Source organism: Diabrotica undecimpunctata, chromosome 4 (genome assembly GCF_040954645.1).
Source record: "Diabrotica undecimpunctata isolate CICGRU chromosome 4, icDiaUnde3, whole genome shotgun sequence".
NCBI classification, from domain to species: domain Eukaryota; kingdom Metazoa; phylum Arthropoda; class Insecta; order Coleoptera; family Chrysomelidae; genus Diabrotica; species Diabrotica undecimpunctata.
Window position 1 is genome coordinate 138528879 of NC_092806.1, and position 288358 is coordinate 138817236.

The window sequence follows — 288358 nt, forward strand, 5'->3', positions numbered from 1 at the left end:
TTTCCAAAGCTCGAAGTGTTCTTTGTGCCAAGTTAGGCAATGTATTTAAATTCTCTTCCAAAAAGACCTTGGGATTTGACGATAAGGCCACATTTCGAAAGCCTCAATTTTCTTGCAGGTAGCGTCTGTGAAAGTCCACGACTCAACTCCGTACAACAGTATAGAAAAGATATAACATCGTAGTAACCTGATTTTTATTGCTCTTGATAAATCATGGCATTTAAATAGCTTAACTATTTTTTGAAATGTAGCTCTTGCTTTCTATATCCTACATTTTATTTCTAGGAAATGATCCTAATTTGTAGGTTGGCGTTCATACCAAGATAGGTATTTACTCTTTTTATTGGTTGACAATTCACACTAATTCCTTCAATTTGCTGTTCCTTCTTAGAGATCATCATACATTTTGTTTTCTTAATGTTCAGTGAAAGCCTCCCAATCTCCCTATTTTTCCGAAGAAGGAATCTATGGTTATATTTCAAAGAAAGGAGAAAGAATCCGTCCCTTTCCAAAAACACAACCACATGCAATGAGGATAGTAAAATTCTTCATTTAGTGATCCCCTAGTAATGAACAATTTTGGTTTAATTGGTTAATTAAAATAAATGAAATATTAATACATATATCATTTGTGAAAATCAACACACGATAAAACATAATAAACATACATGAAAAAAAATCCTATAAAATCAACATCAGAGAAGCGGTTTTAGAACTAAATTACTCATCAAATGTTTTGTTAAAATTTCACGCTAATGTGCAGAGATTCATGATTTAAATTTCCTTTCGTTCCTTTTATATTTTTTGTGTATTAGAGAGTGATATTTGCAAATAGTAAAAATCATTTACATGATGCTAATAGCATGTTTAGAAAAACACATTTTTGTTTATAATTTTAAACATATGAACAACTATTTACTATATAAAAAACGAAATGAATCAGATTATAATATGGATAATCTTTACCATGAGTTAAGCCATGACAAGACAAAAGTAAATATGTAGTGATAAAACTAGTGTTTCAGTCAATTTGAATTTTAACTTAAAATTTGACAAAAAAAATCTTGTTTTGGATTTATTTAAAGATAAACTAAATTTTGTAAAACATTTGTCAACTATCATCTTTTTTTGGTCCTCGGGAAACATGAATGCTGCCAAATGGTAATTCGGTTAGAAACACGACAAGCTATAAGACGAAATCACAGATTTAGAGGCACTCAATCTAGATTTTTTTTTATTTTTATCTAAACACAATTCTTAATTTACCTCAGCTTCTTAAATATTTGATAATCACTAGAAAAGTAACTCTTTCTGGTTCATGAGTTATATGACTACATTGGCTCATAAACAAACAATCAATATTTGTATTCATACAATATGAGAAAGACATTTTATTGTATAATTATTCTTAAAAGTCTTTTGGTTTTTATTATGCTGTTGTTATTTTGAACAACAGCATAATACAGTAAACTTTTGAATACTTTCTTTTGCCTTTTACAAAACAGTAAATACTATTTTGCTTGTGATAATTTTCGTTTTTAGTTTTGGAGTTGAACTAAGAAGTTAATTACTCTTACGTGTATATTTTAAGCCAATATGTAAATAAAATTCTCAAGAAGGTAGATTTTAGACAATTTCAATTATAAAAAATACCATTTTTATACCAATGATACCATACATAAAAGAATCAACTAATAAATGATTTTTCGTAAGCATTTATTTCCGTTTTGATTTGTAGATTTTACTTTTCTTTTATATTTGTTTGGATTCCGAGGTAGATTAAAAATGTGTTTACAGTTTTACAAAATAATACGAAAATTTGTGAATAAGAAGAATACTATTGGACCCTTTTATAATATAAATTGAAGATATTAGGTTTTACTAAATAATGGTTACTGGTTTTTGCTAGCATAATTACTTTAGTTAAACATTTATTTCGTGATATAGTTAAAGAAACCTGTTATTCTTTATGTCATAGGTAATAAATAGTTTATAATAATTATAATGAATTAGATTAAAGTCAGAATGGGCTAGCAGATAAAATTAAAACTGGTCGAATCAAAACTTACTGAAGATGAAGCGGTACATCCGTGGGCCCCTAATAGGTTGCTCAATGCGCATAGTTATTAACCATTAGAAATAGGTACTGGTCTTCTCAAAGACCTGGATCAACAATTCGGATCAACAGTCCGGGTCATTTGAATTTTTACTGATAGAACTACAATGTAACTATACATCAGTAAAGAGTAAAGAAACCTTGCTCTAGGTCTTCCTTTTCTTCTCTGACCAATGGGTGTATCAAGGAACGTTTTTCTAGCTAGGTCATTTTGTTCTATCCGCATCACATGCCTTATCCACCCCAGACGTCCTATTTTAATATGTTTTACGATATCTGGTTCCTAGTATATTCTATCAAGTTCGAAGTTATATCGTCTTCTCCACACTCCATTGTTATTCACTGCTCCATAGATTCGCCCTAGTACTTTTTCTTCGAAACATCCTAACACGTTTTCATTACTTTTTGTTCGAGTTCAGATCTCTGACTCATATGTTAGGACTGGACGTATTATTGTTTTGTACAGTTTTAGTTTTGTATTTCTCGATTAAATTGGGAATTAAAGAAGAAGAGATGCCGCGATGTCAGTTGTGATGTCTATATTTGTTTTATTGACTACGCCAAGGCATTTGACCGTTGTCAGCACCAGAAGATGGTCACCGCACTACAAAGAGTAGGATTGGATGAGAAGGACATTCGGATCATCATGAATTTATACTGGAACCAGCGTGCTCAAGTCAAGGTCGAAGACCAGCTGACCGACCAAGTGAAGATCATGCGAGGAGTAAGGCAAGGATGTGTGCTATCGCCGACTCTTTTCAATATATACTCTGAGGAGATTTTTAATGAAGCCCTCAGAAACCTAGACATGGGAATCCGAGTGAACGGTGAATACATCAATAATATCCGCTACGCCGATGACACTGTGTTACTAGCAACCAGCCTAAACGATCTGCAGGCCTTACTAGGCCGAGTGCGAACTGTGAGCGTAACATACGGACTGAACCTTAATATTAAGAAAACTAAATTCATGGCTGTCAGCCGTAGAAATTTAGATCCCGGGGCACTAATGGCAGGTAGCGAAGAGATCCAGAGAGTCGACAGATTCACTTACCTCGGAACTACCCTCAACGTACAATGGGACTACGCTCAAGAGATTAGATCCAGAATTGAAATGGCACGGTCTACATTTATTAAGTTGAGATACTTGCTGTGCTGCAGTGATCCCAGTTTGGGAACCAAGATGCGGATAGTGAGGTGCTACGTTCTTTTAGTGTTACTATATGGAGTTGAAGCCTGGACACTGAAAAACGAATCAAAGCCTTCGAGATGTGGATATACAGAAGGATACTAAAAATATCTTATATGGACCATGTCACCAACGTTGAGGTCCTACAGCGCATGACAAAAGAAAAAGAAGTGCTTAATTGAATTAAACAACGTAAGCTTGAGTACCTCAACCACGTGATGCGAAAAGAAGAAAAATATCGAATTCTTCAACTCGTTATGCAGGGTAAACGTTATGCAGTGGACAACCTTAATTTTCTTTAAGTATTGAGTTTTAGCTCATATTCATCACCTGCTTCGTCACCCTGTTTGTAAGTCGTTGCAACTATTTTTCATTCGAAAAGATTGGTAACGTATCGTTATTTGAGATTTGTGACATTAATTCCATCGATATTAATAGATATTAATATTCAAAAGTAAAGGCGACAATTTACACCTCTGCCTCACGCTGCCCTTCATTCCTTCCCTCGTATTCCAGCCAATTCATATGTTAGCACATGTTAACACAAATTTTTCTTCTTCTTGTTTTTCCTATTTATAAGCAATTCTACGTGTTCATTGGTGTATTATTACCTCTATGGAATATTGTCTCTCCATCTTTTGCGAGGTCGTCCGATATTTCTTCTACCGATTTTTTATTTATCTCCTGCTATTTTGACGACACTGGTCTCCTCCATTCTGCTTATGTGGTTATTCCATTCTTTTTTCTATTTAGTTTCAATTCGTTTATACACTATACGGTTCATTTTCTTTTAATGTCTTCAATTCTCTTTTGATCTCGCAGCGTATTTCCTGTAATTATTCTCAGTACTCTCATGTCTGCCAGTTTCCAATAGCTTTTGTGTTGTTACTGTGTCGGGTTTTATTTCTGAGGCCTATGTCATTATTGGTCTTACACTGGCTTTACAAATTTTTGACTTCGTCATAGTGTTAATATATTTGTTTTGCCATATAGTGTTATTAAGGCATCCTGCCAATCTGTTTGCTTTTTGTACTTGTTCTCTCAGTTCTTTGTTTAGGTCTCCCTAGCTAGACAGTGTAATTCCAAGGTATATTATTTCTATTACTTATTTAATACTGATGACATCAATTTCTATTTTACATCTGGTTGGTTCTTTGCTGGTTACTATGGTTTTAGTTTTCTGAGATGACATTGACATCTTAGCAGAGATTAAAGAGATATTGCATCGTATGCATAACAGAGTATTTTTACTTCTTTGTTCCCCATTCTGTATCCTCATCCTTTGTTAATCCTTTTGATGGTTTTATATAATTTATAGTATGACATTGTTTTAATAAAACATAACTTTATGTAGAAAATTACATAATTATTTCAAAAATATATATATATATATATATATATATATATATATATATATATATATATATATAAATTAGACACAGTGAAGATCACTTTCATAATAGTAGACTGATAAGTGTGTTAAAAATTTTAAAGTATATAGTTTTAATACATTTTAATAGGAATAAAACAAGTAAGAGCTAATGACAACGTCGTAGGCTCCAGAGACAAAGGATCCAGAGAAAGATCTGCAGCACGATGGTCAAATCAAGTAAAGGGCGTGACTGGTTACTCATTATCAGAAGCAAGACAACAGGTAAAGGAGTTGGACAGCAATAGTCAAACGAATTACATCTCACTATATCCTTTAATCCTCAACTACTTGGGACGAGTTTATAAGCTACAACCAGGTTTTTTCACAAGCAGCTCGTAAATTAGCCCAGTGTACTTAATGTACTTGTTCTATCAGCTGCTTGTATAAAAGCTCTGGAAAAAGCTGAACAGCCAGTGACTTTACAGGCAACTCGCCGGCTTTTTAATGAGATGCTTGTAAGCTGGCCATGTTCACTCACAGTAGCTTATGCGCAAGTGGCTAGTAGCTTTGGCCTCTAACTATTTTCAGCATCTCAGCTAGTTGGCTTTTGAGACAGTGAAAAATGTTGTGTGTAATTGACTATTAGCCAGCTTGTTATCTTGTAAACTCGCTGCGTGTACTTAAGTCTTTAAGAAGGAAAAAAATAGAGGAGGAGAAGGAGAGAGAGGAGTTTTAATATTGTACTTGTGTATTAAGAAGTTCAAAAGATACTAAAAAAATCAATTTTTCTCTCTCGAAGACATATGAGAGAATAGATTACACTTTGTTTGGAAAAATATTAAGGCATATTGTAATGACACCTAAAAATATCAAGGTGAATTTATAACGAGTATCCATTATTGATTTATAATTTTAACTTTAAATTATAAGTTTAAAGTATTATAAAATCCAAAGACCCAAAAAAATCTTAATCCCAGAATAATATACCTAGGTATTTCTAATAGATTTTCTTTACCTTTGATGCCAATGTTATAATAAAACCTAATATCTACACATTTTTTAAGTCCATTTCTATGTGTAAAAATTAATAATAATAATACCTTTATAAGTAATAGTAATATTATCTTAAAAGTTTTAAAGCGTTATTCTAAATTTGTAATAAACCCTAACTAGTACTTACAATTTAGAGATATACGGATTGTCCGATTGTCCTACCCTTAGAGAGAGAAAGTGTACAAGGGCGTTTAAATTCCAATATTAAGCATAGTTCTGGGGCCCAACGATTCGCATATAAACGTTAAAATGTTATACATCATCGCATAGTATAATTATAGTACAGTACAGGTAACAAAAAAATAAGTTGCATAAGGTTAGCGTATGTGTTAAATAAAAGCAGTTTATTATTGAGTTATAATTAAAAAATTCAAATTATAAAATTCACATGATCTGTTGCATGATTTTTTACTTTGTCCGCGGCGGACTTAAATACTCTCCTGGTTTTGACTTCACACTACTGGTAGAGGTTCTTGACCCAGGATGTTCTTCGTCATTCAGCACCACGTTTTCTTTTCTTATTTTCCCTAAATAATTACATGCAGTAAATTTCATATTTAGGATTTCTCATCATATGAGCAAAATACTCCAACTTTCTCCATTTGATGGTATTCCGAACCTATCTTTCTTTGTTAAGACGCTGTAATTAAACTGCTTCATACGTCACTCTGCCCATCCACGATATTCTCAACATCTCACATCTCGAAAATTTTAAGTATTTTACACATTGTATAAGTCAGAGTCTATGCTTTCATTTCATGGAGCAGACAACTGAGGACATAATATTGTAATAACCACACTCTTAAGGGAATTCTTAATGCTCTGTTGGTTAGTAACTTTTGCAACTTCTTAAATTATGTTCTGGCTGGTTCTATAATGTTTTTGATTTTCTCAGATAAGTCCCACCTTTCATTTAACCAATAACCCAAATAGATGATTCTAGTCTCTTTATTACTTCCCCATCTAACCTGACTGCTTAGATTTTTAACTATATTTTTGTCTTTACTGATGACTATTCATTTGATTTTTTTTGTATTATCTTTTAAACCCATTTGTTTACTATGGTCTGTGATTGGTGAATACAAGTTAAATTGTTGATGAATACTCCGTTGGCAATTATACTTTCTATTTTGTCTTTCATACTTTCTCCGAAAATCTTTTCTGCATATCAATTAAACCAAAGCGGGTAGAGCACACATCCCTGTCGAATTCCTCTTATAATAGAAGCTTCTTCGGACGTCTGACTTTTAATTATAATGTAAGCTGTCTGATTCCAGTATAAACTGGCTATTATCCAAATGACCCGTCCATCCAGACCTATATAATTTAAAATAATAATTATTTTCTCGTATTTATCAGAATCAAATGATTATCGAGATCTCTATATAAGAAAATGGATGCCAAATAACGCCTCTTTTGTACCGAAACCATCCTTGAAACTAAGATTTGCCAATAGTTTTTTCACATCTACTTCAACACTTAGTTTTCTTATTTATCGCTACGAATGTTCATTTAAGCCAATCTTTAGAAACTATTCCGCTCTTGTATAATATATGCAGTTAATCAAATTTAATGGGAGTGAGAGAAGTCTATCTTCTCTAAGCGTTTTTAAAACATCTATCTCTACTCTGATCCCTGCACCTTTACACCTTTTATGCTCCCATGTCGTCATAGGCAGTAATGTTGTGAGAGGTGCTTTTAGTATCTGCAAAAGGATTTTAAATATATCTTTTCCATTCATTGCAACTGTTCTTATTTGAAAAGAATAAAAATACTAACGGATTGCTTAAAGAAAACGAAGTTTTTGTCCTTCAAAGTTTACTACAAGTAAGTAAGTTCCTCCAGCTATTCTTTTGATGTCGTCTAACCATCTTATCTGTGGTCGTCCCCTTGGTCGGCTACCTTTGTAAGGTCTCCAATGTTATATTGTGGCATTCTAACGTTGGTCTTTTTATCTAGCATTGTCACCTGCGAAGCTCCCTTTGAGTTTGACAATTTTGGTTGTAATATCCTTAACTATTGTTTTTGATTTTACCCAGATGTTCCTCTTTTATCTGACAGTATTGCTCTTTCCATTGTCCTTTCTGTTGTGGATAGTTTATTCATATTTGCCTTAATTAGGATTCAGGTTTGACATCCATATGTCATGATAGAAAGGATGCATTGGTTAAACACTTTGCTCCTCAAGTATTAAGGTATTTTGCGGTTCTTCAGTATTCAATTTAGTTTTTAAAATCCTGCCTATGGCAGTCTTGTTCTTCTAGTGATTTCTGCACTATGGTTTTTTTTGTCAAGTTTAAGAATTTGCCCTAGATAAATATATTCCTGGATCTGTTCTTTATCACTGTCATTTATAGTTATACGCTTGGAATCGTCTGTGTTTGTCATTGTTTTTGTTTTTATGATATTCATCTTAAGGCCGACGTATTGGAAGCTGTCTGCGAGTTCTTTCATCATAATTTGTAACTCTTCGAATGTACTCGCTATAATCACGATGTCTTCAGCGAATCTTAGATGGTTTAACTTGTTGCTACTAATATTGATGCCATATAGTGACCAATTTGTAGTTCTGAAGACGTCTTCTAGAACTAGATTAAAAACCTTTGGAGATATTACTTCGCCTTGTCTAACTCCCCTTTTAATGGGGATGGGATTTGTATTTTCTTCTAGTTGTACTATCATACTTGCGTTTTCATATATTATATATTAGTTGCCCATATCTCTAATCTATTTTAAAACTATTAATAGCTTGTTTTATAGCCCACATCTCAAAACTATTACATGCCTTTTGATAGTCTATGAAGGCAAGAAATACGGATAGTTGGTACTCATTTTTCTTCTCTATCAGCGTTCTCATTGTCAACAGATCGTCTGATGTACTGTCCTTTCCGAAAACCAGTCTGTTTAAACGGTTGGTAATTATCCATTTTATAAGTCAACCGATTGTTAATAATTATCACAAACAGTTTGTATACTTGACTAAGCAACGCCATGGGTCTATAATTCTTTAGGTGACATTTGTCCCCTTTTTTGTGTAAGAGTACTACTAGACTCTCGTTCCAGTCTTTAGGGATCATGCTATTATGGAAAAATCTATTAAATAGTTCTGTTAGTATAGGGATCGTTACTGTCTTGCTTGTTTTTAAGAGCTCGGCAATTCTAACGTCGTGTTCTGTAGCTTTATTATTTCTTAGTTTTTTTAAAGCTCTTTCTATTTCAAATCCCTTTATATTTGATAGTATCTCTGATCTTACGTTTTTTATTTTTCTTTTGACGTCTTGTTTTCTTGATTCATTAGGCCGGCTTTACGAGCTATACAAGATTTTGTAGAAGTCTTTGACTATCTTTATTTTATATTTGTCCTTCTATTCCTTGTTATTGGTGTTTATTGATTAAGTTAAATGTTTGTTATGGAAATTTTAACTTTTTTTCGTTTTGATAAAATTCGGCAATATAGCTTTCAAATGTGTTAACATTACACGTAAGAAATAGTTGTATATACTAAATTAAACATTTTAATTTGATGATATGCGACTTGTTGGGAATTCCCTACAAATATATAGACACAGCCTAAATAAACTTGTGTAAAATTATTACAACTAGATATAAAACACTTTACATTGTGTGTCCCACAATAGAACATCAGGCGCATCAAATACTTTATTGACTACTATTGTGAATTTCTCAGTAAAAAACTTTCGGTCATTCGTTAGAAGAATCGCCATGCAAGAAATGTTCATTGCAGAGGATAATATCGTTATAAACAAACTTTTTTTGCTTTTTTTTATTCTTTGAGTTTTATATTGCTCTAAGAAATGACCCGTTATGAATTGCTCTGAAATGTTTCAAAATGTACTATTTTTAATGATAAAACTACAGACTGATATGTTTAGGAGAAAGGGTTTAGGCAAATACAATTTAAAAGTTTAAACTAATGGTTTGAAGTACTTTTTGGAAAATAGGCAAATTAGAATAGAAACAATTAATATTTTTTCAAGACGGTAAACTATCTTTCTTTAAATGCTTTTTAATATGTGATCTATGAATTACAAACTTATCTGGTTTAATATCAATGCCAAATAAATCATCGGTTCTTTTACTAGCTCAAATTACATATTATAATTTTCATTTAGGTCAAAAAGATATCTGTGGGTTAACTTGCATCTTGCGATGCTCTCTTTTATTACCATTTTTTTGTGGTTCTTGATACCTGTTAAAAAATAATATAGCAACAGAGACTAATAATTATTCATACCAACAATAAAACAATTCTGTTTTTACGTTAATTTAGGTCACCAAAACAACGTACCTATCGTATTTAACCCTTAACTAATCCAAAATTAACTTAAGACTAAACCAAAAATGTATATTTGGCAACCACGGCCTTCACTAGCTTACTTATTCGATACGTGGAGCCTTAGTACTAAATCAGAGAATCGGGAGGTGTGTTAATTTGAAATTACAGCACAAAGGTAATAAATTCCGCGTGTCTGGTCAGCTAAAACGTTTTTATAGTTTTTATGAATTGTTATAATGTATTTTTTATCACCGTGGGGTATGTATAAATGCTAGTTTTTTAAATTTACTATTAAACTTTTATCCTATTCTTTAACAACCTTTTGAGTATACTTTTTTTTAATGCGGTCAGAAATTCCGCATGTGAGTAGCTATCCAAATTTAAATTACTTTTCTTACTTTGCAGCAAATTACTATTACAATATTTCATCATTCCCTTTTTCTTTGAATCAAAGTATCAAAAATTTATTTTACAAAATATTACTACAGCTACAGCAAACTTTTACCATTAATTTATTCCACTTTATTTTCAGAATGGACTATTGAAGTCCACATGGAAGAAGAAAAGATTGCTGTGTATGATGACTATTCTCCTTCGATATCAACCGTTCAAAAATTAGTTTAACGAGTCTTAACGTGACTGCACGTTGGTTTTTATTGATCCACGCCTTGGTGCCCCGAAAATGGCTACCACTAAGGATAACGTGACAAAGCTGAGACAGTAGATATCTCAAACGACCACGTATGTCATATCGTGCATTAAATTTTGGTCATGAGATAGCGGTTCACGCGATGGATGCCGCGTTTGCAAATGCCAGATAACAAGCGCAACCGTGACACCATTTCAGAGCAGTGTTTGACTATCTTCTTCTTCAAGTGCCATCTCCGCGGCGGAGGTCGGCAATCATCATAGCTATTCGGACTTTTGAGACGGCTGCTCTGAAAAGTTCATTTGATGTACATCCGTACTACTCTCTCAGGTTGCGCAGCCATGACATTCTACGCCTCCCTACGCTTCTCTTTCCTTGGATCTTTTTCTGCATAATCAGTTGGAGCAAGGTGTATTTCTCTCCACGTGTAATATGTCCGAGACATTCTAATTTTCTTGTTTTTATTAAATTTAAAATTTCCATTTCTTTGTTCATCCTTCCCAGAACCTCTTTGTTTGTGACGTGTTCTGTCCATGATATTTTCAGAATTCTTCTGTACACCCACAGCTCAAATGATTCCAGTTTTTTCATTGATGTCGCATTCAATGTTTGACTATATTTAAGCATAATCCGAAGGATTTTCTACATCGTTTTGTAACCGTTGACGAATCATTGATTTACTGGTACACACCAGAAATCAAGGAACAGTAGAAACAGTGGATGTCACCCGGCGATGTGCGCCGAATAAGGTGAAGACTGTCACATCGGCCGGAAAGGTGATGGCTACTATTTTCTGGGATTCACAAGGGGTGATCTACATCGACTACCCGCAGATGGGCAAATCGGTCACATGGCCCTGCTACGCCGAATTATTGGGCTGAGTCGACGAAGCATTGTAAAAATACGACCCTATTTGGTGAGAATAGAGAAAAAGTACTCTTCCACCATGACAATGCACCGGCTTATACCTTTGACTTCGATATGGCTAAAATGGTCGAATTTTGCTACGAACTGTCCCCGTCCATCGTATTCTCCAGATTTGGTTTTGTGTGACATTTTTTGTATGCAATCTTCGAGGGCACTCGAAGGGCAGAAATTTAGGTCTAATGAGTAAAGCCACGAAAGCCTACTTTACAAACCTTAAGGAAACGTATATTTTAAACGAGTTAAAGAAGTGCAATCATCTCTGGGTCAAGTTTGTCGAGCTTAAAGGAGACTATGTTAAGAAATAAATCTCATTTTTGCAAAATTTTCATTTTTATTTTGTTGGTTAGGCTAAATGTAATATTCCTAACATAGACGACAATCCAACGAATGGAAGAATACCATGAATACAAAAAAAAACTGAAAACGACTCTACCGGACAGCTCTAGTATAAAGCCCATCACCTGAATATAGAAGATATATGGCAAACTAATGGCGAAGGTAGTAAAATATTTAGACTAGTTATGTCCATATCATGATTTCAGTTTCTTCTACGATGCATTAAATTTGATGATGGAAAAGAACAAAAGGAAACTGCCCCCTAAATCACTTTAAGGATTTTGTCCCCTAAAACCAATTACGTTCGCTCTTAGTGATACATGTTCCTTAGTGCCGTATATCTCCAAAAATAAAAAAGTTGTAGTGCCTGTTTTAAGTCTGCATGATGACGCCTTAGATAAAGACACAGTTAAATATTATAAACCAGAAATTTTGACATAATATTTATAACCAGTCGTCCCTACCCATCGCCTTTCTCCACCAAGCACGTATTCTCATATTTCTCATGTCTTCATCGATGTTATCAAGGAACCTTGTTCTGGGTCTTTCTTTTCTTCTCTGACCGATGGATCTATCAAGGAGCGTTTTTCTAGCTGGGTCATTTTGATCCATCCGCATTACATGCCTTATCCACCTCAAATGTCCTATCTTAATATATTTTACGATATCCGGCTGGTATATTCTATAAAGTCTGAAGTTGTATCGTCTTCTCCACACATCATTGTTATTCACTGCTTCATATTTTCTTTCAAAATATCCTAACATGTTTCTATTATTTTTTGTTAGAGTTGAGGTCTCTAAACTATATTTTAGGACTGGGCATATTATTGTTTTGTAGAGTTTAATTTTTGTATTTCTCGATATAATTGTAGATTTAAGGAGGAGATTGATATAACAATAAAAGCAATACAAAATACAATGTCGTTGAGCAGCTGTGCTTCTCCTATGATGTTTCGCGAAAAACAAGACGTTGGCGAATGATAATTTTTAACACGATACTTAATATCGGTGGCTTGAATTCGGTATTCTAGTGGCAGTAGAAAATTCAATTAGAGATCTGAAATTACGTATTAAGGCTAAATGTAATATTCCTAACATAGACGACAATCCAACGAATAGAAGAATACCATGAATACAAAAAAAAACTGAAAACGACTGTTTGCTGTTAGAGATGTAAAAAAAATTGTACAGAGAGCCTACACGTGCAGTGTATGAAGAGTGCCGTAGCAATCGGATTAACTAAATATATTACTATACTTATTAGATGTTATTAAAATAGTCTTTTACTTAAACTGGTTCCAAATACTTCTATTAACACAAGATAAGAAGTAAAAAAACCTAGGATCAGCCTGAGCAGCGTTTGGTAAATTAAACTACGTACTTAAATCGGAACTAATCATAAGCCTTAAAAGGAAAATCTTTGATGAATGTGTGTTACCTGTACTCACTTATGGAGCGGAAAAAATAAGGCTCACAAAAAAGGTAGTGACTAAGATTCTTGTGACTCAGAGGGCTATGGAGCGCCAGATGTTGGGTGTCTCTCTGAGAGACCGAATTCCAAACGAAGAAATACGGCGTAGAACAAAAACAACAGACGTCATCGAAAAAATCGCGTCGCTAAAATGGTTTTAAAATCATTATTAGCTTTCTTTTAAATTTGATATAAGGTTGAATGCTCGAATAAATGAACTTTGAAAAAATTAAAGGCAAATATCGAGCACAATTTTAATAATCAAATCTTGCCCAAGCACTTTGTCAAATTTGGGCTATCCATCAAGCGCAGAATGTAATAAACAAATTTAAATCCTTGTTTTAGTGTAGTGTTATGTACAATTTAGGTTTAAATTCATGTTTATTACATTCTGCGCTTACTGGATATCCCAAATTTGACGAAATGCCCCTGATGATGCTGTAGAAAGCGAAAGTACTTGGGCAAGATTTGATTAATAAAATTGTGCTCGATATTTGCCTTTAATTTTTTCAAAGTTCTTTTTAATTGTTTACTATAAACAACATTAATTGAATATTTAGTGTCTTAAAAACACATGGAAAATCTTGTGACTGATATTTTGCCTAGTTTTCAAACAAGTACCAAACTTCATCATATGGCAAAAAATATTTAATCTATATACCTTTTTACAATTATGACAAAAAATAATTTCTTTGTTTAATTATTTATAAAATTCACAAATTAGGTAACCAGTAGCATAACAGTTACCGATATTTGACAAAAATCGTTATTGTTAAATAGTTTAAAAGTACAATAAAATATTTTTTATTATTACGATATTTCTTAGATATGGTCCTTCGTATCAAAAATTGTATTTAAGCGTTTTCTTCTGATTTAACTCCTACTTGTTGGTTTTGTGCTAAAACGGTAATAATACTAATTACTGAATCTAACTTTTTTTCTAGTGATCCCAACTGAAAATAAAAAAGTTTATTAGTTATTTTTATGTCAAACAAAAATAATACACTATTTGTAGTAACAGCTTGATACAGTGATACGTACAATCACTTTAAAATGTTTAAAACCTTAACTTTGTTATAGGAATTCTCAACAAATACAACAGAAAACTAAAGCAGTAATTTACCTATTCGTATTATCCTTAGTTTGAAAAGTCAAAATGTAATCTACAGACGTGATCCATTGAGAAATTCGTACAAACTCAGGGCAGATAGAGGACACCGCGGTTAATTTAAATCACATGTCATAAATAGGTCTCTGATTACTGAGAACTAAGATACAAATGACTTAGAAATCATAGAATAGAAACCATTACAGAAAACAAAAAAAGATGGACACAATAAAGCTTATATATCACAGTTTTATTCATCACCTAAAAATGGTAACACAAACAGTAAAATGGAGGATGACTTAAAATTTCTTTAATTACTCAATACTTGTAAAAACACTACACCGTTTTTAGATTTACTAGATCTATTGTTTGTCTAGGATAAACAAACACATTCTGGCACAATTTATTAATTGATAATTAATTACGATGAGTATCATGTTAGTATTAAAGTTTTCAATTTTTTGTCATGACAAATAAGTGTCGGTATCAATGTTAATCACTTTTAATCGCAATGATTTGGATAATATATTAATTAATCTAGTTGGGTATTTTATTTTAATATTAACCAAGAAAATACTGGCTCGCATAAGTATGAGGTACTAAACGGAATGGACCATTTGTTTTGAATAGGTGTATGTCTTTATCACCATGTATTTATAACAGTAATTAATGCGAATAATAAGAGCAAAGTAGAAACAAAAGAAATGCACCTGTAAGAAAAATAAAGAATAATCACTGGAAACGCTTTTCGAACGAAATGGAACATGATTTTTAAAGCCTCCAAAAGCAAATATGGCGCTTCATAAGAGGTTAAAGAACGGGTATACAGGAACTAATAAAACCAAAACACACAGAAAAGGATACGTGGATTGACTACCTAAAAAGCTCTATGCAGAGGAAGAAGAAATAACACTAGAACCGGAAACACCAGAAATTACCAAAAGTCTCCAAAAGCAAATATGGCGCTTCATAAGAGGTTAAAGAACGGGTATACAGGAACTAATAGAACAAAAACACACAGAAAAGGATACGTGGATTGACTACCTAAAAAGCTCTATGCAGAGGAAGAAGAAATAACACTAGAACCGGAAACACCAGAAATTACCACAAATGAAGAACTTAATATAAATGTACACGAAGTTCGTAAAATACTTGAAAAGCTAAAGGACTTAGCTAAAAGACAACAGGTTAGGACGGGATACCAAAAAACTACTGAAATATTTTGGAGTAGCATTGACAAAACAATTAACAACATTAAGTAATAAAATTATAAAATACCGAAACAGAACGAGCGAACTATTTTTACTATTTAAAAAGGGAGATAAAGAACAGCGAGAAAACTACAGAGGTATAAACTTTTAAATAAGTACTACCCTCAAACTTACAACTAAAATTTTAGAAGTAGATAGTAATAAAAAACCCGAATACAAATGGCAAGACAAGCTTTTGTGAAATTCAGACCGCTCCTATGTAATTAAAACCTAAATTTCGAAATACGCTACAGAATGGTCAAGTGCTACATATGGTCCATCTTGCTTTATGGCATGGAAACGTGGACTTTGAAAAAAACATCTATCAACAAACTTGAAGCATTTGAAATGTGGTCATTGAGAAGAATGATGCGCATACCTTGGGTGGATAGAGTTCGAAACGATGTCGTCCTTAAGAGAGCCGGCGTGGAAAGAGAACTCTTTGAATTAATTAAAAAACGCAAGATGGAGCAAAATATGAAATACCACAGTTAATCCTACAAGGGAAGATCGGAGGTAGGAGAGGAGCCGGCCGCAAACAATTATCCTGGTTAAGGAATATTAAAGAATGGACAGGAATACACAATACAGGCGAGCTGTGTCACGCCGCCAAGAACAGAATTCTAGTAATGAGATAGTCGCCTACGCACTTTGGTGTATGGCATGTTAAGAGAGAAGAAGAGTAATAAATCAGAGAATAAATTTAATAAATAAACAACAGGGTTTTCGTAGTGTAAATAAGCAATATTCGTTATAAAGCAAATTACGGAGAAATCACTAGAGTATAATAGACTAGTATTTCTGTGTCTAATTAAAGAGAGCGTTTGACAGAGTAAGACTTAAAGATGTACTCCATGTTCTGTATAATAGAGAAGTCCTCCTTTTTATTATAAAAACTATCGAAAACGTCTACCAAAGCAACAAAATGAAAGTCATAATGGATGGACAACTTACAGAACCTATAGAAATAGGCAGCGGAATAAGACTAGGCACTCATTGCGTCCCATGCTCTTTAATTTAATCATGGATGAAATCAACAAAAGCGTTAACGAAGGAAGAGGATACTGAATATGAAACAAAGAAATAAAAACACTCTGTTACGCGGACGACGAAATATTGATAGCCCAAGATAAAGATAGTCTGCAAATACTGGTCCACAGATTTAACATAAGAGCAAAAGAATTAAATATGAAAATCTCATCTCAGAAAACTAAAACAATAGTAGCCAGCAAAGAACCAACCAGATGTAAAATAGAAATTGATGGCATCAGTATTGAACAAGTAATGGAAGTTAAATACCTGGGAATATCATTGTCCAGCTATGAAGACCTGGACAAAGAAGTGAGAGATCAAGTACAAGAAGCAAATAGACTGGCATGATGCCTTAATAACACTATATGGCTAAACAGACACATTAACACTGAGATGAAGTCAAGATTTTATAAAGCCAGTGTAAGACCAATATTGGCATATGCCTCAGAAACAAAACCACAACCACAGGCAACCACAACGCAAAGGCTACTAAAAACGACAGAGATGAGAGTACTGAGAAGAATTACAGGAAATACGCTGAGAGATCGAAAGAGAAGTGAAGACATTTGAAGAAAGTGTACCGTAGGGTGTATAAATGAATGGACACAAAATAAAAAAAAGAATGGAATAACCACATAAGCAGAATGGAGAAGACCCGTGTCGTCAAAATAGCAAGAGATAAGTCACCAATCGGTTAGAGAAGAAAAATAAGAGCTTAAAATAGCAACAAAAAACGTAAAGAAGTATTTGAATTGTTAATGGTGAAAATTGGAAAAAAAATTGTTTTTTCTGGGCTGGCTTCTGATTAGGAGGTGAATATTCTTTTCAGGTATTTCATTCCGTACCCTAAATTAACTTCTCTCGAAGTTCTCCCAAAGTTTTAGGAGGATGCTCTAAATTAAGAAGTCTTCGACCCATCTTGTCTCTCACATATGCTATTGGGGTTAAAGCTGGAAATCTCGGAAATGGGAGATAAAGATTTACTGCAGTGTTTTTAAATAAGTCCATGGTAACTCTCACAATGTATCACCTTGCGTTATCCTGCTAAAAAATTGGAAGTTTGAGCATCTGAAGTTGGGGTATGAGATAAGTTTTTAAATTTTTTTACGTATCTCTGAGGTGTCATGTTCCGTCAGTCGAAGATAAGATGTGAACTTGAACCATAAGCTCCTGCATTTCACATCATAACCCTAACAGTGAAAAGCACGTGCCGTTTGACAAAAAAACTGTGAATTTCGTCTTTCATCCGCTGACACTCGCTAGTCCATCATGCATTCCCAAAGAAGATCTAGATTTATCACTAAAGACAACCCCATTCCTAGTTCTAAGCCTCGTTCTCGGCACAATTTAGGAGGATTACGTCGGTGTTCGGGAGCAAAAGGTAACACCTAGTATGGCCGACACGAAAAAGGACCTTAACTGCGAATTTGATGATAAATTGTTCGATTTCAATTAGTTGAATAAGTAATAAATATAACTTGGGTGAAGCCTATTCGAAATTTTCCGAAAAAAAAAATAAATACCGAAAACCTAAACTTGATATTGCTGAAAATCTAAAAAATTTGTACACTGAAATAAAAACTTCTGCTGTAAATGGTATATAATTAATTAAAACTTAAAAAAATCCAAATAGTCGATTTTATTCAGAATGTTTTCGGTCTTATCAGAACATCAGACCAAGGAGCACGTTAACTTGGAAAAGCATCACTACAGAAGCAGTGCGACCAATTTATGGGTAGAATGTTAGAAGACTCTAAGGATTCCAGAGCAACAACTAACAGATCCATAAAGGAAGCTAAGTTACCTAAGGAAAGGAATGCCAAATGTTTCTACCTCTAATGTCTTATAACATTATTACCACAAATTGGTCACACTACTCCTGTAGTGATCCTTTATCAAGTTTACATGCTCTTTTTCTAACTTGGCTGCAGTGTACTGAAGACGACCAATAGTCAGAAATACGTATATACGGTTGCCTTCTATCTTATACACATATTTTATTACATTTTTTTTTTTTCGTTGTTACGAGCTATGTAGATACCTACTATATCTATTTTGCTATTGACTTGCATTAACCTGTTCTTGTTGTTTAAAACGTTGTAAACATTTGGCATCCTTTCCTTAGGCAGCTTTGCTTCCTCCGTGTATGTGTTAGTTATTGCCCTGAAATTCACAGAGTTTTCTAACAGTATTACCACAAATTGGTCGCACTGCTCCAGTAGTGATTCTTTTTCAAATTAACATGCTTCTTTTCTAACTTGTGCTATGCCGATACCTACTAACTTTATTTTGCTATTAACTATCATTAACCGTTTCTTGTTATTCTGATATAATTAAAATTGTTTTAACTTATTCTAAAAAAAGTTATACATAATTTTCTTTCAAATAAAACAAATTTTATGGAAATTTTTCTGTCTGACAATTAAATAAGTAAAAATGACGAGCAAAATAAGTAATTTATTAAGTGATCGTAGGAAAACAAATTAAACTAAGACGAAAAAAAAATATTTACCTGTTGCTCTACCCTGTACAACCTAGCACCAACGGTCATGTGTTTTACGTTTCCCACTTTGTCAATTCCAGCTAAATAGCTACCTGGTTTACCCAGAGTTTGGTCCAATCTCCTTTGCAATTCCTAAAAATATTTAAACTGTTAAGAAACTAGCTATTTATTAATTAAAAAAATTAACTACAATAATAACGTAAGAAAATGGTTATAATAGTGATAAAGACGAAACAACTCACCGGTATATCTAATTACTTCATTTTTTTAAATGGGGGTATTTACATATGTAATCTTATTCCCTTTTATCCATAGGGCGTAGGGGTGAAATGTACTGTAATTTTAACTGTGCATGATTTTCTTCCGGATATTCCTATCTTGCCACAAAATTTGCTTCTCTTCATGTCACTCTTTTTCTGTCAAGTTGTTTTGCTATTACATCATTCCAAGTCTCCCTAGGTCCTCCTCTATTTTTTCTCCCTTGTATTTTGATTTTCCATCTATTTTTGACCAGAATTTTATTTTTATTAGTCGCTGCAGATGACCTTAAAAACCTAACTATCTTTTTCAACATACTCTGCCATCGAATTTAGTTTTAATTTCTCTCTTATAACACTTTTTTTTACCGGATTTCTTCTAGTTACTTCCTGTACCCATAGTAAATACCTCATCTCTGCCGCCTGTATCTTACTTTGATGTTGCTTATTTAATACCGAGGATTAACAGGCATACGTAAGTATTGGTCTTTATAACCTTAAATCCGAATAAGTTTTAAAGTTTATTAAACATTTTCAAAACTATATGAGATCTACAAAGGACCATCCAACTAAATGTTGTCCTTTTTCCTCTCACTTCTCATCTTCTGCAGTCTATTTACAAATCAGTCTACGGACCTTTTAAAAAAATTTATTTTGCTTCAGTTAATGATTGGATGAAAAACAATCCAGGTAAAACAGTGACAATTTACTATATTCCTGGCATCGTAAAATTGGCATTGCCCAAAGCAATAAATCACACGAATATTATTTCTAGATTTCAAGCCACAGTCACAATATACAGTCACAACAGCACCAATCTACGTCTTCTACAAGTAAGAATGTTTCTATACACCTTTCCCCGGCGATTCCTTAACAAATTCGTTCCTATCCAGAAGCTGGACAGAGAAAAAAAAAGGAGAAACCCTTCAAATCTGCGGTTATTACAAGAACTCCAGCAACGAAAAAGTCAAAGAAAGAAGCTGAAGAAAAAGAAGCAAAAAAATGGTGCAATAGAAAAAGTAAAAAAAAAAGTTATTATTTAAGAAAAAAGAATCTGAGAATGAAAAAGAGGATAATACCTTGTGTCGCATATTTTTGGAGCCTTACTGGAAATTCAAACCTAGTAAAGACTGGATATAGTATGTCATGTAAAAATTGTATTCAATGTACCTCTGACTTTGAAATTAGCGATTCAGTCTAAGTTTCAAACAAAAACCTTATAATTTGTGTAAATAATATCAATAATGTATTTACTTTTCACTTTTGTACTTTATTCTATTGAGCGATTAATTTTTACTTTAACATTCATTTTCCTAACATTTAATATACTTTCTCTGCCCTCAGATAATATGTCTAACTTGCCCTCATCTGGGGACCATTAATACACGTTGAACCATTATATAAAAGTGTCAATTTTGGGAAAATTATCAATTTAATCAAAAAGGTTATTATCTTAGAAAAAATTGGAACATATGAAGAAAATATAAATTAAAATTGTAAAAATTTACGTACAAAAGTGATAAAATTAACAAGGACAGGTAGCGTGAAGAGAAAGCTATGTGCAGATATCACTGAGAGTTAATATTATAATAGCAGTACCTAGAGAGGATACAGTACAAGTGATGATATTATCAACACTCATTGTTTTGTTTTAGACAGATTTCTAAAAAAAGAGTTATAAAGACAATTGATTCAACAAAATCACTGAACATTATTTTAGCTTTATATCTTTTACTGTTTTATTTATTTCAATTTATTTCGTTATTTTTAGTTATACATCCACATTAATTTTATTCCGCCGTTAAAGAATTATGATTTAAAATCATCCAGTTTAGAAAACTCTCCACCGATACATTATATGTATGTTTTTCCGTTGACAAAATATAACATTTATTTTTTTTTTTTTCAGGTAAAAGGACCTTAAACGTATTCTTTTGACAAAATCTAGCTCAACATCATTTCTAAAGATACAACTTACCTTTATTCTGACCATCATGTTCAAATGTCCCTGGCTGTATTGTTCGATGACATCTCTGACGTCGTACGGTTTTCTCGCCTGTTGAAACTTCCTCCTGGCTACGAAATATTTTATTTTCCGGATCGCTCGAATCGCATTCTTGTGTGCCTCAGTTAATCTGAAAACGAGAAAGAATGGAAGAATGTACACACTTAAATGATATTCTATAGGGCATGTCGACATCGTGATATAAAGTATATGGATGTGTTTCGTATTAACAGAGCAGACAGATTTTCAAGTAACAAGATGACAGAATAAAGGAATATTTGTTATATGAATTTTTTGTTTCAACACAAACGTAAAATTTACTATTTACAATTGAAAAAAATTTAATTTATTATTTTAAATTCAGATAATTTAAAGCGCCTTGTATCTTTAAATTTAAATAAAGCAAAGTATGTGTAAGATATCATTAATTTTTTTATCCTTTGAAAGGCCTTTGGATGATATTATGTATAATATGTAATATAATCTTTCAAAGGTCCGTCGCTTTTCGCGAACTGGCCCATATCCGGAATATACAAATTTTACATGACTCTGATGCATAAATCAGGCTGAATTTGACTGATGGCGTAGGTTATGTTGGCTTTATAGGCCGCTGTGGTTAAAGAAGTGAAATAGTACGATCTTGGTGACCAGTTTATAAAAACCAAACGTGAAATAACCATTCCCACAAATCGCCCATGAAGAATTTTCAAGAACCGACATTGATAACTTTAGCCACATATATCACTCTCCCGTCATACAAAACAATTAAGAACCACCATACAGGACAAATAAGAACCATTATATCACTTATCATTTTTTTAATAATAGTCGAAATTGTCCAAGAACACACTACGAAACCCATCATAAAATGGATGCAATCGCAAGAAGAATGACAGCAGCACACAGGCAAAATCAAAACATGTCGGACGAAGTAACCAAATAAGAAGTCAGCAACACCTACGAGAGAATTAGAAAAAGGAATGAATTTTTAGTAAAGGAAGACCACCTAAATCCAACAGAAGTTGCTAAAATCATCAGAAGACTAAAAGAAAACAGAGCATCAGGATCGGAAGACATCCACAACATCGCACTCAAGGAACTACCGAAGAAAATGATAGTGCAACCACACTAAATTTTCAGAGTTTGCCTAGAAAATTGTATTTTCTGAACAACTGGAAACTACTAAAAGCAAGGACGGACGGAAGAAGACCTGAACACTACAGACCAATATCCCTTTTGGAATCATAAGGAAAATATTAGAGAAGACTGAAACAAGCAGAAAGAAGAATAATCACACAAGAAGACCAATTCGGCTTCAGTAGAGGAAGAAACTGCGAAATACAGCTCGCAAGTGTTGTCAGCGATACGAATATCCACTTTAACAGAAACCAGAAAACTGGAATGGACATCCTCGATATCGAAAAGGCGTACGACACAGTCTGGAAGAAAGCCCTTATACACAAGATGGACAGAGCTAGATTGCCACATTACCTAGTTAATATATGTGATTCATTCCTAACTAATAGAACTTTTCAAGTTTCAGCGGACCAAAAGACGTCCAGGATGCAAGATGTTCAAGAAGGAATGCCTCAGGGTAGTATCCCATCGCCCATTTTATACAACATTTTTATTTCAGATTTACCTACAAGGAGAATAGAAGGATCGTTCAGACGTTCACAACAGGTGAAATGCAGAGGTTTGGTCGATCAATTATTGGCAAATGAAAGGAGTCAACTACTTCATTAGTTTACTAGAATACGTTTCGCTTTTTTTTATTCTTTAAAAGCAGCCTCAGTTCTCTAAAAACAGTAATGACATAAGAATATAAATAAACAACGAACAGGGTTCATACTTACAAAACAATTTGTCGGTTTTTGTGATGTTATGATGTTATAACTTAACAATAATCTAATACTAACAATAATAGCTAATACATTAGCTATTTTTAATCAAATAGTTCAATACAATTAAATAATTGATGCGATTCATAGAATCCTTTTTTGTTTCATTTACAGCTCCAAGTTATGAACCTTGGACTGTTGGAAATTATAATTGATCTTCACCTGTGGCTGATTAACCATCCACAACGTTGATGATACATATATGAGTTTTTGGTTTGACCTCACTTGTTTTGTTTGTTTTTTCTTAGCCGATCAATGGGGGAAATTTGGTGTTATTAACCACCTTTTCTTTTCATTTATTGGTTCCTTACAAACAGGTTGTCACCCAAACTCATTCTATCAATGAAATAAACCGCTCTATCATTAGGGTTGGTATCTCACCTTGCTGTTCTGTCATAATTAATGACCTCAAGGTTTTTACTATCTTTTACGTTGATGGCGTGATTGTCTTAATTGAACTCCATTTTACCGGCAGCATTCAAGAAGCCAGGAGTGGTAATTTTATTATACATTAAATTATTTAATTTCAATATTAATTAATATAATAATGCCACCTAAAGTAAAAATTAAATCATAACTATTGCTATATTGTTGGAAGTGCTTCTTTGATTTTCTTAGTTCTTCATTCTCTTTTTTAATGTTTTTTTAACTTATACATTTATATAAAAAAACAAAACCACATGTTCTTTTTGCTGTGCTTAGTTTGAACAAATTGTTAACTTATCTAGTTCAATTTATTGTTTATTCATCATAATCGTATAATGTCCATTTACTTAAGTGTCTTTACAACTTTGTTATCACTGACTGCTACATATCTTTCTAAGGTAACACATGTAACAACTTTTCCATGCCTGTGTGGTTTTTTCATATTGTTCTTTTTAGATGAACTGATGATGCTTTTTGATTAAGAAAGCGAAACGTCTTCAATAAATAGATGAAGTAGCCATCAACTTTGTCTTTTTTCTCCACCTTTTGACCGAAAAAACCCACCACTCTTCTGAGTGATCCTTAATTTATATTGGATTGACGGTCGTACTGCTTTTCTCGATATAGAAATATATATCGATAATTTGAACGTATTTATATATATATATATATATATATATATATATATATATATATATATATATATATATATATATATATATATATATATATATATGCCTGTGTGTGCGTATAATTAAGCATTAACCGACATGATGAATTTAGGTCCTTGAATTGAATAAGCAAGTATCTCTTTTGGTAAAAAAAATAGATAAGTATTACGACCAAAGATGGAATCTGAGGGTAGGCTTACTCACTTATTGATCCCTACTGAAAAGTATTGAGCCGTTATAAAAACAGAATATAGATACGTATTTATAAAAACAAAACAGCAGAATATTGGTATATTTATATATCTTTGCAAATTAAATTAAGCAAAACATAAAGCTGAAAGCTCAGTTTTAGCTTCAAAAGTTTCGTTATAGTTTTATAAAACAAAAAATGACATCATAGAACTCAGTCGACCATGCCTATTATCGTGACACTATGGTTTCCCGCTTCATTCACGTTTCACTTTGTGAAGTATATTAATAATTTCAATCAATACTAAAAAAATGCAGCAGAGAGACATGGAAATTTTACACGAGACGAATATAAAATTATAAATTTTAAATTGTCATTTAACTTAATGTGGTTTATGAATATTTTTAATAGCAACGGTATCCTTTGTTGTGTTACCGAAATTACAATATATAATTATGAATAAGTGACAAATCAATAGATAAATTAATAAATAAAAATAATAATTAAAATGCATAAAAAATAGACGTAAGCTCTGAATTTAATAAAACAACTATTATCAGCAGAGTAATACACTCTGCTGAGTCATTTGATCCAGCATTAATCACATATAAATCAATACTACAATATGTAATAACAACTTTAGAAACCATGCCGTCAATAATTGCTAATTTAAAAGTTAGGATAACGGAAGAAATGAACAAAATCACCTCCGAGGTCATACAAAATGTTGTACGAGATTTCCAAAATCGCCTCGGTTATTGTCAGGCGTCAAGAAGCGAATGGTGGTGGTCAAGTTTAACATTTAATTTAATTGTTTTATATAGTATATAATAACGCTAAAAATGAATTTATTCCATACAGTCGTATGGACCGCATGGTATATATTACTAAAACTGGAGTACTTAACAATCTAGTTAACCCAATAAGAAATCTGTGTTATTAAAATTTACTTAAAGTACAAGGAATATACACAGATGTGTGTAGTGAAACCAAAAATTCCTGTTACAAAGAGAATAAAACAGCCATTACAATTAAAAATAGTACAAGTTGGGTCTCGCGGAGTCATCTAATTGCAAGTGTGGAAAAGAAGGTAACTTATTACATATTTTTCTTGAATGTTCCCACGAATCAGTAAACATAAACAAATTTTATGATAATCTTATTATATTAAAAATTCCACTTCCCGTCTACCTGAACAATTTGATTTTCTCTAGAGATATGAATATATTAAAAACGATTTACGAACATATCAAAAACTGTAAATATAAATTGTAGCTTAAAACTAACTTATATTTAAGTAAATATTGTATTATAGCAGAAAAAAAATTAAATAAAAAAAATAATAAATTTAAAAAAATAAAAAAAAAAATATATATTTAAAAAAAAATATATATAAAAATAAAAAAAAATTATAAGGAATTAAAAAATAAAAAGGAAGATGTAAACCTCCGAGATGTTGAATCGGGTTATGTCTTAGCGCAGGAAAAAAAAAGAATTAAAAAAGAAAAAAAAGAATTAAAAAATAAGTTATAATTTATTACTAATTGCACGTTAGATTGTACGGATGATTGTATTTTTATTCCTCTAATTGTAAAAAATTCCTCTGATTGTAAAAATTGTTTGTCTTTAAATTTGTCTGGCTAATTGGCTCGGCCAAGGCCATCAAACTAAATAAAAAAAAATTAAAAATAAATCAATAGAAAACAACATGGTGTTTACAAAAGCAGACAAAGGTAACACTACTTATGCTATAGATAAAATAGAATATAATAACAAAACAATAGAATTTTTAAATAATCAAAACATTGAAACGTTACACAAAGATCCAACAGAAAAGTATCAAAAACAAATTAAGCTAGCGTTAGAAAATTCAAAATAAATAGTAAATCCATCAGAACAGAAATACCTCGGTATCATGATCCCACAACCTCCTAAATTATACTCTTTCAATAAACTACACAAACCGGATCACCCAATAAGACCTGTAGTTTCTTTTTATACAGCTCCGTCATATAAACTTTCAAAAAAACTGTTAGAGATTATTAACACACTAAATTTTCACCTAAATTTACCATAAAAAATATAATAGAACTAGTTAATAAAATACAACATTTTCAGTTACCTAACAACTCCAGATTAATTTCATTTGACGTAAAAAATCTTTTTCCTAGTATCCCTCCTACAGAAACTTTTGTTTTAGTAAAAAACCTTTTAGACCAAATTAGTACAAATCCAATTATTACATCTGAAATTTTACATCTTCTTGAAGTTTGCATAAACCAGGACTACTTTGAATTTAATAATGAAATATATACAAATAACAGTGCAGGACTTATAATGGGCAATCCTCTAACCCCATTGCTATAAGTTTTGAAAACAAAGTTTTCAGTGTTTTATTGTTACATACAAGGGATATATTCAAATGCGTTGAAAACAAAGAAAGAAACTAGACAAGGCTGCATATTGTGATGTATGTAAATAAATAAATACTCGGGACGCACTCAGGTTCCGAGTAGGTGCAAGGAAGAGAAAATAAAACCATTCTGAATCTAGACACGATAGATTAGATACAAGTTGTTTCATTATAACCTAGCCTCCACTCTCCAGAGTTAACCTATCCTATAAGCCCGACCACGTGTCATCACATGGTGCCGAAAACCAAATCTGAAACCAAACCGAATACTTTAAGACTTAAGAAGAGTATAAAAGTGAAATGAAATTCAAGACAGCAACAAACTCAATGCAAAATGCAAAGGTGATCTATACGAAAACTGGAAATTCTTCACACAAAGATTTAAAAACTACCTTCAAGCAACAGAATTGACAAAAAACCTAAAATAACCCAATGCGCACAACTGCTACAATTAACGAAGGGGACGAAGGGTTCAAAATCCATAATACGTTCAAGTTCTCAACAGAAGAAAAAGATAAGTTAGAACCGGTAATCACAAAATTTGAAACACATTTCAAACCCAAAAGCAATGTATCAAACGCAAGGTATTACCTGTTTACCAGAAAACAAAATGAAGGTGAGTCAGTAGACAAATTTATAACATATATTACAAACAAGGTAAGAAATTGTGAGCTAGAGAATCTGGAGGACAGTCTGATAACATGTGGGGTAGCAGATGAAACTATGAGACACAGACTGTTAGAAGAAGGTGAGATGAGCCTGGAAAAAGCAATTAATCCACGCAAGTCTAGCATAGTCCATAATCCTTATTTTTAATGAAACACCCTGTATATTTTTGTAGGGCCTATAATGAATAATGCAAGGTGAAATTTTGAAATTAATAATTTATCATGTGTTTTGGTATTATTTTAAATTAGCTAAATACAAACAATACACTTCTACTCTAAGTGTCAGTATATTTAAGAAAATTTCTGTTTAGTAGCCGTGTTAACGTATTTTTTGTCATAAATAGGTAAAAACTGTATAGATAGTCTGCTAATTAAACTAAATCGGTAAATAATGCGGATTGTTATGTCAGTTGTTGGTGTGTTGACATTTTACATTAAAATAATAAATTCCTAATAAAAACCTAATTTCTTGCAGAAATAAAAATTAAATATTTAACTGAGACCCACCGAATTGAGATTTTAATGATGATCGGTTACGGGGAGAATTGTAGAAGTCAAGTTGAAGTAGCAAACTTATTTAATCAGAAGTATCCTCAGTTGCCTAATATTGCACAAGGTACTGTGTCTAAAATTTATGCACAATTCAGAGAACTTGGACATGTCAAACAATTAAAAAGAAAACCGAACTTCATTGAAGATGAGGTAAAAGTGGATATTTTGTTAATAGCCCAGTCTGGTTAAAAAAAAAAAAGGTGGAAAAATGTTTCGCAGATATCTGAAGCTTTTAAGACATAGGTGGGGGATACTAGATGATGAATAGATGAAAAGATACTAATAGTTTTACCTTGCGTTTTTTTTAAGCAATAATTTATGGTCACAATTTGATTTTTTGTCTATAAATTTTTTCCCTTATATTTTAAATAAACAATATTTATGTCATTTTTTTATGTCAAGAATATCTTTATTTTCCCGTTTTTTTTAATAAAATTGATAAATAATTTACAGAGATATTTGCAAAAAAGCAGTTTTTTTGCACTAATTTATAAACTTTATTAATTTTTTTATTAACAAAATAAAATGGTATTAATACATTTAAACATCAAGGAATTACAATCTTTTAGATTTGTGCGAAATTTCCCTCCGATCAGTCAAATATTTTATAAGTTATTTAATTTGTTTATCCCTGAGACTAATTATTTAAACTATTGAGCTTGCCCTATGCATAATTCTAGACACATTCAGCAAATTTCATAGGATTCTTTAAGACTTAAACTATCTCAGAAGTTAAATGCATATTGAGTTTTCATCGAAATTATTTACAAAATAAACGTTTGAAAAGGGGTATGTTTTTTACTTATAAACAATTGTAATAACTTCTATGTTTTTCAAGCTACAGACTTGTACGTACAACCATTGGATAGCTGGTAAAAAAGCTCACATTAAAAAATAAAAAACCTTCTATGACCAATAGGAACGAAGTTAGTGACTATTTTTAAAAAAATCATATCTCCAATGTTTATAAACATTAAGAAGTAAAATTTTCACAAATTTTGAACGAAAATCTAAACGTTATATTGAACTAGCTATAAAATTTATCTTATAATTTACAAAAAAATTGTCGCTTACTTCGTTCCTATTGTTCATAGAAGGTTTATTTTTGTTTGTTAAATGTGAGTTTTTTTACCAGCTATCTAATGGTTGTACGTACAAGTCTGTAGCTTAAAAAATATGGAAGTTATTGCAATTGTTTATAAGTAAAAAATATACCCCTTTTTCAAATGTTTATTTTGTAAATAATTTCGATGAAAACTTAATATTCATTTAAGTTCTGAGATAGTATAGGTCTTAAAGAATCCTATGAAATTTATTAAATGTGTCTAGCATCATTTATAGGGCAAGTTCAATGGTTTAAATAATTAGTCCCAGGGATAAACAAATTGAATAACTTTTAAACTATTTGACCGATCGGGGGGAAATTTCGCACAAATTTAAAGGACGGTAATTCCTCAATGTTGAAATGTATTAATAATATTTTGTTTTGTTAATAAAAAAATTAATTAAATTTATAAATTAGTGCAAAAAAACTGCTTTTTTGCAAATATCTCCGTAAATTATTTATCAATTTTAATTGAAAAAACGGGAAAGTAAAGATATTCTTGATATAAAAAAAATGGTATAAATATTGTTTATTTAAATTATAAGGGAAAACTTATAGATAAAAAATCAAATTCTGACCATAAATTATTGTTTAAAAAAAACGCAAGGTAAAAATAGGAGAATCTTTTTATCTATTCGTCATCTAGTAACTTCCACCTATGTCTTAAAAGCTTCAGATATCTGCGAAACATTTTGCCGTGAAATCGATGATTTTTGTATAACCAGACTTCGCTATAAGTGTCGCAGTGAATCCAACGTTAAGATCACGTCAAATTGCACGTTAAAATAATGTAAGTCACACAACTGTCCTAAGGTGTCTCAATGAAGAAAAACTTCATCCATATAAATTGACTTTTGTGCAAGAGCCAACAGAAGACGATCCAGATCGTAGAATGGATTTCTGTAAAAGAATAATGGATAAAATTAACACAAATAAAATAGCTCTTGTCACAATTCTTTTTTCTGACGGGTAAACCAACTAAACTGTAAATATTGGTCAGCGGAGAATCCTTATTGGATGCGTGAGACACACACTTAGTATCCTCAAAAGTTGAATGTTTGAGCAGGTATTATAGGAGATCATATTATTGGTCCTATATTTGTAGATGGTAATTTGAGAGCGGCAAAATATTTAAGCATGCTAAGAGACGATGTTCTTCCTCAGGCTAACTTATATCCCAATCCAATAGATCCGATTATATCCCTACCGCATGAAACTGTCTGGTTCCAGCAGGATGGTGCAACACTTCATTATGTTTTAATGGTAAGAAATTACTTGAATGAAATCTTCTTCAATAAATGGATTGGACGAAGGGGTACTATTGAGTGGCCAGCTAGGTCGCCAGATCTTACGCCTTTGGATTTTTTTCTGTTGGGTTATCTTAAGAACAAAGTATGTGCAACACAACCAACTAGCATTAAAGACCTCAAAGAAAGGATAACTACAGAAATACGGAATATTTCACCTCAAACTTTAAACAAAGTTGTTCGGGACGAGTTTTATAGAAGACTGTGTTATTGCCAACAACAAGGTGGAGAACATTTAAAGCATTTATTTTAATGTAATCCAATACATTACCTCGAAAATTCTATAAATTAATTGTCTTGAAGAAAATTATACTCAATTTCACCATGTATTATTCATAATAGACCCTACATGATATAGTTCGTTGAGATCAGGTTGTTAAGGAGCTTTTAAAAACATAAAAATATACAGGCTGTTTCATTTAAAATACAGATTATGGACTATGCCAGACTTACGTGGATCACCCTGTACATTCAAATTTATGTTTAAAAAGCGCACATTTAAATTTAAAAGTTACGGTATCTTAACGTTTTTTATTATTTTCTAATAGAAGGACACAAACAATTTTATTCTATAAGTGGTTTCCACACTGTATATATTTTTTGACTACGACTGTGTAAATTTTAATTTAAGCTTGCTGTTGATACTTACAATAAACATACGATGGTTTTAAGGTATCAGATCTATCAGTATCTATCTACAAATGAATATTTGTGATTAACATAAAGATCTTAACAGAAAAAAAACTATTAAAATATCAAAAATAAACAAATAAAAATAAAATTTGGTAGATATTATTTATCTGTTATTGTGATCTTCTTTATAAACTTCTGCGAATATGTCATTAATTTACTATTTATAAACTCATTTGCTGCATCAGAAAACGAATATTACAAATGATATCAATAATTTATTAAATTAAAAATCATTTTCGGAATGGAATCAAAATCAAAAGCAGGCAATTTTAAATTAAAATTGGGTAATTTTGAAATGACACTTTATATAGTATCACGTATACAATTTACTTATATCACGATTATTGGTGATAATAACTTGTTTTCGACTGTACTGAAAACAGTAACCAATCCGAAGATTTATATACAGTGCTAGTAATAATAGACCTCCTTCTTTGCAGGTAACTAATTAAAATATTAATACGGTACAGTAGGTGGGTCAAATAAACACCTTAATTTTATAGAACCGCCTATATTATTAATCATGAAGGAGTATCAAGGTTGTATCATCTATATATAAAGAAATTTTCACGGGAATTATATGTGCTTCCTGTGGTTTAACGGGTTTAACTCCGCGTTGAATAATTTTGCTTTAAAAAAAAAACTATTATTTTAACGAAGTTTCGGCAATACCTCGCTTGCCATTTTCAAGTCAGGTAGTAACGCTTATTGCTGTTGCTTGAAGTAAACAGTTTATTTGTGATTTTCTCAGTAACCGTTTGGATAAGGGTTTGTTTTCGACTAGAGGGCTCAGAGGATTCCGTCTTTGCATAATCACAAAGGTGTATTGATCTATAATTAAGGTTATTTAAAGAAGGCACTTAAAGAATGCAGGCTAGATTATAGATATACTAAATTATTATACAAAATATACCTGCAGGCAACAACCCCTGTCAGATTACATACTAACAGTAATCGCATAAAAATAGAACGGGGGGTTAGACAAGGAGACCCAATGTCACCTAAACTTTTTAATACGGTGCAAGAACATGCTGTTAAGAATTTGGATTGGATGACAAAGGGAATAAAAATAGATGGAGAATATCTAAACAACTTACGTTTCGTCGATGATATACTTATAATAGCTGAAGATCTAGGTATGGCAAGAGAGATGGTACAGGAACTCGGTGTGGCTACAGAAAATGTAGGTTTAAAAATAAATATCTCGAAAACAAAAATCATGACCAATTTGGTACCCAAACAGAACATCAGTATTGGTGGGAAAGAAATAGAACTCGTAGATAGATATAAATACCTGGGACATGAAATTATTATTGGCAGGGATAACCAGACTCATGAACTGAAGAGAAGAATCGGCCTTGGGTGAGTAGCATTTGGAAAACTGAGAGAAACTTTTAAAAGTGAGCTGCCCACATGCCTAAAGAGAAAGGAGAAACTTTTGATCAGTGCGTCCTCCCAGTCTTGACGTACGGAGCAGAAACAGTTACCTTAACAAAAGCAGCAGCTACCAAACTAAGAGTCACGCAGAGAAGAATGGAGCGGTCCATGTTAGGAATAACTCTGCGAGACAGAATAACCAACGACGACATCATGAGAAGAACCGGAGTGACTGACATCATCGAGAAGATAGCCAGACTAAAATGGAGATGGGCAGGACACATAGCCAGAATGACAGATGGGCGATGGACAAAGAGGTTATTGGAATGGAGGCCAAGGGAAGACAAGAGAAGCGTCGGTCGACCACCTACAAGATGGACTGACGATTTAAGAAGACTCAATAAAAACTGGATAAGAGCGGCGCAAGATAGACGGGGTTGGAAACATGAGGAAGAGGCCTATGTTCAGCAGTGGACTCTTGAGGCTGGATGATGATGATGAATTTGTGAAGGTGGATATTGATAGTTGGCATGCAAGTAACGATTGGTATGGGCGGGTTTTCGATAAACAGAGTGATGAAAACCTTGCAATTGGTTTTTCTTTATGGTAACGTAGAGAAACCGTAGGAATAAATCAGTTTTAATCTCCATCGTGATGGAGATACTAGGATGTATACCATTCAGATGGGTTTAAAAAGACACCAAACAATCCCTGCCGTGGGGCTAAATGACGAATGTATCGTAGCCAACATTGACCATTGATGTGGATAATGCTCGGGTCTCGAAGTCTTTCATAAAGATATTGCCAATTACTGGAGATAGAAGTGAGCCCATTGGGGCACCATTTATTTGTCCGTAAATTTGATTTTGGAAGATGAAATAAGTGTTGGACATACAATTTTAAATGTAAGATAAGTGGTTTTGCTGGATACTGTATTTAGTTTTCAGAATGTTTAGAGTTACGTCTATAGGAATGTTTGTAAAGAGTGAAACAATATCGAAACTTACTAGAATGTCTATTTTGGCCAAGTACTTAGCCAATGGTTGTGTAGGACAGTTGTGTGCGCTGACAATGGGACGTAGAGGAATATCGGGTTTGTAAATTTTTTGCATAGGCCATATATATTTAACGTGTCCTGGAAGACTTTTCAGGAATAATTACAAATTGTTTTATTTTAACAGGAAAAGAGGTTTTATTGCTAATGGCATTTGTTATTTTCTCTAGGTAGGTTGTTGGATTATAAGGAATTGGTTTGTGGTCTGGGGTATTAATGAAATTTGATAGTTTATTATTGTAAGAAGAAGCGTGTAGGATGACGGTGCTATTTTCTTTATAAGCAGGAAAAAATGACTAGATTTGGATTTGACTGAAGTTGCCTAAGAAAAGAGTAGCGAAAAACAAGGCTGTAACAAGAAAAAAAGAAGACAGTTCAGAAGAAGAAGAGAAACAATATTACTTTTGCTTAGTATGTATGGGCTTATGTAAAGTACACAAAAGATGATCTTTATTATGTTTGTATAAACTGCCAGTCAGAACTAGAAGTAGAATCAGCACAAATTGACGTAAGCGATTTTTTGTCTTTTTTTTTACTTTAAATTCATCAGACGTTTTTTCTATAGACTGGTTTCTTACATATTACATTTATCAAACATTTATATAACTAAACTTAATTACAAAATAAATATATTATGGAAACTTTATTATTCGCTCACTAAAGTTTATTATATTTAAAATGTTTAATGTCACAAACTACCTCAAGCTCGTCACAACTTACCCCATATTGGGGCAAATTATGTGCATATTTGTATATAATATGTACATATTTGTAAAACTATTAACATACTATAAGGTTCTGTTTAAAACTTGCTAATATTTCCAAATTATGATTCCCAATTAAAAATAGAACCTAAATAAAGTAATTTAATAGCCCCAAAAATTACAAAAAGATGTTAAAATTTATTTTACCAAAGAGACTGTTTTACACCCTGGTTCAAATTACACGGTCTTCCCATAGCAAAAAATAACTTCCTGGGGACTATTTAGCAATTACTCAGAAGCAGTTCTTTTAGAGAAAATTTCTTTTACTACGTATTAACCTCATGTTAGGAGACAAGACTTTTATGTCACTCTGTATATTTTTGTAATATCGTAAACTTCTTGTTTTTCTTCCACCCTTTTTCTTACGCTTCGACGCGCGTTGGAAAACTTCAAATTTAAAATGATTTAGTATTTTCTAAAGAGACACAAATTTAGGATACAATCCCGAACAGACCATTAGGGAAAGTAGAAGGTTTAAATAATAAATCAGCCTAATTAATTGGAAGCTTTTTGGGACCAATTATTAAAATGCGGTGTACAGTTTCATCTGATTAAGAAAGTGTCGTAAAATGTAAATGTAAATTCCCGAATTTTATGTAATTGAGTTATGTAATAGTAATTCCAATATTTAGCAGGATTTTTAGTCTTGTAGTATTACCAGATTTGTTTAATCTAGAGCTGACTATTTCACTCATCTTAAAATTTTCACATAATCTGACCAATCACAAACTAAAGATAGCTTGTGTTATCGCTAAAACACCAACTGTCTTTCAATTCTGATTGGTCTATCAGCTTCGTGTTTTCAACGACGTAACCATGGATACCGATCGCAAAGCAAAATTTGACGTTTGCCAAAAAAATTATTGTAGCTGTATACGTCAAAATGAGTCATTTCGGTGGTACTTCAAACGAAGTTATAAACCAAAACATTAAAGAAAATATACCGAGTAACACAAGAAAATCTAAATCTTATATATGGAGACAATTTATGATGTTCTGTGTGGATCGCAACTACAAATTAGATGCAGAAAATAACAACGAAAGACTAGCATTCATTCTAAAAGACTGGGCCTTCAACATGCGAAAAATTGATGGTAGTGATTACAAGGAGAGTGTTATTAAAACCATATGGAACACTACTGAAAAATACCTAGATACCTAGATCAAATGTATTATTATTAAATTCCTTCCTCTCATTCTACTGAATTTTTGACCTATCACTTTGTTCATGAAATAGTCTAATAAAATACCACTCGTGATTTAATTTAGCTTATAAGTCTGTCTTTTATTTCTAAACTCAGTTACTAAATTACAGAAACCATAATTGGTTTAGCGAACGGGCTATATTGGCTGCAAAAAACATAGATGTAAATGAACTAAATTTCAAAATTTAAGAACAAATTACAGGCGAATTTAGGATATATAAATCAGTTGATTCGGCTACTAACCCAGATGATGTCGTCAACTATCCGCCTGAATTTTTAAACTCGCTGGATTTACCAGGATTGCCACCTCACAATCTCCAATTAAAGGTTGGATCGGTAGTTATAATGTTGAAAAATATCAACCAACCGCGTCTTTGCCACGGCACACGGTTAGCGATAAAAAAATTATTGAACGTAATAGAAGCAACTAGACAAAGGAAAGTATAAAGGAGAAGAAAGTATAACGTCTTTAACGGTGTGTTTTTTGTCCGTGATAATCTATTTATTATCCTATACATCTACAGTCCATCTAATTTACTTACTGTTGCACGTCATTATCATTGACAGAGATCGAAGTTGACATAGTTGCCAAAGTATAAAAAAATCCTAAATCCATTTGAAATCAAGTAGGTCACATAATTATTATTATACTAATCATGAATGTGTTGCTTGTGTGAGTCCATTTCAAAAGGTAAAAGAAATAATAAATTAGACTTACTCACAATCAATTTAATTTAACTATCAGACGACCGGTTTCGCTTTCTACAATATGCAAAGCATCTTCAGGTCACGATACAAAGTTAATTAAATGCTGAAAATAATAAACCCATATTAGGGTGTTGTCTAATAAAGGTAAAACAAAGATAGGTGATATAAATTATATAAATTACAGTAATTATGCCAATATTACATGTCTGTGGTTTGTAAAAATGAATAAAATGTTTAAGCAGACAAGGTAAGACCCACAAATTGGTGAAATAGTTTATTAAACTGTAATGAATTAATAAATAAACAAATATATAAAACATTACTTACATGCCGGTACTCTATTAATTGATGGTTGAAAGAACATGGTTCAAACTATCTTGTATTGTTGATTGGAGAGCTATTGTAATTGTTTAACAGTAAACGGGGAAGTTCTTGAGGAGACAGATTTTATCCAATGAAGTAGAGATAGGTAAATGTAATTGTTTGTTTGATGAAAGTAATGTTCTATACCATTAAGTTCTTTAAAGTTATTTATATTTATTCTGGAGATATATTTATGAAATGTGTGTTATTTATTGAGATTTTTATTTTTGTTTTGGAAGGTGACAGTTGTGAGACAATGAATAAGAATAGATGTACAAATTGTGTGGGTGTGCAATTATATCAGCTTGTAATTATCAAATTTCTTTGATAAAGTTATGTTACAATATGTGGCAAATTGTTGTAAAGTCCAAATTATAAAGTTAAAATTTAAAATTGAGATACTTTAAGACACACATTAAAAAACGGGGGGACGAAACAGACATTAAATTTAAAAAGGGGAGGATTTTAAAAGAACTACATCTCTTACTTGGAGACAATGAGTTTTTTTTTACAATTTGTTTATTTATTAATTCATTACAGTTTAATAGACTATTTCATCAATTTGTGGGTCTTACCTTGTCTGCTTAAACATTTTATTCATTTTTAAAAACCACAGACATGTAATATTGGCATAATTACTGTAATTTATATAATTTATATCACCTATCTTTGTTTTACCTTTATTAGACAACACCCTAATATTGGTTTATTATTTTCAGCATTTAATTAACTTTGTATCGTGACCTGAAGATGCTTTGCATATTGTAAAAAGCGAAACCGGTCGTCTGATAGTTAAATTAAATTGATTGTGAGTAAGTCTAATTTATTATTTCTTTTACCTTTTTATTATTATACTCTTTACAACGACTATTTAAATAAATCTTATGTGATATTTTTTAAATAAAACACACTAATTTTGATCTAAAACGAACAGATTTTATTAAATAGGTAAAAATATAAAACAAGAGGTTAAAATTCAAAATAATAAAGTACAAAAAGTGTCAACACTGCAACTGTCAAATAAGTGTTACCAATTTATGCCCAAATTTCACCTTCGTTCGATTACAGTTACAGTGTGTTCTGAACAAATGTTCTTCATAAAAATGCTTTATAATGCATTTATACAAATTAAATGAAACATATTATTGTGTATTTCTTTTTCGTGTTGGTATCATGTGACGCCACGGGCTATGACGCGGATGACGTGCAACGGTAAGTAAATTAGATGAAGTATATATATATATATAGGTATATATATATACCTATATATATATATATATATATATATATATATATATATATATATATATATATATATATATTATTGTATGTATAATGGTATCTATCAAGATGCATTTTAAACGAATAAAAAACATCGATGTCATCTCACACACATTTTGTTTTATATACAAAGGGCTTAATTAAAAACCACTTCTATATTACTAAATATTTTTATATTCATCATAATCAACCGTAACTGTAAATCGCTGAAACGCCTCTGGATCAATGATTTGAAACGAGAGGAAGATTATATGGCCACGGGGCCTGAAACAGTCATTCTTGCGTAGCAGTCACATGGTCTTTTCATTTCGGATTAAGTGAAGCACATAAGAATGTTGAAATGTAAGGATTTGTCTCAAAAAATCCGATTTGGGTTTTTGAGATTTATAAAATTTTATTAAACTTGTAGAATTCATTCAATATTAATATATTAATCTCGAATGCCTCAACTACCTGATGTGTATCCCTAGGAAAATGTGTAAAGTTTATACAGCAGATTTTTCACTTAAAATTACCTACTAATCAATTCCATTCAATTTCTTTAAAATTAATTAGATTATTTGCATAATTTGAAGAACTGCACTCGATGTTGAAGGATTGACAAGAAAAAAGGGAAGACACATTTAAAAATAAAGTCTACAATGAATATTTCAAATAGTAATAATATTTCAGTAAAAACACGAAATTCAACTATACTCTGTGTTAGTTTAATTATAATGCGCTGTTTTAGAAACAATGAAAAATTCAAAACGCTACATACATAACTTATATATACATACGAACTAATTTCAAACAGACGTTTAGATAATTCTGTTTTGCATAATGTGCAGAGTGAATATAAACTGAGCACAATGGAAATTTTCTTTGTGTTGCGCGAAAGCACACTAAAAGCGTTGTCATTAGAAGTAATAAAATAGAGTTGTACAAGCAAAAGTTCTTGACTTTTAACAAGTTTGGATTCGTGTCTCCTGCTCCCTTTTCTTAGATTTTACAAACATGAGTGCCAAATTATTTAATCTGTAAATATTGTACACTGTTAACACTATACACACTTCCTATTTTACTTATACTTAGGGACAGCAAAGTGTTAATATGAGAAATAATTTTCAAATTTTCATATATAATTCTCCAATTTTAATAAAAATTCTTTTAAGAAACTCCTTTTAAAAAAAAAGCTTTTGTGATAGTCTTTTTTTTTTAAGTTTAAAAGTTTATTGACGCTTCCATTTTGCGCTTTGGAAATGGTTCCCAAAATACAAACATTAATATATTAAATAAATTTTTTTTTGTTACTGCGCGAAAAATACTTTTAATAATTGCATTTTATCTGACTCAAGTTAGTCGGAGTTTATGTTATAAGAAATGAACCAAGTATATGTAATGAAATCAAAGATGTAGGACGAAGATGTATATAACATGCATTGCATTTAACAATTACCTCGTACGAGGCAATGTTGCCGATTTTAGCGCTTTATGTGGTGGGCAATATCTAATTCAAAACTTAACGTACTATCATCTATTAACGGACTACAAATATATTTATTTTATATATTTCTATTACGTTGGTGGGCTAAGAGTAGAGTAACTCATATATAGAGAGAACATTTTTAAAAAAATTAAAGAAAGAGATATGTAGATACTTACTGTGTTACTCTAGGAAGTTCATTATCCAAATCATCAATATCATCACTTGCTGCTTCTGTGACTGTGCTCGTTTGACTAACGAAGAATGCTCCTCTAACGCTCTCTCTTTCTCCTCTTCGCATCCTGCTGCTGGGCGGTGGGGTTCCTTTAATTAACAAAACAATTAAAATATTATACTCAACATTATAAGTACATTTTAATTTTATAGGAGTATGTTTCGATAAAAACCATTCGCCGCCAGCCTTAGCTAGCAGGTATGCATCCACTTAAAGTATACATATACTAATACTACGTTATTATATAAATTTTATTTGTGAGAAAGGAAGGAACGTCTGGCTAGCCTGGAATCTTGGATTAACAGTATAGAAGAATTTCTGACAAAAACTTTTAAAATCAAAAAAAAGTTAAACAGAGGATTTATTGTTTCTGAAATTAGCCAGAATATTATAAAAGGAAAACGTTTCCTTTTCCAATATTCTAATTTTTTAGACACGTGCTAAAAGTGGCGATCCATAGATTGGTATACTTGTGGACTTTCCACAGCAAGAAGAAGGAACGAAAATAAGAGCATGAAAAAAGGGCTTGAAGCTTACAGGGAAGACTTAAAAATAAAGATAAGGAACTGGAGAACTATGGACATAAAGAAAAGTGGAGAAAACTGGTTGAAAAATTCAAGCTATGAGTCTATAAGGCCTGTTGTTTTTGGAGTCGCTAAGGAGAAAATTTAAATATCACTGTATTCGAATGAACTATCTTTCAGTAAAGTCATCTAAGGACGCAACTGACAAATATTGACCAGATTATTTTAAAGTTTTATCCGATTTGGCAATATGAATTATTTTGATAAAATTTAATTATTAAAAGAATTTTTTTACCAAGAAATAAAAAAAAATAGTTTAATTGAATAAGTTTAAAATAACAACCATACATTAACAACCAAAGTGATATACAAACAAATAAATTGAATGAAATTATAACACTAGCAGAAGAACAACAAGGTTTTAGGTCGGGAAGATCATGCACAAACGCTATATTTATAATGAGGCAAGTGCAAGAGAAGTCATTAGAATACAACAAACCGGCATATCTACGTTTCGTGGACCTTAAAAAGGCATTTGACCATGTTAAATTAAAAGACGTTATCCACTTACTAAATGCAAGAGACATACCTCTAGGAATAATCAAAACGATCGAAAATATCTACCAAAACAACACAATAAAAGTAAAAGTAATAGAAGAACTAACCGACCCTATTGAAGCTAGCATTGGGATAGCACAGGGAGATTCCCTGAGTCCTCTATTGTTCAATCTGATTTATATTATTTAGCCCTTTTTCTATCCGAATTGTCGAATAAAGGCCTCTCCCATTTCTCGCCGTTCAATCTGATTATTGATGAAATAATAAAAAAAGTAAGAACTAAAAAATGGGAGAAAAACAACTTAAAATAATCTGTTATGCAGACGACGCAATACTAATCTCTCAAATGTTAATTTTCCCAACAAAGACAAAATGCATGGTTATAACAGCAAATTTACTAAGATGTAAATTGGAGCTGGAAGGTCAGATAATAGAAGCTTGAAACCGAAGTGGAGGATCAAGTTAATAGAGCAAACAGAGCCGCAGGCTGCCTAAACGAAACAATATGGAGAAATAAAAATATCGGGAAAGAAACGAAAGGCAGAATTTACAAAACAGAGAGAACAAAAAGGATGTTAGAAACAGCAGCAGAGCTTAGAAAAATTGATGGTAAGACACTATGGAATAGAGCTAGAAGTACAGATATACGACATAGATGCAAGGTGGAGAACATCAAAAACTGGGTAAGAAATAGAAGAGTAGAATTGAACGATCATATAAGCCGAATGACAACAAATAGAGTAGTAAAGACGGCAAGAGACGGTTCCCCAATAGGAAGACGATCAGTAGGAAGACCACGCAAACGACGGAATGACAACTTACTGAAAGCACATTGAAAAACAGACAGAGTCATGTCTATATAAAAAAAAGAAGAAGAAGAAGCAGTTTAAAATAGTTTTGTGTTTGTAGAACAATTTCCAACATGAATAAATTTATTCTAAAGAAAAATTGTGGCTTATTCTCAATAAAAATAGTAAATTGTGTTACGACGTCATAGGAAAATAGCTTCAGAACAAGATTAAAAAATAAATATATTAATCAATGATTCCAGAGGCTGTTTATTGCATACATATCCAAATTTTAGCTACTTTTTTTTCCCTTCTCTTGAAAAAAAAAACCAAATGATAAATGATTTTTTATTGAATTGAATTTAAATGTAACAGTAATTAATCACCTAGTATCTGAATAACTTTATATACCACTAATTTCTTGGCTATACTCTTATCCTAGTAACTGCAGTTTTAAAGCTCTTAAATATGACGGTATTGCAGAGAATTTACGTGTTCCAATTTCACCAATTACCAACGTGTAATTTGTGAGAGACAGGTTAACATCTTGTAGTATCGCAATTAGGCTCTTGCACGAATATTGTACTTTAGACGTGATTATATGTCAGTCGAGCGTTTTAAGGAGCACTATTTTTTCTTTTTTATTACCAGAACTGGTTTGAATTTACTCAATTATTTCAGCACTAGGCAACTGCTTAATATTTAGGGAAATAAGTAAGGAAGGTTTATGTAGAAACAGCTAATAAATTTGCTTCTTGTTTATTTATCTACTGGCTAGGAAATGAAATATGAATGCCTAAAAAACTTGAATGACGGAAAGGAATCAATATATATCAATCACGAATTGACTAGAAGTTACATAAAAATCCAGATAAAAATTTAAAAAGAGGCAAAATATCTTGGATCCAAAGACAAACGAGTGGCCTTCTTCTTCTTCTAGTTCCATGACCGTTATCGATCGTTAGATATCATGTTGGCTACCATACTTAAAAGTCTGGATTACTGAAGATCCCGGCAACGACAAAAATTTAAATTTCTAATTTACCTGAGCTGCCATCATGCATCGGAAAGCACATAAAGCCGTCGGTCCCGGCTACGAAAGTAGTCGTTAAGTCATGACCTGAAAACCCTAACACTAGACCTTAGCTAGGTTACACGAACTTTACTGTAGTTTACTAAAGATCTAAATCCGAAATCAAAAATCTAATTAAAAATAGAGCAATTAAGAGCACCCTTTTTAATGATGAGAAAATCTTTAAGACCCTAAAGTCTCAATCGGCTAGTCGGATGGTAAAATGTTATACTCAATTTATCCTTTTTTATGGTGCCGAACCTTGGACTGTTAAAGTTGACTTACCGAAAAAGCTTTTGAGCTTTATTATGGGAATTCACCTTCTTTTAAACTGTTTCATAATCCTGCTGTTAGATTAAACAATCTGAGATTTGCCGACGACACCGTTCTGATCGCAGAAACACTTGAAGAGCTACAGACATTGGTGAATAAGATAGCAGACTGCAGCGAAGAATATGGACTATCTTTGAACATAAAGAAAACTAAATTTATGGTAATATCGAAATCAACACAAAATGTCCAAAATTTATATTTACACAATGAAATTATCGATCAAGTTAGCAAATACAAATATTTAGGCACTTTTATAAATGAAGACAACGATAGCTCAGCAGAAATCAAAATAAGAATAGAAAAAGCCAGATCCATATTCACTAAAATGAAGAGAGTGTTCTGCGGAAGAGATTTGAGCCTTGAAATGAAACTTTGCCTGATGAGATGTTACGTACTTTCTGTGCTGTTCTACGGAATGGAGTCATGGACGTTGAAAAAGATTGATACCAAAAAATTAGAGGCATTTGAACTGTGGATGTATCGCAGAATCCTGAGAATATCATGGACCGAGAGAGTCACAAATGTCGAGGTCTTGAGAAGAATGAATAAAGAAAAGGAAGTCATATTTACGATCAAAAAACGAAAACTGCAATACTTGGGACACATTACAAGAGGCGAAAGATATGACCTGCTTCGAATAATTATGCAAGGGAAAATAGCAGGAAAAAGGTCCATAGGAAGAAGACGAAACTCCTGGCTAAAGAATCTACGGGAATGGTATAGCTGTAGCAGCAACGAATTGTTTCGGTCAGCAGTTTCGAAAATACGTATAGCCCTGATGATCGCCAACCTTCGGAACGAAGATGGCACTTGAAGAAGAAGAATAATCTTGCTCATCCCACGACATAACTACTTATAATGAATCCGGTAACAACACCAGTCGAACAATATCATTAAAAGAAATTAAAAGTAAAAATCACCTAATTAAATTACAAATGGGGTCAAGAATCTGATAAAGTAAGTTCAGTTGAACTATCGTATTGAATTAACTTAAAAGATGTTAATGTAAATGATAGGCTATGATGGCAGAAGCTGTTCATTCAAAACTCGGTAAAGATTGTTATTTTATTTAGCTTAACCAATTTCAGAAGATTCCAGAATATCCAATCTATTACTCTTTTTGCATGTTTGAAAAAGAAAGAAAATATGAATAATCGGTAAGATAGTTTCGAAACAAATTCAGATTTCTGCTTTAATCTGGAGCCTTCTAAAAATTGCAAGGCATGGCCAAATGATGATAAAGATGGTAATAGAGACATGGGGAATCTAAAATTTGCATTCCACGACATGTCTATTCATCTAAGCAGAAATCCTAACGAATTTGTTTCTCGTACTCATACAGAGTAGATCCGAATAAAATGAAAATGACAGAAAAGATTTGATTTCACGTTCAAAGCGTCTATGTATCTATTGATACGTATTTCGACTTAATAAGTCTCATCAGAATAGTTATTCATAGCCGTTCTTAACGTGAAAAATACTCTTCTCTGTCTTATTAAAAGCAACAATAACATGGCTTCGTTATGGGCGCAATAGCGACATCTGATAGAAAAATCGGTAAGATAGTTTCGAAACAAATTCAGATTTCTGCTTTAATCTGGAGCCTTCTAAAAATTGCAAGGCATGGCCAAACGATGATAAAGATGGTAATAGAGACATGGGGAATCTAAAATTTGCATTCCACGACATGTATATTCATCTAAGCAGAAATCCTAACGAATTTGGTTCTCGTACTCATACAGAGTAGATCCGAATAAAATGAAAATGACAGAAAAGATTTGATTTCACGTTTAAAGCGTCTATGTATCTATTGATACGTATTTCGACTTAATAAGTCTCATCAGAATAGTTATTCATAGCCGTTCTTAACGTGAAAAATACTCTTCTCTGTCTTATTACAAGCAACAATATCATGGCTTCGTTATGGAAGCAATAGCGACATCTGATAGAAAAATCGGTAAGATAGTTTCGTAACAAATTCAGATTTCTGCTTTAATCTGGAGCCTTCTAAAAATTGCAAGGCATGGCCAAACGATGATAAAGATGGTAATAGAGACATGGGGAATCTAAAATTTGCATTCCACGACATGTATATTCATCTAAGCAGAAATCCTAACGAATTTGGTTCTCGTACTCATACAGAGTAGATCCGAATAAAATGAAGCCATGTTATTCGTCCATAACAAAGCCATGTTATTGTTGCTTCAAATAAGACAGAGAAGAGTATTTTTCACGTTAAGAACGGCTATGAATAACTATTCTGATGAGACTTATTAAGTCGAAATACGTATCAATAGATACATAGACGCTTTGAACGTGAAATCAAATCTTTTCTGTCATTTTCATTTTCAAAATATGAATAGTTTGTTAACAAGTGTGGTTGGAGAATGTGGTTGGCTGTGTTTTTGTATTTACTAATTAATTTTAGTTGTTCTGAAATAAAAGTCTCGATTCTCCTGCCACTTTGGCTAATGTAAACTACTTTACAAGAAGCACAACAAAGCTTATAAAGCCCAGATTTGTGTATAGCTAAGGATGACAAACCACTAACTAGAGAGTTAGTTTTCATTATGAGCAATAAGGTACTCAAAGTCTATATATTTCTTACATTTATAGCTATATGCAAAAACTAAAAGACAAGTCTCATATTTGAGTAAGTTCTGATTCATGCTAGTCAATATCTTTGTTATTGTTTACACGTGAAGAGCTCAAAGCTAAAAGGATGAGGGTCCATTATTTGTCATTATGGGGATAATAGTAATTTCTTGTACTTTATCTCATGTAAAATATTGTATGGTATTTAACTAAGCAAACAAGATGAAGGTATACAAACCAATTACTCTTTAAAAATACGTCTTCTAGGCTAAAACAATGACATAGCTAAAAATGTATCTAGGAGTGACATTGTACCAGAATAGAAAATGGGGGAGCAGTCTGGAGCGAAGCGGTAGAGATAACGGTCTATAGAAGTCTTATGACACGAGTGGACAGAACAAGTCTGTTGCGAGTGACATGCGACTACAGGACTGTGTCTGCGGCAGCCTTATGGACCATAACTGGATGTGTTCCATTGCATGTTTTGGCGGTGGAAAGAAAAGAGCTTTATGAGAAAAGAGGCCCAAACCTTACTGTGGCCGAGAGAAGACAGGAAAGGGAAAGGTCAGTTAAAAGATGGCAAGAATGTAACAACATGGAATATGTGGCACAGTGGACGAAAATGCTGATCCCGAACATAAGAGATTGGGTGGACTATGGCCACAGGCGACTGAATTATTTCCTGATGCCGGTGCTCACAGGACACGGGTGAAGTAGGGTCTACCTCTATAGGATCAGAAAGGCTGATACATATGAATGCCTATACTGTGGATACTCGGACACTGTAACACATACGATGTTAGATTGCAGCAGATGGATAGTGGAAAGAAACAGAATGGAGAGAGAGACATGTGTGAATTTTGTTACAGTGAGAGAAATGATTGAGAGAATGGTTGAAAATAAATTAGGTTGGACTAACATACACAGCTATATCTGTGCAGTGATCAAGAAAAAGGAAGAGGAAGAAAGACAGCTGGACCAACGCTAAAGGTAAGTGTAAATGATGCTGAAAGGTGAAGCTAGAAAAGTAGGTATCAGTTAGAATGCGTGAGGAAGGAGGAAATGCCCATCTGGGAATGAAGTTGAAGTAGAAGCAATGAGTGTCTTCTACGCGCTACCTGGAACGAGACAGAGATCCTTCTTGCTGATGAATAGAGTGTGGATGTGTATGAATGGAGAATACATGAATAAAGGTAGTGCTTCGGAAGTGATGCCGGCCTTCTAAAGTACCTCGATAACTGACTGAGTACCACTGTGGTCCAGGTCTACTGAATTGCCTAAAAAAGTTGGCAGGACAACATAGAAAAATATATAAAAGCAATGTATATCGTGGACTGTAAAGTTCTATACAAAGACAAAAATTTAAATTTAAGGATACAAAATTTATTCGTAACTTTAAATGCAAGGATTATAGAAATATATCAAAATTTATTGATTTTTACGTCAAAATCATTTATTGCCGTAGTCGTCATCATTCTATAAGAAAGAAAACGGGACATGAAAGTAACTATTAGTAACCAAAACAATAAAAAACTATTATTTAAATAAACCAAAAACAAAACTGTCAAAAACTACCAAAAATCCTCATCATGTCTGACGAACAAATAAATTTATGTGTAAAGTGCGACGAAAGAATTAAAGAATTTAATCAAAAATCTCTTAAATGCAATGGAAATTGCAACAAGAGCCTTCATTACACCTGCAGCGATTACAATACATCCCAACTGGAGTTTTTAGAGAGCAATAAAAGCAATGTCAAATGGTTTTGTGATATGTGTTCCCAAAATAAGCAACCGCTAAATGCCTGAACTGGATTAATTTAGTTTTGCATGCTGTATTAATATTGCGAATGTTTTAAGCTTTTGTACTTTCTTTTTGATTTACAATTAAATATTTATAAAAAATATTGAGTGTTCTTGTCAAATTATTCTTAAAATTAGAAAGAATATCTATTTTTACCAAACAGTAATTTTACAAAAATTTTAAGAATGTTTAATTTTTATTTTCATGAGAATATGACATTAGCATGACAATATTCAATTAAAAATGTTTCCACAAATTAATATCCATTAAAAACGAATTATTAATTCCATTAAATGCATTAAGTATAACTTAGAAATAAGAAAGACGATATAGAACCAGCAGAAAGTAATTTATAAGATTTGGGAGTCAATGAATGGAACAACTATGTGTGAGTCCTTGGTTTTTTGAGAAAAAAGCTGTTCGTTGGGTAAAATTTGTGTGTTTAAAAGAAAATTAATTGGAGTTTCTTCTCGTTGGTTTCTGCTTCCAAGTCCGAATTCACTAAGCATTGCATCCAATTCCCCGATCTTTACACTTAGACCCTGAACACATGAGGGTATTATTTGCCTAACGTAGTGTTCAAGTGTAGCGGGGTTTAGGGTTGTGGTATAGAGGTAGCACCTTTTATCGGAACGACCACATCGAGCGTCATAGACGGTAGACGGTTCTTGATAACTGGTCCTCATAAGACACCTAACTCTCACTTATGGCTTCAAGTGCCACACCCCGGACAACTGCATTGGTCAGCAGGCTAAAATAAGTGACTGTAGCCAGATATGGCGAAAATTTCACCGACCGATTGCCGGTATAAGCAATCCCACACTTGCTAATCAACGGCTCTGGGCGGAAGAATTGGTAGGGGGTAGGGCCTACCCTTTTGTCCTGCGATTGACAAATCGGTCTCGAAGGTGGAGGAACCAATATCTTGGTCAACAGCATAAAGGATGTAGAAGGCAAGGGGAAATCACTACATTAAAGATCCTCATGGATATCCCTAGTACAATCATCATGGTTTTAGAAACTAATAATGGCGTTACTGATAATGGCCCTCGGAAGCCAGATCCGGCAGGGGAGAAGAAGACAACGACTCTCAGGTCGTTATTCAGCGAATTCCTTGTCAAAAGAACGTAGATGATACAATAAGACTGTCCAACATTAAAATAGGAACTTGGAATGTTCAGAGCATGTTTCAGTCTGATAAAATACACAATATTATTTAAGAAATGAACAGGTTAAATATCGATGTACTGGGTATCAGTGAAGCTAGGTGGCCCAACTTAGGTTGTTTTTCAACAGACGAAGCAACAATGTATTATTCCGGTAGCGAGAATAATTAATAGAGACACGGCGTGGCAGTAATAGTTAATAAAAAATCTAATAGAGCGGTGGAATGCTATTTCCCTACATTAGAAAGGGTAATGGTACCAAACTGAATTTGATACAAGTTTATGCTCCTACGGCGAATGCCGATAAAGAAAAAGTGGAATTTTTAGGCACTTAGAATAGGCACTTAGAATAACGAAAACAGGAGAAATCCCGATAGTCCTAGGTAATCTTAATGCAAAGATTGGAAAGTGACAAAGCGAAAAGTGTATAGGAAACTGTGGTGTGGAAAATCGAAACGAGAGAGGAGACCGTCTGTTACAATTCTGCCAAGAGCAGACTGCAAAGAGCAGAACTTGATTATTACAAACACATTTTTTAAGTTACCAAACAGGCGACTGTATACATGGCGATCGCCCGCAGATACATCAAAGAATGTAGTCAAGAACCAGATAGACTACATTATGATCGATGAAAGATAATGTAATGCTGTTAAAGCCGTGAAAGCATATCCTGGATCAGACGTGACCTCAGATCACAATCCACTTATCGCCTACATTACACTTACCCTTAAAAATATTAAAAGACATCAAAGAATAAGAAAGTACAAATATGGGCAGAACATATACGAATTGTTCGATGATAAAAGAGGAGATCTGAAGCACATAGAACTTACTTCTGAAGAAATAGATCCATATATTACAAAAGAAGAAATATAACACGCATTACAAACAGTGAAGAATGGGAAAAGCCCTGGACCTGACATGCTCCCTATAGAAATTCTAAAAATTTCTTACTATTACTATTTGACAACTATCATCATCCTTTTTGTAATTTTTCCATAATTTGTACACAATGGAACAATACAATAATTCACCATGTTTAGTTTTTTTACTAGCACAAAACAAAAATTATTTGCTAGAATAGGTAACTAAAACTAAACATTAAGACCTAAGTAACCAACTTAAATTAAAATTACTAAGAATAAATGCAAACGAAAGTTAAAGATAATAAAATAAAATTGAAAGCTTGTAAACGAACAATTCTGTCGTTACTTTTGACAAAATTGACGTTGCTGAAGTAAGCTTCGTTTGATTATTTTCGTTGGTTTATGATTGGTTAAAGTCTTTGTGAGAGAGATAGGCTGTCATTTCTCTTTATTAACTCGCTGGGGTTAAAGTGATAGAGGAATGATCCAAGGTCATTCATATAAGTTTCCGGGGCATGGTCGTATGTATTAAAGACATATGTCAATTTTTGGACATATGTCTCTCTCAACTCCTTCCATCGATCTTTATCCTGAGGAACATACTTTCAATTCATTTCGGCTATTCTTTATATGTCATTTACTCATCTCATCTCTGGTCTTTCTCTTAATCGTATTACTTGTTACTGTCCAACGTTGTTCTCTTTGTCTAGTGGCGTGACCTGCGAAGCTCCATTTGAGTGTCAATTTTTATTGTGATATCCTCAACTTTTGTTTTTAATTTTACTCAGTCGTTCCTCTTTTTACCTGACAGTCATATTAGCATCTTTAGTCATACAGAAGAAGTATTAGCATATACAAAGAAGAACAAGCTCAATAAAGATCGATATAAATATTAAAGACAGTACGCGGCAAAAAAAAACAATAATGTACTCTTATGACTATTTTATACATTGGCGTTTTCCGTACGGGATTCGTCCGTACCCTGCCTGAAATTAATCCCAAACGATATTTTTGTTTTCGGCACTGGCGATACACGGAAATGACGCGTACCGCACGGACTTGTATAAACACGATTTTATTGTTTTGCAAACGCGAGTGCTGGTAAACAAATTAGCCGGAGATGTTCTTTTGTTAGTATTTTACGTTTTTTTTGTATGTATTAAAAAAAAAGAAAAAAAAGAGTACTGCGACATTCGTGAAATTTTGTTTCGTCGTACAATAATTCTCTGTATATTTAAAATTCTCCTTTGGTTTGTCTTTTTTCCACATATGATGCACACTCCATCTTTAAAACACCTTGTTTTCGCCTTTTCTGCTCTTGCCTTCCTTTTTATTAAGTAATAATGCCAACAAGGTAAGATCTTCTATCTAAGCCGCTATATTTTCAACTTTCTTTTACATAGAAATATGTAATAAATATTTCCTTCCTATTCGGCCCGATACGCACACTGCTACAACACGAATGTATGTAAATATACCATTAAAAATACCCGGACTGGGCACTGACACGGAACGGACACGGAACGGATATGTATAAATCGACCTTAACGATATTCAAATTTTATAAAACGTCAAGTAGAATTGTCAAAATTTTTGTTAAATTTTCATGTTTACTGTTTTTATCAACTTTTATCACATTTTGTTATATAAAGACAATCCTTGTGCTTTATAAAATTTTTATTAAATGGAAGGAAACGGAAGGTCAGTAAAAATATACCTTAAATTAAAATAAATTAAGTTGTAACTAAAAAAATGAACATAAATACTATTCAGAAACAAACACTTCGATGTGCGTTTATGGTGTTCCAAATATCAAACGTCCAAGATTAACTCCCAGAATAACTCAATTATAAACTCAAAGCAGTTATATATTATTTTAATATCGTACGTTATATGGAAATCACGTCATCAACAAAAAACAATATTAACGAAGCTCTTTTAAATGAATATAAATTAAGAACCGTAATGACATAGAATATGACATTACACAATCACTATCCAAACTCTGTCTTAATAGTATATTATGTTTAGATGCAGTTAATATTAACAAAGATATTTACAATACAAGCGTCATAAAATACCAAGTTGGTAAGACTGAGCTCCATATAAAAAATTTTAACAGTTCAATGCGTTATATGTCAGCAATACAATAATATAAAACATACAAAATTCTTCCTTCCAATATTGTGAAATATCCTCAATTACTCAATATATCAAATATATACTTATACAAGAAACACCCTAGAAACGTGCGCCTAGTGTGATCGGGATCACAGATACAAATTATCCAGGAAGTTTAATATACGTAGATCTACAACGCAAATGCCCAGATAACGCAGTCTCTTATACAAATTAAAGCCAATCGTCGTCCACAGAAAAAAAACACGAAAACCATGTCAGACGTCAAGGCCCAATTTGTTATAAATAAGCTGCACTAAAAGAAAAAATATCCATAGAATTAAATAAATATATAACACTACAAAAGATTTTAGAATAAAATTTTATTTAAAAAATTCCTTTATAAAAGGTATAATAATAAAAACTCTATCGGGCTACATTACCGAACGTTTTCGGAATTATTATTCCATCATCAGTGTTATCTATACATGTTTGAAGTCACTAAATATATGGGAAAAAACCCTTTGAATGTTGTTAGATTAACTTTGAGTTACGTTTTTTTAAATTATAAACTATGATATTTAAGTTACAACAGGAATTGGTTACATGGCGACGAAAGATTTTACTTGAGGTTGGTTGTCCGTAGACGAAGTATCTGTAAGGACTTATTGATAGCAAATGACAACAGAGTGACCCAACTTGTAAATCATTACATGACTTATTAACACTTTAAACCCCATCAGATACACAAACAAAAGCTTCACATGAACCCATGCGTATATATCTGATACACACTAATATCCAATGTTTGAAGATCTGTGTTCATCAACTAAGCGCGCTAACTGTGCATTTATATCTCTGGTGTAATTCTAATACCTCGTAACCCAATTTTTATGGAATTTTAGGTTATGAGCTATCCCCATAGTAAAAAGTGAGCTAAATCGATTGAAAAATACCTCGTAAACCATCGACGAACAGATTTGTTGTTATCCCCTTTTAAAAAATACCACGTATCCAAATGTTATAAAGTTTGGATTTGTTTTTGGATTACGAGTTATTGAATAAGAAATATCTAGTAACGCACCAAAATGAATGACAAACTTCGAAGTCGTTGCATTTGGTATACAAGATATTTCTATAGAGATATATATTTTAGGTAAGTCAAACACAATCTATTTTTTTCTTAAATACTTAATATTTAGGTACCTAGTTAATTATTATTTAACTCAGATAGACAGCTAGCGGCCTAAATCCTGCAATGAATAGGTTGTTAATTATTATTTAGCACTTAATTTAGGTACCTATGTAACTTTTATCGTTACTCAATCCTTTTATAGATCCCGAACATTCGGAAGTACAAGTAGTAACACAGCTTGTTCCTGTTACTACAGAAACTAGTTTAGAGGAAATTAATTCAATAATTATTGGAGAAGGTGCAGCCCTGATTCATGAGGAACTACAATGCAATAACATTACAAATACAGGTAAGGAACACACCAACCTTGAAAATAAAAATGTTAGTATGCTGAACTAATTTAACAGATCGGTCACAGTGATATAGTTCTGTAATCTAATTATAATAAACAACCTCTCAACCTTTCAGATAATAATACTTATAGTAATATCTCAAAAATAACTTTTCATAATGCACTGGATAGTAACAAAACCTCTAATTCGACTGATATTATTAATAATTCAAACAGTTTAAATGGGAAATTCATAATGAAAACTTTTCGATAATGATATTATTGTAGAAGCTAACGATGAAGCTAGCAATACTGCTATTACCGAAAAAGAAACTTATTTCTACATTTTGTCATAGATTTTAATTTATAGATTACTCTCCGAACTAAATAATGTCACTCGAAAGATCCACTTATTGGCTCCTGTTTTGTGTACTGATATTATCTTTTTTTGATTGCAGTTCATGAAGAGTATGCAGAAATGACTGTTAAACAAAACAAACCACGGGATGCTCGACAGCTTGGGGCCCCGTGCACCTCCAAAGAGTGCATTCGAAGAAAACCACGATACTGCTCGAAAATTACAGAATGCCAGCGGCAGAAAATCTATATATTCTTTTGGAAAAAAACTAATTGAAATCAGCGAAAACTTTCGTGGTTAATCACGTGAAAGTAAAAACCAAAGCAAAAACTTATACTAAAAATAACAGCAGACGAGAGAACACATTGGTCTACTACTTGACTAGCGAAAGCGAAAAAATGGAAATATGCAAAAAACTGTTTCTCAGTACAACAGGTCTAGGGGAGTTTACTGTCCTTTCAAAAAAAAGAGCAATAATGATGATGATGTCGCTGCTGGAATGGCTAATAGTTCAGAATTTAAAAAATCAACTCGCAAAAAGCCCTCCAACACAAAAATGCTATCAAAAACGGATTTTGCCAGGAATTATCTACATGGCTTGCCAAAACTGGAATTTCATTATGGGAGAAAGTCTTCCAACAAATTGTATTTAGATCCTGTTATAAGAAGCATGTGTCAGTTGTATAATCTATACTGTGAGTTCAGTAAAAGTAAAGGGATAGATGATGTTGTTTCATGGTGCGCAATAAGCAATTTTTTTGATCAAATGAACTTGTCCATACATCCAATAAAAAAGGACAAATGTGACACCTGTGTTAAAGATGAGGTGGGCCAGTTAGATGATAAAGACTGGCAGAAACACAGGGCACGGAAAGATCGTGCTCGAGATGAAAAAGAGCAGGATAAGATAAATGCTATGAAAAATGAATGTAAAGTTGTTACAATGGACTTGCAAGCTGTAAAGGTCAGTCCTTGGGTTCAAGTGAACCCAATATTTTATAAAACAAAATTATGTAGTCATAATTTTACCGTTTTCGATCTTTCCTCAAAAAAGATTATCTGTTATTGGTTTGACGAGACTCAAGCAGATATGACAGCGTCCATTTTTACAACTTGTATCCTCAGCTATATAGAAGAGTGCTGCCAGGATGTTACAGGACCTGTAATATTATACAGTGACGGCTGCACGTATCAAAATAGGAACTCAATATTGTCGAATGCGCTGCTGGCATTTGCCGTTGAGAACAACAGAGAAATAATACAAAAATATCTAGTTTCCCGTCACACTCAAATGAAGTGTGACAGCGTACATTTCCGAATTGAGAAAGAACTGAAATAATAGGATTACATTCGGGCTACAACCGCAGCGCAAAAAATCCATTTCCATACTTAGCTCCAACTATTTTTTTTTAAGTTTGTTTCAGTTTTGTTATGCTCCTTTTTTTATAATAATATTATGTTTTTTAGGTGCTCCATGATCCCGTGGTAACGGACTTAAGAGCACTGCGATACCTGCCAACGAGCACCATGGAATACAAAATAGACTTTGATGCTGAGTGGGCACCGCTGCCTCAAAAAGTAAAGCAAGTTAACGAACAGGCTCACTGGCCACCAATGTACAAAGAGGCGAGAAGCATAAAAAAAGAAAAGTGAGAACACTTGCAGCAACTTAAAAAAGTTATACCTATTGAGTATGACCAATTTTACGACAACTTGAAATTTGAATAACTTTTATCCCGACTTTCATTATTATAATTTTTTTATATCATGATCTATTTTTAAACGGTAACTACTGAATACTAAACTTTTATTTTCAAAGTTTGTTTTCTTAAATAATAATTACTTTTGTACTATTTTTGTCCAAATATTAATAACTTTTTGTTTGAATGTAATGTGAAATGTTCCCTGACCACAGAACATAAATAACTCATAAGTAAGCCAAAGTTTTTTGCAACTTTTTTCATTCAATAACTCGTAACCCAACCTCTAGTTAATTAATCACATTAATTTACAAAAAAAATCAAAAATAAATAATTTATTGAACTTAATAATCCAAATGAGCAAAAGTACGAAGCAATCATTCAGTTTTTTTAGCATTCGTTTTTTAACTCCCTTGAAAAGTTAGGTTTTCTGGGATACGAGGTATTAGAATTGCACCAGCGAATATGGATGTTTTAGTAGACTTGGGCTGTGGCGACTACATTTTAAGTTCAATTCGAAATTTGGGGAAATAATTTGGCAACAGTGGTACATAATATCAATGACCTCGACAAGTGTATGTTTTGTCTTGTTTGAATCGACAGCAGTTACATATACTATACTATTTATCTATGGCAGTTACTTGTTGCAGTCTGCAGAGTAGTTATCGAGCGCTTATCTCAATAGTTATGTCTAACAGAAAAAATAAAGGGAAGCTTTATTCAAATCCTTAGGAGAGGGATCAAAGGGAACAAATCCTTGCTTACAGCAAGGGAACTCGAAATAATAGCTAAAAATTTAAGTGAATTTGAATTTGAAGACGATGATGATTCTATCAATGATCCCTGGTATTCGGAGAGTTCAGATAAATCTGATGAACAAATTATAAAAAACGAAAATTTTCCGATCGTAAAACGTCAAAATATTATGGGTTTTGTCAGATACTACATATTTTTTTTATGACTATTTTGTAAAATACACCGATTTTTAGGTTAACGTAAATCAAATTACAAAATTTGAGCTGTGGGACTTTGGAAATTTGGAATCTGAAGAAATAAGAGGTATGCAGAGGTATTCAGAGGTATGCTGACTTTGACGTTAAGGAAAAAATTAAAATTAAGATTTGGACTTTTTTAGATCAGTGGAAAGGCAGATTTGAATTCGGAAGAAGTCATTAACCAAATTACGCAATCGACAAGAAATTTAGAGACACGTGTTGTATGGGATAATGTTGTTGGTAATTTAAATGCTTTTCCGCTTCAGCAAAATAGTTCTTCAATTTTGAATGTTCATCGTGAAGATGATAATCCACTTTCATTTTATAAACTTCTACTGACGGAAGATATACTTGATCTTTTGGTAACCAAAACCAATATTTATGCCAAACAACAAATTATTAATGGTATCATCAATGAAACAGTAACACGAAATTCTTTTCTAAATAATTGGACTGATACTAATAAGGAAGAAGTTATAACATTCTTGGGCATACTCATATGGACGGGCCTAATCCAAAACCAAGACTAACAGACTTTTGGTGTACAAATTTTGTTCATAAATGTTCCATTTATCAAAGTATACAGATGTCAAGAAATATATTTGAGGCACTCTTCTCTTCATTTTTTTAAATAATGAACTATGTCCCGAAAATATCCGCCTTTTCAAGTTAAGTATATTAGTAGATGTGTAATAGAAATTTTCAAACCGTTTATACTTCAGGGGAGTACGTTTGCATCGACGAATCAATGGTTCCATTTTGTGGAAGGTTATCATTTTTACAGTACATACTGAGCAAACGACACAAATACTGAATAAAAATATTCAAGTTGTGTGGACAAGGAGGCTATACATACATTCAACATAAATATCTACGCTTGAAAGCAACGTAGACCAATTGATCAGTCTGTTTCCAGCCAAGTTGTAATGGAATTGATACAACCTCTTTTTAAAAGTGGTAGAACATTAGTAACGGACAACTACTATACAAGCGTTGGTTTAGCCAATTTACTCAACGATAATCATATTCATTTGATAGTCATTTGTAGAAACGCTGCGAAAACATAGAAAATATAATCCAAGTGATTCCTGAAAAAAAAAACTATCAAGAAGGGACCTGGTAACTCTTGAAAGCAACACAAAAGTTATTGTTGGTAAATGGGTTGACAAACGAGAAGTTTGTTTTTTAACAACCAAATCTTGTCCAGAAATGATTACGGTACAGACACGGACAGGTACCAAAAGGAAACTTAATACAATAGTGGAATATAATTCTGTTAAGTCTTATATTGATGTTTCGGATTAGAGATCATCTTACAGTAATCCTGTCCGCAGATCAATCAAATGGTATCGTAAAGTAGGTATTGAAATCCTTACCAGTACCGCTGTTGTAAACGCACTAATCCTTTTTAATGCAACTTTGAACACTAAATTGGATATAACGACGTTCGGGGAAAAACTTGTTGCAGAAATATGCCTAAAACATGATCACGCAACAGTACGAGAGATGTCACATAAAGTTGAAGAATACGACAAACGAGGGCGTTTTGTTGTATGCTACAGCCATTTTTCTTCGAGGTTCAGAAGAGCTTATATAACCAAGAGTTCTAAGCAGTGTAATATCAGGTGTACAGGTTGTCTTGAGAAAAAGTTTATGTGTTCAAATTGTTTTTTAAGATACATAATGTTACCCTAAAATGGTGGCTTGCTTTATTTAAACATTAATGTGTAATATTTTCAATAAATACATAATAAAAACCTGTATATCAATTTTATTACACCTAGGCTATTTGGTTTGTAATCGGTATTTTCGTGGCTTGTGAACTGTGTGTATCGAATTTGAACACAGCCTAAATATCTCTTAGAATAATAAAATATGGCAATATTTTAAATCAGTATTTATAGTGTAACATTTTCAGCCGCAACAACAAAAAAAAATATCTCGGGCTGAGTGGATAGTTTTCTGAAATAGGCCCTGGGTGTCAAAATGTTAAATTTTTTTTATTACATATTAACAGCATTTGACGTAATACACAAACGTAGGTAGTGTCAATGAAATAAATATAATCTTGAGTTATACCTTATACCTCACATTTCTTAAATACGAAAATACTACTATAGAGGACATGCAAAGTGCTAGATTTAAAAAAAATTAGGGTATAGTATTTAAATTTAAAAATGTAATTAATCAATCAAATTAAATGAAGCAACTATGCTGTTGGTATTTACTAAATTTCACTTAAATTAAATTGTATGATATCTAAATATATTTTACTTACATTCTAAAATATACTTAAATACTTTTTTGTATGTTAAAATTTAAATTTAAATGTTTTGTTAATGAACCAGATATTTTTTTAAATCTGATTACTAAACCTTGTGCAATAGAACAGAGGCTTATGTTACTCTGTGTAATAGATACATTCTCCTAAAATTTCTAAAAATTGTACAGTAGAAAAACAAATGAAAGAGAAAGACATTTTTAAAACAAATATTAGGTAAAGGATAAAGTGTTTAGTGTGAAAAAGTTTAAACAGCTGAAGTGAAGCGAAAACCCCAACAAACCTGTTTTCGACTCATCCATGTATAACATGACCTCGGTATCGGATAAGGCCTTGGGCTGGCCGCCAAGTGTTGACAGCACCATGGAAGCCTCCGTCAGAGGAGTACCTGGACCTGGAGTATTAAGCTCGGCTCGGGAAGTTCCAGGAGGGTCCATTTTGTTCTTGGATTTTCTCCGCTTCAGAACCGATGCCTTTTTCGCTACCTGTAATATTAGGGACTGACCCAACGTATGGATATTCAACACCAATACATCAAACACTGCATCTAAAACTAGCAAAACTGGGAAACTTTCCGGATTTATTAAAGTTTTTGATTTCCTTAATAAACATAAGTAAATTTGGATAAACAATAAATTTAAAGAATTTTTTTACGTTTCAAAATTAACTGTTATACATTTTTTTGTTTTCCATATACACTTAAAATGTAAAAAATTCTTAAATCAGTCACTTCATCTAAAATGGTAAACAAAAACATAAAAACATACAAAACAAATGACATTATATTGATATAGTAAAAGGTTAAAATATACAGTCACTATATATATGTAATCAATATTGTCCTTTAAAACAAGCAATTATTGTCATTAATGTGTACGGATCCAAATATTTAGTCAACTCCTAGTCTGCGATGTATACCAAAATCTCTTAAAAATATGAGTGTGCCGTTTATACCAAAATTTGGAAAAAGAGAGTATGATCCAGATAAATTATATAGATCAATAATAGCTTTCACCTAATGCATGTAAAAAAAAAGAAACAATGTCAAAATATTTGATCGAGATAAAAAATTACAGATAAACCTTTGCACCCGCTTTTTCTTTAACTGCCATCTCTGTTACGGAGATCGGCATCAGCATCACTAAAAGAGTCATTTCGGGCTGCAACCATACGATTATCTTTATTTTTGTCATAATATTTATCTTCCAACCATACTTTTTCTGGCTTCTATTTTTCCTTATTGCATTATAAGTCCGAAATACTAAAGTGTTCTTTCTTTTATTTTCATTTCATTTAAACATCTTTTCTTCTCTTAGTTCTTCTTAGCAATTTAACGTTCGTATAGTGATGCATCCTGTGATATTCAGAATCTTCTTTTAAGCCTCATATCTCAAAGTCATTAAATATTAAGTGTTGACTCCTTGCCTAAGCTTAACTTTACCACTCTCATACGAGGACAGCAGGGTAAAACTGTTAGGACATACCTTTATCCTGATGGTATTCTTTTGCCCAATTAGTACACACTCGTTACCACTTACTAGCATTTATACCTCGAACTTATACTACCACTTTTAGCTTTGCCTGCTCAGGTTTCACTTAATCTAACTTTCTTAATCTTTCTTAGTCCTGCTAGTTCTTTGACTTTTTTATGCAAACTGAAGTTGTCATATTTGTTTTGCAAGAATTTTATTTGCTTACATTTTTCTGAATAATACGCCTCTTTGTCTCTATTTTTTTTATTATACATTGTAACTTGTTAGTCTTAAATTTTCTTTTTCATTTATTATCGCTAACAGTTCATCTGTCACCCAGTTCTGTTGCTTTCTTCATAATGCTGGTTTTAAAAATCTGTCACTGATCTATATTTTTTTTTAATTTATATGATCTTTGATATGTTTCTTGATTGATATTAATGTTTTGTGTTAGTTGCTCTTCAAACACTACTGTGTATGGTCCTACTATGGAACCACATTTACCTTCGTCGATTTTGGCATTAGAATCTTCCATTATCACCTGTAGATTTCCAGATATTGTGAGTACTATCATTCATCCTCAATCCAAAATTTTTCTATTTCATCCTCCTTTTTAGCCCATTGCACCCGCGCAATGAACTTATTAATCGTAAGCTGTCCCGCACAATTTGACTTGAGACTAGAGTGAAGCTTGCGCCTTAAGAACTGTCTATTGCAACTTTCTTAGACGTTGAATATATACTTAAAAATATCTTGATAAAGTCTATATCCATACACAAAGAGCTGGTAGGGAGCCACATAATGAAACATGATGCAAGTAGATAGCGTTATAAATCCATTGCTTCAGTGCAAGCTATATGCTGGAAGAATCACCTATATAAGACAAATGCAGGAGAGCCCCCAAGCAGGATCACTGTCATCAACGCCATAGAACATTATTATTGATTATTTGATCAACAAGCTTAACAGTGATACAATATCAACACAAGGTTTCACAGACGATATCGTGATAGTTCACAGTGAAGATGGATTTGCTGGTAATGACGGAAAGTCAGATATGCATTGCACTGGAGTATAATAAAAAATACAACTGTTTATCATCTTTTTATCTGATAAACAGTTGCCAAATCAGCCAAAAGCATACATAAAAAATATAGCTGAAACTTTATAGAGTAATAATCCCAAACCTCTAAGTATCGACGATCACAATAAATTAATAACAGACACGGTTAGAAACGCACAACTCAAATTTTGCAAGAAAAATGACAGCAAAAGTAAAAAGATTAGCAAAGATACAAAAGCTCTTATGGAAATACGACGAAACATAAGCGAGAGCGTAAAGCGAAACAAAGAAGAATATAGAAAACTAAATCAAAGAATTTCAGCGAAAATTAGAAAAGATGTAAGAAGATATAATACATAATGTAATTACTCAAACAGCAGAAGAGAACAAAGGTTTAAAGCTAATGAAAAGAAAACTCACACAAAGTAAAAAAGAAATATACAAGCTGAGAGATAAAGACGGAAAGGCAACAACAGATAAACAAAATATTCTGAAAATAACCAGAGAGTTTTACAAAGACCTTTATATTAACCAAAGACCACAAGACAATTTCCCGACACGAGTAAAAACTCTCATAAATCAGGGATCGGGAATACTTTTACCCATTACTGTGTCAGAAGTAAGAGCAGCTTTAAAGGAAATGAAGAACCATCAATCGCCTGGTGATGATGAACTCGTTATTAAGGCAATAAAAGCAGGAGGAGAAATTCTATTAAAATCAGTAAGCGAACTGTTTAATAAATGCTTACATGCGAGTACGATTCCAAAAGACTGGAATAATGTAGTGATCGTCTTGTTACACAAAAAAGGCGATATTACTAAATTAGAGAATTATAGACCCATCAGCCTCTTGACACATATTTACAAACTCTTTATGAAAATCTTAACAAAGAGCCTAATCTTGATTTCTATTAGCCCAAGGAACAGGCAGGCTTCAGGGCAGGATATGGCACAAATGACCATTGGCATACCATAAATTAATATCTTAATAGAAAAGTGCATTGAGTACAACATACCACTGGTTCTTGCATTTGTCGATTACGAGAAGGCTTTTGATTCTGTAGAGTTTGAAACAGTAATGGACGCCCTAAATCAAAGCCAAATAGATTACAGGTACACGACACTAATCAAAAACATCTACAAGAACGCTACATCAAGTATACGACTACACGTAGACACAGAAAAATTCAGCTTAGGTCGAGGAGTTAGACAAGGAGACAATATTTCACCAAAATTGTTCACGGCAGCTCTAGAGTCAACATTTAAGAACACTTAATGGCAAGATATGGGCATCAATATAGATGGAGAAAGATTAAATCATCTTAGGTTTCAAATGATGTTGTATTAATCGCAGATATAACTTACAGGATACAGTTTCTATGATACATTCGCTTAAAAAAAGTCTGAAAGAGGAGGATTAAAGATAAACTTTGAGAAAACTAAACTTATGACCAATCTCGTAATGAGTGGAAATATAACTATAGAGAATAGTACCATACAACAAACAGACACTTACAAATATCTGGGACACGAGATCAAAATAAGCAGATACAATCAAACACATGAAATACAGAGGCGAATAGGCCTGACATGGGCAGCATTTGGCAAATTAAGATATATTCTAAAAAGTTCTTCCCATGTGTCTCAAGCGAAAGGTTTATAACCAATGTGTTTTGCCTGTACAAACTTATGGAGCAGAGACTTTAACACTCACGCAGAAATCTGCGAATAAACTAAGAGTTACACAACGAGCCATGGAACGTGCAATGCTGAATGTGAGCCTCCGAGACCACATAACAAACCGACAAATCAGGCAAAGATCAGGAGTTCAAAACGTCATCGAAAGAACCACGAGACTTAAGTGGAACTGGGCAGGACACTTAGCCAGAACACAAGATGGATGGTGGACAAGACGTATTATGGAATGGAGGCCTAGAAACTATAAAAGAAGCCGATAACGACCACCGACTAGATGGACCGATGATATAAAACGTGTAGCGGGATAATGGCCACAATCGGCCCAGTGTGGAGAACACTGGAAAGAACTGAGGGAGGCCTATGTCCAGCAGTGGACGCGATTGGCTGATTGATGATGAAATATAAAAAAATAAAAAATAATGCCTGAAAAAGAACCTTTGTGTGAATTATCTTAAGGCGAAACAATTTGCGTACAACAATATGGGAACACTCCAGTAGACTGAGGTCATTTGAAAGAGAAGTAGTTTAAGCCACGACGACTAAATATCGAGGAGTGGCTCTGTTGGAGTATTTATAAGTTTATTTGTTCACACGAACAACGATAATTTGTGATAATTTGGAATAAATGGCAAATATATATTAAAAAATTATATAATATTTTAAGTAAAAAAACACAAACATTTACGAAAAAAAAAAATGTTTAACTAAAAGAAATTAAGAAGAATAAGAACATAACATAGAAGCAATATATTATTACAATGTACGTATTAATATTTAAAAGACCACAATTGATTGATGGTAAAAAAATCAGGTACAAGATATTTATAATTTTTTTTGTATGGTACTTTTAGCAATTTGTAATAAATTTCGTGTTTTTATCCATATATCAGAATACCAGCCATAAATACATAATTTTAATACAAAAAACAATACAAAATTCTATACAACTGATCCGGAAAATTTCTTAGCTTCAAAACTAAGCTAACATATACTTTCATCATATTTACACAAAATTTTTTCAAACAACACAAGATTTGTATTTTCTTGAAGCAATTATTTACTTTTAATTGTGGCATATATTTAGATAATTTGTTTTATTATATAATAGTTTTTATACCGATTTGGTATCTTAAGAAATTACGAGATGAGGAACTCGAGCAATAAAAATTTTAAATTAAGTTGTGATGAATAGATATCGGCTAAGGCTATTAGATACCAGACTCAGTAATACTTAAGTTTAATTTGAATAAAAATATATTCAAATAAAATAAACAAAAATAAATTGACTTCTATGTAATATATAAAATAAAAAGATGAATCCTCTTAAGTAAACAAACTAACTTCGGTCCTCGACACTGTTGCATTGAAAAGAAATAAATGCTAGCGGTGTTCGGTTGGGTAGGATATATAAAGATCTATAATCAATACCGAAAGTTCGAAGATCTGCTTATCAATGAAGAGGATGAATGATGAGGTTCTGCCTCACCGAAGGACGGTGGGCTCTCATCACTATTCAGAGACCAGAGTAGAAGTTCTTCCCAGATCAATACTCCGGATCGAACTTTGTTTTTGTCGCTCCGCACGACTATTTATATTCTCGATCGGTGTTCCATTTCCAGCGCTCATTAATGGTAGTGGTGAGTTGTTAGTGGAAGTGAGAGCACACAGAGAGTTAGCCTCCTAGTAAGCACGGCATTTTCCAATATTTTAGTATTTGCGACCCAATATTCAATCACATTTATTATCGCTTAGTCATTTTATAAAAGTTGTCCCTAAAATTTCTAATTGTACTGTTTACTTCTACTAAATATAATTATATTTTAAATTATGGCTATACTAAGATCTTGTAAATATTTTACAAGAATATCCACAAATATATAAGCTTATTGGTCAATACCGAATTTTTTATTTTTGGTTTTCAAATCCGTTTCGAACTGTGAAGCAGAGTTTACAAGTGTAGATGAACTTATTAAAACTTGTTAGATTAAAAAAATATATAAGAAATTGTTGTAAAAATTGGTTTTTATAATCATCAAAAATCATTCAGCTATGCATTTAACGAAAATTAAATCAATTTTTTTTCTCTTCGTGATTTTAATTTGCTAGCAAGTTATAAGTAAATTTGGAGCTTCTTTCAAAAACTTCCCAACGTCTCTCAACTACCGAAAAGAATAAAATACTAGTTTAGATAAAAGGTAAAAGCTTTATATATTTTACGACAAGTTTATGATCTAAGGTCGAAATAGACAGCCTGATTGAAGCAATGAATGACAGCAGGATTGAATATCTTCTTCTTGATGTGCATGGCAATCTTTATTTTATCTGCAGCAGCGTAGAAAAGCTGCACAGATGTTGTATTGAACCATATTCCGAAGTTTTTTAACCAAGATGTTCTTTTTTTTGGACCTCGTTTACCAAATATTTTTCCTTGCACAATGGCTTGAAGGAGAGCATATCTGGATTCATTTAGCATAATATGTCCGAAGAATTGTAACTTTCAAAATTCTCGGTTCTCATTCATTATTCTGAGGATCTTCTCATTTATGACTCGGTCAGTCCACAGGATCTTAAGTATTCTCCGATATAGCCTCATCTCAAATGCTTCCAATTTTCTGCACGTATCTTGTTCAAGGTCCACGATTCAACACCATAAAAAAGGACAGAGAAGAGAATGCACGACTTACGATGGACGAGAAAAATTACAAATTGGAGGCCAAGAGCAGAGAAAGACCACCTACACGTTGGGCTGACGACATTATAAAGAATTGAGAAGTTTAAGGAAGGACTATGTCCAGCAGTAGACGTAATAAATAAAGACCAAATGCTGATGATGATGATTTTTTTTTCTACCTTTTGCGTTATTTTTCCGGTTCTTAAGACACTCTTCTTCTTATTAGGGTGCCTGTCCGTTCCGATCGTTGGCGATCATTCTGGCTATGATGACTTTGTTGGTTGGTATATGGAATAGCTATGTTGAGGTCTTTCTGTACCATGCTCTCAGGTTAGCAAACCAGGATATTTTTCTTCGTCTTGGGACCCCTTTTCCTTCAATTTTACCTTGCAAAATGCATTGGAGTAGCTCGTATCTGTCTTAATTTCTCATTATATGTCCCAAGTACAGCAGTTTACGGCGCTTCACGATGTTGACCAAGTCCGCGGTTGTGTTCATCTTTCGCAGAACTTGTTCATTGGTGACTTTGTCTCTTCATGGTATCTTCAGGATCCTTCTGTATAACCATAGCTGAAAAGCCCGAAGCTTTGATAAAGTTTCCGCCTTCAATGTCCACGTTTATACTCTGTACAGAAGCACTGAGTACACGTAACATTTAAGGAGCCTTATTTTTGTTTCTAGGGTGAGGTCATAGCTCTTGAACACAGAGCTCATAGTCAAGAATGCACTTTTTGCCTTTCCGATGCGACATTTAATCTCTTGAGTATTGTCCAACGACTCATTGATTATAGTTCTTAAGTTTATATCCAGTTCATATGTTCTGCTTGATTCCGTTATTTTGTTCATTAAGTTTTGTAGTCCTTTTAGGGTAGTGACTAATACTATTGTGTCATCTTCATACCGCAGGTTATTGAGCTTGACTCCATTTATTGATATTCCTTCATCAATATCTTTTAGAGTCTCTTCAAAAATGTGCTCAGAGTAAAGATTTTGACCTGTTCTGTATATTCTCCATCTATTCGGAGTACCGCTGATTGATTTCAATACAGGTTAACTATTATTTTTAAGTCTCTTCCGTCAATCCCAGTCCTCGTTAGCACTTCATCATTTGTTCATGCCTGACTTTATCGAAAGCCTTCTTGTAGTCAATCAGGCATGCAAAAACATTGCAGCTGACATCTCTAACTGATTGGGCGCAATTTGTTTCTCGCATTTCAGGTAAATTCTTTTGTGGATGACTTTTAAAAACAGCTTCAGCAAATGGCTCATAAGGCTTGTGGTCCTATAGTCTTCACAAAACATTTGCTTCTGGTTTTTTGGGCAATGTTACGAACTCCGTTTTGAGTCACTTTACTGGTATTTTTCCTTCCTTGTATATTTCCTTAAATATTTCAGTTATTATTTTTATTTGTTCTGCATATAATAGCTTCAGCAGTTCTGCAGGAATTTCTTCAAGTCTCGGTGCCGTTCCATCCTTCATTTGTTTGACGGCTGCCGTTATGTCTTCTGATAGGATTTCGGGACCTGAATTGTCTTCAATGGTGGGCTCTTGTATTGTTCTAAGGTCATGGAAAAGTTTCTCCAATTATTCTTCCCATACTTTCTTTTATCTTCTTTGGTTATGTTGCCTTTATCATCTGTTATTTTTCCGCTGTTGCTGAAACTTTCCAGCTATTTCCTTTCGATGAACATTGAAGTTATCATATCTACTCTGATACTCCTCTATTTCTTGACATTGTTCTGTTTTTGTTTCTCTTTGGCTTCCCTAATTTTTCTTTTGATGATGGTATGCATTCTCTTATATTCTTGGAGATTTTCTTTGTTTTTTTTCTCTGATCCATAAGTTCAAGTATTTCATCGGTCATCCACGATTTCCGTTTCTCTGTATCTTTATTTAGGTGTTGTTCTTTTATTTCTCTTACTGCTTCTTGTATGATTGTCAGACTTTCCTCTATAGTTCCTGCACACACTCATCACTGTATATATAATATATGTGCACCTCCAATACTTTACACTAGGCGCCACTACTGAGTTATAGATATGATCTAAAGTATATTTTAACTGTAACATAAAGCCAGTTTGTATTTCTAAAACTATTTTAATAAAAATCTATTAAAACAACTACAACAAATTTTTGCGATAATATTTTTCAAGTGTTCGAAGAGGTAGGGATTAGGAGTATAATTCACGCATTAATTCACGTAACAAAAAAGAACGCATGTACTGGAAGGTTAACCAAATATTTCAGCTCAAACATCTTGAAATAACTGTTTACGATTTTCACTTATTATTATACCAAAATACGTTCATATTTCATATTAAATATTCATTTCTATGAATACCATGACGTATAATAATCCACCCTTTAAAAATTTTATTAGGCATGATGCAAACCAATATAATAAAAATGAGATCATGATTAATGTTTTATTTTTGTCTGTATTTTGTCAAATTGTTTCTGTTTTTAAGTAATGAATTTTGAATAATTAACAATATATATATACGTAATAAATTATTGCTATCACTATTATTTTACGTTTATAATTTTGCCGATAAATGAAATAGTTTAATTCATTTTTAGTTACTAGCTTACGCAGTTCCTATAAAGTGATTACAATTCGACTTTTGTAAAATAGTTATTTGTTCTTTAATATAATTTAAAAGAAAAACGCTAACTTTCAGACAAAACTTTAGATCAAAATACACTAAATTAAATTTATTGAACACTTTGTAAGCAAACAGAAATGAAAGAAGACCTAAACAAGTTAACTGTTTCAAACTACATGCTTGTTACTAAACGGTTTAAATGGCAGTCTGGATAAGAGTTGTAGAGAAACTCAATAAATCGGAAGTACTCTAAGTTTTCGCGTTATGTAGAGACTTCTCAAGTTGTTTTTAACTTGTACAAAATGAATTATCCGATTAGTTTTGTTCTCATAAAATAACCAGAAAGACGTTGGTGGGTTCATTATTTTGATCAGTGACTATGCTTGATAAAAAATAAATTATAGGAGATAATATTGGCACCTGATATGAATAACATTGTAACTCCACTTACAATGTTTTTCAACCATGGATTAAATATTATTTATATTAGACCAAAATAAAGGTTGTCCTTTATAGATAATATTATTATCTATAAAGGATAACCTTTATTTTAGTCTAATAACTTTTGTCCTATCTTATGTACCAAAATAGAAAGTTATTTAACACATTAACCTCATTGTTCAACCACCCTCAGGAGCAAACAACAATACACCATTGGAGCCTTCATCAATTCAGGAAGTACGGGATGCAATAAAACACCTAAAAAATAATAAATCTCCAGGAAGTTATGGTATACTTGCGGAACTTATTAAATGTGGAGGTGCTACTCTGACTAATCATATATATAAAATAATACTGAGAGCCTGGAATGAGGAACAAATCCCAGAAGAGTGGTGTATTGGGATCGTTTGCCCGCTACACAAAAAGGGCGATGAATTGCTATGTAGAAACTATAGGGGAATAACCCTCCTTAATACAGCATACAAAATATTTTCGAGTATTTTATATGGTCGCCTGAGTGAATAAGAGGAACTTCTTGGCGAATATCAAAGTGGTTTTAGGCCTAGTCGATCAACAACAGACCAGATCTTTGTACTAAGGCAAATACTGGAAAAAACCAATGAATTCAATATCGACACATACCATCTTTTCGTATATTTTAAATTGGCCTATGATAGTGTCCTAAGAAATAAATTGTATGAAGCCATGGATGAATTCCATATCTCCGATAAACTGATAAGATTGGTTAAGGCTACATTGCGTAAAGTTGTTTGCAAAGTCGAAATACAGGGCGAACAATCACAGGCATTTGAAACGCATGTTGGGCTGCGACAGGGAGATGCGCTGGCGTGTCTCCTTTTTAACATAGCTTTGGAAAAGGCGGTCAGGGATGCCCAAATAGACAGCAGAGGAAACATTTTTATTAAATGATCCCAAATTTTGGCATATGCAGATGATGTTGATCTAGTTGCCCGCACAACACGCAAGCTAGAAGAAATGTATACCACCTTATCAAACGCCTCAAAAAATATGGGCCTGCAAGTAAATGAAAATAAAACTAAGATAATGGTATCAATACCCAACAATAGAGCCAGAAATATCGGCCACCAATTCACGGTTGATAATTCTACCTTTGAAGTGGTGGACAAATTCACATACTTAGACTCCCTGATCACCAAGGAGAACGTCATGACGGAAGAAATCAAGCGAAGAATAATCCTAGCAAACAAATGCTATTTTGGACTGAGTAGACATATGAGAAGCAGAAACTTAAGCCAAAAAACAAAAATAACCATATACAAAACCCTTATACAACCAGTGTTGACATATGGGTCGGAGACACGGACCATTTCCAAGGCAGATGAAAATCTCCTGCTTATATTTGAACGAAGGATCCTGAGAAGAATATTTGGTGGCATCTGTGAAAATGGTGTTTGGAAAAGGAGGTACAACTACGAGATATATCACAGATATAAACATATATTTGGTGGTAAAGACGTAGTATCCTTTATAAAAATAGGAAGACTAAGATGGGCAGGACATCTGGCAAGATCACAGCAGAACAACCCTCCTAGAAGAATCCTTATGTCACAACCTGTGGGAAGTAGAAGTAGGGGTAGACCAAAACTCAGATGGAGGGATGGTGTAGATGACGATGGTAGACAAATAGGCGCAGCAAACTGGCAACAGTTGGCAATGGATAGAACTGACTGGCGTAATAGACTTGGGAAGGTCGAGGCTCTTTTATAGGGCTGTAGCACCAATGATGATGATGATAATTCTCCCATAACGGCAAGGTCAAATGTTAGTATTGTTTCTGTAATATCCATGTTATTATTACTTACTGCAATGGCTCAGTCGTCAGCGTAGCTAAATTTCTGCAAATTGTTTTTAAGTAGGTCCGCGATGTATAAATTAAACAGTAAGGGTGCCAAAACAGATCACTGTGGCAGTCCATTGCTGAGCTTTATTTAAACACTTTTAAAGTTGTCTATTGTGACTTGAAAAGGTCTATCGGTGAGCATACTATCATTGAGTTTAGTTACCTTTCGACACGAAATGGCACGGATTAGTTTGCAGATAAGTCCTTATCTCCAGAAACTATCGTATGCAGTTGATAGGTCAATGAAAGCAACGGATGTTTTTTGCTTTCTTTGAAAACCTGTTTTTATATGTATTGTTAGGAATAGGTTCTGATCTGTGCAGCTGCGGTTAGATCTGAACCCTGCTTGCTCAATAGGTATCAATTCAAATAATATGTTTCTTGTACCATAAATAATGGATAAGGAATACCAACAACTAATAGAAATTACAAATATTATTTTAAACATAATTCCTCCCATTAGGCGTAAATAGATCTAAAATCTCTCAAATCTAAATCCATAAACAGTGTTAAAAAATTTAACAAAAAAAAATGATCTCGATATAATTGGTTTTTAAATAGGCATATAGATTATTCCTATTGTGTTCTGTTATTTAAAAAGGTGATGTAATAAAATAATGGAGCACTTTATTATTATTAAAATTTAATTATTCGAAGTGTTTTTTGCGAATTGGGCTAATAAGGACTAATTAAAGACCCTGAAGGCACATCCTTGTAACAACAATTTTTGTATGCAACGTTACATCCGATACGTTGTATCTGGATCGGCGGTAGTGAATTCTAAATATTTCTACCTTCAGGTATAAAACGGGATAAACGGTTGATTTTCGAAAAGAATTCAATCAACGTCGGCATAATTTGATAGCAACGTCAAGAGCACGGAATTCTTGTATGGTTTTTAGAATGCTCTAGGGCTCTTTCCGTGTATGTTCGATGCGGTATTTTTATATTTTGAATGTGAAACGCAAAACTCTGAGAATTGGTTTATCGTTATTTACATTTATTTAGTAGTTAAATAATTAAATTACAGACTTACTATTAGAGAATTCATTAAATCCAAATCAAGAGCAGTGTGTATTTTGTAACAAGTTTGAGACCCTCAAAAAACCATAGTTTAGATAGATATTTAAAACTAAGAAGAAATGTTTTTGACTCTTCCCGAATATAGTCACATATTGAGCTTTCGGAGGCAAGTTTATATACGCCCTATAACATCACCAATTCCAGATTCTATTCTAATAAATTTCTACCAAACACCTTACCGCATATTTTTGTCTCAAGGTACACTCACCTGCTTTATTTGCAAAAATACAGGACACATATCATCCCAATTCAAAACCAGTTCAGTAACGGATTCAACTCATATTGAGTCAAACAATGAAGTACCAAATCAAACAGCTTCAACAAGTATACTACACAAGGTACCAAACACCCAGCAGTCATCAAGTTATCCATTATCAAATCCGAGCATATCACCTACACCTACAAATCTCCTCAACAAAGAAACTACTAATACTCCTACTCATAGCAATATTTTCAAATCTATCAGCTCCTTTTCCATTAGATACAACTGCAGAAAATTCTAATAAAACTGATACATCACCTCAATTTTTTGAAACAACCAATTCAGTACCTCCAGTACTTTCAAATGTAATAAAGCCACATCATCTAAGTGAAAACTCTAATAGCAATTGCGAAAACGCAAGTTCTTCCATAAAACGCAGTATTGGTGAGATCGACACGCCTCCCTCAGATTCAGCAATTTCATCAGAAAATCTGTTTGCAAAACCCAAACTCTCTAAACCAAAAAAACCGCGCTCATCTAAAGTTCAATATACACGGGAAACTCTTGAAAATTTCATTGATAATCATACCCCACCATTCGTTTTAAATTTCCACCAATTGTCCTTACTGATTGATAATGTCCAAGGCTCCCCCGACACTATTAGCGTCGTTAAAGAATTTACAACTGATATGGTTGGTTTACTCCGTCTTTTACAAAGCAGCTATCAATATGCAAATGATAGATCTACAAAAAGCAAGTTTACAAAACTTCAAAAGAAACTATACACCCACTTAGGGAAAGAGATTTCTGACTTAGATAGTGACTCTTCTGTAGACAATCGTTCAGTATCATCTAACTCCGAATCTGTTAACAACATTCAACTCGATACTTCAATGGAACATTGATGGATTCTTCCATCGTCTCCCTATGCTACAGCTTCTTTTATCTGAATATTCTCTAGATATTATTTGTCTACAGGAGACAAACTTAAAGACCAATCAGTTGTACATTTCAAAAAATTTTACTTGTTTCCGCAAAGACCGTACAAATGCAAGTCGTGCAAGCGGTGGTGTAGCAATACTAGTAAACAAATCCATCGAGGCGATACAAATTCCAATAGTCAGTGATTTGGAGGCCGTTGCTATCAGAATCATATCTACCAGTTTAGTATCTATTTGTAATGTTTACCTTCCTTGTGACAAACAAGTAAGTTCTGATAGCCTTTGCAGGTTATTAGAGCAACTGCCACGTCTCTCTACATTTATTAAAACACATTTTTCCGAAACATCCTTTTGAAAATTTACTAAAATACCAGCTCATGAACATGCAAGAAGCGTCCAGTTTTTATGGGTTCCCTCACACGTCGGAATAACAGGAAATGAAGAAGCTGACAGGATTGCACGAGAGGCAATTTTAAGTGATTTGTCGGAGCCGATAGACAAGTGTGTTTCCAGTGACTTAAAAGCTTATTTTAAAAATAAAGTGTTGTGTTTGTGGCGAAATGAGTGGTCTCAAACTAATTCAAATTTAAATACAATCAAAAATAATGTGATTCAGTGGTTTCCATCGTCGCGCAATAGACGAGAACAAATTGCGGTTGCGCGTTTACGTCTAGGACATATCAGATTAACGCACTCCTACCTCTTCACAAAGAAAAATCCACCTATATGTGATCAGTGTAACGTCCGATTAACAGTCGAACACTTTTTAACAATTTGTAGTAAATATGACCAAGAAAAACAGCGCTACAAGATCCCAAACGCTCTACCACAGGCTCTAGGTCAAAACTGTTCCTGTGACAATATAGTGAATTATCTCAGATCCATAAACATTTTGTATAATCTGTAGGTGTTTAACTTTGTTATTTATATTTTGTTCCGTCGCTAATAACCTTTTGGTGGACGCGACATCTTTTTCTAATAAAAAAAAGAAATGTTTTTTATGACGTAAGTAAATGTAAGTTATAGATGTTTGTAAAATTTTAAAATTGACAAATTTATTGAGTTGTATTTTATTTAGCAGCGTGCAGATTTTCACTATGTATTCGATGAGGGAAAGATAAGAGGAGGAAGGGGTATAGGAAGAAGGAGAGTGTCATGGTTGAAGAATTTAAGGGACTAGTTTAAATGCAGTTCTATAGAACTCTTCAGAGCACCAGTATATAGAGTAAAGATAGTGATGATGATATTCAACCTCCGCTCGGGAGACGGCACTTAAAGAAGAAGATTCGATAATTGGTCTTATTGATATTGATTTTATATGTATGCTTGAGATTAACATGACTGGTGTTCCCAAATATGCCAAATAGTGCTGTTGGAAGTCTGGTTCTGTTTCTTAGCCTGTTTAGAATGTTTCTTAAGTCAGCGTTCCAATTTAGTGTCCTTAAAAATTAAACATTCAAGTAGTGTCTCCAGAAAAGGGGTTACACAAAATAGAGAAAACCTCAACAGAGAAAACGAATTCAGATCATTCTATAAGTAAGTTAACATCAACAGAAATGAATTCGAGGCAACAACAAAACAATGTTAGAAGTCAGAATGGTGACCTATTAACAACAAGGAAAGATGTATTGAATAGATGGGTAAAATACTTTAACCAGGCAATAAATAGGGAGCAAGAAGAAGAAAACTGAAAGACGTGGCAACTGAAAATATCAGAAAGCAAAAACGTAAAAAATTAAGGTCAGACTGGTACGATCAGGAATGCGCACAAGCAATGCAAAGAAAAAATCAGGCATATAGAAGACTCCAAGGGTGAAGAACGAGACAAATAGAGGAAGAGTATAGGCAGCTGAGACGAGAAAAAAAACGAATACTTAAAAAAAAAGAAGAAAGAGCATATAGAGAGCCAGCTAAAAGAATTAGAGAACTATAAGGCACAAGCACAAACGCGAAAGTTCTACAAGAGGATTAAGCAGAACAGGAAAGAATTCAAACCTAGATTATCAATTGTTAGAAATAGAACAAGGGAGATCATTGGTGATCAGGACCAAATACTAGAAAGATAGGTAGAAAACTTCGAGGAAAGGCTAAATACAAGAGGTGAGACAGGGCTCCACGAATCAGAAATCTAACTTGAGGACATTGACGATGAAAGGGAGAAAGATAACATCCCAACAGAAGTAGAAGTCATCCAAGCTATACAAAAATTGAAAGAAAACAAAGCTCCTGGGGCAGATGGCATTCCTTCAGAACTTTTAAAGCATGGCAAAAAACCTGACATACTGTATATGTAGACTGGTAGATTTGATCTGAAAGCAAATAAAGTTGCCAGAAGACTGATATGTAGGTATAATTGTACCTATCCACAAGAAAGGAGATCAAACAATATGTGACAACTACAAAGGAATAACTCTCCTAAACGTAACATACAAAATATTTATCATATATTCTATACGACCGACTATCGGGATATTTTGAACACATAATAGGTAAATATCAGTGTGAGTTTCGTAAAGAAAGATCAACAACCGATCAAATATTACTTCTAAGGCAAGCTCTGGAAAAAACATATGAGTGTGGCATTGATACTCATCACCTGTTTGTTGATTTTAGATGTGCCTATGATAGTGTTAAAAAAAACTCACTGTACAAGGCCATGGTAGAATTCAGCATACCAGTACACTTAGTAAAATTGGTAAAAGCGACCCTCTCAAGAGTCGAGTGTAAAGTTAGAGTGCAGAACGGATTTTCCAGAACGTTCTATTCTCAAATAGGACTTAGACAAGGAGACAGCCTATCATGACCCTTATTCAATATGGCACTAGAGAAAGTGATAAGAGAATCTGAAATAACAACCAGAGGAACTATTTTTAATCGCAGAGTACAATTATAAGCGTACGCCGATGACATCGACATTATTGCAAAAAGAAAGGCGGGCGTGGTATCAAATTATATACAAGCAGCACAAGCCGAAGATCTAACAACGATCGAAACATATACTTTCGAAGGAGTAAGAGAGTTTGTATACCTATACTCACAAATTAATCAGAATAATGCATTAAGTGCAGAAATTAACAGACGGAAACTAGTGATATACAGAGCTCTTATCAAGCCCATCCTCACCTACATGTCGAAAACATGGTTGATAACAAAGAGCGATAAATAACATTTAAGGTGCTGTGAACTTAAAATCCTCCGGCATATCTATGGAGAAGTACAGGAGGGCGGATTATGGAGTAGACGCTATAATTTCGAACTTTACCGCCTGTATGACAAACCTGATATTATTAGGTCCATAACCGGTTGCCATTAATTCTACAAGGAAAAATAGAACAAATACGAGGAACTGGAAGGCGAAGAATTTCCCGGTTGAAAAATTTACTTACGTGGTTTAACACGAAAACTACAAATATTTTCAGAGCAGCAGTTTGCAAAATACAGATTGTCATGATGGCCGCCAACATCCGAAACGGATAGGCACTATACAAAAAAGAAAAAATGGAATTCCTGCTATGGTAGTGAAAGTTTGTCTTCGCCTTTGACCCTTATAGTTCGAGCAGTTGTATCAAATTATTCTTAGGAGTGGAATGGGCACTGCAGCTCATTGGAGTTTTTGATCAGTACAGATGCCTAGAGCTTGCGTGTTGTGGTCATTTTTAGCAGTAAAATTGTTCTGTAGAATTTAGCACTAATTATTGGCTTGCTATCAGTACCACGCACACAGACAGCTTACTATGTTTAGCAGGAGAACTGCCTCTAGATTTAAGTAGACAATATCTTAGACTAGCATACGCCGCAAACATTTCAGTAAATAGTGAAAATCTCTTGTGTCCACATGTTTTAGAAGTCAAACAAAATAAAAAAAGAAGTTAAACCTTAAACAGAAAAGATGTGCGTAATCAGATTTGCTGCGCGAATCTAAAAAATAGAAGAAGACTGACAAGATCCAAGAGATTAAAGTGTCGAAAGGCCGCTACATATAAAACAATATTTCCTAAAATCTTTTAGTCTTCCCAGCAAACTAAAGGCATTACAACCAATTTTGTTTTTGTTACGTGTCCGCTATATTATTTTCATTTTTAACATAAGCAACAGAAATGCAAGTATCAAATTCTTAAGAGAAAATTTAGGGCAGCCATTTCAATGCGTTTGAGTATATTCTGTATTCTGAATACTAAATTTACAGTTTTGGCTTTCACGTATGGATTACGTATATTTCTTGCGTCTAAAAAATAATACAGTATATAAATAGAGAACTCAAGGGGAGAAGACTCTTGGGAAAATATATAATCGAGAATTCTTGTTGAGACAAGCGACACTAAAATTGTGACAGACAGTTTAAGCCGCATTTACCTTCAATATATTACGTGTATTACACTATAGGGATACGAAATCACTTTATTTTATATTTGAGATCATATAAGGAGAAACTGGAAGATTTCAAATGGGAATAGTACGTGAAGCTAAAAAGTAAATTGATAAAGGATGTCTCAAAATAGTCATTTACATTGCATTTCGAACTCTTTACTAATAAAATTTGCTTTTACTAAAAAGTTTGATATCTATTACCTCTTGCATTCAGCGTCCCTTGTGGAGGTTGTTGATCAATATGGCTATTTGCACCTTCGAAACTGTTGCACGGAATAATTTGACTCATGTCATTCCGCATCATTCCTTCTTCTTTTCTTGCATTATAAGCCTAACAGATCTTTAACAGAACAGAAGAAAATACAGATAGTGGATGTACTAAAGACAAAGCACAGATAGTAGATGTGGAACAAAAGGTCGACTGCAGAAATAGTTCAAAGATATGGAGTTGGATTAGCAGTTATGGCCAACAGGTAAACCACTATCCAAAGAAAAAATTAAAGATCCCAAAGAAATATTAATTGTCATTGCCATTTTTTGATATTTTCGCTTTGACATCTGCCCCAACGTGATCTTAATTTTGAAATTTGAAAAAAAAAAACAATTTTTTCATTTTTACATACGCGGGGTGAGGTATCAATCTGCTTCGAGGGTTTGAATCAAAAACTTCATTAACATTTCTTGCTATTTCCATCAGAATAGCTGCCCGACGCTACTGAAATCGATCTATTTTAAATTTCGAGCCAACCCACTGCCTAACGGTGCAACCAATCAGTTATAACCTGCCACCACTGGACTCGCACTCTCCCACTTAATTTTAATTCTAAGTAGGTAGTTAGGATTTACAGGTAAAACTATTTGCAACTCTCTTCTTACATTGCTTTTCTCCAATTCTATCGATGCAAATTAAATAATGGCTGTTGGTTATGATGAGACATTCTTGCCGTTAACACAGGAATCAAAAGTGCTGTTATTTGTTTATTAGCAATCAAATTTTAGCTTCCACTCCAATGGTTCGTATGCCAATTACAAGCTGATAAACTGACATTGCATCATCTTTTTCAACATCTAGATGACACTAAAAAGTAAAATAAATGCTTTCACAGGTCCCATTGGTAGGGCAGTTACTAACTGTGAAGTATTAAAAGTTGTTTCGTTTGATGCGATTAAATGTGCGTTACCTCGACACAGGAATTAAACATCGAATAACTATATCTACTACAAATATCTTAGTATATCAATAGTGGATATTAAGATAATTTTTTTTTAAATTTAGATGGTTTAAGTATTTAAATTACTTTAATTTAATTTAATTATAACTATAAAAGAAATAAGACAGAGAAAATCAAGATCGGTCAAATCAAAGAAAACGAATGGCAAGAATACTATAAAAAATTGCTAACCGAAGACCGCCCCGAATTCAAACAATCAGAAATAGACGGAATAGAAATCTACACACATGACGAAATCGAATTAAGCCTAGCAGAGGTAAAAAGAACGATCAAAACTCTAAAGAACAAAAAGCAGAAGGTCCCGGCGGAATACCAAATGAATTGATAAAAAACGGATCGGAAAAGTTATTCCGTATGATACATAAAATGTTTGGGAGAGCACTGAATGGAGAAGACTTACCGGCAGAATGGACCCAAGCATATATGACATCAATATACAAGAAAGGAAATAGAAAAAACTGCGAAAACTATCGGGGAATCAGCATTATATCGTCTATAGGCAGACTGTATGGAAAGACCATAAAGGAAAAATTAGAAATATATGTACAAGATAAAATCGAAGAAGACCAGGCAGGTTTCACAGCTGGGAAAGCATGCTTAGATCACATTTACACGGTCGAACAACTAATAGAAAAAAGAATGGCCAAAAATAGATCCGTCCATCTGGCTTTTGTTGATCTTAAGAAGGCATATGACAATACCTAGAACCAAGCTATGGGAAGCAATGGAAAACATCGAAGTTCCACGAAGATTATTAAACGCGGTAAAAGCACTCTACAAGACTAACGAAGTAGCTATCAAAACGAACAATAGAATATGCAGTCCATTTAAGACGACAAAGGGACTACTACAGGGTTGCTCCACATCCCCCACCCTATTCAAAATATTCCTGGAAAAAACCCTGAAACCATGGAAAAGAAAGTGCGAAGGAATGGGTATACCAGTAAGGAACGAATATCTATATACGCTAAGTTTTGCCGACGACCAAAGCGATCTAGTCGGCGATCTAGTGATCGCACAAGACGAGGATGACCTCAGTTTTATGATGAGAAAACTGGAGCAGGAATATACAAAGAATGGGATGGAAATAAACCTAAAGAAAACTGAATACCTAACAACGGAGAATACAGAAATAAAACAGCTGGAAATAGACGAAGGTAAACAAATCAAAGGAACAGACAAGTATAAGTATTTAGGTTTCATAATATCAAACAAAGGAACAACGGAGGAAGATATAAAAAATAGACTAGGACAAACAAGAGACTGCATACGAAAATTGAACCCGGTACTATGGGATAAGAACATCATCATGAAAACAAAGAAAAAAATATATAATACCATGACAAGAAGTATCCTCACTTATGGGTGTGAAAATTGGACAATAAATAAGAAAACCAAAAACAAAATAAGAGCAACAGAGATGGAATTCCTAGTCTCTGTCAGAAGAGCAGACCAAAATCGGTGGATAAATAGAATAACAGAGTAGAGCCCGATAGGAAGAAGAAAGAGAGGCAGACCCCGAAGATCTTTCAGAGATGAGGTGGACGAAGCAATGAGTAGAAGAAACCTACAGGAAGGGGACTGGCTAAACAGGAAAAATTGGAGAAAACGGTTGGGTGAAGGAATACAGTGAAAACTGTGGAAATCCTTGTATATATATATATATATATATATATATATATAAGTATATATATAAGTATTTAAATTACTTTGTACCGTTTGACCTGAAGATGCTTTGCAAAGTGTAGAAAGCGAAACCGGTCGTTTTGGTAGTAAAATTAAATTGATTGTGAGTAAGTCTTATTTTATTTCTTTTTACCTAATTAAAAATAATTTTATTTACTAATAATATGCCTTGTGCCCAGTGTTGCGCAAAAGCAATACTGATAATTGGGCAGTTGTACCAACTAGCACAGATAAAATAATAGCACTTACTTGATAGATATATCTTTTTCAATGATTTAGCAATACGTTGCTATCAAAAACGAAAATTGTGTCCAGTTAATTTATACACAAACGACTTACTACTAATTAAAAACAGGTGTCAAGAAGTCAACATTAACTTACAACTTTCAATATGCCATCTGTTAATAGAAACCTAAGTTTTGCGACTAATTCCCATTAAAACATACAAAGAAAACTGTTGTGAAAAAAAATCCAAACTTTAACTGCCTGTATAAGTCATGTCATTTTCCAAAATATGCCTCCATAGTGGGCTATGTCAACTGTTGCGAAAATGCAACGCTGGGTATTATTGGGTTAATTTTTTTAATAAAAAGCTATGTAGTTCATACTCATGCCTAAATAGATATCAAAGTAAAATAGTAGAAAGTATTAAACAGAACAGTAAAGAACTAAAAAATTACCATATAAACAGTGAAGTTTTTTAATTGCTAGATAATCAAGACTTAGCATGTAGGCTTCAACTCATGAAACTTTTCGGACTTTTGATGTCTTAGTTTAAATCGGACAGTGAATTAAGTCCCATTAGTGAAGTAGGCAAAAACAAGTTTCTAAGGCAAAACATTAGAAATACCTAAGACAGTAATAAAGTAGATTAAGTTAATTACAAAATTTTGGTTCACTGTAAGATTAAGTACAGTCTTTTTTTTTTAATAAAAAACAAAAATAAATCTCTACGACTTATATCGATATTGCCATGGAAACAAGGACGATGGTGACAATCCACCTAAACATATTGTCCAGCGAGCAATGAGAAACCGAAAATAATACCTCAGCATAACTGACAGGTTATGACATAAAATATGCCGTCCAATAATCTAAGGATATTCGCAAACCAATTTTGACGTCTACACAACATCATATACGTTAAGTATCCATCTCAAAGAAACAAGAAAACTGAGTTAATATTTTTCGGCAACGTGAAAAATTATTCAACATGGAAAAGCGAAAGTGAAAATCCCGGAGGGAAGCGACACAAATTAAATTCATGCATCTTTTATGGTTTTCTCTTATCAGCCGAATATACTGTTCGGGATTTAAAAAAAGTATCTTTAGTACAATGCGGATAACCGACCACTTGATATGAAAATTGAAAATTTAAAATTTATACTACGGACGACGAAAGAAATAAACAGAAAGAAACTCCGCATAATGCTAATATATTGTCCCCTCAACAAAGAATAATAAATGTTCACAAAAGTAATCGCAGGAGCAAATTTTGTGCAAATGTAGACATAAAACATTACATAAATATTTTACCTATTCGATATGTTCATTTTAATTCAAGTATATGCAACTTTTTTCGCAAATGTAAAACAGTTTACGTAAATAACGGTCTACGTAATACACCCTGTAGAGTCATTAATATTCGGACATAGACTAAGGCCAAAATATGGCTATTGGGCCAAATATGCGTTAATAAAATGTTGCTGAGAAAAAAGATACAGGGTGTTGAAGTTAATTTTTGTTTTTCGTTTTTTGCTAATAGTTTCCCTGTATATTTATAAATTGCTATCAAAATTGGCACAGAGGCATAATCTTAGACAAGAAATAGTATTTTATTTACAATTCCACTATCAAATACCAAACTAATAAACAAAGTTGCAAGTAACGTAAGGTTTCCGTTTTGACGATAAATCAAAACTAAACACACTTTAACTTAAAAGAACTCACAAAAACTCAAACTAACTGTTCTACATGGTCTCCTCCGATTTCTATGCCTTTTCTAAATCTTTTTATAAATATTTGCGGACGTTAAAAAAATATTATTCCCTTATAAGATTAGCTGCATTTTGAATGTATCTCCAAAGTTCGTCTCGTGTATTAATTTCATTGGCATAAACTAAGGACTTCATATGTCCCCCAAATAAAAAATCTAGCGGGTTGTACTCAGGACTGTAACCGTCGTGGAAGATCTGTTGGAAGTAAATTTTGAACAGGAGTGAAGTGATAAGGATGGAGGTTCTCTTTTTTAGAATTCTAACAATAGACGACTGACTTACTCCTGTTACTGCTGATAGATGTCGTGAACTTATTTCAGGATTTTCATCTACTCGAACCAAAAGTTCATCTTCTTGATTAGGTTTCGGTCGACCACCCCGATTTTTAGTGTGAAATGACCCAGTTTCACCTAAACTACGATATAATCTTGTAAAAGTTTTGTGATTTGGTTGCCTTCTGTTTGCGTATAACATTCCATACCTTCTGGCTGCCGAGCGACTGCAAAAATTTTCTTGTGCGTATACGCAAATCATATCTCGCATTTCTTCATTAGTAAAATGATTGTAACGAGGCATTTCAATCAAAAAAAGTAATGATTACTTTTAAAAAATGCAACATTACACTACACTGTCACATCAAAAATAATTTACTCTGAACAAATGACATTTACCAACAACAATTATCTGACAGTCAAGCATACTTTTCATAAATGAAATTTAATAATATTTGAAATCCTTTTTTAAGACTCTAAGCAGTTCGACTGCGTTTTTATCGAAAACGGTTGAAATTATCATGTTTAAACAAGAGTACAAATTTTACGTAAAAATGATGTTTACGTCATATTTTCTAATCAAAATTACTAAAGAGTTTCATCAGAAAAAGTTTAGACTTAATTTGATCATTAGGAATGATCCACTTGGCGCCCTCTATGACAAAACGTAAAATTGTAAATAAAATACTATTTCTTGTCTAAGATTATGCCTCTGTGCCAATTTTGATAGCAATTTATAAATATACAGGGAAACTATTAGCAAAAAAACAAAAAACAAAAATTAACTTTAAAACCCTGTATCTCTTTTCGTAGCAACATTTTATTAAGGTATATTTGGCCAATAGCCATATTTTGGTCCAAATAACCTGTACTTAGTCTATGTCCCAATAGTTATGACTCACAATGTATAAACTAAAATATGAGATATAAAATTTTAAACGTATAGCACAATTAAGACTACCAAAAGTGTTTTAAAATTAATATTTATTATTTATATATTTTATCTGTAGCATTCAAAATGCTACAGAACCGGTCATCGACAGAATAGAAAGAAGAGGTTTAAAATGGTTTGGACAGCTATTGAAAATGCCTGACGAACGTTGGTCCCAAAAAATTAACAGATGGAAGCCACATGGAAGAAGAAAAAGAGGTAGACCTCGACGCTCATGAAATGAAGGATATATAAGAGCGATGGAATCAAAAGGTTTGGAAGGAGAAGCGTGCCTTTGACCGGGAGGATTAGCGGAGAAAAACGGGAATACGACGATAGCCGTCTCCAAAATGTATTGTATTTACAAGTTGGATCCTGTAATATATATACACTGTGACCCATTTAGATTGGAAACACCTCTATAAAATTTGAAGTTGTTAACTGATTTTAACCAAATTTTTTTTTAATGTCATGTAATAAAAGGTCTATTGCGGGACAAAATATGAAATATTTAGTTGAATTTTCAGGGTATTCTACGATACTTTTTCTTCGTCGAAAATGGAGAATTTGTATTAGCGATTACTTTATAAAAAAAAATTGTACGCCACTGGATTTAGAGTGGCTTCAAATAGCTATGACAAAAATTTAATTAAGATATATTTATTAATAACAAACTTATGACAATTTAAAATTTTAAAACTCACTAAGAAAAAAAACCCTCTGTATTAACGTTAAAAAAACACTTTGTATTAACAGAAACATGGAAACATAATTTTAGTTTAAATCCTAGTTACCTCTACCAATCCACCATCTAATTGGATACATTTGTCGTAGCGTTTATGAATATTCCTTAGTTGTTGGGGAGTAATTACTGCACATGCCTGTCGAATTCTTGCACGAAGTTCGTTTACGTCTCTTGCACGGGTTTGGTAAACTTTTTGTTTGATAACTCCCCAGAGAAAGAATTTTAAAATTGTGAGATCTGGAGATCTGGGTGGCCAATCTATCAACTGACTACCCCAGCCTATCCAACGGTTATCTATCTAACCGGATATACACCTATCTAACTGGATATACAAATTTAATCGTTCATTAATTGGGAGCTCATGAATAGCATCCCACAAGTCGGTGTTTAAAAATTATAAAAAGTTCTGTGAGTTCAAGTTTTCTTCAAAAAAGTGTTTTATAAATATCGAAGTGTAATAATGTAAATGAGTCAAATTTGTAAATATTAAATATTCTATATTATGTCAAATGTAAAACTGTATTTGTAATATTGTTATATTGTACTATACTGTCATCGCATCAATGACCTCGTCATCAAGAAACGTTAATTCGAATAAATTTTGAGTCAAGAAGCTGTAAAGCCTATAACTATACATCCAAATATGAATTCTATATTTAAGAATTTATCCTTCTTCTTAGGGTGGAGTAGTAATGGATTTTGACAAGAGCTATAACCTTGTAAATAACAGGTAAACTTGTGTATTGCATCGGCATGACTCATAGCTCTTGTCAAAATCCATTACCTCTACTTCTTCATTGGTGACTTTGTCTATCCATGGTATCTTCAGGATTCTTCTGTATAACTATAGCTCAAAAGCCTTAAGTTTTGATAGAGTTTTCGCCTTCAATGAATTAAAAGAATTTATTGATGCTTGGTAAATCAAACGAATGCCAACGAACAATCAATCAACATCTAAATTACGAGAAGTAGAACAGTCAGTACTAATTTACCTTTGAAATGAATCCCAAATAACTAATTTATTAAACCATTTGATCTTTTTTAAGGATTCTCTACATTGTCATCAATCATAAACATCTGTTGAAGGATGCTCTATGTGATAATGGTTAGTATTTAGTATTTCTTCTTCTTCTTAAAGTGCCCTCTCCTCAATGGAGGTTGGCTACTACAATTTTAAACTCTTCTCTATCTTCAGCTGTTCTTATTAGCTTTTCAAAATTTAGCCCTGTCCATTGTCGGATGTTTCTGAGCCACGATAGTCTTTTCCTTCCTAGGCCTCTCTTTCCCTCGATTTTTCCTTTCACTATAAGTTGGGCATATTGGTACTTATTATTTATCAGTATGTGGCCTAACTTTCTAACTTTTACTGTGTTAAAAAGTTCTCTTTCCTTGCCTATTCTATGCAGCACTTCTTCGTTTGAGGTATGCGATGTCCATGAAATTTTGAGTATTCTCCGATAGATCCACATTTCAAAGGCCTCCAATTTATTTACGGTTGATGTTTTAAGGGTCCACGTTTCAACTGCATATAGAAGAGTCGACCAGACGTAGCATTTTGATAAACGTAGTCGAATTTCGAGTTTTATTCGAGAATCACAAAGCAGTTTTTTTATTTTTTCGAAAGATTTTCTGGCCTGTTCTATTCTCGATCTTATTTCTAGATCAGGATTTAGGCTGCTATCGATCCAACATCCCAGGTACTTAAATCTATTAAGCTGTTCTAAAATGTGCCCATTTATTGTGCAAGGTTGAGGTACGTTTTGGTTTTTTCGGATTGACATCACTTTGGTTTTTTTAATGTTTATTTTCATACCAAATTGCTCACAAATCGAGTTGGTCTTGTCGATGAGTCGTTGTAGACCTAAGTCGGAATCCGCAATTAACACTGTATCATCGGCGTATCTGATACTGTTGATATTTACGCCATTCACCTTGACTCCATCCTTGGAATCCTCAAATGCTTCTTTAAATAGAAACTCGGAGTAAAGATTAAACAGCAGAGGCGACAGAACACATCCTTGTCTAACTCCCCTCCTAATTTCTACTTCTGCGGATGTGGAACCTTCGATCCTAACTCTGGCGTTTTGGTTCCAGTACAAGTTCTTTAAGAATTTGATGTCTTTTTCATCTAAACCGACTTCTTGCAAACGTTCTAATAGTAGGTCGTGTCTTACTCTATCAAATGCTTTTTCGAAGTCTATAAAGCATATAAATATATCTTTCTGTTGGTCGTAGCATTTTTGGGCGAGAACTAGTAAACTGAACAGGGCTTCTCTCGTTCCCATGCCGGCTCTGAATCCAAACTGATCGTCTCCGATGATTGTTTCGCACTTTCTATAGATACGATTATGTACGATTTTTAGTAGGACTTTTACTGCATGACTCATAAGGCTTATCAGACGGAACTCAGTGCAGTGTTGTGGGTTTGGCTTTTTTGATAGTGGGATGAATATTGACTCCAGCCACTCTTGGGGTATTTTACCTGTATCATAAATGCGATTGAATAAAAGGACAAATATTTCGATATTTTCTTCGCTGATTAATTTTAACGTTTCTGGGTATATTCCGTCTGGACCTGGGCTTTTATTTGTTTTAAGATGATTAATTGCATTTATGATTTCAGATTTCAGAATTGTTGGCCCTTCGTTGTTATTTTCCAATCTTGGTTCTTCTCGTATGTCGTGAAAAAGAATTTTAATATAGTTTTCCCATTCTTTCAGTTCATCTTCCGTTGATTCTTACAGTTTGCCATCCGTGTTCAGCATGGTGTGAAAAGTCGTTCTCTTGGTAGTCGATGTAAACTCTTTTACCTTTTTATGTAAATTAAAAAAATCGTGCCTTTGTTGTAGTTCTTCTATTTCCACGCATTTTGTTTCCAGCCATTTCTCCTTTGCTTCGGTTATTTTTTTTTCGAATTATTCTATTTAGTCTTTTGTATTCTCCGTCCTTGTCATTTTTTCCTTAGTATTAGTACTTAGTATTAGTCATGTTTTAGTAAGGATTCTAGCTATATCCGATTAAAACTTTAGTATAAATTGCAAGATACCGTACAAGCAATACGAGGTAATGGGGTAGTACAAAAAAAATTTCATTAAACTTTTATTCCATGTTCCACTGACCCTTTTAGGTTGGGGCATAATTACAAACAATTTCTATTGAAAAAAAAAAAAAAAAATAAAATTAAAAAGACAGTCAAGATTTCATTTTACGTACAAATCGTCTATGTATCTGTTTATACGTATTTCGCTTTAATAAAGCTCATCAGAACAGTTATTCATAGGCGTTCTCAACGTGAAAATTAATCTTTTTCTGTCTTTAGGAAGCAACGATAAAATGGCTTCGAAACGGACGCAATAGCGACATCTGATATTAAATCCACACAATTCAGATATGCCTTGCAATTTTTAGATGGCTCCTGATTAATTCAGTTATCTGAATTGTGTTTCAAAACTATTTTACGGATTTAATATCAGATGTCGCTACTGCGTCCGTTTTGAAGCCATTTTATCGTTGCTTCCTAAAGACAGAAAAGATTAATTTTCACGTTGAGAACGCCTATGAATAACTGTTCTGATGAGCTTTATTAAACCGAAATACGTATAAACAGATACATAGACGATTTGTACGTGAAATGAAATCTTGACTGTCTTTTTAATTTTATTTTTATACGAAAATGGTTGCGTTTCGATTTAATCTGAGTTTCTTACCACTCCCTGACACGTGTTTCTGGGTCTTCCCGTCATCAGAGAGAACTTGTAAGAAAACTTAAACTAAACCAAAACGCACCGACTACTCTAGCAATTATAGAAAAAATAATTACCAGAGTATGCTACTAGAGACATCTAGTGATGAAAGATGAAGTTAAATGTGTCGATAGCAATTATAGTAAATTGTATACTCACGCTTAATCAAGCCATTAAGAGCGATGCTGGGAATATTTATATTCCACTATGCATCAACAATTTACCCATATAAATTACCATCTTTCTTGTACTCATTGCGTCGACACATTTAACTTCAATTTTATTTTTATTCGGATCTACTCTGTATGAGTACAAGAAACCAATTCGCTAACGATTTCTGCTTAGTTGAGGAGACAAATGTCGTGGAATGCAAATTTTAGATTCCCCATGTCTCTATTAACATCTTTATCAACTTCTGGCTATGCCTTGCAATTTTTAGAAGGCTCCAGATTAAGGCAGTTATCTGAATTGTGTTTTGAAACTATTTTACGGATTTAATTTCTATTGAATATAAAAACAATTAAATTTAATACAAATATAGTAAGTTTCACTTTATACAATATACAAACTTTATGCAAAATATTATTGCAAACCTGTGCTTTCGTCTCGGCGGAAACATCACTTCAATGAATTAAGTTTATCTATTCAATCTTAACTCTCGGGAGCATTGATTATTGACACACTTTCAAAACAATTAGATCGAGACAATATTGAAAATTAACCCAGCATCCAAAATTAACATTTCGTGATATCGGTGTTTAATAGACGTTATTGGGTGTTCTTGCCACAGGCAATAGGTTGTAATTAGTCAGGGATATCTAGGTAGAGTGGTAAAGTTTCCAATTTAATGGTATTATCAAGTAACTATCAGTAGCGGCTCATATCTGTATTCAATAAAGAACGAAGAAACTGATACAACTTTTTCCCCGCACATTTTATGCGATTAAAATAACAAAAAATTTTAAATAACTAGGGATGTCGAAATAAATCTTGGCATAAACTTTTGGAACTTCTTATAAATTAAAAGCAATATTTTAATATTTTTTCTTCCACCTTGTCAAAGAAGGTTAATGATTATTATGGCAATCTTCAAGAAGTTCTTCTTCCGTGTTGGCATAAGCCTATTTTTCTACTTTGCGTTATATTTTGTAGCAGTAAATACTTCAATGCCCTCACAATATAAACATATCACCTTTTTTCACCCCAAGTCTTTTTTATTAAAAATTTTGATTATTTCTTTATCTCCCTGAATTTTGCAAGCAAGCAAGTAATAGTTTAACCCAGTTTGACTTGCGCAATCCTTAAGTATGACATTAGGGAGATACAATTTATTAAAGCAATGAGGATTAAATCGCGTAAACAAGAATCATTTCATCCCACTTCAATGCTCTAGCTAGGCCATCCACTTTTCCTTTAATCCCGCTCTGATGCGCTATAAAGGGTTTCTAATCAGTAAAGTGCTTGTCATGTGAGAGTCCTGGGTACCAGGCATTCCACACGAAATTCTACCGCGAACAATGCAGGCCAGCATAAGGAGCTCTATTATGCTCTCTCGAAGATTTGGCCCCTTTTGCCCTTTTTTTGGTTTTGTTAAAAATTTTTGTGGTTTGTGCCTTTTATTTTATTATTTTTTTTTGGCACCGAAGCCATTTTTTGTGTTTTTTGTAGATTTTTTGTGAGGGCTGTATGAAATATATAAAATCAACAATAATAAATACAGTGCCACGCCAAAGTTGGGCGTGTTTTCTTTTTGGGATAAAACTATGATAATCTAGACTTTATTATATCTGAAACTTATCAAAACAGCTAAAAAATGTAATATGAACATCTTCTGAGAAGCTCTAAAAATGTTGCAAGGGAAACTTTGTCCATAATAGACGATCTTCGAAATAAAACTAACACAGCTCAAACATTTTCTGTTTCAAACCCTAAAAATCTAGATGAATATTTCGTTAATGTGAGTAAAAATATACCATCAGCTATTTTGCCATAACAAGATCTTATTTCCTATCTCCCCAATTTAAAAAGGTCTCAAATTCATTTTTTATAAGTGCGGTTGATAAATCTGAACTGATCCAAACAATTAATAGTATCAAAAGCAAATCTTCCTGTAGTAATGATAGATTATCCATAAAATTTTTCTTAAATCTCCCAAATAATGTGTTGGAAGTCCTGGTCTCACTAATTAACGATTTCATTGAAAAAACCATATTACCAGAGTGCCTCTTCTTCTTCTTGTGCCACTTCTATCGGAAATTGAAAATCATCAAGGCTATCCTGACCTTGTTTACAGCTGACCTAAAGAGTTTATTAGTGGTACAGCCAAACCACTCTCTCAAATTACGCAACCATGACATTCTTCTACGGCCTGGATTCCGTTTTCCTTGCATTATATTTTGAAGTAATGCGTATTTATGTCCTTTCATCAGGTGACCCAAATATTCGAGTTTTCTTCGTTTGATGGTTAACAAAATTTCTGGGTCTTTTCCTATCCTTCGCATTACTTCAAAATTTGTAACTCTTTCAACCCAACTTATCTTAAGCATTCGACGGTAGTACCACATCTCAAAACTTTCAATATTTTTTATATTGTTCTGCTTGAAAGTTCAGGCCTTTACACCGTATACTAGCGTGTTAAATACGTAGCCTCTTAGTATTTTTAATCGGAGAGGGATGCTTATATCTCTGTTGCAGAAGAATTTCCTCATCTTTATAAAAGTGGCCCTGGCAATTTCGATACGTCTTTTTATTTCATTGTTTTGGTCTTCAGTTTCGTTTATTGAGTCATTATTATTCTTCATCATAAGGGTGGTGATAAATCTAATGTCTGCAACTATAGACCTATTGCCTTACTACCGGTCCTAGTCAAAATTATTGAGAGACTTATAAGAGACCGACTTATGTCCTTTCTCATTGAAAACAACATTTTATCACAAAGTTAGTTCGGCTTTTTATCTAATAAATGTACTAGCAATGCTATGTTTTCTGTACTGCATGAAGTCTATCAAGCACTAAACAATGATCTTTATACTGCCACTGTTTTTGTGACTATGCCAAAGCTTTTGATTGTGTAAATCACGGCATTTTGATAAAAAACTAAACTTCTAGGAAAATCAAGGTATTTCTTTGAATTGGTTTCAATTTTACTTGGGAATAGGAAACAACTATGCAATATTTTAACTGTATACGGATCAGTTAAGGGTAAGTTTGACTTGCATTTGGTGAATTTTGAGAATGTCATAGCGTCCTTGCTTACTAAAGCAGATAAACTGATCATACTTGGTTATTTTGATATAAATTGTAAAATTAAATATAAAATTAACTAAAAGGTCTAAAAATAACTACAAACGATTATATTAGAATCACATCCCAGTTCAGTAGTTGCAACGACAACAATATGACAAATTTTTCTGAAACTTTTCTGAGTGGGCGTATTTAAACCTTGCTTTTTCGGCCATTGAGCTCAATTGTTATTTGGTGCCTCTGAGTATAAAGTTGTTAACACTAATCAAACATTTCAACGGTTTATTACTTTTTCTGGTTTACAGAAGCTTAAACGTGCGCTAACTAGTACAAATGTGGACTTTTTCTATGATATTAATAGTGATCCTGATTTTTTGACAGTCTTTCCTACCGAAACTTATAACAATTTAATATTAAAGCACACCAGTGCAATGGTTTAATAATGAATTAAGGTATAACAGATATAATCTTTCTCTTATGAGACACATTTCAGATGCCACTAAGGTTTTCGATTTGTTCAAAGTATATAAACAACAAAAATGTGAATATAATTGACAATTGCAAATTGCTAAAAAGTCAGATCACTTACTGTAATTTTATTACTAATTCCAATACTAAACCTAGACACTGCTGGAAAATAGTAAATATCAAAAGAAACAACACAAATCCAGTTCGGTACAACCTGATCTACCCAAAAGATGAAATAAATTAATTTTTATTACAATTGTAGAGAATATAATAACATCTCTTCCCACTATTAATGTCGATGTCATCTTTAATTATAGAAATTGTCCTTCTTCGAGCAGGTTCTTTTTTTTAATCCTGTTGTGGAAGAGGTCTCTCAAATAATAAAGTCTCTTAGTAATTCTTATTGTAGGGACGTTTACGAAATTAATAGCAACATTTGAAAAGAAACTTACCAAATACTTTTAACACCTTTTACTCATTTAATTAATTTAATTCTATCAACTGAAGTATTTCCAGAAGTACTAAAATACTCCAAAGTACTACCTATCTGCAAAAAAGGTGATTTCTCAAGAACTGACAATTACAGACCCATAAGCATTGTTTCTTCTTTTGGGAAAGTTATTAAAAAGGTTATCAAACAACAATTTAATTCCTATTTTAAAACAAATAATTACTTTAGCAACACACAATATGGATTTAGAAGTGCTAGTTCTACTACGAACGAGGTATTTAATATTATGAGCGAGATGATTGAGGGGCTTGAACGCGGCAATCGCAGAGCAATTTCTCTTTGCGACCTGTCGAAGGCTGGCTTTTGACTGCGTTTCACACGACATTTTGCTCCACAAATTAAATTACTATGAAATTAGAGATATCATGACAGCCTTAGGACCTCTTTTGTTTATTACCACAATTTAAGAAAAAGCTATTAAGTTCATTATTTGTTATTCGCCAACTAGCAAAGGTTGTTAACTTTAAAACAATAAAAATGACATATTTTTCGTTATTCCACTTTCACCTAAGCTATGGTGTAATCATATGGAGTAATTCAAAATGCAAAAGAAAGCTATCAGGATTTTTGCAGGGGTTAGCTATCTAGAACACTGCCGACCTTTCTTTATTAAATTGAAAATGATGCCGCCACCTTTTCTGTTGATATTTCAAGTTCTAACTAAAATTCACAGAAAATGTACCTATTTAATAAAGCAGTTCGATGTCCACGTTTACAATACGCGAAACTGTCACTACCTACGAACAAATCGTTGTAGATTACGTCTTTCAGAAAAAAAAACTGTCTTAATTTTAACTACTATATTTTACCAAAAAGTATTTAACAGCTAAGATGTAACAGTTTCGATAAAGTTATAAAACAATATCTTGTAAACATTGTTTTTATTGCTCAGAAGAATATATAACTCATTGCGGAACATCCACTGAACTGCTTACCGCAACTTTGTCATAATAAAAATAATTAACTTTCTGTTTAACCTTTGTGTCTATACCCAGGTACCTGGGTATCCTTAGTAATTGTTTTATCTGAATCATTGACGATAGTATAAATATTTTTATTCGAGCTTCTAGTTATTCCTAAAATTATTTAGAACGAAGAGATTTATAATAAAAACCAAAGAAAAAAATGCATATAATATATTAAAATTACCTGTCAAAGTTTTTACACCATTATGTCCACACCCGTGGCACCCGGGTAACACCAATGTTTAGTAAATTATGAAGCTCTGTCTAGTTTTTTTTAAAATAAAAGTGATATGGAAACGTAAATAAAACTTACATTTTAAACACATTGTCCACATTTACTTATATTTACTGAGTGTTCGTTACATAGTGGACGATTACAAACATTACATGATTTTCGCTTAGCCGCTTTTTCGCTAAAGACATACAAATGTAGCAGTTTCCAACAATTTTGAGGCGTCCAGTAGAATCTCGAAGTGGTAATGACTCTGCAGTATTACTTGAATCTGTAGGTAGAGGTTTTCCTAACATACACTCAATTCCTGACCTTGATGAAAAATTTCGGTATACATTTGGTACTTTAGATCTAGCAGAAATTGCAGGCATCACTAGTTGTTTCCCTAAGTCTTGTAGAAAAATTCTACGCTTACTGGTTTCAGTAGAACTCTGTGGATTATTCTCTGTATAAATTATATAGGTTGCTAGGCAAGCTACGTCTAGGATATTGTAAAAGAAGGCTACTGGCCAACGCAAAGTTCTGCGTTTAGTGGAATAATGAGAAACCATTTTGTCCATGTTGTCTATGCCTCCTTTAGTTGTATTATAGAACTGAATTATTTTAGGTTTATTTTTTGGGCCACTTACATTATCGTTGTCATGCATTGTTGACAGCAAGATAACGCTTTTTTTCTTTTTTGGTACATATGAACAAATAGTAACACGATCTGCACTGAATCCGTGTAATGACGATTCAGGCTCACGCTCTGGCGAAGGCAGCATTTCTTGTGGAATATATGGTTTGTTTCTTTTCAAAGTACCAACTAATGATAAATTTCAAGACAACAGGAGACGGGCTAGTGGAAGAGTTGTGAAAAAATTATCCATTGCTATGTTTCGTCCAGAATTTTTGTATCGGTAACACAAATCTTTTACTACGCTTTCACCTTGATTAGTTTCACGTCCAGTCGAATTTTTTTCAGTATAAATTTGTCCAGTTAGTGGATACGAATTATTGGCGTCACAAACCCACCAAACCTTGATGCCATACTTAGCAGGTTTTGCTGGCATATATTGCGTGAAACGTGTCCTACCTCTAAAAGGAAATAACTGTTCATCCACAGTAAGAGAATCCGACGGTACATAGTTACGACGTAAATTATCATTAAGAAGATGGAATATATCTGTAATAGCTGCAGCTTTATCATTTTGTAAACGTTCTGCACGTGTTTTGTCATTGTCAAACCGTAAGAATCTGCTGATGCTCCAAAAGCGATTTATGCCCATACTTGCTCGGTACAAAGGATGAGAGTCTGTTTTCCATAAATCTTTCATAAAGAATACCTAAGTATGCATCAAATTCTTCTGTTGTGAGTGACTTCCAAACATTTCGAGGTTTGTCGAGGTTTTCAACATTATACTTTTCACAAACGCTATTAGCTTTTCGATTGGTTTCGCGTATAATTATGTCACACATTACGTCACTGAAAACACATTTAAATGTATCTCTAATCGAAAGAGTTTTAGTAGAACGTACTGGGCCCGTTTTTTCACGCAAAAGGTTACGTTCCAGTGTTCGACTTGCAGTAAACGGTTTTCGTTGCCAAATCGTTTTATCTTTTGCAACCAGAACATCACTTTGGGAAGAACTTTCTTGAAAATCATCAAAATCTTCATAACTACTATCGTCGCCGTCGGTATCGATTTCAATCTTATTATTGATATCAGTAAAAACGTCCTCTATGTCAGAAGCTTCATCTCCATCCGGTTTGCTTTGCGAAACATAGTCCTCATCTGATTCCTGGTTTTCGATATTTTTGTCTACTTCCTCATCTATATCGTCTATAAATTGTTGCAAGTACTTCTGTTGCTTTTCATACGCCATTCTAAAATTGAATAATCTATGTATAAAACATTGTAAAAATAAACAGTAATAACTTACCTTCTAAATTCGCTAGCACTCACTTCTCTTCTTTCCATTATTACAAGTAATTACAACATAAAACATGCATATAGTCATAAAAATATTAACAACTTGTAAGCACAGTTAAATAAACACTGATAGCAAACAAAGAAAAATCCCAATTGTCTGTTATTTTCGGAATGTACAAGCGAAGTTTACCGAAACAATGCCGGGTACCTGGGTAGCACGGGTATAGACTCCCGTATCAGGTACTTGGGTATTGACATAACGGTTAATATGTGTTCTTGTTTGTATAGGTTCATTTAAGTTTCATTTTATATTCCTTTTTTTAATTACTATGAATTTTTTTGACTTGCTACAAACAATATTCGTACAGTATACTTTACTCTACACATTTATGTGGCTGTCACATTTACATCTACAAATGAGTTACAATTTTTCGATACGGTGTATTTTCATATTTAAAAGGTTTTATTATATTTATCGATCAAAAATCGACATTTTTCATAGTTTTACGTGAATCTTAACATAAAACAATATAATTAATTTATTCTTTTTAAATTTACTAAAAAATCTAAAAATAGACCACAATAATTTTAACAATATTATTTAGATTAAAATTTAAATAAATAAACTTCATGCTTTTGTTCGGCATGCTCTTTAAAAATCTTGTGTTGTTGACGGTAATAATTTTAAAGTTAATCATAATATATAAAAATTTATATAAAATAAGTTAAGAATTATATCCATACTTTTAAAAACTCTGTAAAAATACGACATTTTAATTTTTGTAAAATTGAACATGAGGACGAAATAATTATGTGCCAAGTGTTCCAATAAAAAAAAATTAAATTAGGTCCAAAAAATTAATTTAGTTTACATCGCCAACAATATATAATAGTGTTTTATTATTGCATGCTAACACTAATAAACTGTTAAATTTACCAATTAACTCCATACTTCATTTATTGGCGCTTGTCTCAATATTATCAATAAATGTATGACACTTGGTCCGTTCTAAAATACATTATTTATAGCCATCTGAAAGTATAATTACTTAATTCTGAATAAAACTGCCCAAAACTTTATTCTTTAATTAATTTGCACAAAGATACTTATCTTATCAATTAAAGGGCTTAGAATAAAACGGGTCCAAGTGATTTTATACAAGACTACTTATCTATCGGACTTTGAAAAAAGCTTATAAATAAAAATATAGAAACCTTCAGTTTAAAATGGATCCAGGTGCAGTTGGTTCCCTTCTATTCCAACTTAATATCAGTATACTGCTACTTATATGAAGTAACGTATATTATCACCTTTGATATTTTATGGCATAAATTGTATGTAAAACGGTAGAACTGTTATAAAAGCATGAATATAAAAAAAATGTAGCAATAACAATATTTTCTAGTTGATACAAGGATTCGGGCTAGAATCTCAAATGCGAAGAAGGAGAGAAGTACCAAAACAAGGCGCCTTAATATTGAACTCCTCAAAAACCCACAAAGGGTAAAAAATGTGTAAAAATTATATTAAAGACGCAGCAAATAACATTCTAGGGCTGATGAAAAGGAACCCGAGAAAAAAAAACAAAAATATAAGTATCTCAGAAGAGAAAAGAAGTACATCCATCGGAGAAAAAAACAAATTTATGAAAATAGAATATTGGAATAACTTGAGGCATTAAAAAAGGAAAATCAAACGAGAAAATTCTATAAAAATCTAAATAATGCAAGAAAAGAATTTATACCAAGGATAAGAAGGGGCATATAATTAATACAAAAGAAGAAGTATTAAAAAAGTTGGGTGGAACACTATAAAAAACTATTTACTATCGAAATAGAAGATCCATATCAACCACCCCCCGGAGCAAGCAACAATACACGCGGAACTCATTAAATGTGGGGGTACTACTCTAACTAATCATATATATAAAATCATACTGAGAACCTGGAATGAGGAATAAATCCCGGAAGAGTATTGTATTGTGATCGTTTGCCCGCTACACAAAAACGGTGATCAATTTTAATGTAGAAACTATAGGGGAATAACCCTGCTTAATACAGCATACAAAATATTTTCGAGTATTTTATATGGTCGCATGAGTGCATATTCAAACGAGCTTCTTGGCGAATATCAAAGTGGTTTTAGGCCTAGTCGATCAACAAAAAACCAGATCTTTGTGCTAAAGCAAATACTGGAAAAAACCATTGAATTTAATATCCACACATACCATGTTTTCGTAGATTTTAAATAGGCCTATGATAGTGTCCTAAAAAATAAATGGTATGAAGCCATGGATGAATTCCACATTCCCGATAAACTGATAAGATTGGTTAAGGCTACAATGCGTAAAGTTCTTTGCAAAGTCGAAATACAGGGCGAACAATCACAGGCATTTGAAACGCATGTTAGGCTGCGACAGGGAGATGCGCGGTTATTAACATAACTCTAAAAAAGGCGGTCAGGGATGCCCAAATAGACAACAGAAGAAACATTTTAGTTGCCCGCACAACACGCAAGCTAGAAGAAATGTATACCACCTTGTCTAATGCCTCAAACAAAATATGGGCCTGCAAGTAAATGAGGAGAAAACTAAGATAATGGTATCAACACCCAACAATAGAGCCAAAAACATTGGCCACCAATTCACGGTTGATAACTCTACCTTTAAAGTGGTGAACAAATTCACACACTTAGGCTCCCTGATCACCAAGGAGAACGTCATGATAGAAAAAATCAAGCGAAGAATAATCCTAGCAAACAAATGCTATTTTGGACTGAGTAGACAAATAAGAAGCAGAAACTTAAGCCAAATAACAAAAATAACCATATACAAAACCCTTAGAGAACCAGTGTTGACATATGGATCGGAAACATGGACGATTTCCAAGGCAGATGAAAACCTCCTGCTTATATTTGAACGAAGGATCCTGAGAAGAATATTTGGTGGCATCTGTGAAAATGGTGTTTGGAGAAGGAGGTACAACTACGAGATATATCACAGATGTAAACATATATTTGGTTGTAAAGATGGAGTATCTTTTATAAAAGTAGGAAGACTAAGATGGGCAGGATATCTGGCAAAATCACAGCAGAACAACCCTCCGAGAAGAATCCTTAGGTCACAACCTGTGGGAAATAGAAGTACGGTAGGCCAAAACTCAGGTGGAGGGATGGTGTAGATAAGAATGGTAGAAAAATAGGCGTAGCAAACTGGCAACAGTTGGCAATGGATAGAACTGACTGGCGTAATAGACTTGGAAAGGTTAAGGTAATTCTAACCTCCATTCTTTCGCAAACATAAAACACAAGAAAATGAAAAAACAATAGACGGAAATCAACAGACAAAAAAATCCACCATAGCTACAGGCTGTTGTGGAATTTAACTACTTTTCAAGACCTTTTCATTGTAAAAATGGACTGAGACAGGGAGATGGACTGTCGTGTATCTTATTTAACCTTGCACTAGAAAAGGTAATTCCAGAATGCCATATTAATACGAATGGCACCATCTTTAATAAATCTGTACAAGTGGTCGGATATGCAGATGACATAGACATTATTGCTAGGTCCACAGAATCTCTGATCGAAGCATTTCGATCACTAAGGGCATCTGCACTGAAAATGGGATTAAAAATAAACGCACAGAAAACCAAGTATATGTATTGTACTAGATTAGGCAACCAGTTACCTAGACTATTATTTGATGATCTGGAACTATAAGGTGTGGACACCTTCATCTACCTGGGTTCGCTTCTGACCAAAGACAACAATGTCAGCGAAGAAATTAAACGAAGAATAGTGCTTGACAATAAGTGCTAATATGGCTTGAGGAAACAGATGGCCCCAAGACTACCCAGAAAAATTAAAGTTACCATGTATAAAACACTAATAGGTCAGAAGTACGTAAAGAAGCCAGTCAGAAACGTAGTCACTTACACAGAACGACCAAGAATTGCTTAAACGTTTCGAGAGAAAAATTCTAAGAAAAATATATGAAGGAATCCAAGAACAGGGTTTGTGGCGTAGGCGCTACAACTTTGAGTTATATAGAAGTTTTGGGGAACCTGACGTTGTAAAATATATTGAATTAGCACGCCTTCGATGGGTAGGACATGTAATTAGGCGAGATGAAGATGCAACGATCAGAAAAATTTTCGACCAAAGAGGACCAGTGGGAAGACGAGCCAGACGAAGACCAAAACTTAGGTATCAATATAACATAGAGGATAATCTAAAATTCATCGGAGTTAAAGAATGGAGAAGAGTTGCCAGAGACAGGGGCGAATAGAAGATTGTTCTGAAGAAGGCTTTGGCTCATAACGAGCTCTAATGGCACTGATGATGAAACAATGTCTCAGAAAATTTTCTGTAGGGTTGTTAGTTTACGACACACAACGCAAAAACCCTTTGCACCCGTTATTCCAGGATGAAGAGTGTTCAAGAAACCGGTCAACTTCGGAGCTGTGTACAATCCATAAAATTTAATGAAATTAAACAAAGTAGCAAACATTACTTTACGAAAAACCCTCTATATTATTGTTTTGATGTGATTTGATTGTAAAACGATCAGACAAAAAGTTATAAAGCCCAAAATAAAATTTGTTGAAACAATTTTAGTTATTTTTGTTTATAACTTTTTTACTTTAAATTTTACGATAACAAGTAATAAAAATCAAGTTGTAAAAAACTGTATTCGCTAAAAATAATGTTTTATACAATTTTCTGTAGGGTTACGAGGTACAGCTCGTAAACCCTTTCCCCCTTTTTCCAAAATGTAGGCCCGGGGTCAAGCGACCATACAAACGTGAACTAAAGCTTACACTTACCCTAACTCATCAAGAAAAATAAAATTGCGTCCTTTAAGAAATGCACGCTAAACAATGTAACATTTCAATGGACTAAGGTAATATTTCTTAATATTTTTGAACTGAACTTGGTTGTATGTTTCCAACGAAATAGATACATATGTACATAAAAAATATAAACTCCCTGGGGATATACAAATGTGCTCTTTTACTCCTTTGTATATTGTAAAATATCCAAATAGCAGTCGTAAATTATAAAGTAATTGGAATATAGAGTAATTCAGTAAAGTAATTTACAGCAAGGCAGACGGTCGGAAAAATTTTTAAACAAAGTTCGGAAACTTTTAGTAGACTTCAAAGAAATTTATTGCTTAATTGTCAGATTTGTTGTATGTAAGCCACTGATACCTTTATAAGAAACAATTTTAAATTGTCTAGACTCTAAAAGTTGGCAACACTAATATCTTGATAAGAACAAATTTAACTAAAGTGTTTTGAACATTTAAAAATCAAATCAAAATCCCGAGTTAGAGTTAGAATATTATTTCGTTTAAAACGAATACCAAAATAACTAAATGACAATAAGGTAAGACGAAAATTTATGACAATGAATAGAAATAGAAGTTCACTAAACTTATTGTTATATTCAAACACTTAGGTCTATATTAACGAATAAGTCTGTGTACTAATCTAAATTATTCAATCAACAGCCACATTTCTTCCACAGCGAGGGTCTTACAGCCTCTGCCGCTTCTCGCACTTCAACCGCCATCGTTTTCGGTCCATCCATTCGTCTTCTTTACATTATGTGCCGTACATTTTCTTCCCAGGCAACTGAAGGCCTTCCCCTTCTTCTTCTTTGTTGTGATATGTAATTTAAATATTTCTTTGGCCATATATCTTCATTCATTCGCTTCACATGACTATACCATACTAGTTGTCTCGTTTCAATTCTGTCTACACTGGAATATACAGTATTTGTCCTCCTTCTAATATCTTCATTTCCAATATAATCTTTTTTGGATACATCACACGCTCTCCTTAAAAATCCATTTCTACTACTTCTATTCTTTTTCTATCTTTTTGCGTGATCTGCCAAACTTCTGTCACATAAGTTATAATAGGCTCTACCAAGGTTTGATAGATTGTCAACTTCGTTTCTTGTCTAATATCTTTAGACCATAGTGCCTTCTTAAGATATTATAGATCCGAGATATTTATTCATTATATGTTGGCCTTATACATTATACTTTATACTTTTCATACATTAAATGTATGAAAAATGGGGCCTCAATATGAATATGTTTAACATATTCATATTGAGGCCCCATTTTTCATATTCTCTCTATAGTTTTCTAAACATGTAGTCCATGTCTTCTTTATCATTCGCTACGACCACCTGATCATCTGCGAAAAATAAAGTTGTTAGACATTTACCACCGCCTATGTCTATTCCCATTCCGGATACTTGTTTCCTCTACTGCTCTAGCGATGATTGAATATATATTTTAACTAAGGTTGGAGATAGACAACATCCTTGTTTAATCCCCTTTGTTATTGGAAATGATTCAGATATGAAGTTTCCTTCTTTAACGGCACTCCTTGCATTTTTATATATATTTGCGATAGCATCCACATACTCTCTACTGAGACGTACTTTCGTCAATTTTTGAAACAGTTTTTTCAAAGGTACCGTATAGTATGCCTTCTCTAAATATACAAACAATAGGTGGGTAGATAGATGCCTTGCCTTCCGTTTTTCGATTACCTACTGCAGAACGAATATACCATCAGTACACGATCTTCCTGTACGAAATCCATTTTGTTCTTCAATGTCTTCGAATTCTGATTCCTTCTTTTTTTTTATTATTCGACCGTACAACCTCCCCACTGAGCTGATAACAGTTATTCCCCTATAATTAGAGCATTTGCTTTTATCTCCTTTCTTAAATATTGAGCTGATGTATCCAATATTCCAATCATCAGGGATATTTTGTCCTTTTAAGCATTTGTTAAATAGTTGATGACTTTTTTTAACCCTGCATTTTTGTGGTGAGATATGATACATGTCGTACGGTCTGATCATCCTCCATATTGTCTGTAGTTCTAGAATGGGTTCCGACCGCCGCTCTTGAAGAGGAACGAAGGTTTTGCAATTCCATCTTCTAGTTGCTCGGGGAGTTATGTATTCCCGACTTATACTTAGGATGGTTCACCGGTGGCTCTGTTCTCAAAAAGGTGCTACCAAAAGTGTAGAATACTTTTACAGTTCGAATTTCTTACACTTAAATGTATATTTTCTTACTACATGAAAGATTTGCCAGTATTCTACGCACAGTAGACACCTCGAATATTAACAGAGCTGCCGGTTCCTTAAGACTTAACGTGTAACCGAGTTTACACTCCTTGAGCTATAAGACTGCTGGCAGAGTATCGACTCTTCGACTAGCCCTAGATTGCGAAATAATTGTCAGTCCCTTCGGGTCTTTTATTTGTTCTCACAATCATGCTCAATATCAAAGGGCTCACTACGTACCGCCACCTCTCGTCAAATAATTTCTGCAAGGGACCTTTATTTATCTCTAACGAATGGTTTGGCGACGAAGTGCTACTTCAGCTCGTTTACCAACTGAGGAGTAATTCTAAGTCCGTTCGGGCGTGTATTTACTCCTAACCATCGGTGGTCTATCGGAATACTGTGGCAGTTCGATCTTACTTTTGGGTATTTCGAAGATCAATATCTTTCTGTCAGTGAGTGTTCTCTTGAAGCTGTTTGATGGCTTTTGTGAGATAATTCCAGACTTCATTTTATCTCAAAAGATAGTCGAACAATCACAAACGCCGGTTTCCTACGTTTTTTATTGTTTGATGATATCAAAGTCGCGAAACCTCGTGTTTATCTAAACACTTAAAGAGTTGTGGAACCTTCTTCGTGGTGAAGTCTTCGTAGTTCAATGAGGTTTTCACATAGGTGAGAAATAAAACGCAGAGGTTTCTTGAGATAGGCTACTCAGCCAAGATAGGTCTTAACGGTATCTAGATTAAGACTAGCTTGATCCCGGGCAAGCAAGCAAACAATTTAATTAAACCCAGCCTGTGAGACATATTTACCCCTTAGAATTATTAGTTTTGGTGTAACAATTCATTGGAGCGAGGTGTATTACTCGAGTAAAACAGAGTCACTTCACCTCGCTTCAATGCTCCAGACCATCCCTTTCCCCCCTATAGCACTCTGATGCGCAACACGGGCACAACTATCAGCCAAATGCTCTTGATGTGGGAGTCCTGCGTAATAGATTTTCAATATGGTTCCCTAATCAATTTTAAATTCAGGACAGCGTGACGTGCTTTATTCCAGTGATCTTCAAGTGACTTATTCGGGGAACTGAAATTACTTGCTTGGGTCTCAAGCCTCCGCACTGGGCTGACGCCCAGTTGGGAGACTTGGTGCTCAGGAGTTTGGGCCCTACGTGCCAGGTTTTTTGGGTTTTATAAATTTTTTTGATCGCTTGTGCCGGTTTTTTGTTAGTAATTTTTTTGACTTTTTTGGTGACACAGGCCTTTTTTTATGTTTTTTGTTGATTTTTTTACTAGAATGTTATGGTGATAAGATCTTCTTTGTTGAAGCCTACACAGTGATTTGTGCTAGTCTGAATTGGTAGAGCTACGAACTGTCTTTCTTTCTCTTCCTTTCTCTTTCTTTCCTTTATTTTGTCTGTGGGGGGTTGTTCTCTCTAGGGTTTGTATTCTCTCCGGGTATTTTTTATTTAGTTCTCTCTGATGAGTTTGTTTTCTCTACAGGGTTTGCTTGATCCTCGAAAGGTACCCTGCTTTTTATGCATTTTTTGGTTACATGTCCGCAGAGATCTTCCGCCTGAAGGCCAATACAATTGCAGTTAATATGACCCCTTGTAATTGGTCGGCCAGAGTGACTATCTTTGCTGTGACTCGTCCACTCTGGCCACATACACCCCACGCATGCAAAAAAATGGAACTTCTCTCAAAAACATCATTTTCTTCTTTTGCAGTGCCTTATCCGTTCCGGATGTTGGCGATCCTCAAGGCTATCATGGTTTTGTTGACTGCTCTGCGAAACAGCTCCGCGGAAGTCATCCCAAACCATTGTCGGAAGTTTTTTAACTACGAGATACGACGGCGTCCCGGTTCTCTCCTGCCAAATAGTTTACGCTACATAATGAGTTGAAGAATTCGATATTTTTCTTTGTTCCGCATCACGTGGCCGAGGTACTCAAGCTTACGTTGTTTCACTAAATTAAGCTATTTTTTTTATTTTGTCATGTGCTGTAGGACCTCAACGTTGGTGACATGGTCCACACACGATATTACCGCCCTCTTACCACCCTTTATTGTTCAGTAGCTGTTACTTTAACATCATTTTATTGTGTAGTATTGTTATTTTCATAATTTCTTCAATATCGACTTACATAGATGTCAGAATATATCGCAAGGGTACACATGTTCACCACAGCGCTGGCTTAAGTCAGTTGATGCTGGACATTTGTTCCAAATTTCACGTGGTTATTTATTTTTTACTCTGGTTGTTGTGCAAAATATTTGTTATAAATATATGAAGTTATACACAAGAGCAAGTGAGGTCACAGACACAAAACAAGATGGCGTCGAAGATGAAACTAAACCACAGGATGGAGATGACGATTTTGTTTATTATGTATATACATATATATAATAGATAATGATATAGAATATATAATATAGAGATAAACTCGAACATGGAAGTAAAACACTGTTGTAATTATTATATTAAATTAAAATTTTAATAAAAATATAAAAGGTAAAATTTAGTTATCGGTAAAAAACGAAAAAACACGTTTTACTTTTTTTGAGGTTATGTCTAGGGGTTTAAATTTTTTTTTATTCTGGTACTTTTTGATGTGGAACAACATGGTAATTTATTTTTGGAATATAGCGAGGAGAATTTTACTACCTTGGCTAGACCAAAAATGATTTTTTGTCTTTTTGATCATGATGCTCTATCTATAAAAATCATGGAGATAAACTGATACTCCACCAATAATAGATATATGTTAGGAGTAGCATGCGAGACAGTTTTTGAAAAAAACCAAAAAGTTTCTAAAAAATATCATGATAAAATATCCTACAAACTTAAAAAAGAATAAGTTTTTACCATGATTAGAATTAAAGCTATCGTCAAAAAACGAAAAAATACGTTTTCATTTCTCTTGAGTTTATGTTTGATTCTAGAGGTCTAAAAATTTGTTTGGTGAGACGCTTTTTGATACAGAACAACATGCTATTTTTATTTTTGAAATATCGCTACCCACCCTTTGTGTGTGGCTCATGTATAAGAAAAATTTTAAAAAATTGCTATTGCATAAATTGTGCTCAAGTATCTCAATAATTTGTTTTAATTAACTAAATGTGTCTTTTGTTAGTAGATATTAACTAAACATAGGTTTTTTTCAAGTAAAAAATGATACAAAAACGGCTGGCGATAAAATATTCTAATACCCATCATTTTGACCTCACCAGTGCTTCTAGATAGGACAAAAAATGCTGGTGATTCTAATAATTAAACCGATAGTTATGCAGACCGATGTCCATTAAAATAATAGGAATTAAAAGAGATCAAAATATAATTTAACGATTACTAATTACGAGGAAGCTTGAAAGAGTTTAGACATATAAAATAAGGTTATTCAATTGTTTATTATTTTAGACAGTTGTTTTACTACCCGATAAAATAATAATTTATCACAAGCAACAACAAATGTAAATAAAAGTATGGTTACTGTTAGCATGTAATAATTTTTGCATAACACTGAATGTATTGTTAACATTTCAAAGTTGGTTAAGTAATACAATGTGGTCGTATCTGTACAGATTTAGTCCTTAAAAATGTTTTAATATTAAAATCACATGAAGTAAAATCAACATAACAATAATAATTTCAGTAACAACAGACTGTTATCTAACAAAGCTGTACATGGTTATTACTATCGCTTACCTTTGATAAAGGCATGCTATAGTTACTGCCACTTCCCCCTGCAGCGTTGTTATTGGCAGCAGGGGGATTTGGATCGCTGAGGTAGACTTGCCAAGTTGCTGTGGAGTTGAAGCTTTTGTCGGCAGCATAACATCTCCACAGACATTGGATCAGCATTGCAGCTGCGGGAATTTGACGATTAAAGTGCTTTTGACGTTGCTTTTGTTGAACTTTTAGTGCAAAGCCGGAACCTAAAATGCCCTGAAATAAAACAATTTTAAGTTTTGAGATTTTAGTCATTTTAAACAGATTTTTAAGATTTTAATAGTTTTATTAATTGAAATTTGGTAATCTGCATCTGAAGCAGATTAAAAGATGACCATTTAATAAAAAACTATGTTGTTTCGTAAGCTATACTTAGAATGAACTAATTTAATTGCGACTTATTCGAGTGTAAACCTAATCTCGTGCTATTTCGGGCATTATTGTTGGCCACACTGGAAAAAATATTCTGATTGTTTTTTTTTAACAATATGGCCTTAAATAGTTCCCTTGTAAAAAATTTGCATGCTACCATGTGAGCAATGTTTATTATACTATTATATTATTATTATACTATATATATTATACTATTATATATGTGAGAAATTAATTTTTTAAGCAAATTTTTACAATACAATATAAAAAAATTAATTTTCAATAGTAATACCACTAGTGATTCAATTTTCGCGATAAGTCTGTCGATTTACTTCTAAACGAAACTGAGTTGCTTGAAAACACCACGAGTCCGTAGGACTAGTGGTGTCTTCTTTAAGAAACTCAGTTGAGTTTAGAAATAAAAGACAGACTTATAAGCTAAATAAAATCACGAGTGGTATTTTATTAGATTATTTCATGAACAAAGTGATAGGTCAAAAATTCAGTAGAATGAGAGGAAGGAATTTAGTTAGTCTTTCGTTGATATTTTCTGCATCTAATTTGTAGTTGCGATCCACACAGAACTAATCATCTATGGAGACATCATAAATTGTCTCCATATATAAGATTTAGATTTTCTTGTGTTACTCGGTATATTTTCTTCAACGTTTTGGTTTATAACTTCGTTTGAAGTACCACCGAAACGACTCATTTTGACGTATAAAGCTACAATAATTTTTTTGGCAAACGTCAAACTTTGCTTTGCGATCGGTATCCATGGTTACGTCGTTGAAAACACGAAGCTGATAGACCAATCAGAATTGAAAGACAGTTGGTGTTTTCGCGATAACACAAGCTTTGGTTTGTGATTGGTCAGATTATGTGAAAATTTTAAGATGAGTGAAATAGTCACTGGAAGTAAAATATTTTTATTATCGGAAGTTAACACAAAGAACGCAAAGTTCACTTTTACATTCAGAGTGGTAGGAAGTAAATACGGAGCGAGTAGTGGGCAAACGCTGAAGTCCGTCACTCTGTAACTGAAGCTTAGGCAGAGTGTATCGTGAGCATTAAACCTTTTGAATTGTCTCAGTGTGTATGCTTTAACTTTGCTTCTACATTTTGAGTTGTCACACTGTTTTGTACTGTTTTTAGAGATTTGCCTTTATTTAGTTTACGAAGTAAGTGGTGTATATTTCTGTATTATTCACTATGTGATATTTTTACTTTCATCATAACTAAAGAATTATTTTACGTAGGTATATTTTAATTAACAATGTTCTGAATACATAGGAATTTGGTGCGATGTTGCAAACAATTTCGGGCAAAGCTTCAGGTATGAAATAAATTTTTGGTATGCATTAACTATCGTAACATAATCTTTTAATAGGTCAATGTTCACATTCTGATAAACATATTATCATTCATAATGGCTTACAATATTTTAATAGAAAAGCTTTGATAGCTTAAGAATGATATAATGTAATATTTAAAATTACATTTTGCCTCATTTTATTTTCAGGTGCCGTCTTAATCTGATGTTGGTGTACGAGGTTGACTTCTAATATCATTATCCATTATCATTTACCAATGAGTTGACTACGCAAAATGACAAGGAGAATCTAGATTCAGAACCTAATATTCCAGCGTCATGCAAGATAGATAATGTAAGTGTATGGAACCACTTTATTTTTGAATATGATCGCTTTTCAACTATAATGACTAATGAAAACTTAGCCACGTTATGCCAAAAAGTCACTCAAATCTCACTTCAATTAACCCTTAAGTACCATGGCGGGGTCAAAATTGACCCCCCGCGTTTTTAATGCCAAGTTTCGCTACCGAAACATAGATTGAGCATTGCGCGCTTTCTGCTAATCTTCGACCGGTAGGTGATTTATCGATCTACGAAAATTCCGTTAGTTTATCTGTTACTATTGCAGAGTTAGGCACGCATAGGGTCAATTTTGACCCGCTTATGGTATAACTGTTTCTAGTGCAATTAACGAGTAATTTGAAATGGCGGGGTGTAGTCGCAATAAACGTCCTCTGACACAGAAAGAACTTGAAGAGGAGGGACAAAACATTATGGACAATGGACTAGATAGTGACAGTGAGTTTTTAGACCAGGCTAGTGAACACAGTGATCACGAAACAGACAGTGAAGAGGAATGGGACGGTGATGACGAAAAAAATTGGCAAATTAATAATTCCGAAACTGGTAGTGAATATTCGGGTGAAGAAAGTGATATAGCTGACTCAAGGGATGTGTTTTATGGCAAAAATAGGTACAAGTGGTCTAAAACTTCTCCCACCTTTTCTCGTACATGTAAGCATATTTTAATTAGTCATTTACCTGGTGTTATTGGAAAAGCTCGAGCTAGTATGCCAGAGAAACCAGTTGATGCTTGGGAATGTATTATTAGCCACGATATATTGCAAGACATTCTTGAGAAAACCAATGAACGAATAACTAATATGGCTTCTAAATATAATTTACACAATTTATCGTGTCAATATACCAATCATCTTGACATAATTGAATTAAAGACCTTCTTAGGCTTATTATATTTAGCTGGGGTATTTAAATCCAATAATGAAGATTTAAGGTCTTTATTTGCTACGAATGCAAAATGATATATTTCGAGCAGCCATGTCACTAAACCGATTTTATTTTTTGATTGGAAGCCTTTGTTTTGACGACCCAGCTACTAGACAAGAACGTATTGCGCACGGAGATAAACTGGCAGCTATATCCAATATTTTTAATATGTTTATAATTAATTGCCAGTCCAATTATAGCTGTGGTGAATATCTCACAATAGTTGAAATGCTTATTGCATTTAGAGGAAGGTGCCAATTCAGGATGTATCTCAAAAATAAGTTAGACAAATACGGTCTGAAAATGCAGTGTTTAGTAGACTCTAAGACGCATTATTTGCTAAATGGTTTTATATATACTGGAAAAGATACACGCAGAGCAAATCCAAAAAAGTTATCCATCCCCACTCTAGATGTTTTGACACTTATTCCACCAATTTCTGGTACAAATAGAAACATAAGAGCAGATAATTGGTTTTCGTCCATTGAGCTCATAAAAGAACTGAGAAGCCATAAAATTTCATATGTTGGAACTCTAAAAAGAAATAAAAGAGAGGTTCCTGCTGAATTTCAACCCCAAAAAAACAGGCTACCTAATTCTGCCTTATTTGGTTTTACAGGAAGCGAGAGCCTTGTATCTTTTGTTCCTAAGAAAAATCGTGCAGTGTTGTTAGTGTCACTATGCATCATTCCATTACAATGGTTAATGGAAAGCCAGAGATTATAAATTTTTACAACGAGACAAAAGGTGGGGTGGATTCATTGGATAAGAAATGTGCATGCTACAAAACTGGCAGAAGAACTCGTAGATAGCCTCAAGTAATATGGTTTCGCATTTTGGACATTGCAACCTATATTGGAATCAAACAGCAAATGTGAAGGTTGAGGGTAGGCTAACAGAAGAAATTCAAATCCGTCGAGGAGTCCGGCAGGGATGCATCTTGTCGCCACTTTTATTTAATCTGTATAGTGAAGCTATTTGTGAACAAGCACTCGAGGAAGAAGATCTTGGTCTGATAATAAATGGTGAGACGATCAACAATATAAGGTACGCTGACGATACGGTTCTCCTAACGGGAACGCTAGTAGAACTACAGCATCTCGTTCAAAGTCTCAATATATACTGTAACAGTTACGGCTTGAAAATTAATTTGAAAAAAACTAAATTTATGGTAATCACGAAATCAAAGAACATCAGAGCTAATCTTGTAATAGACAATACAACGATTGATGTGTCCTGTTATAAATATCTAGGTGCTTGGATCACAGACGATACTGATCAAACAAAAGAGATTAGATGTAGAATAGAAATCGCTAGATCAGTCTTTAATAGAATGCGCAAACTCTTTTGCAATCGTGATATCAATATAAAGTTACGAATACGAATGCTGCGGTGTTATGTCTTTTCTACCCTGTTGTATGGAGTAGAGGCTTGGACACTAAAACAGTTGACCACAAAAAACATCGAAGCTTTCGAGATGTGGTGCTATAGGCGCATTCTCAGAATATCATGGATGGACCGCGTCACTAACACGCAAGTACTCCAAACTTTAGACAAAAGATGCGAAATTCTAAATGAGATAAAAACTAGAAAGATGGAATACTTGGGGCACATTGTAAGAGGTGAAAAGTACGAACTTTTAAGAAATATCATGCAGGGCAAAATTAAGGGCAAAAGAAGTGTGGGAAGAAGAAAAATATCGTGGCTTCGTAATCTACGTGAATGGTTCGGGTGTAGTTCGATTGAACTTTTTAGGCGCGCTGCTAACAAAGTCGCAGTGGCCATGATGATTTCCAATCTCCGCTAGGAGTGGCACGAGAAGAAGAAGATTTTGGACATTGCAGGATTAAATGCTAACGTAATTTTTAATGGAGTTCAGCAAAATCAAATAATGGAAAGAAGATTGTTTCTAACCACTTTAGGTCAAGAACTTATTAAGGCCCATTTAACTCGTTGAGCTCAGCAAACTTGTTTACCGAGAGAAATTCGTAGTGCCATTTTTAAAGTTTCCGAACTTCAGGAACCAATGCCTGCCACAAATTTAGAGCCACAACGACGAAAAAAGAGGGGAAGGTGTAAAATATGTCCATATTCCAAAAACCAAAAGAAAGAAAGCTCATCGTGCGATAAATGTCGAGATTTTATTTGCAAAAATCATTCCCGCATATAGACGTTATGCATAAGCTGTGTTGAAAATTAAGGTAAAATCATGCTTGTCATTTTTGAGATACAAAATTTAAATCAACAATTTTTTTTTATTTTAGGTAGGAGCTATGATACCTAGATTTCACCATTGGGTATAAAAAAACCCCACATTGTTATTATTTTTTTTATAATTCGAGAAAGTGCTTAGCTCTGTTAATTTGACTGAATACAAAAGTTTTTTTTAAATAAAGTTATATCTAATTAACCAAATTCGTTTATTTTTATATAAATGTAAAAGTAGCTGTAAACAAACTAATTTAAAATATAACAAGTTAAAAAAAGAATATTTTTTGATACAAAAAACAATGGGGGTCAAATTTGACCCAGCCATGGTACAAATGTTACTATTTTTGGCCATGGTAGTTAAGGATTAAATAAAAGTAATTTAGCATAATCTGAACCCACAAACAATGCTGAAGACAGGATTGAAAATCTGGACAACGAATCCACAAGTAGTGATATTGGTAAGCCTTTCGGAGATGACGCGACGACTCAATTAAATTAAAGATCGAGGTTTCGATGTATCGGACTACGTTACGTCCCTCAGCAGTGTTAAAATGAATGGAGCTAACATAAATCGGTTAGGTTAAAAGCAATCAAAAGAAATCAGACGATCTAAAGAAAGTAAACTTAAACAAAATCATGAAATTTGTCCAGCAGCTGAAGTTTTGGTTGATCTTCCGCCAGAAAACGAAGGCGGATCCACTACAAAAAGGGAAAAAACAAGTTGCCCGTACTTTGGAGTGGAAACGTAACAAGGCTTAACAGCTTCGTAATTTAGGTAAGGAATATACTTTTCGGAAATCTAACAAAATTGTTAAAGCAAAAGTTATGAGACCTCCTTGCAGAAATTGTCAACACAACTGCCCTTCTAAATTTTCAGAAGAAATATGGATGTCTTTATTCAATCGATACTGGGAACTTGGCAGTATAAAGAAGCAGCGAGATTTTGTGATTTGTCACTCAGTTAAAATAAAACCTCAGTATCGTTATACTAAAGAAAAGGCTGGAAAATTTAATCATGCATTCTATTTTGAAGTGAATAATTTGCGCCTTAGAGCACGTAAAGGTTTTTTTATGTCTACATTGTGAATCGGCAAATACGCAATTTCGACAAGTTTCCTTAAAAACGAGGCTGGTTTCATTTAGCCAGACCAGTGTGGTAAACACACTAATAAAAAAAATTGATGTTTCTATTAAGAACAACCTAAGTGCACACATTAATTCAATCTCAAAAGTTGAGAGCAATTATACAAGAGCTAACACCATAAGGCAGTTTATCGAAGGAGGTAAGTCAGTAACGCAAATCTATCGTGTTTACGTTGAGAAATGCAGACAACAAGATAAATATTTCGGAAATCACAAGATGTTTTTACCTATATTCAATCAAGAATACCACTTATCATTTTTTACTCCCAAAAAAGATCAGTGTCAATTTTGCACAGTGCTTTAAAACTTCAATGAAGAACTTCGAGAAAAAACTGCAGAAGAACTCAAGTGACATCATGAGGAAAAAGACTTGTCTCGAAAAGAAAAAGAAATGGATAAAACTTAATCGGCAGCAGGTGCCATACAGAGGTGCCAATGAAATAGCTATATGTATTTTTAAATTTATTAAAGAGAGAACTATGAGCGCAGAAGAAGATATAGAGTTCATTTTCTTCACTAACCACTGCTGTGGATAACAAAAAAACAAATTTCTGTTGAGCATGTAGATGTACGCCATTACGCAGTTCAATAATATCAAAAGCATCTCTCATAAATATTTGATCTCCAGGCATACTTAAAACGAGAATGATTTGTTTCATGCAAATATTGAGGCAGAATTAAGGAAGACTCGCAAAAATGTACCCATTTATGTGCCGGCCCAGTACTACCAGCGAATAAAAATTGCGAAGAAAATCTCTCCACTGTACCGTGTAAGATAATTTTCATACACTGATTTTATTAATTTCAAGGATTTGGCAGGAGAAATTGGCACAAATTACAACAAAAATATTTATTCTGGCACCTTTTCGATCTTAGATATTAAAATAGTGAAAATTGTTAGAGAGAAACCTTATAGGTTTGTTTACAAATAATTTTGTTTGAATAAATTTAAGACTGTTGGTATTTTTGCTAAACAGAACCAGAATAAGCGAAAATTGCGCAAGAATAATGTCTATTTGACGATTACTGATAAAATTACTGTAATAAAAAACTGGTCCGAGAAAAAGGCTTATGACAAACCGGCGAGAATATCTGTCAACAAAAAAAAAAGATTTGGTGTCTCTAGTCTCTGACAGTCTAATTATCTCCATCTACCACAGTTTTACAAAGACTTATTAATTACCAAAGACAGTAAAACGAAGACCTTCTAATGCTGTTTTTAGCTACCAAGTTTGTGTACTCGCCTTATTCAATACACGTCATTTAAAAAAAAATTGTGAACTCTTTTACTTTTTAAAAGGTAAAACTATTAAACTACCGTCTACTTTTTATATATAATTTCTATTTATGCTGTAACTCTTTAAATGGGAGATCGGAATGAGTGGATATTTCATATATTAATAATGAAATAAATAATTCTTGCAACAATACTGAGACAGTTCAAAATTTTTTCAATTAGTTGGTAATTATTAAATCAAGTGATGCCAAATGATTGCCAAAATAACTGAAACTACTGAAATAAAGGACATAAATTCAGTCAAAAACGAATATAACCCAAAGCATACAATAGTAGTGCAAAATTGCAAAAACTTGCAACTCGATTTTTTCGAAACGCGTTTTCTTTGAGTTTTCTCACTATTATCGCCGGAAGGCGATGTCTTTGGAAGTATTTTTGCACGCTGATCACAAATAGGTTGTTAAAATAATTTTGCCGTAATAACTTTAAGTGCTGAATCGGAATCTGTCGTCAATTTTTCTCTATATATTAATTTTTTTTTAATCAGAATATACGTCCAACATGAACGTTGGTTTTCGGAGTCAGACAGTCGACGCCGATTCTCGTCGAGTCAGTGTGAAAATAATCCTTCGTATTTAGGCGGCCCTGGCCAACATGCATCAGCGCGCTGACAACCTGTGCACTGGTAATCTGACTCAAAGACGCCGGTTACAGACGCCGATTTAATTTTTATTCATTTAAAGTGTGATTTATAATGGATTAATATTAAGGAATAATTAACAAAGGGATATTGTGGTAATTTTCCTAATTCTTTGTAAGTGTTAAATTTGTTACAAAATAAAATAAAAGGTCTGCAGATTCATTCTAAATAATTCGAAAAATCGGTTTCTGTTGCCAAGTTAATGCGAAAAAGGTGTTTGTACTCCCGTAAATATGTCTTAACTTATTAATTGGATGCGTTTCCCTTTAGAGTTCCCCTTAAGTCAAATTTTTAGCTCCCTAGATGACCCTTAATGTCTTCTATAGCAAAAATATGTGTTTAATGGTCAAAAACCCTTTGATAATTTTCAGATTTTTTGTATTAAAATTGAGCACTGATAAAATAACTATTTTTGGTTATTTTTCTTTAAAATTGCGGAGATAGATTTTACATTTTCACTTCGGAAAATCATCCGAAACAATCCATTTTTTGGTGTTTTTTTTTCAAGGTTTAGAACATAAACTGAACTGTATAAATAACGATTTTTGATATATATTTGTTATTTTCAATTCAGCGATCAGGTTTGCCATTTTCAGACCAAAACATGCTTAAAATACGAAAATCCTATTTTTTTTTTAATTTTTCCTATGTTTTTAGCACCTAATTTTATGGATTTTCCAGAGCGAGAATGGCAAATTTAACCCCGCCATTTAAAATAAAGAAAAAATTACACGGAGAATTATTATTATTAATTAAAAAAAAACTACATTTTTTGCCATAGTGGACTCCAGAGTCACATAAGAAGCTAAAAATTTGGCCAAAAGTGTTTTTAAATATGTACTTTCGAGTGCTTAGTCCCAAATAAGAATTCAGTTGAGTGCAGATTTTACCATTCTATCTAGCTAAAGCCTTTACATATACTTTTTTGACCTAAATCTAAAGCATGACTATGATAAAAAATTTGCTTAGAACCGACATATTGCGCGGACTACAGGCATTTACAGGAAATGTGAATATGAGTTGCAGCGGTACAGAGATATGAATGTAAACGTATAAAGGCCGATTCACATTAGACGTTCAGGTCACGCTCCGCTCAAGTTCCGCTCACGATCAAGAATTGTGTACACTATTCACAGTAGGCGCTCAGGTGACGCTCCGCTCACGATCAAGAATTTCGGTATACTATTCAATTTGGCGGGACTCAGAGAATAGGCACAGTTCTTTGCATATATAAATTTGTTTAACATGTTTAAAGATTTTTCTAACAGTGATTTGGCTGTCATTGCTTTATGTTTGGACGAAGAAGAGCTTCAGTCAACCAATAAACAGCCAAGAATATGGGTGCACAATATTTTAAAAACAAGGAAAACAGAAGGGAAGTTTTTTACTCTGTATAAAGATCTCTATGACGATGAAACTAAATTTTTTCAGTACTTTCGAATGACAAAACATAAATTTTATTGTACCATATCAAAATACAGTCTATCTCCCTGGTTGTATAATTCCTTACAGCAGCGCACCAATTCAATCAACTGTTCGTCATCCATCGAGCTGCGAAAATCGTACCTTCACCTGACTGTTACTAATTCACACTACCCTGCCGATCCACTCCACTCAGATCAAGTCACGATCAAACTATTCTCCTGGAGAATCGCCGCGGTCAAAAGAGCGGGACGGAACGTGAGCATTGTGTTTACTGTGAATAGTACCATTTAAGATGCGTGTAAGAATACTTGACCGAACCTTGAGCTGAGCGTGAGCGGAGCGTGACCTGAGCTATAATGTGAATCGGCCTTAAGGTCAACCGGGACCGACGAACAAAATTTACACGTTTTGTAAAAATCACTAAGATATACAGATCCTTACCTCACTCTTGCCTAATACGTGTTGAGAATTCTTTATTTAGAGACTCATTAAAGGTTGCCAAAGGTGAAATCAAGATAAAATAATACGATAAACAACAGCTGTAAAACGTATTAAAATCTGTAGTCCATTATAACCAAATTTTAGACTTTCATCTAAAAGTCTTATTCCATTTCAAAATAGTGCAATAAATACATTTACATGTTAAGCGGCCAAAAGCAGAACTAATGACCTTTATCAAATATGTAAGAGCTCAGATCAAGAGGTAGTGTAGCTTAAAAAAGAAATAATATTAATAAATTAACAAGCAAGAAAAAGATTCGTAAGTATTAAGACATTTTTAAAAAATTAGGCCATCTTCTACCTGAGTTCTGAAGCTCAGAACTCTCGTCATCAAATGTTGGTTTTTTTTTTTAACTTTTGTATATTTTCAACGAATCCCAAAGTTGGTGGCTTTCGAAATTTTTGTATACGTTATGTACCTATTTAGCGAATTTTCTAGAAACAAAAGATCACCAAAGACAAAATTCTCTAACGCATTAGTAAATAAAAAAATGTTTTCTATATGGCAAAGAAACCAAAAAAATGCAGTAGTTGGATCATGAAATACAACTTGAAAGGTGAAATCATTTTTTTTTCGGACCTTTGCTTTCTCTCTCTCCAATTTCTCACGCCTATTTTTGACAAGTCTCGCTTTTCTGGGCGTCCTCTTCTTTTTTGCCCATTTCTTCATTCTTTAGTATTGTTCTAACATTTTTGACCATAGTTGACCAAGCCAACTAGTTTTTTGGGCTCGTATTTTTGCCGTAATTGCTGGTTTTTCTTACATCCGAAGATATATCCATACGTCTTTATTCATCCGAAGATTTTTCTAAGCATCTTTCTTTCCCAGATCTCTACTTTCTTTTCTTCCTGCTGGTCGATGATCCACGTTTTACTGGCATACATCACTTTGGGTCTGATTACTGTCTCGTAGACTAGCAGTTTAGCTGTTCTTGATACATTTTTTGCTTTCAGTAATGAATTTAGTAGTACGAAGTAACACTGATATTACAACAAACACCAATTGCGAATCTGGACCACCATTTACAGTCGAAGAAGTAAAATATGCCATCAAAAGCACCAAAGATAGTAAAGTAGTAGGCCCTGATAATTTTCACTCAGAATTCTTAAAACTTATGGACTATGATGGCATAAAATGGTTGACAAATATATTTAACAATATATATGATACAGGCATAATTCCCCAAAAATGGTTAGTGTCAACTTTTATAAATCTTCCAAAAAAATCCAATGCGAGAAAGTGCAAAGACTATAGAATTATAAGCCTTATGAGCCATTTACTTAAAACATTTCTTAAGGTCATTCACAAAAGAATATATACAAAATGTGAGAAACAACTAACAAGAACACAATTCGGATTTCGTGATGCTCTGGAAACACAGGAGGCCCTTTTTGCTGTACAGGTGCTATTTCAGAGATGCAGAGATGTGAATTGAAACATATACGTATGCTTTATATATTACCAGAAGGCATTTGACAGAGTAAAACATCACAAATTAATAACTCTAATGCAATAAATTGGAATTGACAACAAAGATCTTAGAATTATCAGAAACGTTTACTACAATCAAACGGCCAAAATCAAAATAGAAGACCAGTTAACTGATAAAATTGCAATATAACGTGGAGTACGACAGGGCTGTATTTTGTCTCCATTGTTGTTCAATATTTATTCTGAATGGGTATTTAAGGAAGCTTTAAATGGTTGTGCGAAAGGAATACTAATAAACGGTGAATGGTTAAATAACATTAGATATGCAGATGACACAATAGTTTTTGCCGATAATCTGAATGACTTACAGATATTAACAAATGACATAACAGAAGTCAGCAACAGATACGGACTAGCTCTTAACATAAAGAAAACCAAATTTATGACAATTAGTAAAAAACCAATACTAAACACTCAACTTACAATCAACCAACAGAATATCGAAAGAGTCGAGCAATATACATATCTAGGCACCAATTTAAATAGCCAATAGGACCACTCAACAGAAATTAAACAGCGAATAATAAAAGCAAAAACAGCATTCGTTAGAATGAGAACCATTTTCAACAGTCGAGACATATCATTAAAAACAAAATGCCGTCTATTGAACTGCTACATATTCACAGTTCTGCTCTACGGAATGGAAGCGTGGACACTGACTGTTGTATCTATGAATCGGCTCAAAGCTTTCGAAATGTGGTATTATAGGCGCATCTTACGCATATCCTGGGTTGACAGAGTTACTAATATGGAGGTCCTGCGTAGAATGGGGAAAGAATGTGAAATTCTCATGACCGTCAAAACTAAAAAGTTGGAATATCTAGGACATGTAATGAGAAATCAAGAACGTTACGGCCTTCTCCAGCTGATTCTCTAAGGGAAGGTAAATGGTAAGAGAGGACCGGGAAGAAGACGCATTTCCTGGCTTCAAAATTTACGAAAGTGGTATAACACGACTACCACTGAACTGTTCCGCGCTGCAATAAACAAAGTAAAGATAGCCGTGATGATCGCCAACATCCGGAACATATAGGCACTTTAAGAAGAAGAATGAATTTGGTAACCCTATTGCTCTGCTTTCCTTTATTAATCTTTTGTCTATCTCTTTTTTTTCTTTTCCCTTGTTCGATATGGTTACTCCTAAGTATTTAAATTTTGACACTTTTTCAAAACTATAGACAGTCTTTACTTTTATTTTGATATATTTGTTATTATTTATTATGTCTCCTTTCATTTTCATATATTGCGTTTTTGTTTGGTTTATTATTAATCCGTATCTTTTAGCTTCTTCTTCAAATTTCTGGAAAACTTTTTCTAAATATTTTTTTGTCCTCACTAGTATCACCACATCATCCACGTTCGCTATGAACTGTTACCTGCTACTGAAAATAGTCCTATTTGTGCTCATATTTGATTTTCTTACGACTTGTTCTAATACTAGGTTGAATAAACCTAGTATTAGAACCCATGTTTTAAACCTTTATTTACTGTGAACTGTCTTGAAAAAGCTTTCTCTTATTGTTACCCTATTTATTGTGTTCCTAAGCGTCTATCTTACTAGCCTTATAAGCTTTTCTGGTATTTTTAATGTTCTCGTATCCTCATATAGCATCGTTCGATTTAGCGAGTCATATGCTTGTTTAAAATCGATAAATGGCATATGTAATCCTAAGTTTCGTTCGTAGCTTTTATTTTGTAATAATAATAACACACTTTTTTGATTAGTAGTTGTTCTTTTAAAACCTCCCTCGTATTTTCCAATCACTTTGTTGTCTAATTTTATTAATCTTTTCCTAATAATTTGTGCAAGTATTTTATAGACTACTTCTAATAGTGCTATACCTCTATAGTTTTCGTACTCCATTTTTTATCATTTTTTATAGATAGGACAACTAAAATATTAACTATTTAATAAGAATATAAGGAACGAAGAGACTATATTATAAAATAAATTTAAATCCTGCATTATTGTAACACGCTATTACTTATTAAATTCTTATTAGTCTAACACCAGTATCATTTTTAATAAAGTTTTTCCCTTTTTTATTTTAAAGGCTGTATAATTTTATCCCGTTGCTTTAACGAACCTGCCATTTGTGCCCATTATTATGTTTCCCCCGATAAATTGATGCTTAAGGGGAACATGGCAACACAAAGTGTACTAATAAACCCGAGATGCGACAAATGTCACCGTTTAAAATGTTCGTCTTCGATTTTTTCGTCCATTTAATAATGTGATATACATGACGTTGAATATGGCAGAAATTTTTAAAGTTTACTATTGATAAAATTGATTTGCTTATTAGTAAAGGTCGGATTATAAGCATGACAGAAATGTTAGAATAAGCACAAAATTTTGTTAAAATGATCAAAAAAAAAACAAAAAAGTTGCTACTGCTTATAAATAAACATCGATATTAATCTAAATAAAACACATTTACATATTAATAAAATATGTTTTGATTTGGTAAAAATGTCACCTTTTTCCTCGTTTTCCATCTTGTTAAAATGGGCAGCGGAGATAACGGTGTATTAAGCAACTTTTATCGGTTTGAACTTGAGCAGGCGCTTTCAAAAATATGTTTTAAATACCACGTCCACTAAACGATACATAAATAACACCACTTTATTTTTTTTTATTTGTAGACTACTTTTACCATGTAAGGCACAGCAGATATCACAAATTATCATCATTCTGGCTTTACAACCTGTGTGGGTCTTAGCCTCCTCACGAATTTCCTCCCAGTCGTCCCTATCTATCGCCTTCCTCCGGCAAGCACGTATTCTCATATTTCTCATGTCTTCATCGATGTTGTCAAGGAACCTTGTTCTGCATCTTCCTCTTCATCTCTGACCAATGGGTCTATCAAGGAGTATTTTTCTAGCTGGGTCATTTTGTTCCATCTGCATTACATGCTTTATCGTCCTCAGACGTCCTATCTTAATATGTTTTACGATATCTGGTTCTTGGTTTATTCTATAAAGTTCGAAGTTGTATCACTGCTTCATAAATTCGCCTTAATACTTTTCTTTCGAAACATCCTAACATGTTTTTATTACTTTTTGTTAGACTCCAGGTCTCTGAACCATATGTTAGAACTGGGCGTTATATTATTTTGTAAAGTTTTATTTTTGTATTTTTCAATATAATTGTGGATTCAAGGAGAAGATTGAGTCCAAAATAGCATGTGTTGGCCGAGAAAATTTTGCAATTTATCTCTGCGGTAGTATTATTTTCAGTGGTCGTAGGAGTTGTGGATGCGAGCTTATTTTCATGTACTTCGTTTTGTTGGTGTTAATTGTTAAATATATTTTTGTAGCTGATTCTTTTATTGCTACATATGTATTATTATGTTTTCTCAACAATATTGATATCATTAGCATATGCAAGGATTTGCACCGATTTATTATATATTGAAGCAATGGTTGTGATTTTTTACACATGTATTACTTTTACCAAAACCAGATTATACAGTATACAGGAAAGAGGGTCTATCTGGTGCAACCTGTTATTTATTTGAAAAGGTTTAGACAGTTCCGCTGAATTCGTACTCTACATTTAACTTTTTCAAAAGTTAGTGTTGTTAAATTTACCAATTTATTTGGTATTCGTAGCTCTTTCATTGCTTTGAACATTTCTCTTCTATTTACAGAGTCGTAGGCTGCTTTGTAGTATATAAATATGTGATGAGGATCCATGCCATAATTCAGTGTTTTTTCTAAAATTGGTTTTAGGGTTGCAATCTGATGAATTTACGATTTGCCACCTCTGAAACCAACCTGGTATTTTCCTACTATCCGTTCTGCATATGGTGCCAAACGGTGACATAGTACTATGTAAAATATTTTATACGCTGCATTTAGAAGCGTAATCGCTCTAAATTCAAAGATCTCTCCTTTTTTTGTGTCTATATACCTTTTATAAGCTGCTGTAATCCCAATATGATATCGTGGCCAGATATCATAAAGAAAAGAACAAATTTTTAATCAGAAACAATTTGAGACAGAAAAAAATTACTTAGGGCCGATTGTTGGAACGCTAAACAAAACTTGATTGTAATCAAAGATTTAATTAAAATCAAATACGTCACATTTTGAGGTTAGGTTGACTGATTTATGTTATTCAATTTTATTATTTTGCGTTTTAATTTAAAATAAGCTATAATGAAACTCTTTCTGAGGTTAATTTCATGTTTTATTTACAAATCAATAATAATAATAAGCAATTTTTAATAATTTTGACAGCTTCTGTGACGCATTTGATTGTAATTAAATATTTGATTACAATCAAGTTTTGATTAGCGTTCGAACAATCGGCCCTTAATATATTCCTCTATTTCTTTTGTTACACAGTTAAAGTTGATCTTTACTAATTCCAACAATAAAACACTGAAAACTTATCTTTTCAAAACTTCTACAAAAATTATTTTAATTTTTATTTCTCATCTCTACAGCTGTTTCGGCAAAGTACATTTTTCAAGTAGTGATCTATTTTTGGTATGCGTTTACACTTTATAGTTTATAACTAAATAAGTTGAGTAGGAGAAACTGTTTGTTTTAAGTTGATCATTCAAAATTGAGCCTGTATTTTTTAATTTGCTAATTTCCATTTAATATAATAAAGATAGCTTAAGGCCTTTATTTTTAATATAAAGAATTTGAAATTCGTCATTAAAAGAAAAAGTATGATCTAGAAGTTTAGAATGTGAAGTATGTACGTAGAATCTGTTTTTCTATTATGGAAGGCCCGTTTATGTTCTGCTATACGTTTGATAAAAGTTTTACCAGTTTGACCGATATAAGTTTTTGAGCAATCGCCCAATGGGAGGCGGTTTGTATACACCAATGTATAAATACTTTTTATTTTTTAAGCAGGTGTTATTCCTTTCTTTTTCACGTGTTTGGTAATACATAAATAGCAGTACAGGACTTATAATCCTCTAAGCCCATTGCTATCAGATATTTTTGTGGATCATCTAGAGACAAGGATTTCAAAGCATCCCGTATTCAAACTGTTTTTATATTGGTGGAGATATGATATAGTGGTATGTTTAACAAGAACTAACATTAAATGTGGAGATTTGCAAAAACTCACATCGGTCAAACTGATAGAACTTTTAACAAACCTATAGCATAACATAAAAGGGTTTTCAATAATGGAAAAAAAGATTCAACGTACGCACTTAACCCTTTAGAGCATAATCATTCTTTTAATTACAAATTTCAAATTCTTTAGATTCAAAATAAAGGCCTTTAGCTATCTTTATTGGAATCTATGGAAATTAACAAATTAAAAATAATTTTGGACATAATTTTGAATAAACAACTTGAAATAAACAGTTCTTTCCTTCTCAACTTATTCAGTTAAAGACTATTAAGGGTAAACGTCAAGCAAAAATAAATTACTTGAGAAAGGCACTCTGCAGAAATAGCTATAGTGATAAAAAATAAAAATAAAATAAATTTTTTGTGTCAAAGATTTTAGTCTTGTTTGTTAGATAAAATAAATTTCCATCGAGTAACGGTCGAATCCATCAGTTTTTTACTAATTGATAAAAATCTGTCAAAAATGGCCTTAATTTTATATCCTTATGTAACTTATCAACAAAAACAATACTAGGTATATTTTCTAGAGAAATCTGTTGTTACATCTAGCATGATGTAAAAGTAGTATTTGTTCTTGCAAAGTGTTTCTAATAGATTACCAGATTACAGATTAACTCTGTACATACGACTTCCTCATAATTTTTTCGTAATATACTTTCTTTGAGTACGTTTTGTTAAGGTTTCGATGAGGTATATTTACTTTCTTTTTTTTGACGTGACAACGTCTTAAATTAGGTTGTGGCTCGGAGTCACTCATGAAAAAGTGTAACGCCCGCTCACGTCTGTTACGATGAGTCACCGAACGAGAGAGAGGCCCGCCGGACCGGCGAATGCCTTGCGTCTCTCTCCCACTCAGCACTAGAGAATTAGGCGCGTTGAATCGGTGCGTGCTTGTGTCTCTGTCTTTCTCGAGCGTTCTTGGCGTTGGAAAACCGAGAAAGCGTCATAATACACACAAAGTTCACACGTGTGGTTAAAGTATCGTCAGCTGTGTCTGTAGTGAAAATGTGGAGTGCTTAGATTCGTCATTTACAACAACTACAACAATAAAGGTAAATAATTGTACACTAATATTTCATTATCGTAAACTATGATTGATTGATTAATTGTTAGATTCACACAAAAGTTGAGAAACTGAGTTTATAGGTTATGTCATACTATTGACAAATGTTGATAGTGTTAAGTAAATTATTAGTTTAAATCACTCTGCAATCAATCGTAATTCAGTCTATTGAGAAGAAACAGCGCGTTTCAACTGCAAACAACTATTGTGCAATTTAATAATATTCATATCAATAAATATTCTACCGAGAAAAAGACGTTGTCACGTAAAATCTTCGCCCGTAAAACCGACTTTACAGGCAACCGATTTTTTCATAGTTTTAAATGGAATTTCTGTCATTATCGTGGCTTTTCGTCTTTCGGCTTTATCATCTTTGCATAATTTTATTTGCTCTGCTAATTGTATTTAAGTTACCTAATATCTAAGGCATCTTACATCTAAGGTATGATTTTAATAATCTTTAGTTTATTTGGCAGTGTCTTAGTTGTACATCTGCCAAAGTATTTTGATATTAAGCTCAAACGGTTAATAATTTTTTTATCAATTCTGTAAGTGTAATAATGTGTTTGAATGAATTTGCGGCGCTTTAAGGTGCTTTGCGAATGTCATGATGTTTTCCTTCTATGTAAGTAATGCAAGTAATCTACCATGATTATTAAACACATCATCCGATTAGTTATTTGTTAATTACTACTACTTTAGTTTTCTGAGTTGAGATTGTCATTTTCAATTGTTTTTCTCTTATGTTAACCTTCCACTACACGCACGCGGACTGACAGTCTGCGTTTGATTGAAATATAGAATTTCTCGCATACCTCTCACCATTTTCTATAGCCGCTTTGTATATCTTCATCTACTCAGCCTACTCGGCTACTTCATTTTAGTCTAGAATGAGAAGTTACTAGGTTAACTTGGAGTAGATTTAGTTAGTAGTTAACTTAGACTATAATGGAGTATTTAATTAGCAAAAGGTAAGATCATAATTTTGTTCAACTTATATTATTACTGTTAGTGTGTAAGTATGTATTCCCATATAATATTCATGTGCAAATCAATATTTTTTCTGCACAATTCTACAATCAAAATAATTTTTTTATAAAAATAAATAATTGGAATGCAACGCAATTTTTGACTAAGTTTTTTTTTCCAGGTGGTGTGTTACGAAGCAGAGCAGAATCACTTTCAAAAATTAATGGAAGAAGCATTATTAGATGACGAGGAAAAATAATAGAAAGGTTCTTTTCTTGGCGATGATGGATGACGATCACCAAGAAGAAGATTAAAACTTATCGAAACTACATTGAAAGATTTAATTAAAATCTGGAAATACTTTTTTAATACAGGTATGTTAGAAATTATTGTCTTCTTCTTCTTTTTATTTTTATGTAGACATGACTCTGTCTATTTTTAATGTGCCTCCAATAAGTTGTCGTTCTATCGTTTACGTGGTCTTTCTTCTAATCTTCTTCCTATTGGAGAAGCGTCTCTTGCCATCTTTACTACACTATTTGTTGTCATTCTGCTTATATGATCGTTTAGAAATTATTGTCGAATGTACAAATTAGCATATTGCTTCATGTTTGAAAAAGTATTCGGGACTTACTTAAATATCTTATTTTTAGTATTCAAAAATATGACCTTATTCCGAATTCTACCAAAACTGTACTGACCGCCCAGAAATTATGAAATGCGAGGTAGAACACTCTATAAATAATGCTAAAACTATAAAAGCTTGTGGTCCAGATAATTCACCAACTGAGTTGCTGAAACTAATAGAGGATGATAACATAAAAGTAGTGGTAGGATCTTTTAATTCAATATATAACACCGGAGTGATTCCCACAGATTGGCTCAAATCCATCTTTGTCGCAATACCGAAAAAACAATGCAAGAAAATGCTCAGAATATCGATTAATTATTAGCCTAATGAGCCACACTCTTAAAACTTTCCTAAGAATACTTCACAACAGAATTAGACGCAAATGCGAAGAAGATCTCGAAGATACCCAATTTGGTTTTAGAAATGCTATGGGAACTAGGGAGGCACTTTTTGCGCTTAACATCCTATTACAAAAATGCCGTGATCAAAGAAAATATGTATTTGCATGTTTCGTGGACTTCGAAAAGGCATTCGATAAAGTACAGCATATAAAATTTATGCAAGTACAAAAAAATAGCGGAATAGATGACAAGGATATTTGTGTCATTAAAAATTGGTACTGGAATCATGTAAACTGCTATCGTAAAAATTGGAGATAACTACACCGATGAAATCTCCATACAACGAGGAGTCAGACAAGGTTGCATTTTGTCGCCAATATTGTTCAATGTTTACTCGGACCAGTTATTTAAAAAGGCACTTGAGGGACAACCATATGGAATAAAAATCGACGGGGAACTACTTAATGTGATTAGATATGCAGACGATACAGTAATTCTGTCAGATAATATTGAAGGTCTCCAAATTCTGCTTGATCGTATTCGCTAGGTAGGAGAGGAAATGGGCATTAAAATAAACTCAAACAAAACCAAATTTGTAGTCTTTAGTTGTGACCCACATCCCGATGCAAAGATTCAATTAAACGGAGTCCAAGTTGAAAAAGTTTACAAAATGACATATTTGGGAACATATCCAGACATAGAAATAAAACGTAGAATAGCAGTGACTAAAACTACTTTTATGAAAATGAAGTAATTTCTTTGCAATAATCATCTCAGTTTAGAACTAAGACAAAGAATGTCGATAATATCGATCATCAACAAAATTGAAGCATTGAAAATGTGGGTTCATAGACGAATGCTAAAGATACCTTGGACAGCAAGAAAACTAATGAAGAAGTACTAAGGAGCGTCAAAAAATATAGAGAACTGCTAAAGATTGTTAAACATCGAAAATCGAAAAATGTCTTATCTGGGACATAATAGTAAGGGAAAGTCGATATATAATTATACAACTGATCCTCAAAGGCAAAGTAGAGGTGTAGGAAGAAAACAAGTTTCTTGGTTAAAAAACATTCATAAATGGACACAAATATCAAATGCAGGACAATAATTCAATATTCCAGAAGAACGAAAAGCCTTCGCAATGGTGATCGCGAACGTCGGATAATTCTGATATGGCACGGAAAGAAAAAGAAGATCTTTAATTCATTATCTTTTAAAGTATCACACCCAATTTGGTCGAGTCACTAGTTGTCAAAACACAACAAGTTTTATAAAAACTATTTATCACTTTAGATAAAGTTTTACGACTATCAGATTTCTTGAGGAAATGTAACCGTCTTTTCTGTGTAAATTTTAAGATGACACTTTAAGCTTAACTTATTGCGATGTGTGGTGATCCTAGTAACAAAGGAACTTACTTAGTTGACTTTCGTACATAGATATTTCTACCGTATGGATAGGGAACTCCTAAACGTCGTCTCGCTAACATCCCAAAAAGCTAAGATCTCACCAGCATACAAGTGTGTGTCGAGCCAACCTTAAGTTTCCGAGCGGTGCAACAGCCCCAGATGCCACTGTTTATCAGTCTAGATATCGGTCAAATTTAAAAACGGTAAGTGAATCTCATATGAAATTGACAATAAGTTATTAAATTTGCCAATTGCTATTTAAATTAGAATTATCTTCATTATATCCTCATTTACGCATATTGGATTTTTTCTTTATTTTAAATTAAATATTAAACCAGTCACCTTAATAGGTCTTGCAAAAACTGCAGCCAATTATTCTCGTGAAAGGAAAACATCGCCTACGGAGATGTGCAATCTTCAAGCACTATTTGGATCTTTGTACTTACTAACGTTGTACTTTGTACTAACGAAACTTAATTAAGACGAGATACAATACCCAAGGAACATTGCAATGCAATTGTGCCCTCCAAATTTAAAATCTGGCAGGACCCTGGGCTACTTGGCCTTTCGGCATACGCCCATAACGAAACCTCTGCCCTACGAGTCCGACACCAAAGTGAAGGTGCCACTCCACGTATACCAGAAAGGTTTCGTGGGGCTGCCACGCCACGTATACCAAAAACGTCTCGTGGGGCTCCACCTTCCCCGTAGTATTTGTGTTGTGAGTACCTTGCCTACCCGTTATTCCCACACCACGGGCGGATAGGTTCGGCAGGCGGAGGAATTTCCACCTCACGCGTAGACAGGTCGCCACCGAGGATCTCTCCTCTACCACTCTTGGATCTCCTGGTGGGTACGTGCCGGGGCACCCACACCACGCCTGACCAAGCTCAGGAGAGGTATGTACTGGCCCAGCTCGTTCAACCTCACCAGGCTCTTTTGGAATGAGAGTAGAGTGGTCCCATGAGAGTCTCGTCTCGGATACTAGGAATGTAGACCGGTGACCGTGTCGCCGAAGCGACCGTGTGCGTTTCTACCAACCCGACACCTCAAGCGACGGCTTTCCACCTCCCGATTCCTACCCATTAGTCGCCTCTTACGACAGGCAGGGCTTTCTGACCCCGGCTGTATTCTTATCTCCGCGAGCCGGACGGAGAATATCCAAGGAACAGGGGTGGAGTTATTTTGACTTGTAATGTCTCTAAATAAGTTTTAATTTCTTTTACGGCACTTAAGATATAAGAATTCTAAAACTCGCGAAGAAGCTAAACAAGTTAGCACCCATAAGGAAAATATTTGATGCCTTCGTTACCAACTGCAAAACTCCTTACAGTCCTTTACATTTGATAACTGTGAATGAGAAACTGGCAGCGTTTTAAGGGCATTGCCCATTTAAGCAATATATTCCAAATAAATACAATAAATATGGGATTAAAATTTGCCCCGTAGTTGATACCAAGTGTTATTTTACTTCAATGTTTTAAGTCTATGTGGTGCAGCAATATGATAGGCTTTATGTTGTAAGCAACTCTCCCAATTCGCTAGTCTTGAGATTATGTGAACCCATATAAAGATCAGAAAGGAATATTACTACCGACAACTGGTTCACAAGTATGAACATGTTCTAGTCGTGGTACGCAAAAAAACTAACGTTAGTTGGTACAATTCGTAACAATAAAACAGAATTATCATCTGAATTTGTCAACCCCCCAAAGTCACGGTTAATCAACAGTAGTTTATTAGATTTTCGACAAAATGCTACTCTTGTGTTCTACAAAGACAAGCAAAATATTTTAATTGTGCCTTTTAGTGTATAGCTTTCAAGCGATAAAAAAATTTTTAGCTTTATAATAATATGTTTATTATCTTCCAGATTTATTTATTTTGTTTCAGCACGAACATGTGATTGGGTATGCCTATTGAATTTGAATTTTTCCCTTATATGTGTCATAAAAATCTCGTTTTTTATTAATAAATAACACCAAGTCACAACAATATCACTTGTAAAATAGAACATATGTCAAGCTTCAAACGAAAAACAAACAAAAAATAACGTTTGCGGCATGATAATAATTGCGTTTTGTATGAAACTGCTTTATTGTTTCAACAACAATTAAAATTGTTTAGTGAAATCTGATTTTCTGTTCAATAATACAATTATCACGATTGCATCTGTTGCTTTCGGTTGGCGTGTATTAGGGCCATGTCAACTGAATTTTATAGCAAAACCCACATCGATTTGGTTACATCAATATTCCCTTTGGTGTTTTTATAATTTGCGTGACTCGACTAATAGATGTCTATAGTGTATGTACAAGCAAACAAAACCGAAAAAATGGGAGAATATGTAATATATATATATATATATATATATATATATATATATATATATATATATATATATATATATATATGTATATATATATATATATATATATATATATATATATACATTAAATATATATATATATACACTACATTACTAAATTAATTTACACTTAATTGTTTAAAATATCTTTCGTGGTTAACTTGACAATGTCCTAAACGATGGCGGAATGCGTCTGTTACATTTCTACATGTTTTTCATCGATATTATATGGATTCATTGATAATTCTTTACCTTATTTCATCAACACTTGCTAAAATCAAAAGGAGAAAGAGGAGGTCATTTAATTCTACCTAATCTACAAATCCTTCATGTTAACATGGGATTAAGACACACATAATTGTAATTAAAATTACATTTAACTTTACTTTGAGGTTTAGATAAAGTTTGACGTTTCGATTTTGATTTCTACGGAGTGGAAATTCCGGAGATAAAAGCAAAGTAAGATTTATTTATTGTTGCCTTTAAAAATAGACCCCTACCAAGTGTTACCATAGTTAAATATACCATTAAACATTTTTAAATTTCGGGATGTGTAAACAGTTGTAACAAGTGTCATGAAGGTAATGAACCACGTATTAGACCTGTCGATGAGGAGCGTCAAAACAGGGATATTGATATTTGTGCTTTTGTAGAAGCTAGTGAACCATGCAATAGTGTATAAATTGGTAGGGAAGCTAACGTGAATGCTCGAACTGTCCAGCGAGTTCTCAAAAGGAATGGGTATCACTGTTTTAAGATACAACCAACACAAGAACTGTTTCCGGAAGATAAGTTTCCGGGAGATGGGACTCTCAAAGAAAACATTTATAGGCATCAGTTTGAAAGGGCCAAAAACCTAGCCAAATTAAGAGCCAAAATACTTCATTTCTCTGCAAGCATTACACCAACCCTACTCCAAGATATGAGGAGAAATCTGTATGACAGATTTGGTTACTGTTTAGCACAAGGAGGTGGAACATTTGAGCCCTTAATTCATTAATATGCTTTCCTAATTTTTATTTTTTGCTAGGTACATTTTACGAATTTTATAGGTTCTTAATTAGGTAGTATTTTTTATGTTTAAGTTTGGAAGAATTTTATTGTTTTTTTTATTTAAATGTACAAACGATTCTTTTTCTGTTTTTTTTTTCTTCTTTCTTGTCTTATTGTTATAAGCTTTGTCCATAAACTTTGTACAGTTTTCAGTGACAATAAAGCATAATATTACTTATTTACTTACTTATCTATTTGTATTGCTATTAAGGCTAAAAATAACCCAAACATTAGTTTTAGAGCATTATAATAAATACACTCTAGAGATGGGATTGCAATAAATCTTAATTCCTATGGTCAACAAAACAATGTCGTTATCTGTATATAGAACTACCTTCTTTGAAATTTTTACGTTATTTAGGATTATCAGAAAACAATAGTATCCGTTTACAAATGGTAAAAAATGCGATTCTTTAAAAAACTGTTAAAAAAACTGTTCGAAAAAATTAAGTCCTTTAATATACCGTATGCTAATTTTTTTTTTCGTCGTTTATTTCAATTTTGACAATAAATTGAAATTCATAAAATTATCAAAAATCATTTAGTTCTAAACAAAGTAAATTAATTAAAAATTATAAAGCGTACTTTTGGTTCTTTTTAACCTATAAAATAAAATTTATCTTTTGCGGTTTTGTAAATTATTTCATCACAAAGTTGACATTATAAAAATAAAAATAAGACCTTGCGAGTTAAAATCGGTCTACTGGTCTCAGAGATCTTCAAATGTAGGGATAAAGGGCACAAGCTCAATTTCTAGGCGGCAAATTAAATGTGCGGGCCAAGAAATTCGATGAATAGACATTGTTTTAAACATGTAGACGGTTTCAGGAAGAAAAGAAGCATCCATAACCATATTTTTACACTCAAGCAGCTAATACAAAATTCACGAAATACAAGCACGGAACTATACCAAGCCTTCATAGACCTCGAAAAAGCATTTGATAGAACCCCGCGAACCGAAATAGACAAAAGCCTAGAGAGAACAGAGAAGTAGACAGCAAACTTAGAAAAGCTATTATAAGCCTTACAAGAACACAAGAAACAGAATAAGAACAGATAATGGAATCAGACGAGTTTAGAGTTAATGATGGCTTACGACAGGGAGGTGTACTAGGCCCCATCCTGTTCAATATTGTACTAGATGATGTAATAAAGGAAACTAGAGAAGAAACATCAAGAATATTTGTTGGACATAGAAACCTGGAAATGATACAGAAAGCGGAGTGCGCATTTGCAGATGACCTCGTCGTATTTGAAAGAAACGAGGACGCACTTAAGAAAAACCTCCAAATATGGAGAGATAAACTTGAAAAACATAATCTGAGAATCAATGAAAGTAAAACCAAGGTCATGGTATGTGGGAAAACAGACCAACACACAAACATTAAAATCAATAACGATACTTTAGAACAAGTCGAAACCTTCAAATACCTGGGAGTGCAACTAGAGAGTAGGAGTACACAAGAAGCAGAGATAAACAATCGAATAGCAAACGCTTCCCGGATATACCACGCAATTAAGAGCACACTCCTATCGAAAAAAGAAGTATCCCAAAAAGTCAAGATAGCTATCTACAACATAGTTTTTGTACCTATCTTAACATGTGGATGTGGAAGCTGAACGCTCACCACCAGACTACAAAATAAACTGCAAAGTATTGCAATAAAGTATCTAAGAAGACCACTAGGGGTGACCAGAATGGACAGGATACGGAACGAGGAAATAATAGAACGCATTAAAGTCTAATCAATAGAGAAAAAAATCGAAGAAGCCCAACTGAGATGGAACGGCCACATGATAAGGGTGGATAAAGAAAGACTAGTGAAACAAGAGTGGGAAGCGAGAAAAATCTTCAAAAGACCGAGAAGCAGACCCATGAAGACCTGGGACGATGGAATTGCCGCCATCGTAGACAAGAGAGGAGTCACCAAAGAGCAAGCGAAGAAATTGGCAAGCAACAAGAAGAATTGGAGGAAGTTTGTATACGAAACCTAAAAAGAGACTTTACACCCAACACCTTAGGGTAGAAGGGTTATTGATTATATATATATATATATATATATATATATATATATATATATATATATATATATATATATATATATATACATATGTACAGCTACCTTCATCTAAGTTTTCAAATGAAAAAAAATATTATATGCGATATTCGAAAAACTGGGTATTTTTAAAAGGATTTATCTGTACTGTGGAAATGGCTTCTTTGAGATGTTTGTAAAAATCCTTTAACTTTCCTGTTTTTACAATTTTTTTGTTTGTATGGTTAAATTTGTTAAATTTTAACAATTAATTAAAAATCATAAAAAGGTTTCTGTTCATTCTTCATGACCTATAAAATAAAGTTTATGTCTAGCGGTAGTGCAAATTATTTCATCGATGATTTAACATAAAAAATGACATATTGTTAGTTAAAATCGATCGACTGGGCTCAGAAATATAACTCTTCAAATATAGGGTACAAATAAATTTTTTTTAATGGACTCTGTCCACGTTCCTGGGGCATGTTTAAGGCCCAGCGGAACCTAGAGAGCATAACAAATAGCTATAGGCTACTTTTTTAAGGTACAATAATATACTATAATTTGGTAAAAATCCTCAGTCCCCCCTACAATCTTCTTCTTCTACTTCACAAACCCGATTTACAACCTTCTTCTTTTAGGTGCCGTGCACCTATAGTGAGTTGGTGAATTATCTTAAGGCCAGACGTCTGTCTTTTGCCAAAAGATCGCCAGTGTTATTTATGCCTGTCTAGTTCTTTATGTTCCGTAGCCACGACATTTGTTTGCGACCTACTCCTCTCTTGCCTTCAATCTTTCCCTGAATGATTAGTTGAGGGATGACGTATTTTTTTTCTCTCCGAATATGGCCGAAGTATCCAATTTTTCGTACCTTGATCAAATTAAGTAGTTCTCTATCAGTATTTGCCTTTCTTAAGACTTCCTCGTTTCTCACTCTATCTGTCCATTGTATGCGGAACATTTTTTGCAACGTCCACATTTCGAAGGCCTCCGACTTATTAATGGAAGGTACTCTTAACGTCCATGTTTGCATGCCGTATAAAAAAATGGACCATACATAGCATTTAACTATCCTGTAGAGGAGATTGAAGGAACGATTGCGGTTACATAGTAGCGGTTTAAATTTGATACCCCCTACAATAGTGGTCCAAAAATAAAAATACTGCTTATATATATATATATATATATATATATATATATATATATATATATATATATATATATATATATATACTCGATGCGCGAGACTACGTTTTATACCTTCGGTATTAACTTATTCATTTTTGAAATACAAATAAAACGCTTGAACAGGTCGATTTCAAATACTCGTAGGGTGTTATGACAATAAACTTCCGTTTCTTGCATGATGTATCTTCACGTGACAGTCATAACTTCGATTTTTTTTTAATAAAAAGTAGATCACGCAATACCTTATTTACAAGCTTTTGAAATACTCATTTCTAAATTGTATAACACTTTGATTTAAAAAAAGGTATGTTCGTTGTACGGTGCCTGAAAATTATGTGTATTTTATCAGATGTTAAAAATAAACATTACTTATAACTTCAGTGGTAACAAAATAATTTTGTGGCCACTTTTAAAAGAACTTTGTTTATTGTGAAACTAAAAACGTATAATCTGATAAATAAATAAAATGGAAAGTATAACGAAGATAACCGATTCTTGGAAAGTTGTAAGGACTATTCAGTAAACTAGGTGTATTGTAAACATGTTGATAAATTTAAGTGAGTGAACAGATTGGAACAAAACAAAGAAAAAGAGGCTTTGTCCCAAGGTGTAAGATTGTTATTATGCTGTATTCTACTTTAAATAAAACTTTTGACTTGGATAAGTTAGATTTTATACAGCTAGTTAAGACTTTTAAAAAACATATCTATTTTTTAATACCAATATATAGCAACTGTAACTAATTAATTTCCAACTAAACCTCACATCCTTACTTAACATCTAGACCTCTTGATGATACCATATTGTTACTGTAATATTGTTGGTATATGTAGGTAAAAAGTAGACGAGGTGCATAATACGGTTCATACCGCTTACTAGTTCAGGTACAATTCAGATGTGGGATTAGCCAAAAGACCAAAGAGGATCAAGAAAGAAAGGAAACTCTAGATATGAAAAAACCGAAAAGACCCGAAACTTTAAAGAAATTTAAAAAAGAAATAAATAGGAAGCTGACTAAATATGAAGAAAATGAAGAGAGATCATTAGAAGACCAGTGAAACCTAATAAGTCGAACTACAAAAACTGCAGCAAAATCGATGATAGGAACAAAAAAAACGAAAAAATACCAATAATTTGGGAATAAGTGTAAGGCGACAACTGAAGGGCAGAAAATATATTTGACTAGACAAACTAAAGACAGAAAATGATATTCAAAACAAAAGACGAATAGCTGATAACCTATGTAGACAAAAAAAGAGAAAACACATAAACAAATAATTATTAATAAACATGTTAAATAAACTTTAGATAAGACAAAATACTAAATGCACATAAAATTATCAAACAAATAAACCAAAATAAAGGTAAAAACCAAAAACTAATCTATGCAGGAACAGAAATAGCGAAATTATTAGCAACACTAAAGAAATTAAAGAAATTTAAAATAACATGTTTTAAAAAACTTTTGACCGAAAACAATCACAAGGATGATGCAGAATACACCAAATATGAGCTATTGGAAGGGGCAGAAAATGAAGAGAATGAAAGCAAAACCGCCAACAATAGAAGAGGTTAAAAGGGCAATTAAACTGTGGAAAAATAACAAAGGATGTGATGAAATAACCTCAGAATTGTTCAAGTTATTTTATTTAAAATAACAAAAATGATATAAATGAGGTCATACATAGAATATAGGGACAAGAGAAAATGCCAAAGAGTGGAATAAGAGTACCATCTGCCCAATGCATAAAAAGGGCAATAAGCTCCCCTATCAAAACTGTAGGGGAATCTCCTTACTATGTTATGGATATAAAATATTAGCCAGTATACTAAAGCATACGAAACAACCCCCCACAGATAAAATCATCGGAGAACATCAAACAGGATTTAGGTAGGAGGATGAACCATTGACCAACTGTTTACGGTTAAGAAAGACTTAACCTAACATAGATATCTATAATATCTTCGTAAATTTTAAACAGATATTTAACTCAATAAACAGCTCTCTGTAACCATATCAGATACAGTGGCACAGGTACAGATACAGCATGAGATAATAGTCTCATTTTAAATGACACAAGGATTAAAACAAGGTGATGGCCTAGCACCAACTATTTAATTTAGCACTGGAATACGTAGTAAGAAAGACATCAGAAGGTATAAACAACAAACTTACCAATAAATTAATCTAAATCGATCGGAGAGCAAATTGATACCCACCTACCTGATAGTTAATACCTTAGAAAAAATAGATAACTTTATGTATTTAGGAGTCAACATGACAAAGAATAGCATTGATGATGCACAACTTAGCAGAAGAATTATCCTAGCCAATACGGCATACGTTGCTATTTAAATTACTAGACGTACATCAAATAACTAAGATACGAATCTACAAGGCCATAATTCGACTCATAGTGTGCTATGGATGTGAAACTTGAGTATTGACTCAAAAATCTGTAAACCGGATAGAATTCTTTGGAAGAAAGGTACTGAGACGAATACTACCAGACCATATCAATGAGAATAGATCATGAATGTAGAGAAAAAAATCTATAAGGAGACCGAGAAAACGATGGGACGATGATGTGGATGCTGACGCTATAAATCTCAGTGGCAGTCGATCGTGGAGAAAAATGGCTACAGACTGTAACAGATGGATAAGTTTGATGAGGGAAGCCAGCAATTGAATTGGGCTGTAGAGTGATAAGATCGATGGATCTGCAGGTATCTTTTAATATGAAATCCAATAATATTAAACAATATATTCATATACCCATTTTTAAGTTGTTGAATTTTTGACTTGCTTTGTAAAATAAGTTAAACATTTTTAAAGTACTTAGTAAAAAAACATTTTACTTAAATTGTAAATTTTTATTGTAATAATAATTTATACTTACAGCTGGAAGAGCAAAGAAGGAAATGGCGAACACGCTGAAACAAGACGCAACGATTTTTCCCATCCAAGTCCGAGGAACAGTATCACCGTACCCGATCGTCGTCACTGTTATCACTCCCCACCAGAGGGCATCTGCGTAACTGGAAAACGTTCCTGTATTTTTACCTTCCTCTTCATCTTCAACAGCGTCCTTTTCCGCCAAATATACAAAGTAACTGCTAAAGATTAGGCCCAAGAATCCAATGTATAACGTTGTAATAAGTTCCTGAAAAAAATATTTGTAGGTATATTAAATAAAACTACTTATAGCGTTTTTAAGGTAAACAGTGACTTCGCCAATTTTAAGGTTTAATTTTTTTTTGTATATTTCTGAACGCTCATTCGCCAAAACTGTTACCTTAAATGTTCACCATAAAAATGTGCTTTCCAAAATTACATTCTTCCAAATTATTAATATACAAGAATGTTAAGTATGTCATAATAACATTTTTATAATCTATTGAAAAGTTACATTAAGATTACATTTTAAACAGGACGCAATTTTATTTTTTTAATATGTGGGTGTGGTTAATATTCGCTTAAGTTCATAATTGGTGGGGTCGCCACCCTTGTTATCCAGGCGCCAACTTGGAAAAAGGGGGTCAAAGGGTTTTCGCGCTGTTTTAACTTTATTTTTATTACTTTTTATCGTAAAATTTAAAATAAATATGTTATCAACAAAAATAACTAAAATTTTTTAAACAAATTTTCTTTTAGTCATATAACTTCTTGTCCAGTCATTTTACAATAAAAAGACAGAGCAACATTACAGAGGAATTTCAACCTATGGTTTTCACTACAAATGTGTTTAATTTCATTAATTTATCTAGGTTTTACAGTACTCTGAAGTTAACTGGGTTCTTGAATACTCTATAAGAATACCATAAAAACAAACCATTGGGCTTAGTTTTTTATTACATATTTTTTGTCCATAGAATTATTATTTTGTTAATATTCCTATGGTATTACTAATTTAATATCGACCTTTTTCATCGACCACTTATGCGGTATAGTCTGGAGGCGCATTTTTTAAGTGTTATCCCCATTAATCCTAATTCACTACAGGCAAGATAATATTGAGCATAATTATACAGGGTGAGTTATAACTATTGGGACATAGACTAAGGAGAGGTTATTTAGACCAAAATATGGCTATTGGGCCAAATATGCCTTTATAAAATGTTGCTGAGAAAAAAGATACAGGGAGTTAAAGTTAATTTTTGTTTTTCGTTTTTTGCTAATAGTTTCCCTGTATATTTATCAATTGCTATCAAAATTGGCACAGAGGCATAATCTTAGACAAGAAATGGTATTTTATTTTCAATTTTACGTTTTGTCATAGAGGGCGCCACGTGGATCATTCCTAATGATCAAATTGAGTCTAAACTTTTTCTGATGAAACTTTTTAGTAATTTTTATTAGAAAATATGACGTAAACATCATTTTTACGTAAAATTAGTACTCTTGTTTAAACATGATAATTTCAACCGTTTTCGATAAAATCGCAGTCGAACTGCTTAGAATCTTAAAAAAGGATTTCAAATATTATTTCATTTATGAAAAGTATGCTTTGGACTATCAGATAATTTTTGTTGGTAAATGTCATTTGTTCAGAGTAAATTATTTTTGATGTGACAGTGTAGTGTAATGTTGCATTTTTTAAAAGTAATCATTACTTTTTTTGATTGAAATGCCTCGTCACAGTCATTTTACTAATGAAGAAATGCGAGATATGATTTGCGTATACGCACAAGATAATTTTTGCGGTCGCTCGGCAGCCAGATGGTATGGAATGTTATACGCAAACAGAAGGCAACTAAATCACAAAACTTTTGCTGATGTTTATTCAGAATACGTTGGCAAAACTGTAACCGTCGTGGAAGATCTGTTGGAAGTAAATTTTGAACAGGAGTGAAGTGATAAGGATGGTGGTTCTCTTTTTTTGGAATTCTAACAATAGACGACTGACTTACTCCTGTTGCTGCTGATAGATGTTGTGAACTTATTTCAGGATTTTCATCTACTCGATCCAAAAGTTCATCTTCTTGATTAGGTGTGATTTGTTTCGGTCGACCACCCCGATTTTTAGTGTGAAATGACCCAGAATGAACATTCCATACCTTTTAGCTGCCAAGCGACCGCAAAAATTTTCTTTTCATACCAAGCATACTTTTCATAAATGAAATAATATTTAAAATTTTTTTTAAGACTCTAAGCAGTTCTACTGCGTTTTTATCGAAAACGGTTGAAATTATTATGTTTAAACAAGAGTACCAATTTTACGTAAAAATGATGTTTACGTCATATTTTCTAATAAAAATTACTAAAAAGTTTCATCAGAAAAAGTTTAGACTCAATTTCATCATTAGGAATGATCCACGTGGCGCCCTCTATGACAAAACGTAAAATTGAAAATAAAATACCATTTCTTGTCTAAGATTATGCCTCTGTGCCAATTTTGATAGCAATTTATAAATATACAGGGAAACTATTAGCAAAAAACGAAAAACAAAAATTAACTTTAACACCCTGTATCTTTTTTCTCAGCAAATAACCTGTCCCTAGTCTATGTCCCAATAGTTATGACTCACCCTGTATATTTAAAAAGTAGTGTTCCGGCTATTGTTTTCTAATTTTCTTTGATGGTCTAGGCTGCAGTTCAGGAACTTTAGTATCGAAGGTGATTGTTTGTGAAAGACTGGAAGTTAGAATTGGCGTTCTTATTGTGGATAATTTTAAATTCTTCGAATTTTTCGATTATTTTTGATACTTCCATGATGTCACTGCAGGTTTCACCAGAACAACTACGGCATACTGCAGAGCATTAGAGGCCTTCTTGACGGCAACCACACATACTTTCGTCGTTTATTTGCATCTGCAAAAAATTGCAGTAATTCTTTTCTTTAAGATTTTTTAATATTTCATTTAACATTCGATGAACTTGTTGTGTAGTGGGGTGATTTTCCCAAAAACTAAACTGATGTTTTGGTAGCAATGTTAGGAATTTATGATCTGCGTATATCCTTTGTAGCAGCAATCTTTCAAAAACTTTGCTTATGGTTGGAAGTAGACTGATGGATCGATAAGATGTTATTTCATTGGGCTCTTTTCCTGGTTTGAGGATTACAATGATTTCAGCAAATTTCCATATTTTTGGAAAGTTTTATAAGCTTAGAATGCGGTTAAATATGTTACTGTTACTAAAATTGTTAGCAAAGTAATGGTTTCGCAAGAAAATTGTTTTAGTCCTGGTGCCGAGATCAAATCCTAACCTGAGGCCTTTCGTGAGCTGAGTTTGTTTATTTATTTTTTGAATTCTATAGGAGTAAAATTGGGAGGGAAATTTGACATGCTGCGCTAATTAGTTCTTCCACTTTTTTATCAGGGTCTGCTGGCTCTGTTTGAAATACGTTTGTAAGATATTTAGCGAAGCCGTCCGCTTTTTCTTTGTTGGAACAGGCCCATTAGCCATTTGGTTTACGTCTAGGAGGGCTAGTTGTCTATGGTTTCTTAAGCTTCTAAGTCGCCTTCCATAACGTCTGGCCATTTACTTTAAGGTTTGTAATGTAATGTTCGAAGGTTTCGTTATTTGCGGCTATGATGGCTACTTCAAGTTGTCTACGTAGTCTATTGAATAAATGTAGATCTATGTTGTTTCTAGATCTTTGTCAGGTTCGCTTGCACGACGTTTTTCAGCAATGAGTTGTCAAATGTGCAGGGAAACATTTGTGGTATGTATTGGCTTGTATTCAGTTCGCGGTGTAGACTGCCACGCTGCTTTATGCATAAGTGTGGTGAAGTATTGAGCTCCTGTATCTATGTCATGTGTTCATTTGATTCGCAGATTAAGATTGGTGTTTTCTTCTAGGTAGGTTTGAAAATCTTCCCAGTTTGTCTTTTTTGACGTTAGTCGAGGAGGTGGTGGGTTGTTTATAAATATGGTACTCAAGCTCATAGTAATAAGTAATTTTTACTACGCGGTCATCAAAATAAAGGAATTTTTATTGTTAGTCGTCTTCTTATTTACAGATTCTCATTATTACATGTTCCTGCTCAATTTTCTCTTTTTTCCTGAGGCATCCTAAGCCGTACCTTCCTCGAGAGTAGTATTTTATTGCTATTTTTGTAATGTGATTTTCACTCATTCTATTTACAGGGAAGTACCAGTTACGGCAATAATGGCTTTTTCGTTAATTGAGAATTTCTTTTCTGATTTGTGTTTCTTATCTGATCCAATTTTAAACGTCCCTTAATGCTTCTTAGAAAAGTTCGTTTTCTACTACCTGGATTCGTGACGTAAAACCATACAGGAGTGTTGGTACTTTTATTGTCTGATTAAATTTTAATGAGTATTTTTTCTGCTTTTATTAACTAACGTTTTTCTTACTGTCAAGCATATTATATTGAATGTTGGTAGCTTATTTTATATGTCATGCTTAAATCCGTATGACATTTCACATTCTAATCATTTAGATTTTAGATCTAACAGTTGTTTCCTTGCCATTGAAAACATTACTTACTTACTTACTAGCCAACGCCCACCCTTGGCATGTTAGCCATTTGGTGGCGCGCTGACCAGTATAGAGTACCCATTGTAGAGTAATCAGCCACCCTTTTTCAATCAAGTTCGATAGTTGGACGCGGCAAGATATTGTTTTGGCACAGTCGGTGTATCGATTTGTCGACAGGGCGAGGATTGCGGCTTGGCAGTCGATGAAGAAGGCAACTTTTTGGGGGTGTTGGAAATTCTCAAGATTTTTTGCAGCTTCGTGTATAGCAGCAATTTCGCCGTCATATTTGTTGAGAGGGGCACCCACAGCTATAGAGCCTTTGAAGAACGTTGAGACATATCCTGCTCCTGTTCTTCCCGAGTCCGGCATTGAGGATCCATCGCAGTAGATGTGGAGCCACTCATGTGCTGGGTACTTGGTGTGTATGTGTGTATGTGGTGTGTGTGTCTCTAGGGCGGCTTTCCTTAGGGCAATGTCTGACGATAAGTGTTTCGGATCGTTATGGTTTTCAAGCAGTAATTCTGTGTTTGGTAGACAGCGGGCCAATGTGGTTTGCGCTGGGAAGGGGGCGGCTTCCGACAGGATAATGTGGTATTTTTCCATGATTTGGTTTGCTACTGTAAGCGGAGTGGTTTGTATTTTAAGACGTGAGGCTGCTTGTCTATATTCGTCCCATTTTTGTGGAAGTATTCGTCTTTGCCTTTCCCAGAAGATTAACGCGTGTTGCTCTCTGCGGCATTGTATTGGTTCAATACCGGTCTGGGCTTCCATTGATGTAATCGGTGTTGATTTTGGGAGCACCGGTGATGACGCGAAGGGCAGTGTTCTGGGCGACTTCAAGCTTGGAGGTGGTGTTTGTACTCGCAGTTATTGTAGCTTCACTTTCATATTCTAATATAAGCCGGACATAGGTTTTGTATGTTGCTATCAGGACATCTTGCGTGGCGCCCCACTTTGTTGCTGTGAGACGTTTGAGCAGTCGACATCTCTTTGTGGCTTTCTCTGCAATGTCGTCGATTTGAGGTTTTCACGTCAGTTTCTTATCTATGTACACCCCCAAGTATTTTGTTACGTCCTGTCTTTCCAGATCAACTCCTTTATACGTCAGCTTAACAGCAGTCTGTTTTGTTGAAAGGCTAAGTACTTGATATACGGTTTTGGTTGTACTGACTGTTAGGCAGTTTTTATCCGCCCATTTTTCTAGATTTTTCAGAGCCTGGTTAATTTCTCCCTCGAGCGCTCTCAGACTGTTACTTGATGCCCATATTAGGAGGTCATCAGCATACAGGAGAGCTTCCACATCAGGTGTCTTTCTAATCATTTCGAGCACATCGTTTATCATTAAGTTGAACAATTGACAGCTGATGACAGCTCCTTGTGGCAGCCCTTGTCTTTGTAGTCTGAATTTGGAACAGTGGTTGTGAAATTTAACTCTCTGATACCTTTCCCCAAGAAAGGATTTTATCCAATTGAATAGTTTGCCGTCAACTCCGGACTTCGCTATCTTGTGTAACAGCAAACCTCTCCATACTGTGTCGTATGCAGCTTTGAGGTCTACTAGCACTGCTACTGTTGACATCTTACGGTGGATGAAAACATGGCTTAATGTCTTTTATTTTGGTTTTGAAAATTTTATATTTGTTTTTTTTTGCATCAAGGTATAAAAGCTGTCTGAATTTTTGTAGGTTATCTTTAGTTGTTGCAAGAACTACTCAATCGTCAGCGATTATGAGGGTGTTAATTAAGGTTCTTTGATGAAGACGTCTTCTTCTTCTTCTTCTAATGGCGCTACAACCCTTTGTGAGTCTTGGCCTGCTTAACAATGTTCTTCCATTCTGCCCTGTCGGATACTTTCCTTCGCCACTGCCTGATGTTCATGGATTTAAGATCCCTCTCTACGTCGTCTATCCATCTTTTACGGGGCCTTCCTCTTGTTCTGTTTCCTTGGGGCTTCCATCTTTGGCCTACTTTTACAGCTCGATTATCTGGCATTCTTTCTAGGTGACCAAGCCAGTTTAGTCTTTGTGACTTTACAAATCTGACAATATCTGCGCTCTGCATTAGTTCATCCAGCTCGTGATTCATTTTAATTCTCCACGAACCATCGCTGCATTGGGTTGGTCCAAATATCTTCCTTAGTATTTTGCGCTCAAATATTCTCAGTTGATTTTCATCAGTGGTTGAGAGGGTCCACGTTTCACATCCATATGTGACCACTGGTCTAATTACTGTTTTGGAGATTCTCAGCTTAGACTCACGATTCAGTAACTTACTTTTCATTAAGTCTTTATATGCATAAAAGCACTTATTACCGCTAAGAATCCGTGCTTGTATTTCTTGACTGATGTTGTTGTTGTCATTTATTATTGAGCCTAGGTAGGGAAAAGTGGAGGCATATTTGTAGGTATGGTTGTCTACCTTCAGATTCTCATGTTCATTCGATTTTGTGCACTCCATATATTTTGTTTTGCTTTCATTTATATATAGACCGAACGTAGCTTCTCGTTTCAGTTCTATAACTTTTTCGCTTAATACACTTTTGTTGCGGCTTATTATGGCAACATCATCCGCATATGCGCATATTTGCATAGATCTTGTATTAATACTGCCGTTTATATCCAGTTTTCTAACAACAGCTTCTAAAGTTAGATTAAAAAGTATTGTTGATAAGGCATCTCCTTGTCTAACTCCATTTTCAATATCAAAGGCCTGCGTCATATCTCCATCTATTCTCACCATAGCTTTGGAACCCTTCAGAGTCATTCGTATAAGTTTAACCAACTTATTGGGTATCCCTAACATAGATAGTTGCTTTAACATCTTTTGTCGATCTACTCCATCAAACGCCTGTTTGAAATCGATATACAAGTTTTAAATAGGTATGTTATATTCAACACATTTTTCATGTATACCTCTTAACATATGTATTTGGTCAATAGTTGACCTCTTTGGTCTAAAGCCACATTGGTATTCACCAATAATCTCCTCCGAAAACGATTCCAGGCGGCTATATATAATTCCTGATAATATCTTGTAGATGACATTTAAAACTGTTATGCTCCTATAATTTTTGCAGAGTCGTTTGTCTCCCCCTTTGTACATAGGAAGTATGATTCCCACTTTCCAATCTTCTGGGATGACTTCTAGTGTCCATATGCGGTCGATTAGTTTATGGATACGCCTCCATAGCGCATGTCCACCATTCTTTATCAGTTCTGCAGTTATTCCATCTGTGCCAGGTGCTTTGTTATTTTTTAGATGTTTTATGACGTTTATCGTTTCTTCCAATGTTGGTTGCTCAACTAGTTGTTCTGCTGTGTGGTGAATTATCTCTTCATCTTCGTTTTGTTCTTTTTCTGGGTTTAACAGCTCTTGAAAATGCTCCTTCCACCTTTTCATTATTTCCTCTTTCTCGCTGATAATTGCCCCATTTTTGTCCTTGCAAACTGTTGATCTTGTTATGTATCCTTGGGTGCATTGCTTGATTTCCTTGTAAAATTTTCTAGCCTCTCTTCTGTTATTATAATCTGTAATTTGTTGTATTTTTCTATTCAACATTTCTCTCTTTTTCCTTCTGCATATTTTCTTTGCATCTTTTCTGAGTTCTTCATATGCCTTTCTATTCGATCGGGCATCCCTTTGTAGACATTTCTGTCTAGCTATATTTTTGCTATTTATTACTTGTTGGCAATCTTGGTCAAACCATTCCTCGTTTCTTTGGCTTGAGGAATGAGAAAAATGAGAAAACCTAATGTTTCCTTTGCCATATTTGTAATTGTTGTTTTGATAATATTCCATTCTTCTTCAATGTTGTTTTGTTCTCCTCTTTCATTTAATATTACTTTTATTTTCTGCTGGTACTCATTCTTCTTTTTAGGATTTTTAAACATATATGTATTCCATTTTCTTTGTTTGGCGCCTTTCTCTTTTCTTACCATTGATATTCTTTGTTTTATCTTCGATATAACCAAGAAATGGTCCGAATCACAATTTGCGCCTCTATATGTTCTAACATCTGTTACAGAGGTTGGCAATCTTGGTCAAACCATTCCTCGTTTCTTTGGCTTGAGGAATGAGAAAAATGAGAAAACCTAATGTTTCCTTTGCCATATTTGTAATTGTTGTTTTGATAATATTCCATTCTTCTTCAATGTTGTTTTGTTCTCCTCTTTCATTTAATATTACTTTTATTTTCTGCTGGTACTCATTCTTCTTTTTAGGATTTTTAAACATATATGTATTCCATTTTCTTTGTTTGGCGCCTTTCTCTTTTCTTACCATTGATATTCTTTGTTTTATCTTAGATATAACCAAGAAATGGTCCGAATCACAATTTGCGCCTCTATATGTTCTAACATCTGTTACGGAGGTTGCCCACCGCTTAGATATTAATATGTGATCAATTTGATTAAATTTATTAGTATCAGGTATCATCCAGGTTACTTTATTAATATTTTTATGAGGAAAACACGTACTAACAACTCTTAGTTTGTTTGCCATTGCCAACTGTGCCACTCTCATACCGTTGTTGCTGGTAATATCATGTAAAATATGCTTACCAAAGGATTCTGCATATATTTTCTCTTTTCCCAGCTTCGCGTTCATATCACCCAGAACTATAACTGCATCTCTCTTCGGTGCGTTTTCACATTCTACTTGTAGTTGGTCATAGAATTGGTCGGTTACTAGTTCATCTGCTGCTTCTGTTGGGGCATGGATATTAATAATTGTAACATTATGAAATTTTCCCATTAGACGTATTTTGCATATTCTTTCATTAACTGGAGTAAAACCCAATACTGACCTGCGGCATTTATGGTTTACGATTTGATGATTTACCGTCTTTGATGAAGACGTATTCTCTTATAATCTTTTGTTTTCCATGGTCTAATTAAGTCATCTAAATATATATTATAAAGTATTGGAGAGAGGTAGCATGCTCGTCGTAGTACTTCTTGATTTATTAGTATTGTGTCTGTTACTTCATCAGAAATATTGTCATGAACTATAGCAGTGTGTATATAAAATTTTTTAACAGCATTAAGTAGATGTGTTGGAATCTTTTGTGAAATCTATAAATGAGATATGATTTTCTAGGTAATGTTCACGGCGTTATTATTAGTAAAATGGTAAATATAGCGCCTATATTGCGCTATATTTATATTTACATGCGCTATATTGGTAAATATAGCGCATATAAATGCTTAATAAAGCGACCCTTTTGACACCCATTTTTTCGTCTTTAAGAAATGATTTAGTTTTTTTTTTGTGCTTTTCTTGGTGGATACAGTTTATAGCCTTTAAGAAGTAAGATAAAGGTTTGTGTATGTTAAAGAGAAATTTTACAATTTAATAGTTTAATTTAACAGTTTTCTTGTTGTATTAAACCTGATTTTATTTTAAAACTTTTAAACAACAGAAAAGGGTTACGTATTTTAATATTTACATAATATGGTGTTAAAATCCTAAAAAAATATTTACCTGCCGATGGATAAATACCACGGATCCCAACAATCTCCATGTACCGCCCTGCCGATCGACGTGTAACATTCGAAGGATCTGTAGAAAGCGAATTCCGCGAATTGCCGATGTTGCAAATACTTGTCCGTTTGAACCTAAAGTTAGTACCACAATTGACGCTACAACCACTATTAAGTCTGAAAAGGAAAGAAATAAATTAAAACATAGTTTGGATATAGTTTTGATATTTAATTTAGTGTTCAATACAAACTCTTATATGAGCGCAATAGTGCAATAGCACAATAGGGTATAGTGGACTAATCTCAATTCAAACAAATGTTATAAAATAAAATTGTAAATATGCTGGAAATAATTGTCATACTTGTGACTGCGTTTATTTTGGGATCTTTTTAATGAACAATAATTTTCTGACAAAGGGCCGATATTCGTTAAGTAATGGTATATAACATGTATCAATAGATTATATTTTTCTGCTTTTAACCCACCATCAGTTGCGCTGTTAGATAAAATCTAACAAACAAATATCCAATACACAAATTTACACCAAAATTTTAAAAATCGTTTTCATGTTTCTGCAATGCTATGGAAATATTTTACTACCATATCTGCGCATACAATAGTTAAATGAAAGTGAACAGTATTCTGAATATTACATGCGAGTGTTTATGTCTATGAAAATTATTAGGTAAAATCTAATGACGCGACCTTTTGATAGTGTGAAATTTGGTGATCAAAGTCATTTCAATATTTAGGTAAGCATTGATAATTTTATGTTATTTTTGGATTTAACTTATGTAAATATTATGGCGGTGTCAGTAGCAAAAGAGGCACTTTGACTAAAATGGCACAAAGAAGCTCCGTCAAAGTTTGAGTCTGATGAGGATTTATGATAATACTTCGGAGTATAGTTTACATAACACCAATACTAAATCATTCTTCAGTGACACAAAAGAAGAAACAGTTTCTGTTAACAACATGCTTGGAATTTTTCTAAAAAATTGGGCCTCAATTTATTGGGAAAGGAGAAAAAAAACCTATTCCTATTTTTATTTTCTTGAAAATATTATGTATCTAGTGTCAATACAATGAAATAGTGATTATTTTGAATGGGGTGTACCCCTTTAATTTGTTTTGAATATTTCATGATAGGTATAAAGAGCAAGATTAACTGTAATTTTCCATTTTTTTCAAATAACATTTATTATTAAGATCATTTTATGTGAAATATTTTACCAGGTCATCAAGAGGAAGTAAATTTAAATTTTTATAAAAAATATATTTGTAATGATTATTTTTGATTTGCAAAATGCAAATTAACACCTATGCCCAGTTAAACTGGACTAATTATTCCAAACAAAACCATAATTCAAATTTTATTTTATTTTATAAATACAGAAGCAAACTGAAAGTGCAAACTCACATCAGTCAGAAACAATTAAGTTTTATTATAATATTTCGTTGAAAAGGTATTTGTCATCATAATATTTTCATAAGAACATCTGGTACATCATCTATTTCTCACACTTGACTCTTGACATTGAAAGTGGGTGAATGACTTTTTCTGATTACCAAAAATAATGTTCTGACTATGAATATCGAATTACCGATTACGAATACGAATCTCCAAGGTTTCCCTACGTTTTCAAAATGATACACCCATACAGAAAGTATTAAAGTAGTTAAAATGTACCTATTATACAAATATACAAACGTGTTAAAAGTAATAAATAATAAATTTTTATTTTTTGATGGTAGTAAAAATAAAAGATGAATTGCATTATCCAATTTATTTTTAAGTATGATATTTATGTTGATATTATTTTTTTAAATCCCATTTGAAAGAGTCTGGGAAATTTTTTATAAGTTGAAATGGTTGGGGTGGGGAATTTGAAATGGTTGAAATGGTTGGGGATGCAAACTAAAGTGCATTGTAAATGTATCTTTGTAACCTATTGGAATAAAAAAAACCATAAACCGGTTTTTGGAAAAACCGGTTTTTCTTGGCCGGTTATAACCGCCCGGTTAAACCGTAAGCAAAAAAAAAACGGTATAACCGAAAACCGGTGTTTTGTCAAAAACCGCCATCTTCGTTGAGTAATGATGTGTTCTTATTATTCTTCCCCTCCAGTAACTATTTAACAGTGAAATAAACCTGCTACCAAATAATACCTACTCTAGTATTTATCGGATAAATAAATTGTTTTTTTTTTGTCTCACACATTTATGCCTAGTACCGTCCTTTCCATGCGTCGATGAAATATTTGGAGTTTTTGACCAGCTTTTTGTGTGAATCCTCAAGTTTCTAATTCGTATACCAAAATTGTACTTACGAATTGTAAAAATAATTTATTTATTGGTTAATTAGATTTACACCTACTAGAAATAAATTATTGTTAAGTGCTTGTTTTGTAAAAAAAAACAATTATATCATATCTACACTTTATCATAAATTCATGGTTTCGAGATTCGTTGTATCTATGCAGTTTTGTTTATTTTATCTGTCTCTTTGTAATGTTTACTCTCAAACAAGTGTCTTTACCTGACAAACTGCAGCGGAAACTTCAAAGTAAACTATAGATAGGGTGAATATACGAAGTATTAACTTTGAAAGCAGTTTACTGTCATAACTTGAAACAACTATTAAGCGATTACTCAAATAGAATTTGCATGCAATGATTGTTGTCTAAAACAGAATATAAGTTTTGATATCTTCGGTAATAGATAACTTATTAAATAAAGAGGAGCGAGAGTTTTAACCTCCTTTTGATACGAGTTGTTCGAAACAAAAGGTAATGAGAAATTGAAAACATTACAAAATGGTTAAAATGGGAATTTGCGTTTTCGTTTAATTGTTTCTGTTTTTGTTTAATTGCAATAATATTTTAAATAATAACAAATTATATATTTGTTGTTGATTTGTACATCCTAGTTAAGTGCTATTCCAAATATAAAACTGAGATTACCATTAGTTATTGCATAGACTATTATTACTTATTAACTATTATTAAGGTTTAAATACGGTACTAAGATAAAACTAACTATTTACTAAAGGGGATATATTCTAACAATTGTCTGTTTAAATTTTTATTTTCCAAACAAAGTTGTAAATCAAATTTATTTCGATCCAAAAACGAATCTTTTAAATACTGTGAATTTTCAATTCTTAACCATCTTTGACATGTTCCATGACTAAATCTACAAAAATCTAAAAACATAAAAATAAAGGGAAAGTCAACAAAGATCTTTACTAATCGAAAATTTTTTATGACCGGAAGTTTTCAGACGTATGAGAACCAAAGATCATTAACAATAGATTAACAAAGGCATTAGATGCTGCACAGTCAAGAGAGCAAGCTGGCTTCAGAAGTGGATTCAGTACCCTAAATTATATTTATATGCTTCGAGAATCTAATGAGTAGAGCTAAACAATATTTAATACCGCTAGCAATAACCTTCATAGATTTCAAGAAGGCTTTTGATTCGATAAATCCCAAGGCAGTAATAAAAGCTTTGTTCCAAAGTATTGCCAAACCGTACATATAGACTTTAGCAAATATTTACAGACAAGCAAAAGATAAGGTAAAAATTTATGAAAACGCTCCAGAATTGCCCACTATCCTAGGCTTCCGACAAGGAGACGCAATATAACCAAAGCTCTTCACTGCAACTCTAGAAAATATATTTAGCAAAATGTACTGACAAAACAAAGGCCTATTCATTAATAAAAAAATAACTTAGCCATCTAAGATTTGTAGACGACATCGTTCTGATTGCTAATAATCCTGCAGAACTCAAGAAGTTATAAGCGACCTAAATGCAGTTAGCAATGAAGTTAGCCTAAAAATAAACTTGATAAAAACAAAAACCAGGTACGACCTAGAGGAGGTCCCAGATGTGATAATAATAAAACAACACTGCACTTTAAACAGTAGACGAGTATGTATACCTGGGACAATTAATACATAAACCTGGCTCCTTACTCCCAGAAATCAACAGAATAATAAAACTGATTTGGGATATGTCGAAAAAATGTAATTATATTTAAATCCAGAATGCCACTACACTTTAAGAAAAAAGCATTTGATCAGCGTATATTACAAACCATGACATACGGCTACGAAACTTGGACACTAAAGAAAGAGTCAATAGCGAAACTCAAAGGTCGATAGAGCGATGCATGCCAGGCATAACAAACAGGGATAGAAAAATAAAAGAATGGATCAGACATAAAACCCTGGTTACTACTGTAATCGACATTATTAAATCTTTAAAATGGCGGTGGGTAGTACATTTAGCCAATAGATGGTTCACTAGAATGACACTGTGAAACGTCATGGAAACGTCCAAATTTAAGATGCAACTATAACATAATAAAACAAGCCGGTACAAGGTGTCACAGAAAAGTTAATATTAGACAAATGTTGGGTAGAAATGAAGAAATACTATGTAAGGGTGGCTGCACAATAATGAGTAGAATATGCTGATAATGATGATGATAATGATTTATACATGTATATACATATAAATAATATTGCTAAAAATCTCACTACACTTATTTTTTATACTGCCAAACATTAGATTTAAAATAGACCATAAAATTTAACATTTAACTGTACTATAGGGCATAAATTTGAAAGCAATCTGCACGTTTATAATTATATCCGCATTTTGAGGTAGGATCAGAGACGTAGTTTTGTGGTGAGTTGCTCCATGTTATTTCCTAGTTAATTATTTTAGCTTCTCTGTCTTTGCATTCTAGTAAATTCACCCCATGTATTGCGGTCGTATCTTAAGACTCTCTCGTTAAGGATTTGTTAAATAAATATCTTGAGATAGCAGCAGAGAAGATTAAACAACATGTTTACCACATTACTATGAAAAAAAAATATAAAAAAAGAAAAACACAGTTTTTTAAATAGAACAGCTTCAGCATTAATCTATATATTAATTTTTTCAGTTTTATCTAGAAAAAATATCAAAAAAGAAGAGTAAGGTCTACTATAATTTAAAACAGATATTTTTTAAAAACTTTGTTTGAAAAATAAGGCTCATAGTTCCGATATGTCCACGGCTTACGAGGAAGAGAAAAAGAAATACCATGCAACAGCACCCACTCCTTGCGAAATATTTAGTAAAGATCAAATAGGTAATTGGCCCATATCTATTGAACAAAACGAAGATCTAATTATCCTAATTCTACAGGAACTACCAAAGTTTAATGCCAAAATACAAAATATTTTTTTGTTTTACTAAAACTTTTAATAGTTTTAGGAATTTTTATACATAATCAAGTTTTGACATGTTTTAAATTTTTAGTCCAGACAAGTTTTGACCCCTAAAAATCATACAAAGAAGCTAAATTTTGCCGAGAATATAAATTTTGGGACCCCAAAAAAAAACCAAAAAAGTTTTACCCCTGGGCTTCCCCTTAAAACCCCCTTCGTAGTGAAGTAAAAACGCAAAAAAAAATCGATTTACCAAGAATATGTACGCCGTAGAAAATAATGTTTTAAATAAAAAATATAGCTAAGATAATTTGGAACAAAAACCTTTATTAACACTTTTTGTGTAAAATAAACCGTTTTCTTAGAAATAACGCTTAAAGCGACCGGCGATTTTGAACAAAAAATGCTAATTAACATTTTTGTTTAAAATTATCCTACACACATTTTGTATTTAAAACAGTTTTTCTATTGCGTACAGATTCTTGGTAAATTGGATGTATTTTTTCTTTTCCCCGGGGGGAAAAGAAAAAAACATCCAATTAGGTGAGGGGTTTTAGGAGAAAGCCCGGAGGTAAAAGTGGTAAACTTTTTCATCTTTTTGGCGTCCTTAAACTAATAATATTGCCAACAATGAAGCTTGTGTGTATGATTTTTATAGGTTCAGTAACATTTTCGTCTCTGACGACCGGAGTGTGTGTAGTTTTACTGCATAATGTTGTCTACAGTACACATTACATATTTTCCAAAAAAGAGGGGCTTAAAAGTAAGGCGTGAAGTATTTTTTTAAATATATTACCAAAGCTATGTCAAGACAAAAAATGATTTATAGTGGTCAAACTTAAAATTTATACAATATAGTGTTAATTACGTTAATGCTATTTTAATCAGTATGCTGACTCATCTATATACATTATCAAAATTAATATTTCTAGTTATCAAATACACAACAAGACAGTTGTTTTAATAAATTAAATTAATTAGTGTCCTCCTGAAATATTTCCGAAATATAGAACATTCAGTTTTTTCTATATTTAGAAGTGAATGTATAGTTTTCTTTTTGTCACTCTCTTGCCTCGAGAAATCGATTGATGGTTTTGCTTTTGGTATCAGATTGAACAATAAAGTTACAGACGAGTTAATAATATTTGTAAATCCATAAAATTTTTATACTTCTGTCCTTGGCATTATTTTTAATTATAAAATGTTTTTAAAACTTTTACATCATCTTGATTAAAGAACAAAAAGTTGAAGATATCCTAAAACTAAAAGATAGTGATGGAAAAGAATGGATAACGCAGAAGATATTTAAACTTGTAAAAGAATGGCGAAGAAAATACAATAATAACGATTATGAAAGGTATACAAAGTACACCAGATAAGTCGTAAAAAAAATTCAGCCAACGAAACTTGACTGATCAAATTCACAAAAATGTTTTTATTCTTTTTATGTGATATTATTACTGTAAAATATTTCATATGTTTCAAAATATTTTTATAGAAAAGTTCATACAAAACTCCCTCCCCTTGCAAAACAATTTTCTTTCTAACTACTCCGAATCTGCAGTAATTTCCAGGTTGAAATAGTTTCCCTGCTGTAAAGCATTGTTGTTTCACCGATACACTGAAGTTTCAGGCGGTTGAAAATACTGGCACTTCACATGAAAGTTAAAAATTCAATATCGCTGTCGTTATAGTTCAAGGGCAAAACTATCATTAGTCAGTAGAGCTGAAAATATGTTTGTATGTTACGATAGCTGAGATAGTAAAACAAAACAATAAATAAAAACGGTAAAAGTAGGGTTTACGGTCTTGGATACACCTTTTGTATGAGGTTTTTAAAAATAGGTCTTGACATTTTGACAAAAATATAAAGTAGTTTAAGTTCGAGTTAATAACTATACAGAAAAATTTGAAATAATTTTCCTGCCTGCTTGAGTTTGATTCAACAAAGTACGACCAGATTTACATAAGAGAAATATGCTTAAAAATCACTTGTTTTAACCCTACGTTAGACGCGTGGGCTATAATGGTAGCCCAATTAATTTCTGAATTTTAATTGGTTAATTTATCTCAACTTAATTAAAAAAAATTAAAAATTAATAGTTTTATATTGGAATTAGACGATAATATGAAAATAATATAAAATAAACACTGAAAACTTCCAAAAATTTAAATATTGTATTTCAATTCATTTATGCTTATAATTTTGCATCTTCTTCTTCTTCTTTTGGCATCATAACCCTGGATGGGTCTTTGCCTGTCTGGCTATGTCCTTCCATTCAGATCTCTCTTGTGCCCTTCTTCTCCATTGTCTTATGTTCATTGTTTTCAGGTCGTCTTCCACGTCATCCAACCATCTCGTTCTGGGCCTTCCTTTTTTTCGCCTTCCTATGGGCTTCCATTGTAACATTTTCTTTGTTGTTTTTGCATCGTTTTGTCTCTGCACATGTCCCAGCCATGACAGTCTTTGACTTTTCACAAATCTTACAATGTCATAACCTTCATTTAACTCATTAACCTCGTCGTTTCTCCTGATTCTCCATGTGCCATCTTCCTCTTGTACCGGGCCATATACTTTCCTCAGTATTTTTCTCTCGAATGTCCTGAGTTGGGCTTCATCTTTTTTCGTCATTACCCAAGTTTCACATCCATAGGTTACAACGGGTCTAATCAGTGTTCTGTAGATAGTTATTTTGGTTCTTTTGTCTAATAATTTCGATGTCATCAATCTTTTATTAGCATAGTATGTACGATTCCCGCTGGAAATACGTGCATTTATTTCGCTACTTACGGAGTTCTTCTGATTGATTTCTGTGCCGAGATATGTAAAGGCATCCACTCGTTCGATAGTATAGCTGTCTATTGTGATATTATTTTTATTGTCAGTTATTCTTTTGACTGTCATATACTTCGTTTTTGCTTCGTTTATTTTGAGACCTCTTTTTCTTGCTTCAGGATCAATTTGTTTGAACACTTACATTAGTCGTGGCTTATTACTACTAATGCCTACATCATAATGGCTACATCGTCTGCATATGCAGTAATTTGTACTGATTTAGTGTTTATATGGCCGGTTATATTGGTTTTTCTGATGACTGCCTCAAGAACTAGGTTGAATAGCATGGTTGATAGGGCATCTCCCTGTCTTACTCCCATGTTGATGTTAAACAGGGGAGTCAGTTCTCCATCTACTCTGACTGCGGCTTTTGAACCCTGCAACGCCATTTTTATGAGGCTGATGTTTTTCTTAGGTATACCTAGATTACAAAGGTCTTCCAGCATTCTGTCTCTTTTCACACTTATACAAATTGCATTATTTTCTGTAAAAAAAAACATACATAAGAACATTAAATGCAACATGCATTAAATAGTAATCTTAGGATAAAATCAAAACACAAAGATTCATTTTGCACTAAAAATTTTTATTGGAAAATAGCCTAAATTTGTAGCATGCACTCTACACAGATCTCCCTCAAATCTTCTTTGCAGGCTTTATATTTTTCACATTGTTGTCGAGTTAATCTATCGTGTTTTCAATCACAAAATATACATCGTCTTTCTGTATTTTGACTTGTCTGAGGGGGCGGTATTGCCACATCTGTAATTCCTAACAGAACACGGGAGCGCCGACGAAGTTCCAAATCATAGATCTAAATTCAATTAGGGACCTAATTAATTCCCACGCAAGTTTTTTTATAAAATCGGACCTTGCAACCTTTTTGTTAAAATTGTTAGATTTATATATGTACAAAGAATTTATTGCTGTTATATTCAAGAGGTCATAAAAAATTACCATTAAATATCGACGAGTGTTTCCCGACATATTATATTTTTCACACAATTCGTCTAATCGGTCAACAGCAAATTTTGTCCGACTATACATTGTAATTATTTCAGGTTTTTTGGCGTGTCCTGTTTCTTTATCGATTGCATCGTCATAGTGCATGCTTGAAATTAAGATCACAGATTTGTTTTTTTTTGGCAATATGATCCATACTTCTTGAAAATTAAAAAAAAAAAACAAATACTACTTTTCCTGTTTTTTGCAATGTTATTTATCCTATTTTCTGTTTAAAAAATTCAAATTTTATGGTAATCGAGAAATCACGTAACATAAAAAATGCTTACGAGATTAGGCGCATGGACTACAGTCGTAGCCCAGACGTAAAAATTCACTAATATCTTTGAAACGCACGTGCGTATCCAATAAACTCTCAACAAGTATTGATTATCGATGTCTAACAAGCAGCTATACAGAGCAACAACAATGCAACCAAATATTTGCGCCATTGGCAACAATTTAAAATGCGCTGGGCTACGTATGTAGCCCACGCGCCTAACGTAGGGTTAATCATATTTAAGGTTATGCCAACAATTTTGTTTATAATAATTTCTATTTACGTAAAAAATGGTTGCATCTTAACTAAGAAATAGACACTAATGCTCTACTGTTTGCTCGGTTTTCTGTTCGCAAATATTTGCTTCATAATCATCATAAGTGGCTCGACAATCCGCTGTGGATCTTGACCTACTCACAAAGAAGACGCCACTACTGTTGATTTCTGGCAATCCCAGCTCTTCGTGTATTCCTGACCTAACATCCAGCAATGTGTCCAGCCCATCTAAGTCTCTGCGCTTTAACGAATTTCACAATATCTGGATCGTTGTAAAACTGATATAGTTCAAAGTTGTATCTTCGACGCCATAGCCCATTTTTACTTACGGTCCCAAAAATCTTTCTAAGAATTTTTCTCTCAAAATACCAAGAAGTCTTTTATCATTTTGAGATAAGCTCAACGTTTTAGCACCATATATCAAAACCGGTCTTATTAAGATCTTGTATATATTGAGCTTTACTGTACTTTATGTATTTTTATTTTTTAAATGTTTTCGTGGCTTGTCGTGTTTGTTGCGTTTTCTAGCGATCCAAGATATGTGAATTCTTTGACTTGCTCAAAGGTATGGTTGTTAAGTTGAATTCTCTGTTGGATAATACGGAGGTTTTTAAAAACCAACATATATTTGGGTTTTTCCTCGTTTACTAAAGTGCCAATTCAGTTACCGCGTTCGCAAGCTTTGCTGTGAAACATTGCACCATGTTTCTCATACTTCTGCCCACTATAACTATATCGACAGCGACTGCGAGAATTTGCGTCGATCTATTAAAAATAGTTCCATTCAGTCTAATATTTAATTGTCTGAATGCCTTTTCTAAGGCAATATTGAAGGAGACACGCCAGCGCGTCTTAGACCATGTTAATGTCAAAAAATGTAGATTTTTCTTCTTCAATTCTAACGCATGAGCTTACGTGTTGCATTGTTAGTTGGGTCAACGTAATTAACTTAGGTGGGATCCCAAAGTCTATCATTCCATTATACAATGCAGTTCTTTTCACACTGTCATAAGCTGCTTTGAAGTCGACGAAGAGATGGTGTGTATCTATGTTATATTCTAGCGATTTTTCTAGAATCTGCCTATGTACTTGAGTTTGATGTGTAGTTGACTTTCCAGCAGTAAATTCGCATTGATATTGACCAAAAATATCCTTTGTGAAATGTTTAAGTCTTTCAAACAATACATTGCCAAAGATTTTATACGCAGATGCTAACAGAGTAATGCCTCTATAGTTCTTACACTCCAGTTGATCACCCTTTTTATGCAAGGGGCATATTATTCCTTTAGTCACTCTTCTGGTACCAATTCATTCTGCCATATAAGTTTATGGATTGCTGCAAAAAGTTGATCACATACATTTCCGAACAGATTTCATCGTTTCCTGGAGCTTTATTATCTTTGAGTTTTAGGATGGCATTTGACACTTCTTTCTCTTGTTGGGTCTTCACTATGTAGTTGACGTTGTAGATTTTGTTAATTTTCTATGTAACCTTCTTTAATATCGTTTATATTTAGATGTTCTCTTAAATGTTGTGCCCATCTGTTAAGAACTGAGTTTTTAACATGGATGTATGTAACTCGACGGCTATTATTTAAGGATTTGTAGTATTTCCTCGTTTCATTTTTATCGAATAAACTTGGTTCTCATTGAGACTGTTCTGTTCGGATTCCCTCTTCTTACGTCGATGGATACGTTTTTCCTCTCTTCTAAGACGTCTATTACTTACTATATTTCGCAAAATATGTGAAAGAATCAATAAATATCAATTTAAACTTGTTAAAAGACATATTATATAAAAAAATACACAATATATTTAAATTATCAATCACTCAAATCAAATGGTTTTTATTAATTTTAGTAACAATAATAATTATTTCCTCAATTTCTATCTTATAAAAAGTTTAATTGTAAAATCTTCGTCTTTAAAAGTTTGTCTTTACAAAATTTTTATAAAATTCATAACCGCCGAGATATAGCAACGAAAAAGAAAAAAAAACGTAAACGTTTCTAATTTTTTTCACAAATTGTTTAATAAAAAACATAGCTTACATTTTGAAGCATTCACATAGTGAAATTATTATTATTAATAATATTTAGAAGCAATTAAATCAAACAATATTATCATATACGATTTACCCAACTGAGGGTGCTTTAGAACAGATACTGCCTGGACTATTTAGCCAACAAATATTAAAAAATTAACTTTTACAAAAAAGGCTCTAACCGTAATTAAACAGCACTTTTATTTATTCTTTGTCGACATATTGTAATGTTTACGTTTGGGTCATAAATATTAAACAAAAATCAAGTGTGGTACAACGTGTCAGACTTGTTTACTGATTATCTGATCAACACATAATCTTTCGACAGCATTAATAAATCAACGTCCCTAAAGCTGAGACTAATTGACCCATCAAGGACCTGATGTGTGTATGTCTAATGTAATATTTAACGAACTATAAATAACTAAATTGGCTTTGTGAAAGGTTTATTGATTTCACGAATTTAGTCTATTGTTTTATCAATTGAATTAAATTAAATGCAGAAGAATGATTATGAAGCATAACAGGTTGTGTTTTATACTTTCACGTGTCAGTGAAAATAATAAAGGGCAAAACTAATAACAAAATATGTGTGAAGAAAAATAAAAACTCTAATAAAACATAACGTTGTTATCATAGACCAGCAAAGGAAGAAAAAGCTGAAGAGATCTTATCCAAGTTTTTGAACGTTCTAAAAGGTACATGAGGATAGCTGATGATTAGTTACTGGAGATATTTTAACAGAATTTCTTCTATTGATGTCTTTAGTTTAAGATTATAAAGAAATCGGTTCTATATCTTTAATCAAATCGCCTTTATCAAATGATCTATTTTTGGTATGTGTTTACAATTTAAAGTCTTTAACGAAATAGGTTGAGGAGGGGAAAACGTTTTGCCTCAAGTTAGTCATTCAGGATTATGTCTGTGTTTTTTAATTTGTTAATTTCCATAGATTGATTGATCCAAAAGAATGATTATGATCTAGAAGGCGAAGTGCTTATGTAAAATCTGTTTTTATATTATTGAAAGCCCTTTTATGTTCTGCTATACGTTTGTTAAAAGTTCTACCAGTTTGACCTATGTACGTTTTCGAACAGTCGCCACATTTAAGTTTGTATACACCACAGTGTAGTGCTTTTTATTTTGACTCTTGTTGCTTTTAATATATTTGCCCAACTTGTTGTTTGTTCTAAAAGCTGGTGTTATTCCTTTCTTTTTTATGTGTTTGGCTATTTTTTTTTATATTTTGCCTGTATATGTAATCGAGCAGAAGGTACTAAGTTTTTTCTCTGGTGGTGGAAATACTAATTTCAGGGCTTTCTAAAGTAGTTTTTATTTAACATTTTATTACTTGATTGTTCGTGGTACCCATTGTTTACTGCCATTTGCTTAATGATATTTAATTCTGTCTCAAAGTTGTATTTTGAGATCGGAATTTCTGTTAATCTATGTAACATGCTATAATAGGCTGCCAGTTTATGTTATGTAGGATGGAATGATGAATTGTGTACAGTCGTGTCAGTATAAGTAGGTTCATGAAATACGTAGAACGTTGTTTGTTTTTACGTCTGATAGTTTTTAAATCTAAAAAATTTATGGATTGATTTTGTTATGTTTCTATTGTAAATTCAATATGACTATGGAGTAAATTATTATACGATAAAAATTGGTCAAGTTGCCTGTTTTTTCCTATAAAACATCTTCATCTGCAACTTTAAATTGTAAACTTCTTCTTCTTCTTCTCGTAGCACTACAACCCGAAGTGGGTTTTGGCTGACTGCACAACTTGCTTCCATCTTGAACGGTCGTCCATAATAGTTGGGTCAGTGGGTAGCCCCATTGTTCTTAGATCTGACCCTATTGTCTCTCCATCGCATTCGTAAACGTCCTAGGACAAGAAGCCTGCTTCCTGTGGGGGCTTCCTCCCATAATAACTTGGGAAGGCGGTTATTAGGGAGTCTATGGACATAGCCAGCCCATCTTAGACGTTGGGATTTAATCTCTTGGACTATATCGCTCGCTCTATACATCTGCTTGACCTCAGCATTTGTTCTCATTCGGTATTGGTTACTATTAATGTTGTGATAAGGCCCAAAGATTCTTCTGAGGATTTTCCTCTCAAAACATCTAAGTTTTCTTTCAGTTTCTTTGGTCAGGGTCCACGTCTCACACCCATACATGAGCGCCTATCTAATCACTGTTTTATATATTATAATCTTTGATGTTGGTGTTAGGCTTTTAGATTTTCTAGTATTGTGGAGGTTGTATATACATCTGTTTGCTGCCTGAATTCTTCCTTTAATCTCATCCGCGATATCGTTATCTGCAGTGATTGTTGCTCCGAGATATTTAAAACTCTCCACTCTTTCAAAGACATATGGGTCTATTGTAACATTTTGCCCTATTCTATATCGTCCCTTTTATCTGTTGATGCACATGTATTTGGTTTTCTCTTCGCTTGTTTTCTTTGCGTTTCCCTTTGTGTTTCCCACAATGTCAATGTCATCTGCGTATGCTAGTAGTAATTTTGGTCCATTTACTGTCAGTAATTCTGTTTTAAGTTGTGCTGCTCTTACTACTTTCTTCAGGATGATATTAAAAAAGGGAAGTGACAGCGCATCTACTTGTTTTAGGCCACTGATTATTTTAAAAGATTCTAAGGGTTTGTCACCTATCCGTACTCTGGATTTACTGCTATTCACACATAAATTAACAAGCTGGATAAGTTTTTTTGGAACTGAAAGCTCTGTCATTATATTCCACATCTGATCCCTTTTAATGCTGATGCTTGCCGAAAATCTATGAAGTCGATAGTTCTATTGAATTCCCATCCTTTTTCAAGCAGCTGTCTTAGAGAAAAGATCTGATCTATGGTCGTTCTATGTTTTTTGAAGCCGGCTGGGTATTCCCCATGAAATTTTCTACAAAGTCAGCCTACTTAATAGGATGTTAGATAATATTTTATATGCCGTATTAAGTAGGGAGATGCCTCTATAATTAGAGCACTTGGTTTTGTCTCCCTTTTTATGGAGGGGGATTATTACACTTTTGTGCCATTTTGTTGGTATTTTCTCTTTGTTCCATATAAGTGTTATTAGTCTGTGTATTTGTCTATGTAGAGTTTCTCCTCCGTACTTAAGGAATTCATCCAGTATATTGTCAAGAGCCTGGAGCTTTTCCGTTGTTTAATTTGTTAATTGCAATTTTTCATCTATTTTGTGGTCCTCTACCGGTAGGTCCACTCCAAAATATATATTTTTTCCATGCTCTTCCTCTTGAAGTTGAGAGTAATTACTATTTAACTGGGAATAAGCCACAATTAAAGGTTAAAATACGTTTATTGACGTTTCAATTTCCACTTCGGAAATCGTTCTCAAAATACAAACATTAATTATTTTTGAGAACGATTTCCGAAGTGGAAATTGAAACGTCAATAAACGTATTTTAACCTTTAATTGTGGCTTATTCCCAGTTAAATAGTAATTAATTTAAAATGCCACAAGAAAATAGCTTCAGAACAATATGAAGTTGAGAGTTTAAATTGTAAACGCATACCAAAAATGAATCACTTGAGAAAGGCACTCTGCTGAAACAGCTATTGAGATTGGATTTTTTAATAAATTTGGTGGTTATAATAAGTTTTTCAGTGTTTTATTGTTATATAAAACTTAATTTAACTAAAACCTATTGTATATTGAATATTCTAAGTAAAAGAACTCTTTTTCATCCTTTTACCAGGACAAAGGACTTTTTTTAAAGAGAAACCATGTCAAATCTTTGTACTCCTTAATAATAGATAATGTAACGTAAGCTGGCGTTTGGTAATTTCACTATAAATTGTCACTATAATTTCACTATAAATTATAAATTATGTTTGCAACTACCTGCAACTATGCTAAAAGGTCTCATTAGCCCTTGTTCCTTCAAAATGGACACTGAACTGATCATTGATTACGTTCTATTACTATATAAAAAACGTAGCTATTTTCGCTTTATTTTGTAATTCTAATATTAATGTTTAAAAGCTCTTATTATTAGATTAATTTCTAAAGTAAGTTTTAGCTAAGTTAACCAGGATGGTAAAATTAGAAGCATTATATAATAATTATTTGGTTAGGTTTTACATGAGATAATAGTTTATAGTAAAACAAGTTGCAAAACTTTGTTGTGTATAAAGCATTTATATATGCACGAGTACAAAATTTAACTTTTGCCTGCACTTAACTTTGTACCATCGACAAAAGTTTCCTAGAAATTTAATGCTATATACAATGCTAATGCATATAAACTTAAAACAAATAGTTGTATAAGCACTTTTCGGGATATTTATTTTGAGATAGTGTTAATTAAAACGATATGTATTTATTATTCTGCAATATATTTACAATATATATGTAATATACAGAGCGTTCTAAAATTCATTTATTCTAGACAGCCTTTAAGTAATGAATATTTTTATTTGCAAATTTGGAAATATTTATTGGACGTACGATACTATCAATTGATGTCGACATGAGATCTGTGATGTCATCACGAGCGTTGTAACGTTATTAGAATGGAAAAAATTAAATGGATAAGAGGGTCAAGGTCAGGTCAAACGAAAGTTTTTTTATTCCAAATTCAATGGTGTACCCCAATGAGGATACTACTGTTAATAAATACGAAATTTTTTTAACTTAATGGCGCATTTACCATCTCCAAATTAACCTAACATAACGTATTTTTATAGTTTTTACAAATTCATAAGGAAGGCAACTGGTCCTTAATATTTTATTTAAATCGTTTTTTGACAATTACAAATAGCAATCTTCTTCCTTTGCCCTATCCGTTTCGGACGTTGGCTATTAACAAGGCTATTTTGACTTTGTTTACGGCACCTCTGAACAGTTCGGTCGATGTTAGTCCGAACCATTGTCGCAGGTTATGCATCCATGAGTGTCGTCTTCTTCCCGGTCCCCTCCTACTGTCGATTCTTCCTTGGACTATTAACTGTAGCAGCCGGTACTTAGTATGCCTCATGACATCTCCGAAGAACTCAAGCTTCCGTTTCTTTACGGTGAAGATTATTTCTTTGCTTTTGCCTATTCTCTGTATTACTTCCACGTTAGTGATGTGGTCTGTCCAGGATATCCGAAGAATACGGCGATATATCCACAGCTCAAAGGATTCTAGTTTCTTCAGGGTGGCTTCCGTTGTGGTCCATGCCTCTGCTCCATAGAACAAGACCGGGAAGACATAACACTTGACCAGTCTTAATTTTAGTTGCATTGAGATTTTGCTTGTGAACCACTTTTTCATATTGTTGAACGCGTTTCGCGCTTTTTCAATTCGTGATCTTATTTCTGTTGACTGGTCCCATTTTGTGTTGACTGTGGTTCCAAGGTATGTGTATGTCTCCACTTATTCTATTTTTCGGTTGTTTAATGTCAATTGCATCGGAGGTTGTTGCGTTTTGCTGATGAGCATGCATTTAGTTTTGGTTGTATTGAGTTCTAAACCATATTCTGGACTTGCTGTGTGTATGCTTTGCATGAGTCTTTGAAGCTCGTTGCAGTCATTTGCGATAATAACTATGTCGTCAGCATATCTAATATTATTGATTACCTCTCCGTTTACTTTGATACCCTCCAAAACTTCTCCCAGTGCTTCTCTATGGATTTGTTCAGAGTATATATTGAACAGGAGCGGCGAGAGGACGCACCCCTGTCGTACACCCTTTTTAATATCTATCTTCCCACTGTGTAAGTTGCCCATCTTTATTTCAGCACTTTGGTTCCAATAGAGACTGGTTATTATGCGCAGATCCTTGCCATCAATATGCATATTCCTGAGCATTTCCATGAGTTTATCATGTTTGACCTTGTCAAACGCCTTGGAGAAGTCGATGAAGCACAAGTGGACGTCCTTGTGCATGTCTCTGCATCTTTGAATTAAAACTTGCAGACTAAAGATCGCCTCTCTTGTGCCCAATGCGCTTCGGGATCCGAACTGTGACTCCGATATATTTGCTTCGCATTTGTTATATATTCTATTGTGTATGATTTTGGTGAAAACTTTGGTAATGTGATTTATCAAGCTTATTAAGCGGTGTTGATCACAGTGTTTTGCACTTGGTGTTTTAGGTATGGCTACAAAGGTCGATCGAAGCCATTCCTCCGGAATCTCCCCTTTGTCGTAAAAGATGTTAAAAAGGCCTGTCAGAAAATCGAGGAAGTGGTCATCCGTTTCGCATAGGAGTTTTATGATCTCGCCCTGTATGTTGTCAGGACCTGGTGTTTTGTCGTTTTTTAGCGATGAAATGGCTTTTTCCACTTCAGATCTTAGTATTTCGGGTCCAGTCATGTCGTCATCTTGGTCCACTGTCGCTCTGCGTTTATCGTTAAAAAGTCGTTCTACGTAATCTTTCCATGTGTCAATGAGCTTCAAGTTGGCTGATATAAGGCTACCGTCTGCGTCTATTAGTGTCGGGTGGGGATTATTGGTTTTCTTTTTAGTTGTTAATTCTTTGATCTTTTTGTGCATGTTGTGGTAGTCATATCTTCTGTCGCACTCTTTGATTTCATCGCATTTCTCCTTCAGCCAGCGTTCCTTCGCTTCCTTTATCTTTGTTTTTATATTGTGACTTGTTTCTTGATACTTCACTTGATTTTTGCATTTGTGTTCTGATGCGACCTGATGTCATTTCTTGTGTTCAGTCATCATTGTATTTTAACAGAATTTTGAGTTTATACAGTAGTAAAAATGCCTTTCCTATTCACACGTAATGAATGCTTAGATGTTGTTGATTTATGGTGAATATAGAAAAAATGCTCAAGTCTTACATATGGAACGCTTTTATGAAAGAAGAACACCGTCTTATGTAACTTGTGCTATGGTTAAGAAGATGTTGCAAGGTTTATTTTCAACCGGTTAAACCAATCATCATTATCCAGCCTCAAGAGTCCACTCCTGAACATAGGCATCTTCCTCATGTTTCCAACCCCGTCTATCTTGCGCCGCTCTTATCCAGTTTTTATTGAGTCTTCTTAAATCGTCAGTCCATCTTGTAGGTGGTCGACCGACGCTTCTCTTGTCTTCCCTTGGCCTCCATTCCAATAACCTCTTTGTCCATCGCCCATCTTTCATTCTGGCTATGTGTCCTGCTTATCTCCATTTTAGTCTGGCTATCTTCTCGATGATGTCAGTCACTCCGGTTCTTCTCCTGATGTCTTCGTTGGTTATTCTGTCTCGCAGAGTTATTCCTAACATGGACCGCTCCATTCTTCTTTGCGTGACTCTCAGTTTGGTAGCTGCTGCTTTTGTTAAGGTAAGTGTTTCTGCTCCATACGTCAAGACTGGAAGGACGCACTGGTCAAATACCTTTCACTGTAGGCATGTGGGCAGCTCACCTTTAAAAGTTTCTCTTAGTTTTCCAAATGCTGCCCACCCAAGGCCGATTCTTCTCTTCAGTTCATGAGTCTAGTTATCCCTGCCAATCATAATTTCATGTCCCAGTTAAACCAATACAGACGAACAAAACTTGGTGAATGTTTTAGCACATGTAACGATTAATCCACATATGTCCATAAGGTCCATTGCTGCAGAAACTGGACTGTCTTCAACTACAGTTCAAAGGATTTTAAAAACAACCAACATTACCATCTATTAAAATTATATTTGGTTCATGAATTAGGATCCACTGATTTGAATCGAAGACTTATTTTCATCGCCGTAATGGATGATAATGCAAGACATATCAGTTCCATTCATGAACTTTTTAACCAAAATTTTGTAGATTGAGAAAGCTTGTTTCCATAATAATGGAGTTATCATTTGTGATAAATCTCAGTATTGGTCAGTGGTAAATCCTCACTGGTTAAGGGAAACTCACTTTGAAACTAGATTAGAAATCTCGGTTTGGTGTTTGTTATTTAATGGTCGTTTAATAGGTTTATATTTTTTTAACCATATTTAAATGGTGAAAGATATTTAAATTTTTTAAAAATAAGCTACGATTGTATATAATAGGCGAGTCTTCTACAGCTGGCGCCATCTCTCGCATCAAAATTACTAGCGTCTTCTGTCGAAGCAATCTTCTTGAATTTGTATTAGCCCAAGTGTCTGATAAGGCTGGAATAGGCCGAAATAAGTCATAACACTTTATTGATACCGATTCTAGCACAAGAAGTTTAACGAATTTATCCTCCTACGCCATATATTTGACCATTTAATTCAATAAAGCGATAGCAGCTTTTTCTAAAAGATTTAATCTTTTACACATTTCGCATAGCCCAGAAGACAGAAAACGATATTATATCGCGTTAGTGTTCGGCGGTAAAGCGTACCTACAAATAAAGTTCAGGAAAAGAATATGAAGGTAGCTGAAATGAGAATGTTACGGTGTAGTAGGGACAAGATCAGGAACGACTTGATTGGCAAATAGCCGGAGTGACGACAGTCTCAAAAAAGATTCAAGAAAAGAGACTCCATCTAGGAGAAGATGGAAGGACTGTGTGGCAAAGGACTAGAAAAAGAGAGGTTTAGGTGAAGAAGAATACGATGGATAGAAATGAGTGGCGAAAAAGATAAAGAGGAAGAGTAACCGTTGAAAAGGGAAAAGCTTAGGAAATATAAGAAGTATTTAATGGCTAAACTATTTTTAGCCATACGAGCATAAATTTGTTTTGAATGTTATTTCTAAATTAATGTAGTCTGCTACCCTATTCATTTTGTAGTAAATTTTTTTTGGTGTTTTCATGTAACCATACATACATTTAATAATTTCCCTATTGGTTTATTTAATATTACATTTTAACTGTAATAAAAGTTATTTAAGTAAAATAAATCTTAAAAGTATATGCTTTAGAATCTTTGAAAACATTTAACTTATACTACATATCGACTTAACTTTGAATGAGCTTGTTTATGAATTTATGATATTTTTGACAAACACTTTCTTGAATATTTTACAGAAGTTACCAAAAGAAATTAAACGTGTTTTAGATTACTTTAGTTTCTTTAAATTTGTGTTTTACAAAAAGCAGAATGTTGTAAACAAGTTAGATTTAAATTCCTTGTTAAAGCCTGCTTCAATTAAGTGTGTCAGATCATGAATGCATTTTCACAATACTGGTAACAGCTCTAGGCAACTAGTTAACTGGAAACATAACCGAATGTTTATCAACCTCTTACGGTTGTTTGATATTCGCTAAAACGGATTTAATATGCCGATAATATCACTACTTTATTGAGAACTACATTACCGTGCTAAACATGCACAGTGTAGTCCTTTTTAGTAATGCTTTGAAGTACATTGAATTTGAATTTAGTTCAAAAGGTAAATCTGTTTGGATTAGTGTGTTCTATTGGATAACGTAAAGGTATCTGAACAATATAACCAAAGGCAGAATGCGCATTTACTAATTTGGAAGATATTTTTAATAGTTTAAAATTATATTTTGATAATATGAGGAATTCTACAAAAATTCGCACCTTAACTGGAGCCAAATATGGTGATATTGCAATTTGCTGCCTGTACCCCGCAGTAACAATTTTTTTTCTGTACGTTGATACCAAATAACATGTTTTCAGGTGCGAGCCTAAAAAAAAGGCAAATTTAAGTTTTTTCCAACAAAAAAATGATTTGTTCACTAAAGTTATTTTATTCTTCTAGCCATCTGCCTCGAAAAACGAATGAAAGAGACTTCTATACTTGAAACACACGTACATATCAGGTACCAATCGCTTTGTCTTGGTCTCCAGAAGGAACTCTAATCCTTTGAAGAGCCAAGAAACAACTGCTCAAAGCGTGGCAAGCGGTTATTCTGTCACTAAAATCGACGTATTTTTTTTTCATTTTTTCGCGATTTTACCCGAAAATAGATTAAAAGATACCTCTATAGTTGGAGCACACATACATATTAGGTACCAATTGCTTCGTCGTGATCCCCAGAATGAATCCTGACCCTTTGAAGAACCAAGAAACACCTGCTCAAAGCGTGGCAAGCGGTTATTCAGTCCCTGAAATCGACGTTTTTTTTTATTTTTTCGCGATTTTACCGGAACTAAGTTAAAATGACTTCCGTAAGTGAGGTTCATCTACCTATCGAAATCTATGTAGCCTGATCCGTCATCAAATTATAGATAGTAATTTGTAATATAGCTGAAAACCTTCACATATTAATTTATCGTGTTTTAAGTAAGAAAACACGATTCAATTTTTTTTCTTCTTTTTTTTTTATAACAAACTTATATTTGCCACGCTTTGAGCAGGTGTTTCTTATTTCTTCAAAGGGTCAGAGTTCCTTCTGGGAACCAAGACGGAGCGATCAGTACCTGATATGTACGTGTGCTCCAACTATACAGGTCTCTTTTAATCTATTTTCGTATAAAATCGCGAAAAAATGAAAAAAAAAAACGTCGATTTTAGTGATTGAATAACCGCTTGCCACGCTTTAAGCAGGCGTTTCTTGGCTCTTCAAAGAGTCAGAGTTTCTTTTGGGGACCAAGATGAAGCGATTGGTATCTGATATGTACGTGTGCTCCAACTATAGAGGTATCTTTTAATCTATTTTCGGGTAAAATCGCGAAAAAATGAAAAAAAAAAACGTCGATTTTAGTGACTGAATAACCGCTTGCCACGCTTTAAGCAGGTGTTTCTTGGCTCTTCAAAGAGTCAGAGTTTCTTCCGAGACCAAGACAAAGCGATTGGTATCTGATATGTACTTGTGCTCCAACTATAGAGGTATCTTTTAATCTATTTTCGGGTCAAATCGCGAGAAAATGAAAAAAACGTCGATTTTAGGGACTGAATAACCGCTTGCCACGCTTTGAGCAGGTATTTCTGGGCTCTTCAAAGGGTCAGAGTTCCTTCCGAGACCAAGACAAAGCGATTGGTATTTGAAATGTACGTGTGCTCCAACTATAGAGGTATCTTTTAGTCTATTTTCGGATAAAATCGCGAAAAAATGAAAAAAAAACGTCGATTTTAGGGCTTGAATAACCGCTTGCCATGCTTTGAGCTTCTTTTTTTTTGGTTCTTCAAAGGGACAGAGTTCATTCTTGGGACCAAGACGAAGCGATTGGTACTTAATATGTATGTGTGCTCCAACTATAGAGGTATCTTTTAATCTATTTTCAGGGAAAATCGCGAAAAAATGAAAAAAAAAGTGGATTTTAGTGACTGAATAACCGCTTGCCACGCTTTGAGCAGATGTTTCTTGGCTTTTCAAAGGGTAAGAGTTCCTTCTGGAGACCAAGACAAAGCGATTGGTTCCTGATATGTACGTGTGCTCTAAGTATAGAAGTTTCTGTCACTCGTGTTTCGAGGCAGATCGCTAGAAGAATGAAATAGCTTTAGCGAACAAATCAGTTTTTTGTTGGAAAAAACTTAAATTTGCATTTTTTAGGCTCGCACCTGAAAACATGTTTTTTGGTACCAACCTACAGAAAATAGTATATTACTTTATGAGGCGAAGAAGCATGACTTTTCTTGACGCGCCCGATGTTAATAGAGGGCAAGTCAAGAAAAGTCGCTTCTTTGCCGAATAAAGTATACTATTTTTTCTTCAAATGTAGCAATTTTCAACCATAAATAGTACAATTCATACGCTATTTTTACTCGAAATTAACTGTGACAACTATCAAAGTCGTCTAGATGTTAGAAATTAAAATAATTAAGTCGTCGGTGGAATTTGCGTCTCCCTGGTTACAGTTGTTTGACAGTTGTTTGCAATTATTAAAGACAGCTTATTGCTGTTGCAACCGCAAGCGCAAATTTAGTGCGAAAATGGAAAACCTAAACGAAATTGAGTCCGCGCCTTATGATGCAATAGCACGTTTGGGGCCCTCCAAGTCCGATAAGAACGATAATGCTCAAAAAATTTTAAACCTTCATGATTCGCCAACATCGGAAATGATTGCTGAAAGTTGTTCTCGACCATCAGTATCATCAGCAATTACCAATGCGTATCAAGAGTCGGGAACATTTTTGCACGGTTTCAATTTTGAAAATGCCTCATTAACTAATTGTACTTTTAATATTACTATAAATAAAAATGATGTTTAATTGTTGTTAATGACATTTGTATTGTTGTTTTGTGACATGTTTCATATTGTTGCCATGACAACATTTTTCCCTCCACCGTAAAGAAATGGGAAAAAAAACTACTGCCGGCGGAGATATCAAACTTTGACAGGATCAAGTTAGATAACTAATGTCATCATTATTTGACGTTTGAAGAAAAAAATTGTTACTGCGGGGTACGGGCAGCAAATTGCAATATCACCATATTTGGCTCCAGTTGGGGTGCGAATTTTTGTAGAATTCCTCATATATGTTATCTAAGAACTCGCGTCAAGAGCTAATTTTATGGTTATGCTGTATTATATAATTTTGTTATTAGTAATGATTGATGATTCTAAAAGAGGGTGTGCCATATTACGTGGCATAAATTATTAATTAACTATTTTCTATTGTCTACATTTCCGTAAATAGAATTTTTTGTTTATAAATGATCTTGTAGTAATAAATTTACATTAACTGTAATTTACCTTCTTTGTACATGTTACTTAAAGGTAATAATTTATCACATAAAGTCACTTTTCAGTTCCCGTCTTCTAAGTTAAACAAACTTCGTGCTATTAAGCTCCATTGAAATTGACGGTTTTCTACTTATCATTAAAGTTGAACTTCCGAACTCTAGGACGTCTTTTAACATAAAGTAAACTTTAAATCATAAATGTTTCAGAATAACGTAACCAATTTTTTGAATCAAAAGTGCCATTGTTGTGGGAACAATGAGTTTCTTTTTAAACAGGTAACAACTAAAATTTGTTAAATGGTGTGCATTTAAAATTTATCTATGGAGAAAGACTACTTATATTAAACGCTGATGAATAGAGCGGTGAGCATGAAACATATTGAAATTCGATGTCGACTGCTCACAATAAAGTTAAATGTATACGTCTTAGTAGCAAGTGTTGATGCCTCTAAACTAGACGGTACAAAATAAGTTGTAGTTCGTTGCTGTGTATGTTCTACTTGAATTTTTATAAAATTTTCAATTGAGCTTAAATAATTAAAGGCTCCTTGCCTCAAAATGGTTGCGCCATATCTCTCATATACTTTAGATGATGTATAACTAAAAATATGACGTTAAGAGGTGCCTCTTGCACGGTGTAACAACCGATATAGAAAAGTAAATTGATTTATAGTAGAAGACACAGTGAGAATGCAGTGAAGGTAAGGTAGGCATTGTATTTCTTACGGGAGAATGGCCGACCACGTTGCCGGTTTGCCCCGAGTAGCGCATGAGGACCGGCTTTAAGAATCATAGCACTGGAATATTCGCGCACATAACAATTACCTACAGTTGTATAAAAGACTATCATTATTGTTTCAACCAAAGCATGATTCAATCATCGATGTATAAATAAGAGAGTTACATTGTCGAGGTAAACAATAACATCAAGAAAAATATTATAAAAAAAAGTAAAATATATCAAAAACTTATTGTGGATAGCTTATCTGTATTTACTAATTTTCCATAGCTTCCATTGTAAACACATTCTTTGGGAAATAAAGATCATTATAAAGTCATTAGGAGAAGCGAACCTGTTTTAATCCCCATTGTCCACGCAAAGCAAACATGTCTCTTTGTCGATATGGATACTGGCCATTAGACCAAAAACTTGTTGGTAAAAAACTATGAAAGCTCAGTTCTATTTCATTTTCGCAAGCGGATGAAAGTACCTAAATTATGGAGCCATTGCCAATATCTGTCGTGAATTTCAAAATATGATGACAGCTTGACCATTACTGTGGAAAAAATGTCAAAAATGTGCGGTGTAAATGTTCGCAAAATTTATGACAACCGGGAAGAGACCTAGCAAGGGGAACAGAAACTAGTACAAAAAAAGGAAGAAAAACAGTTTCCAGTCCAATTCACCTGGGAATACTTACAATGAGGGAGTGAAATCTCTAGTAAGGAAAATTGTCCAAGATTTTTTTTGGACAACATACCACCAACCGTCGACAGTATAATGAACAGAGTAAAGGATGATGTGGACCCACCGCCTTTTTCAAAAACCACATTTCGTAGGCTACTAAATGACATGGGTTTTGAATAGGGTAAAAGAGGCCGAGATTCGATAATGGTGGAAAGGTGGAAAGAAAATATATCGTATCCTGAAGACACAAATACCTCAGACAAATAAAAACATCGAGGAAAAAGTATAATGTAAAGATTGTTTATACCGATGAGTCTTGGACTAACGTCGGTGCTTCAGTTAAAAAGCAATAGATGGACACAACGATCAAGAATCCAGGAGATGCCTTTATAAAAGGGCTCTGTACTGGACTAAAAGCTCCAACCCAAACAGGTCCTCGGTTTGTTCTCCTTCATGCTGGAAGTAAAATTGGTTTTATGGCATGGGCCGAATTAACTTTCTTGGCCAAGAAGGAAACCTCATAAAATAAATCTCTACTAAACTAAAAGCTTCAATCCAAAGAGGCCCTCGGTTTATTATTCTTCATGCTGGAAGCGAAACTGGTTTTACGGCATGGTCCGAATAATTTTCCCGATATAACATGTCCAAATAACTTTCCCGATATAATAATTTGATTTCCCGAAAAAATTGTGGAACAAAATCAAATCAAGGATTCGCTAATTGCAAAGAACATTTTCTTCGAGGAAGATTACCTAAAAAGTGAATTACTGGATACTACGACCACATTTAGAGACGAATAAGACAAGTACAAAATTAAAACAATTTTGACGGTTTAAAGAAACAACGGTAGAACGGTTAATAAAAGAAGCTTACCAACGGCATAAGTATATGAACCACGTCAAGAAGGTAGAAGAAAAAATGTTTGCGGTGGACAATTTGCAGGAAGATATTGAACCGGTGATAATAATTATATGATATGATTCATGAAAGGATAAGGACGATTTAGATATCAATTGCGATTATTATTAATTAACGAGAACTATCTCAAATTTAATGGTCTGTTAATGGTGTAATGGTTTGTTTTTTTAGTGCTGTACGTATAGTACATTTCAGTTACTCCTTGCGTATTTTATTTAGGGGAGAATTGGACAAAACATGATAACTAACGTTATTTCACTACACTATTGATAAATACTTCTTCTTAACTGTAACTTGTTTATTGATCACTTTCTATGTTTAAGTATACTTACGCCTAAATATTTTGACGATAACATTGAAAAAGTCAATTCTTTAAAAAATGGCAAAGTATCCTGTTTTGTCCACCCGGTCGGGTAAAACGGAATGCTTTTTGAATGTGAGTAAAGACGATCTTGAAGTTAAATATATTAACTTGAAAAATAAAACACTATTCATATAACAATAATACTAAATACTTTTATAGTTTAAAATCGACAAAAATCGCATGAGTATGACTCACCATCATTCTCTACCTCGGCGCAAGCTTCGTGAGCCCAAAGTCGACATTGCTCACACATTACCCAACCATCATCTAATTTTAATTTGGAATACAGTCCTGAGCAATAAATGCAAACTTTGTCTTCGTCTTCACCATCTGAACTGCTATCCCTTTTGTTTCTTTCTCTTTTTTTCTTTTTTTGGTTGTGGAACATATTTCTTATTTTTTCCTTTGCCTTTCCAATTTTGTTTTTATTCCAAATTTAGACACGTTCACATGTCACGGAAAATTAATTTAAGAATACGGTTTTGGATGTAGTTTATTGCAGAGGTATTGTTCTTTTGAAAAACGTACTAGTAATTGAAAAAAAAGTTTTAGATCGTTTGTTGTGTGAAAGTTTAAATCCAGCGTTTTTTAAGCATATTTCAAATGATACTCATTTGTTGCCAAAACTCAAAACTAAAATTTCATGCAATAGATTTTAAAGGTTAGGCTTTAAGAATCGAAACTTTATGGTGACCAGTCAATCAAAGAAATATATTGTATTGATCTCGTGAGAATCATAAAAAATGGCAAAAATCGTGCCACGTTTCTTTATTTAACACCTGTATAAAATCTGAGTTTATTTGCTGCAAAATATAAAAACTGCATACGAAAGCTGAACTCTTTACCTTTAAAACTAATCTTGATTTTTGTCGATACGTCACTTAAATCGAAACATATCGAACTCTTACCGCCGAGCTGATACAATTACATACAATACACATACATTTTATTAAACATTGATTTCTCGCGCGAAACTGACATGCAAAATTGACGATCGATTCAAGCGTTGTTTCTAAGAGAACGGTTTATTCTACACAAAAAGTGCTTATAAACATTTTTATTTAAAATTATCCCAGCTATATTTTTTATTTAAAACATTTTTTTCTACGGTGTACAGATTCCTAATAAATTGATTTTTTTGCGTTTTCACCCCCTACGAGAGTGGTTTTCGGAGAAAGCCCGATGATAAAAGTGGTAAAATTTTTGCATTTTTTTTGGGTCTTAAAATTATAATATGCTCGGCAAAATTCAGCTTGTTTTTATGATTTTTAGAGGTGGCATTTTCATCTCTGACGACGAGTATATCGTCGGTGACCTGGCAATATCTCCTATTCGACTTCACCTAAACTTTTCAGGAGAGCCAAAAAACTTTATAATTATAAAATTTTACCATATTTTAATTGTTTGTTTGTGTTTTATGACCTGTGTGAAAGCAACAGTTTTACTTCTCATAAAAAAAAGTAATATTTAATTGAATTTATACGAGTATATCGTCGGTGACCTGGCAATATCTCCTATTCGACTTCACCTAAACTTTTCAGGAGAGCCAAAAAACTTTATAATTATAAAATTTTAACATATTTTAATTGTTTGTTTGTGTTTTATGATCTGTGTGAAACCAACAGTTTTACTTCTCATAAAAAAAAGTAATATTTAATTGAATTTAGTTTTGTTAAGCTAGATAGCAGGCATTGCTTTAAGTAATGTTACTCATAGAAGATACTGACTTTTATTTAATGTGAACTTAAGCATAGATGCCCTTTTATCCAAACAACAATAACAATAAATGTCTAAACGAACAAAATAAAAATATCTATCCATGTAAAAGGCATCACAAAATAAATGCGAATCTTTTGGTAGGGTTGATTTTAGATCTTGTAAATGTTGCCATTTCTCCGTTTTTATTTTCGGAGGCGATAGAAATAAAGATGAATAGTCCAGAATTGTCGGCATAGTCTTTGTTCTGATAGGGTCTTGTAAGTATTCTCCGTTATGGCCAGTTTTTATTTCTATGGTCCCAACTGGATGGTATTTGATACATTTTATATCAGTAATGGTTGGGTCATACGCTTTTCTTCCTGGTCGGATTGAGGAATATCGCATGTAGTTGGAGGACGAATAGTCTTACAAAATGTATGGTCTAATATTTTGACTCTATATGGCTTAGTCCCCTTCCTTGCTTGAGCTGTAATGGAAGCATAGTCACTGGGTAAATGGATTTCCTTATTTTTAAGACTCCTTTCTATCATACTATGTACCGAGTCACATTCCATTTGAGAGTAACCCGGTTCAAGATATTTTTGACAAAAAACTAACACATTATGTTTGATAGCAAAGTTTAGTAAAGCGTTAGCCAGGACATTATTTCGATTTTGATAACCGCATCCATCAGAATAAATAACTACTGGCGTTTTGGAATCGGTAACACAGTTCTCCTCTAATACATGTATGATACAAGAAACAAAAACGTTTTCGTTTTCTGAAAACCAATAGCACATAACATCCCGAGTTTTTAGGTTGTAAACTGTGAAGTTATGGTAGGACAATGTGATTTTAAAGTTCGCTGGTACATATGGGCACAATTTTACGGCTTGTAGGTTCATTGTTAGTACTATTATTCCATCTTTTTTACTTATGGCTTTATCCAAAGTTTTAGCTTCTCTGGCGGGTTTCTTTCTCTTTATATGAGCTCTATATTCTTCTTCTGTCGTATTCTTATATTTAAATGCAAAACAAAATATTGCATTGGTCTTTTTTCGGTGTATATAAAGCGAAATTATTCTTCCTTAATCGTTTTGAGAATACATTGCCACCTAAAGGAGTTATATTCTTTTCTTGGCAAAAACTGTTTACATAAACACAATACAAATCTGACATACTGTTAAAAGAATATTCTAAATACAATTTTTGTGTTTCGCTATGACAATAGTGTGAAGGAAGTTTAGGTAAAAAAAATTCAAAATCTCAAAAAATTGTTCCAAGTATTTATGACTTTCTGTATATCTAGTCTGTACCATTTTCTTGGTAGAAACACGTGATGCTTCGTCAGTCATACCGCAAAAACTATTATCCAACCAATAGTGAATGGTTTTATAACCTACATCTAATGTATTTGTGAACATACTACGACATACTTGTAAGTTTTCATTCCCGTCATGTAAGTGGTAAGTGTATGTATCTTGTCTTCTTGAATTTTCCTTATTTGATTTAAATGTTGGTGTTTTAAATACATGAGATGCTACAAAGACCTTACGTTAATCCCAAGTCACACCTCAAAAGTTCTTAAATATATGACTTCTGCACTGTTCTGTAAATTCCTTGCAATATCATAATTTGGAATTTCGACATTTTACTGACGTACACGCTTCTTTTAAAGATTTTGCTTTTCTTGGTATATCTTGCATAATCTTCCCGGACTTTTTACTAAACCCCATGTATGCTGTACCTTCCATTCGAAGTTTTTTATTTGTGTATCTTCTCCATTGATTTTTATTCTGACCAAGCTTCCTTTTTTTCTTCATGGTAACTTCATTATCACTGGTTGCATTCACCAGATTTATTTCAATATTATTGTTTATCCTAATATTAGAACTTTCTTGAACATTACTGGTATTTGTAATTTCATTAGTCTCGCCTTCGTCACTAGAACATTCATATGACAGAAGAGATACGACCATTTTATTTTGTTCAATTGGAAATAGTATTTGTTTACTTGTTAAATTATCTAACACGAGGTTTACAGAAATATTGGTATCACAACTGCTAATATTAAAAAAATGCATTTCTTTAGATATTCTTGGTATAACACAATTATTATTATCCGCTAAACAGTCTACTTGGTTGAAGTCTTTTAAGCAATCTGTTAAGTCAAAGTTTTCCAGCTTTGTACAATTTTGCATTACTGTAAGCGTAGTAACAGTTTGATTGTCTTCAGGCAGAGGTTCGTCTAATACCATAACTATTGGCGTATTTTTTATATTTAGGTTTTCCCATGCGTTAACTTTATCAGAATTTGTCAGTTGGTTTACTACTAGAGTGTCTATTTGGTCGCTTCTATTTACAACCAAGTTTTCGTTAGCCATTCAAGCATACGCAAAGTTCTCTTCAACATGATTACTATACAATTATTGAGACACACAAATTCTCCTATCAGTTAATCGCTGTTTGTTATCTACTTGCAAATTCTCCTATCTGAAAGAAATTATAAAAACTAGATTTTCGTCTATTTTTATCGTTTTAGTTTCGAATCTTATTACTTTTAATTTTATAATCACATAATATTACCAGAACTATCGTAATTCGTTAAAAAACAACTCACAGTCTACTAGCATTCAATACCCTATGATTACACCATACAAACTGACAAGAGGACATGTTGCATATAGTTTACCGCGTGAATTTAGATAGGAGAAATTACAAGTAGCGTTTTCATATATTTAGACATTTTTCTCGTTCATAGGACTTGTACGGACGAATCTTTGGTGTAAGCAGATTCCGAATTCATCGATAACTCATTTTCATAAAAAAAATGCAGATAGGAGAAATTGTCAGGTCACCGACGACATTACATTTTTTTATTTTTATATATTTTTTTAAATAGGTTAGTTTAAGAGACTCTTTCTGATCGTTTATCTTTTAGTTTTTTTGTTTATTAGGGATTAAGTTTTAACTTACCTATAATACAAATAGGTTTTCTGATGAATCGAAGTCGACCCCAGAAGCCCATATACTTAGATCTACACCCTGCGGACCATAGTCGTACTATATATTCTACTCCAAAAAAGACGACCAAACATATTTCCTAAAACAAACAAAAAACAAATATAATTACATATAATTGTATTTTAAATTTCATGTATAGTCATTTGATTCAGAAAAAATAATTAAGGCAATGGGTGAGTGTTAACTGCTTAGACACATCGTTATTACACATCGTTAAAAAAATAGAACCATAAGTAATTTCATGCAATAAAACTTGCTGAGCATGGAACTTACTAAAATTCAATGAAAAGATAGCGTTTTGTACACCGTAGTAGGTTTGGAACATAGACAAAAAGGTATGAAATAGGTAATTGTTATAAGCATGTTCGAATTTAATTGTTCTTATTTTTTTGAAGTAAAGAGTTTGATATAAAAAATAAGGTAATTAAATGTCAATTTAAAATGAGGATGATTTCTCTATCTTCGGCCACTTTGCATATGTATAAAGCACATTATCCTTGTTAAAGTGTAAACTGGTTACCGAATGTTGGCGATCAAATTCTTACTGTATTGACAGAAGCACGAAAAAGTCTGTCGTATGTTTGGAATTATATCTCCATGTTTTTAGTTAGAGAATATTTCCATCTATAATCTATTTCTAATGAGTGTAGAGTAATAAAATCTCATGAAGTATTCAAAAGCGCTACAGGGTAATCCGTCAATAATCCGTCAATAAATTCCGTCCGCATTGCAAAATTCTGTCGTTTCATAAAGAGCAGGTAGGTATCACCCTGTTTTAAGGGATTAGTCCATTGTTATCGACAGATAAACACTGAGCCAGAGGCGCGCTAGTGGGTTAATTGACAAAAGAATATGCATTCTTAAAAATCATATTAAAGGAAATAAAAATGTAATACAGCAGAACAGTGTTATTAAAAAAATATAAAATGTAACAATAAAATATATACGAACCGAAATCGGGAAATACTCACAAACACACACGAATGAACTTTACATATTGAAACACTTGTGGGGAGTTTAAATCAATTTATTCACAAAAACTACAAAAACTTTACTGGATACGTTATTACAATTCTACATCACTATAGTCTTCATCCGAAGAACTGTCATCATCCCCTGGTGTTATAATTATAGGGTCAACCACCTGATCGACCAAGTTGTCCAGTTCCCACATTTTATCTTCCTCTTTTAAAACATGCTGGATTGCTTTTTGCCAGTTTTCTGATGTGATTTCCATAATGGCTTGATCAAACAATACCTTGACATCTTTCATTTTAAATGTGGTATTGTGCCTTGCAACATATCCTTTAACTTGTGCCCATATAAGTTCTATGGGATTTAATTCGCAATGATATGGCGGTAGGCGTAGCACAGTTACTTTATACTTTTCTGCTACATCTTCTACGGCATATTTTATGAAGCGAGATTTATGTTGTTTTACTACGGCTAGTAGTTCCTTCTTTATTGAATTCGTCTCAAACTGAATACCTTTATTTGACAGCCAGTTAATAATTTCTTGCTTTCTCCAAGCTGAAGTTGGTACCTTCTCTATGCGCCTTGAATGGTAGCTTGCATTATCCATAACCACGACCGAATCAGCTGGAAGAAATTTTAACATTTCCCCGAAGTAGTCTTCGAAGACATCCGAATTCATGTCCTCATGATAATCTCCCGTCCGACACGACTCAAAGCTTAACAAACCTTCTTTTAAAAATCCTTCTTCGCTTCCAATGTGAGCAATTATAAGCCTCTTCCCTTTTCCCGAAGGCACTTTAATACCCGTCGAAAGGCCTTCTATGAAAGCTTGGCGAGCACTTGTTACATTTTTATCTTGCCACATTTTTTGGACTATATAACCTTCGTTTATCCACGTCTCATCAAGATAAAAAATTTTCTTGTGCTCTCTGCGGTACTGTTTTATAGTTCTCAAATATTTTCGTCTCCAGCAAATGATTTCATCACTTTCCAGTAATAGTGCCTTTCGATTGTGCTTTTCCCAGGAAAAATTCATACTTTTTAAAGTTTTCCATAAAAGTTTTCTGGATATCAAAGGAATATCGTTATCTTGGCTTATCTCCATTAGTATTTTGTCAAGGGTGGGTATTTCCTTTTTAAAATAAAACGAATGAACTTTTCTTCAAATGTCACGTTTGGTGTCTTCACCTAAGATTTTTATTGGTCTTCCTGATTTTCTCTTGCATGGACTTAACTGGCCTGATATCTTTCTTTCTCGCAATAATTTAAAAATCGTGGACTGTCCAATTCCAGTCATTCGGGCACATCGCTCAACACTTTCTTGCACAGACAAACTAGGGTGATCGTGTTTTATGCAATCATATACATTTAAAATTATAACTTTTTCACTAACAGATAGCGGAGAATTTTTTACACCTCTTTTCTTTGGAGTAAATGTCGCCATTTTATAACTTTTTCACTATTTCTATATCACAATATTACTGTACGTTTAATTGGTGTAGTAACAATTACTAACTCGAATGTCGAATGTCGAATGATAATAATAAAATAAAAGAAGGATTATAATGAAAGTGTAAGTAAAACCTCATTACGCGTTATTAGTCTTCATGTTGATTTATTTTAGTTCTTAGTAATATTAGGAGGTGCGTCATACCCTTATCAGTTTCTTCTAATGCTTTTATTCGTTCAGTAAGGAAGTGAATTTGTTTTTATAAATAAAAATGTAATTAGCTTTAATGACCATATAATGGAATACGAGTTTGAAGAATAAGTTAATCGAAAAATTAAATAAAATTGGTTATCACAAAATATCCAAAATATGATATTTTGAGGTACATCAATTTTTGACGACGAAGTTGACATCCGTCCATTTGCCTACGCCCATGACGACACCGAAATTCAGGCAAATTTTATGACACTTCATGATTTATTACTCTACACTCATTTGAAACCAATTATAACTTGTTTCAATTCTAGGGTTTTGCTTAAGATCCAGGTCTTGCTAGCTTAAAGCAGCGATGGCCGGATAACTGTTATATAATATATATTCTTCTTTTTACTCCTCTGGATATCGTCGCCTCAAAGTAACAGTAGGATATGTAAAAAAATGACCTTTGTGATATTCATGTCAAATGATTCGAAATAAACCCTTCTGTTGAGTGTAACATAAGGACAAATAAAAAGTGATATACTTTTTTCATAATACTACATATCCTTGTGTAGCTTAATTCCTTTTAGCCCAAATTTTGTAATGCAACACTAAGACAACATACATTTCCTACCATTATATTTTGTCGTTTACCCATTTTGGTCATCAATATTAATGCAACACTAAGTTATCTTACGCACGAATCCTACGGTTGCCATATAGGTACTTGCTGAGTTGCGATTATGTCTTTGTTTATACTATTCAGCTTGCGGTCACAATTTTATCTTCAGTAATCTTAAACAATAGTTCTATTACTATTACATTGATGTTAAAAGGTGTATGTTCAAGAGTAAAAATGAATAATTCGAAAATTTAAATTGTACACATTATGGGTATCTAGAAGTCAGTATTTAGTGTATTTAGCGAACAAAAATAACACTGATTTTGAGTTGTTATCTGGAATTTATCAAGCACAGGAAAAAGGTAAGCTAAATTCATGATAAATTCACCATTAGAAATTTTGAGCTGTCTTAATAAAATGCAATAAATTTGTACTGTTACAACTTTCAGTATCCGCTATTACCATTACTGATTCTGATGATTTTTTAATTTTATTTTGTTTATTATCTTGTCAAATTTTTGAAATTTTTGAAAAATAAGTATTTTCATGTTATTATTTATCTAATAACATGTTTGAACAACAAAATTGTTTTGTTTTTTGTATTGAAATGTGTAAAATTTTAAACAAAACTTTGATGCAATATAAGTTTATATAACAGAAATTTACGAATATCGTTAAAAAACAGATTATCTTTGAGGGCAAGAGTAGGACAACTAACTTTTTTTCCAATTATTTTTCACTTTTTTATTAATTAATATAAATTGTTATTTGACACATATAAAGTTAGGTACTCAAACAAAATTCCACGTAAATCCATTCAAATATAAAAATGTTATTAATTACTGAAGTTTAGTAAAATTTTCAAATGAGGAGACGATATTTTGTTTGATCTCAGCATTTTATTTAGAGTTTCAGCACTTCTACTACCTTTCGCCATTCTTCTGTTAATTTTTTGAGTTTCTTTATTTTTATTAGTTAACGTGACTTCCAAATAATCGAACTGTTTAACTATCTCAAGGTTATATTCTTTGTCTGGGGCAGATATTTTCCAAAACTGTCCTAAATGTTAATTATTTCCTGTTATCTCCATATACTTTGTTTTCTCTTCATTTGATTCCAGTCCATACTCTCTGGCTGTTCTCTCGAGTCTTGTACGAAATTTTCTTAATTATATAGGTCTTCTTGTTATTAGAACAAGGTCGTCCGCATATGCTTGGCCATGTCTGTGGTGATAGATTGAGCATTTAGTGTGTATGCTTTCCTTAAGATTCTTTTCAGTAATAGATTAAAAAATACAATAGTCAGGGTGTCCTTGTGATGAGGCATCTAGGAATGTTAAAGCTATCAGAGACATGCCCTTTTATCTTAACTTTACTTTTGGTTTCATTAGGAAGAGATTTAGTTAATCGTATTATTCTATCCGAAAAGTCAAAATATTTTGATGTCGATCAATTTATGTCTGTTTATTGTGTCATATACTTGTCGAAAATCAATGAACAATAAGTTCAGTGACACATTAAATTCATACAAACTAGCCAAAATTTGTTAAATTGTAAAAATTTAATCTATCACTAATCTATTTGCTCTAAAACTAGCTTATATTCACCCAGGTTTTCTTTAGTGTTGGCATTAATTCTATTTCTGATTGATATCTTATAACTTGATAGCAAGGGAAGACAAGCGAAGCGTCGGTCGACCACTTACAAGATGGACTGACGATTTAAGAAGACTCAATAAAAACTGGATGAGAGCGGCGCAAGATAGACGGGGTTGGAAACATGAGGAAGAGGCCTATGTTCAGCAGTGGACTCTTGAGGCTGGATGATGATGATACGTTGTATCTTGTGATGCTATACACTGTAGTTTTTACATTCCGCAGCATTTCCTTTTTTGTGTATTCCGCATAGCAGGTCTTTTCTCCGCTATTTTGGTATTTGCTTTTTGGTCTATACTTTACGTATCGACTCTATGATTTCTTCTTGTAGGTTTTGGCCACTTAAAATACAGAACACAATAAACATAACAGGCATATAATCATTTTAAACTAATCAGAAATAAAACGAATTCTTTAGTTAGACAAATAAAAAGGAAACACCGGCAGAACTTCTTAAAACAGATGGAACACGACTTCTACGAAACATAAAAAGAAATATGGAGAATGATCAGAAGACAAAGAAAAGAGATGAACGAAATAATAAAAACGAAACACATTCAGAAGAAAACATGAGTAGACCACTGTCGCTTTGCGAAAGGTGACGATAATGAATCACCAACACCAGAAGTGACGACAAACGAAGAAATAAATATTGAGAAGGAAGAAGTAAAGAAAGCATTAAGAAAATTAAAAAATAGAATATCACCAGGAGAGGACAGAATACTGAACGAACTCCTAAAGTACGGAAGACCAGATCTGACCAAACAACTATTAAAACTGATCCAAAAAATAAAAAAACAGAATTCCTCAAGAATGGAGATCAAGCATCCTCATATCTTTTTTCAAAAAGGGAAACCAGTCGGACCCGGAAAATTACAGAGAAATTAACTTATTAAACATAACACTAAAATTAACAACCAAAGTGATAACATATAAACTGAATGAAATTATAACACTAGCAGAAAAACAACAAGGTTTCAGGTCGGGAAGATCATGCACCGACGCTATATTTATATTGAGGCAAGCACAAGAGAAATCATTAGAATACGACAAACCGGCATGACTATGTTTCGTGGACCTTAAGGAGGCATTTGACCAGGTCAAATTAAATGACGTTATTTACTTATTGTACGCAAGACAAATACCTCTAGAAATAATCAAAACAACTGAAAAAATATACCAAAATAACACAATAAAAGTAAAAGTGGAAGAAGATCTAACCAACCCTATTGAAGCTAGCAATGGGAAAGATAGGGAGATTCCCTGAGGCCTCTATTGTTTATTCTGATTATGGATGAAAAAATAAAAAAGTAAAAAAATAAAAAAAGATACCAAATGAAAGAAAAACGACTTAAAATAATCTGCTATGCAGACGAAAAAATACAACTCTCTTAAAATAAAGACGATTTACAACGTATGCTGCAACAAAATGCATGGTTACAGCAGCAAATTTACTAAGATGTAAATTGGAGCTAAAAGGTCAAAAATAATACAATACAATACAAGTTATGGAGTTTAAATATCTATGCATCACAATATCTAGCTACGGAAAGCTCGAAAATTAAGTGAAAGATTAAGCGAATAGATCAAAAAGAGCCGCAGGCTGCCTGATTGAAACAATATGGAGAAATAAAAATATCGGGAAAGAAACAAAAGACAAAATTTACAAAACAGTCATCAGACCAATAATGACATACGCAGCAGAAACAAGACCTGATACAGAGAGGACAAAAGGGATGTTAGAAATAGCAGAGATGAACACAGAAATATTGATGGCAAGACACTATAGGACAGAGCCAGAAGTACAGATATACAAGGTAGATGCAAGGTAAAGAACATCAAGAACTGGATAAGAAATTGAAGAGTAGAATGGAACGATCATGTAAGCCAAATGACAACAAATAGAGTAGTAAAAATGGTAAGAGACGGTTCCCCAATAGAAAGCCGATCAGTAGGAAGACCACGAAAATGATGGAACGACAACTTACTGAAGGCACATTGAAAAACAGACAGAGTCATGTCTACACAAAAAGAAGAAAAAAAAGAAGAAGGTTTTGGCCACCTTCCTTTAGTAACTCTGCAATGATGCCATTTACACCGCTTGCTTTATTTTTTTAAAACTCTTTAATATGTCTGTTATTTCTCCTTTTAATGGTATTTCATCATTGTTATTCCGGTTTATGTTTATTCTAGTGGCTGCTGTATTTAAGGTGTGAGGAGAGTTTAAGAGAACTTTTAGTGATGCTGGCAGTAGTCGGTTATTTGTTTCGTTAGTGGAAACAAAAAATAGATTTAAACATCCATTTCACTGAAATAAGTCTGCTATAATCGTTCGCTTTTATTTTAGTACAAAAGATATCTATGTAATGGAATATCTCTCTTATAATTCTGGACACACACTCACCTACCCTGCAAAAATTATGTCGTTCGCTATAAATACGTTTCATTAAACATTGTATACTATCGTATAACTGTTCCGTATTAAGTGTGACCCTATAGTATCTGTATAAATCGGGGCATTTCTTGTATGCTAAATGCGTATGACCTAACTGACACGTATCCAGTCAGGAACTGGGTAATATAATGATCTGTTTGCATAAATAAACACTTATACCAGTATTTCGCATCTGGGATTAGCCCTTTTTTCATTATGTTTTTTTCTTTTTGCGTTATTTTTTGCTACATATGTAATAACTCATCTCGAATGAATTTCACGTGTGATAGGTGGCTATTTCCATTACAGTATATTATTGTTTTTCTCTTGCTGGACAGGCCTTGTAATTTATTATTATAATTTAACTTTTGTTTGTTTTTGCTCTGTTTGTTTAACAGATAAATTGTTGAACCAAAATAATATGTATGTTTTTGTGCATATACTATACAATTACTAAACTATAAGTTACGTAACCTATTATTATTTCTACCAGCAACACAAAATTATTTTTAAAATCCTGGCTATATTTTGTAGACAAAATCGATTGCTCCAAATGAATATGAGAATAAAATCCTTACAGATAACTAGGCCAGGAATCGATCGTAATTTAGCTAAAAATACACTCTTTAAACTATAATAAGTATAACCGCCAAAAATTATATTATAGGGCTAAAATTCAGAATATACTAAGTTTATCGAAATATATTCTAAAAACTAACATACAGGGTGAGTCATCAGTACACTTAGGCAAATATGCAAATTACATATTTTGCATATAATGCATAAAAAAAATGCAAAAATGTCAAATTTTGCATATTTTTATAAAAGTGAGCATAAAGTGCATATAATTTGAAAATTTGGTGGTAACTATTTATTTTTATATTCAAACTTACATATAGCATGAAAATGCCAATATTTAATTTTGTTTTATAATCATATGGTATTCAAATTCTTGATATAGTAACTAATAAAAGACAGCGACTTCTAGTTTTGTCACGTTTTGTCCTGGAATTAAGGGTTTGTGTTTACCAGTTTATGTCTCTACGTAAAAATTTTTATTTTGACGGTCAGTTTCACTTAGTTTCACTTTTGTTGTAAAATTGGAGGCGTAAACAACGTGTATTTCTAATTGTGAATAATTATTGTGCTTTGAAAATGTTGAAAATAAGCAATGTTTCAACTTGGAAAAAAACTTACAAAGAGCTATATATGGATATGAATAAAGTTTATTGCTCTTGTTGTGACAAAACTGTAAGTACATACGTATTATTTTTTATTTTATTTTAAAAATTTACACGGTGGTACAAAAAAAGATTTTAAAATTGGAGATTATGTTTAAGAAAAGTACCGACACAAGGCTAGTTCGCAATAAATCGATGTATTTTGTCTTTTTCAAAAAAAATTTTTTAAACTCCTTGCGATAAAAAATAGGATACCTATTTAAAATTCTAATTATTCAATAGTCTACTGAAGGGTCACTAACATTTTTTTTTAACAATAGCATAGTTTGCTTTAATTTTGCTAAAAACAAAAACATATCATAGATTGGACTTAATTAATTAAGTGCTTTTAATTTATGCTCACAGTATTTTTTCTTTAAATGTAAACAGAAAAGACCAAGAGCCTTTTGTAAATATTTGGGGTTCTTCCTTCTTGCACAGTCATTTCTTGACATTTTCAAGAATACTACACCAATTTTTATTTGATTTAATTTAAATATTTTAATTGTTATTCAAAAACGGTTCATTTTTAGTTCATTTCTACAATCTTAGATTTTAAAAATGGGTAAACTATAGAATATTTATATTCTTTAAAAAAAATTTCAAATAGATCAGCATGTCACAATCGCGAAACATTTAGCTAAAAAAGTAAAAACACATTCGGTGAAAAATATCAATCTTCAGTGTCCAAGTGCTTTCAGCCAAGTTCCAAAAAACAAACCGAACAAGAAACTTTTAACGAAGACTTGTGTCGTGCATTAGTATCTTCTAATATACCGCTTTAAAAATTATCTAATGAAAACATTAGTTTATTTAAAAAAAAAATTGCAAACAGAACATTCCCAGTGAACGAACTCTAAAGAGAAATAATGTCAATTTGTTATACTCCTCAGTTATCCACAACATAAAAGTCGAAATAGGTAAGAATTGCTTTTACATATGTGTGGACGAGACCACTGACTCGTCAGGAAGATACATTGTGCACTTGTTGATTGGTGTACTTAGCGATGAAACTTTCCAAAATCGTATTTAATTTTTTGTAAGCAAGTGGAAAAAACCAACGCTCTAACAACATCACGGTTTCTACAGGAAGCGTTAGCAAAATTTTTTCTTCCTGCTACTGTGCCCAATGATAAATTATTGCTTATTTTATCTGATGACGTACCATATATGGTAAAAGCAGGACAAAATTTAAAAATATTTTATCCAAACTTAATACATGTCACTTGTTTTATTTTTTTTGTACAAGCTTAATATTTTAACATAGTGGCACAACTGACTTTTTTTGTATAAGAAAAGATTTTTTTTTTATATTTTTCTCATTCCACTCATAAAATGTATAAGGTTCCAGGAATGTTTGTGTAAGTGAATAGAATAATATTAGTTAATACAAAAATGGTTTCATTTTTAGCTCAATTCTTATTTGCCAATATCTCAAAACATCAATTTTACATTAGGCCATTATGCTTCTGAGCGACTCATTTATCTTGTGGTCAAAATAAAATATTTTAATAAATCGTAAATTTTGCGGTTTTATTTGTGAAAAAGCCTGAAGTTTAGGAAATATATCAAGAAATAATAATAAGAAATAATAATACAATTTGTTTTAAATTCGTGCTACGTCAACAACCCTTTGAGGTTAAGGCATAAATAAATAAATAAACACATATTTTATTTTACTTAAAATTATTTTTATAAAAACAAGTGCATATATCTATTTAAATTTTAAATGCATATTGCATGTTTTCTATTTTTGTATTTATAATATACCTTTATTTATATTTTAACATAATATTTAAATAATTGCTATATACACTGCTCTCCAAAATTAACGCATAATTTTAAAATTCTTATTTTGAGTTGTAATGAAAAAATTTTTGTTTGTTCTTTTCTGCTTTATGGTTGTTTTAGAATATCTTAAATAAAAAACTTTTCTTTTTTTTTACAAAAAATGTATTAAAATTAACAATATAACATCATAAATCTAAACATCTAAACAAACTAACATTATAATTAATACCGAAATTTAAATTTTTAAAGTTGAAGAAAATATTAGTACCGTCTACTAGTATCGAGTACTGTCTCCTCTGGCATTTATAACTGCTTGAAAACAGTCTCTCATACTGAGAATACTCGTTCTGATTTCTTCTTGATCAATTTGATCCCAAATTTCAACCAACCGCAAAAACAGTTTATCTAATGTGATTGGTACATTAGGTAGTTGTCGTCGTCGTCTGCCTATGATGCCCCAAACATGTTCTATTGCGTTGAGGTCAGGACTTCTAGCAGTCCAATCCATTGCAGGAATTCCAACCTCCTGACGATACTGCTGCACAATTCTTGCCGTGTGTGGTCTAGCATTATCATGCGTAAGCATGAAATGATCTCCAATAAATGGTGCAAATGGCACGACATGCTCTTCTAAAATGTCTGTTATATATCTCTGCGATGTAAGCCGACCGCGATCTATTCTAACTAATTCCGTACGAGCCTCTAAATTAATCCCACCCCACACCATTTCCGAGCCGCCGCCATACTGTACAGTCCCTACGGTGTTACACTGTGCGTAGCGTTTCCCAGGCCTTCTATACACTCGGTTTCTCCTGTCATTAGAAAAAAGACAGTACCTGGATTCATCGGTGAATAATATTCTTCCCCAATCGTCATTATTCCAATCAACATGTTCACGAGCAAAATGAAATCTTTGCCTTCTATGGTCTCTGGTCAATAATGGGACAATTGGTGCCCTTCCAAGATGTAGGTCGTTTTCGGCAAGTCTTTTTCTAATCGTATTTTGGCCGATTCTAAAGTTATACCGATCCAAAAATTCATTTTGTAGAGAAGTACTGCTAACAAACCTTTGTATCAGTGTACGAAGTGTTAAAAACCGGTCTTGATTAGGAGTTGTAACTCTTCTACTGCCTTGGCCGGGTCTTCTCGAATTACCTCCAGTGACAAAAAAACGTGATAACACTCTTGAAATGGTTGACTGGGTGACGTTAAAACGTTCATCGAGTTCTACTTGAGTGTATCCTTCTTCGCGAAGAGCAACGATTCTAAAACAGTCACTTTCTGACAAATTTCGATTTTCTTGCTGCTGGTGGTTCATTTCAAAGAAAAAACACTTAATAAACTTGAAAATCTCCTTTAAACGTTCAGCACAACCTAATCTAACCCAACTAAATTCGAAATAAAATGAAGCACACTTAGCATGTTTTTATTTTTCTGCAAAAAATGGTAAAAACATCAGCGTTTTTTACCGTTCTTTCGATAAATTTTACAATATACCGGGGGTAACAATAATATATTAGCACAAAAATCGAAACAATAAAATTATTTGATTTACCCGGGTTTTTAAAATTATGCGTTAATTTTGGAGCGCAGTGTATTAATACGGGTAAAATATATCTATTTAAAACTTTAAAAAATAAAATATGTATTAAAATAAATTCAAGAATATACAGGGATGAGTGCCTTAAGAACCGGCAAAATAACGCAAAAGATAGAAAACATAATACGTTGTGAAATAAAAAGAGATGAAAGTAGTAGAGGTGAGAAATTATCGATATTAACCTATAATTTACTTTACAATGCATTGGAATTATCGAAAATTTCCCACCTTTAGACGTTAGCTTATGAGCTGGTTGACTTCAGTCATAGTAATACGTATCACGTAATGTAAGTAAAAACAGTTTAAGTACGAGTATGTTTTTATCCAAAATTAAAGTATTGATCAAGAATAATGTGTGATTTGAGACGTCGCATAAACTCTTCTTAAGACAGAATTATCATAGCATAATTATCAAATTACTACTAATTAAACTGTTTACTTACATTTGCTTTATTGCCTTGAATCAGTTTTTACTTTATGCGAAATTAAAAAAATGTAAATATTCGACGTCATACTTGTAATAATATGACTGAAGTCAACTAGCTCATAAGCTAACGTCTAAAGGTGGGAAACTATCGATAATAATTTCCCACCTCTACTACTTTCATCTCTTTTTATTTCACAACGTATTATGTTTTCTATCTTTTGCGTTATTTTGCCGGTTCTTAAGGCACTCATCACTGTATATTTTGTATCAGCAGGTTAGCAATAAAACTAAAAAGACGACGACACCGTGTTTAAAATATCATCCATCAATCGTTTCTCAGAATTATTCGGAAATACTAAACGCGACGTTGAATCCTCCTAGCGGATGACTACAAACAGGAGCAAATAGAATTACTTAGAATAAAAGAGATTTGATACTATTGATTTTAATCTGTGCCTATCTTTAATTAGAGTCTATCTTGTAACGAATTATTTTGCCTACCACATGGGGTATTATTATAAGGGGTAGAAAATTGGGGACATAAATTATTGGGGAGGAGATAGGGCAAGCAAAATAAATCAAAACGTATTCGAACGGCACTTAGGGTTTGTTTGGAGAACTGGGGTCGTGGATAAGTAAATGACAAGGGGTCGGATTGGGGCAACTACAAAAAATGAAACAAAGGGGTACTAACGTGAACCTCTTGGGACAAACAAAACAAAAGGAAACAGGAAATACCTCTATCAATTTAAAAAGGGCGCTGCTTCGAGGTGTCAAATTATAACCATTACAACAGCTAGTTCAACAACTATTGGAATAGTTATTAAACATAAAAAATATATATTTTCAAAATAAACTCAAAAAAGGGTCGAGAGAGGGTCGAGAGGGAAATAAACAAAATGGTTAGAAAAAAATTAATAACTATTTAAATGGGAATAAGCCACAATTAAAGATTAAAATCCGTTTATTGACGTTTCAATTTCCACTTCGAAAATCGTTCTCCTACTTCGGAAATCGTTCTCAAAATACAAACATTAGTAAATTAAACAAATTTTGTTTTTTGTTACTTAGTGAAAAATTCTTCTAATAATTTAATTTTATCTGACTCATCTATATTGACAATTCAGACATACCTTATACATTTTAAAGTAGACGACTTTAAAATGATATTGCCAATATTGTTGAGTTGCGTTCCTGGGACGACTTTACTTATAAGATAGTTCATTCGATTACATGAAATCAACTTTAACTTGAGAATATCCGTCAGAAAAGATCATATTATGTAATTCGTCTTTAAAAAGACAAATACATGCCATGATGACAGTAAAATTCTCCTGTTAGTGATTCCATAGTAAATTATGAGGGAAAAACCAGGAAAAAACCTCATAATACTATCCCGACATGGTAAGTATTTGACCGTGCATTTAGTTTACCTTCAATAAACACCAAATTCCGATTTTATATGTTTGTTATTTAAAAAACATAAATGATGTATTCTCTATATGTTGGTATTTTCCTTTTAATAACTTCCTCTTTCAATATGGGTAACCAGATCCTACTACATTCTGCCGAGGAATTCGCGACACAATTGGTCTCATTTAGCATAATTAGAGCCGCTTCTTTGATTTTTCTCTTTTTACCATCCGTTTCTTTTAGGACTATATTTGAATAATTCCATTGGACCCTATGTTCATTATCCCATGCGTGTTTACAGATTTGAGATCTATCAAATTCTCCATTTTTAATATAGGATTGATGTTCACTTATTCTAACATTTAATGGTCTTGATGTTTCACCTAAATAAAACTGATCGCATTCACAAGGTATTTTATAAATGCAATTCTTTGTCCTTTCTTGTTCATTGTTAGGTTTGGTTTTGGACAAAATAGATCTCAACGTGTTTGTTGTTTTGAATGTTGTTGAAATCTTGAATTTATTTCCTATCTTTTTAAGCTTTTCCGATAATCCTTTTATGTATGGTATTGTTATTTTCCTCGTATTATTCCTTGCATATGCTGTAGGATCTCGTTCTAAGTTGTTTTGTTCTATTCGATCGATTGTTGAAAATTCCTTATTTATAAACGATAAAGGATAATCATTTTTTAATAAAACAGATGTTAACAAATGTTTTTCCTCCAAGAACGAATTTTCGTTAGAACAAGTAATTTTGGCTCTATCGTATAAGGATTTAATAATTCCCTTTTTAATATTAATATTGTGATTTGATTTGAAATTTAAATATCTGTTGGTGTGTGTTGGTTTTCTATACACCTGAGTTTCGTATCCAGTATCGTTCTTAGAGATTAAAACATCCAGAAAAGGTAATGTGTTATTATATTCCTTTTCCATGGTAAATGTTATTGTCTCTTCTTTATCGTTTATATCATTTAGGAATGTGTCCAACAACTCTGATCCATGAGGCCATATTGAGAATACATCATCTACATACCTCCACCATACTGAGGGTTTTAAATTTTGTTTAGAAATAAAATTTTTTTTTTTAAATATTCCATAAATATATCGGCTAATAATGGAGATAAACTAGAGCCCATTGCTAGTCCAAAACTTTGTTTATAGAATTCATTATTTAGTTGAAAGTATGTATTATCAGTACATAATGATATTAACTCCATTATAGCTGATATATTTAGTCTTGTTCTAATTGCCAAGAGAACGATTTCCGAAGTGGAAATTGAAACGTCAATAAACGTATTTTAACCTTTAATTGTGGCTTATTCCCATTTAAATAGTTATTAATTTAAAATGCCACAAGAAAATAGCTTCAGAACAATGTTAGAAAAAAAATTAAACATTTATTGTGTCTCACCACAACCGTTTCAAAAATACAGATAATACATAAAGACAGTCACAAAAGTAAATATAAAAATAACAAAGGAAAACTTACATGTGTTCTATTCATTTACAAACTCGGGAGATGCTACAAAAACTTACAAATGTTACTGGACTATAAAATGTGGCAAATAAAAAATTATCTTTTTAAATAATGAAAGCAATTATTATTTCTTAAAAAAGATGTCTATCTTGACTTTTTCGGTACAATTTAACACAAAAAATTAGCTTAAATTTCACTAAATTTCACTCTGCATGTCTGGGGTCGGGAACTGGAATCATGCGGGAATTATACTGGGGGCAGATCGGGATGACGACCAGTCTGGTCGTCCACCCGGACCACCAGCACCGGCTGGAACACAAACCTTGAAAACTCGTTTCCTTTAAAGACTGGAACAGGCACAGCACAATGGCAACATGAGGTCAATTTTAAAACCTGTTTGTAAAACTGCTAAATACCAAAAATTAAACTGCTACTGCATACTACATTTCCATGACAAGGAACAAAACAGGAAACAATACAAATTCGAAGCAACATTTTTGACTAACACTATAAGCGACTCTAGCCGACAGCCGCTTTAGCGAGAGTGAACAATTATCTTTTAAATTCATTTGCACAATCTTAGTATAAACAAAACGTATAACTTGGAATATTTATTTGAAACGCAGAATATCCTAAAAGAGGCTTTGATCAAAGAATACCGACAAAATACGCATCTTGTAAAATATAAACAAACTTATAAAATGGTTTACATTAACTTCGGCGACGTAAAAAGAACGAAATAACTATTTACGTTTTAACTCATACGATTGGGAAATGAAATACACTAAAATATTGTTCGATTGCTTTAGCAAATACGAGGAGATTTCAATACATATCCAAAGAATTTTCAAATGCTACAATCTTTGAAATAATGTAATTTTAAGAATCTACTTTGGCCGCCTTAACTTATAAATCGACTATTGCTGACTTTGTTCTATTAATAAAAATAGATAATAAAAATCATGTTAAAACTGTATTATTCTTAATGTAAAAGAACTTACCATCCAAAAAAGTGTTTCGTTCGCAAAACTAGAATACGTATCGATTGTAGAAAGTACGCTAAATATCAAACAAACAAGCACCAGCATAAATCTGAAACAATAAGCTAAGTATTAGTGATATAGCGTAGGTACCCAAAAAAAATATTCTTTATTCTAATATTCGTAACAGAAAATGGGATTAAATTAGATTCACATTCACGTCTACAAGTTAGACATTGAGTGGGAAATACAATATTTACAAGTACGATTATTACGTCACGTGTACTTCATAATATATATATATATATATATATATATATATATATATATATATATATATACTTATATATAGATATATATATATATATATATATATATATATATATATATATACTTATATATAGATATATATATATATATATATATATATATATATATATATATATATATATACTTATATATAGAGTTCGTTATAAATAGACTTAGGCAAATATGCAAATTGCATATTTTGCATATAATGCATAAAAAATGCAAAAATGTCCAGTTTTGCATATTTTTATAAAAGTGAGCATAAAGTGCATATAATTTGAAAATTTGGTGTTAACTATATATTTTTATATTCAAACTTACAGATAGCATGAAAATGCAAATATTTAATTTTGTTTTATAATCACTTGGTATTCAAATTCTTGATAACTAATAAAAGACAGCGGCTTATAGTTTTGTCACGTTTTGTCCTGGAATTAAGGGTTTGTGTTTGCCAGTTTATGTCTCTAGGTAAACATTTTTATTTTGACGGTCAGTTTCACTTGGTTTCACTTTTGTTGTAAAATTGGAGGCGTAAACAATGTGTATTTTTAATTGTGAATAATTATTGAGCTTTCAAAAAGCCGAAAATAAGTAATGTTTCAACTTGGATAAAACCTTACAAAGAGCTATCTATGGATATGGATAAAGTTTATTGCTCATGTTGTGGCAAAACTGTAAGTACATACGTATCATTTTTTATTTTATTTTAAAAATTTACACGGTGGTACAAACAAAGATTTTAAAATTGGAGATTATGTTTAAGAAAAGTACCGACACAACGCTAGTTCGCAATAAATCGATGTATTTTTTCTTTTTTCAAGCATTTTTTAAACTCCTTGCGATAAAAAATAGGATACCTATTTAAAATTCAAATCATTTAATAGTCTACTGAAAGGTCGTTAACATCTTAACAACTAAAACTAACTCATAACATCGTTACATATATATACCAAAAGTATTATTCTAGAATAATCCAAAGTAGTCCCACCTCTAATTCGCCTACGTGACCGGTTGTTCTCTCTCGCACTCGATACATCGCGAAAGTTCTCGAAGCGTTTTCGAGATGCAACCGTTACATGGGCCATGCCGAAAGCATGTTCGTAACAATATATATTGGACTTAATTAGGTGCTTTTAATTTATGCTCACAGTATTTTTTCTTTAAATGTAAACAGAAAAGACCAAGAGCCTATTGTAAATATTTGGGGGTTCTTCTTTCTTGTACATACATTTCTTGACATTTTCCAGATTACTACACCGATTTTGATTTGATTTCATTTAAATATTTCAATTGTTATGCAAAAACGGTTCATTTTTAGTTTATTTCTACAATCTTAGATTTTAAAAATGGGTACAACTATAGAATATTTATATTCTTTTTTAGATTTTATCTGAAAAAAAATTTCAAATAGATCAGCATGTCAGAACCGCGAAACATTTAACTAAAAAAGTAAAAACCACATCCGGTGAAAAATATCAACCTTCAGTGTCCAAGTGCTTTCAGTCAGTTCCAAAAAACAAACCAAACAAGAAATTTTTAACAAAGACTTGTGTCGTGTATTAGTATCTTCTAATATACCGCTTTCAAAATTATCTAATAAAAACTTTAGTTATTTTTTAAAAAATTATTGCAAACAAAACATTCCCAGTGAACGAACTCTAAAGAGAAATAATGTCAAGTTGTTATACTCCTCAGTTTTCCACAACATAAAAGCCGAAATAGGTAATAATTACTTTTACATATGTGTGGACGAGACCACTGACTCGTCAGGAAGATACATTGTGCACTTTTTGATTAGTGTACTTAGCGATGAAACCTTTCCAAAATCGTATTTAATTTCCTGTAAGCAAGTGGAAAAAACCAACGCTTTAACAATATCACGGTTTCTACAAGAAGCATTAGCAAACTTTTTTCTTCCTGCTGCTGTGCCTAATGATAAATTATTCCTTATTTTATCTGATGCCGCACCATATGTGGTGAAAGCAGGACAAAATTTAAAAATATTTTATCCAAACTTAATACATGTCACTTGTTTAGCGCATGGAATAAACAGAGTTGCGGAGGAAGTAAGAAAATAATTTCCACTGGTTAACAGTTTAATAGCGAGCGTCAAAAAGGTATTCCTGAAATCACCTGTAAGAATACAATGTTACAGAGATATGCTTCCTGCTGTTCCACTGCCACCGCAACCCATTTTAACACGTTGGGGAATATGGTTGGAAGCAAGCTAATTTCTATGCTGATCATTTTGTTGATTAAAAAAAAAATAATTAACCATTTTACGGATGATAGTTGCCAATCTTTATTGGAAGCTAAGCAAGCCTTTCAAAATAACATCCTCTAACAGCAACTGTCATTCATAAAATGAAATTATAGTTTTGTCCAGAAAACTATAACTCAATTAGAATCCTCAAAATTATCATTGTTAGAGAGTAGTTTTAATAAAAGAATTTGAATCTTTGTGTCAAAACGTTAAAGGTACTATAGGAAAGGAAATTTTTCAAAAATTTAAAGTAACCATGGAAAAACATAGTGGTTACCAGGTTCTTTCTGAAGTAGTTCAAGTACTAGCTGGGACATTTTCCGAACCACTTAATTTAGAACCATCTATTAGAGTAAATTTGAAAAATGCCCCAGTTACATCAGTTGATGTCGAAAGAAGTTTTTCTATTTACAAATATATGTATTCAGATAGAAGCTATAAGTTTTTATTAGAAAATTTTGAACATCATTTAATAATCTAATGTTACCACAATTCAAAATAATATTTATATGTTAAAATAATTGTATATGTCATGTATTTATAATACTTAAGTATTTTGTAAATAAAAAAATATTGTAAATATTTTTTATTACATGCATATTATTTTCTAGATAAATATGCATATTTTTCATAAAACACTGCATATTTTTGCATAAACTACTGCATATTTATGCGCATATTTCATACGTTTTTATTTGCATATTTGCCTAAGTCTAGTTATAAACAAATTTACAAATAATTATCGTTTAGCTAAAACTACATATCATTTAAAACCATATTTTAATCGATATAATTTAACAGCCTGATTAAAAAGCAATATCTGAAACTAATACAATTGTATACAATGCTGTTTAACTAAAGAATATTTAATTGCTCCAATTATATTACGAACTACGATTAAATAGAGAAATTGCGTACCTAAGCAGAAAATTTAATAGAAAATAATACAACTGGAAACAATAAAATATTCCTGCTGATGGAATAAAATAAATGTATTTATATTTTAATATTAGTTATGTTCTATTTGCTATACAAAATTTTATAAAAATTATATAAAGCATAAAGTTTATATTATTATTTTAAATTTTATATGGGTATCCGTTACTAAATCAAAAATTTTACGATGGGCGTTTTGTATATAATCAAAATTGAAAGGTACCTAGAATTTTGCAATTTTATTTGTCACATCATATTAACTAACGTCTATTAGTTGACGTATCACAGCAAATAAATAAAAAATAACGAATAAACCAAATGAAAATGGAACCATCAACGAATATTGATATGATATACAAAACTCGATTTTATAAGAAGTAACACACTGGCTGAAAATACTTACTATAATGGCAAAACCGAATGGATTACACAGAAAATTATACATCTGATGAAAGTTTGACGGAAACTTAAGAATAGGCATATTAACAAATGACGTGAATTAATCAAACTCGTAAAAAGAAAAATTGGGGAAGCAAAAGAACTTTGGCTTTGGAACTCATGTAAAGAAATAGAAGAACTTCAAAAAACACACAGTTTTAACCACCACAAGAAAATTAAATTTCCTTTTGTATAAGAAAATTGAAAATCCTTATGTACTTAAAAACGCAGACAAAAATATTTATGATCACAAATAACAGTGCAAAAACTGAGAGAGATATATCACTGATCTTTTTGACGAAGCTTCTCGACAAAATAATAGTCAGAAATAGCTCCAGAAGTCAGAAAAGCAATATAATAATCCAAAATATTAAAGCATCTAGACCAGATCAAATTCTTACTCAGTTACTTAACCTTTTGGACACGAAAAACATTACCTACTTAACCACTTTCTTCACCAAAATTTACGAAGATAAAATAGATGTCACTGTTTTAACATTATCTAAAAAAAGCAGGCCCACTCACTGCAGCGCAATTATACACACACACTTAAAATACAAGGGTTACACTTCTCGAAGAAGAGTTGTGTAGGTACCTATGGTCAAAATTGCACTCTGTAAGAGCTCTCAACATGGAGCTATGATGTAAGTCAAATGCTTTCTCAAAGTCTACAAATATGAATATTAACAGCTTGTTGTATTCTATAACTTTCTCCATCAAGGATTTTATTATTTGTAGGTGATCATTCGTTCCAAAGCCAGTCCTCCAAACATTAATCATTAACGTCTTTCAGTGCAAACAAGGCGTAATAGCGTAATAGTCGAAAAAGTATTCGATACGGCGTATAGAAGAACCTTTAACGTAATAGAAAGTGGCAAAATCTCTAGGACTTTCAATCAAACTAATGGCGTTCCCCAACGGTCGGTATTGAGTTCTACACTCTTTATAGTTGTTTTAAACACGATATATGTAAAAAAATTTAGCTTCCAGTCAAGATTTCACTCTACGCAGATAATTTAATAATTTTCTGCCGAGGCAAAAAGTTTGTACACGGTTGAAGCTATTCAAAATTATTTTGATATATTATTCTCACTGTAAGTATCAATAACCATGATCTGGATTCCTTGTCATGTACGAATCCCTGGTAACGAACTAGCCGACGTCTTTGCAAAACAAGCCTCGTCTTCTAATATGTAGACTCTAAACCTACAACTACATACAGATTGACAGTCGTATTTTAAAATATTATTTAAATGGCATGGTAAGATCATTGCAATAAACACCCTTCCAAGCTTTGTGATATATATATCCCACCATTAAAAAGCTTGAGTTTCCTTCCATGATACGAAAAAACAAAATCTTAATTCGCCGACTTAGAATCGACGATACAAGAATAATTCATTAACATTTAATAACTTCCCAAGATCTACCTACATGTACACACTGTGGTAATATATATATATATATATATATATATATATATATATATATATATATATGTACTATCAGCTTTTTTGGGATGGTCGCAATTGCTTCTAATGGAGCATTTTTAAAAAACAAGTTTAAAGTAGGTATTGGCGATTTCTACTGAATCTCTATTTATGTTACCACCGTTTAAAAGCGTTATGTTACTTTTAATTTTTATAATAGATAAGTTGCTGTAAAAAATGTATCCAAGTGTTGCTACACCACTGGTAGCACTTAACTGACCTGTCTTAAAATCTACCGAGGTAAATTTTCCAGCAAATGCTCATGAAAGCCGATAATGTATTCAAAAGATACTTTTACCCACAGATTAACTTTCTACGAGCAATTCGCAAAATTTTCCTGTTAGAAAGAATTCAAAAGGTGGGTTTTACCTACCTGTGTATAGAAATATTAAAGTTGTCCCCCGAAAACCACTTGGCAATAGTAGGTATTGAAAATCAGAATTTTAAGTAGTCAGTACAAAATTGTATCCCAGCTTAGCTGGTCGCTTCTTGTTAGAGTTTTAACTCTCGCATATTAGTTAGTGTTAGTTTCGTATTCGATCAAATTCGACGCATTTCTGGTTTAACTCTTTGGGGCCTAGTGGTTCTATAAAGATATCACAAATAAAATAATTTTTGTTAACGGCCTAGAAGTGATTATTTGGAACCACACTGTCGGAGTGCATTTCTGTGTATATCCCCACTTCATACAAATCTTGCCGCCGTAATATTTTATTGTTCAGACACACTAATCGACAGTTGTTTTGTATAAGTCACGAGTGAAGTGAAGAACGACAAACAATATATTTTATTTGAAATCAGCAATTTATTCGGTAAGTTTTTTGTTATTTCTGTTTCTTATGCGGTTCTTTGGTGATATTTGATAATTTGGTGTTTGTAAAACTTAGCATAAATTTACTATTTGCAAATAAAATTTGTGGTTCTTCTATGGAATCACCAGGTCAGTGGGATATGCTTACATCTCTGTTTTTGTTTTACTTCAGGTGTTGGTCATGGACATTAGGAAGTTGGCCTCAGACGAGGCATATGCTTTGATTGACGAAATACCATCAGATTTAGAGTCTGTCACTTCAGGGGCTCTATCTGAGTATGAATTAGATGGGTTTGAGGATGACGAGTTTCAAGTCATATCAAATAATAGCGACAGTGAGAATGACGAGGATCCAAAAAAAAAGTTTTGGACCCAGCGCATACCTGAGCAAATTGAAAGTCCTATACATACGTTTTTATATCTTTTTCCGAATGAATTAATTGAAACCATGTTTTTCAAACAAATCTGTATGTACTTTGATCAGATAAAAGGCATATATCGAGCACAGTTTAATTCAATCTTGCCCAAGTACTTTCGATCCCTAGATCATCTTCAGGGGCATTTCGTCAATTGTGGCCTATCCGGCAAGAACAAGATGTCATAAACATATAAATGTACATTACACTACACTACAAATGGACAAACAAACACTTTAAAATAATTTAAGAAAGGCTACATTACTTGAAGAAGCCGGAGACAGAATGGCTCCTGAAATGTTGGGGTGACATGTGACAAATGACCAAAATCTGTATGTAACGCAGCAATTTAGTGAACGTATTATTCCCACGAATGTTGCCGAAATGAAGTGTTTCCTTGGAATAAATTTGATGATGGGACTTACGAAGAAGCCTAGTTATAAAGACTATTGGTCATCTAAATTTCAAGTAAGGGATCAGTTTATATTATCGGTCATGTCCAGGTATCGATTTTCATGGATGTTGGGAAATTTGCATATGAACGATAATACAGTACAACCCCAGAAAGGTGACGAGGGCTATGATAAACTATACAAGTTACGACCAATGATTGACAGGCTAATACATACTTTTGCAAACTGCTATAAATCTGGTGAAAATCAAAGTATCGATGAATCGATGGTTAAATATAAAGGGAGAATAGGTTTTCGTCAATATATGCCTCTCAAGCCAATAAAAAGGGGGTATAAAATTTGGATACGAGCAGATAGTTCTGAGTTTGTATCGCAGTTCCAGATTTATTCTGGAAAAGATGGCTCTGGCGAAGAAGGCTTAGGTTCCAGAGTAGTAAAAGATTTAACCCGTCTACTTGTAGGCAAGCATCATAAAATATATTTTAATAATTTTTTTAATTCTATCCAGTTAGCCAGTGACCTTTTGAAAGATGACATTTACTCATGTGGAACTATGAGAAAGAAACGTAAGAATCAGCCAACAAATTTAGTCAACGATAAAACAAAAATGGCAAGAGGCACTTCAGAATGGAGGATCACTGAAGAAGGTCTAGTATATCTAAAGTGGATGGACAGCAAGCCAGTTCTATTTCTCAGTAACTTCCACAACCCAAATGATATCCAAACTGTTTCCAGAAAAAACAAATATGGTACCTCTCAAGACATTGCTTGTCTTCAAATAGTCAAAAAATATAACAAGCATATGGGGTATGTCAACCAGTCAGATATGTATATTTCTTTATACAAAATAAATCGCAAGTCTAAGAAATGGTGGCATAGGTTGTTTTGGCATTTTCTGGATCTATCTGTAGTAAATAGTTATATTTTATATAGAGACCGGGCAGAAAATGTAACAAGTTTTTCTCTAAAATACTTTAGATTATCTGTAGCGTTGGGATTAATTGGAGCACAACCAGATCCAGATAAAAAGGGCAGAAGGAGTTCTCAAGGTGTACCAAATAAATTTAAGACTATAGTTCCCCCTGAAATAAAATATGATAAATGTGCCCATCTTCCAATCCATGGAAATAAGGTTCGTTGTGCCCATTGCAGTACGCGTGCGCAACCACATCGTTCTAGGTGGCATTGTTCTACATGTCGTGTTGGACTCTGTTTAAGTGAAAAAAACAATTGTTTTTATAAATTTCACCAAAAGGTTTCACTACACAAAGGGTTAGGAGTTTAGACTCTCGCGTCTGAACGCTCATTCTTAATTAAGAATATTAATATTGAAGAGAACATCCTTAGTTGAAGTGATAATTATTAGTAATATTTTAATCTGTATCAATGCTCGTGTAGTGTGTCGTGGGCTAGTGTAATGTGGACAGTGATAGGCGGTTTCAATAAAAGAACTTTGCGCTAAAACTTTGGCTAAATATTAACTTAGTTGTAGTAACATTCAATTATTAAACTACGTATTGTTTAAACCGCTTATGTTATTATTTCCCACGCCAGTGGGTGGTCCTTCAAGTTGGAAGTTATTACATGAGTTAGTACGCTCTAAATGGTAGCAAGATCGCCATACTAATTTGTTGAACAAATGTCCGTTTTATTCTATCATTTAAATATAATTTTCTAAGCACTTTTAGAAGAATTATCAGATGTTTATTATATTTTGGTAGTGGCATGTTTTGGTTGAATTAAGAAGGTTTTGATGATCTCTTTTTTATGTTTATAATAATCATGCAACTCAGTAAATGCTCTGGATAAAGCATGCAAATTTTTCAGTTCATACCTTAATTGTCTCACTTCATTATTAACTCATTTATTACTATTTGGTTTAGATTTTTTATTTATGATAGGGAAGTTTATGTCAATATATATAGAAATATTAAAAAAAAAGTATTAAAAGCGATATTTGTGCCCAAAATATCATATATTTGATTCCAATGATTTACATTTATTTATAGCTTTTTTTTAGGGATAGCTAAAAGATACAAACCCCAACCCGCGTTCAACAATGACCTTAAATACATTTTCCAGATATCACTGCCGGTTGCTATCCTGACAGCCATGTCACACGTTAACAATAAAAATCCTTTTATATCGGTTAATTTGTGTTGTATTTGTGTGAAGCCAAAAAAAAGTGGATTTACAACAGAGCGGACCTTTTATTCGAATGAAATGCTCTCTCCCTTGTGATTGATTACCGGATGTTAGCTTAGCCGGCGAGTCAACTCAAAAGATATTATTGCAGTGCAGACTTTTTTAAAAATAAACCTTCAGCAGACATAGCCAAGATGGTATTTGTTGTGTAACTGAACGTACCCATATCTTGTTTAATTTACCATTTATTTAATATTGGAGTAATAATTTGAGTAATTTATCAACGAAATAATCAAAATAAAATGTATAAAGGGTGATTGAAAGTCAATGTTTTAGTTACAGTAAATTATTAAATCGGTATAGAAAAATAACAAGGAATCCAAATAAAGATGTTTGTGCTAAGTATTGCAAGGTAAATAAATATATGTAGGTACATTAAGATATTAAATAAAATTTATACAATTAGCACATGAAAAATTTAGAAGTTATTACAATTGTTTTTTCCATAGCTAATTTGATGGCTTAACTTGCACAGCGGCTAACTCCGTTTTTTAAAACTTTACAGGATCACAAAAAAACTTCTTAAAAAAATTAATACTTACAATATCAATATTCCAAAAATCTATTTGTTGCCTATTTATTTTGCACTTTGAAGTTACTAAAAAGCATAAAAAAAATATGTTGATTAAATAGCAATTATTTAAATTTTTGGAGTTACCCTGTTTGTAATTAAAAGAAAATAGTAAATAATCGGAGTTGCCCACTTTTCTCTGCATCGTATTATGGAACCTCTTTAGAAAAATGAAATCAATCTATAAGTATATGTTTGTTTATTTTTGTTTTATAATCAATTATTTTATTTTTATTATACCATAGAGTATTTTATTTATCAGTCTTCATGTGGCACATTGTCGTAGTAGTCCCTGTAGTCCACCGGCAAGGTACTTTTTAGTTGTTGTAAGTCTTTGAATTTACGACTATAATACTTATTTTAAGCCGATTTTCATGAAGATTCGGTAAGCTTAGGTTTAAATAGGTTTAACTGAGACCCTTTTATCACATCGCTGTGGCAGTAACTGCCATTAATATGTAAACCGTAACATAAAGTACAGGTTCCCTTGTTTATATTGTAGGGCACGAATATCTGTTACCTAAAAAACAAAACATTAATAATGTTTTCGTCTTCTGTGTCTGTAGAAGACCAAACAAAATTAACATTAAAAGTACCTTGGCATCTCCTATGGCTTTTCCTTTTCTTATTGACTTATAAAACTGTAAACTTGCGAAAGATTTAAAAAATTCATGAGTTAGGTAAGATACGTTGTAAGGTTTAGGATGTTTGCGAGCTTCAATACAAACTTCTGCATATTCAGCTGGTACATGAATTATTTTGTTTTTCAGTTTCCTCTCTATGATGGCATGCATTTGAGTCCGCTTCCATCTGGGTATGGCTTACCTGTAGATACTTTTGCTGAATTGTGACATTGTTTAATGTTGCCACGTTTAGTAATGCATTTGCCAATATTACATTTCTATTTTGCGCTGTACATCCATCGCTGTACAATATAATTTTAGTATCCTGTCCAGGTTCTCTGTGAATACTCGGCAAAAGTTTCTCTTAATAAACTTGACCATTATGGTAGCGTAATTGTCAGAGGATAACCCACCTTCGGTCTCGTTCCAGAGATAATAAAATCCGTCTTTATTTTTTAAATTAAATATACAGAAATTGTGCGTGCATATCTTAGTTTTGTAATATAGAGATGACACATTAGATTTAGGTGCCAATAACACAGCTTACGTGTCCATTGTAAATACAAATTCTTCTGTATTTTTATCCTGTACTTTTTCAAGTCTAGCTTAATTCTTTCTATGTGCTCATTGTGTTCTATGTCAGGTATTTTTCCTAGTTTGTGAGAGAGGCACTTTTTTCTCATTCATCTTTTTTTGGAGGTTAGGTATTCCATGACGTGCACCAGTCTAATGTGTAGAAATTGTACAAGACTTTTTTTGGTGTCCATTCTGGGAACAAATAAAGCTTGGCCGAACTTTTGCGGCAATAATGGGATTCCAGTTTTGGAATATTGTTCAAAAAGTGATTTCACTTCTACTTCGTAGGGATTTTTTGTTGCGTGTTGATTTGTTTTGTAAGAAATATTCTCTTTGCCTTTTTTCCAGTTCCAGATAGTCATTTTGGTAAGACACAAAGTGTTTTGAAACATCGTCTTACAAACTCTCACGCGGCATTTGTTAGTCAAGTTTAAGTTAAATACCATTCTGCTTTTTCTTCTTGTTAATAATGGGTCTTTTCTATCTCTTAGCCGTTTTGTGGGTATCTCTTGTACAAGACCATTCACGAAAACCCTTTTTCCCCCCAAGTCATCCTCCAAAATATTTCAAATATAGTTTCTCTTTCTTCTTCTGAAACTTCGCTATTTTAAAGCACTTTTATCAGTTGTCCTACATTTGCATCGAGGTTTAAGAACTCGTTTATTTTTTTGTGTTCTTTCCCATTTCCCTTCAATATTTTGACGCCCAGTATACTGTTGCCCATTTTCCCTGTGAAGCTTGTTCATTTGATCTTTGCATGTAGTTTTATTTACCTGACACCTTTTTCTTCTCTTAATTCTCCATGGTTCTTCTTCACTATTATAATCAGAGTGCTCAGAATAAGGTACAAGTTGTGCATTCATGCAGTCGCTATCATCACTGAAATATTTGTCAATCAAGCTAGTATTGTAGTAACAGATAATCAGATAGTAAATCAGTAACAGATTTCAAGAAAACAGACGAATCATTATCGAGACGCGCAACAGTCATAATCTCTTGGAGTTAGCCACGTTTCGGTTTTGTTATGCTAGTGTTAGGAGTTGACCGTTTTACGTGTTCGCCGTTTTCTCCGTAGTTTTATAAGTTAGGGAGATATTTGATTGAACATAATGTGAGCGACAACTAGAAGCAGTCGACAACGCCAAAACCTGTATTTCGTAAAAAATGGAGTTAGCCGATTTGCAAGTTAAGCCATCGTAATGTTAAAGTGTTGCTATAATAACTGTTTTGAGTAGATAAAATATCACTTTAACCGCAAGGGTAGATAAAGTGACACTCTAACATCAAGAGTAGATAAAATGTTTTAACTTTTTTTTATTCAATAAAATTTACAAATTCAAACATATTAAGGATTAAAAACAACTGAAATTTTAGAATTAACATTATTGGAAATATCTATTTTTGGAGCATCATAACTTGTACTCGTTTGCTTAAACACTTGATTCGAGGTACTGGATTGATTTTCTGGTCCGCCAAGTATACACTTGGATACAGCAATATTATTGCTTATTGACTCTTCAATGTAAGATTCTGCAACAGATGACGATTTCCATTCACCTAAACGTTTAACTTTTACTAGATCAGCTCCAGAATTTGCGAACATAGTAGCTGAAGAACGACGGAAACAATGCCCCGTGTACATTTCTGAATTTGCAAGTTTCAAAAAATCTGCAATCTTCTATAGTGTTAATCCTCACTGGTTGAGTAGTGCACTTTTGCTGTCGGTAATTTACAAAAAACTTACTGTGAGGTACGTTTTTGGGGCGCAAGACAATATACTTTATCACAATTTCCAAGAAACTCTGTCCACTTTTCTTGTCAGTAATATAAAACGATCTTTCCTGCTTGGTTTTAGTATCAGATAGTGAAACGATTATCACCGATTTTCTGTCGTCCACGTTAAACACTTCTAACTTGTACAATTCATCGGACCTAGTCGCTCCATGCACACCAAAAATAGCCATAACCTTCATCAACAAATAGACGTCATCAGGAGCTTCTGTCAAAAATTTAATAATGTCATCTAACTCCAGGATTTTGGACTTTTTAGCTTTGTATCCTTTACTCAGGTTTTTTAGTAAGGTGGTTAACTTGCTGAATTTAGAAATGTCACAATTTTCATTCACCAACAACGTACGCTTCAGTATCGAATAATACGACCATAATGACGATGGCATCGCTTTCTTCGACTTTTTAGAAAAATACGCCAGAAGTATTTTTTCACTCACGCCATTGATATTCTTAATGCTTTTCCACTTTTTAAAAGACTGGTATTCTTTCTCGTACATCATCCTAGATTTTTGTGGCAACAATAAACTTTTTGCTTCCAACGCTGCATTTTCTACATCTGATGGCAGGTTTACCTTTTCTTGTGTCAATTCTTTTCCGTCCATTTCGTATTTATTCACTTTGTAAACAAAACGCAACAATATTCTCCGCAAAAACCAAAACGGAACATTTGTTTGACATTTGTTAACAAAATAATTCATATCCCTAGCAACGGAGCAACACAATTGCAATTTTTGTGCTAAAAATTACAATTTTCTTTGAAATTATATTTTTCACCTGAACTTGAAGTCTTGCTATAGAAAAAAATGTTGTATTGCACACGACGATAAAATCGCATTATCTTCTCGAGCATAATCAGCGTCTCGACTGACGTCTCGACGCTAAAAAACGCTCTCGAAGATAAAGTACAATTTTATCGTCTTGTACAATAAATAACTATTATAAGTATAAAACCGACCCCCATTTTAAACGTTTATTTTGTAAATAATTTCGATGAAAACGCAATATGCATTTAACTTCTGAGATAGTTTAAGTCTTAAAGAATCCTATGAAATTTGTTAAATGTGTAAATGTGTCTAGCATCATTAATAGAGAAAGTTCAAAAGTTTAAATGTTTAGCCTCAGGGATAAATAAATTAAATAACTTTTAAACTATTTGACCGATCGCATCGGGGGGAAATTTCGCACAAATTTAAAAGACGGTAATTGCTCGATGTTCAAATGTATTAATAACATTTTACTTTGTTATTAAAAAATTAATAAAATCTATAACTTAGTGCAAATAAACTGCTTTTTTACAATTATTTCCGTAAATTATTTATCAATTTTAATTTTGTTTTTTTTTTATTTAAATTAATGTGTCTTGGGTGCAATTAAAAAAACGGGAAAATAAAGATATTTATTATAATAAATAAAAAAATGATATAAATACTGTTTATGTAAAATATAAGAAAAAAAACTTATAGACAAAAAATCAAATTGTGACCATAAATTATTGTTTAAAAAAAACGCAAGGTAAAAATACGAGCACTTTTTTATTTATTCGTCATCTAGTAACCCCCACCTATGTCTTAAAAGCTTCAGATATCTGCGAAAAATTTTAAATTTTGTAAAATCGATGATTTTTACATAACCAGACTGGGCTACTGGTCTTCCCTTAAAAATCACAGAAAATAAATCTATACACTGTTGTCCAGAATTACCACCATAAAACCATTTTATTATTTGAACTTTCTCTGTGGGCGTTTAAACAAACATGTTCTTCACAAAAATAATTTAAAAAACTACGCTCTTATTGTTTTAAACAACCACTGAACAATGACAAATTATTGGCGAAGGGGCAAAGGAGATTCGCGCAGTGTTGCCATTTATAGTGTGAATATCTAATTTAAAACTTAACGTACTGTATGTCTATTTTAACCACTACAATTTTTTTTATTCGTAACAATTTTCTGCATCCTGATTCCCTCCTTATAAAAACTTTCCTTATAAATCTGGACCTTATACCCACGTATGTCGCACCTCTATAAATATACGCCAGACAGCTGTTTTCTCTTCTTCATTATTGCTATTACTTCCAGGTATCCCAAAACCTTTCCATTTACTATACTTCTCTATAGAAATACTTTTAACCATTTTCGGAAAATCCACATCTGACTAAACCTATGTTACAACCACAAATACCTTCACTACATTCATTGCACGTATTCTGACTTGTCATATTTCAACTGATTATATTAATTCCAAAACCCGAAAAATCTTTGTAGGTTCTGGTCTGGTTCTGGTCTGGTTCTTATCATATCTAAAATATTGGTAATAACTGCTGTTATCCAAAACAGAGCTAATTTTTAATTACAAACAAATAATACCTCATCTCCAGTTTGGCTTTAGGCTACAGCACGCAACCACTGAACAAATTCACCGGGTTTACTAACAAATCCGCCAATCACTGGAAAACCGAAAACATTGCTTCGGAATCTTCTTACACATCTTCCAGGCATGTGACAAAGTTTTTCATAATGACCTTTTATACAAAATTAAAAAATCCCTGCCCAACAATAACTTCCAATCCTAAAATCCTACCTAAAACATCACGATGAGCATACCAGAATTTACCCAGTTATGGCTGGAGTCCCTCAAGGCAGTATTCTCGGACCAGTCCTGTACCTGATATTTACTGCGGACTTACCTGCATCACGAGAAGTCACAACGTCATCTTATACAGATGAGACAGAAGTAATCTTTTCTCACGAAGACCCAGACGTAGCGTCACACAGAGTACAGACTAACCTAAATGCAAAATAAAATAAATGCTAAAAATGTGGCGTCTAGGAGCCAACGAAATAAAATCTGCGCAGGTAACATTTACAAAATGCAAAGGAAAGTGCCCTCAAGTATCGTAACACGGTCAACCTCTACCACAGAAAGACGTCGTTAAATACTTTAGAATGTATTTGCAGGCTTCCATGAAGAAAACTTATAATTAGCAAGCAAATACAGCTGGGCCTTAAACTCAGTTAACCATGTTGGCAATTAGTCTAGATCTAGTATTGACTTTCTTAAAAGATTTCAAATAAAAGTCCTTAGAATGATAAGTAATGCTACATGGTACGTTCCAAACAAAACGATTGCACGAGATCTCAAAATGACAACTGTCAAAGAAGAAGTTACCAAACTCTGCCAACAATATGATCAGAGACCACCCCAATAACCAATGAGACGAAGTCTCAAACGAAAGACTAGCCGACCTGTTAACTATAAACTAGTTGCAAAATTTCAATAGGATCTAGAAGCAGAAGCTTAATTAACCCCTAAGACATTCCTTATACTACTTCAGTGCCAAGAATACACAGAAAATTGTCAACAGGCAATTTCTACAAGACAATTTTTCTTTGATATTATTAACTTTTGACGTTTGTTCTATGAGCTGTCCAAAATATCCGCAGCATTCTTCCCCAGCACTACATCTCAAAGGCATACATTTTTTGGCGCTCGCGTCCGCGAAGAATCCAAGTCTCTGCACCGTATAGAAATATTGAAAATACAATGGCATTTACCAGTCTAATCTTGATATTTTGAAAGATAGATCAGTCTTTCTAAACTTTAGTTGGGCGACTTATCGCATGTTTTGCCATACCAATACGTCTCCGAACTTCTGCTTCACAGTTACCATCGTTAGTTATACTAGACCCGAGATAGACAAAACTGTCCACTTTCTGGTATTCCTGTAACATGTTAATCAGTTAAATAGTGTGGAATCTGTCGACCACCATTATTTTTGTCTTAGCTTTATTGATTTTTAGACCAACTTTATTGCTTTCGTACTCAACTCTTCGCAGGAGATTAAACATTTTTTGCTGATTTGCTGCTATAAGTGTAGTATCATCAGCACATCTTAAATTTGAGGTTTTCCTACCAGCCATTTATACTCCACCGGCCCATCCATCTAAAACCATCCTCATGACATGTTCACCATAAATGTTAAATAAGTCAAGTGACAACGCACCCTTGTCTAACACCTCTCTCGGTTATGAATTGCTTTGAGAACTTCTGATCTAGTCGTACCGTTGCTATATTGGACTGGTACAGATTTTTAATAAGTGTCACCAGGTGCACTGGTATGCCCATTTCTATTAAAATGGACCACAGATTTATCCAGTTTACATTATCAAATGCCTTTTGGACGTCAACGAAGCATATAATAATAGGTACTTGAAATTTTTTATACTTTTCAATAAGTTGTCTCAGATTCAGGATTTGTTTTCGTGTACCTTTACCCTTTAGAAACCCTGCTTGTTCCTGAAGTATTTGGTAATGTTTTTAGGTTTTTAATCTGCTTTTGATGATATGCAACAAGATTTTACTAGCATGTGTTATTAGTGACAGTGTGCGGTAGTTTTTACACAGCGACACAGATAGAATGGATGATATGTAATCCTTTGTTCCCTAGTAACTGTAGTATTTCACCTTTAGCAATTTAATTGCATCTTTGACTTCAGCGGGTAAGACAGTAAATTTTCTAGCCTGTGATCAGTACCGCTGTTAGAATTTATCTAACATTTTAAATTTTTTTTGTATTACTTTTCTTTCGCGCCTCGTATATTTATCTCCGGCTAGCTATGCCCCAATCAATGTTGTGACTAGACACTCAGTGTCTAGTCATTCTCATGTTTAATTTAGATTGAAATCAACAAGAATCTATTCAGTGCGCTATGAAAGTTGTCAGTGTCGGGATGTTAGTAAAAATACGGTACTGATTACGTAGATACGAATTTTGAATTATAATAAACTATTTTTTGTGAGCTAGACTAAATTTGAACTTTGTTGTTGTTTGTGATAGCGTACGTTAGGGAACAACAACGGTTACTAGCCCTTTGGGAGGCTATAGAAGATGACATGCAACGAGATGAAGTCGATCAATCGGACACAGATGTTTCAGAGGCCGCTTTCTTAAGTGACGAAATCGACAAAGAGAATGTACAAGGCCCTGCCTCTACACAATAAAATTTAAAAACATCTGAAAGAAGTGGTCCCTATTATACTGGTAAAGATGGTACCAAATGGTTAGTGCACCAAAATTAAAACAAAGTTGGAAAAACCAGCCCTCAAAATATTGTGACACAGATACCAGGTATAAAAGGTGCAAAAGAAGCCAAAACAATATTGGATTGTTGGAAACTTTTTTTTCTCGAATGAAATCAGTCCATATATTACAGATTGTACCAACGAGAAACTTCAAAAAATTAGTCTCGCCAGAAACGCAAAACATTACAGTCCTACAGATTTTGACGAAATGAGTGCATTTATCGAGCTTTTATATATACTTCAGAATACTTAAGAACTTTGGAGCACGGACGGAACGGCCCCAGAATACTTTGCTGCTACTATGTCAGAACGCCGTTTTCACTCTTTGATATAAGCTATTAGGTTTGATGGTATTGAATCTAGAGTAAAAAGAGTCCAAGAAGATCATTTGGCGCCTGTGCGATACGTCCTGGATAACTTTTTTGGGAAGTGTTTACAACATTACTCGGTGGGTAGTTAAATAACAGTTGATGAGATGCTTGAGGGTTTCAGAGGGAGAGTTCCGCCAGTATATTGCAAATAAAACTGCGAATTATGGCATAAAATTCTACGCTGTTGTAGACTCTTGAATGTTTTATACACATTCCATTGAAATGTATGCAGGTAAATCCAACTGGTCCATATGAACTAAAGAACGATGCCCATAGTGTTGTAACAAGACTTTTAAGATATTGTAGTGGTACTGGACGAAATGTAACTATGGACAATTACTTTACATCTGTATCTTTGGCTAATGACTTGGTACACAACCACCGTATAACGTTAGTTGGCACATTACGTAAGTACAAGCGAGAGGTTACCCCAATTTTTTTAGATACTAAATTACGAAAAAGAAATAACAGCATGTTTGCTTGAGGAAACGATAACAATAAATGCGTTCTTACCTCATATGTACCAAAACCTAATAGAAATGTACTGATGCTGCCGACGTTTCACAAAGATGATGAAATTGATCCAGAAAGTGGCGATGAAATGAAACCTTTAGTCATAATATTCTATAATCTAACAGAAGGAGCTATTGATGTGATGGACAGGATGAAGGTAGAATATTCAACTACAAGAGTGAGCAACCGTTGGCCTTTAACTGTTTTTTGTTTTTTTACCCAGTATTGCTGGCATAAATTCACAAATTGTTTACTACAGCAATACAGACACAAAGCTCAAACGAAGAATATATCTAACAGATCTTGTTAAGCAACTTACGAAGCCCCATATTGTTCGTCGATCAAGTATTACATCGCTGTCAATTCCACTAGGGCAAAAAATTAGAAATATTCTAGGAAATAAAGTCATTCCAGTTGATGCTGCCGAACTAAATGATGCGAATGCGAAACTTCGTTGTTTCTTTTGCCCGAAGAGAAAAAACAGATTTATTCAGCATCGATGTCACACATGTTTCAAATCCGTATGTAAAGACAATATTGCAGAGACAGTTATTGCTTACGCTGGTTGTATTAACAGAGAAGAAGATTCCTAAATTAATAACTTGTTATTTTTTGTTGTTAATTTTTTTGGTTGCAAACAGTTCCTTAATAAAACCGTTAAAAAAACAGTTATACTAAATTATATTTTATCATATCAGTCGTTCAATTTTCCAATAAATATATTAAATACATAAATAAAATAACAATATAAGCTCTGAAAAGTACTGCCAAGTACCAAAACATTATTATGTTAGATAAAATCTAACCTGGTACATACGACGGGAGATTCATGAGCGGTACCGATCGCGGGCTAGGGTAGTAGACGACCACTAATTTTCTGCTGGTACCTCGTTATTTTTATATAGCTCGCCACAGTAGTTACGCCATGTTTCCAATATTTTGTCAGTATCGGTCTTTATTACCTTCCTTATCTATTACAGACCAAGTTTGAGATTTAAATTCTCTGGTTAGTAATTATAAATATATTGGGATATTAAATAAAAAAATTCTTTTAACTTCCTGTAGCTTTTTTTCATTTAGTAAATGTTTGTTAAGAGCATTTTTAAAACAGTTAGGAAGAGAAATCATGAAGTTCCTCAAATCCCTACAACAAAAAAAACGGTGTCGGATGTGCCCAAGAAGCAGAAATCGCCATAACAGACAAATATTTAAAATATGTAAAAAGCATATGTGGAGAACACATAAAAAACCTTTGGAGTAAATGTTTTAATGATTAATAAATATTTCATAAAATACATTTCTACACATTTTTTTTTATTAAAAAATTAAAATAACAGTAATAAAATCGGAGACCGGCCCTGGCAAGGTATGGGAAAGTTGTACTGATATTGTACTCCTAGTTTTTAATAAAAACAAGTGGTTTTATTAAATAGTTTTTTAAAATTGAAATGTTTATCTACTAGATACTACTACGTAAGTGATTTATACGTAATTATTATTTTATTATTGTGAAAAAAAAAAAACATGAAATAATAAATATACACTACCGTACAATCATTTTGTGAGGTTAGCTGCTATAAGTAGCTTATAGTAGCATCCATCCGATCTAACCAGTCCAGTCCTAACCGTTCCGGTAAATCAACGTTCGAATATCAGAAACAGTTATGCATCAGCCGCTTGAGATTCTTTTCCGAGTAAAACCCAAGCAATTGTATTTAGTTGCATCAAACTGAAGGATTATCTGATTCCTTTGGGCACAATCATCAACCCAAAAAATATTATTTTTTCATCTAGATTATCTCATAATAGAATCTGCATGTATTTGGCAAACAAAGCCGTAGTAGATAACTTCATGACACAACATGGCTCTATAGAAGTACTCGGCGAAGTTGTAACAGCACGAAGACTTGTCTCTCCAGCAGAAAGACTAGTCTTGTCTGGAGTCTGCTTGTCAATTCCTCATCAAGTATTAGTTGAAGAATTACAGAATATCGGTTTAAAGCTTATTTCCCCAAAAACATTTTTGAAAATTAGCTCGACTCTTCCCGAATATAGTCACATATTGAGCTTTCGGAGGCAAGTTTATATAAGCCCTATAACATCACCAATTCCAGATTCTATTCTAATAAATTTCGACCAAACACCTTACCGCATATTTTTGTCACAAGGCACACTCACCTGCTTTATTTGCAAAAATACAGCACACATATCATCCCAATGCAATAACAGTTCAGTAACGGAATCAACTCATACTGAATCAAACAATGAAGTACCAAATCAAACAGCTTCAACAAGTATACTACACCAGGTACCAAACACCCAGTAGTCATCAAGTTATCCATTATCAAATCCGAGCATATCACCTACACCTACAAATCTACATGACAAAGAAATTACTAATAATCCTACTCATAGCAACACTTTCAATCAACCTCATTCAGCGGCAGTACCGTTTTCACAAACTTCGGAAGCAATATCCTCCTATCTATCAGCTCCATTTCCATTAGATACAACTGCAGAAAATTCTACTAAAACTGATACATCACCACAATTTTCTGAAACAACTGTTTCAACCAATCTTACAAATAAAACTTCAAGCCCGACTTCTGTCACTACCAATGAGTTTCTTCCAGTACTTCTAAATGTAGTAAAGCCACAGAATCTAAGTGAAAACTCTAATAGCAATTGCGAAAACGCAAGTTCTTCCATAAAACGCATTATTGGTCAGATCGACACGCCTCCTTCAGACTCAGCAATTTCATTAGAAAATCTGTTTGCAAAACCCAAACCCTCTAAACCAAAAAAACCGCGCTCATCTAAAGTCCCATCTACACGGGAAACTCTTGAAATTTCATTCATTGATAATCATACCCCACCATTCGTTTTAAATTACCACCAATTGTCCTTACTGATTGATATTGTCCAAGGCTCTCCGGACACTATTAGCGTCTGTAAAGAATTTATAACTGATATGACTGGTTTACTCCATCTTTTACAAAGCAGCTATCGATATGCAAATGATAGATCTACAAAAAGCAAGTTTACAATTTTCAAAGAAAATACACAACCATTTAGAGAAAGAGATTTCTGACTTAGATATTGCCTCTTCTGTAGACAATTGTTCAGTATCATCTAACTCTGAATCTGCTAACAACATTCAACTCGATACTTCAATGGAACATTGATGGATTTTTCCATCGTCTCCCTATGCTATAGCTCCTTTTATCTGAATATTCTCCAGATATTATTTGTCTACACGAGACAAACTTAAAGACCAATCAGTTGTACAATTAAAAAATTTTTTTTCGCAAAGACCGTACAGAACTTCTTAACGAGCTTACACTCACAAAATCCCTGATCATATCAGATTCCCTTAGCTCTATAAACTCAATAAAACACATTTTTCCGAAACATCCTTTTGAAAAGTTGCTAAAATACCAGCTTTCCCAAGCTCATGAACATGGAAGAAGTGTCCAATTTTTATGGGTTCCCTCACACGTCGGAATAACAGGAAATAAAGAAGCTGACAGGACTGCACGAGAGGCAATTTTAAGTGATTTGTCGGAGCCGAGAAAGTGTGTTTCCAGTGATTTAAAAGCTTATTTTAAAAATAATGTGCTGTGCTTGTGGCGAAATGAGTGGTCTCAAACTAATTCCAATTTAAATAAAATCAAAAATAAGGTGTCTCAGTGGTTTCCATCATCGCGCAATAGACGTGAACAAATTGCGGTTGCTCGTTTACGTCTAGGACATACCAGATTAACGCACTCCTACCTTTTCACAAAGAAAAATCCACCTATATGTGATCAGTGTAACGTCCGATTAACATTCGAACACTTTTTAAGAATTTGTAGTAAAAATATGACCAAGAAAGACAACGCTACAAGATCCCAAACGCTCTACTACAGGCTCTAGGTCAAAACTGTTCCTGTAACAATATAGTGAATTACCTCAGATCCATAAACATTTTGTACAATCTGTAGGTGTTTAACTTTGTTATTTATATTTTGTTCCGTCGCTAATCACCTTTTGGTGGATGAGACATCTTTTTCTAATAAAAAAAAGTAATAAAATCTGTTCTCACAGTTTGTGTCTGTCTTACTTTTATTTCAACTGATATTTGATATTATGCTCGTAGATATTTATTATATTCATATAGCCCTCATTACATAGCCTTTACTCTCAAAAATGTCTAAGTATTAGCAATGTATCCTGTCGACAGCCCCTATACTTAATATATTTACACCATATCATATTGAGTTGAATTAAAAAAATGCAAGCTGTCTTGATGTCCTCCCTGATTTAATAACTCATTATAATATACTTAAGAAATTTGACCTAGCTGCATTTATAAAACCTTATCTGGCAAATTTTGTTATTTTCACGTTATTGAACCTTTCCACTCTATTTGGCTTTAATATAATCTATATAACTTCTCTAATTGAAATCCCGTTGAAATTGTTGACTTGAATGAGTGAATGAACGGCCGAATTGAAAGGTTGCGATCTTGATAAAATGTAATAGAATCGTTTGTTATAAAAAGTATGTCCCAGACAAATTCTTAAAGCATTTTAAATTAAATAACATTCATTGAATTTTAGATTTAAAACGTCTTTCTGGAAATAAACAAAAAAAAATTAAATACATTCTGTATTATTTGACTTATCTAGCTCAATTTGGGAACCAGATTGCCAAATATCTTTTTATTCAAGAAAATACTTTAGAATGCTTACAAGTGTTTACTTAACTAGATAAAATAAACAAAATGTCTAGTTTCTAAGAGGGAAGTTAACCGTTAATACGTATTTCTGACTATTTGGTCGTCATCAGTACGGTGCAGCTAAGGTAGAAGTTAGAAGGCTTACACGTTATCACAAATCTCTTCTAACACCGAACGACAAGAGTTCACATATAACAATGATCACTCTTTTATCACTCCTGTTTAATCTATTTTTAAAATCTGCATTTAGAGAATGATTGGGCAATGCCCTAAGTGGAATTAAGATCAGGACATGAGTAAACAAAAAGAATTAATAAACACCATCAAACAACGAAATATTCAATTATTGGTTAATGGATTTAGATGTAAAAGATACGAGGTATTTCAGGTCATAATAGAAGGTACACAGGGGAGATAGACTGGTACAATTCTGCGTAGAGAACAACCTATTAGTAGCAAACACCTTCTTCAAACAATATCCTAGAAGGCATCTTGAAAATCACCTGCAGATAGAAAAGATAAGACTTTATTTTACTAGATAACAACTTCAAGAAGGGCTGAAGCTGATATTCATAGCGATTACAATCCAGTTATAAGGATTTTAGATTACAAAGGTTTTTTAAAGTTAAAAGAGAAAATGTCAAGAAAAATAGACATCTCACAACTGAAAAACCCTAAAAAGAAAAATGAAATAAGTATCAAGGTTAAGAAAAAAATAGAAACGCTAGAGAACTTGGTACACACAGACGTTAAATTAACATGGACTGCTCTAAAAACAAAAATAACCTTAATACAAGAAGATGACATCATGTTCACGAAAAACAACAGAAAAAAAGAATGCATAACGCAAGAGATCATGGACGTAAAACGAAAACATAAAACAAACCCAATAGAATACAAACGAGTCAATAAAATTATTAGAAAAAAGTGCAGAGAAGCTAAAGAAAACTAGATGTCATGTAGAAATTGAACAACTTCAGAGAAGATACAACACTTTTAATGTCCATAAAAAAGTAAAAGAAATGACAGGTATACACAGAAAGAGACAAGAAACAATATTAAGAAATATTAATAACGAGATAATTATAGGTACAGAAGACAAACTGGAGAGATGGAAAGAATACATTTAGACACTTTTTGACGATGATAGACCTTGTTCTCCACCATCCATAGATAATCAAATAAATGAAAAAGGTCCAAAAATAACAAAGAAGTTATTTATGCAGTAAAAGCTTAGAAGAACGGATAAGCCACCGGTTTGGACAATATCCATGTCGAAATACTTAAATTAATTGCAGACAACGAAAGTATCAGCATAGATTTAATAACAGCACTATTCAATAACATATATGACACAGGTAAAATACCATCAGACTGGCTAAAATCAACATTCATAACATTACCAAAAAAATCCATTGCCTTACACTGCGAATTTATAAGAAGTGTGAGCTTCAGATGAGTAACACTCAATTCGGATTTCGAAATGGATTGGGAACACGAGAAGCTCTTTTTGCCTTAAATGTGTTAACACAAAGATGCAGAGACATAAATGTAGATGTACAATTATGTTTTATTGATTATCGAAAAGCATGTGACTGCGTTCACCATAAAAAAATGATCGAAATTCTGAGAACAACTAGAATTGGTGAACAAAACTTGCGAATTACCTCGAAACTATATTGGTACCAAACGGCAATAATTGAAATAGAGCACACAACATTCCATCCGAAGATATACGAATTCGACGAGGAGTGCGACAAGGTTGCGTCTTATCACTATTATTTAATCTGTATTCGGAATCTATATTCAGAAAACCATAAGAGAAGGTTCAAGGAGGAATCAAGATTAACGGAAGCAGCATAGGCAACATCAGGTTCTCTGATGATACCATCCTAATACTGTAGACTCCCCCGTTTGTCTGTTTGCAACGTTTAATATAATCAATAAATTGCGGATGTTTATCTCGTAGTAAAGACGTATTAACTGAGAATATTTTTTTTGTCTTTGTTTACATTAAAATCCCCCTATTCTCTGTATGTATTGTGAGGTAAAAAATTTCCAGTTATACAATTTAAAAGTAGATGTTTCGAGATGTTTTTTTGTCGGTTCGTTGCTAAGAACAAGGTCAAGTGGAGGGTAGATTGTTTGTTTAGGTTCATAGACCAAAACTAGCTGTGAGACGTGAAGGGAAATTTATTTTGGTTAAGTTTGTAAAATCTAACGCATAGGAGTCAAGCAAGAAATTACAGAGTATAAAGATGTTTGGGTAATTAGGAATCGCAATTCAATTTTTTTGTGATATGTCTTAAGACCTGTTAAGGTAATAATACTCTTTGCAATATGGCAGTTAAGAACAGAGTAATCACTATACGATTTGTGCAGTATACCGGCACTGATGAAATTTGGAAAATGAGTATATAGGATGTCCCAGTCGTCAGCTTGCTTCCTCCACCGAACCTAATTCTACATCTTTTGATTGTTCGTCCCTGAGTATGGAAATGGTTGTTTTGTCCCTGTTGGAGAATATGTCCAGATAGATGTTCCATAGATGTTAACAATTTTTTTTTTGAAAGTTAAGTGCGAAACAGTGAAATCAAGGTAACATTTAACATATTAATTTTAAAGTAAAGACAGACATTTTTTGCTAAAACAATAATTGCTTTCGTTAAAATTTAAAAGGATTTGTAATAAATAATAAATTGTAAATTTTATGGTTTAACTTAGCTGTCATTTTAATTATTTTTGTTTAAATTTAATGTTAACATATGCCAGCTAGTTTTATTTTTTTCGATATTTATTTGTTTTGTTTGTTTTAAAAAAGGTTAATCTCTGTGCGGTAACATTTGTAAGTTTTTGTAGTATCTCCAACCCCTTTGTTTGTATGAGACAAAAATAAACGTTTTGATTTGTTTCTCTGATCAATTTTTTGTTTTTATTTAGAAAATCTCCTAACCTTTTTTTGTGTGTTTACTTTTTAGGAAGGAAGCGCCCTTTTCTTCTTTCCTCCAGCAAGTTTAGGATCCTTCAAAGCGGCGCCCTTATTCTAAATTGCTAGAAGCCTTTCCTTGTTGTTTTATTTGTCCAGTTGCCTAGGAGATTTGTGTAAGTAACCCCTTGGTTTCATATTTCTGTAGTTGCCCCAATCTCAACCCCTTGTTGTTCACTTATCCACGACCCCAGCTCTCCAGCAACCCCCTGAGTGCCGTTCGCATACGTTTCGATTTATTTTACTTGCTCTATCTTCGCCCCTACTTACTTATTGTCTGGATAACCGTATGCATCTGGAGGTCTCGATGGAGATTACAGTTTCTTAAGTACCATAGAGCGTTAACGATGTTCCTTAATAATTTATTCTGATATCGTTGTATAATTTGGATGTTACTTTCTTTTGTACAGCCCTATAGCTGTAACCAATATGTCCATATCGGTTTAAGGACTTGCTTATACAATAACAATTTGTTATAAGTAGACAGAGTGGATTTTTTTCCCATCAACCAGTACATCTTTCAGAACTTAATTTCTAATTCCCTTTTTTTTTTTTTTTTCTTAATAAGTGCTTTCCAACTTAGCTTGGAATCTAATGTCATATCCAAATATTTTGCCGCATTTGCATAAGGTATTTTGTTTCTATTTATACTAACTGGGATATGTTGTTCTCTTTTGTTAGTAAAATTGACATGAACACATTTTGTTTCATTCAATAATTTGATACGCCATCGCTTGGTCCAGATGTTAATTTTTTCAACAGAGTTCTGTAGTATGGTTGCTGCATTCTCGTGGTTTTGTCCTACTGCTAGAATGCATGTGTCTTCTGTAAATTTCGCAATTGTGTTAGGTTCGAATGATGGAATATCGCTGGTATAGAGCAGGTATAGCTCTGACCCCAGGACACTTCCTTGTGGAACTCTAGCTTTAACTTCTCTTAATTCTGAATATGCTTCCTCATATTTAACTCGAAAGTATCTGTCGGATATATATGATTTTAGTACTCGTAGTTCAGAATAATGTTTTGGTAAGCAGCATCTCATTTTATGCTATAATCCGTCATGCCACACTTTGTCAAAGGCCTGTGCTACATCGACGAAAATTGCGGAACAGACTTTTCCTTCTTCTAGAGCATTTTCTACTACATCTGTTATTCTAAAAAGAAGAAACTCCTTGTGGAGGTTTTCCTGGTTTTAGTGTCATTATAATTTCTACCACCTTCCATATCTTTGGTACGTACCTCAGCCTAAAGGAAGCGTTTATAAGATGTGTTAATTTTATTATAGCTCTCCTTGGAAGTTACTTTAACACTTCCCCAGTAATTACTTTAAATACAGAAGCTTTCTTTGGATTTATATTTTCTTTTATTTCCAAATATACTTCTTTTGGAGTTACAGGGCTAATCTCCATTTCGTCTTGTTCAGGGAGCTCCCAGTTAATAATTTCTTGCTCTTCCTTTGGTTGAAAAGTATTTTCTAGGTGGTCAGCAAACCTGTTGGCCTTTTGTGTATTGCTTCTTGCCCAGCTACCATTAGTATTTTTAATTAGTGGATTCTGTAAGATTGGCATTTTTAATCGGTTGGTAGCCTTCCACAGTGAGTAATCAGTAGCGCTATCATTTGATAGTTCACTTAGGTAGATGCTAACCGATTCGTTTTAAATTTTTTGAATTTCTCTTTTTAATTTTTGTGTGGCATTATTTAATCTAGTTTTATTAGACTGATACCACTTACGTCTCAGTTTTCTTTTTTCGGTTATCATTTCTCTGATTTCTTTCGGGTAGTTATTTCCTTTTATTCTTTCGACACTGTTCGTGCTGTTGTTCCAAGCAGCTTGTACATTTTTATTGAGTAATTCTACTTCTGCCTCTAGTTAATTAACGGTTCTTAATGGAACTGAGAGGTTAATCTTCTCTTCAAGGTCTATCTGGAAACTTTTCCAGTCACTATTTTTGTTTAACAAGTCTGAGGGGCTTTCTTTTTTGATAACAGTGTCACTGAGTGTGAGAATAATTGGAGAATAGTCCGAGTTCATATCCAATGCCTCTTCTATCTCTATGTAATTTCTTGAAATGTTTCTGACTACAAAGAAGTCGATAAGCTCTGAGATTTTATTTGTGTCAGTGGGCCTGTATGTTGGCTTTCCCGTTGATATTCCGTCGCATTTGATATATTTCATTGCTTCTAAAAATTCTTTCCCTTTGGTGGTAGTCAGTCGTGACCCCCAATGCGTATGTTTTGCATTGAAGTATCCTCCAAGGATAAATTCCATGTCCTTGACTGGTCAGGAAATCTACATATTGATTTTTCTTGATGGTATGTATTGGCGGACTGTAAACCGCTGTGACGATTACCTTATGGTTTTTACATTTAATTTTTACTGATGTGGCCTGAAGAAGAAAAATATGTGTTACTTTAGAATCCCGCCGTTCTGTACTTTTGTGTAAAGGGTCGACATGGATCGTGATATTATAAAATCTGTGACAACCTTTTGAATAAATTATTTGTAAAAGCTAACCCCAATACACTAAATACCGCTTTTACTAGAAATTACAGCTAATTACCGATCTGGGTTTGTCTTTGCAGAAATATCCTCTGTCACTACCTAAAATAAACATTTTACTCGACAAAGTAAACACCAAAAGCCCCGAAAGTGGATACTTTTAATTGAACGAAAGCTTTTTACTCGAACGGGGATCGAGACAGGAATTTAAAAAATGTTACGGGACTTTTGTAAACTCGATAATTAGAAGAATTTTCTTGTTTGCTACTGCTACGAAAAATCTTTGGCTCATGCCAGTTTAATTGGGGCGGTTTATCGGCCGGGCTACGATGTTTTAATAATAAATGGAAGGGTTGAAGTTTAATGTAAAAGCAGATTATATAAAATTAAGCAATTTGTTGAAATTTTTAATTTTTTATGCCAAAATATAAAGGAAATAAATATATATTGGCTACACAAATCCAAAAAGCCAATTCAAGAATTTCATGGTACTAACTCTAATCTTTTTCTCTTTTTACTTCCAATTCTCAACATTTTTTGGTAGTATAAAATTAGACATATTAATTTTTTTTTCGGAAGTCATCTGTTATAAACCGATTTTTCATGTTATTCATTCCAGAATTCTGAAACCCAGAACCAGCTTGTACAGATCTTTTGTTTGCCGTATGTTTTTACCACGTTACCTGGTTGACTCAAAAAAGGGTTTGCTGTAATTTAGTTCTTCGCAGTCACGCAAAATATAATTGATAGCATATTTGGTTACATGTATTGTAGTATAATGCAAATGTCTATGAATGATTTACTGGTGCTTCTGTTTATTACTCTGTTGATTTTAAGTAAGCCTTGAGTCTAATATTACTTCCAGGTACGTTTTATACTTACCAGATTTAGATTCGTATCAATCAGGTTTAGAGGAAATAATCTCTCTTAAATTCTCTTTCTGGTAAATTTCATGGTTTTGGACTTCTTGAAACTTAAAGGTCATTCTGTAGCTTAGTTAGAAACTGTTGCATTTTATCTCTCACTGAGTTATTACATTTTGCCATGCCTCTAGCTATGAGCTAATCCTCATAGCCCAGTCCTTACTGAGTTTAGCTATTAGCCCGTCCATGACCACATTTCAAAAGAAAAGAGTTCAAACTTCCCTGGCTTTCATCTCTACCGGTGCTGAAATGATATCCCGCAATTATCCTTGTTACTTTAATTCTTTTTATATGAATTGTGACTACTACATAAGAATTGTCAAACTCTCACCTTCTTTTTTCAGGTCACATCTTCTATACGAGGTGTGCAGCCCGTTTTCATAGAGAATTCTGCTCTAGATGCATACTGTCTCTAATGTATCGGACTTTTAACCAAAACATCATCTCTAATGTAGACTTTGTGTAGTTTTTTATTTAATTTTGCCACATTAAGGTATAAAAGCCACCCTTCTTAGCCTCCATGATTTTGGTATGAATCCCAGTTCTAAGTTTATCTGTAGTATCATACATATTTTTTTTAATAAATATCATTTCTATTCTGTAGAACTATTTGATAAATACCGTTCGGTGATTAATATGGTTCAAATGAGTTTATTGCCCATTGGTTTTTGTACTGGTCTACGACTTGTTGTCTACTACTAGATGTGAAAACTACCGCAAACTGTCATTAATAACATATGCTAGTAACATCTTGTTGCATATCATCAAAACAGATTAGAAACCTATTCACATTAACAAATACCTCAGAAACAAGCGGAGTTTGTAAATGGTAAAGGTAAACGGGAACACCTCCTGAATCTGAGACTACTCATTAAAAAGTCTAGAAAATGTTTAAGTATGATTATATGCTTCGTTTACTACCAAAAGGCATTTGATTGTACAAGCTGGATAAATCTGTGGTCGATTTTAATAAAAATCTGTACCAGACCAATATAGCAACAGTACGACTAGATCAGAAGTTCTCAAACCAATTCAGGGTTGAGAGAGGTGTTAGGCAAGAATGCTTGTTGTCTCCTAACTTATTTAACATTTATGGTGAACATATCATGAGGGTGGCTTTAGATGGTCTCCTCGGTCGTCAACATGCGAAACCCCTGCACGAAAAACCAAAAAAAAATACTCAACCCTCTCAGATCAAAATAGCTACCTGGAATGTAAGAAGTATATATCAGCCTGGAAATTACATAATGTTATTAAAACGAAATAAAGGCTAAATAGGTATAGATATACTTGGAGTTAGCGATGTACAATGGTCAGGACATAGAGAGATATCAATAAATAACGACAATATTTATTACACTGGAGGAGACAAAACTGATCATCGATACGGAGTAGCTTTGATCATAAGCAACACCGTTAGAAAATTAGTGCTAGGTGTGATTCAAATCTCAGAAGTTTATGCTCCCTGAAGTTTAGTTTAAGCTGATAAGACCAAGGATGAGATCGAAAAGTTTTATTCAGAATTGCACAATACAATCCAGTTACCAAAATCTAGAGATATTACATACATTTTAGGAGACTTTAATGCAAAAATTGGAGTAGGTACAGTTGAAAATATACTTGGACTGTTCGGATTAGGAACTAGAAACGAGAAAGGAGAAATGATAATAGAATTCTGCCAAGAAAAGAATATGGTAGTTGCCAATACTTGGTTTCAGCTTCCTAAGAGAAGACTATATACCTGGACGTCTCCTTCATATACAGAAAACCACATTGTCAGAAACCAGATAGACTTTATACTCGTAAATAGCAGATATAAAAACTCTGTAACCTCAGTTAAAGCTTATCTTGGAGCAGATGTTAACTCAGACCATAATCCGCTAGTTGCTTACGTAAAAATAAAATTAAAAAGAATTGAACTCAGAAAAGAACAACCAAAAATTAATGTAAAGATGCTGAAAAACGAAGAAATAAAAAACGAATTAAAAAATAATGTGAATGTTTATATGCAAAAAACATTAACTGACAACCAACAAATTATGGATGTAAATAAAAAGTTGTATAATATAAAAAACACATTACTGAAACCAGCTCAAGAAAGTTTGATACAACATAGGTCAGAGGCTAAAAAACAGTGGATGACAGAAGAAATACTATTACAGATGGAAGAAAAAAGAAAATATAAAGGAAATATCTACAGAAGTATAAAGAAATAAAACGAATAATTAAGGAAAAAATCAAAACAGCTAAGGAAATCTATTTGATGAAACAATGTAAAGAGATGGAAGAACTAGAAACAAAATATGATATGAGAAATATGTACAAAAAAAAGAGAAGTGACTAGAATAAGTCGAAATAGACAGCAAGGACACATAAAAGACAAAAAAGGAGTACTACTAAGAGATTTACCAGAGAAATTAAGACGACGGGAGGCGTACGTTAGAGAACTTTTCCAAGACGAAAGAGGTAAAATGCAGAAAATACAACAATTAAATACTTTAGAGAGACAGAAGATCACGATAGATAACATCAAATACTATCAAAAACTCTAAAGGCAATAAGGCAGCTGGATTAGATGAAATACCAGTAGAACTATTAAAACTAGTGGAAGAGGATAACTTGAAAGTATTGGCAGATTTATTCAACACGGTGTACGATGCGGGAATAATACCACAAGAGTGGCTGAAGTCAGCATTTATCCCTAAAAAACAAGCAGCAAACTATTGCTCTGATTATCGAACACTGAGCCTCATGAGTCATACTTTAAAAGTACTGCTGAAAGTAATACATAAGAGAATCTACGAAAGGCTAGAGGAAGATATTAGCGAGATGTAGTTCGGGTTCCGAAATGGAATGGGTAGTCGAGAAGGACTATTTGCCATCAACATATTGATTCAGCGATGTCGGTATGTAAACGTTGATCTACACTTGCGCTTTGTTGACTACGAAACAGCGTTCGATAAAGTAAGACATGAAAAACTAATATTAATACTTATGAACAAGCGCATTGACAGTAAAATCATAAATATAGTGCAAACATTATAATATTGGAACCAAAATGCCATAGTTCAAGTTGCTGGGCAACATTCAGAAGAAATCTGTGTAGGAGTTAGACAGAGATGTGTTTTATCGCCACTTTTGTTTAACTTATATTCTGAAGAAATTTTCAAAAACACGCTCAATAATATCAAAGCGGGTGTTACCGTTAACGAAAAACTAATTAACAACTTATGCAGATGACACTGTGATCATAGCAACGAGTATAGAAGATCTACAACATCTTATCGAAAGCTTAAGTATGAATGGTGCTGATATGGGAATTACTATAAACGCTAAAACAACGAAAGACAACAAAATATACACTACCTATTGAAAATCAATGGTAACGTGATAAAACAAGTTGAAAAATATCAGTACTTGGGAACTTTGATCAATGAAACCACTGATCATACTGCAGAAATAAACAGGCGAATAGAGATTGCCAGATCAGCATTTATACGAATGAAGTTAAAAAATAAAAATAGTCATTATGATTGCCAACCTTCGTCGGAAGACGGCACTCTAAGAAGAAGAACGTATTCCTCAATTTTTCGGTCAACTGGTTCGCAGAGGTGACGATAGTTTGGAGAGATGAATTGTTTCTGAAAACGTTCTGAAGTGTTTCTAAAAGAATTCAGCTGAAAACTCATTCTGCGAAGCTCTTAGAGCAGCTAAAGATAGAGACCAATGGAGAAAAATTGTTAGGAATATTGGAGGAAATCACGATCCTCAGTAATGGAGAAACGAGAAGAGGGAGACGACTTGTTTTAACACATTGTCATGCAATTTTTTTGTCTTGTGATGAATTTCTAAGATAACCCTTACTGCAGGAAATTAAGAAAGCAGAAATATTGTTAAGAAACGTCCATATATCTGTCTTAACCCATTAGCGCCTACTGTACTCATTTAAATACAGCTGCTATTTTGACATACTAGTGCCATCTACAATAAAATAGTTGCCATTCTTAGTAATTACAGGAAACTAAATACCCCTAAGACTACAACTTCAACAGATTTCGTTGAATGATTCAGCTTGGTGTGTTAGTTTTGATTTATTGTTTATGAGGTCAACACGTGAGTTGTTTATTTTCTCGACATCGACGTTGTAAATTTACACTAAGTTTCTTTCATTTACTTCTTTTTACGATCAAATGATTTACGTTAGTTTCTAATAAGTTTAGTAAAGTACTTAAGTGATTAATTATTCATAATTTTAATTATAACGTGATTTATTTGTTGTTAAAATTAGGTGTACTTATATGAATACAATGGGCGTATGGGAGTATGAGAAAGAGGTACGAAGGTTTACCTTCTGCTTTAAAAGACATTCGTGCTTCTAATTCGCGGTCTGAAGTGGATATGGTTATTATTCCTCCAGACCCAGATATGCTTACTGATGAGGAAAACATTGAGGATGATAACCTTATAGAAGGTAATTTGACAGTACCTAAAGATGTTGTAGGAGAAATTGAAGTGCATTGCTCTTCAGATGAAGCCGTGGACTTAGATGATGTACCTTTGGCACTGCGGTTAAAAAGAGTACGAGAACAAAAGAGTTTAGGCCCTAAATGGACAAAAACTTGTACAAATAATAGTATGGTAGGAACGTCAGGGTGGAATGAGCGGTGTGAAATCGTTAAACATGAATTACAAGACTTAAATGAAGTTGAGATATTTAAAAAATTATTCACTGACGACATATTTGATAACATAGTTACACAAACTAATTTATATTCTCAATGCAACAACCACAGTTTCTTTGTGTCCAAGGCAGATATACAAACATTTGTCGGTGTATTATTACTAACAGGATATCACCAACTACTCAGTGAAAGAATGTACTGGAGTCTATCCGAAGATTTAAATGTGTCGTTTGTTTTTGCATCTATGTCTAGAAATAGATTTCTAGATATAAAGCGTTACATTCACCTTGCCGACAATACAACATTACCAGCACATGTTAAAATGGAAAAAGTTCGACCTCTGCTAACAAAGCTGAATCAGAATTACAGAGAGTGGGGTATTTTTCATAAACATTTATGTGTTGATGAATCTATGGTTAAATTTTTTGGGAGACATACCAGTACACAATTTATAAAAAGTAAACCTATTAGATTCGACTACAAAAATTGGTTGTTATGTAGTGCCAATGGTAATTGTTATGCCGTAGACACTTATTGTGGAGCCAAAAATATTGATAAGAAAAATAGCCTACCATTAGGATCACAAGTAGTTCTGGATATGGTATATGGTAGACCACATTGCTTGCCCATCTGACCATACATTATTTTTGATAACTTTTTTATAAGTTACTGTTGGAAAAATTAAAAAAAAATAGGAATTAAAGCTACTGGAACTGTAAGAGACAATAGAACAAAAAAATGTCCCCTATCAAATGCCAAACAATTAAAAACCCAAGACAGAGGTTATTTTGAACATCAATATGATAAGGTTGTTAGATGGAAAGATAATAACATAGGGACTATGGCTACAAATTATGACTCTATGGAACCTGTAGCACTAGTAAAACGATGGTCAACCACTGCTAAGGCCAAAGTGGATGTTTCTCAACCTGCTTTATATAAAAATTATAATAAGTCCATGGGTGGTGTCGACTTACAATTAAACAGTAACCGCATCGGAAAAAGAGGGAAAAATAGGTGGTGGGTGCTTTTTACTAATTTTATAAACATGACTGTTGTAAATAGTTGGAGATTTTATCAGCTGGCTAAAGGTCAACAAACTAGTCTTCTTGATTTTCAAAGAGTACTTGTACGACATTATTTAGGCTGTAATGCGAAATCAATGTATATGAAATCCAGACCTTCCGGAAATATTCTGCCTACCGTTAGAAAACATGAAGGTCACTTTCCAAAAAAACTTATTAAACAATTAAGGTGTGCTCAGTGTCATCAAAGAGTTGTGAAAAGTGTAATATAACCCTTTGTATTAAAAGAGACTGTATCACAAGACTTTTCATTTCAATTAATTTTTTGTTAAGTACATTACCTATTAAGTCGCTGTAGTGCCCAGTGTACTCATTTGGGTACATATATATATATATATATATATATATATATATATATATATATATATATATATATATATATATATATATATATATCTAAGTAATTCTGTTTTTTTTCAAATATAGTTACATTTGAAGTTTTGTTACAAATCATATTACTAATAAATATCTAATGCAAAATATATTAATTCTTAAAATAAGATACCGTGGGCGCTAATGGGTTAATGCATTTTTTCCAGATAAGGAGCTCTTTTCTTGACTTCTAGCATTACTTTATTTTTAGCTTTTTGGACGTGTTTTAAATTTTTTTTGATAAGACCTTTTCTTTGCTGATAAAGTCTTCCAGTATTTTTTAAATTAACCTTCCCATAAAGAGGTAATGACATACGTTTAAAAAAAAACAATAAAATATCTTTCTTAATTTAAATTCTTACGTTTACAGTTAAACTGTTCGTACACGGTTAATTGAATCCTTATAAATGCTTGTCGAATGTATTTAGTTGTGTTACTGACATTATACGAATGATTAGTAAGTACTTAATTTACATAAAAAATTCTGATTAATCTAATAAAAATATCCGTAAGAAGGGTATAAAAACATGTTTTAAGGGATTAAAATATCATGAAGAAGACAGGTGTATAAATAAAAATAGGTACAATATGTGCTGTAGAAATTTTCATTGATTTTAAAAGTCTATTCAGTTATAGTTCAGTAAATTTATTAGACAACTTAAATGTTAGATATTCGAATAAAATCAAACTATAGGACTATAAATTTATCTAGTTACATTAAAAAGATATAAAAGCAAGTAATTGATAGACGGTTAAGTACATAAACTAAAATAAGTATTAATTTGAACAAGAAAGATCAAAAACAGTAATTTCCATTATAGTTCATGCAATACAAAAGATTTAAGAATAAAAAACAAACGTTTACATCAATGTTAAAACCCATTCATACCCAGCGTTGCGTTTACGCAACACTCTTAGCACATTCATACAATAAATAATAGTCTCCCGTTTTATACCGCTGTCGCGGCTTTGGGAGTATAGCAGGGTAGTCTGCTATATCTAGGGCCTACGGTATACAAGGAAGGTAACATGGCCAGTGCTACGCTTCAACCGTCTATTATTACCCCTGGTTTTACCCAAGGTACTCATTTTTATTCAGGCTGAGTCGACCTGGGGCCTATAGACATTTTTAAAATGTCTAGATGTTCTTGCCGGCGGTGGGATTTGAACCCCGGACCACCGGCTTGCGAGTCAAGCATCCTACCGCTTGCGCTACGCAGGCCCTACATTCATACAATGACCTCTATATTTTATCCTAATAAACTAATTCTATATGTTGATCAGATAAATTGTTATATTACTCGAATTGCCTTGGTGTATTTATTAGTTATTTGAGTAATCGAATTGAAATATTAGATATATGCTTCAGTTTTACCTAGGTAAGTGAAAACTATTTTTTTAGAGTTCTCTAATTTTAGTCTAAACTTAAATGTTGCATCGTAATTATCATTCTGGCCTTATAATCCTGCGTGGATCCTAGCGTCCTCAAGAATTTCTCTCCAGTAGTCCCTATCCATCGTATTTCTCTGCCAAGCACGTATTCCCATATTTCTCATGTCTTTATCGATGTTTTCCACTTCTTGTCTGACCAACGGGTTTATCAAGGAGCGTTTTTCTAGTTGATCATTTTGTTTCATCCGCATAACATGCTCTAATCACCTCAAATGTCCTATCCTAATATGTTTTAAGATATCCGGTTTCTGGTATATTCTATAAATTTCGAAGTTGTATCGTCTTCTCCACCTTCATTGTCATTCACTGCTCCATTGATTTGCCTTAGTACTTTTTTTTTGAAACATCCCAACATCCAACGTCCAAGTCTCTGAAACTGGGCGATTATTGTTTTATAGAGTTTTATTTTTGTATTTCTCGATATCATTTTTAATTTAAGGAGGAGATTAAGCACAAAATAGCATCTGTTAGCCATGCAAATTCTGCGGTTTATCTCTGCGGTAGTATTTTTTTAGTGTTATGGAGCGCTCTCAGGTATACAAATTCGTTCACTGCTTTGATGATATCGTTTTCTTTAACAACTGGTTGTAGGATTTGTGGTTGCATGCTTATTTTCATATACTTAGTTTTGTTGGTGTTTATTATTGAACTTATTTTTTAGAAAGGAAAAACAGTTAAGATTTGATTTCACGTACAGGGCGCTTGCGCATCCGCTTATACGTATTTCGGCCCAATAGGCCTCATCAGAACGGCTTTCGCAATCGCTCTGAACGTGAAATAAATCTTTTCTGTCTTAGGAAGCAACTCTAACATGGCTTCGTATAGACGCAATGTAGCGGCATCTGATAATAAAATCGTAGACTAATTTTCGAAACCAAATTCAAGAATTCCGCTTTAATCTGTGCCTTCTAAGAATTGCAAGGCAAAACAGACGTTGATAAAGATGTTAAGACGTTATTTTTCTAGCTGATTCTTTTAATGCTACATTCGCCTCTCGTACAGCGTTTTCCGTTCTCCCAACAATATTAATATCATCAGCATAGGCAAGGATTTGCACTAATTTATTATATATTGAACTAATGCTTGTGATTTGTGACATAGGTATTACTTTTTCCAGAGCCAGATTAACAGTATATAGGAGAGAAGGTCTCCCTGGCGCAGCCGATTATTTGTTTTAAAAGGTTCAGACAGTTTCTCGTGAATTCGTACTCAACATCAAACTTTTTCAAGAGTTTGTTTTTCTTTTCATTTACCAACTGATTTGGTATTCCTATCTTTTTCATTTTATTGAACATTTTTCGTTAATTCACCGAGTCCTAGGCTGCTTTGTAGTCTATAAATATGTGATGAGTACTTATGCAATATTCCAGTGTTTTTTCTTAAATTTGTTTCAGGGTTGCAGTCTGATGAATTGTCGATTTACCACCTCTGAAACCAGCCTGGTATTTTCCTGCTATCTATTTTGCATATGGTGCCATACGGTAATATACTATTGTGGAAAATATTTTATACGCTGCATTTAGAAGCGTAATTCCTCTGTGGTTAGACCATTTTAAGATATCTCCTTTTGTGTGTATGGTTCAAAGTATTCCAATATTCCAATCTTTATATTGTTTAGCTGGGAGATTATCTATTCTGAATGATTTGTTTCTGGCTAGTTTTTTAACTGCATCTTTAACTGCAAGAATCGTTGGTGGTTTCTCTTCCGTGTGGTCGTTCTCTTACCTCATCGTTTCGGTCTTTTAGGTTTTCTTCTTCTTCCTCTAGTTATATTAAGTGCCTACTTAAAGTATTCCACCCATCTATTTAATACATCTTTCTTTGCTGTTAATAGGTCGTCATTCTGACCTTTACAGTTGCCTTTTCGCAACACTGAGCTGAAAAATGTATCTAATTTTAAATAAAAATTGCTGCTTGCACTGTTGAAGGTTTCAATAAATTGTTTGAAAATTTCTAAAACAAATAAATTTTTGTACAAATACATTTATAAGACAAATGTCGAATACATTTTTGAATAACCTGTCTGTAAAACTGCCACCACTCGCTCAAAAATAAATGTTTTATTTCAGGTATTTGCCGTGAAAATGTCAGATAGTCATCTCAAAAAAATCACTACTGCTAACTAATTACAGATCAAGTTTGGATACAAGTCTTGGTGTTGGAATATGATATTTGGTTATTTGATCGACTTTCAGGTATATTAAGGTCCCAAAGAACAACAAAATGATTATAAAAAATAATTTAGTTCAGAAAGTGGTATAATCCTGCAATTTTCGGTGAATTTGACAAGATTTGGATGTGAAAAAGTAATGCCCCATTAAGTAATTTGACGTAGTCATCACAAGGCATATTATGACGAATGAATCATTTCTGTGTAGATGGAATGATAACATCCATGGCGAATGGCGAACATCCAATCATGGCGAATATTAAAAGCACTTCAACGAAATAAGACAGAGAAAACCCAGATCGGCAAAATTAGTGAAAACGAGTGGCAAGAATACTACGTAGAACTACTTACAGAAAACCGTCCCCAATTTCAGAAAGAGAATATAGAACATGCAGGAAATGGGGCATACGACCAGATAGAAATAAGCCTGGCAGAAGTTAAGAGAGCAATCAAGACATTGAAGAACAAAAAAGCCAAAGGACCCGGAAGAATACCAAACGAACTAATTAAAAACGGAACGGAAAAGTTATTCCGCATGCTACATAGAATGTTCGAAAGAGGACTAAATGGAGAAGAAATACCTGCGGAATGGACACAAGCATACATCACATCCATACATAAGAAAGGAAACAGGAAAAAATGTGAAAACTATAGAGGAATTAGTATAATATCGTCGGTAGGTAGACTTTACGGGAAAATTATTAAGGAAAAACTAGAAACTGAAATAATAGGAAAAATTTGAGAAGACCAAGCAGGGTTCACAGTAGGAAAATCATGCCTAGATCATACGTACACATTAGAACAACTGATAGAGAAGAAAATGGCAAAAGGTAGACCGGTCCATCTGGCCTTTGTTGATCTAAAGAAAGCATATGACTCAATACCTAGAGTCAAATTATGGGAAGCAATGAATGATCTCGGAATCCGACAAACACTAATAAAAGCAGTTAAAGCACTATACAAAGAAAACAAAGTAGCTATTAAATGTGGAAATAAAGCCTACAATCCATTTAAGACGACAAAAGGACTTCTACAAGGCTGTGCTACGTCCCCTACTCTGTTTAAAATATTCTTGGAAAAGACACTCAAACCATGGAGGAGAAAGTGCGAAGGAATGGGCATACCAGTAAGAGACGAATACCTATACACCTTAAGTTTTGCCGACGATCAAGTAGTCATCGCACAAGATGAAGAAGATCTCAGCTTTATGCTCAGAAAACTAGAAGAAAAATATAAAAACAACGGAATGGAAATAAACTTAGAGAAAACCGAATACCTAACAACAGAAAACAAGGATATGAGAAACCTAGAGATAGACGAAGGAAGACAAATAAATGGAACAGATAAATTCAAGTATTTAGGAACCATAATATCGAACCAGGAAACAACAGAAGAAAATATAAACAACAGACTGAGACAAACAAGAAACTGTATAAGACAACTAAACTCAGTGTTGTGGGATAAGAACATTACGATAAAGACAAAAAAGAGAATATATAATACCCTGACAAGAAGTATCCTGACATATGGGTCCGAAAACTGGACAATAAACAAGAGAAATAGAGGTAGAATAAGAGCAGTAGAAATGGAGTTCCTGAGGAGAAGCTGTAGACTTACAAAAAGAGACAGAATTGAAAACGCAGAGATTAAGCGGAGAATGGGAGTGCAATCAGACATAATCGACTATATAGAGGAGAAGAGACTATCCTGGTACGGCCACGTCAGAAGAGCGGACAGAGGACGCTGGATAAACAAAATCACAGAATGGAGCCCGATTGGAAGAAGAAAGAGAGGAAGACCCCGAAGGTCATTCAGAGATGAAATCGACGAGGCTATGGAGAAAAGAACCCTGCGAGATGGAGACTGGAATGACAGGGAGAATTGGAGAAAACGGTTGAGTGAAGGAAGACAGTGAAAACTGTGGAAATCCTTAGTAGTAGTATGGAATGATAACAGTGTGGTCACTGTTACTTTAAATTGCCAAAGTATCAGTCCGATTGGTCAAGCTACAAGGAATTCTTCCTCAGAAAAAAAAATTTCACAGCTTTATTTGATAAAAATATAATGATAACATGAGAGGCACTAGTAGAACAAGCATAAGGTCTAAAAACTAAGTGTCGATTAATAGACAAAAACTGGAGTTAGCTTGTTTTGACACTAAACGACGATATGTGTTTCTATTTATTATTTAAACTTAAGAAGATACCCATTTCGACCACTATGTGCTTGTGCTTGTGTAACTTTAATCCGCGTGTGCTCGAGGGTTAATATAATAGGAAGAAATATTAATTATTCGACCTAATTTATAATGATAAAAGGCTAATTTTATATAGCCGAAAGGGACGTACCATAATACGATTTTTTAAAGCAAGTTTCAAAGCGACAGCAATAACATTGGCCTTTTAGAAAGCCGGTAACTTTTGACTAGCTTGTGATTATGGCTTCCGGATAAACTCAACGTGGAAACTTTCAAATAATTTATGTCTAGAAATCGTTCCAGCGTAAATTATTTTCAACCGAGGTATTTCTAGGCAAAGGAAGTCTATTCCATTATATGAAAATATATAATATTTAAGCAACTAAGGGTTTGATGTGTCTCGTGGTTTCGACGTACATAGAGAGATTGCAGATAATACTAAAACCTTTGCTCAGGATTATCTACCTTGTAATATAAATAAAGTATGTATGCAATTTTAGCAAGTAAACTTACTGGGTATATTAAAAAGTTATAATAATTAGCATTACTATTTATAATTACTACTCTTAAACAAAATGAAAACATTTACTTATTAATTAACTAAACTAAACAAAACACTGAAACGTATTATGCAAAAAAAATTTAATCAATCTGATGCTTCCTAATAAAAATATTTTTATTTTTTTATTTCAATAACGATGACTGCCTTCTGACACGCGAATAATTGCCCATGCGCGAAACATTGAAACTTTATTTATTATTTATTTCCGCAAACTTCCAACGGTTGACTTTGTGGTTTGTTTATTGTAGAAGCCAGAAATGCTGAAAATTGTAGACAATTAAAATCAAATTGTACGTTAGTTAAAATCTTACTCATTATGAAACCAATAAATCTTACATATAGGGTTTCCCAATAGGGACGTCCTGTTTTTAAAATGTCATAGCGGCCATTTTGAAAATGGTAGAACTGTCACTTGTTGACGTTTGTATTTAGTATACTCTAACAAATTACCATAACCAGATATACACTTGAACAATGTTTGGAAATTATCCTAAAATTTTATGCTAATAATCGTTATTTTGTGAATACCTATCGTGCATTACGTGAAAGTTATGGACAAAATCATCGTCCTGATGTGCGTGTAATTGGTCGAAACGCAAAAAAATTTGAACGTGAATTTACTCTGCACGATACGAAACCACCAACAGACGCCGAAATGCAAAAACTCTGGACAATATTGCTGCTGTAAGAGCCAGTGTAGAGGAGAATAAAAATATGTCCGTAAATCGTCGTTCTCAAGAATTTGGACTCACCAGAATGACAACTTGGCGAATTCTAAGAAAATATTTAGGCTTACACCTTACAAGATTGTTGTGACTCAAGAACTGAAGCCACTTGACCATCATAAGCGTAGTTAGTTTGCTGATTGGGCTCTAGACAAATTCGAAAATAATGGCGATTTAAAAAAAAATTCTTTTCTGATGAAGCTCATTTTTGATTAAACGGCTTTGTGAATAAGCAAAATTGTCGTTTTTGGAGTGAAAATAATCCAGATGAGATTCTTGAGAAGCCTTTGCATTTGACAAAAAAAGTCACTGTCTGGTGCGGTTTATGGCATGGTGGCATCATTGGACCTTATTTTTTCGAACATGGTGTAATACTCAACGGTGAAAGGTATCTAACGATGATAACGGATTTTTTGTGGCCTTAGTTGGATTAAATAGATTTGGATGGCATGTTTTTCCAACAGGACGGTGCCACATGCCACACTACTGCCCCACTCATTGATTTATTGAAGGAAAAGTTCCCGGAAACATTGATTTCTCTTAATGGCAGAGATCCTAGGAGAATTCAGCAACTTCGACCAGATGCTTGGCCTCCAAGAAGCTGCGATTTAACACCGTTGGATTATTTTTTATGGAGCTATGTTAAGTCATTGGTCTATGTGAACAAACCACAATCTATTAAAGACTTGAAGAGCAAACCATTCGTGAAAATAATGCGGATATGTTGCATAAAGTGACCAAAAATTTGGTTCATCGGATACGCTCCTGCAAACGTAGTCGCGGTGGAAATTTAAATGATGATTTAAATGAAGGTTATTCGGAACATAATTTTGATCTATTATATTTTGCAATTAATTTATTCTTCTTAGGACATTCTTATTGGGAGACCTCTTATAATGTGGGTGCCTAAATATGGTTTAATCGTTTAATCATTTAGGGCAAAATAAAAGAAAAACGTTGCTTTGGACCAAAACAACTCTCCTGGCTACGTCGTAATAGATATTGGATAGATCTAACATTTAAGAAATTGTTTCGTGTAGCTGCCTACCGAGAAGCGTTTTAGCAGCTCATTAAGACGTTGCCGATGCTACCGAATGCTTAAAAACAAGCATTTATACAAGAATATTTAGTCACAGATATAGTGATATAGTGATAATAAGAAGGAGAAATGTATGTTGCGTACATATTTGGGAAATTAACAAGTCATTTATACTCATCTTAGTGCATAAAGTTAAGTCCCAAAAAGCATAGATATTTTTCTTCTTCTTCTGTTTATATAGAAATGACTGTTCGTTTTTTAATGTATCTCCAGTAAGTTGTCATTCTATCGTTCTCGTGGTCTTCCTACTAATCTTCTTACTATTGGGGAGCCATCTCCTGCCGTCTTTACTACTCTATTTGTTTTTATTCGGCTTATATGATCGTTCCATTCTACTCTTCTATTTCTTACCCAGTAATGTTCTCTACCTTGCATCTCCGTCGTATATGTCTATTTTTAGCTCTATTCCCTAGTGTCTTATCATCAATTTTTCTAAGTATTCCATCACTGCTGTTTCTAACATCCTTTTTGTCCTCTATGTGTCAGGTCGTGTTTCTGCTGCATATTATGTCATTACTGGTCTGATTACTGTTTTGTAAATTCTGCTTTTGAATTCTTTCCCGATATTTTTATTTCTCCAGATTATTTTATTCAGGCAACCTCTGGCTCTATTTGGTCTATTCACTTGATCTTCCATTTCCGTTTCGAGCTTTCCGTAGCTAGATAATGCAATGCCTATATGTTTAAACTCCTTCCCTTGTTCTATGATCTAACCTTGCAGCTTCAATTTACATCGTAGTAAATTTGCTGTTATAATGATGCATTTTATCTTTTTTGGAGAAATTAGAATGTTAAATTGTCTGCTAGTTATATTAAATTGGTAGAGCATACGTTGTAAATCATCTTTAGTTTGTGAGAGTAGTATTGCGTCTTCTACATAGCAGATTATTTTAAGTTGTTTTTCTCTCATTTGGTATCCTGGTTCAGTTCTTACTTTTTTTATTATTGCATTTATAATTAGGTTGAACAATCGAGGATAAAAAAGGGAATCTCCCTGTTTGATCACATTACCAGCTTCAATATGGTCAGTTAGTTCTTCTTGTACTTTAACTTTTATTATGTTGTTTTGGGAGATATTTTCGATCATTTTGATTATTCCTAGAGGTATGAATCTTGCGTGCAATAAGTGGATAACGTCTTTTAATTTGATTTGGTCAAATGCCTTCTTAAGGGCCACGAAACACAGATAAGCCGGTTTGTTGTATTCTAATGATGTCTCTTGCACTTGCATCATTATAAGTATGACGTCAGAGGATGATCTTCCTGACTTAAAACCTTGTTGTTATTTTGCTAGTGTTGTATGTGTTATTTTATTTAGTTTATTTGTTCACTTTGGTTTTTAGTTTTAGTGTTGTGTTTAATAAATTAATTCCTATGTAACTTTTCGGGTCCGATTTTTCTTTCTTTTCGAAGAGCGGTATTAGAATACTTGACTCCATTCTTGAGGAATTCTGTTTTGTTTTATTAAATATATATAATATAAATATTATTTTTTAGATTAGTTTTAGTAGTTGTTTGGTCAGATCTGGTCCTCCGTACTTTAGGAGTTCGTTCAATATTCTGATATCTCCTGGTGATTTTCTGTTTTCTAATTTCGTTAATGCTTCCTTAACTTCTTCTTCCTTAATATTTATTTTTTCGTTTCTTCGAACCACCAACACCAATCGTCACTTTTTTGCAAATAGAGATTGAAAATAGTCTGCCCATCTTTCCTTCTAAATGTGATTTGTTTTTGTTGGATCGGTTATCTCTTTTCTTTGTCCTTTAATCATTCTCCATAATTTCCTTTTGTGTTCCGTAGAAGTCGTCACTTCCTTCTTAAATCATGGGTTTTTTTTATGTTAGTGTTCATTACTTTCCTCTTTCCAAGTGATTCTAATGCTGCGTTAATTATGATATTTTAAAGTTTTTTGCAGCATTCCTCGATGATCCTTTAGATTCATGTTGTTGGTAACTCTTGAGATCTAAATATTTTACAAATTAATTTAATTAATTCTGTTTATTTAGTCATAATAGTCATTTATATTCTGTTTAAATCTAGTACACGTTTTTAAATTCACAAGATAAATGGCTTTTAGGACTATTGGAAAAAATTCAGCTTTTAACTTTTGTTTTCGATTCGTCGATAAAAAATTTACAACTACATCGGCTTTCTCTCAACATCCAAATTGTTTTCCAACACCAAACCACTTAATACATATTTATGAGATACTGAAAAATGTATGCCAAAACAGAAAGGGTTGAAACGAAATGAGTTGATTTTTAAATTTAAATTCTTAGTTGATTTAAACTAGAAATAAGTGGAGTTTAAAAATAAAAATCAAGGATAAAAATAAATATAGATACTGATACTGATAAAAAAACTGGATAAATAGCATGACTTAAGAAAGCATAAAATATTGATATCATAATGACATATTAACACAAAAACCACATGTAACATACCATCATAATAGCAGAAAAAATAACAAAATACAACAAATCTAAAACTTCTTTTTCTTTTTATGAAGACAGGACTGTTTCATTCAGGCAACCGGCGGCTCTGTTTGTTCTATTCACATAATATTCCACCTTCGTTTTAAGCTTCCCGTAGCTAGATAATATGATGCCTAGATATTTAAACTCCATCACTTGTTTTATCATATGACCTTCCAGCTCCAATTTACATCTTGGTAAATTTGATGTTATAACCATGCATTTTGTCTTTTTTGGGGAAATCAACATGTTAAATTTTCTGGCCAGAGAGTAGGTATAGGGTTAGACCATAATTAGGTTAAACAATATAGGACTCAGGGAATCTCACTCTCTTATCCCATTGCAAGTTTCAATAGGATCAGTTAGTTCTTCTTCTATTTTAACTTTTATTGTGTTGCTTTGATTAAGATTTTCGATCGTTTTGATTATTTCTAGAGGTATCTTCTAGATCAAGTTCCTTCTGAAGGTCCACAAAACATAGATATGCCGGTTTATTGTGTTCTAATGATTTCTCTTGCACGTGCCTCATTATAAATATAACGTCGGTGCATAATCTTCCCGACCTAAAACCTTGAATATTTGTAAATAGTGAAATAAACAAATTATAATAATGGTGCTACAGTTTTGCATTTGCAAAAAAAAAACGAAATATTTACATCCCAATGTCTCATTTAATTTGTAAGTACTGTTTGTTTACATTATTTAAGATAAGGAACTGAGGAAGCCTGTGTGTTTACATTTTAAAATATGTCTTTCATAGGCGTACCATTGGGTTTATTCATATTAATTAATGTATTGAACAAGATATTAGTTCATGAAATTAGTATAGACATTTTTAAATTGTAAGTAGACATCATCTGATTAAAAAGATCTGTTTAGTAGCTTTTTAATTTAATATTTCTCATGAATTAACAATAAATTAGTGAAATGAATAAAACTCATTTATTTTTCTATGTAGGTTTCCAAATAATATTGATTAATGATGAAACTTACTCTAAACTTCAACAGAAAACAGTATAAAAAAACCTTTCAAAAGCATCCTTTTTGGTTATTTAAACTTGTAAGGAAGCTGAAAAATATTTCAGATTTTTTAATAAAACTATAAATATTTACAACAGACTGGTTACAAACCTTATGAATATGTTGATTAATAAAACCATACAAAATATCCCAAAATCAATCTATGAGCATTTTGGTGACCATATGTATGATGAAGATGCAATCGATGGTCACTCTATGCAACTTTTAAAATTGGTTCTTGAGAAATATTTTAAAATTGGAATTCATCATGAAACGAGGACTACTTTAGATGCTAACACCGTGCGCATAAGAAGCGTTCTTACTAAGACTGTTTTATTTCGCAATCAATAAAAATTTATTTCTATACCAACGTCTTCTATTATGTCTATTTACCATTTTTACTTTAATATTTCTGTTCGGTAAATAGCTTTCCAATAATTTATACATTTTCACGCCCACTTTTTAATAAGTAGGTATATTTGCAAATAATTTTATGTCAAATGCCAGCAAGAGCTTTGGAATGATCAATAAATAATTTTGTAGCAGAAACCCTTACTACGTGGAATCTATTGATATTGTATTAAAACAAATTTGTCACAATTTGAAAAAATATGTTTTAACACATTATCAATAAATATAGGTATGTACTTAAATTTGACAAATGTATATTTTTTAATTGTTTTTTTTTATCTTAGGATTATTTGATACCTATTAAAAAATTAACTTGAGCTCAACTATATTTTATTGTATGAATTTTAAAGCAAATAAAATTGTATTTTATTTTTTCTATAAAAACGTGTTTTTATACATTATTACTACTTCCAATTATTAACGTCTGAATAATTATACCCGCGAGTAAAAATTCAAGCACGCTTATGCTCATTGAGGAAGTATCACAGTCTATCGACACCCGTTTTACTCCCCTTTACCCTCTTGTCCAGGAATAACGAAGCTTCAAAACAGTGTGTGTTTAAGGTATCTTATTGCTGGGTCCATCTATGTTTATACGTCCATGGTTATTATTAATAATATAAATTTTATGAAATATCTCTTTAAGTCTAATATTCCACAAAATAATAATTTTATTTAAATATTTAGACAATTGTACGCAACTGATACGGGAATACTTCAAATTTTTTGACATTTTAGCGTGTGGCAAAATTGTTTAAAGTTTTGCCACTTTTTTAGAGTAAGAATTGTGTTTATGTTTTGATTTCTTACACAATTTGATCATATATTAATAAATTGTATTTATAAATACATATTAAATTTAAAGTAATAGCTTTAAAAACTAATTATTGTTGTGTATTGTGATTGTGCTATGCCAAAACAACTACATAGTCTGTAGAAAGCTGATAAGCTTTCATATAAGATAGATTATTTTTGAACAAGAAATAATAGCGGGGCGTTTTTACTGTTAATGCTCTAAAAGAGCATTAATGCAAGTTTAAAATGTAGAATATATAATTTTGTATTAAAATGTTTTCTTATGTATTTTAACGTGTTGCAAAAATCTTAAAACTAAGTGTCTTTACTGTTAATACAGTAATTTGACAAATAGTTCACATTTTAAACATTCCTCACTTACTAACTATTCTGATGTTTTGGCAACGCTGTGGGGTGCTGACGTCGTAAATCTTGAATAACGTGCACGCATTTTTATATTTTATAAATACTATAGTATTGATACTTAAATATTTTATGTAAGCGAATGACTGTAAAATTAAAATTAGTTATTTACATCATTGTTCTATTGTAGCATAGCTCTGAAGATGGCTTTGTGAGCCAAAACCGCTCAGAACCGGAATTAAATTTTTTACACACTTCAAAAATATTTTCATTTTTCATCTTTTGATTTGTCATTAGTGTGTACAAAAACATATCAGTTATTTTATTATTAAATAATAAACCGATAAAAATTGTAATCGTTTTATTAGTATCATATTAAAAGAATAGTGACAGACAATAGTTTTCGACTAATATTTATATTCAACATTTGCATATTGTTGTTTTAAATATGCGACATTTTATGTTGTATGTGTAAATAATAACAAATCTTGTTGAAAATGTCCTAAAAAAGATTAAAAAGTTTTAAATAACTTTGATAATATTCCACAAAAGTGTATTTTACCGTTGAAGTTATTACTTGAAAAGTATATTTAATTTATACAAAAAAATTCCGTTTTCGTTCAAAGAATTTATAAAGTAGAGCAGTGGTTAAAAATGAATTGCAAAACGATTTCAACTTCTTGAAACTTTTAATTGATATTTGGAAAAATATGAATATATTAGACCAAATTCAGGTTTTAGTAAATGATAAAGAATATTAAAAATCTTTAGAAAATATGTCTAAAATCAGTTATTTTCGTATTAACTGTCCAATTATACTCTCTAGGCAATACAAACAAAAAATAATCTAAAGCTGCTCGAATTATAATAATGAGTTTTAAATGAGTTTTAAAACAACAGGTTCTTGGAAAGGATATTATTCATCGTCCTGAAACTCAAAAGAAAGTTACAGTATCCAAATAATACAAGTCTACGCTTAGACTAGCCGATCAAGAGATAAAAAAATACAGAAATTCTATGAAGATATTTCCAAGATCATCACAGAAGAAACTCAATTCAAAATAATCATGGAATATTTTAACGCCAAACTATCGAAGCCTGACGCTGACAACATATCAAATAGAGAAATAATATGATCTAGGATTTACAACCTGAAGAGAAGAGTGGTTAATGATATACACATACAAGCAGAACCTATTTTGTGTGTACACATGTTTTAGTAGACCAGATAATAGATGGATAAATCCAGACGGGAAATTCAAAAACGAAACTGATTACATAATATACTTAATTATTAGCCAACCAGAAACATATTGTAACAGATGTATCGGTACCCAAAAGAATAAATTTGAAAAGTGACCGGAGATTAATACGAGCAAAAATATGACTTAATAGGGAATTACAATAAATAAAACAAAAACGCCAAAACAAAATATTGCGATAGGGTTAGATGGAAGTAAGATCGAAAATATCGAAGAGTATATACCGAGGCCCCATGGTAAAATTAGGTCAACAGAATAAAACAACAGAAATAATTAAAAGAATGACTTGGGCAGCAATAGGAAGACATAGGTAGAATTGTGTTGAAAAACAAAAGATACTAATAAATTAATATGAAAAGCTACAAAGTATTTGATGACAATTTAGCTAATTGTAAAAAGTGAAAAATAACGTCACAATAATTTTGAATAATATAAAAAAGTACTTAATAAAACCAGAATAAAAAGAAATATTTAGAAGAGAGGAAAAAAGAAAGAACCTAAAATAGAAATTAAAAAAACACAAACAGAACAAGTTCAGAAGAAACAGGACCTCGAGAAGCTGAAGTCAATAGCAGAGTGGAAAAAACGTTACAACTATATTAGAAGAACAGAAAATTTACCTGCATTTAAGGGAAATATCAACCAATAAATAAATAAAAAAAAACAATAAAAAAATTTTTTCAAATTGTGGTAGTGAATCATAAAAAAATACAACCCACAGTAGAGTTTATAGAAGAGAGACAGCTGACTTGATAGGGTGCTTTGTACCAGATAAAAGATACTATACCAGTGAGAAGAGCGGAGAGAAGCAAAAATATTGAAAAACAAAAATAACAATTATTATAAGAACTGCTGAGAAATCATTTCACTAAATTCTTCCTTAAAATAAGAAATAAAATTCAATATTACTCAATATTATCATTTTAAATTTAATGTAATAATTCGAAATGAATTTCATTGTTTATTGAAATTTAAGTAACACTTTTTTGTGAATTTATTATTTGTTCATTTGATTAATATATTACATGATGTAAATAAATAAATTTTGATTGGCCGTAATTAGTTTTACTATACACCAAATAAATAGTGATGCTATTCTGTAAATAGTAATCTTTCTATTTGTAAATACAAATCTATAGAAGATTATACAATTTCAAAAATATAAACATTAAACCTTTGATTTATAGTTTCACACTGTTTTATTTTGCATGTTATAGTAAGAAATAATTTTGTTAGTTTAGAGGCACTTCTAGTCTGTCTGTCAACATGTATATTCACAAAAAAATAATTGCTAAATTTACAAGATTTAAACAGTGCTTAGTGAACCGAGTATACCTACCATTTTGATTTTATTATCATTCTGTCGTTTGTTTTATATATTATTATTAACAGATTATTAATAACAGTACGCAAAAATAGCCGATTGGCTCTCTAGATATAAAGTCCAAATCTCTACGTCATAATCCCTGAGAACAATGAAATCTCAGGGATAAAAGAACGCACATTTTTAGTCAGAAGCCACTTTCAGTTTCACCCAAAAAAAAATTAAAAGACAACACAAAAAATGGTCTCTGCCACCAAAAAAATTACAAAAAACTGACAAAAAAACACAAAAACCCAGGCACGTAGGGCCCAACCCCTTGATCTCCAAGTCGCCAAACTGAGCCTAGCTCTGAGCGGAGACTTGAGGCCCAAGCAAGCAATTTTAGTTCGCGGATAAGCCACAGTAAGATAACAGAATTATAGCGACAATGCGCTATCCTGAGTTTTGAATTCGGTTAGGAAACAATGTTGGGGTTCTATTACCTAGGACTCCTACATGAAGAGCATTTGGCTGATAGTTGTACTCCTATCGCGCATCATAGTGCTACAGGGGGGAAAGGGATGGTCTGGAGCATTGGAGCGCGGTGGAGTGACTCCTGTTTTTACTCGAGTGAATACATCTCGCTCCAATAAATTGTTACACCCGAACGTAATTCTTAGGGTTGAACATGTCTTACAGGCTGGGTTTAATTAAATTGTTTGCTTGCTTGCTTCGAGTTTTATCTCGTCATCGAAGACTTCTACATTTGGTGTATAAATCCACCTGGAATCTGCCTTTTATTTTCCTTGATATATGTTTTTGCTATTAGCTTTTTTGCATTTGATTTTGTGACAGTTCTACCTCATAGATCATACACTTAATCGGTGCGAAAATTCATTGTGCTATTTTGATAATATTTTTGACTTGTATTATTTCTAGCGAAATCTCTACTCCGTAGAACATACGCTAGATTAATACCCATTTGCTTTGCTATACTATTATTGCTTTTGACTTGTGTCGATTTTTGTGATATTTTCACCCCATGGATCATACACTGGGATTTAAATACTTATTATTATTTTACTGATATTTTATTATTGCATATTTACTTGTTGTGTAATTCTTGCGGAAGAGCGCTCGATTTATACCCATTTACTCTGTATTTTAGATTTGTGATATTTCTCTTATTGAGATCATACACTTGGCCCCATTTTATATGTGCTCTGCAGACGTGTTTCACCTCAGATCAAGTTATACGTTAATTATTACAAATCTCGTGACGGAATCTAGAAATAGATTGCCATTTAAGAGTAAAAGTACCATAAAACATGCCGTCGTAAGACATTTGTAGTGCCTTGCTACCTAAGTCGAAGGACAAAGAAGCATGGACACTAGATCCACCTTACGGTCGAAGTTCAAAGACCGTACAAAGTCCGTGGGGTTCTGTGGGACCGAAGAAACCTCAGCCTCAGACCCTTGGCAACAGTGTATTATTTACACTGTTACTTTAGTTTATTTTCAGTGGTAATTTTTAGGTTACGTTTATTGTCATAAAATTCTTTAAAATATTAAAATAAAATAAAAAAAAAACAGGTGGGTTTTATTTAGTTTATTTTCACTATCAGTCGTTGAATTATTATTACTAAGCCACAGTAAAGCGTGGCCGGGTCAGTTAGTATTTATATGTAAACTAATTATAAACAATTTAATAATTTTGATTTATTTTTTAAAAGTTTTTTAAATGAATTACACATCTTTACATTTTCTTCATAATAATATGTGAGTTGTAAACGGTGATCTTTTCAATTACAAGCGTGACTTAACTTCAATAATCATCAAAGGTGGGGAAGACAAAAGAGAGATATTATTATTTCTTACAAAGTTATTTCTTGAATACCGCTGTGCCTTGGGAATTTCAATTTATATTTTAAAAGTAAATCTGGAGCCAAAAGGCGTATGCTCAGCCACAAAGACTTAGAAATATGATGAGGTAAGTTAAGAAAATGAATTTAATTTATTCATATATTTTTATATATAAATATGTTAATGTAGATTTCTTAGGTGTAGGATGTAGGTTCATTGAAAATATGGTGCAATAATATTTTTAAAATATTTTATTATTTAGTTGATGTCTTGACAGGTTTTCCGTGTCTTTATCCAAACTATATAGCCATTAGCTTTGACGTCATATAGAATTTTAATAATATCGCAAATCATTGCATGGCATTTTAGTTAAATAAATTAAGAAAAAAGCCAGGATAAAATTCACGGAACTGGAGAATCACCCAAATCCCATACAGCGAGAGATCATGAGATACGACAAGTTCCATCGATGGAAACAGAAACTTCCAAATAACAAATAGTGGAATAACCTAAAAGACACTCGGAGATATAGTAAAATAAAAATGAGCCCTAGATAGAAGAAAAATAATAAACCCGAGAGAGAGAATAAAATAAAAATATACTCGGAGATATAGTAAAATTTACTATATAGAGAATAAAAACTAACCCCAAAGAGAAAGTTAACAAAATAAATAATCCATCTTGCTTGTCTATCAACATAGTCAATCGCAATAGAACTGTGTAGGGCCCATTAATTGGGATTTTATTTTCAGGACATCTACCAAAAAAATAAACAAAAATACTAACAAAAAACCGGCGCAAGCCACCAAAAAAATTAACAAAACCTTAAAAACTCGGACATGTAGAGCACCAAGTCACCGATTCTTGAGGCCCAAGCAAGCAAATTTTAGTACTTAATGCTAGCCTGTTATTCTAGAGCATTGAAGTGCGTGAAGTGATTGCTGATTGCACACAAATTAATACACCATAAGTCCCTTAGGCTGTGTTTAATTAAATTGCTTGCTTGCTTGCTTGGAGAATCTGTTTACTGCAAGCACTAACACGAAGCGTAACTACCTGACTTGACCATGGTAAGTGCGACCTTACCGAAACGTCGTCAAAACAATGGTTCCTCTTAAAACCTCAATTAGTCAACGTAGAGTCAGACCCGGATAATCACAAAAAGCACACATAGCTCCCCAGGAAATATTATAAATGGAATTTCTGTAACATCCTTCAAACTATAATTACTTCACAGGTAAAGTAACATTTAAAAAAATTTCTTATATTTCTCTTGAATAATTTTTACGAGTTGTGAAATTCTGCTCTACATTTTTTAACATAAAAACGAATACTGCTCTCAAATTCCTTATGAAGCAAAGGGTTCGTTAAGTTCATCAACTATTGCGAACTGAGTAATGGAAGTATTGCTAACATGAGACATATTTAAATTGACCTATATATTCTACATCTACAAAGAATATATCGATTTCTGGTTACTTTATATTCCAAATAATACAGTTGACAATACTAATCAAATGTTTAATAGCTATCGTAACAGAATACAAGTTATTCATGGAATAATAAATAACAACAGAATTTAATTCCTTGATTTATTTTGCGATAAAAATAACAACGACCGGAGACTAACTAAAAACTGGTTTGCAAAAGATATTTGATCTAAAAGATATTTAAATATTAATAAGAAGCCCACACTATCCTTCTATTATCTAGTCTATAGTTTCATTCCGAAAATTTGACAAAGTCAAAAATATCTTGGAATACAATAATTATTATCCAATGGAATTTTACAATCCACTTATTAGAAAAAAGGGATTTTTTACTTAAAGTCTTTCTGTTATTAATTTAAAAAAATCAAGAACTTACCAAACATCAAAAACATAATATCACACAATAACAACAACAGCACAACAAATGCACATACAAAATATACATCATAGCCATATATTATTGGTTTTTCTAAAGAAATGTCAAAGGTGCTTTCTACATAATAATGTAAGTTTTGGACATAAATCGCTAAAAGAATAAATTCCAACCTATTATCAATAAAGACCATTAGATGATCAAATGATCAAAATATTACTCCATCACTCAGTAAATTTCACTTTCCCTCCGCCGCGCCGATTCCGAGCTGATTTCGTTAGGACTACATTTTTAAAGCTTTACTGACTGCTCTGTTGAAGTTCAAAGTTTATTCAAACTTTTGCACATAGACTATAAACCTTGAACTTTCAAATAGCGTTAGTTAGGATGCTTAATTTTTATAAACAAATTGCGAATTAAATAAAAAAATGGCTATAGACCCTAATTGATCTAGGCGATTTTTTTTTAAAAATTAAAAAATTGTGTGTAAAAATACAAGCTTTTCAAATATCAAAGTGGATTTAGTATACAGTCAATATAAACAGAGGTATTCAAATTGTTTATAAGACAAAAATGACTCTATTTTAGGAAAATGTTTTTGCAATGGTAAAAATGTTTTATTGATTTTCTTTAAATAAATTAAAAATATAAGTCTACTTTTTTCATATGGTATCAGCAGAATCGCTGTATCGTTTTTATTTTTTGACCAATTACATTGCAAACATTGAATAAAATTTAAACTGATTGACGAATCGTCTTGAAATCTGTGCGTTATAAGGACTACTTAACTTAACTTTTCATGAAATATCAAAGCTCTACGTTCATTTTTGCAAAAGTTATAGCAACTTTTTTTATTTTCGAAATTTTAGCACTATTTGACAATTTCCGAAGAAACACATGATTAGGCTTACCATAATTATAAAACTCTTAACCGGGACAGTAAACGGTGGATAGGGTACACAAAAAAAAACAATTAAGCTGCCAAAAATGTTTATTAATAAAATACCTATTTTTTGTACCATTCATACTTCTCGCTTATATGTACTTTTTTTAATAAAATGTTAATTTTTTTTTTTTCGTAAAAATCGTTACATGTCATATTAAAGTTTAATTTACAGTATAGTAATGCTTGTACGGTAGACTCCAACATACGGCTTCTATCGTCCGACCAAATATGTTTCATCATCGAGAAGACACGCTCTAAAGAAGCGGAGGTGCCTGGTAAGCACAAAATATATTGCACCATTTTTACCAGGTTGGGTATATCGATGTGTTGTTCATGAAAATGTTTAAATAGTAGAACTCATTTGTCAACATAATCAATTTGTTTGTGTAATGTGGAATTCCATTCATCATTCTTTGATGCTATCAAAACTTTCGTAAGTGACAGCTCGTCAAAAAGGTTGTCAGTATTAATATTTTGTCGATCGTCTGAACCGTGTATTTTGTTTATAATTTCAGTCCAATGCATTCGAAAATGTCGGCTCCTCCGAAACTGTCTTCCCACAATTCAATGTATGAAATGCATCGTCGCTAAAAATCAGTTACTTCTGTTTGAAATTTATCAATATCCTGGCTACTACCAAGATTCTTTTATAATAATTGTTTCTCTCTTTGTGGTACAAAATTGCTGTCCATGTCTTCTTGAAGATTAGATTTCAATCTTCTTAATTCCAAAATAATGTCAGTCGCACTTGCTTCACTTTTTTCCATGCGTAGTACAGTCCTGTTAAAATTGTTAAATTGTCCATGTACAAACCAAAAATATAACTCACTCATTTCGCTTTCAAAAAAATCGCGCATTGCACGTGGACAGTTATCTTGGGAAAGGAAATATGCTCTTAGTCCTTCGAATATATTTAGAATTTTCTCAATTGCCGGCAAAAGAGAAAGAAACCTGGTACTTCCATGTTGGATTAGGTTTTTATATTCCACATCTACACATTCACAGAATTCCTTCAAATGAGTTACTCGAAATGTGTAGATATGAAAATGTTTATATATTTTGACAACTAGTGCTTTAATTTCGATTGGTAAACCATCCACAGCATTTTGAAATGCATTGTGTACAATATGTGCGCCACATCGAATTCCTACAATATCTACACGAGTTCTTGTTTAAGTCTTCTGTAAACATTATTTTGACCTCTTCTATGCACACCTCCAAAATTTGTATTACAATTGTCGCCACAAAATGCAGCTACTTTTTTTGTAATGTCATGTCGACGTAATGTTGAAATTATATTTTGAGTCAATATTTCCGATGTCTCACCCTGAACGAACTCAAAATTCAATAGTTTCACATGTACACCTTCTAATAGTAAAAAGTATCTAACAATAATCGGTGCCAGTTTGATGTGCTTTTCATTTGAGGTGTCGTTAGTAACACTTACGAAAAAAGCCTTCTGTAAGTCGGTGTGTAACTCTGACAAAGATAAAGGTGCCAACACATTTAAAATTATCGCTTCACATTTGGTTCTCGCAACCCCAAATTTTGATTCACAAAATTTTGAAATCAATTTCGACATATAATCAGATGTTTTGAAGCTTATATCATGCATTGCCGTGTGATAAGCGAATGTGGCCTCTTTAGCTGCAATAATTAAATCGTTTTGAACGGAATCATCGTTTTTAAAAAAAATTTTGATAGAAGTACTTGCAATCGCCGTTACACCAGTCTTGTGTTTTGCACACTTTAAGTGAAATTTAATATCTGCTCGCCCACCGTGTGCAATTGAAAATTCTGAAAAACATTGCTGGCATTTCACCCTGATATTGTCTATATAAAGCTTTTTTATAAAAGGATAATCTTTTTCAAGTTCGCTTGTGAATTTGCAATTTCTTTCCGGTATTTTAAATCAAGCACATCAATTAAATAAAACACAAAGTGTTTTCGTATTTTACCACCGTTCACAAAAAAAAAAAACGAAATGCAACCTTACTGCAAATGATTAGGGTAAACTGAGATCTGTTTTTTTTTATTCATCAATTCTTGATTTTTTTAATGTTTATATTCGTTAACGACTCACTGAAATAATGTGTTTAAGAAATGTGATACGGTGAATTGCTGAATTGGTCAATTTGATGATTTCGAGAATTAAGCACGTCTTCCCTATTAAAATATCTTATCAATCAGATGTGCAGTCATCATTATTAGAATTGTTTATATATTACGAATGTGAATAATCTTATTTATTATCAGTTAATATGAATCCAGGAGAAAAAAAAATCATTCGTGTGAAATCACTTAACAAAAATTCAAAATTACAACAGTTTTGTCAAACCGGGACAAAATGACAAACCGGCCGGGACTCCGGGGCCGATGTCTAAGACCGGGACAATCCCGGTTAAACCGGGACGTATGGTAAGCCTACATATGATGTAAACAAAATTTAAAAACTGTCATTTTAAACCTTTACTTCGAGATGAATACTCTAAATAATATATTTTAACCATTATTTGTTAATAACTATTAAGTATATGCCTCCAGACTGTGAAAGGAATTTTTGTATTTATAATGTATTAAGTATATAGTATCCAAAAAATCCATTTGTACCCTGGCTGCGTCAGTGTCGCGAATATGGTATTTTTTGCCTTGTTTCCCTGGGGTATATGTTTTACTACTGATAGTTCTCTTTGCAGTTTTGGCTTTTGTCGTTTTCAAAGTTCAACCAATTTTCATTAAGTAGATGTTAATACATTCACACAGAACTATTTAACAGTCTATAACGAAAGGAAAACAAACATTACCATGTACTTTAATCGATACTTCGGTAGTGTACATGCAATGTACGTTCAACAAACATCATTTTATCTTTAAACGGAAGTTTCTCAGAAAGTGTATTAACGCCTTTATGATAACTCGTAAGTAGTTAAGACTAATCATAAAGGTCAAAAGAAGATATAACCTATGTAGAAATAATTACTATACGGGGTGTTTCACTTAGTCCTAACCTAAACCTAAACTAGACTTATTTTAGATTATATGTTATTTAATAAAATATTGTGGGACAGTATGTCATTCGAATGAGTTCATACCGCTCTGTGAATCAGTGTAAAAATTGGCTGTTTATCGCAGTAAATACCAGTTTACCAATACTTTTCTAACCAAAACATTCAGCTGTGTTGATATTTTTGTCACATTTGACATAAGCCAGTCCTATCAAGGACTGGTTTGGCGAAGTATTAGCCAGGCAAACAGTAATACAGATATGCGCTACAATTGCTGCCTATTAGTCGAAACTTTATTACAAGAAAACCAAAAATAGTTACTTTTGACTACATGACTAACAACTCAAATCAATGTTCGCCTAAAGTTAGCAACACCATGTCTGGAAACAACATCATCAGTAATAATCCAAATTCATATGCAACTGCTACTATATCAAAACCCAAACCGAAATATCCCAAAAAAGGTCAAGCCATATTAATACATGCTGAACCAAACTTATTACTTCTCGACTACGTCAAAGCCATAGGTAACATTGTTAGCCCCAAAAACATGCTTCGCCTCAAGAATTTCCAATAATCGGATATGCATATACTTAACAAATAGTAAACTTGTCGAATATATTTTAACAGAATACCCTACGATTACAATCAAATCTGTAGAACTACCCGTAAAAAGACTGATTACCCCAGCCAAAAGACTAATAATCTCCAACGTGTGTCCATCAATACCCCATGAAATTATAGAAAAACAACTTCAAGATCTAGGTCTTCAACTTGCTTCACCAGTGTCATATATTAAAGCTTGAATCCCCGGTGATGAATTTAGGCATATTAAAAGCTTCAGAAGACAGATATATGTTACTCCAACCACAAATAGCCTCGAAATTGAAACTTCATTAATAATTCCATTCCACAATAATTCGTACAAAATATTTCTCTCCACCCACAAAATGGCATGTTTTCTATGCAAAAAAACATGGACATGTAGCAAATAACTGTCAAAATCCTCCTAGCAATCCTCTCCCAAATAAACAAACGTCCCCAGCTGAACCCATTCCTGCTACCCCAATATCAAACAATATGGCACCACCAAACACAACACAAAATACGGTTACCAGTCAACATATGAAAACTATAGTTTACTATAGAGTAAACATCAATACAACGCCGGAATAGAAGCTTAGCTTATAATGTAATAGTATAATAAATAAGAATAAAGTAAATAAAAGTGGTAAAACTTTCGCTTCTGTCTCATAACTCAAGTTCACGTCTTTTTACTTTTATTTGTTGGATTTTTTGTTTGCTTTTTCTCCTTATTTAATATTTATAATAGTTTGCTCGTATGTCTTAATTAAGTGCTTTTATGGCTCTACCCTATTAAAATATTTAGCTGGTAATCTAATATATTATTCGTTCAAAATTTTGCCTTTTAGTGTCCATTAAAAAGACGCTATAGTTGGTATTTCGTCGTTAATGTAGACTATTATTCTTCGATCTTTCAATATTATCCAACAATAGCTGGTTAATTGCCAAAAGTCCATTTATTTTTTAATAGAATGGTAAATTAATTAGAATAGTTCTTCAATAATATATATGTTTCAATTAAGATCAGTAGGTGCAAAGTTAAAGTATCGATCTTTGACTGTCTAATGACGTTTTGCGTTAATCACTGATGAAAAAGTTTTTAGTTTGCTCTAATTGTATACTATGGTAAATAAAACGATAAATAGAGATATTCTGACCAAGATACAATCAACACTTGCATATCTATACAATAATATAACAATAAATAAACGTAAACCAAGGGACAATCTTAAAATAATTAAGTACTATTTGCAGATAAAAGTTCATAGTATAATTGAAGCATTAAAAAGTCGAATTGATAGCCGTTATTCCAGATAATTTATATGTACAGACGGATACTAATAATTCCATGGATACAAAAAGTTACTAAAGGTGAAGTACTTCAGCGCATGAGTAAACAAAAATAATTACTCAGCATAATCAAAGAGAGAAAAATACAATACTTGGGTCATGTGTTGAGAGGTGAGAGATATGAATTACTCCAAATCATATTGGAAGGTAAAGTTTAGGGCAAAAGATCAGTTGGAAGACGCAGAACTCGTGGCTGAAAGACCTGAGGAGATAGTTTGAATGCTCAGAAATCTTTCGTGCAGCAGTTTCCAAAGCTAAAATTGCCATTTGGATCGCCAACCTTCGAAAGCAGACGGCACAATATAAAAAGATTCCAGATTAGTAAGTGATATTTATAGAAATGCAACAAACATAATTAAGCTACACAAAAACAGTAACGAAATAAAAATTCAAAGAGGTGTCAGACAGGGTCACAAACTAAACTGTCCTAGAACGTGCTTTTAAATCCCTGGATTGGGATCATAAAGGGATACGTATCGACGGAGCTGAACTACATCACCTGAGTTATGCTGATAACATAGTTTTGATAGGAGATGACTTAGATGAAATTAACATCATGTTAGAAGAACTGGAAAGAGCCTGCAGAGAAATTGGTTTAAAAATAAATATTCCCAAGACAAACTACATGGGGAACGTCGTGCCCAGTAGCAATTTAAAAATTTAGAAAGACAAAGTAGAACTTGGTGATAAGTACTTATACCTTGGACACGAAATTAGAATAGGCAGGGCAACCAAAAGGTGAGGTATCTAGAAGATTAGCACATAGATGGGCAGTATATGGAACTCTTAAAAACGTATTTAAAGACGGCAACATAACGATTATTCTGAGTCGAAAAGTCAACTATTGGTGTGTTCTGACAGTAATGACTTACGGTGTGGAAACACTGTCCCTATTAAATAACGACGCTATCAAATGCTTTAAAGTTAACACAAAGAAAGATGGCGCGTTTATTGATAACAGTAACAATAAAAGACAATATCACAAACGAAGACCTACGAAAAATAACCAAAGTTACAGATGTTCTAGAGAGAGAGAGCTTACAGATTGAAATAGAGCTTGGCCATGTGCCAAGGACGAAGAATGGAAGGTGGACACGCAAGTTAACCGAATACAGATTAAGGGCAGTTAAATCTTAGTGTGATTGTTGTTTTCAGTGTTGTTGAATTGTTGAATTTCTTTCCTATCATTTTAAGATTTTTCGATAATTCTTAAATGTATGGTATTGTTATTTTTCTGGTATTATGTCCTAAGACCGCTGTAGCATCCCGTTTGAAATTCCATTCCATTCGGTATATTCTTTAAAATTTCTTTTAAAATAAAACGTAAAACTAAAAATAATAAACAAACTTATTTCAGACTTTTGATTAGGTCTAAATAGTTTTCAATCAAGGCATGTTATTATTTATAGCCTTATGATGAATTTTGTTAATACCCGCTAGGTAGAGGACATATATTTCTCTGCGTTTCGGTAGGGGATAGATCTACTTTAGGAATAGCACAACTGCCCACGCGAGCTCATGGATTTTCTTGGCCTCATATTCCCGGGGAAACTATGTCCAAAACCAAAGCATTCTTATCTCTACCCTTTCCTTTCTCCACTTTAACATCAACTAGCTAACACACACTAGCCAAGCGTTGCGTTTTATTGGCTTAAAACCCCAAAAGTCATTTTCGATGAAAGATGAAACTGCTGAACGGCCCTTAGTCTCCGGCTGCTCCAATATCTCCAACTAAGGTAGCGGTTGTAGCAGAGAGTGCTAAGAATCACCTGAAAAAACCAGGCTTCTAATATGAGCCCAAATACGATTAAACGTCAAATTGATAAGAACAAATTTGATCCTAAAAACACGAAAATAAAAACCGATTCCCCCAGAAAAGAACGACCAATTTTAAGATACACTAACCAGATATATAGAAGACTTAAAGACGAAATAAAAGATGTGAAGCAAACAAACAATGGCATAATTAAGGAACTAAAAGAAACAAAAAGAGTGCTAACAGACTGTCGTGACATATAAGGAAAAACTTAGCCAAAATACGAAAGAGATAGTAGTTCAAAGAAGACAGCTGACGTAAAAATATGATTCCAACTACACAGCAATGAATAAATTGAATAATGATATTGAATAATGAAAACGGCACTTTTAGAAATAAAAATAACAAATCTTCTGGCGACGATAAACTAGTAATTAAGGCAATCAAACTAGGTGGAAATAAAATATTCCAGGCTTTGGTCAAACTTTTCACCGAATGCATCTACCAAGAAAAAACCCCTTTTCAATGGAACAATGCCGTCATTGTTTTAGTACATAAGCAAGAAGACATAACAGATATAAAAACTATCATCTTATCAGTTTGCTCTCACACATATGAACTTTTCACAAAAATTATCAAAAAAAAACTGGACGCCAAGTTAGACACAATCAACCTTAAGAAAAACCTGATAAAGACGTCTGCAGAATACAGCAAACCATTGGCACTATTATTCGTGGACTACGAGAAAGCATTGACAGAATGCCGAATAGACCATCGCTACACTAATATCTACACAAATAATATCTACACAAATAAATGCCACAGCTAGTTTAAAACTTTCTGTAAATATACTATATAGAAACAAACAAAACTGAACTATATAAAAACAAATTCTGTATACAGCGAGGAGTACGGCAAGAAGACAGCGTCCCTACAAAGCTATTCACGACGCTTTTAGAACATACTTGTAAGAAGGCAGATCTGAACGGGCATGGTATCAACATAAATGGAAAGAAGCTCAGTCATTTGAGATTTGCAGATGACATTGTCCTTATAGATGATCATGCAGATGATGCAATAATATTGTTGGACAAATGATGTCATGCTTCCTTGAAGGTCGGACTAAAGATTAATATAAACAAGATGCAAATAATGATAAATCTGGTACGAAATCGAAATATTCCTGTTATTGGAAGAAATAATATGCAGATTGCATCATTAAGTACTTGAAGCAACATAAAATTAGGTTGAACAGAGATAACGATACATGTGAGCAGCGTTTGGTATATTAAATTCTGTAGTTAAATTGGACCCAGCCGCTTGCCTCAAAAACAAAATTTTGATCAATGTGTGTTACCTGTGCTCAATTTTGGGAGCAGAAACATTAACACTCACAAAAAAAGTAGTACATAAGATTCGAGTGGCTTAGAGGGCTATGGAACGCCAGGTGTTGGGTGTCTCTCGGTAGAACAAAAAGAACAGACCTGATCGAAAAAATCACGTCGCTAAAGTAGCAGACACGTCGTCAGTTTATTAAACAACTTATGGATAAAACGTATTATAAGTTGGGACCAAGACAGAAAGCACTACAGAGCAGAAGATGCTTATCAACCAGATGAACTGACGACCTGAAGCGCATTAGCAGTAAGTGGATGAAAGCTGTACAAAATAGAGATAGATAGAAAGATCTGAGCGAGACCTATGTTTAGCACCAGACACATACAAGTTGATGATGATAATGATGACGTTGAAGTTTCATAACTGTTAAATTTTCGTTTTATGTTATATTAATAATATCTTAACATTTTGCGCCAGTTTTATGTTTAAAATATCAGCTGATTATTGAGCAAAGAATGAAATACATTGTTTACATTTATCGTCAAGATTTGTAACTACGTCAAGTTTTTTCACGTACGACTAGCGCAAATGACAATGACAGAAACAGAAGCACAGGTATGTATTCAGGGACAGATCACTGATGCGTTTACGATAACGCAAGGACTGAAACAAGGCGACGGACTAGCTCCAACGCTCTTTAATCTTGTTCTTGAATATGTAATTAGACGGTTGACGGTGAGCGGAAATAACATACTTACAAACAAGTCTACCCAATTAGCAGCATACGCAGATGATATAAACATAATGAGCAGAACAGTGAATGCAGCGGAAGAAACCTACGTTGAGTTGAAACAGAGTGCAAAAGCAGTAGGGCTAGCAATAAATACAAATAAAACAAAACTACTCATACAAACCAGATCAAATAGACCGGTGCAACAACACTTTATTGACGATATAGAACATGTAAATAGATTCACATACCTAGGAATGGATCTGGTGGCAAGCAATGAAGAAGAACCGGAAATAAATAGAAGGCTTGTGCTGGCAAATAAAGTCTATTTCGCGATGGGCCACATATTCAAATCGCGAGACGTACACCGGAAAACAAAACTCCGGGTCTATAAAACAATAATCAGGCCCATAGTAAGTTACGGTTGTGAAACATGGGTGGTGACACAGAAATCTGCCAATGCATTAGATGTGTTTGAAAGAAAAATATTACGTAGGATCCTTAGGCCCAATAAGTGAAAACAAAAACTGGCGAATTAGGTATAATAGAGAAATATACGAGCAATATAGCGAACCAACTCTAGCACAACATACTAAACTGCAGAGACTACGGTGAGCAGGGCACGTGGTCCGCATGCATGAGAATAGAATCCCCAGAAAATTATTAAATGCAAGAATGCAGGGAAAAAGACTTGTTGAAAGACCTAAAAAGAGATGGGAAGACGAAGTCGATGAGGATGCCAGGAACTGCCTGGGAACGCGTTCATGGAAAAGAACAGCGGTAAATCGAGATGATTGGAGAAGCCTGTTGAAGGAGGCCAAGGCCCGATTTGGGCTGTAGCGCCATTGGATGGATGGACAGTTTTTTCACAAACAATAAAAAAAAAACTATACCTCTAGAAATTGCTGCTATAACATTATTACGTAAGTCCACTTTATTTCATTTTTGTAATAATTTTTACAACACTTAATTACAGAGTCTAAAACACAACTACTTTTATGAGCGTCTTTTTCTTCTTCTTCCTTTTTTTATGTAGACTTTTTTTAAAGCCTGTTTCTTCTTCAACATTAGCCTCCTAAATTGTTTAAATTATTGCACAATCTTTTTTTTGGCCTGACAATACTTCTTCGTACATTTGGTGACTTATCCCGTGCTATTCGTACTAGCCTCTCCTCTGCCATTCTACTAATATGTTCGTTCCACTCCTGTTTCCGTTTTGTCACCCATCTATTTATGTCTTCTATATTGCGTATTTTTCTTATGTTTTCGCTTCTTTCCCTATCCAACACGTTTCTAGTAATCGTCTCGTTTTATATGTGTCAGGTCTTCTCTCCGCCGTGTATGTTAATATAGATTTAATTGCTGCTTTATAGATTCTTGTTGTTGTGTCTTGTCCATCGACTAAAAAGGCAGAAGAGGAAATGTAAAGGTAGTGGGGGGCAAAAATGTTGTTAGACGGGAAGTGCCATTTTGAGAGTCCACATTAAACAAGAAAAGAGAGTCTCTTTCCTTATTTAAGAAATCAAATTTAGTGGGGTTATGTTATTGTTTGTCCCAACTGTCACATGAAAGCTTATTTATATTGAAGTTTTTTAACAATTGTGGCACATTTTAGACTATTACCGTTATTTGATTAAAACTTTATTATACCCTAGTGTTAAAAAAAGTATTTTAAGTGTTTGGAACATAGTGCTTATAATAATATTGGAACATAGTCTTATATTTGGCGCCTTTGCATTTCTGGTTATGTCCGCCATATTAAGAGGCCACTTTTATGAATTTTGGTCTCCTCTTCATAACGATTAGATTTCCTCTCTTGTCTTTTTGCTCGATGGTCTTGTCTCAGGTGTTTGTTCTTTCAGATTGTGTCATTAAGAAATCCCGCTGCTTTACTTGCTTTTACGCTTTTTTGTCGTACTTCTTCCTTAACATATTCGTAACTAGTAATATATATTCTCAAATATCTATACCTTGCACGCTTTATTATTTTACATTTTACAATTACATTCTAGTGGGTATTTAGATGTTGTCATACATTTTATGAGCTTAATAAATAATTATGATCCGATCTGACAGTCAGTTGTCTGGTACCTTCTTCAGGACACTCACTTATTCCTTGTTTCCGGTAGGTATCGTTAGGTTTATTAACCGAATTAACGAAATTAACCGAAGACACACTAACATGCATAAAAGAGAAAAAAGAACTTCATATAAAATACCTGAACACAAAAAACTATGAGGACTTGCAACTATACAGAAGAAAAAAATAAAGAAGTGAAAAGAAAAGTAGCAAATGAAAAAAATGAAAGATGGGAAAAAACATGCACAGAGATAGAACAGCACATAGGAGGAACGAGAAATTCAGAGTCATGGCGCATCTTAAAGTCGCTCCAAAGAAATAAGACAGAGAAAATCGAGATCGGTCAAATCAAAGAAAACGAATGGCAAGTATACTATAAAAAATTGCTAACCGAAGACCGCCCCGAATTCAAACAATCAGAAATAGACGGAATAGAAATCTACACACATGACGAAATCGAATTAAGCCTAGCTGAGGTAAAAAGAACGATCAAAACTCTAAAGAACAAAAAAGCAGATGGTCCTGGTGGAATACCAAATGAATTGATAAAAAACGGATCGGAAAAGTTATTCCGTATGATACATAAAATGTTTGAGAGAGCACTGAATGGAGAAGACCGGCAGAATAGACCCAAGCATATATGACATCAATATACAAGAAAGGAAATAGAAAAAACTGCGAAAACTATCGGGAAATCAGCATTATATCGTCTATAGGCAGACTGTATGGAAAGACCATAAAGGAAAAATTAGAAATATATATACAAGATAAAATCAGAGAAGACCAGACAGGTTTCACAGCGGGGAAAGCATGCTTAGATCACATTTACACGGTCGAACAACTAATAGAAAAAAGAATGGCCAAAAATAGATCCGTCCATCTGGCCTTTGTTGATCTTAAGAAGGCATATGACTCAATACCTAGAACCAAGCTATGGGAAGCAATAGAAGACATCGAAGTTCCACGAAGATTAATAAACGCGGTAAAAGCACTCTACAAGAATAACGAAGTAGCTATCAAAACGGGCAATAGAATATGCAGTCCATTTAAGACGACAAAGGGACTACTACAGGGTTGCTCCACATCCCCCACCCTGTTCGAAATATTCCTGGAAAAAACCCTGAAACGATGGAAAAGAAAGTGCGAAGGAATGGGTATACCAGTAACTAACGAATATCTATATACGCTAAGTTTTGCCGACGACCAAATAGTGATCGCACAAGACGAGGATGACCTCAGTTTTATGATGAGAAAACTGGAGCAGGAATATACAAAGAATGGGTTGGAAATAAACCTAAAGAAAACTGAATACCTAACAACGGAGAATACAGAAATAAATCAGCTGGAAATAGACGAAGATAAACAAATCAAAGGAACAGACAAGTATAAGTATTTAGGTTTCATAATATCAAACAAAGGAACAACGGAGGAAGATATAAAAAATAGACTAGGACAAACAAGAGACTGCATACGAAAATTGAACCCGGTACTATGGGATAAGAACATCAGCATGAAAACAAAGAAAAAAATATATAATACCATGACAAGAAGTATCCTCACTTATGGGTGTGAAAATTAGACAATAAATAAGAAAACCAAAAACAAAATAAGAGCAACAGAGATGGAATTCCTTAGGAGAAGCTGCAGAGTAACAAGAAGAGATAGAATAAATAACATGGAGATTAAGAGGAGAATGGGAATGAACTCCGACATAATAGACTACATTGAACAGAAGAGGTTAACCTGGTACGGACATGTCAGAAGAGCAGACCAAAATCGGTGGATAAATAGAATAACAGAGTGGAGCCCGATAGGAAGAAGAAAGAGAGGCAGACCCCGAAGATTTTTCAGAGATGAGGTGCACGAAGCAATGAGTAGAAGAAACCTACAGGAAGGGAACTGGCTAAACAGGAAAAATTGGAGAAAACGGTTGAGTGAAGGAATACAGTGAAAACTGTGGAAATCCTTGTATATATATATATATATATATATATATATATATATATATATATATATATATATATATATCGTTAGGTTTCCTTATAGTGAAATCATTTAACATCGACCTCGTGTTACATCAGTTTTTAAAATTTTATAAGTTAAATATGTAATTGAAGTCATCTAAATAATTGAAAAATGTAAATATATAATCTTATTACACAACTTTAATAATAAACACCTTTCTCTCTTTTTTGTTATTCTGAATTCCATATTCATCAAAAACAATCACCAATATTATAATATATTATCTGTCATAAATAAAATATAATTTATTTCTCACCATTCTTGCCAAATCTAACTTCAAAGACACCAAAATTGATCCCTAATATTCCAAAATGATAAAGAAGATGAAAAGATGAAGGTAATGGCTTGGATGTTGGGGAGAGACGGTGTTATATTTTCCAGCGCACGCTGACACAAACCGGCAAAACATTCATTTTCCTACATTGTCGTTATTGATCCGACAAAATTTCTGTATTAGCATTTAAAAGAAAATGCACGAAGCGAATTTGGAAAGTTTGATATAAATTAATGGTTTGTGTAATCCCTGCGGTAAAACAGCTTAATTGTTTTGTGTTTATTGTAAATTTAACAATAAAAGGTAGGCTAAAACAATACCGATACTGTATAAATTACGAATCTTCGGTCGTAAGTAATTAGTAAGCGGGAAGATACAATGCGTTTATTTAAAAAAATTTCTTATAATGAATATCTGAAAATATTCTTGAATCCTCCGGCGGGCGCGCTATCGTTCCGGTTCAAAATTCCGTAAAGTATTATTAGTTATATGCGCTTGTCCGTCCTGCTATTCTTAAATGACTATATAAGGCTACTTAAGACGCACATTAAGTGAAGGCCGAGATTAGACAAAAGAAGTAGGGGCCCTCTACTTGTTGGACTGAAGATCTCAAGAAAATGTCAAGAAATTTGATGAAAAGTGCTTAAGATAGAGCACAGTGGACAAACATGAGGGATGCCTATGTCCAGCAGTGGATGCAAAGGGCTGGGTGATTATGATGAAGATGCACATACCACGTCGGTTTATGATTTATTTAGTTGTCAGTCAGACGCTTAAATAATAGGTGTTGAATTTACGTCATTCCGTGCCTAAGCGCGACCGACGATGTAAGTAAAATTAGCTTTGAATTTTCTCTGTTTTTATTATTTTTTTATTTAATAAAAATGTTTTCTTGTGATAAAAGGTAGTATAAAATCTTAGAGGTAATTGTAGTGAAGTAATAATTGTAAGAAAAAAAATTCGTGGTATAAACATTCTAAAAAATATTTGACGGCCACAGAGTTACAAGAATTGGCTTATAATTTGTCGGGGATATAGTGAGCGAACGATGAAGAAGAGGTTGAACAAATTAGGAGTATATTATATTAAATTATTATTATTATAAAAGGTATATTAACACAAAAAAAACGGGTGCGGCAGTCCAGTGGGACTGCCGGTAGAGGTTATACTTCTATACACGCGTTCCCCGTTACAAATTTTTATGGGAGTCAATCATTACATATGTAATTCTATAGGTAAGAGAGAGCAGAAAGTGCTGTCGTTTGCTGTATATAAACAACATATGACTTGTAATAGGAGGATTTCATCAAAATATAATAATATTTTGATGAAAATGTATATTTTTATTTTCATATATGTATGAAAGGAGTTAAATGCAAAAAAAATTTTTTACGCATAATTTGCAGTAAAATTCATTGTTCATTTTTTTATTAATATAAACATTCAATACAATACACTGCAACATAATTCAATATAATAATACAATACAAATTAAAATGCAATATTCATAAGTATTTAAAAATGACAATATACCCAACTTACTTACGCATATGTTTAATATACGCATATAACTTCAAAAACTGAGCAATGAATCGCTGTTGTAAAATTTTTATTCCAAACTCCAGGTATTTTGGTATTTTTTATATACACCTGTTTGTAAAAATTTGTTCAAAATACATTTTATTGTTTTAAACACAGTAATTAATATTTTTAAATATTTTTTAACAAAAAAAAACAAAAAGTTGCCTCACCGTGACATGTTAGCACATTGCCGTGACCAGAATTCGAACCTGGTTACCACGGCCACAACGTGGGGTCCGAACAACTGATCCACTAGACGATCACGGCTAATCAGGCAATGTGCATTACGATTCTAGTTCGAATATTTTAAAACTCTAACCTAAGATTCCATTAAAACAAAATTAGGTCAGTTGTTTACAAATGAAACAATGTACTTAATATTAATTTAATTAATATACCATTTTATATAAATGAGTACGCTAATAATTAAAAATAAAGTAATCAATCAGTGGAAATAATAACAAATAAATGTTTCCGATTCTAAAGATGCTAAGATATTAAATAAATAATATTCATCAGTATTTAAAAATGACAATAGGTATACATAACTTACTTACCCATATGTTTAATTTACCATGATAATAATATTAATACAAATTAAAATGAAATATTCACAAGTATTTAAAAATGACAATATACGTAACTTACTTACGCATATTTTTTTATCATGATAACAATATTAATAAAAAAAAAACGCTTTGATCCAAGATTTGGTTGTATTTCAACATGATGGAGCTTCTCAACACTTTGCTTTACCTGTGCGACAATTTTTAAACAAAACTTTTCCCAGTCGTTGGATACGTAGAAGAGGACAGATGACGAATTGGCCACGTAGGTCACCGGATTTAATATCCCTAGACTTCCTCTTATTTCAAAACAAAAATTTATGCTACTCAACCAACATCTCTAGATGATTTACGACAAAGACTAGAGGATGAATATCGAAAATTAAATACAGGCGTGTTAAGCAATATCGGAGAAAAATTTCAAAATAGATTCTACTATTGTATGGAAGTGAATTGCAGTCATTTTGAACAATTATTGTAAAAAGTTTTGGTAGGGAAATGTTCATTCTTAATGTTTGTAATAAAATTGTTGAAAAAATAATTTTTTTTCAATCCAGTTTTCTTGCTTTTGTATTTATTTTTCTCATAAACTAATACTTCAAGCATCATATGTTATACATTTCTAAAATCAGCACAAAAAAGAAAATCCAAATATTAAATAAAAAAGGAGACAGTAAACAGGGGGAGATAGTATCTCCCCCTTCAAATACTAAATGACGTGTTTTTGCGTTTTTCCTAAAAATTAGAAGTTCAATAGCTATTTAGGGTGGATAATTTTATCTGAAAATCACTGTATATAAGAGAGCTTTATTCAATATTATTATCTGTACATTAGCTTGTGACTTTGTATTTACTAATTTAATTTACTAATACAACAGCCATTTTCTTCCACAAGTTTGGCAACTTATGCCACATTATATAACACAGTGAACTATTACCGTACTTATATCTGCAATTATATCCTGCCGTCTAATTACATTACCCGATTCAAGAGACAAAAGCCCTCCATTAACTTTATTACTTGAACAGAGTATGGCTATGTGTTTTAGTGGATGAGAATTGTTCACGTAACGATGTTGTGAAAGCTATTTATCTATCAAGTTCTAGTTTTTAAGGTTGATAATTATTATAAGGTTCAAAGAACATTAATACTTACTATTATTAAATAAAAATAAACTTACTTTATCAACAAATGTAATAAATATATGGAACCATCTGTTATTGAAGTGAATTAAAAAAAAACAATACCAAGTCAAGCAATATTTATTTAAAAGCAATTTCACCAATATTCACTCCACTCTTATCTTTGTTAGTCTTAATTTGATATCTGAAGTTTTTTGTTAAGGTATGTTTTTTTGCTCCGTATGTCAACATTAGTATAAAGACTGATGAAACACTTTTATTTTTAGGCATAGAGGCAGCTTAAAAGTTTATCTCAGTTTTGCATACGCTGCCAACCCAAGCCGGACTCTTCCCTTCTGTTCATAGATCTAATTATCCCGAGTAATTCGTATCTCGCATCCTAGATATTTATATTTATCCACGAGGCTTATTTCTTGGCCACCAATACTAATGTTGTGGTTGGGTACCAAATTTGTCATTATTTTTGTGTTCGAGACGTTTATATTTAAATCTATATTTGTTGTAGCCACAACTAATTCCTGTGGCATTTCTCTTGTCATTTCTATATCCTTAGCTATTACGAAAGGCTTGGCGAAAGGTAAGTTATTTCAATATTCTCCAACCCTTTGGATTCTTTTTGTGCGCCAACTCGAATTATTAAAAGCATATTCCACTACCATACAAAAAAGTTTAGGTGACATTGGGTCTCCTTGTCTAACACCCCTTTCGAATTGTATGGAAAAATTAAAATTATTATACAACATATAACAATTACCAACAACCACTGCCAAATCGCAAAGACAATTGACTAGTTTATAAAATTTAGTTGGTTGTATACCATGTATCACAAAAAAATTTTATTTAAAAAATTCCTTTATAAAAAGTATATCAAACTAATTATATAAGTAGGTACTTATGGTCATAAAACTAGGTACTTTAGGTACATCGAGTTTAGAATTTATTCTTTAGTCCAATCGTCAGAAATTTGACCCCTAAAAATCATACGAACAAGCTGAATTTTGCCCGGAATAACAATTTTGTGACCACAAAAGAAGATGCAAAAAAGTTTACCACTTTAACCCCCGGGTTTCTCCGTAAAACCTCCCTCGAAGTGTAACGAGTCCGTCACTTTAATAATCCTAAAATCTTTAATTTAATATTCAGTCGATATCTTTTAGTAATTTTTAATTTCTAAGTTGGTATTAAGCAGCGACTCCACGCGGCAGTTTTGGCAGACTGTGGTCACTGGTCACTCTTATTTTGACTTCGAGGAAGAAACATTGGGTTTAAAAAGATGGCCTAGAATTTGGTTTTAAGAATATTAAAGTTTTTTTGGGGAAGAAAAGTTGAAGAAAGTTTTGGTTTGTTTTTTTTTTGAGTGTCCCGTTTGGTTTATAGCCACTCTGAGCCTGTAAGTGGATCTAATTATCAATAAAAAAGAATAAAAACTATCAGTCATTTTGATTTCTAAAATATTGTCATTTTTACTTTGATAGTTGATATATGTATCTGTCATTTTTCTCATCATTTCATTAAGAAATATTATAGATTTAAATATAGTAATAATATAAAATCAAGCTTGAACTGATACAAAAAAGAAGAAACGCCCAGAATTCTCTTGGTACAAGCATTTAGGGAACTTATACAGACACATCCTTATGACAAAATTCTCTCACAGTTGCCTCCAAAGAAGAACATGCCGTCGGTTGTGCCGTCAGTACCTCAAATTAAATAGTACTATCATATCGGCTTTCTACCAAATGCAGTGATACACACAGTCGAACTGTACGGAATACTCAAGGCATTAGACTCGCCCATTGCTAATGAGAAATCATTAGCAATATGCACCGATTCTCTCTCCGCAACTGACTCAATCAGAAATATATACTTCATAGATCCCATTGTAGAGTGCATCACAGTGAACAGTATATGCCAAAAGCAGTCAATAAATGGTGTTTCAGTAACTATCATCTGGATACCATCCCATGTTGGTATTAATGGAAATGAGAACGCTGATTATGCAGCAGAACTGGCTTGCTCCTTAGAATATATGGAAAACATACAACTTCGTCAAGACCTAAAGGCCAGTATTAAGAACAACGTACTAAGCACTTGGAAAATACAGTGGAACGTGCAAAATACAAAACTACGCACAATTTAACCAACTGTTACCTAAATGACCATGCCTCAAATGAGCAGAAAAGACAATATTACTATCTAAAGGCTCAGAATAGGTCACACTCATCTTACTCATGGACCATGGATATCTGATGTCTTTTAACCATCCTCGCTGTGAACATTGTAATGAGTCCTTAACAGTCCAGCACATATTACTAGAATCTGTCCACGACAAACCTCAAAGAGACTACTACATACAACTTTCAATGTTGTTAATGTATCCCAACTTGTATATAGACAGATTGTATTTGTATGTAAATATAAACATATTGTAATAAACTTTATACCAGTGTCAATGGCCCATAGTTGCCGAGAAACTTTAATTTAAAATAAAAAAAAAGAAAAAAGAAAAAAGAAAAAAGTTTTATTTTTTACTAACTTGATTGATCTAGTAGCAAAAATTTCCTTTATCCTTAAGTTAAAATTAAGTGTAAAAAATGTTTTCAACTATAAGCAAATATAGTTATATATTTATATTATGCAGAATAGGACGTATTCTCGATCCTTAGGTATTAAAAGATAAAAATGCCTAATATTTCTACGTTAACCTGTACAATTCAATTATTCCGTAAAATAATAGTTAATTATCATATTTCTCCATAAATCACGGGATCATAATATGAAATTATAATAACTAATATTCATTTATGGTTATCCCAACAGAGATTACACTTTCATTATTAGGGTGTTATTCAATTAGACCTCGTTGAGATTCTGGGCTTTGTTCTAATACCTTTTATTCCCGAATATATGAATGTTAATTTATCCGGTGTATTTTATGTCCAATTAACTTAATTTTTGACATAGCTAACCTCAATGTTTGCGTCGTTTATTCAATATTTAATATTTGAATGAGTCGGTCAGATAGCCAAGCGGGCTGGGCGGCCGGTTTCTCATTCGCTTCACTGCGAGTGGTTCAGTGGAAGTGAGTTCGATCCCCAGCTCGGTGTACAGAAAACAAAAAGGCTAACGCAGCAGTTTAAAATTCTAAAAATGAATCTGCGGCTTAGACTAGAATATGCTGGTGTCTGATCGGCCTATGGTGGAGCAGTACGGCAAGAGATAAGGGCTTGCGGCTCAGTGATACTCCTCCATAGATCCCTACCGGAAGGGCGAGGCGCCTACATACCGGTGTATATATATATATATATATATATATTATTTGAATGAAATTATAACTGTAAACTAAATATAATATCGGTATAAATAAATCTTTAAAATAGTGTACGTTTCTTGCAGAAAATTCGTTATCCCTATAAAACTCAAAATACAAACTAAATAAATTATTTTGGTTTGTTACTAATTTTGTTATTTAAAGTGAACATTCCTGACTACTGCACAATACTTTAACAGTTTATTTAGTACCTTTACTTACACCTTTTCTATTCTTTAGCTTTTTCAGGAGAATTTTTCAACCTTCCTGTGTGTTTTTAATAGTTTCTTTGTTTGTAAATGATGTTCTTCTTGTCTAGATAATTAATCCATGTCTAAAGATGCGATCTGACAGAACGTGGAGTGGCGTTCTTTGTCGCCGAAGAGAAATAGAAAATACGTAATAGAAAGAGACAAAATATAAAAACCTGAAGCAACCCAAACGTGAAACACCATTTTTATCCACAATATTAATTTTTAACGATCCCTGACCAGTGTTTCCATTCCAGTTGTTTATCGGTAAATTAACATGGTTTAAAGAAATTTCGAAGCTGGTATGCTGATTGATAGCGCTTACTTATCCACTATACATAACCTTTTTTAATGAAATACCCACTATACATAAAGTTTTAAACCATGAACTTTTTGAGTCGTCATTGTACGCGCGATGTGCTACTTTTTTGGTGCTGTTAAGTGGCGGTGGTCTTGTAAATGTACCATATTTTCAATTCGTTGTCGCTTACATTGTATTAGTACAATTTTTCTAGCACTGTAACAGCTATCTACTTAAAACTAGACCAACACACCGGTATGCCTAAATCCAGATTTTATCATTCTGATTGATATTTGTGTGTAAATTAAAAATCCGCAAAGCTTTCTTATGGTACAATATTCGTACCACCGCTCCGCCTATGACAGTTTACAAAATTAATTTTTATCTATGAAAATGTAAAGACTAACAAATGACGATATATATGTTACCCTAATTAGCATGACGTGAACGACATACAAGTAAACCTGGATAATATAGATAAAGATATAGAGACAATACCATCTGATTCCGAATCCACAGTGGATGTTTCTGAAAATAAAGATCCCGAAGCGATTGTCACTGCAACGGCGGATATTAAAGAAATTTATAGCATATCAGGTGAAGAGTCTGCTTTTACACCTTCAACATGGTCAACTAATCATAGACTTATCTCTCCTTAAAACTTTTCATATTTTTCTGAAGTACCAGACATCATTCAAGACTTTGATAATCCAACCCCATACAACATATTTTACGTTATTTTATATTAGAGTTTGTGAGACTTATGTCTGCAAACTTGTACCAACTGGTACGGTGGTACAAAACCTGTACCACCCCGTAACTAAAAAAATTAAAACTTAACTTCCAAAAAAATGTCAATAGTAGATAATTAACTTCTTTGTGTAATTTTTTAGTGAAAAATTCTTCTTTTGTGAAATTCAGACCGCTCCTATGTAATCAAAACCTAAATTTCGAAATACGCTACAGAATGGTCAAGTGCTACATATGGTCTATCTTGCTTTATGGCATGGAAACGTGGACTTTGAAAAAAACATCTATCAACAAACTTGAAGCATTTGAAATGTGGTCATTGAGAAGAATGATGCGCATACCTTGGGTGGATAGAGTTCGAAACGATGACGTCCTTAAGAGAGCCGGCGTGGAAAGAGAACTCTTTGAATTAATTAAAAAACGCAAGATTGGTTACCTTGGGCACATATTGAGAGGAGCAAAATATCAAATACCACAGTTAATCCTACAAGGGAAGATCGAAGGTAGGAGAGGAGCCGGCCGCAAACAATTATCCTGGTTTTAGGAATATTAAAAAATGGACAGGAATACACAATACAGGCGAGCTGTGTCACGCCGCCAAGAACAGAATTCTAGTAAGGAGATAGTCGCCTACGCAGTTTGGTGTATGGCATGTTAAGAAAGAGTGTAATTTTTTTATTAATTTGTAAATAAAAATGTTTTTGCTCCTCTAGGACATTTTTTGCATGAAAACTTTTGCTCCTCAAAGAGTTAATCAAGACGAAGGATTATCGAATTTTAAAAGCACTACATTTTATAAACTTCTTAAATCACTTGATTATAAATACGTACGTAGGGGCAGAAACAGTGCTTTGTAAGATCAAGACGGTGGATCGTTTTGTGGAGATGAAATTTTTTGATATATATAAAAAAAATTATAATTAAGACGAACCATGGGTAAATTACTATAAATAACAAAAGATGACACAAAAAACCTATGTGAGGATTGATTTGAAATGATCAAACCTTTAATGCAGGAGTTTTTGTCTGGTCCTTCAATAAGTCTTAAATACCCATCGGGCAAGGGCAAAATACTTGTTATTAGTGTTGCCCAAACGTAAGAACAAGACGAGACAGACAGTCTTGGTCTTAGTCTTGGTATTGCGCTCCCGGTCTTGATCTTGGTCTTGCAGCAAGAATTTTGCAAGTCTCACAGTTGCCCATTGGCCTATTTATTAAACGGTACTCTAGATTTTAGAACAACGTAACATTTTTTATGCTTGAATTAACATAGCCATAATAAGGACCAAATAAATTAATAAATGTCTAAACAACTGACACCGGTGGGGTTTAAACCCACGATCTAAGCGATCCACGCCAATGCCCAAACTAAATGAGCTATCTACCATATCCCACGGGAGTCAATCTGTTTCTTAATAAACGTTTGCATTTAATAAGTTGTCATGTGCTAAATATATGTAATTGTGTGTTAGGTATATTTTTTCTTACCTGCCAACTTTTTCCAGCGGTTATTAAAAAGTTTGTGATATCTCCACCTAATTTTGTTTTTTCAGGAAGAAATATTTGTGATTCCTTTTTGTGGAAAGATATTAGATGCTAGAAATTTACAAAACGCAATTTGGGATGCATAAATTATATTACAAATTGTTAAGTTGTGACTCCTAGAATAACAAAAATTAGATGAAAACCAATTATGACATTAGACTAAAGGAAAGCTTAATTGAGAATGAAGTTTAGCGATGTCGAAAAAGTAACTACTCGTTACTTTAAATTCGTTACTATCCAATATCCTAAGTACCGAATCAACATCAAAAGATGATAAACATTTTAAAAGAAGCAGACCTGGATGACAAACCTTAGAATAATTTGAGAACTATACTGGAATCCGACCGCATACATGAAAATTAACGGAGAAGAAACAGATCACATAAAAATACTACGTGGAGTTAGACAGGGATGTATCCTATCGCCGTTGATATTTAATATGTACTCAGAGAAAATTTTTAACGAGGCTCTTTACGGAATAGACGAAGGCATCCTTCTAAATGGTGAAAGAATAAACAATGTTAGATATGCCGACGACACCATTTGATAGCAGATAGTTAAGAGGGACTTCAGAGGCTAATGGACAGAATAAACGAGTACAGTCAACAGTACGGACTAAACATTAATACCCACAAAACGAAACAAATGATTATCAGCAAAGAGAATATAAATGGGGCTCATCTATACATTAATGGGACGCAGATAGAGCGAGTAAAACAGTATTGCTACCTGGGAACTATTATAAACGAACAGTGGAGCAATCTACAGGAAATAAAATGCCGCATAGGAAAGGCAAGAACGGTCTTTAACAAAATGAGCGCCATCTTCAAAAGTCACAACATATCAATAGATACAAAAATAAGACATTTGAGATGCTATGTTTTCTCTGTGTTGTTGTACGGGGCGGAGGCATGGACGCTTACAGACTAGACAGATTAAAAAGCTTGAAGCATTTGAGATGTGGCTTTATAAAAGAATGCTGAGAATATCATGGACAGCAAGGATCACGAACAAGAAAGTTCTAGAAAAAATGAAGAAGGAACCAGAGATTGTGTTTACGATCAAACGCATAAAATTGCAATATCTGGGACACGTTATGAGAAATCAGCACCGTTACTCCCTGCTGCAGTCTATATTGCAAGGTAAAGTCAAAGATAAGCGCGGACCCGGTAGAAGGAGAATATCATGGCTGCGGAATTTAAGAACATGGTTTAAGAAAACCTCAACGGAGCTGTATCGAGCCGCAGCGAGCAAGGTCATGATTGCCAATATGATTTCCAACATCCGAAACGGATAGGAACCAGAAGAAGAAGAAGAAGTACCGAATACCAAACCGAGAATTATATATTGTTACTTCATTACTTTAAATATTTCGGTATTTTGTTTACAGGGTAGCCAACATTATTTGTTATTAATTTGTGTCGTTACGTTTGAATATTAGCCGCGTTCTTTCAGTAAATTTTGTTTAACCGAATGATCTCACCACAAACTTAGCAGAAACGATGTTCAGTCTTGAGCCGAAAATATTTGTGTTATTTAGATTCCTCCCTAACTAAATTATAATAAGAAAAAAAATTGAATTGTGGGTATCCTTAACACTAGGTATGCTAACTTTATTATATTTTTATCAGCTTAACTAACTTCAGAGCAAAGAAGTCGTCTGCTGAGAAAGAATGTGCAAAATATTTTATTTTAACATTGTAATACTAACTGCAAGACGCAAGAGTCTTTCAGGCTTAGTCTTGTTCTTGCTCAAATCTTGCACGGTCAGTCTTGCTTATGCTAAAACTAGGCGGTCTTAGTCTTGGTCTTGCTAAAACACAGGAACAAGACCAAGTCTGCAAGACCAAGACCGATTTTTGGCAACACTACTTGTTATTACTCATATTGGGAGTGAAACAGGCTTTGTAGAAAATGGTTTATGGAAATTTAAATAAAAAAGAGCAACGATTATCATAAAGAGATGAACGTTCCCGATAGTTTGCCCCATTTAGAAGATAACTGTGTGAAAGTTCTTGATAATACCTCCTATCATTTTCTGAAAATTGAAAAAGTACCTACTACATCATGGAACAGATAGAAAATAAAACACTTGCTACACTCAAAAGATATTCATTTCGATGACAATATGTTAAAAGTGCAACTTTTACATTTAGTATCCCCACTTAAGACCGACTTTAATAAATGTGTCGTAGACGAAATGGCAAAAGCTGCCTTGCGTTTGCCACCGTATTATTGTCAGCTTAATTCAATTGAGCTCATATGGGCTGACGCTACAAATTTTGTTGCTGCCAACAACAAAACTTTTAAATTCGCAGATGTAAAAAACCTCTTCCATTAACCCCTAAAAAACATTATCCCAAAAAAATGAGAAAAATGTATGGATCATGTTAAAAATACAATAGAAAAAAGTTCTGGGAACTCGATAATACATATTATGGAGGTCATAGTAGATCCACTGAATATAGAAGTTGGTGCTAATAGTGTGAGGGACAGTTTCAGTTATTTCTCATCGAATCAAAAATACTTTAAACTATGTGTGTTTTTTTTAAAGAACTATTCAACATTCAAGAATTAACCATATACAGTAAGTAATGAGATTAATTTTGGATGACATTTTGATTTATTCGTTTAAAATTAAGATATTTGAGATCACTTAGTAATATAAGATGAGTATTTGGTTGTGGAACTGGGCAGGTCATGTAGCAAGATCAGTTGATGACCGGTGGACAAAAAGAATTTTAAAAGTTAGCCCAAGACTCCAGAACAGATCAGAGGTAATGTAAGTCGATAAAACCTCACCAGCTACAGGGGGTCATGTAAGATGCCCCCATTTTCATTTTTTAATAATCAACAATTTAACAGTCTATTGCATTTACCTTGATAAATACCATGAGGATTATATTTTAATACGGATGTCCTTCCACTGTTTTTTATGTGGCCATACAATGTTTTTAACAACTTTTTATTAAACTGATGATGGAATGATTTAATTCCGAAAAGATCTTCTTTAAAATAAAAAAAAATTTAAGCTTTTAATAAGCATTTTTTATACCTTAATACACACGAACACCACGTGCTTTGTAAAAAGAATTTTGTAATGGAAACCCCGAATACAAGCTAACAGAAATAGAGGTCGACCCCCAACGAGATGGACAGATGACATAAAAAGAGTGACTACAAATTGAATTCAGATGGTGCAAAATCGGACTAAGTGGAAAAACATGCAAGAGGCCTATATTCAGCAGTGGACGTTAGAGGCTAGTTGATGATGATGATTTGGTTTAGCTTTGATAATTATGTAACTTTAGAAACTTGCTAAGGAACAATGCGTACTTTTAAAAATCAAAATAGATTTTATTATTTATCTCACACACTCTTACAAATTTTGTTAACTCTAAAGTGGATTATATAGACGCTCTTTATATGAAAACAATAGACATACCTTCTTTTTCTTTATTCGTGCTTGGGACTTGCAACAGTTCCCTTGAGCTACTCGATTCACCCAACACTAGTGCAGCCAGAGTCAGGAGCTAAAGTGTACTTCGTAAGTATTTTACCTGTTTGCTTCCAAATGCGCTTTCTACATTATCAACTCTAATTATTTCAAAATAACTTAATTTTGGTTTTCTCCAAATATAGTGTAAAAATTCGGACTTATTCTGAAATCTAAACAATAAGAGTTGTCACAAAAAAATTTAAAATTGAGTAAGAAATAAAATAAAATTATTAATATTTTTATGCAGCTGTTTTTATATAACTTAATCGCATTCACAAGTTTAACAGTCGGGGAAAGCAGAAGATATGTTGAGAAGTTTGATTTAAGATATTTAACCTTGAGTTGACGTCTGTATCGTATTTCATATTTCAAAAGTGTTATTATTATTCTGAAAATATTCCTTTCTACATAAAAACATGAATATACCACAAATTGTAAAGTAAATGTAAATTGTAAAATAAATTTATTTGACGTTTTGATTTCCGTTTTGAATTACTTTTTTATTTATGTTTTTACATTCATTTAGGTATTAATTAGTTTAGTTTTTTTAATAGATACAATATGTGTAGTTCTCTTTATATTTAAATTAAGTTCATACATATCACGAAGGTGACAGTAATAATACCTTGATAACATCAAGGGAAAGTGTGTCAAGCTTTACTTCTAGAATTAAAATATTACATTTGCCAGAAATTAGGCTAATTTTTTACCATGCCCTATAAAAAGGTAAATAACTTACTTAACATATATACTTAACATTATTTCATAATACATTGAATGTATGGTGTAAAAATTGTTTATTATTATGTATTCTATTTTAAAATTATTTTTAACAAGCAGGATTCAGACATCTTAAATCTACTGCAAATAATTTTCTATATTTTGAGAAATTTATCGAAGCATTTCGCAATAAACGACAATGCATTTCCTTCTGCTTTAATATTATTGAAGCTTGTGACTTGACACAGCGGTCTAAAACGCCATCTACTCCACAGGCATGGGGACTTTAAAGAAACTTTCTAGCTCTCATAAATCATTTTCTCGAAAATAGAACATGCTCAGTACGTACAAACGGTCTCATACCAAATACTAAATCTCAAGATAACGGTACACCACAAGGTTCGATCGTGAGACCCACACTGTTTTTTATAGCAAAGGAAAAAAACCAAATCTATGGTAAAATTCAGTTAACAGATTGGGGGCTGGTTCAAAATTAGTTCTTTTAGTTTTTTAGCAGATAAAAGCCAATCTATTATTTTTTCCAAAAAGTCTAAGAGACAATTGAAATACACATTAAAACTAAGTGAAAACTTTTTAAAGCGGCATAATATTTAGCAAGCTATCCTAGCTTATTAAAACGGGCTGAATCTACTAAGATATTTATCAAACCAATATTAAAGAGAAAATTCTCTCCAACAAACGCCAATTTAAGAGTGTTATTAGACATTAGTCACAACAATGCTCTCCGCATAATACCATAAGTATAGAGAATAACTACAATAATTAATATTCGCCAATGGAAACTCGGCGAGCCAACGAAGATATCTTACCAGTACAAAAAAAATCCATTTTATATAAAAACCTTTCATCAATTTGTTTTCAAAAATTTAAAAACTTACTTTTCCTCTCAAAGCAATAATTGCATAAATCTATAGAGCATGCAAAACTACTTCCATAATTACATCCAAATAATACTAGCACTGCACCTCCTTGTTTAGTTTTTTTACCACAGTCAAATGTTTCGCTCCTTTCTCACCACCAGCACAAAAACCATTCACAAATAATCATTAATAAATATAACCACATAACGTGTTCATATCTCGGCTAAAAACACATTTTTAGATGCATCTAAAGGAACTACTGGAATTGGATCGTTCATTGCGACACTTAGCAAAATTGAGAAAGTCAAATTATTGGTAGAATCTCTTATATTAACTAAAAAACTCTATGCTTTATATAAAGCATTGGAATACATAAGAAAATCATCATACACCAAATTCAATATAATGACAGATTTATTAAATTCCATTCAGTTGTTATCCAAAATATACAGTCATAATTAAAATGTTCATCTAATTAAAAATGAATTGAATCAACTATTCAATAAAACTACCATCATGTTATATACACAGCATACCTCTCATATAAGTAAAGAGAGGAATTAACTTGCTGAAAAATGCACTTGCAAATAATTGGAACAGAACCTGGCACGAGAACTCATCAAAATATAAAAGAGATTAAACCCAGCTTTAGTCCATGGATCAATTCTTGAAAATATCGTTACTCCCAGGTAATACTGACAATACTTGACTTGACCAAAAGAGATTTAGTTAAGAAAAACTTCAACCACAATGTGAAATATGTAAAGTTACATTATTAATAAAACATGTGAAGGGTCTAGCATATTCCGTGGGAAGACTGAACAGCTTATCGTCAAATATATATATATATATCGTCATATATATATATATATATATTCTTTCAAAACAGTAATAATTTAATGAACTTTTTACGCGACACTAGACTATTGCACCCTTTATTATCAGTCCACCGCTTTGTGGTTTCTTCTTCTTGCAGTACAGTCTCCTATCGGAGGTTGGCTACCATCACAGCAATCTTTACTTTGTTGGCTGTAGCTCTGAATAACTGTATTGAACTGCACCCATACCACTCCCTTAAATTTCGCAACCAGGAAATCCTCCTACATCCCACATTTCTCTTTCCCGAGATTTTTCCTTGGATTATGAGTCTAAGCAGAGAGTAATTTTCTCCTCTCATTTTGTGGCCCAGATATTCCAGTTTTTTCGTTTGTTTTGTTTTTATGACTTCGCATTCCTTCCCCATCTTCAGCAGAACATCTTGATTTGTTACTCTTTCTGTCCATGGTATTTTCCACATTCTCCTATAACACCACATCTCGAATGCCTCAATGTTTTTGATGTTTATCTTTTTCAGTGTCCAGGCTTTCATGTCGTACAGCAGAAGGGAGAAAACATAGCACCTTAACATTCTCGTTCTTAAGTTTATATTTATGTCCCGGCTGCATAGGAACTTTTTCATTTTGACAAACGATTGTCTCGCTATCTCTATTCGCCTCTTGATTTCTCTTGTCTGGTCATTAGTATCAGTGAAGCAAACCCCTAAATATTTGTAGGACGTAACTCTTTCAACTGGCTGATTATTTATGGTTAAATTCACATTGGTGTATAGCTTCTTTGTTACAATCATGAATTTAGTCTTTTTGATGTTCAGTTTTAGACCATACTTTTTGGTATGGGTGTTTATGTTTTCCATCAAAAACTGTAAATTTGCTAGGTTATCTGTTACTATTAGCGTGTCATCAGCGTATCGTATATTGTTAATTAACTCTCCGTTAATGTTCATACCAATGTTTTGCTCTAGGAGCGCTTCCTGACATTGTTTCGCTCTATATATTGAATAATAGTGGAGAAAGCACACAACCCTGACGCACACCTCGACGAATCTCAATTTCTTCGGTTAACTCATTATCAACTTTGATTTTTGCTGTTTGTCCCCAGTACAACCTGGATATTATGGTAATGTCGCGACTGTCGATGTTTTGGCTTCTTAGGATTTCATACAGTTTTTGGTGTCTGACTTTATCGAAGGCCTTCTCAAAATCTATGAAACCTACGTAGAGGTCTTAATTTACATCCAAACATCTTTGCATTAACACACTCAGACCAAACAAAGCTTCCCGTGTTCCCAGTCCACCTCTGAATCCAAACTGTGTGGCGCTTATGTGTCCTCTTCTAATTTATTAAATATTCTTTTGTGAATTATTTTTAAAAATACTTTTAGTGTGTGGCTCATCAATGCTATAGTTCTGTGGTCTGAACAATCTCTGGCGTTATTCGTCTTCGGGATTGTGACACAAGTAGAGAAGAGCCATTTCTTTGGTATGATGCCTGTTCTATAAATTGTGTTAAAGAGGTTCACCATTATTTCAAGTGCGTCGTCGTCTATTCTTCTCTTCTTAAAGTGCCTATCCGTTCCAGATGTTGGCGATCATCACGTGATGATCGTGATGATCGTCGTCTATTAGTTTCAGCAATTCTACAGGAATTTCATCTGGTCCTGTAGCTTTGTGGTTAATGCGGTCAATAAAAAAATATTTTATTTGGCTACAAATTGCCGTCAATATTATTAGGGCAGATATAGAGGAGATGGTGACAAACTTTTATCAAATCTTCACCAATATTTCAAAAAGCAGAGAACGAATATCCTCTCCTAAGAATTATAAGCCTATATTGTTGCTTAAAGACAAGTAGCAGAGAATCTTCCGTAAAGACCGATAAAAAAGACTTTTTCAATACGAGATTTTATTTTGTATGTATGATCCCAGGTATCCTTAATATTGCAGCCTAAATAGCAAATTTTCTTCATTCTCACTCTTTCTAACGGTGTGTCGTTTATTGTTAATTGGGTATTTATTTTGATGTTCTTACAAGTTTTAGGCTGTATTTGAAACATACTTCTACAACATTATATACCATCTTTTGGAGCTCCAGATCACTATCTGCCAGCAAAACGATATTGTCTGCTTATCTAATATTATTGATTAATTGGCCATTTACTGAAATACCATCTTATTATTTATCCAAGGCTTCTCTAAAGATGTTTTCAGAGTATATGTTAAATAGTGCTATACTATACAGTTTTGTCGAACTTCTTTCCGGACTATCTCTATGTCATTTTCTAATCACATTGTTGCTTTTTGTTGTAGATATAAGTTTGAGATTAATCTAATATCCTTACCAACAAGTCCTAATGTTTTTAGAATATCCATCAGTTTTTTATGTGGTACTTTGTCAAATTCCTTCTCAAAATCGATGAAACATGCATATTCATCGTAGTTAACACCCCTTTCTCTCTGTATTAGAACTTGCAAACTAAAAAGTGCTTCCCTCATTCCGAGTCATGCTCTGAATCCAAATTTAACATGATGGCTCATTAAACTAATTATTATTCTATGTTCTTCACATTTCCTAACGTTGATGTAAAATGTGATTTGGTGTGCTTCTAATAGCTCTTCAATTTAACCAAGCACATCATTAGTCTCTGATGATGTCCCATATTTATTTCGACTAATGGCCATAGCATTGTTTAAAAAACAATGGCCATAGTTACCTCTTCGCTTGTTGTTTCTGGACCGTGGAGATTCTCTATTTTATTTGGTCTTCTTATTGTATTTTCTAATAATTTTTGCATGTATTTTTTCCATCTTCCTAATTTATCCTTAGTTTTATTCAAAATCTGGCTTTTGATGTCTACAAATATGCTTATATTGCATGCTTTTCTTGTATTGTGTACCTCTTAATTTTTTTGTGCAGATTAAAATCGTCATGTTTGCTGAGTGGTGTTTTAATTTTTGTAGATTTTTTTATCAGCCATGCTTTTTCTGTTCTTTTTAGTTCCCGTACTATAATCTTATGCAACTATTTGTGTTCATTGTCATCTTTACATTTTAGTTTCCTTTATTCTTCCATCATCTGCAATAGTTTATCTGCCATCCATTCTTGCTTCTTTTTTTTTATTTTCATGCGAAGATATGGTAATAAATGTCTTCATTTTGTTCCATTGTTATTCTATGAAACTAGTAGTGTTTTCAACTATTTTCGTCAAATTCTTATTAAGCTCGGTTTTTTACTTTTCCCTGACTGTTGTTTTCCTTTAATAATTTTATATCTATTTTGGGCCTTTTTTTTATTTTAAAAAAAATTCATAAATAAATAAATTCATTTATTCATTTATTCAGTCATTCAACTCAGTCATAATATATAACAAAATAAATATTTATGAACAGAACCGCTTTCAAGCCCCTTCTATTCTAAACACCCTCTGAATCAATAGCACCAGGACCAATAACAAAATCAGTGCCGCCATTCACCATATACAACACGTGCTGAAGAGGCCACAAAGTCACCTAAATGGACTTCTAGAGTATCCAACCAAGAAAAACACATATCCATCACAATCTAACCGACAATGACTCGAATAAGAAAGTATAAGGTCCATTCGCTTAACTCGGGCATATTTTGACAGATTCATAGCTGGAGACCTACAACACAAAAGTTAATAGCTCACAGTATTAACAGCTTAAATAAACTTTTATTACAGACTTCTTTTATTAAAAAAAGAAGAATTAGTATAAACAGTGGAAGTGTGTACTAAACCCATAAAATTTTGGGTAGTATAATTTAAAAAATATATTTCAGTTGTTAGAATTTAACATAACTATTTATTATATGGTACAGATAAATAAATATTGATTGTCGGTAATTCGTAAAGTTCTATTTTATTTAGTATTTAGTTTGTTTACTATTAATATTGGCTATGAGCACGTGTGCTTGGTTGTATAGTAATTTCCAGCCACTTTTAGTCTGTCAAAAAATAACTAACTTCACAAAAAAATAATTACTAGATTCACTAGACAGTTCGGACTGGGAGTGGCGAACCGACTATACCTATGTATATAAGTCATAAAACATTAATTTTATTATTCTTAGATCTCGGATCTCAAAAGAAATATAAAACGCAAACTTATGATGATTTTCACCAGTCCACAACAAATAAGATGTGCATTACGTAAAGAATATGTTTTAATTTACGTTTATTTATTGTTTTTTAATTGAAGAGTCCGGTACAAAAAGGATGCAGCTCCACTTTTAGGCTAATTTAACTTTTATGGTGAAAACCAGTAATCATAAGACCCTTTATCGATCGGTGCAAAAACGAGGCAGATACGTTGATTTATTTGGATGTTATAGGGAGTGTGTTTATGCCTCCTTTATCAATCCGGTGCAAGAACAAGGCAGCTACGGAGTTGCCCCTTTTTTGCACCGAATCAGTTGACGTTTCCGCCGCTTCGATGCAGCACCTGTAGAATGCAGTGTATAGCGAGCGTGATTTACGTCGTAATTTTAGTTCGTTCCGTAATTTCGACGAAGGTACGTGCATTTTTAAGTACTACATAGTAGGTAGAGTTTCCTGATATTTGAGTATAAGTAAGTATATTAATATGTAATATAATAATAATGACTATAAGTGCATACAAATAATATATACAGAAAAGCAACAGTTTCAAAACATTTAATAATTTAAAAGTTTATTTTAGGTTAGAAATAAGAAATATGTCACTCAGCAGTAGCCCAGTAGAATCATTTGACGATTCTGACAATGATCCTAATTTTTGCCAGGATAACCCTGCACCTAGTATTAGGCGTTTTTCCATATTTACTTCAAGTGCTAAAGTTTCATCACTAATTAAGAGTGACTCTGTAAGTGATGATGTTTCACAAGCAGCAGGCAAAACTGGAAAAAGGTAAGCAAGAAACGAGTTAGAGATGAGAGTGCATGGAAAAGAAACGTGGCCAAGCAAATGAGAGTTGAAGGAAAGCCTTACATAGGTTTGAAAAATAAAAAAAAAGTGTGTTAAAGAAGAAAGAAAAACGGGTAGTGACTGCTATTGTAAATTTAAATGTTTTAAAAAATTTGACGACCGTGGTAATCTTGAACTTCTTACAGTTTTTAATGATATCGGCAACAAAGAAAAGGAAGACATTTTTATTGGGGGACATAAATGTTAATAATGTTGAAAGACGAAAGTCTAAGTCTAGTGGAGGATTAAAACGATTATGTTCGTGTGTATACAATATTAAAATTGGCACAACAGAACGACGAGTGTGCAAAAAAGCTTTTTGTTCACTATATGGTATCAGTAGAAAAAGGGTAGAGCTTATTGTCAAACATTTGCAAGATAGTATACCTGCCCCCAGAGATATGCATGCTAAACACGCCAATCGTCCTAACGTCATTCCTGAACACATAATTCATCAAATTGATTTTGATATTCAATCGTTTCCAAAAAGAACGTCTCACTATAGTCGGACAAATAATGAAAATAAATATTATTTGATTCCTGAACTAAATATGAGTAAAATGCATAAACTTTTCCTTCAAAAATATGAACCAGATGTTTACGTCGCAATACAGAATGACCAACAAGTGAGACCTAAAGTCACTTATGACTATTTTTGTAGACATTTTGTAACAAACTACAACTATTCTTTCGGTAAGCCACGATCTGATACATGCCAAAAGTGTGATAGACTGGATAATCTTTTATCTGGGGAAAAAGAAGAACAAGTAATAAAAAGTCTAAAACTGGAGAAATAAGTACATGAAAAGAAAGCAAACTATTTTTATAAACAATTAAAGGAAGATATTGCAAAGGTTAAAACAAGCAACAATCAGGCTGAGCTATTAGCATTTGATTACCAGCAAAATATGCCCCTTCCCCTTGTACCCAGTGGAGATGTCTTTTTTAAGCGTCATCTCTGGGAATATAATTTTTGTATTTATGTAGGAAGCACCGGAAAATCTTATTTCTTTATGTACGACGAAACAGTCGCAAAGAAAGGACAAAATGATGTAATGAGTTTTGTGCATTATTTTTTCAATCACTACTTACCGCCAACACTGACAAAGTTATTACAAAGAGAAATTTGCTCTTGAAAAACCAGGAAAAAAAACCTGACTCTGCCTAGCCGTGAATCACGTCTCTACTCCGGGCCATTACCGCTGAAGCGTACTAAATTTCTGCATGTAAAGGAACTAGCAACCAAATACGTACCAGCAGATTGTATGTAGTTTTACGAGGGGCTTAAGTGTCTAGGAGAAGAACAGCCCAATCAGTCTGAAGAGAGTTTCACGGATGTTTAATGTGTTTTACTTTTACAAAGTGTGATAATTGTTTTACTTTTATAAATTAAATATTTAATAAAAAATACTGTCTTCTCATGTAAAAGTGCATAAATAGGTACCCGGTGCAAGAACGAGGCAGCTCCTAAGTTTTTTTTTATTTTTGAATTCTTAACGAAATTACTTAAAGTTGTTAAATTTAAATACAATACATATTCTTTACTATACTAAAGCGTAGTATTTAGATAAATAAGATAAAATACATTTTATAATATCGGAGCTGCATCCTTTTTGCACCGGACCCTTCAATTATTAACAAAAGTAAAATTTAATCAACATATGCATCATTGAAGTCCGGCTAAGATTTATTATCAAAAATAATCGATACATTATAGTTGACGTTAACCAGCTATAAAGATAAGTATTAGTGAAAATTAGTGTATTATCGTATTTATTACAAAGGATAATTATAATGAGACTATGGCATGTTCTTAAACCTCAAATTTTGATAACCATCCGAAGCCAGTATTCACGCACACTTTCGTGACTTATATGAGAATAGTGTTTGCTAGGTCGCTATAGATTGCCAAAACTTAAAAGCTGTTATTATGCTAATTTGTTGAAAATGGTTGATTTGCACCAAAGGTAATGTTACGTAACGTTTAGGAAAAGCTTTATACCGTTGGATATGGTTTTTCCCATATTTAAGGTTATTTTAACTATTGTGGTATAGTTGTTTGTTTGTGTACCTAATTTTGTATAAATAACGTATTGAAAATATTATATTGCTTCCTATTTTATCAACTGTAGCTAAAACTACTTATTACACTTATTGAGAGGCGTATGGAATACTCTCTGGACACTCGATCGCTTCGCTGGAGCATGACGATAATACACTGCCCTGCAAAGTTAACCGGAGACTAAGATAATTTTATTAGTTATTTTATTTTTAAGTTAAAAGACAAAAATGCTGTAATTTTTTTTGCATGTTTAATAGCAAACCATAAAATAAAAAATAAATTCCAAAGTATTAATTGAATCACTTCTTTCGAAAAGGTAACAAATGACACTTTTTGCCAAATACACTTTTTGACGCCATATTGCTCACAAATTGTTCCTACACAGTATGTAGTTCGAAAACGTAACATATCTCATCTCCTCCCTGTTAAAAATAGACATTGAGTTTTTATTTAGTTAGAAAAGGTAACAAATGTTGGCCATGTTACCTTTTCGAACTAAACCAACTGAATTGGTTCGGCAACGATCGGCTTTCGGCTGACGGTAACGTATTGGAATGATAATATCACGCCAGTTCTTGCAAGTACAGCTAGCTAAAAAAGAGGAAAGGTGTTGTGAATGCAGACAACTATAAACAAAATTTTATACGAAATGCTAAGATAAAAGGAAAAGCTCATATAAACCATGTTGGAAAAGAAGTTCCTCAGAGAAAAACAGGAGTAAACTGTGGGTAAGTAAAAATTTTACAGTTTTTAGAGTACAGAGTTAAATAGATTTTTTATTATTTTTAGCTGTCTAAAGAAGTGTTGCCATATGTTCTCTTGTGTAAACAAGGCGGAAATTATAGCCAACCTTAACCAACTTTCAAACAAAAATAAGCAGGATCTATATCTGCATGGACTCATAGACTCGAATTCGGTGCTAAACATTAGAAACCGTAAGGCATCCGTAGCATCAAGTAAGCATAAAAGTTATTCTTGTGAATACTATGTTTGTAGTAATGGGCAGAGAAAAGAAGTATGCAACAAAGCTTTCATAAGCTTGCATGGAATTACAATAAAAAGAGTTTATCGTTTATGCAAACTAAAGTCTCAGAACAAACTTCCTCGTGATTTCAGAGGAACAGCGATATCGTCTATGCATAATGCTATTGATGGCAACTACTTGCATCGAATTCATGAATTTGTTGATTCGTTACCTAAAAAAGAATTCCACTACTCAAACAATATTCAAAAAAAATACCTGTCTGCTCTATTAAACATTAAAATTATTCGTGAAATGTTTCTTGGAGAAGAATGCGGATATCACCGATAAAATCATAAAATATAACTACTTCTATTCCAATTTAAAAAAAAAGTTTGATCTTTCGTTTGGCCGACCTAAGGTGGATGTGTGTTCACTGTGTGGAAATTTAAAAACAAAGAGCAGATCCATTTTTAAATAAAAATGCTAAAATGGTTGCTATAGCTGAGCTTCTAGTGCATAAAGAGCAAAGAAATTCTACGCAAAAATAGATGAAATAACAGAATGTGCAGAGAAAGAGAGGATGTAATGGCAGTAACAATCGACTACATGCAGAATCTGCCCCTTCCATTATTCATGTGCAAGAGGTATTTTACTACAGGCAGCTATGGATTTATGAATTTTGTATTTATGATATGAAGAACAACAAAGCCTTTTTTTATTCATACCAAGAATGAGAATCCAAATGAAGTATGTACATTTTTGCTCAATTTAAGTGAAAAACACGTACTCTTAACGGTAACTGAGTTGCATTATTTCTCAGACGGATGCCCCGGCCAAAATAAAAACAATACCGTAGTGCGATTTTGGT

The 288358-nt window shown here is 33.1% G+C and overlaps 2 protein-coding genes across 7 annotated transcripts; one reads left to right on the top strand and one right to left on the bottom strand.

Moving 5' to 3' along the window:
- Positions 1–7602: 7602 nt before the first annotated feature.
- On the bottom strand, positions 7603–194498 carry KCNQ (KCNQ potassium channel). Its single transcript, XM_072528607.1, has 10 exons — positions 194412–194498; positions 178099–178225; positions 146550–146725; positions 136520–136783; positions 105746–105985; positions 58850–59066; positions 39888–40032; positions 21539–21695; positions 19313–19435; positions 7603–7710 (listed from the first exon to the last, which is right to left on the bottom strand). Exons 1-10 carry the CDS (start codon positions 194496–194498, stop codon positions 7603–7605), a joined length of 1644 nt encoding a protein of 547 aa, XP_072384708.1.
- LOC140440107 (uncharacterized) lies at positions 51207–58037 on the top strand. 6 transcript variants are annotated; one of them, XR_011950788.1, is made up of 7 exons: positions 51207–51349; positions 52672–52922; positions 53104–53250; positions 53691–54554; positions 55058–55375; positions 56280–56369; positions 56426–58037. XR_011950788.1 is itself a non-coding variant. In XM_072530389.1 (6 exons), the coding sequence occupies exons 4-6, from the start codon at positions 53997–53999 to the stop codon at positions 56813–56815; spliced, it is 1038 nt and encodes a 345-aa protein (XP_072386490.1). In that variant the 5' UTR covers positions 51207–51349; positions 52672–52922; positions 53104–53250; positions 53691–53996; the 3' UTR covers positions 56816–58037. The 6 variants fall into 6 exon arrangements, 2 of the variants coding, with proteins under 2 accessions (XP_072386490.1, XP_072386491.1); XR_011950789.1 differs by having other exon boundaries at positions 56280–56349; XR_011950791.1 differs by having other exon boundaries at positions 53691–54285.
- Positions 194499–288358: the final 93860 nt, after the last annotated feature.

What these genes read in the sequence shown, in the direction of transcription:
- KCNQ (XM_072528607.1), bottom strand. Translation starts at nt 194,498, where the DNA reads ATGCTGGTGCTTGTTTGTTTGATATTTAGCGTACTTTCTACAATCGAT. An exon ending in CCTTCTTTGCTCTTCCAGCT is followed by an intron (nt 105,986 to 136,519) that starts GTAAGTATAAAT and finishes GTTTTATTTCAG; the next exon opens with GGCATTTTAGGTTCCGGCTT. An exon ending in GAACTTCCTAGAGTAACACA is followed by an intron (nt 21,696 to 39,887) that starts GTAAGTATCTAC and finishes TCTCGTTTTCAG; the next exon opens with ATTAACTGAGGCACACAAGA.
- LOC140440107 (XM_072530389.1), top strand. Translation starts at nt 53,997, where the DNA reads ATGCAAAAAACTGTTTCTCAGTACAACAGGTCTAGGGGAGTTTACTGT. An exon ending in TGGACTTGCAAGCTGTAAAG is followed by an intron (nt 54,555 to 56,279) that starts GTCAGTCCTTGG and finishes ACCGATTTTTAG; the next exon opens with GTTAACGTAAATCAAATTAC. An exon ending in GTATGCAGAGGTATTCAGAG is followed by an intron (nt 56,370 to 56,425) that starts GTATGCTGACTT and finishes GGACTTTTTTAG; the next exon opens with ATCAGTGGAAAGGCAGATTT.